The sequence below is a fragment of the Hyla sarda genome, chromosome 3, assembly GCF_029499605.1.
Source record: "Hyla sarda isolate aHylSar1 chromosome 3, aHylSar1.hap1, whole genome shotgun sequence".
Lineage (NCBI taxonomy): Eukaryota > Metazoa > Chordata > Amphibia > Anura > Hylidae > Hyla > Hyla sarda.
The window spans coordinates 364,380,337-364,668,694 of record NC_079191.1 but is presented as its reverse complement, the minus strand read 5'-3'; positions in this window follow the sequence as shown (position 1 = coordinate 364,668,694).

Here is a 288,358-nt window from a genome sequence, read left to right as displayed (position 1 = left end):
AATTTGTATCACTTCCGAAAAAAATCATGAATACATGCAGGAAAATGTATACGTTTAAAATGGTCATCTTTTGACCCCTATAACTTTTTTATTTTTCTGTGTTCAGGGCGCTTTGAGGACTCATTTTTTGCGCCGTCATCTGAAGTTTTTAGCGGTACCATTTTTGTTCTGATCAGACTTTTTGATCACTTTTTATTCACTTTTTCGTGGTACAAAAAGTGATCAAAAATGCGCTATTTTGGACTTTGGAATTTTTTTGCGCGTACGTCATTGTACGAGCGGTCTAACACGCAGTATATTTTTATAATTCGGACATTTCCGCACGCGGCGATACCACATATGTTTATTTTTATTATTATTTACATAATGTTTTTTTTATTTTTGGAAATGCCGGGTGATTCAAACTTTTTTTAGGGGAAGGGATAATTGAAAGGGTTAATGATTTTTTTACACTTTTCTTATGCAACATTATAGCTCCCATAAGGGGCTATAACATTGCATGTACTGATCTTTTACACTGATTGATCCATCTCCATAGGAATGGATCAATCAGTCTTTTCGGCAATTGAAGGCTCAAGCCTGGATCTCAGGCTTGAAGCATTCATTCGGCGATCGGACAGCACAGGAGAAGGTAAGAAGACCTCCTCCTGTGCTACAGCTGTTCGGGATGCCGCGATTATACCGCGGCGATCCCGAACAGCTCCCTGAGCTAGCCGGGCACTTTTACTTTCGTTTTTAGCCGCGCGGCTCAGCTTTGAGCGCGCGGCTAAAGGGTTAATAGCGTGCGGCACAGCGATCAGTGCCGCGCGCTATTAGAGGCGAGTCCCGGCTTCACTATGACGCCGGGCCCGCCGCGATATGATGCGGGGTCACCGTGTGACCCCGCGTTATATCGCAGGACCGGGACTCATGACGTATGCATACGTCATGGGTCCTTAAGAGGTTAAGGACCCAGCCAATTTTCACTGTAAGACACGGCCATTTTTTGCACATCTGACCACTGTCATTTTAAGCATTAATAACTCTGGGATGCTTTTACCTTTCATTCTGATTCCGAGACTGTTTTTTCGTGGCATATTCTACTTTATGTTAGTGGTAAAATTTTGTCGATACTTGCATTATTTCTTGGTGAAAAATTCCAAAATTTGCTGAAAAAATAAAAAATTTAGATTTTTTTTTTTTACTTTGAAGCTTTCTGCTTATAAGGAAAATTTATATTCCAAATAAATTATATATTGATTCACATATACAATATGTCTACTTTATGTTTCCATCATAAAGTTGACATGTTTTTACTTTTGGAAGACATCAGAGGGCTTCAAAGTATAGCAGCAATTTTCCAATTTTTCACAAAATTTTCTAAATCGAAATTTTTCAGGGACCAGTTCTGTTTTGAAGTGGATTTGAAGGGCCTTCTTATTATAAATACCCCACAAATGATCCCATTATAAAAACTGCACCCCTAAAAGTATTCAAAATGACATTCAAAAGGTTTGTTAACCCTTTAGGTGTTTCACAGGAATAGCAGCAAATTGAAGGAGAAAATTCAAAATCTTAATTTTTTACACTGGCATGTTCTTGTAGACCCAGTTATTGAATTTTTACAAGGGGTAATAGGAGAAAAATCTTCCTAAAATTTGTAACCCAATTTCTCTCGAGTAAGAAAATACCTCATGTGTATGTCAAGTGTTCGGCGGGCGCAGTAGAGGGCTCAAAAGGGATGGAGCGACAGTGGGATTTTGGAGAGTGAGTTTTTCTGAAATGGTTTTTGGGGGGCATGTCACATTTCGGAAGCCCCTATGGTGCCAGAACAGCAAAAACAAAACCACATGGCATACTATTTTGGAAATTGAACCCCTCAAGGCATGTAACAACGGGTCCAGTGAGCCTTAACATCCCACAGGTGTTTGATGACTTTTCGTTAAAGTTGGATGTGAAAATGAGAAAATGATTTTTTGTTTCACTAAAATGCTAGTTTTCCCTCAAATAATTTTTTTTTTTACAAGGGATAATAGGAGAAAATGACCCCCAAAATTTGTAACCCCATCTCTTCTGAGTATGGAAATACCCTATGCTAGGATGTAAAATACTTTGCGGGAAAACTACAATGCTCAGAAGAGAAGGAGTCACATTTGGCTTTTGAAAAGCAAAATTTGCTGATATGGTTTTTGGGGGGCATGTCCCATTTAGGAAGCCATTATGGTTCCAGGACAGCAAAAAAAAAAAAAAAAACACATGGCATACTATTTCGGAAACTACACCCCTGAAGGCACGTAACAAGGGGTCCAGTGAGCCTTAAAACCCCACAGGTGTTTGACGACTTTTCGCGAAATTTGGATGTGTAAATGATTATTATTTTTTAGTCTAGTTTTCCCTCAAATTAATTTTTTTACAAGGGGTAATAGGACAAAATGCCCCCCAAAATTTGAAACCCCATCTCTTTTGAGTATGGAAATACCCCATGTGTGGACGTCAAGTGCTCTGCTGGAGCACTACAATGCTCTGAAGAGAAGGAGCGCCATTGAGCTTTTGGGAAAAAAAATAGTTTGGAATGGTAGTCAGGGGCCATGTGCATTTACAAAGCCCCCGTGGTGCCAGAACAGTGGACCCCTCCCACATGTGACCCTATTTTGGAAACTACACCCCTCACAGAATTTAATAAGAGGTGCAGTGAGTATTTACACCCCACTGGCGTTTGACAGATCTTTGGAACAGTGGGCTGTGTAAATGAAAAATTAAATTTTTCATTTTCACGGACCACTGTTCCAAAAATCTGCCAGACACCTGTGGGGCGTAAATGCTCACTGTACTCCTTATTACATTACGTGAGCTGTGTAGTTGGGGTCACATGTGGGTATTTATTTTTTTGCGTTTATGTCAGAACCGCTGTAAAATCGTCCACCCCTGTGCAAAGCACCAATTTAGGCCTCAAATGTACATGATGCACTATCACTCCTGAGTCTTGTTGTGTGCCCGCAGAGCATTTTACGCCCACATATGGGGTATTTCCGTACTCAGGAGAAATTGCGTTACAAATTTTGGGGGTCTTTTTTTCCTTTTAACGCTTGTGAAAATAAAAAGTATGGGGTAACACCAGCATGTTAGTGTAATTTTTTTTTTTTACACTAACAAGCTGGTGTAGACCCCAACTTTTCCTTTTCATAAGGGGTAAAAGGAGAAAAAGCCCCCCAAAATTTGTAGTGCAATTTCTTCCGAGTATGGAGATACACCATATGTGGCCCTAAACTGTTTCCTTGAAATACGACAGGGCTCTGAAGTGAGAGAGCGCCATGCGCATTTGAGGACTAAATTAGGGATTGCATAGGGGTGGACATAGGGGTATTCTACGCCAGTGATTCCCAAACAGGGTGTCTCCAGCTGTTGCTAAATTCCCAGCATACCTGGACAGTCAGTGGCTGTCCAGAAATGCTGGGAGTTGTTGTTTTGCAACAGCTGGAGGCTCCGTTTTGGAAACACTGCCATACAATACGTTTTTCATTTTTATTTGGGGGACAGTATAAGGGGGTGTATATGTAGTGTTTTACTCTTTATTATGTGTTAGTGTAGTGTAGTGTAGTGTTTTTAGGGTACATTCGCACTGGCGTGTTACAGCGAGTTTCCCGCTAGGAGTTTGCGCTGCGGTGAAAAATTTGCCGCAGCCCAAACTTGAAGCACGAAACTTACTGTAGGCCTGCCCGTGTGAATGTACCCTGTACGTTCACATGGGGGGGCAAACCTCCAGCTGTTTCAAAACTACAACTCTCAGCATGTACTGACAGACCGTGCATGCTGGGAGTTGTACTTTTGCAACAGCTGGAGACACACTGGTTGGAAAACCTTCAGTTAGGTTCTGTTACCTAACTCAGTATTTTCCAACTAGTGTGCCTCCAGCTGTTGTAAAACTACAACTCCCAGCATGTACTGATCACCGAAGGGCATGCTGGGAGATGTAGTTATGCAATAGCTGGAGGTACGCAACTACAACTCCCAGCATGCCGAGACAGCTGTTTGCTGTTTGGACATGCTGTGATTTGCAGTTTTGCAACATCTGGAGGGCTTCAGTTTTAGAGAACACTGCAAAGTGATCTCCAAACTGTGGTCCTCCAGCTGTTGCAAAACTACAAATACCAGCATGCCCTGACAGCAAACAGTTGTTTGGGCATGCTAGGAGTTGTAGTTTTGCAAGATCTGGAGGGCTACAGTTTAGGGACCACTATATGGTGGTCTCAAACTGTAGCCCTCCAGCTGTTGTAAAACTACGTATTCCAGCATGCCCAAACAGCTGTCTGGGCATGCTGGGAGTTGTAGTTTTGCAACATCTGGAGGGCTACAGTTAGAGACCACTGTATAATGGTCTCAAACTGTACCCTCCAGATGTTGCTAGGCAACTCACCGGCTTCCGTCGGATCCAGCCGCACGTCATCGCCGCCCGCCGATCTCCGTCGCCCGCAGCCTCCGTTGCCCACCCGGATCGGTAAGTGGATCTTCGGCGCCGGTCCCGGTCGTTTCCCCGTCCTGCCCCGCCTATTAGACAACCGCGATCCCCCTTATATTCCGGGTCACTAAAGATCCGTAATGACCTGGAATCGCGCAAATCGTAAGTGTGAATTCACTTGCGATTTGCCGTGATCGCCGACATGGGGGGGGTCTGATGACCCCCCCTGGGCGTTTGCACGGGATACCTGCTGAACGATTTCAGCAGGCATCCCGGTCCGATCCCCGCCCGGCGCGCGGCAGGGGCCGGAAAGTACCAGGTTGTCATGACATACGCGTACGTCAAGGGTCCTTAAGGGGTTAAGCTTTCATTTTTGACCACAGACACTTCTGCCTGTGGACGTTTTGCCGGTCTTTTCACACTGATATGTGATGAAGGAAACAGTAAGGCTGCTCAAGTTATTTTGTCCAACCCCATAGAGTATGTATTGTGTACTTACTGGGTATGTAATATGTGTAATCTGTTTAATGTGCATGTATTTTGTATACAGTGTGATCATTTTACTTTTCCTCTCTGTCTCAGGTGGAGATAATGGGGGAAATAGAATTTCTTGTCATTACAGTCAAATCTAACATTTATTATCTTTCCTGTGGATAAATCAAGGATAAATGTTTCATAAAAAGAGGTAAAGTCATGTAAGCCGTTCTTTAGTATAAATTGAACCACATTTTTGATTATCATTCCCAGTATGCGTAAAAGTATTCATACACAAGTGAGGAAAGAAAAGCATAGGAGATAAATGCAGTAGGGTAAAAATATAAATATTTTTACTAGGAGGTGGGAGGGGGTTGTACGTATTCGAAAGATATTGGAGAGCTGCAAATAAATGTTAGAAATGGTGTTGGTTAATGGTTAGGTTATATTATTCCTATATAGTCATTTAGAGGGATTCCAGGAACCCTTTGTGATCAGCTGACCAGACAATGTTTAGTTTGGTTATATACGGTATGTGATATTTCATTGCCTCCATTCACATGATGCCTGGATAGGTCCAAGAGAGTAAAAGCTACACTTATTCAGCATCTATATGTGCTAAGGCATAAAGAGCAGAGGTACCTAACCTAGTCCTCAAGGCCCATCATCAGTCCAGGATGCACAAAAATGGAAAAACATGTATTCTTTCTTCCATAAACACACAAGCACCATATCTGTCCATAGTGTGAAGATCACACCTGGCCAGGCTGTGCATGTTACTCTCTGGTCAGGTAAGAGTTACAGGCCTGGGACAATCTGCAGCAGAAGTATTTCTATCCTCCTCACCCTTCTAGCTGGACTCATGATTTTCAGTAGCACATCAGTTTCAGTTTCACTCTGTGTCTGTTCACACTTGTAACTTTGTATAGCCATGGCTTTTTATTCCTGATCTGTTTGTTTAGCTTTTAGCCTTGTTCAGAGCGTCCATTTATTCTGTCTGTACTATGGTCAGTTTAGTTCTGTCTCGTTTAGAATCCATATAAGTAACTTGTTTCTTGACCTGTATTCATACCTTTTTTTTTTATTCCTCCATGGTCCGGCTCTGATCCATAGCATTGCTTTGTCCGTGGCCTGGAGTCTGTTTTTTATGTTTTCAGTCCTGTGTATCTGGTACCTATGATTCCTGGTCTGTGTACAATCCTCCATGGTCCGGCTCTGATCCATAGCATTGCTTTGTCCGTGGCCTGGAGTCTATTTTTTATGTCTTCAGTCCTGTGTATCTGGTACCTATGATTCCTGGTCTGTGTACAATCCTCCATGGTCCGGCTCTGATCCATAGCATTGCTTTGTCCGTGGCCTGGAGTCTGTTTTTTATGTTTTCAGTCCTGTGTATCTGGTACCTATGATTCCTGGTCTGTGTACAATCTTAATCAGTATTCAGACCTGTTTGTCTTTGTGCTTATGCTTGGTGCTTTTCTGTGTTTTAGTCTTGTGATCCAGTACCTGTTGTCAACCCTGATCTATATAGTGTGTGACTTCAGTTAACCTGTCCACTACCTTCATTTCTGAGTAATTGTGCTGTATTTTTGTTATCCTGTTATTTATATTCTCATTCCTGCTGTTTATTGCTTTGGTTCTGAGGCTGTTGTCTGTTCCCTATATACCTGCCACTATGTTTTCATGATATCTGTAGGTTGCTACTTTACATGCCTGCTATTATCTGGCATTCTGGTTCCCTGTCTATTCGCTTATTACCTCTTGTATTCTGACCTGTATACCCGACCTCGTACACTTCTGTTTATTTGTTTTGACTTGACACCCCTGAAATTTAGTCCAGCAGAGGAGTTGGTGCCCAATAGTGGAGTGGTATGCAAGTAGGCAAGGAAAGGGGGTTCTGGGTAAGCTTAAGGCTTACTTTTACCTGCCTTATGTGACATTACACATAGGTTGGGTGTGGTATTGCAGCCAGGGCCAGCTCTGCCTACAGGCAAAATAGGCATCCGCCTAGAGCGCCCTCTTGATGGGGGGCACTCTGCATGCCGCAAGAAAGTTAGACAACCAGCACCTGAACAACTCGCTCAGCCAGCAGCATGAGGAGGAGGTTTGTTACAGTGTGTCACTTCAGTAGTAAGCTAATTACATGAGGAGAGGGCTTATTACAGTGTGCCATCCCAGTAGTAAGGTGGGGCATGTTAAAGGGCGGGCCAATGGGTGGAGTCAAGGGGATTGCAAAATAAACTTTTGCCTAGGGTGGCAAAAATCCTTGCACCAGCCCTGATTGCAGCTCAGAGCAAAAACTCCAGACACATTCCACAGACAGGTGGCAAGCGCCTTTAAGGGTAGGGTCACACATGCCGTAATTGGGTGCATATTTTGGTGCGCAATTTCTGCAGCTGATTTTACTACCCATTTATTTCAATAAGTAGGAAAATACACATCCAAATATGGCATATGTGACCCTACCCTAAAATGACATTTGTGCAAAAAGTGTCTTCTAGAGAGAATCCATGAACATATATAAAAATGTATACATAGAATAATTTCATCAATGTTATCAAAATTTGTAATTATGCAGATTTTACTATGTCCAATAAGTTTCACCAGAGCATAAAATGAATCAATTTGCTTTTAGTGGCCCTTAGTTAAATATTTATTAAATAAAGATGACAGTTATTTTCAGAGCGCAATATAATGTAACATTTAGTCTACTGAGTTATTTTAATGTTTCTGTACTAATCATAGAAAAAAAGGTATTGTGACCTCAGAGATCATTTCATAGCCGTCTTTGTCAAAAAGACTTGAAGATGATGCCTTCTATATTAGGACAATTTAAGCTTCAAGCAATTATTGTGGCAAGGAAGTTCTGGGGACTGCAGAGGAATCAATTAATAAGTGAATTCACTGTGTGAAAATAAATGTGGAGGATTTGACACCACATTGACTTGATATTTATTCTAATATGGAGTATGAATAGTTATATACAGCAAGTGTCAGGAAAAAAGGTGTAACAAATGTATTATGTAGCAATTAACAGTAGGATGCTATTTTCAGAAGTCAAATTGTTTGTCTGCTATTGTTACGGGTAAAATTATATTTCAGAAAAAGGTAAACTAGTGTATAAGATGGTCATTTGTTTAATTTGGCGATTTGTAGAAATGGGTAGAGTACAATTTTATCCAAAATGGGAAAGATATAACTAATGCATATCTAAAGTTAGCAATATTTTTGGACTTTTTTAATATGCGCCCAAGGCTGTTTCTAGCACTATGGGAGAACTGGATAAAAATCTAAGTCAGGCTGCGCTCAATAGAATGTTCATTTCCTCTACCCCTATTCCCTTGCATGAATGTGGCTTTCATCAACTTATCTACACCTGGTGGATATTCAGAACACTATAACTGCAAGAAGAGGAATAAATGTAACTGCAGAACTATTAAGATATTGGTGCTATTATGTTATATGCATATTTTTAAAGCATAATTTACATGTCTTTTATTTCTCACTTCTATTGACTAAGTACTAGCAGTATGTTTTTGTATGTTCTTTCTACTTGACTTTTGTTCATAGAACTTTTCCCATTTAATAGTTAGTCTTAATGCATTACTGTCATTTGAAAAAAACTTAAAGGGGTACTCCACTGCTAGACATCTTATCCCCTATCCAAACGATAGGGGATATGATGTCTGATCACAAGGGTTCTACTCCTGTCCCCCCCCCTCCCCCCGCGCGATCTCTTGCAGTTGAGTTCTAAACAAATGGTGGGTTCCTGTGGCAGTGGTTGTGACGTCACACTCACGCCCCTCATGACATCACAGCATGCCACCTCCATTCATGTCTATGGGAGGGGGCGTGAATGGAGGGGGTGTGGCATGACATCATGAGAGGGCGTGGACGTGACATCAAGATCCCGGCCTCTGGCTCCGAGCGTTCTGAACAAAATGTTCAGAACGCTGGAGTACCGGACTACCCCTTTAAGAAATGTTGTGTACATGTTTTAAAAGTCTACCTGCTGCAATCATAAGTTATAAGCTGGAAAGAGCATGGCAGTGCGTGCTACACTCTCTGCCTGTCCATTAAATCTGACTCATTCACTTATGAAGTCTATTCAGTGAATAGATCTGCTGCCGAGGAGTAAAGAGCGTTGCCGCGCACTTCACCGGCTTATAACTTATGATTGCAGTGGCTCTCAGGACTGACGTTAGGTGCAATCTTAACTTTTGAGATGTTTAGATGACTTATCAAAGTTTTTTTCAAATGACAGTAAAGCATTTTATAGAACTTATATACGGTATCTGTTGTGTTCCGTGACAATGCACAAAGGGCTTCCTTAGCACAAACTTCTTTGTGGCTTTTTTTCTCTATAAAACAAAATATAACTAAAACAAAACAGAGGTTCCCTGCAGATCCTGCTGTGATATTATCCAGTTTCTCATTTGTCATTCTGCTTACTACTTCCGAGACAGACTTATCTCAGTAAGGTGGACCTCTCTGCATCAGTGTCCCGCTTCAATCAGAGTTTACATGAGTGGGTCATCACTGCTGACAAAAATCCAGTAGTGTCTAAGTGTCAGCACAACTGCTAGATGTGGTGGTGCAAGTGGTGGCATCAAATCCGGAAGTAAATAGAAAATATATTCCCAGCACTCACCAAGTCATATGCAAATTTGTGTCTTTATTCACAAGGCATCATATGGTACAAAGGGCACATTTCGGTGCTCTGGCTCTAGCTGAGGAAGACCAAAGCATCGAAACGCGGCCTTTGTACCATATGATGCCTTGTGAATTACTTGCATACGGCTTTGTGAGTGCTGAGAAAATATTTTATATCTGCTGACATGAGTCGGTGTTGGAGGTAGTGGAGGGGTGGAGCTTAAATGTGCCAAACTCCCCTCCCGCACACACACATTTGTGCATAAAAGTAAGCCTACTAATTATTGCTGCAAACGGAGACTAGACAATCTAAAATGCACCAGATTAAAAAATTAATTAACCCCTTAAGGACCCAGTCAATTTTCACTGTAGGACACAGCCATTTTTTGCACATCTGACCACTGTCACTTTAAACATTAATAACTCTGGGATGCTTTTACCTTTCATTCTGATTCCGAGAATGTTTTTTCGTGACATATTCTACTTTATGTTAGAGGTAAAATTTTGTCGATACTTGCATCATTTCTTGGTGAAAAATTCCAAAATTTGATGAAACAATTGAAAATTTTGCTTTTTTTTTTTTTTTTTACTTTGAAGCTCTCTGCTTATAAGGAAAATGAATATTTCAAATAAATTATATATTGATTCACAAATACAATATGTCTACTTTATGATTGCATCATAAAGTTGACATGTTTTTACTTTTGGAAGACTTCAAAGTATAGCAGCAATTTTCACATTTTTCACAAAATTTTCAAAATCGAAATTTTTCAGGGACCAGTTCTGTTTTGAAGTGGATTTGAAGGGCCTTCTTTTTAGAAATACCCCCCAAATGACCCCATTATAAAAACTGCACCCCTAAAAGTATTCAAAATGACATTCAAAAGGTTTGTTAACCCTTTAGGCGTTTCACAGGAATAGCAGCAAATTGAAGGAGAAAATTCAAAATCTTCATTTTTTACACTGTCATGTTCTTGTAGACCCAGTTATTGAATTTTTACAAGGGGTAAAAGGAGAAAAATCTTCCTAAAATGTGTAACCCAATTTCTCTCGAGTAAGCAAATACCTCATATGTGTGTCAAGTGTTCGGCGGGTGCAGTAGACGGCTCAAAAGGGAAGGAGCGACAGTGGGATTTTGGAGAGTGAGTTTTTCTGAAATGGTTTTTGGGGGGCATGTCACATTTCGGAATCCCCTATGGTGCCAGAACAGCAAAAAAAAAAAACACATGGCATACTATTTTGGAAACTACACCCCTCAAGGCACGTAACAAGGGGTCCAGTGAGCCTTAACACCCCACAGGTGTTTGACGACTTTTTGTTAAAGTTGGATGTGAAAATTATTATTTTTTTCACTAAAATGCTAGTTTTCCCTCAAATTTACATTTTTTACAAGGGATAATAGGACAAAATGACCCCCAAAATTTGTAACCCCATCTCTTCTGAGTATGGAAATACCCCATGTTAGGATGTAAAATGCTTTGTGGGCAAACTACAATGCTCAGAAGAGAAGGAGTCACATTTGGCTTTTGAAAAGCAAAATTTGCTGAAATAGTTTTTGGGGGGCATGTCCCATTTAGGAAGCCACTATGGTTCCAGGACAGCAAAAACACATGGCATACTATTTTGGAAACTACACCCCTCAAGGCACGTAACAAGGGGTCCAGTGAGCCTTAACACCCCACACTTTTTGTTAAAGTTGGATGTGAAAATGATTTTTTTTTTCACTAAAATGCTAGTTTTCCCTCAAATGTAAATTTTTTACAAGGGATAATAGGACAAAATGCCCCCCAAAATTTGAAACCCCATCTCTTCTGAGTATGGAAATACCCCATGTGTGGACGTCAAGTGCTCTGCGGGCGAACTACAATGCTCAGAAGTGAAGGAGCGCCATCGAGATTTTGGGAAAAAAATTGTTTGGAATGGAAGTCAGGGGCCATGTGCGTTTACAAAGTCCCCCCGTGGTGCCATAACAGTGGACCCCCCCTCACATGTGACCCTATTTTGGAAACTACATCCCTCACAGAATTTAATAAGTGGTGCAGTGAGTATTTACACCCCACTGGCATTTGACAGATCTTTGGAACAGTGGGCTGTGCAAATGAAAAATTCAATTTTTCATTTTCACAGACCACTGTTCCAAAAATCTGCCAGACACCTGTGGGGTGGAAATGCTCACTGTACCCCTTATTACATTCTGTGAGGGGTGTAGTTTCCAAAATGGGGTCACATGATGGTATTTATTTTTTTGCGTTTATGTCAGAACCACTGTAAAATCGGCCACCCCTGTGCAAATCACCAATTTAGACCTCAAACCACCCGCAGAGCACTTAACGCCCACATATGGGGTATTTCTGTACTCAGAAGAAATTGCATTACAAATTTTGGGGGTCTTTTTTTCCTTTTAACGCTTGTGAAAATAAAAAGTACGAGACAACACCAGCATGTTAGTGTAAATTTTTTAATTTTTTTACACTAACAAGCTGGTGTAGACCCCAACTTTTCCTTTTCATAAGGGGTAAAAGGAGAAAAAGCCCCCCAAAATTTATAGTGCAATTTCTCCCGAGTACGGAGATACCCCATATGTGGCCCTAAACTTGTTTCCTTGAAATACGACAGGGCTCCGAAGTGAGAGAGCGCCATGCGCATTTGAGGACTAAATTAGGGATTGCATAGGGGTGGACATAGGGGTATTCTACGCCAGTGATTCCCAAACAGGGTGCCTCCAGCTGTTGCTAAATTCCCAACATGCCTGGACAGTCAGTGGCTGTCCGGAAATGCTGGGAGTTGTTGTTTTGCAACAGCTGGAGGCTCCGTTTTGGAAAAACTGCCATGCAATACGTTTTCATTTTTAAGGGGGGGGACAGTGTAAGGGGTGTATATGTAGTGTTTTACACTTTATTATGTGTTAGTGTAGTGTAGTGTTTTTAGGGTACATTAGCACTGGAGTGTTACGGTGAGTTTCCCGCTAGGAGTTTGCGCTGCAGTGAAAAATTTGCCGCAGCCCAAACTTGAAGCAGGAAACTTACTGTAAGGCTGCCTGTGTGAATGTATCCTGTACGTTCACATGGGGGAGCAAACCTCCAGCTGTTTCAAAACTACAACTCCCAGCATGTACTGACAGACCGTACATGCTGGGAGTTGTACTTTTGCAACAGCTGGAGACACACTGGTTGGAAAACCTTCAATTAGGTTCTGTTACCTAACTCAGTATTTTCCAACCAGTGTGCCTCCAGCTGTTGCAAAACTACAACTTCCAGCATGTACTGATCGCTGAAGGGCATGCTGAGAGATGTAGTTATGCAATAGCTGGAGGTACGCAACTACAACTCCCAGCATGGCGAGAGAGCTGTTTGCTGTTTGGAGATGCTGGGATTTGCAGTTTCGCAACATCTGGAGGGCTACAGTTTTAGAGAACACTGCAAAGTGATCTCCAAACTGTGGACCTCCAGCTGTTGCAAAACTACAAATTCCAGCATGCCCTGACAGCAAACAGTTGTTTGGGCATGCTAGGAGTTGTAGTTTTGCAATATCTGGAGGGCTACAGTTTAGGGACCACTATATAGTGGTCTCAAACTGTAGCCCTCCAGCTGTTGCAAAACTACATATTCCAGCATGCCCAAACAGCTGTCTGGGCATGCTGGGAGTTGTAGTTTTGCAACATCTGGAGGGCTACAGTTAGAGACCATTGTATAATGGTCTCAAACTGTACCCTCCAGATGTTGCTAGGCAACTCACCGGCTTCCGTCGGATCCAGCCGGACGTCATCGCCGCCCGCCGATCTCCGTCGCCCGCCCGGATCGGTAAGTGGATCTTCGGCGCCATTCCCCGTCGTTTCCCCGTCCTGCCCCGCCTATTGTGGGTGGGCAGGACGGGGAAAACTAAAGTCGACCCCCCCGCCCCCGATCTGCTATTGGTGGTCGCGTCTAGACCACCAATAGCAGGGATAGGAGGGGTGGCACCTCTGCCACCTCACTCCTATCGCTACAGGGGGATCAAGGGTTTCTTAGACAACCGCGATTCCCCTTATATTCCCCTTACATTCCGGGTCACCGGGTCACTATAGACCCGTAATGACCCGGAATCGCGCAAATCGCAAGTGTGAATTCACTTGCGATTTGCCGCGATCGCCGACATGGGGGGGGGGGGGGGGGGGGTCTGATGACCCCCCTGGGCGTTTGCACGGGATGCCTGCTGAACGATTTCAGCAGGAATCCCGGTCCGATGCCCGCCCGGCGCCCCTTAAGGAAGGGGTCCTTAAGTACCAGGTTGTCATGTGTCCTTAAGGGGTTAATAATATACACACATATATATATATATATATATATATATATATATATATATGTACATATATATATAAATGTTGTGCATATTAAAGAATAATACAGTAAAAGTATATAAAAAGTATGATAATATATATTGAGTATATGATCTATATATAAAAAGTATAATTTTTATTATGAAATGTGCTTATTTTATTATTGGATACCTTTAAGGCATTGGCTTCAAAAATTGTGCATATGCTTCAATGTATGAACAATGTTATGTGATTCCCGCACACCAGAGTTTTATTGCTGCAAAATATTACATAAAGTATGCCTTTAATTATTTTATTATTATCCAACGAGCAACTATCGAGTTGTGAAAAAGTGCACAGATCTTCTACTGGATGTACAATAGTTTACGATGACTAAGATTAATAGGGTCTTTATATAAGATCAGGCGAAAGCAGCACCGAACATCTTGCCTCCACATATAAATTTAGACTAAGATTAAATTGGCCTAATTCTGCCGCAGATTCACCTGTCAGTTGTCTACACAAGATGAGCTGCTTGTTTGAAGTGAATCACAAAAATTATCTCAAGTGAGCAGAAATAGAGTTCTCAAATGCAGTTTACAATGAAGCAACTGACCTCTTATACAAAGGTTCATGTCTTTTCCTACAAAAACAGATGGATAATAGCATAATCCAGAAATCATGCTCTACACAATATGAAACCAGTGATTGCAGACCTGATTGCCTGCCATATGTTGGAGAAGGCTATAAGGCAGGTCTGAGACAACATGTAATTCCTTAAAAATATCAAATTGTTGTTTTGTTTAGCACAGTGCACTACAAATTCCCTTTTACTCCTTAAAATTGTCTTCCCTACAATATGTTTTTAATGTTAAGTCAATGTACAGAAAGATGTGTTCCATGGAATAAACCTTTGTAGAATCTAACAGATCATCCCAAACTATTCTCTCTGATTTCTATAGGGATTCTTAAGATGCTTTATGTTCGCTGGTAAAACTTGTCAAAAGAACAATCCCAGATTCAAATTCAATTCAGTCCCCCCATTCCCCCTTTTAGACTGTAAGCCTTCACTGGCAGGGCCTTCCCTCCTTTTATATAAGTCTGTAATTTACTTTTTCAGTTCCATTGTTCTTGCATTTGTTATATTTATTATAGATGTACTATAACCCCTTATCATATGTACAGCGCACCGGAACTAAATAAAATAAATAATAATGGCCACTTCATAAAAGAAATAATAATGATATTTTGTTCAAACAGCCAGAAAACAGACAAAAAGCATGTCTACAAAGTTCCATGTTGACACATTACTTTTTTTAAAATATATATTTCAGTGCGCTCTGCGGTGCTGGAGATTCCTTATATGTGTCCCACTCTACCCTAACGGCACAGGTTATACTAATGATCTAGTGTTGTGAGGTAAGTGTAAAACATTGGTGTCTTTTTAAAATGTATATAGAAAGATGGCATATCATGGATGTGTTCGGGGATTATAATAAATAAAGATGGCAAAAATAAATAAATAAATGTAAATAAAGATGGAAAAAAAAATTGCACTGAGTTAGTGTTTATTAGAGATGAGTGAATTTACAGTAAATTCGATTTGTCACGAACTTCTCGGCTCAGCAGTTGATGACTTATCCTGCATAAATTAGTTCAGCTTTCAGGTGCTCCCGTGGGCTGGAAAAGGTGGATACATTCCTAGGAAAGAGTCTCCTAGGACTGTATCCACCTTTTCCAGCCCACAGGAGCACCTAAAAGCTGAATTAATTTATGCAGGATAAGCGATCAACTGCCGAGCCGAGAAGTTCGTGACGAATCGAATTTACTGTAAATTCGCTCATCTCTAGTGTTTATATTGTATTGGGACTCTAAAATGCAGACATATAATGTGATATCTGTCCTACTAATATGGTTGCTAGAAATTGGGGACAATCCAGACATCACAATGCATTAGCGAGTGAAAAGAATATATATATATATATATATATATATATATATATATATATATATATATATATATATATATATATATATATATACATATACAGTCATGGTCGTAAATCTTGGCACCCCCGACATTTTTCTAGAAAAGGAAGTATTTCTCACAGAAAAGCATTGCAGTAACACATGTTTTGCTAGACACATGTTAATTCCCTTTGTGTGTATTGGAACTAAACCAAAAAAGGGAGGAAAAAAAGCAAATTGGACATAATGTCACCAAACTCCAAAAATGGGCTGGACAAAATTATTGGCACCCTTTGAAAATTGTGGATAAATAAGATTGATTCAAGCATGTGATGCTCATTTAAACTCACCTGGGGCAAGTAACAGGTTTTGGCAATATAAAAATTACACCTGAAAGCAGATAAAAAGGCGAGAAGTTCACTTAGTCTTTGCATTGTGTGTCTGTATGTGCCACAGTAAGCATGGACAACAGAAAGAGGAGAAGAGAACTGAGGACTTGAGAACCAAAACTGATGTTGGGTGTGAATTTGAGGTTATATGTATTATTGTTTTATTGTAATATTAAGAACAACTAAACAAAAATTCATATAACCTAAAATTCACACCCAACATCAGTACAGACACAATAGAATTCCTAGACCTCCAAATCACAATTCACAACAATCAAGCTATATGCAGCGCATACCATAAACCAACATCTAAAAATAGCTACATCAGATTCGACAGTAGCCAGGGCTTCCATCAGAAATTTCGGGGCCACATACACAGCTCAAGGCCTGGGCCCCTTTGTCTCCCCCCAGGCATTTTACAATAAGCAGATGATTTTTTTTTGTGGGGGCCCGACTGCTGACCCTCCCCGCACCTTTCCTCATCACTACTTTACCCCCCTCCCGCACCTCTCCTCATCACTACTATAACCCCTATCCCGCACCTCTCCTTATCACTACTATAACCCCCCTCCTACACCTCTCCTTATCACTACTATAACCCCCCCTCCTACACCTCTCCTTATCACTACTATAACCCCCCTCCCGCACCTCACCTCATCACTACTATAACCCACCTCCCGCACCTCTTCTCATCACTACTCTACCCCCCCCGCACCTCTACAAAACAAGAAGACAATACACACCAAGCTAAACTAATAATACCATTAAATACATCACATCTACAGATTAAAAAGAATGTCAACAAACACTGGCGCCTATTACAGTTAGATAAAACCATTGGCCCATCACTACCGTCAAAAGCCCCAGTCATATTTACAAAAGCACCAAATTTAGGATTGAAAATTGCACCCACCACGAAACAGATCAGATCACTACCACATAAAGCAAAACAACCTACCCTTTCTGGACTAACAGGATTTTACAGATGCAATCAGTGCAACAATTGCAAAGTTACGGAGTTCCCCAAAAAAAAAACAGACACGATAACATCCACCACGAACCACAAAGCACATTCAATTAAAGAACTTCTAACTTGCAACACTAAAAATATAATTTATATAATCAAATGCCCCTGCAATAAACAATATATAGGTCTCACATCACATACACTCAAAAAGAGGATAGCTGAACATATTTATAATATAAAAAGGGGATATGAGAAACACACACTCTCCGCCCATTACAAGGAAACACATAACTGTCACATTAGGGGTACACAGTTCGCAGCCCTACAGTCGGTTCAACCTGACTGGCAATTTTATCTAAAAAATTTCAACGATAGAGTCAAAGTACATATACGAGATGGAAACATTGGCCCCCAAAGGCCTAAACGCTGAACTAGTAATGTTTGGTTTCATCTAGGTAGAGATCACACCATGAAGATATGTAGAATCTGGCCTCCTAACATCTTCAATTTTACAACCCATCATTCCTTTACTTTTTTTTATATATCATTATTATATATCATCATCTCTTTATCCCACAGCTATAGTATCCTAAATTGGATCCTTAAACTTTCTTTCTGAACTATATCAACATCTCTCTACCACATAACTATAGTGTCACCATTTGGATATATCCTTGTCTACACACACACACACACACACATATATATATATATATATATATATATATATATATACATTTTGTATAATTTTCCAAAAAATTCCCACTAACAGGCAGCCATTGCTATTGAAAAAGAGGTAGATGAGTACCTCGAAATGTCCACCACCTGTTCCCCAGTATTGGCAAACTCGACATCATCCATCAGACTGCACAAGCTATATCAGAGCACGCTCTCGGGATTGCATGTATCCCATCTGCCAGCGGACGTCTCCCTGGAAAAAAACTATGACCGGTAACCTTGCTCCATGACATTGTTGGTAAGAATGTAAAAAAGAGACAAAGTTCCACTTCATCAGGCAACCGATTAATAGGTATTAATAGGCGCTACCTATTATTAGCCTAACTGGGATCACTAATACATTTTATGACTATTTTATTTTTATTTTCTATTTTATGTACATCTACCACCAGTCTTATTGTGGTAAGTCCCTTATCGATGTAAGGGCCCTACAAAGGACACCATAAGAAATATCACTATTGTTGTTTTAATAAATTGTTTTAATTTAATCTAACTCACTGGATCTACATTATTCTATATACATATATATATATATATATATATATATATATATATATATATCTTTTTATAATCATACATATTTTTTATACACCTATACATTGGTCTTAATCAAGCCCAGACTTGAGGAAAGTGTCCCCCCACTGCATACATATTTAAATAATAGTTTACAGTAAAAAAAAATAAAAAAGTTTTATTTAGCAATATAATTAATGTTACAAGTAAGGCAAAAGATTCAATATAAAAAAAATGTTGCTTTTGTATATAAATGTTATACAAATGACTTTTTCCTTGCTGTATCTAAGGCTTTGTGCTCCTTTTGACAAATGTTGCTGCTGCACAATATTTTAAATTGCTAGGTGATATGCATTGCAGATAGTGTTCTCTCTCTCTCTGTTTTCCAAAGAGCAGGTCTCTTTTTTCGCTAGTATTTCAATATATTCATGAATTTTTTCCCATTTGTTATTTTATGCAAACCATAAGAGACATTTCCACGGTGAAGATTGCCTCTTTATTTTATTTTGAAATATTTGTGTATTTATTTCATTAAATGAGATAATGCTTTTTCTTATTAACATAATTTCCAGTACATTAAACATATTTCTCCGCAGTCAGAAGAGAGGAATCAAATTAAATGACAGTTAAATCACTTCCAGCAATTTCAACTGTTAAAAGAAATAAGTGACTCTTTAGTGAGAACATGATGTGCTGTAAACGGAAATGAAATGGTAAGGAAAGGTGGAGAGGCAAAGAAAATGATGACTGACTTGTAGCCACAAACGCCCCAAGACATGGCAAATGGCCTACAGACTAGGGCATGGTAGAAAATGATCAAGAGCACATTACACGCACTCCTATTAAATTTCATGTTATTCTACGTGCTGCACCGCAATGTAGTCTCCATACAGACATTTGTGGGAATATGTATTTTTTTAAGCTCTGTCCATTTCAAAAAGAAGTGAAAGCAGCAAAACTGTCAGTGACAAAACCATGATGTGGGTTCCTGATGTGGGACTGGTGCAGCTCTCTGCCCCATATTTATACAGCATATACCTTTTCAGGAAAGAGTGGTAAAAATTGTATTTAAATGTTTAGCTATACACTATGTAATGAATGAAAAATGATAAGAAATGTGTAACAGAACTAACACAAAAAGAGAAACATATTTAAAGGGGTACTCTGGTGGAAAAAAAAAATTTCAATCAGCTGGTGCCAAAACAGATTTGTAAATTACTTCTATTTAAAAATCTTAATCTTTCCAGTACTTAACAGCTGCTGTATGGAAGATGTAAAGTTCTTTTCAGTCTGACCACAGTGCTCTCTTCTGACACCACTGACCGTGTCAGGAACTGTCCAGAGCAGGTGAGATTTGCTATGGGGATTTGCTCCTGCTCTGGACAGTTTTTGACATGGACAGAGGTGGCAGCAGAGAGCACTGTAATCAGACAGATACCATATATATATATATATATATATATATATATATATATATATATATATATGGCCCAGATTTATCAAACTGTGTGAAAGAAAAAGTGGAGTGATTTTCCCACAACAACCAATCACATCTCAGCTTGCGATCTGAGGTAAAGTGAAACCTGAACTGTGATTGGTTGCTGTGGGGAAATCACTCCACATTTTCTCTCACACAGTTTAATAAATGTGGGCCATATATATATATATATATATATATATATATATATATATATATGTATATATATGTGTACAGACAACTACATACCTGCCTCTGGAGCATACAGCAGCTAATAAGTGCTAGAAGGATTAAGATTTTTAAATAGAAGTCCTTTACAAATCTGTTTATTTTTCTGGCACCAGTTGATTTTAAAAAAAATTTGCTTTCCACTGGAGTACCCCTTTAACACATTTATGGCCAGGTGGTGGTGTATTATTATGCTTACAATAAAATTCTAAATATACTGTTAAAGCTGCCCCTACACATTAGATGAAGACCAACAGAATCACATGCTTCTCAATGATTCAATGGGACAGTCCATGATTTCAGGCACTGTCCCACTTTGTCTCTGACATTTAAGCTGAAAATACTGTCCAAAAAAAGTGCATGAACATAGGTTAAACTGATCTCTGCAAGTTCTAGCAGACATCCCAAATGTCTACCAATTTTTTTTTGTAAAAAGTAAGCTGTATATAGTGCTGACGTATTCCACAGTGCTGTACAGAGATTATCACATCAGTCCCTGTTATGGTTCCCAATCCAACCTCAAGTTTTTGGGAGTGTGAGAAGAAACAAGAGGAGAACATACATGCTCCATGAAGATGTTTGGCTGGCTGGATTTGAACCACAACCCCAGTGCTGCAAAGAAACAGCTCTAACTATTGTGCTACCATGTTTATTTAGCCACCCATACTGGAAGACTTGTTTTAAGTTCTTCAAATAAAGGAGTAATATTTTTTATGCTTCTTCTAAAGTTCGGTGCATCTTATGTGTATCAAAATCAAAGTTACTCCAAACAGCTTCACTACTTTTGAGGTCTAGACTTAAAAGACAGTGTAGTTTATTTTTCTTAGGTTTGTGCCTTTTTTAAAAATCCTGATCTTTGTGGCAAACAAGAAAATCACACATATTAAAGGAGTTATCCAAAATAAGGTTACTTAAAGAGGTATTCCTGCCTTAGACATCTTATCTCCTATCCAAAAGATAAGGGAAAAGATGTCTGATCGCATGGGTCCCGCCGCTGGGACCCCCACGATCTCTGTGCAGCCCCCAGGCATTCTGTGTCGGGCACTGTTCCCGAGAAATGATGTCATGGCCATGCCCCCTCGTGATGTCACACCACGCCATTTCCATTCATGTCTATGGGAGGGGGCGTGACAGACGTTTCCATGGCCTTCCTCGGACTGAAATCCCCAGGATCCTTTGTTTCAAGGTTGGAGGTGGCATATTTCCCTCCCACACATTGGTCGCCCCATATATTGCAGCATAGCCTCACTTCCTTTGATCACATGAGTTGCCTGACATCACCTGACCCACAAGCTGTGGATAAGTGTGATGAAAAGTTCATGCACATGTGCACCAGTAGCATCACCAGGGGTCTGGCTTCGCACGCAGCAGATGTAACAGCCAAGCCCCCTTTCAGCACCTGACTTGCAATGTATTGTCTAGGGCCATACAGCAATCTGGGAAAGGTCTGAGACAACACTCATTTTGCAGGCTGCAAAAAAATTTACTTCTGGGGGAAAATAAAAACTAAAACAGTGAAGTGTAACACAGACTGGCAATCACCAGCATACCATGTGTCCTGGTTCTTACTAGCATCGGGTGATATTCTCTGTGCCATGTTTCTCCTGTAGTTCCTGGTCTTCCTGCTCTGGTGTGTCTGTTGCTGAAGTTTCCACTTTGTACACTAGGGGCTGCATGAGAGCACTGGCTATACTTTATAGAGCCAGGCTGTACTTTATTAGGAGATCCCTAATGGATCCTCCTCCTATCCCTGCCCGGCACTCTCTATATAAACATCCCTTATCTGTTGCCTGATGCCTCAGCAAGGTTGTTCATCCTGCTCTGCTAGGCCTCTGTAGCTTGCCTGACCTTAAGCCTGTCGGTCTGCCTGTCTGTCTGCTGATCCTGCCTGTCTACTGGGCTTGTCTGATCCCTTGGACTCTGCACCTGCTCTGTTAATAAACTCCTTAATCAGCATTGCTGCATCTAGCACTATCTTTAGTGTCAGTCTGCCCCATTCTGCCTGCCCGGCCGACTGCCACTTGTGGAACAGTAGGTCGACACCCATGGGGCGTTACATGAAGTATATTAGTAACTAGACTTACTTTGAACCCCCTGTCTCACATTCAAAGAACCAAAAATCCTGAAATACCCCTTTAGGACATACCAGGTATTCCCAAACTTGCAGCATGCTCTATATGTCGTAGATATGTTTAGAAAGTTTTCCACGAAATAAGTGTCTGTAACGCAGATTTACCATGAGTGATTTCAAACTGTCGCCCTCCAGATGTTGCAAAACTTCAACTCCCAGCATGCCCGGACAGCCAAAGGCTGTCCGGGCATGCTGGGAGTTGAAGTTTTGCAACATCTAGAGGGCCGCAGTTTGAGACCACTGCTGAAGATGCATGCCCAAATTTGTGGTGCATGTCCCGATGAGGTCTACTAGTTTACTGCCCAATCCAAGTCCTAGTTCTATCACAGTAAATGGTTTATAATATAATATAAGGAAAATAGAAAAAAAAAAAAAAGACTGACAACACTTCTAATTAGCATGAAGCAAGAACATGTAATTAATCATTGTTTCCTGTAGAAATATAGTCAGAGAGGCAATGGTGCATTCCCTGCTTGGAGATTTGTTAATAAACATGAAAAAAGGGTAAAAAATCCGAGTTACTGTAGTGTAGCATAGAACGTGGATAACTAGGCGAAATCTGTTCTCCCTTTGATATGTGAACGCTGCTAAATACATATTCATCATTAATGCATAATAACTGTTGCTTTTGGCAGTTCACTTTTCATTTAATTTGATAATGTGTCCGGTAAATGAAGTGGTACAAGCTCGAGTGTTTTACCAACACAAATGCATATTTTCAATCATTGTTAAACAAAGGCCGCTCAAGGCAAGCTTTAACCCCCGCTAGTTTCTGTGTGTGATAAAAGGAGGAGGGATGATCAATCTTTATTGTCTGCCTTGCTTACTGTAATTGCATTCAATAGTCCACTGATTCTGTTGTCTGTGCTAATGTCAGGAACCGGGAAAAAGCCAGATGCTCAGACTCGATCACACGCGTACAGCGGCCACCGATAAGGGGGCCGAGGAATCTGCGGCTAATAATAAACGGTTAAGTCTACGGTGTGCATGCGGAATTGTACGACTTACTTTAATGTGGAACAATAATCCTAATTGAATGAGTTTTGTTTTCATCCAAACGTACTTGGCTTTGACCAAGATAATGAGCAGAATACATTTTCAACAATAGAGTGAAAATAACGTACGACACACAGATCCATTGAAGCTGAACCTGTAATTTAATGAATGAGTTTTAGCGCTGTGTAGTATATAGAGCCACAAACAACACATTGTGATATCACGATGAATTGTATCCCATAGCTTAGTCAGGCACAAGGAGAAACACATCACTTCTATGGACTCTGGACTCTATAATGTCCTGCTCTTACCTGTAGTCTTATGTATCTTGATATCTCGTATTACTTTACTGAGAGACTAGTGGATGCATGGAATAGCCTTCCTGCAGAAGTGGTCAGTGCAAATTCAGTGAAGGAGTTTAAGCATGCATGGGATAGCATAAGGCTATCCTTATGGGACTATTGATAATATTTAGAATATTGGACAGATTAGCTGGTTCTCCATGTCAGGAACTGTTTTATAGCAGTATAGGTTTGCTATGGGAATTTGCTCCAGCTCAGGACAGTTCCTGTCATGGACAGAGGTGTCAGCAGAGAGCACTGTGGTTAGACAGAAAAAAAAACTCAAGTGTCAAAGAGGCTGTACTGATCATCAGGATGCACACCTGCTCCCTCCACCACACCTCGATTGATGTGCACCCTATATATAAATTATGCAGAGCAGGGAGGGGTGGCTCAGCATGACCTCTATGACTCGAGCTCTGAGCATTATCTGGAGCTGACAGATTTCCTTAAAATATTTAAAGTATTATGTAAAGCTTACTTCTTACAATGATTACACATTCATTTTGTCAAAATGGAAAAAAAATTGTTACTAAAAGTTACTAAAATAATTGTTTATCCTTATTAAATATCTATTGTGGAGCTTGCCATTTTTTTTAGATCGCATCATTACTACAGAAAAGTGCAATATTGAGTATAGAAAGTAGCAGTGAAGCATAGTATTTGAACCATATTTACCATAGAAAACAATGAAATTAAAGAAAAAAATATTGATTTGCATATGTGCGTGTATTTTTTCTTGCTGAATGGTACATTAAATACAATTATTTGAATTTATGCATTTTTAAATTATTAAATATTTTGGTAAAGTGACAGCTTGTACTTGCTTTAGGACATGCCTGGCTGATAATTATTCATGAGCAGAATATATTGAAAACTAACTAGTTATACACCCACTGTAATTTTAATGCTGCAAAATCTCCCCATGGCCATATGACATTATTCTCAACGCATTTAAAAACGCAAATGTCCACAATGTCATTGTTAACTATAACATGTTATTTACATGCAGCTAAGTTATCATAACCTATTATTAAGTAATATAATATTAATGGGCAATATTAGCAGCCATATGCACATTTTTAGTGTACCTATCATATGGACTGGTTATAAAGTTGCTCTCCTTTACTTCATAAGAAATCAGACAGTTACTCTAGAGAATGAATACATAGAATATACAGAGGAGTCAGTAAGTTGACTTTAATATTCTGAATCTTTTTTTTAAGATATATTAGTCCTAAAGAATTTGTAGATTTTTTTTTATTTTCATTTTTCCTGTTCAAATGTTTTGTGAAAATGTAATTGCCTATTATTAGTATTAGTAGTAATTAATGTAATATCATGTTTTAACCATGGTCTTTAGCCCCTTCCTGACATTATACGTATATGTAAAAAGTTATAAAAATAAATAAATAAAAGAATTATGTCTCCTTTGCTGTGTCCACAAGGCCAAAACAGCCTGTGTCCTTCTAGAGGCCCATAAAATCCATCATTAGAATTAATACGGCACAACCGCAAATCTACCAAGACATGGCCGTCGACATATACTCACAAGCCAGGTAGGGAGAAAACTCATCAGAGAAGCAACTAAGAGACCCATGGTAACTCTGAAGGAGCTGCAAAGATCAACAGCTGAGGAGGGAGAATATGTCCACAAGACAACTATTAGCCATCTACTCCACAAATCTGGCCTTTATAGAAGAATGGTAAGAAGAAAGTCATTGTTGAAAGGGAGCCACAAAACATCCTGAAGATTTTGTCCCAAGCCATGTGGGAGACAGAGCAAACATGTGGAAGAATGTGCTCTGGTCAGATGAGACCAAAATTTTAAACGCTATTACCCTGAATGCACTAAGTGAAACATGGCGGTGACAGCATCATGCTGTGAGGATGCTTCTCTTCAGCAGGTACAGGGTAACTGGTCAGAATTGATGGGAAGATGGATGGAGACAAATACACTACAATCGGACAACAAAGGAGAAGAAAGCCAGCACATACGAGATTAAGCGTGAAGCACAGCACAGGGAAGCACATAAACTGACTCACGGAAGCCTGCGAATGGATGTGCTCAGCCCAGCACAAGCATACGATTCCAATGAAGCAAAGGAAGACAGACAGGCGGCACTCACCAAGTATGCATGTTTATTTCAGTCTCTCAGACAGAGTGCAGGTCACAGGCAGGGGAGTGGCAGTGGAGGACGGGGCTTGACGGTCAAGCCCCATCCTCCACTGCCACTCCCCCGCCTGTGACCTGCACCCTGTCTGAGAGACTGCAATAAACATACCTGCTTGGTGAGTGCCGCCTGTCTGTCTTCCTTTGCTTCGTTGGAATCGTACACGGCAATCGGATGTAGTCTGCAAAAGACTGGGACAGAGGTTCATGTTTAAGAAGGCAAATCACCCTAAACATACAGCCACAGCTACAATCGAATTGCTTAGATCAAAGCATGTCCTAAATTGGTCCAGTCAAAGCCCAGACTTGAATCCAATTGGGAATCTATGCCAAGAAATGAAAAATCCTTTTCACAGACAGTCTCCATGATATATGACTGAGCTTCAGGTTTTTTTTGGAAAGAAGAATGAACAAAGATTTTCATCTCTAGATGTGCAAAGCTGGTAGAGGCATACCATTGAAATGTGGTTCTAGCTGGTATTGACTCGAGGGGTGAATCTCTTTGCACCCAACATGTCAATTTTTTTTAGTTCTCATTATTGTTTGTGTCAAAAAAAAAATATTTGCACTTTTAAAGTACCATGCATGTTGTGTTGATCGTAAATAGTAAAATTCTGTTTAGGTAAATTTGAATTACAGTTTGTCACAGTAGCAAGATGAGCAAAATGTCAAAGGGGGGTAAATACTTATGCTAAAACACTGTAAATGTGCACCAATTTGGGCAATAAAAAAAATTATATAATATAAAAAAAATACTGATTATTGGGGATATTTATCAAGACCTGCATCTCACAAGCCAGTCTTAATCAATCTCCCACCAGCGGGGAGCGGTCAAAATAATTTCCTCTGGTGAGCCTAAGAAATGACTGTTTAACACTGATTCCATGCTATAATCCTGTTCATATGAGGGGAAAAAACAGTGTTTGAAGGTTTAAAAGAAAAAATATCAAACAATAGGGAAAAAAAGTTTAAAATGTATTATTTCTGTTCTGTTTTTCTATTCATCTGCTATCACAAACATCCCATTCAAGTGTTCTTGGACTTCTAACTAAAACAACAAGAAAAGACATACAGAAAGCATATTTAGTTAAATGAGTGTAATCTTAAAATAAGAAGAAATTATACCTCCGGTATAAAAACTCCGAAGTCTGTCAAGGGGAAATTGCTGTCTATAAGCACTTTATAATCACACTTTTTATGCTAAATAATGAATATTGGCCATTAATTCCAGTTTTGAAAATCATCTCTTTATAATGAAAAGGTGAATGAATTCCCTGACTGATAAAAAATGTTATTTCTCATGAAATGTAGCGCTTTTTAAATAACTACTAATGTAAACACTTCTCTTTCACTTCTCAGCTGTATTACATTCTTAAATAAATGTTAATAATATGCAGAAAATTCAAGTGTCCATTGTGCCGGAATTTTGATTCAGAAAGTAGTTTTATCCACAGCCATAATTTCTCTCCAAAAGGTATAAATAAGCTTTATTTGAATGCAAACTATTTATTTATATAGCAACATTTTAAAAAAAAAATGCTTATGTATGCATATACTGTAGCAAAAATATGATATTATTTAGAAAAGAAAATTGGGTATAAGACTTCTTTCTAATATTTTTTATATTTTTCTTTATCAACAAAGTTCTGAAGTTTAGTGACTCTTAATTTCAAAATACATCTTTGTAAGGGTTTGAGCTCTATTGTCTGTTTTCCATTCAAAAAGTGAAAGTGTTTCTGTCATTTAAATTCACTTTTAACATATAAGATATAGCTGGGTGAAGCTTGTGGCAGGGGGCTTCACTCCCTGGCTTGGAATGAAGTCTGACCAGTGTCCACAGTCGGTCGAGCACTCAGACCCAGACTGGATTTCAATTTTTGACTTGTCTGTGTGACATGACAGCAATGCTTCAAATGATAGCATTTTGGTTTCTATAGGGACTTCTGACAGAAATGACAGTTTCCACAGCCATTTTTATGTGTGAGGAATGGAGAGGAGACTGTTATGCATAGAAAAGACTATTGGAGGGGAACTCCATCGATTTTTTTTTGCCCAAATCAGCTGGTATGAGAAATGTATACAGATTAGTAAGTTACTTATATTAAAAAAATATCAAGCCTTCCAGTGCTTATCAGATGTTATGTGCCCTGGAGGAAGTTATGTATTCTTTCCCGCTTGACACACTGATGCCAACCCTCCTCTCCTGCTCTGGACAGTTCCTGACATGGACAGCCGTGGCAGCAGAGAGCACAATGTCCGACTCAAAAGGCTACATGACTTGACACCTACTGGAAAGCATGAGATATATTTTTTAAATAAATAATTTACAAATAATTATACAAATATAAGAATGTTTTATTTATTTTTTGCTTAAGAGTATCCCTTTAAGAAAGGGAAGGCAGAAAATGTGCATGTCATGATTCGCCCACTGAGCTCTTTACCTGTTGATCTACAAGCAGGCAATGTTAATATGGTGGTCCAGATTTATCAATTTGTCCAAGCCAAGAATATTACAGAAGTGCCTTGCCAGCAGCAACCAATCACAGCTCAGCTTTCATATCTTTACAAGCTATGGTAAAATTTGTTGTTGCTATGGGCAAAATCACCGTTGTAACTGGCTTATGGAGCTCCCTTTATGGAGCACAATGGCAGTGTGAACAAGCCCTTACAGTGCCTATACAACTCAGGCTATTTTCAAATCACAATGGTTCATTTTTGTGATCCATTCATCTGAGTTTGCATCAGTTCCCTTTGCAGTCATATTTTTTTGACAGATCAGAAATTGTGAAATGCACAATTTTTTATGTCTGGGCCAAAAATATGTCACTTGTTTACATGGCTGTAAAAAAATGCGTTCATATTTGTGTGCACAGACAATCACTTTCCCATAGACTAACAAAGGACACAAAAATTAAAAATGCAGAAATAATGGGGAGATATTTAAAAAAAAAAAACTACAGAAATTTCTGTTCCAGTGATAGTAATCACACCTTTTTTCTCCTCACATTTTCAAAGGTCTCTTGTGCCGCTTAGAAAATATGTGAGAGATCATTTTTGTGCCACCATATTTAATTTTTTTGTGGCAAAATTGGTGATTGTGCCACCAAATTGTGAATCCCGGAAAGTTCTGGCTGAAGCATCTCACGTAATATTCCATGATTACTAGTTCCCATACAAGCGATAACTGTACAAATAAAACATGTCCAGGGGTTAAGGGGTACTCCAATTAAATAAAAAAAAAAAAAATGATTAAAGTGGCCTGGGAGAACCGTGGCTCCGATGTGGTGGTCCAGCCTGCTGCATCACTCAGTAGCGCACTGCTCCTTCTTTCAGCCAGCCAAGGCTCCACCACCTCCTCCGAAGAGAGATGTGTTTTATATCCTCCTTCTGTTGCTCCAGATGCTCCTGCTCCTCATACTTTTAGTCAGTCATTCCGCCAGTAATCCATTTGCGAAGCCATGTCTGTTACGCCTAGCGCTCCGGGTCCCCGCTCCTCCCCGGAGCGCTCACGGCGTCTCTCTCCCCGCAGCGCCCCAGTCGGTCCCGCTGACCGGGAGCGCTGCACTGTCATGGCCGTCGGGGATGCGATTCGCGAATCGCATCCCAGGTCACTTACCCGTCCCGGTCCCCTGCTGTCATGTGCTGGCGCGCGCGGCTCCGCTCTCTAGGGCGCGCGCGCGCCAGCTCTCTGAGACTTAAAGGGCCAGTGCACCAATGATTGGTGCCTGGCCCAATTAGCTTAATTGGCTCCCACCTGCTCCCAGACTATATCTGATCACTGCCCCTGCACTCCCCTGCCGGATCTTGTTGCCTTGTGCCAGTGAAAGCGTTTAGTGTGTCCAAAGCCTGTGTTACCTGAACTTCTGCTATCCATCTTGACTACGAACCTTGCCACCTGCCCCGACCTTCTGCTACGTCTGACCTTGCCTCTGCCTAGTCCTTCTGTCCCACGCCTTCTCAGCAGTCAGCGAGGTTGAGCCGTTGCTAGTGGATACGACCTGGTTGCTACTGCCGCAGCAAGACCATCCCGCTTTGCGGCAGGCTCTGGTGAACACCAGTAGCCTCTTAGAACCGGTCCACTAGCACGGTCCACGCCAATCCCTCGCTGACACAGAGGATCTACTACCTGTGAGCCGAATCGTGACAGTAGATCCGGCCATGGATCCCGCTGAGGTGCCGCTGCCAAGTCTCGCTGACCTTACCACGGTGGTCGCTCAGCAATCGCAGCAAATTGCCCAACAAGGACAGCAGCTGTCGCAGTTGACCGCCACGTTACAGCAACTTCTGCCTCTGCTACAGCAGCAACCATCTCCTCCGCCAGCTCCTGCACCTCCTCCGCAGCGAGTGGCCGCTCCTAGCCTCCGCTTGTCCCTGCCGGACAAATTTGATGGGGACTCTAGACTCTGCCGTGGATTTTTGTCTCAGTGTTCCCTGCATATGGAGATGTTGTCGGACTTGTTTCCTACAGAACGGTCTAAGGTGGCGTTCGTAGTAAGCCTTCTTTCAGGAAAGGCCTTGTCTTGGGCTACACCGCTCTGGGACCGCAATGATCCTGCCACAGCCACAGTCCAGTCCTTCTTCGCCGAAGTCCGGAGTGTCTTCGAGGAGCCAGCCCGAGCTTCTTCTGCCGAGACTGCCCTGTTGAACCTGGTCCAGGGTAATTCTTCAGTGGGCGAGTACGCCATCCAATTTCGTACTCTTGCTTCCGAGTTATCATGGAATAACGAGGCTCTCTGCGCGACCTTTAAAAAAGGCCTATCCAGTCGCATCAAGGATGTGCTGGCCGCACGAGAGATTCCTGCCAACCTGCAAGAACTCATCCATTTGGCTACCCGCATTAACATGCGTTTTTCTGAGCGACACCAAGAGCTCCGTCAGGAAAAAGACTTAGATCTCTGGGCACCTCTCCCACAGTATCCGTTGCAATCTACGCCTGGGCCTCCCGCCGAGGAGGCCATGCAAGTGGATCGGTCTCGCCTGACCCAGGAAGAGAGGAATCGCCGTAGGGAAGAAAATCTCTGTCTTTACTGTGCCAGTACCGAGCATTTCTTGGTGGATTGCCCTATCCGTCCTCCACGTCTGGGAAACGCACGCACGCACCCAGCTCACGTGGGTGTGGCGTCTCTTGGTTCTAAGTCTGCTTCTCCACGTCTCACGGTGCCCGTGCGGATTTCTCCTTCAGCCAACTCCTCCCTCTCAGCCGTGGCCTGCTTGGACTCTGGTGCCTCTGGGAATTTTATTTTGGAGTCGTTTGTGAATAAATTCCGCATCCCGGTGACCCGTCTCGTCAAGCCGCTCTACATTTCCGCGGTCAACGGAGTCAGATTGGATTGCACCGTGCGTTACCGCACAGAACCCCTCCTGATGTCTATTGGACCCCACCACGAAAAGATTGAGTTATTCGTCCTTCCCAACTGTACCTCTGAGGTCCTCCTCGGTCTGCCATGGCTCCGGCTTCATTCTCCCACCCTTGATTGGACCACCGGGGAGATCAAGAACTGGGACTCTGCCTGCCATAGGAAGTGCCTCTCCCCCCCTCCCAGTCCCGTCAGGCAAGCCTCAGTGCCTCCTCATGGCCCCCGTCCTGGTGTCACACTGCCCCGTGCCAGGCTTCGCCCTCTGCCCTCCCTCCCCATTCCCACTCCTGCTGTGCTGCCTGCCGTTGAGGAAACCCTCCATTCTTTCCTGGTGTCCTCATCCCAGGGGAGGCAGTTACCGGACAAAGAAAAGGGGAGACCTAAGGGGGGGGGTACTGTTACGCCTAGCGCTCCGGGTCCCCGCTCCTCCCCGGAGCGCTCACGGCGTCTCTCTCCCCGCAGTGCCCCGGTCGGTCCCGCTGACCGGGAGCGCTGCACTGTCATGGCCGTCGGGGATGCGATTCGCACAGCGGGACGCGCCCGCTCGCGAATCGCATCCCAGGTCACTTACCCGTCCCGGTCCCCTGCTGTCATGTGCTGGCGCGCGCGGCTCCGCTCTCTAGGGCGCGCGCGCGCCAGCTCTCTGAGACTTAAAGGGCCAGTGCACCAATGATTGGTGCCTGGCCCAATTAGCTTAATTGGCTCCCACCTGCTCCCAGACTATATCTGATCACTGCCCCTGCACTCCCCTGCCGGATCTTGTTGCCTTGTGCCAGTGAAAGCGTTTAGTGTGTCCAAAGCCTGTGTTACCTGAACTTCTGCTATCCATCTTGACTACGAACCTTGCCGCCTGCCCCGACCTTCTGCTACGTCTGACCTTGCCTCTGCCTAGTCCTTCTGTCCCACGCCTTCTCAGCAGTCAGCGAGGTTGAGCCGTTGCTAGTGGATACGACCTGGTTGCTACTGCCGCAGCAAGACCATCCCGCTTTGCGGCGGGCTCTGGTGAACACCAGTAGCCTCTTAGAACCGGTCCACTAGCACGGTCCACGCCAATCCCTCGCTGACACAGAGGATCCACTACCTGTGAGCCGAATCGTGACAATGTCCAAGAGACAACATTATGCTCCCACTCATCCAATTGCGCAGAAGCTGAATGTGTTCCTGTCCAAGTTGCTGGAGCTGCAGTTTCAAGTGGTGGACCTTGTCGGTTTGTTGGTTTGTGCTTAGCCGAGGTGGAGAGTCCCAAGCTGTAATTTCTTTGTAAAGAAAGGAGGACCAGCCCTGCACAATTTTGTGGAAGAGAAGGTTGGCCAGTCGTTGAGCCTGTCGGTGTGTACCAAAGTGCATCTGGAGCTGGGACTATGGTCAGGGAAAATACATGTCCTTTATGGCCCACTGGGTGAATGTGGTTCCTGTACAGCCACAACAGCAACTTGGACAGGTCACCCCGTTTCCTCCCCCACGCTCTCAGGCCTTTGGTCATGTGACAGTGTGCGACTCCGCCTCCTCATCCTCCACTGTGTCCTCATCCTCCACTGCACGGACTAGTCTCAGTGTCCCTTTAGCATACTATGTGGGCAGGGCACAACAGTGTCACGCTGTTCTTCACATGGTTTGCCTTGGCGAACGGAGTCACACAAGGGAGGAACTGCTAAAAGCCATTTATAAAGAAATTGGAGCATGGCTTACTCCACGAAAACTGGAAATGGAAACCATGGTGACTGACAGCGAGAACAACATCTTGTCTGCTCTGCGACAAGGAAGGCTGAGCCATGTACCCTGCATGGCACACATGTTCAATCTAGTTGTCAAGCAGTTCCTGAAGTGTTCCCCCTTTTGCAAGACATCCTAACAATGGGAAGGAAACTTTGCATGCACTTCAGCCACTAGTACAATGCAAATCACACCCTCCTTGAGTTGCAGCATCAGAATGGTATCCCCAACATAGTCTGCATTTGCGATGTTGCCATGCATTGCAATTCCTCTCTCCATATGTTGGACCGACTGTACGAACAGAGAAAAGCCATAACCGATTTTTTGATGATCCAAGCAGATAGGGGTCTCCCCTGTGTAACTTCACTGTCAACCAGTGGCAGCTCATACGTGACACCTGCCGTTTTTGCTCAGGCCCTTTAAGGAAGCCACATATTAGTCAGTTGCCAGGATTACAGGATGAATTACATCATTCCACTGCTTCATTTCCTACAACAATTGTTGGAAACAATGGCTGCTCGGGGCACTGAGGATGTGGCGCCTACATCTCATGGCCACATGAGCCCTGTGGGGGCTGAACTCGAGGAGGGGGAGTGGCACAGTGGAGCACACTGAAATGGGCGGTTTTTCTAGTCATCTGACAGGAGAAGGGGAGCAGAAGCAGCTAGAGGGTTATGAGGAATGTGAGACAGAGGACCCAGACACACCGTGGCAATTTGCCGTAAAGATGGTGGTAGGGAGTCTCCCCGAGTCACTTGCACAAATGGCACGATGCATACTCATTTGCTTGCGTAGTGACCACCGAATTGTCACCATTCGGCAATGGGATGACTTCTGGCTCTCCACGCTATTGGACCCTCGCTTCCTGCACAAAATAGGGGCCTTTTTACACCCACTGAGAGGGAGGACAAACTGACCTACTACAGAGACATCCTACGTAGTCAATTGGTCGATGTCTATCGGAGCCATCGTCCATCCTCTTGCAGGTTTGATTCGGGCGGCCCACTGCGCTCACCTTCAACTGCCATGGCTGCTGGGAGGGATGGGGGTGGCCGGAGCAGTAACAGCTCCATCAGCAGCAGCCTAAGCCTACAGTCGCTGATGAGTACCTTTCTTCTCCCGCATAGTAAAGGAACTCATCAGCAGCAGGTGATGGTAGTGTGCCATCAGAGCGGGTGATTAGTGCGGCGGGGGCCATAGTAACCCCAAGGAGAATTCATTTGTCCACGAAAAATGTGGAAAGATTGACCTTTGTGAAGATGAATCAGGCATGGATCAGCGAGGTTTTCCACCCACCAGTACTTGATACATCAGAGTAGATTGACCATGGTGCCCCACCAACACTTCGCAAATGTGGATAGTGCCAAACAGATTTAAGGAGCTGCTCACCAGTTACAAACATTTCTCCACATCAGACCTTTTTTCACCCACCTTCGTCACCGAGTACTGGTATTGCCACCCAATGCACCATTCTGTCACCAGGTCACTTTCAGGATTCCTGATGCTGCCACCTCCAGGCTGTCTCATTCTACAACCATATATTCCCCTCATGCTGCCGCCACCTCCAGGCTGTGTCATTCAGCCACCATATGTTCTCCTTATGCTGCCACAAACTCCAGGCTGTGTCATTTAGCCACCATATGGTCTCCTCATGCTGCCGCCACCTCCAGGTTGTGTCATTCAACCACCATATATTCTCCTCATGCTGCCGCAAACTCCAGGCTGTGACATTAAGCCACCATATGGTATCCTCATGCTACCTCAAACTCCAGGCTGTGTCATTTATCCACCATATGGTATCCTCATACTACCTCAAACTCCAGGCTGTGTCATTTAGCCACCATATGGTCTCTTCATACTGCTGCAAACTCCAGGTTGTGTCATTCAGACACCATATGGCCTCATCATGCTGTCGCAAACTCCAAGCTGTGTCATTCATCCACCATATGGTCTCCTCATGTTGCCACAAACTCCAGGCTGTGTCATTCAGCCACCATATGTTCTCCTTATGCTGCCGCAAACTTCAGGCTGTGTCATTCAGCCACTATATGGTCTCCTCATGCTGCCGCAAACTCCAGACTGTGTCATTCAGCCACCATATAGTCTCCTCTTGCTGCCGCCACCTCCAGGCTGTGTCATTCAGGCACTATATGGTCTCCTCATGCTGCTTGTACATTACTTAAATTTTTTAAAGGTAGCACTAGCTACCATACATCTTCAATTTAAATTTGAAAATTCAACTTTTAATTTTAGGGATTGTGAAGCCCTATTGTCTCCCCATGCTGTCGCCACCTCCAGGCTGTGTCATTCAACCACTAAATGGTCTCCTCCTGCTGCCACCAATTCCAGGCTGTATCATTCTGCCAGATTATGGTCTCCTTATGCTGCTGCCACCTCTAGGCTCTGTCATTGTGCCGCCATGTGACATGTGACTCCGTGTTGGATTTGGTGTTTTGTAACCACACATTTTATTATTAAATCTTAAATTTTAATTTAAATGTCATACTGAATAACAATATTATTTCACACACTCCCTATGCATGTTAGGACAAGGCAATGTGTTCTACACCCCTATTGAGGTTATATGTTCTCCTCATGCTTCCAAAGCCTACGTGCTATGTCATTCAGCCACTATATGTTCTCCTCATGCTGCCGCCTCCTCCCCACTGTGTCAATAAGCAACTATATGGTCTCCTCATACTGATGCCACCTTCAGGCTCTGTCATTGTGCCTCTCTGCAACAGTGATTCTAATAGGGACGCCTCGAATCTGCATGTCATACTGAATAACAATATTATTTCACTAACCCAGCACACAACCTATGCGTGTTACAGCAAGGCAAAGTGTTCTACACCCCTATTGTGGCTCTCTGTAGGCCAGAAATTGCCCTTTTTTAATAGTGATTTGCCACAAATAAATTCGGACTGAACCAAATTTTTCAGAAAATTCGGTGAAATGGCCGAATCAAAAATTCGTTCATCTCTAGTGATCACGAAGAAGAAAAAAATTATCAACATTTGCCAATAATTAATTTCAATAACTGCTTTAATAACACTTTATAAATAAATAAATAAATAAACTATGCTAAAAAAAACAAACAACAACCATTTTTGTGATTTCTACACTAGCAAAGAGCTGGTGCGATTTTGCAGACACATTTTTACAAATAAAATATACTACTCACCCGTCCTCAGTAGGCTCTGGGCGCCACCCTCAGCTCAGCTGGTGATTTGCCGTCACTGAAACCTGTCTCCAAAGGTGAAGGCCGAAGTGCGCTAAGGATGGGTGAGTAGCTGATCTCCATACAAGAGATCGCAGGGGGCCCAGAGATCAGACCCACAGCGATCAGAAGTGTATCCCCTATCCTTTAACATGAGTGGAATGTTCTGTTTGCCTGGCACAGAAAAAAATTCTATCTCTATTTAGTAGTGACAGAAACATTTAATAGAAAACAGGTCAGAAAAATCATACCATGTAACATCGGCCAATTCTATAAATCACTTTAAACAAATGATTCAATACTATTTTGTCTAGTAAGAAAAAAAAAAGTTACTTGTTTTTCTAGTGACGTAAATGACATTAGCATTGCTTGTCGAACCCTAATGCATGCCGAATGTTAAACTGCACCTGCAGAGAAAAAAATATATATAATTGAAATAGTAATATGCATATAGTGGCATAAGACGAAAGCTAATTTCTCCGGGTTACCAGATATGCATTTTTAATTCCAGGCACACACTCGGTTTTCCCAGGCTTTCAATCACCCTATGCTAACCTTTACTTTCATGGAACACCACTAGATTTCATCAGTTTGTGCATTGTGTGCCAGGGCAAATAATGACAGAATATCTATCTAAGGATGGGGCACTTAATCAGCAATCAAGATTCAATTTGTTTTAATTTCAGCAGGTGTTGGTGAGGTACATTGATGGGGGAGATAATATGCGCGGCTTTCATTAGCTCTCTTGTTTTTGTGCTTGAACATTTAAGAGCCAGATGTTTGGAGGTGAGCTGATCAGAATATTAAATCTCCAGAGGTTGGTTTCCATAGTGTTTTACATTCCTTCCCTTATCTCTCTCTCGGTTCACCCTGAGCTATAAGGAGCAAATGCATGAAATGACAAACTGATGTACATCTCTGCACTCACTCCATGAGAGAGATTCAAATTGCAATTTTTTTGTTCTCAAAAGTGCCATGATTCCATCCTAAGATTTACATTTTTTTTTGTTGTTTCGTTAAAATCTTATATTATTGTACAAACATCTTTAGATGATGGTTTCCTTTTGTTCAATACTTGTAAGCTATGTTTGCATAACCTGCAGAGTGCAATCCAGAAATGATATGCATTATTTCATGTTACCAGGGAATCGCTAACAAAGCCTGTCCTTTCAGTGACCCTCTAAACTGGCCACAGATATAGGATCATTCTTGCCACTGAAGCCTCTATTGTCATGAACGTGTCATCTGTGCATATTGATGTAAATGGTGACAGGCTTTGAAAAGTAAAGCTTATGGGTAAAAAAATAAATAACTCTCAAACTGTGGCCCTCCGGATGTTGCCATTGGCTGTCCAGGCGTGATGGAAGATGGCGTTTTGCAACATCTGGAGGGCCAGTTTGACACCATTGTATTGGACAATGTCTCACAACTCTAGCAGTCTATAATCAATTTAAAGCGGTTATCCATGAATAGAAAAACAGAGCTAATTTCTTTCAAAAACAGCTCCCCGTCTGTCCCCAGGTTGGGTGTGATATTACAACTTGGCTCCATTCACTAAAAATGGAACTTAGCTGCCGAACCAAATCACACCTGAAGACAGAAGGGAGAGCGTTTTTTGAAATAAATTAGCTCTATTTTTCTATTCATGGATACTTTCAATGGCCTCTCTTTATTCTTACATCATGCTATTTTGATAAATCGAGCCAATGATAAATATATTATGATCCACTGCAATTCTAGTGATTTGTTTGATGGATCTGTTCATAGAATTTACCGAATAAGCCCCCCTTGGCTTATACTCGAGTGAACCCTCTGCTGTCAATCCCTTCAGTGGTCTTCAACCTGCGGACCTCCAGATGTTGCAAAACTACAACTCCCAGCATGCCCGGACAGCCATCGGCAGGTTGAAGACCACTGCGGCCTTCGTCATCATCCAAACCACCCTTTAGTTTTCTACTCTCCTCACCTCGGTGGGAAGGATGGGTCAGCTGGTCCGGGCCATCTATGCTGCAGGGAACGTCCGGTGGGGAGGGTTAGTCGTTCCGAGCTTTCTATTTTCACCAGGAGGCCCTCTTCTCTGCTCCGGGCCGGCCCCGGACTAGTGACGTTGCCTTGATGATGACGCACAGGGATGCACAGTCCATGCGCAGCTGATGTACCTGCACATGAACGTCCCTGTGGCTGTCTGGGCATGCTGGGAGTTGTAGTTTTGCAACATCTGGATGTCCGCAGGTTGAAGACCACTGACAAAGGATTGACAGGCGGTAATGATGAGGGGGGGAGTGATGACAGGGTGATGATGACGGGGGTGAAAATGACAGGATGATGATGATGAGGGGGGTGAAAATGACAGGATGATGATGATGACGGGGTGATAATGACAGGGTGATAATGACGAGGTGATGACAATGGGGGTGAAAATGACAGGGTGATGATGACGACGGGGGTGATGCTGACGGGGGTGTTAATGACAGGGGGGATGATGACATGGGGGGATGATGTATTTCCCACCCTAGGCTTATAGTCAACTTAATAATTTTTCCTGGGTCTTTGGGGTGAAATTAGGGGCCTCGGCTTATATTCGGGTCAGCTTATACTCGAGTATATACGGTATGATGAGTTCTAGCAATTGTTTCATCAATTGTATCATCAAAGGTCTGTTAGTTTTTTTGTTTGTACTGGATAGTATAGCATAGCCTGATGCAATGTTATGGCCATTAAACACAATGGGAACCCGACAGAAATTTTTCACTTAAATACATTTCTACAACAAATCTGTTGTGTGTGAATATGCGCTTTTCCTGTGAGGGCAATAAAGGAGCTTTTCTCTGTGTTAGCAGACTTTGTATACCTTTAATCAGTAGTACAACATTTACAAATCATTTTAGATTATAGTCAGAGATTAAAAAAAAAAAAATATATATATATATATATATATATATATATATATATATATATATATATATATATATTCTGGAGTCAAAGTGGTGCAGCAGGCTGTGTTATTTTTCTTTATAAATGTGTCTATACACTCTTGTAACCAATCATTCAATTGATATTCCAATGCATCTAAAATAAAAAATTCAGTCCTGATTAAAGATAGTTTTTGTAAAAGGGAACTCTGTCTCTCTCAACCACGGTTTCCTCCTTTGATACATTTACACACACACACACAAATTACAGATAGGGCACAATACAATGTTTATTTAAAGGGGTACTCCGCCCTTCGACATCTTATCCCCTATCAGAACATAGAAAAGTACAGGTTCTGTGGTGATTAGGGTCAGGGAAAGAGATGCCTAAACAAGGTAGATACATAGGTACATAGGGGGAGATTTATCAAAACCTGTCCAGAGGAAAAGTTGCCCATGGCAACCAATCAGCTCGCTTCTTTCATTTTTAACAAGACCTCTGCAAAATGAAAGAAGTGATCTGATTGGTTGCTATAGGCAACTGGGCAACTTTTCCTTTGCACAGTTTTTGATAAATCTCCCCCATAGTTCTTTCTGGGTGCTGTCAAGATATGCAGGTAGAACTAATATGCATAGAAAAAGAAAAAAATGGTGCCAAGCTGAAACATACCTCAGAAACTAAACCTATCATATCAGAGACAAATAATGCTTGCATAAGTTACTCACTAGGTGTTAGCTTTTGTATTTGGATCTTTTGTTCTGCTGCTCACTTATTCTGACATCCACTGCTCAGAAAGGAGCGTGTCCAAGACGGGCATGGAGCCTGCCCCCCCTCTCTGCTGTGCTGGGTTTTTTCATCCAGTCATTGCAGGCTGCTTTGTGACCCCCCTCTTCTATGTTTTCCAAAAGGAGTCTGATAGACAGGACAGGAGTGAGCACAGAGGAGTACTAGTCCCGTCCTCACTTCCTGGACTTTGTCCCAGCCTGTGCTTCAGCTGGGACAAAGATGATGCTACAGCCAGACAGGATCCCTAGTGGTGTTTTTTTTTTTTTTTTATAAGCCTTGACTTTTTACGAAGTATATTAGAAAGGTTAAAGGGGTACTCTGGTGGAAAAAAAAAAAGTTTTTTTCAAATCAACTGGTGCCAGAAAGTTAAACAGATTTGTACTTCTACAGAGGAAGTTGAGTTGTTCTCTTCTGTCTGACCACAGCGCTCTCTGCTGACACCCCTGTCCATGTCAGGAACTGTCCCGAGCAGGAGAGGTTTGCTATGGGGATTAGCTTCTGCTCTGGACAGTTCCTGACATGAACAGAGCAAAGGTGTCAGCAGAGAGCTTTGTGGTCAGACAGTAAAGAACAACTCAACTTCCTCTGTAGTATACAACAGCTGATAAGTACTGGAAGGATTAAGATTTTTTAATAGAAGTAATTTACAAATCTGTTTAACTTTCCGGAGCCAGTTCATATGAAATTTTTTTTTCCCACCCTTTAATGTTTTGCCAAGTTGTACACCATATAAAAAGTTTTTGATTCTGACAGTGCCCATTAAAACAAATTCACAGGTAGAAGGAACCTGATGTTTAGGAATCTTGTATTCTACATTTCAAGTAGCAATAAAATGTACTACCCTGTCAGCACATTTATCTCTGGCTAATACGGTACAATAAATCTTTATTGTTTCTGATAGGTATAGTAAACACAATGCCATGCACCTAATTAGTCATATTAATGAATGAGCTGGAGAAAACTGGCATATCACTGCTATATAAAAAAAAGAAAAGTCATTTCAACTTCCCATAAATATTCTTAATAACACCCTCCTTCCAATTGATTCGGTTCTGTTTATTTTAATTCTGGAGTACTTTCATGTTTAACAAGTTTAATTCATTAATAGTGTCACCGGGCATTATCAGTATGTCAAAGGGAGCATTTGCATCTGATTAGATAAAGACCTTTGTGTCACCAAATGTGCCAAGTCCGTACCCTTATACAATATAATTGTGGTCTTTTAATATGCATCCATTGACCCAGACTTGTTATTATCTATTATAGTTTATAATAATGTATCTCTTTATGATTAAATGATGATGCCCGGCAGAACACTATGATTAGCATTTCAGTTATTTATAGATTGTGTCAGAGCAGTAATAAACATAAAATGCTGTTAATGTGTGGCTAATGAAATCTGGACATGAACAACTTTATGAATTGATATAATTCATTTGAGTGTTCTAAGTGAGCTGCTGGTTCTCGTCATAATTCATAAGTCTTAGCAGGGTTCACCGATTAGGTGGTAGACTAATTTGCTACGTAAAAGAAAAAAAAATAGGCAATGAGTTTTTATTGTCTGGGGCTGTGATACACAGCATGGCTGATTTCATAAGGAGGAGACAAAGTGATTTTCATAAATATATTTATTAAGCCATACATGCGTTTGTAAGTGGACAAATTCATTTTCGGTTCTTCAACATGTGAAACAAAATCATGATGGTAATTAAATAGCGAAAGGTATGTTAGATTGCGGATGAAGAAGGCCATCAGTATAAATCGCCTTGTTGGATATTTCACTATAAAGACTTGGAAGGACACAGATGTAATGACAGCGAAATTACTTTTTCTTCGCTAGTCTTTTCTATGTACCGTATATACTCGGATATAAGCCGAGTTTTTCAGTACGAAAACGCCCCCCTCGGCTTATACTCGAGTGAACTCTCAGCCGATGGCTTTCCGGGCACGCTGGGAGTTGTAGTTTTGAAACATCTGGAGGTCCGCAGGTTGAAGAGCACTGCAGCCTTCGTCATCATCCAGACCCCCCTTTAGTTTTCTACTCACCTCCCCTCGGTGGAAGGAAGGGTGAGCTGGTCCGGGCTATCTATGCTGCAGGGATAGTCGTTGCGGGCTGTCCATTTTCACCGGGAGGCCCTCTTCTCCACTCCGGGCCGGCCCCGGCTTAGTGACATTCCCTTGACGACGACACACAGAGACGTCCATGCGCAGCAGACGTCCCTGCGCATGAACGTCCCTGTGCGTCATCGTCAAGGCAACGTCACTAGGCCGGGGCCGGCCCGGAGCGGAGAAGAGGGCCTCCCGGAGAAAATGGACAGCCTGGAACGACTAACCCTCCCCACCGGACGGTCCCTGCAGCATAGATGGCCCGGACCAGCTCACCCTTCCTTCCCACCGAGGGGAGGTGAGTGGAAAACTAAAGGGGGGTCTGGATGATGACGAAGGCCGCAGTGGTCTTCAACCTGCAGACCTTCAGATGTTTCAAAACTACAATTCTCAGCATGCCCGGACAGCCGATGGTCTCATGCTGGATGATGCTGGATGATTAGATCGCCGCGGCAGCGCTGCGGGTGATCTGATCATCCAATCAAAGTGCCGCACTGCCGCAGATGCCATGATCTGTATTGATCACAGCATCAGAGGGGTTAATGGCAGACATCCGCGCGATCGCGGATGTCGGCCATTACGGTCGGGTCCCGGGCTGCTGCTAGCAGCCGAAACCTGCCGTGTATGACGCTAGCACCCTTCCGATGCTCGCGGTCATACACAGGACGTAAATGTACGTCCTGGAGCGGGAAGTCCCGCCAAACCAGGACGTACATTTGCGTCCGTGGTCATTAAGGGGTTAAAGGAGTTATCCACCTTAAGGTGATTTTAGTACATACCTTGCAGAAATTTTGTAAAAGGGTTCCTCTTCATAAAGGCGCTGGTCCCCAAATATGATGTAAAGGTTTTATTAAAGCAACGAGTTTCGACCCCTGACGGGGATCTTCATCAGGCATCAGTTGCCTGATGAAGATCCCCCGTCCGGGGTCGAAACGTGTTGCTTTAATAAAACCTTTACATCCTATTTGGGGACCAGCGCCTTTATTGAGAGGAACCCTTTTCCAAAATTTCTGCATTGTACATCCACCAGATAGACTGACGTCTCCCCGGAAAATTCCTTGTGGCAGCGGTCCGGCCTCTCCTTTGATCCAAACGCTACTGTAGGTGTTGTAAGTGCAACGCTTAAGGGTAAGGACCCATCTTTCTCCTTATCCTGATTTATTTTAAAAACGGTCCTTACTAGATGCGCACCTCCTGTTGCCTTTTTGTCTTTCCATTTTAGTACATACCTGGCAGACAGTAATGGACATGTTTAGGAACGATCTGCACTTGTCTTGGGGCTAAATGGCAATGTTGTGAGATTACTATAACACTGTGGCTAGCTTTTTGTGAACTGGTATTTCCTGTTTGACTTTTCTTTTGCCTACAAATCCCTTAATTAAATTTTCCTCCCTCCCACACATCAGCCATCCCACCCAGTGAAACATAAATAAGCTGCATCCATTCAAAAGACCTGTGGTTTTCATTCAGGGTGCCTACAGCTGTTGCATTAGTTGCAGATTGATCTCTCTCCCACCAAGCGATCCCTCCACCCATTGAAGCAGACAGGCTCCCTGTCATCAGCTGACTAGTGAGTCAGGTCTTGGATGCATTGCAACCTGGGAAAAATCTGATACAACTATCATTTTGTGCTGGTAAAATAAATATTGGGGCGAAAATCACATAGGAATTGTGAGAAAACTGTAATACACAGGTACAGACACTATATTATGAACTACACTAACTTTACAGCCCCTGTAGCATAGTCAAATAAAAAAAAATCCTGGAATACACCTTTTATCTGAGCCAAAGTTTCCCCATAACAGCAACTGGCAAAAAGACCGTATAATGCTAGTACTTAAGGTGATCACTTACAAAATACCCTCATAAATGAGCCAGAAATCATACCTTCAAAGCACTACAGCAACAGTAACATATTTTTTTCTCTTCCCTAGCGGAAAGTTACAAGTCATACTTCAATTAGAGGTCATTCACAACAACTTCATTTAGACAGGAAGACTACTCACTCAATATGCTTTCTAATATCAGAAGTGTTCATTGAGTTAGCTAGACTGAGATGTGAAGTCTGAGAAATGTTCCCATACTTCACCCTTCATCCTTGTAAGAAGTAGAGATGAGCAAACTTTTCAAAAGTTCGGTACTGCTGCTTCACCGAACTCTTGCAAACATTTTTGTTTGTGACTGAATTAATTCTGTCTGCAGCTGGCATAGAGGAGTCAGAGATGATCAAGTGCTGTCCTGTGATTGGCCAGAGAAGTAAGGGAAAGGAAGTAATGTGTTTTCTACTGACAAATAGTTCAGCCCTTCTCCTGCTCTTGGAATGGAGGGAATGATAAATAGCTGTGCACCATGGAGGGAGCTCTCGGGGACTCAATAAGAGCAGTTACAGCACTAAATTCCCCTTCTTGTCTCTCTGAATCTAACATATCCATGCAAGGTTTTAAAAGTCTTTTAGAAACAACAGGTAGCCTTTTAAAAATTTTAGATTGTGCTTACCTAAAATAATAATCATGCAATACCTAAATTTTAGGTTACCTCTTTCTTCAGGTATCAGTATTCTAAAAATAAGGAAGGAAAGGAGTACCTTTATGTGAGTCCTCATTCACTAAAAAATATAAATATGGTATACCTGAGACCTACATTAAGTTAAAGATGGGAAAAGCTATTTTTTTTCAAGAAATGTATATCACCTTTGTGATACAACATCTGTTTTGGTGCAGCCTACTGTGGGATAAAAGTGTAGGATGAAGCCAGCTGACAACATAGTTATATACCCCATGATAATTGCACATATAAATATTGCTGCTTAACCTGCAACTAATCCCACTGATACAGAACAGCATCTGTTGAATGTGTGGTGTCCCTTTTAGAGATGTAAATTCAGTAGTGCCACCATATAATCTCTTTTGCACCAAGTGGAATAACAATGTTTAGAAAATGAATAATTATTTTTAAATAATTTTATTAATTGAAGTGCAACTGCAGTAGCTTAAATTACATTCCCAGTGGTAAGAAGCCGTTCGAAGCTAATTTGTAAGACAAGATGGTGGATTTAATGACTGGCAGCAAAGTTTCTTCAACAGATTTCATGGGGCATGATCCAAAGATAATAGGTTTTCAGCCCAATGACAACCCAATTACAATGCCAATCAAAGCCAACTTTCTACACACTAATTATCAGATTTAGCTGTCAGCTCAAATACAAACATAACACATTTATTTAAATAAAATTTAATTTAGAGAAAAGATTTCATATGTGATTTATCGAGATGACAAAAGCAATGTTATGTTCTGAGCACCATGATGGGCTCAGCCTACTGATTAATATATAGATAGTCTATGTTAACATTATTACATGAATGTTCCCTTACAAAAAAAAATAACATCTTACAGTGAGAAGTACCCTAATAATGATGGATGTTGGATGGAATATGTTGCATTTCTTAAACTTAAAGTAGTTTTACTTTACAGTAACTAAAAATAGGCTATGGCTAATTTGGTAACAAAAATTCTGTCTATATAAAATCCCACATTTTTTTTCTCATAGCTGCACATTGGTATGCAAAGAACAGAAATGAGATTCAGAAACAGGGCTCGGCTTCCAGCTGGCTGTCCATCTACCATAGAAAGGGATAAGAGAGGGAGCAAGGAGGTGTTCTAGTTCTCAGCACTTCAAGGGCTTGGGTACTCCCCTTTGACATATGGCACCAGAAAATAAAAACATTTTCTACACAATCTGCCACTAAATGACGATTTGGTTCTTAGCTTGTCATCATGCTTCACACATTTTGGCATTTATTGAGGACAAGGAAAGGAAAGGAAGGAAGGACACGTGTGCAAATGTACTGTTTAGCCACTACTGTATTAAACTCATTTGGTGTGCTGACAGTGATCAAATAAAATCGGGTTATATTGAGTATTCGTAATGAAGAAGGATATACATTGCATGCTAACATCAGATATTATTTACAAGAGCAAGAGAAGTGAAGCTGCTATACAAGAATCTGCATTGTTATATAAAATATTTTTGAAATATTAGTTTCATTGCTTATCTCTATTTCAAGGTCAAGTAAACCTAACTGTCTACCAATTTCATCAGATATTAACAAGTATTTTGATGCCCAAGGCAAGTTTCATCACTTCATAAATAACACATAAAAGATGCAACAGAATTTCTGCTTCTTCTTCTCCCTTCGGATACCCCCTCCCTGCATTCATTATCCAGTTTCCAACATTTCAAAATTTTTCTCAGAATGTTATCACTACTCTCCCCCCCAGCATCTTCATTTAATTCTATTTCTTTCATCAATCTATGTATCTTTGTATTATCACCACTATGATAAGCCCCTGAAGAAAATAATACTGCCTCAATCTCCTCCTATGTTATCTTCTACTCTGCTTTTTGCACTGTTCTTCCATGTGCTTAGTAAACCAAGTCCACTCTACTGGCAAAACAACATGAATTGGGTTTAGGGCATTAAAAGATGATTGTCACAAAAAAAAATGTTTGTGCTCTTTTATATATTGGTAGCCATATTTTATTTTTATAGGGGTATTCCTATGAACTTTTGAACATTGCCAGGTTTAGCAAGGGCGAATCTGGCAATGTTGGGACTGAGCTTTGCTCGCAGCTGACAGCCATGAGTACAGTACAGCCCAGCAATGTAGAAGTCAATTAGCACTGCTGAGCAGCGTTAGTTAACTCCTTAAGGGGGAAGGGGGTGTATATATTATAGAGCCATCTATATGGCACAGTTAAGAGAGTGACATTTGCTATCTCATTTCTGGCCGCGGGCCTCTTCTTGTGTAGCTCGGTCCCCCTTGTGACATTATTGCTAGAGACGGGGCTACACAAGATAAAGGCCAGGGCCAGTGACTAAATATAAGTATTAGTCTCTCAACTGTATTCATTATACAGCCATATAGATGGCTGTAATATGTATATAATTTATTGATATAATTTATACAACCCCCCCTCTCCAAGGAGTTAATTAACACTGCAGCTAATTAACTCCTTCCTTGTTAGGATGGTACAAAGCACTCAGCCCAGCAAGATGTTACAGTGAACTAGCAGATTCACTGGTTTACAGGGACCAAAGAGTTAAGTTAATTTGAACCTTTCACTGCTGGTTTGTGATGAACATGTTCGCCACAAAATGAACACTTTTCAAAAGTTCAATGAGCCAGGCAAGCTGAACTTTTTGAATACTAGATTATCTCTAAACAACATGTATCACTTATCCATAAAATGCTGAGAACCTTTCTGTTTAGAGACCAATGTGATTCTGTGTCCCTCATTTTAATGGAATAGTGGCGGAACACATGCATCACCACTCCATTCTACCAAATAGGACTGACACTATCTATTATCTCACTGGCTTCCCTCTGTGACAGCTCTAAGGCTTGACTGAGCAAGCCTTTTCTAGCACAGTGGTTCTCCACACATCTTGGTAGATGCATCCAGGGCAACTTTCCTTATATGCCTTGAGCAGACATCTCATACATTTCATGTGGTTGAATACTCCCTCTGTACCCAAAAACCTGCCCTTACATAGACACCTCTCTGCCCCCTCATACCAATATTGTGAACAGCACCACAATACAAACCAGAACTTTATTGTAAGATTCTACCTGGATCTGCGCCGATTCTGTCACTTCCTCCTCAAGCTAGTAGCCAGAAAAGTTTGGACTTTACTACTTGAATGCTCAAAGTAATAAAGGGGTGATCTCTGGACCTAGAGACAGAGTGGAATATCATTCCACAGGTGATCTCTATTAAATATTAATAAGTTAGCCGAGACAAGGAGTCTCACACCCACAGAGAGCTGGAAGAAAATATTTGACACATGGTGTCAAACCTAGGTGACATTTATGACATCTCCATTGGATATGCCATAAATGACAAAGATTGGAATAGCCATATAATCTGTCAATAAACTATATATGTCTATAAAAGCAAACTTTACCTTTTACTTTAGCTGATGGTGGTTGCCAAACTTATAAAGTCACCATTTTTTCTCAGTCAAGTGTCAAGGAGGTATAGCTGAACTGTTTAAGTTCCACAACCTGGCATGCTTTCTTGTTGGCCCTCACCTTCTAGCCCAGTGGTTCTCAATTTTTTTGTCGACTGTACCCCCAAAGGCTGAAAGTATGTCAGCGGGTACCCCTCGCTCGTAAATTTGCACGGAACTTACGCGCGATGGGTACCTGCAGACAAAAGGCGTGTGCCTACCTTTATACTAACGCGATACTTAATCCCCTTGTGCCATTTTCCCCCCTCCATCTTTATTCCCTTGTGCCAATATGCCCCCTCTCTCTGATCCCCTTTTACCATTATTCCCCCCTCCATCTTAATTCCCTTGTGCCATTATTATCCGATATGGCAAAAGGGAATCAGAGGGAGGGGGGAATAGCGGCACAAGAGGATTACGATGGAGGGGGAATAATAGCACAAGGGGATTAAGATGGAGGGGGGATAATCAACCCCCCACCCTATTAATCCCCTTGTGCCATTATTCCCCCCTCCCTCTGATCCCCTTGTGCCATTTTCCCCCTCCATCTTAATCCCCTTGTGCCATTATTATCCGCTATGGCAAAAGGGGATCAGAGGAAGGGGGAATGATAGCACAAGGGGATTAAGATGGAGGGGGAAAATGGCACAAGGGGATCAGAGGGAGGGGGAATAATGGCACAAGGGGATCAGAGGGAGGGAGGAATAATCCCCTCATCCTGATCCCCTTTTGTCATTATCTCTCTCCCCCTCCATCTTAATAGCTTGTGCTATTATTTCTAACCCCCTCCCTCCATTCCCCCTGGGCTCATATACATACATATATATATATATATATATATATATATATATATATATATATATATATATATATATTTACACATACAAAAACCCTCCCTCTTTCCCATACACTTATTTTTCACTTATTTTTTTTAAACTTTGCCCGGCCTGTCTGTCCCGTGTGGCCTGTTTGTGTATGCAGCGCGTCCCGTTCGGCGGGGCCGCACTGATGTGTGATGTCCTCCTGCGCTGTGCGGCACCTTCGCGCAACATCAGGGGAGGTCAAATGTCTCCCTGGCAACAACGCAGCTCCCTTACAGTAGCCACGGCCGCAGTTCCACTGTACAGAGAGCTGCTGCGGGCCTTCTCCGCTGTGCACTGACAAAAACTTGGCAAATGCATGGCCGGTATTTGTCAGCCAATTTGGCGTACCCCTGCTCAACCCTTGGCGTACCCCTAGGGGTACGCCTACCACGGATTGAGAGCCCCTGTTCTAGCCCTGATTATAAGCCAAGCTCTGTTTATCTGTTGGGGTGTCTGGCATGGCACTTGAGCAAAGTGTACAAAGTAGATATGTAAAACAGTATGCTGACATGAATCTGTGGAGGTGGAAAATATGCTATTTAATTTCTTCAACTTAAGTTAATGTAAGCTTATGACTTCAACTGTATAAACAAATTGGCTAGTTACTGTAAAAAGGGTTACACGTATGTACATAAAGTATATGCATATAGATAGCTTAAAGGTCTACTCAGACTACATCTTCCCTTATGCTTTGTTCCCAATGGGGGATATTTATGAAAACCTGTCCAGAGGAAAAGTTGCTGAGTGGCCCATAGCAACCAATCGGATTAATTCTTTCATTTTTCAGTGGTCATTTCGAAAATGAAAGAAGCAATCTGATTGGTTGCTAGGGCAACTTAGTAAGTTTTTCCCTGAACAGGTTTTGATAAATCTCCCCCAATATGATTTGTGCCTCGAAGGTACTGAAACATTGTAAACACTCAAAATCACATTCCGAGTTGTCCATACTTGGACAGTAGGAGACTCTATTTATTTAAATGTCTGGAGCCGTCAGACAGTGACTACATTCAGGTAATTTCTCAAGTCTATACAAATTTTAGCTTAGACTGAGAAGAATGTTTGCGGTACTTTTCAGTCTGAGACTAAGCTCAGATACATTTAGAAAAATAGCTGAATGTAGTCACTAGCTGAGTTAGCTCTGGCCATTGAAATTAATGGGGTCTGTTCCTGTTCCCATCATGGATACCTTAGCATCACATTTTGACAATTTCCTGAAATATCTGCACCTCGGAGGCACAAATAGGTTATTAACCTAGCGTTACTTTTATTGCTTATATTATGTCTTTCCAAAGTTGGAAAGACACAAGCTACTCCATGCATGCTTCAGGTGCCTTTTAATAATAAATATGTATTTACAATACAGCCCAAGTATTCACTTTTTAAAGGAGAACACTAAAAAGGGACTGGCAAGGTCCAAAAGGGGGATGAACATGACTATTCAGAATAGAGAGCCTATAGCAATGAGTAGTGTATACAATGGTCAAGACGTAGAAACATACATTTAAAAGAGGTTGTCAAGGATTACGGTAAGAACTTACTAAGACAGGAGTTTCACACGCTGGTCTTTAGTAAAATCACTCTTGGATTCGGAAAATCATTAGGATTTTTAATCTGCCACTGCAGCTGCTATCCGCAGAGCTATGGAGGCCCCGTCCCCCTTTTACACTAATACCCGTCCCGTTACATAAACTGCAAACTAAGTCATACATTTTTGCTCAAATGACCTTTGCACGAAGATTTGTGACTTTTTTTATATATTAAATCCCAGCGTAAAAAGTTCTTAAGTCAATTATTGAGAAAGATTTCTTAAAGGGGTTGTGCGCTGCCCTGCCTTTCGGAGCTCCGCCCGCAGTGTCCTGAAGTTCATTACTCCGAACGCTATGTGTGGGCTTCCGTGTTCACGGCCACCCCCTTGTGACATCATGCCCGGCCCCACGTGACGCCATGCCCGCCCCCTCAGCGAAAGTCTATGGGAAGGGGGCGTGACAGCTCTCACTCCCCCTTCCCATAGACTTTGGTTGAGGGGGCGGGCGTTACATCACGAGTAGTGTTGAGCGGCATAGGCCATATTCGAATTCGCGAATATTCGCGAATATATGGACGAATATTCGTCATATATTCGCGAATATTTGCATATTCGTTATATCCCCGTTTTATTTTCGCATATGCGAAACTTCGCATATGCGAAAATTAACATATGTGAAAATTAGCATATACAAAATTAGTGCACGCGAAAATTCACATATGCGAAAATTAGCATATGCTAATTTTCGCATACGCGAAGTTTCGCATATGCGAATTTCCGCACACCAGTCTCACACAGTAGTATTACAGTCTTCTTTACACCACACAAGCTGGAAGCAGAGAGGGATGATCACTGTGATGTGTACTGTGAAGAAAAAAAAAAAAAAAAACGAATATTCGGCATTACGAATATATAGCGCTATATTCGCGAAATTCGCGAATTCGCGAATATGCGATATTCGCGAATAATATTCGAATTACGAATATTCGCGAGCAACACTAATCACGAGGGGCCGGGAGTGACGTCATGAGGGGGCGGCCGCGAACACGGAAGCCCGCACACAGCGTTCGGAGCAATGAACTTCCGGACGCTGCGAGCGGAGCTCCGAAAGGCAGGGCAGAGCACAACCCCTTTAAACTATTCCTGTTGTTAGCAAAACCTTTTTATTTGATGTAGATAATATCATTATATGTATATTTGTAATATGCATTGATTAAAAAATTTATATATTTTGGGTGAAAAAATGTTGTACCTGCAGCTACTGTATGTGTGTCTCTGTGAGGAAGGAAGTGTTGGCGGGACAAGCAGGGCTTGTGCAGGCTCCTGGCTTGTTAATCGTCCTGCTGTGTGAGCCGGCTGCGTATCACAGAGCTTTAGTGCACAGAGCCCTGCTTGTCCTCAGCGTCCAGAGCCCTGCTTGTCCTTGGTATAAAGATTCCTACTTGTCTTCAGTGAACAAAGTCCTGCTTGTCCTTGGTATATAGAATCCTGATTGTCCGCCCACACTTACTGTATTTGGTCTCTTTACAGAGACACACAGGCAATAGCTGCAGGGACAAAAATATACACATTTTTTACCAATGTATATTATAAATATACATATAGGACGAGATTTATCAAACCTGGTCAGAAGAAAAGTTGCTGAGTTGCCCATAGCAACCTATCAGATCACTGCTTTCATTTTTGAAAAGGCCTCAGAAAAATTTAAGAAGTAATCTGATTGGTTGCTATGGGCATCTCAGCAACTTTTCCTCCAGACAGGTTTTGATAAATCTCCCCCATAGTGTTATTTTCTACATAATATAAAAAGTTTTTGCTAATGACAGATATACTTTAAATATTATCTCCTTTTACTACTGCTGGGTTGTGGTTGTGACACCATATATACATTTCAGCTGTGGCCATACATCAATGTATGTGTTGGGGAAGCATGTATGGGCCTTAATGTTTTCATCAATAGAAAAAAATCCTAGATTTTCATTTTAGTATTTTCTAACACCTATCAGATGCTAACATATATTAGTAATGAAAGGCCAGTTCTGTTTGTACTGTATATATGATTACTTAACAAATAAAATTATTATTATTACATATGATATTCACAATTACAATATATGCAGCATAGACATTTCTTAATAGAGCTATATAAAGTACATTATTTTACATTGAAGCTTTCACAATCTATTACTGAACATTAGAAAAAGAAAAAAAATCTATTATGACAACAAATATAACTTTGATCATCACACTAAAATGATGGAGGATCATTGTACAACACAACCAACAATTGCAAAACCAATAATTAACAAAGCATTTACAGCCTTGAGTAAAAATGAGGCCTTATTGATGTAACTTTAGGATAGTCACAAAGCAATTCAAAGACAATGGGAGAGCATCAATAAACATTTAGTTGATGCAATGATAATGGCAGAAAACAGATGGCACCAAATCAATATTTTTTAGAACCACAAATAAATACAACTGAAACCAAAAGGCACGTTAGCACAATAAAACTAAATAGGGAATACTGCAAAAATATCAAGATTACACAAAAGAAAAAAATAAATACATTTTGAGCTGTTATATAGCATCTTTGGGAACTATAATGAAGGTCATACTGTTTGTCACCAAGAAGGGTCTATAGCTAATAAATGACTAAATATAATCCTAAGAACATCATAGAACATAGCCTGTATGGACAGAAAAAACATTTATGGGAAAAGGTTATTTAAGGTATATACAAGTATTTTAGGAATTCTCTACTTTGGATAATCCCTATTTGTTAAAAGGGTCCCCTGACAATAAACTGATCACAATTGGTTCACCTGCTGGAATTCACAGTAATCAGCTTTAACCTGTAAGGAAAACGACAAAACTAATCCACATGCTTAGACATATATACATGTATAAAATCTTCTCCAACATCACCAAAGAGGAAATAGAAGGTGTTTTTTAAAATAGCAAGGTTATCCACTATCAGAGTTGAGAGAGCCAAGTCCAACGAACCTGGCAATGTAGTCAGTAAAGCAGGGAACTGTATAGCCCACTGTAACATCTTGGTGGGCTGAGTTCTATGCACTGGCCCAGCAAGGAAAGAGTTAACTAGAGCTCGTGCTCAGCCCAACAAAATTTTACTGTAAACCAGTCATCTATACAGATTAGTAGCTTTCTATGACAAAAGAGTTAAGTTAATCTGCTGTGCAGTGCAATTTAACTGTTTAAAATTGTTTTTTTTTTTTATTACTGTTAAAGTTTGCCGCAAAGTTTGCTTATCTCTATCCACTATCTACAGGACCTTCTGTTCCATTCCAAACCTGCAATTAGATAGTTATCCCCTATCCTGTGGTTAGGAGAAGACTAGTCCAGTTAGAAAAACCCATTTAAGCAATGCCAAGTGTCCATTCATATTAAATGGTGTCTGTGCAATACAGGACAGATCTACTTGTGTAAGAGATACTCTTCCTAACTCCTTATTATTATGATCACAGAATTCCATTATAGGGTATGTGATAATGGGTTTTCTGAATTAGATATTTTTTTTTACTGCTAGGACAGAACAGAATCATTACACTTTTCACAATAAAACTACATGGACTATCTGATATTTAGATAATCACAAAAGTGCTGGCCATAAGGCTGTCTAAGGTCGAAATCAAGATTGTCCATTTTGTTCAATTTGGCTTTGTGCCTACCAAGTCTACTGCAGTTTATCTCAAGCAATTGTTTTTAAATCTTTAGGCACATGCAGGTGACCAGGGCACATAACAGGGCTGCCAATTGTCGCCCTTGTTGTTTACTCTTGTAGTTGGGGCTTTAGTTTGTGCGATCAGACAGGACTGCCCGATACATGGTTTCTGGTATAACATGACATGAAATCACCAAACAAAGTGATACTATTTCTTAGTTGTTTGGGCACGTCCCTTTCAAGAGTCATGGACGTCATCAGATTTGGGGAATACTCCAGTTTTGCAGAGTCTGACCAAGTCTGACTTACTGCCTTTAGACCATACGAGCCGTCTACTACCGTTTACCACATGTACTTACCCCTTTGTCTTTAAAATAAAGTATTTGGGAATCAGGTTACCTAGAAAAGTTGATGATTTTATACAACTAAATGTTTTAAGAGAGAATAAAACATTAAGTTGATGCTAAGCTCAAGCTCCTAATATCTGCCCTCAGCAGCACTAATGCAATTAAAATGACACTTATGCCCCAAGAAAAGCTAAGACTACCAAAAAAAATACAAGCACTCTGCTGGATGGCATTTGGTGGATCGCTGGGAAAAAGTGGATGTTAAAGTATTGCAGCAGGGGAAGTGTGAAGAAGTAATTGCATCCCCTACAGTACTTACTTATGGTGGTTGGTAAAGGTCTGGACACCAACACATCAATCCATTCTCATGTGTTATATTTACCATTGATAATACTGTATATACAATAGCATGATAACCATAAAGATGGTTCAACTTATAGCCTCAGTATTCATAATGTTCACTGTTATTTCCATTGGTGACACGGCAGATGTCTACGTGGTAATCCAGTTCTGTCTAGGCACGTGCCTGTATATCCTGACATATGGACTGTTTCAGTGATGTGTTGTCTCAGATCATTCAGATCCTACGGCTGGGGGGGGGGGGGGGCCCACAGATGCAGTCCTTGATGGAGGCCTGTGCAACATTGGTGAATTGTTGTTTTCATTTGGATACTTGCCAATACTTCAATGAAATGAAACGTTGGATTGGCCGCACCAGAAACAACCATTCACCAATGTTGAGCTGATGCTAAACATGATTGACAGATCTAATATCCTGCAACTTCTCTCTGTGGGACTTTATCAAGTACTCGGTATATTTGCCACCCCAGGATCTGAATGACCTGAGATATCACTGTAACAGTCCATGGCAGAGGATATGCTAGCAGGGGTCTGGACAGATCTGGACTACCACCTAGGGATCTACCATGTCACCAATTGAACAAATAAAACTTGTATCTTTTCATGTTAATATATTTGTGTTATGTTCTCTTTTTTTTAATAAATACTAAGGCTTTAATTTTGCATACTTATTGAATGTTTCTGACTGTATAGTAAGGTTCTTAAAACAAGCAGTTAGTAAGAATTATCAAATTATATCATATCTATTGTTGGCACTTTGTTCTGGCTTTTTATGGATTTAAAGTTTAAGCTTTTGGATCAATAGAGCTATTTACAGAAGAATTTTATGACTTACATGGCACACTTCCATTCATCTATGTGTCTTGTTTTATTATGGTTCAAGTTCAAACATTAAAATACTTAGAGAAGTGTCATCCATAACACATGATAATCAGTAAAGAATTGTAACAATGGAAAGACCTACAACCCCAAGAAAGTGCTGTGTAAGTATTGATTTTTATTACCCATATGTAAGAGTATCTGTTAAAAGGGTTTTCTGGGACTGAGAATTACATTTTTTTTTATATATGTAGCTGGAAAGCAAACCAAATTGTATCTTTGAAATTCTGTTAGGGTCTCTAGCCTGTTCTCTTTATCATCTGTATGTCATGACTTAGTGTCATCATATTATGCTATATTGGTGTACGGGTGCTAAACAGAATGGACTGTAGAGTGAGAATATTACAATTGGGCTTGGTCTTTGCTTTTACCCACATAAAAATTTTTATTGAGTGACTATCCTTAAAATAGGCCATCAATAATAAATTGTGAGGGTCCGATCAGGGGTACTTCGGTGAAAATTTTTTTTTATTAAATCAACTGGTGCCAGAAAGTTAAACAGATTTGTAAATGACTTCTATTAAAAAATCTTTAGCCTTCCAGTACTTTTTAGCAGCTGAATGCTACAGAGGAAATTATTTTGTTTTTGAATTTCTTTTTTGTCTTGTCCACAGTGATGGCTGTCATGTCCCCTCTCATAGACATAAATGGAGGGGCGTGGCATGATATCACTAGGGGCGTGTCCGTGACTTCAAGTTGGAATACCCATTTATAGGGAATGTATTATCTAGATATATTTTCCTGATTAGAGGCAGATATTACTTTTTTACTTTTTTTTTACTTTTTAAAAAAATCTATTTTCTGTTGTAATTTCCTTTTTTGTACATTATTATGGAGTTGGACATCTTGCTTAAGCTGTTATTAATAACATTTAGTGATGTGCTTTACAGCAAGCCCCATGGACACAGACAACATTAAACTGAAGCTGTCCCATTCACATGAATTAAAGACTCTACAATGTATTCTTACTTTTTCGAGGCCATTCTACAAGAAGGAGAGGCTGATCTTTGCTGTGAATGGTGGTGGATCCAGGCTGATCTTTGCTGTGAATGGTAGTGGATCCAGGCTGAGCTTTGCTGTGAATGGTGGTGGATCCAGGCTGATCTGTGTGGTGAATGGTGGTGGATCCAGGCTGATCTTTGCTGTGAATGGTGGTGGATCCAGGCTGAACTTTGCTGTGAATGGTGGTGGATCCAGGCTGAGCTTTGCTGTAAATGATGGTGGGCTGCAGCCTCTTTAATGTTTACTGCCATTTGTCCTTGCATTGCAGTTCTGCAACCCCCTGAAACAGTTGATCATTGGTGGTGGCGGGTCAAACCCCTAACTATATAATATTTGAAAGGCCAAGGATAAGCCTTTAAATTCACAAGCCTGTGGTGAAGTAAAAAACCTATGGTTATTTTGAGCAGCAGCATCTACAATAATACTTTGGAAACAAATTCAGCGCAAACCTGAGCTCGCACCGAAGCACTATCCTAATTACTTGGACAATCCACCCTAAACGGCAGACTCCAACTGGGAAGTGGTCCCTACTCTTAGCTAAATTAATGGGACATAAAGGGAGGTCAGCTCGGCAACACATGGGCAGAATAGGTACCAAATGAGCAGACAAGGGGTTAATCAGAGACAAATCAGAAAGTCATAACCTAGAGTGCAGCACAGAAAAATGAACAAAATTAGAGTCAAGAAAACAAGGGTCAAACTAGGAGGGTAGCCTGGTGCAAAATCAGGGAGGGAAATATTATATGCAAACTATCAGACAGTACTCACTGCAATAATCACATCTGTTCTGGACTCTGGACCATGTGTAGAGGAACAGTGGGGCAGTTGCCTATAGCAACCAATTAGATTGCTTATTACATTTTAAAAATATCCTCCTAAAAATAAAAAAATAAATATCTGATTGGTTGCTATGGGCAACTGCACTGCTTTTCCTTTGCACAGGTTTTGAGAAATGTTTATCACTAATGATTTCCCTATATCTGGAATATGGTACTTTTTAAAGTCTGGCTTTCTTAGATTACCTTGACTATATTATCTTCTTCTTGGAATATGTCCTTAGAATAAGGTCTAAAATATATTGTAGAACACATTTTGCTGGGACATGGCTTCCAAAGCCCAAATGAGAAGAGTCTGCTGACAAATCCTTGTGCATGTTACAATGAATGAAATATAAATTTTGCCATTTTTAGACATGACTGTCAAGGTCATCCTCCCTGTCTCGAAGAAATGTTGTTCCTCTTCTGTTATTCAAACTTTTTATGATGGTTATCTAAGGAAGACATTATTATCTTTAAATGTATTATGTTCCTCCACTGAGATAGTGTAGCTGTTGGTCCGCTATAGTTATCTTACCTATTCTTTTGTACTGAAGACAGTGGTGACATTGTCAGTGTCATGCATTCATATTGTTGGCTAAATTGTGTTTGAAGATCATGGGATGTGAGAACATGAGTAGCCCCTTTGGAATCCTTTTGACTTGTATGTTTTCTGCTAGTGGAGCACAAAGTTCAAAGTTCCTTAGTCTACATGATTCCCTTTTGAGATCACATGCATAACACACTGTTGGTGGTGTCTGTATGGAGTTATTAGTCAAGGTAACCTGTGACATGATGTTGACAGTTTCTTCAGGGTAATATTGTAAAAAGTTGTACAGTTGTAGCAGTGCGTGACATTCTTAGACAGGTTCACATAAAATAGGAAGCTCACTATTCAAGGAAATCTAGGACACTCTAGCCAGTAGGGCAGGTAAATCGAACATATTAGAGTTTAGGTACACATTTAACCCCTTAACACCTTAAAGGGGTACTCCAGTGTAAAACATTTTTTTAAACAACTGGTTCCAGAAAGTTAAACAGCTTTGTAAATTACTTCTATTAAAAAATCTTAACCCTTCCAGTATTTATCAGCTACTGTATACTACAAAGGAAGTTAAGGTCTTTGTTGTTGTTCTTTCCAGTCTGGCCACAGTGCTCTCTGCTGACACCTCTGTCCATGTCAGCAACTGCTCAGAGGTGTCAGCAGAGAGCACTGTGTTCAGAAAGAAAAAAAACTATTCAACTTCCTCTGGAACAGACAGCAACTAATAAGTACTGGAAGGACTAATATTTTTTTATAGCAGTAACTTACAAATCTGTTTAATTTTCTGGCACCATTTTTTTTTTTTGGGAAAAAAAAAGTTTTCCACCGTGTACCTCTTTAAGGACCAAGGGCAGAACCTGTACACCCTGGTCCTGTAACCGGTGTTTGAAGTGTGCTCATGAGTTGAGCATGCTTCAGACCCAGTGGATCCAGACTGCTATCAGCAGTTACGGTTAATGCCAGGCATCACTAATCGGGCCGATGCCCAGCATTAACACTTTAGATGCCACAATCAAAGTTGATTGTGGCATCTAAAATGCGGGTTAATGATCCTGGCAGGTCAGCGAAGGTGATCAGGACCGCAAAATCGCAATGTCCCGATCAGCTGAATGAATGGCGGGAGGGCCCTGACCTGCCTCTTTGCCATCTGCTGCTCCAGGAAGCTTCAGCAGGCTGGAGCATAGCATAGCATTGAACAGTGTATGCCAGTGGTAGGCAACCTTTTGGTAGTGCTGTGCCCAATTTTTTTTCAAAGATGCTTGGTGTGCTGTCAATATCGGTGTGGCTTGTTGTGGGCGTGGCTTGCTGTGAGTGGGCTTTGTGGGTGTGTGGCTTGTCGCAGAGTGGGTTTTTCACAGTATTGTTCTCTCTGTAATGACCTTACAGTGAGAACAGCCATTTTTACTCCAACCTGTATAATACAGACCCCAGAATCAGTCCCCACCAAAATAAAGACCCCAGAATCACCACCCGCCATAATACAGACCTCAGAATCACCACCTACCATAATACAGACTCCATCATAATACAGACCCCAGAATCAGACCCCATGTGTGGTGTGCAATAATATACATACAGTTACATTAACTGACTAACTGATTCATGTCTTTTACGGTCAGCGTTGTCCTCTCCTTCTTTTCTCCTTCTGGTTCAGACCACCATGATTACTCTTCCAGCCAAAACCCATCAATGCAGCATCTGCAGGACAAACATCTTAGTTTCTGCATTTTTCCAGTGCAGTCCCCAGAAGTGCAGAATTCAGTGGCGTTTATTCCATTCTAAACAGTGTTACAGAGCAGGCTACATTTCAGTGACCTGTCTTCGCCTTTGTCAAGCATGAGAGGCGACAAAACGTAGCCTGCTCTGTAACACTGTTTGAAATTGAATATACTGCACTGAATTCTGCACTTTATACTTTGGTGAGCTATGATTTTCCTTGTATATAAGTAGGTAGGTAGGTAGCTATGCAGGTAGGTAAGCAGATATGGAGGTAAGTTCATAGGTAGGTAGCAAGGTAGGTAAATGGGTAGCTATGTATGTATGTAAGTAGTTACCTGGGTAGATAGGTAGGCAGTTAGGTAGCAAGTAGGTAGTTAGGTAATTAGGTTGCTATGTAGGTAAGTAGCTATGTAGGTAGGTAGCCAGGTGGCTAAGTAGGTGGGTATATAGCCAGGAAATTAATAAGGTAAGTAGCCAAGCAGGTAATTGTGTAGGTAGCCAGGAAGGGAAGTAGCCAATGCTCCTTCACATCCAAATCATCATCCCCCTCCCTGTCACCTGCATCCCCCTCCCCGTCACCCCCTCCCCGTCACCTGCACCCCCTTCTCTCCTGTCACTTGCAGCCCCCATCATTACTTGTACCCCCTTCCCCCTCATCATCACTTGCACTCCCCTTCCCCATCATCACTTGCACCCCCATCATCACTTGCACCCCCCCATAATCACTTGCACCTACCCCATCATCACTTGCATCACTTGTCCCTCCCCCATCATCACTTGCACACCCCCATCATCACTTGCACCCCCCATCATCACTTGCACCCCCCTTCCCCATCCCCCCTCCTGTCACCTTCCCTCTCCTGCGGATTCCAGGATGATTTAAAAAAAAAAAAAATTACTCACTCACTTTATTTTGTACACCATTGTGGAATATTTATTTCAGCTTTTTATTTATTTATTTTTTTAACTATTTTAGCTCCCTTACTAGACTTGCACAGTCGTCTGTCAGGGTATACCTGCAGTATTCCATAACACTTGTGCCTTAGGTGGCAGTGTTCAGAGGGGCAGTACTGTGGCTTGGAGAAAAAGCCAATTTCCCCTGGTTGAATTCACATGGCTCAGAATAGCTGTGGATTTTTACCTGCAGCCCCATGCTCACTCCCTTAGCCCACAGTGCTCGGACTGGCGTGGGCTACGCCTGTAGCTTGGAAACAGTGAAAGAAGAATTGTTCAGCGCAAATACGTGCAGAACAGAGCTGTTTATTGTAAAATCAACTTCGGCACATAAACAAGGTGGACATCAGTGACGTGTTTCAGCCGTACAACCGGGCCTTAGTCATACTGGTCTGACTAAGGCCGGGTTGTAGGGCCGAAACGCGTCACTGATATCCACCTTGTCAATGTACCGAAATTGATTTTGCAATAAACAGCTTCGTTCTGCACATATTTGCGCTGAACAATTCTTCTTTCAATCTTTATAGCATAGAATAATTGTTATCATGCTATGTCAGAAAACTGAGGACGCAAAGCTGACAATTGAGAGATCTGATCTTTGGTATAACTATGCCACCTCCTACAACATGTGTCCTATCCTGTATAACTGCACATACAGTCAGGCCGTAAATGATGGCACCCATGACATTTTTCAAGAAAATTAAGTATTTCTCACAGAAAAGGATTGCAGTAACCTTCTTGCTATACACATGTTTATTCCCTTTATGTGTTTTGAAACCATATCAAAAAAGGGAGGAAAAAAAGCAAATTGAACATAATGTCACACCAAACTCCAAAAAGGGGCTGGACAAAATTATTGGCACCCTTTCAAAATTTAGAAAAAATAAGATTGTTACAAGCATGTGATGCTCCTTTAAACTCACCTGGGGAAAGTAACACACGTGGGAAATATAAAAATCAAACCTGAAAGCAGATAAAAAGGAGAGAAGTTCACTTCTTGGCATTGTGTGTCTGTGTGTGCCACACTAAGCATGGGCAACAGATAGAGGAGAAGAGAACTGTCTGAGTACTTGAGAACCAAAACTGTGGAAACATATCAACAATCTCTAGGCTACAAGTCAATCTCCAGAGATCTAGATTTGCCTTTGTCCACAGTGTGCAACATTATCAAGAAGTTTGCAACCCATGGCACTGTAGCTAATCTCACTGGGCATGGACGGAAGAGTAAAAAGGAAGAGTGGTCCAACATTGCGGCTGAGAGGTGTTAGAAGTTTATTGATGGTTATAGGAAGTGACTGATTTCAGTTAGTTTTTTCCAAAGGGTGTGCAATCAAATATTAAGTCAAGGGTGCCAATAATTTAGTCCAGCCCATTTTTGGAGTTTGGTGTGACATTATGTCCAATTTTTTTTTCTTTCCTTTTTTGGTTTAGTTCCAATAGACACAAAGGGAATAAACATGTGTATAGCAAAACACGTGTTACTGCAATCCTTTTCTGTAAGAAATCCTTCATTTTCTTGATTGATTTCATGGGGTGCCAACATTTACGGCCATGACTGTAATCCACTCCACTCTGAAATTAACATATACCCAAAATACATACAGTGCAATTTATAATGCTTTTGTCCTTTCTACCTTAATTTAGTCCATGATGTCAGATCAGTTGCTTTCTTGACTTCCAAATTATTACTTATTTCTTTCAGCTCTTCTTTTCTCTTTTGTTATATTTAGACTATAACTATTCAGTGGGTTTTGCCTAGGTTGCTCAACTGCCCCAGTATTATGCTCACAACGTTTGATGTAGTTGCTTATATTTATTGCTATATATAATGCTTTACTCCATGCTTAAACTCTAAGATTTTTTTTTAAGTATGGCCTATTTCATAACAGTGTTTAAGTAGAGTTCTACAAATGAGAGTTACCGTATATACTTGAGTATAAGCCGACCCGAATATAAGCCAAGGCCCCTAATTTCACCCCAAAAACCCAGGAAAAGTTATTGACTCGAGTATAAGCCTAGGGTGGGAAATACATCATCCCCCCTGTCATCATCCAGACCCCTGTCATTAACACCCTCATCATCATCACCCTGTCATCATCCCCCTTCATCATTATTATCCTGTCATCATCCCCCCTTCATCATTAATCTGTTATCATCCCCCCTTCATCATTACCCTGTCATCATCCCCCCCTTCATCATTACCCTGTCATCATCCCCCCCTTCATCATTACCCTGTCATCATTACTATGTCATCATCCCACACCACCCCCTTCATCATCACCGCTTGTCAATGTCTGATTTAACAGTGGTCTTTAACCTGCGGACCGCCAGATGTTCCAAAACTACAACTCCCAGCATGCCCGGGCCTTTGTCATCATCCAGACCCCCTCCCCCCTCCCCTCTTTAGTTTTGTACTCACCTTCGCTTGGCGAGACGTTAGGGTGAGCTGGTCTGGGCCACCTGTGCTGCAGGGACCTTCCGGTGGGGAGGGATAGTCGTTCCGGGCTGTCCATCTTCACCGGGGGTGCCTCTTCTCCGCGCTTCGGGCTCGGCCCCGGAATAATGGCTTTGCCTTGACGACGACGCACAGGGACATTCATGAGCACGAGGAGGAGGGGGCCCGGGCAGTGGTCTTCAACCTGCGGACCTCCAGATGTTTCAGAACTACAACTCCCAGGATGCCCGGACAGCTGATGGCTGTCCGGGCTTGCTGGGAGTTGTAGTTTTGGAACATCTGGAGGTCCGCAGGTAGAAGACCACTGAGGGCGGAGAGTTCACTTGAGTATAAGCCGAGGGCGGTGTTTTCAGCACGAAAAATCATGCTGAAAAACTCGGCTTATACTCGAGTATATACGGTAATTCATTCTACAAAACAGACAAATGTGACAAAGTGAGTATTGAAAAAAAATATTATAAAAGAAATAGAGTCCCAGTCCTCATGTACCCCAACCAAATATGGATGTATAATGGATAATTCGTAAAAAATAATATAATTATTGAAACTATATTTAATTAACAATTAAATAATTAAATTAAAATATATTTAACTAGCTGAGTACCCGGCATTGCCCGTTTTTTCCTTCCTACTCCTTGTTGGGAAGGAAAATCAACAAAGGAGGAAGCTTTTGACTTCATATCCCATCCTCATATATTGTTGTCATATCCCAATCCCATATCTCGTCCCCATATCCCGTCCTCACATCTCAACCTCATATACCATCCTCATATCCCGACCTCATATCCTGTCCTAATATCCCGTCCTCATATCTCGACGTCATATCCCGACCTCCTATGCCGTCCTCATATCCCGTCCTCATATTCGCAGGTGGGACTGATTTGTGATGAATATATTGTAAGCTGAAAATAGAAGGGGATGTGGCTTCGTGGGACTGGGTGTGGCTTGCAAGCCAGATTGACACATTTATCAAGAGATGCAGAGCGGAGCTTGTGGAGTAAGGTACTGGAAGTTCCATATACTTGCATGGGACTTGAAACAAAAACCCATCTTTTTTTTATAAGGGTGTAGGTAAGGGTTAATTTGATTAATATCTTAATTCATATTGAATTTAATTCATATCTTTTTATATGACATATAAGTAATATGTGCACAGTCGTCCCTCAAGTTACAATATTAATCGGTTCCAGGACGACCATTGTATGTTGAAGCCATTGTATGTTGAGACCATAAGTCTATGGAAACTTGGTAATTGGTTCTGAAGTCCCCAAAATGTCCCCAAAAAGTGAGGATTAAAGAAAAATAAGTATATAACTAATACAGATAAAGCAAGTCCTAAAAATGTTAGAAAGATCTGCTGGGAGCTGTAAATCACTGTCTATGGAGAGTACAGGAGCTTCTTAAGGGTCCTGTACAGTGCATACAGTGTCCCAAAAAAGTAACATGGAGCCACCCCCACCTGGAGCAGCTATCCCTAGCACAGGTAGAGTAGTACATAACATGTAATACCTCCCAGTACTGTAGGGGGGGTGCTACCGGACAGCCAGTCAGTGCATGCACTTCAGGAATACATAGGTTATACCAGTGAAATGTCCATTCAGATTGGTCAGTACTTCCAGGTATTGACACGTTTTGCAGATCTGGACTGTCCGTAGCATTGTATGGTTTCAAGTTACAATGGTCCAGAATAGACCATTGTATATTGAAAATATTGTATGTTGAGGCCATTGTAAGTTGAGAGTAAGTTGATCACTGTACCGGGTATTATTGAAATATCTCCAGCTGTACGGAAGTTATGTGGGAACATACATTTCCCATTGATTTGCACGGGACTTTAAACCCTTAAGGACCAAGGGCGTACAGGTACGCCTTTTCTCCCTGGTACTTAAGGACCAAGGGTGTACCTGTACGCCCGTGGGAATTTCGGTCCCTGCCATGCGCCGGGCGGGGATCGGACGGGGGTGACTGCTGATATCTATCAGCAGGCACCCCGCGCAAATGCCCGGGTAGGTCATCAGACCCCTCCATGTCGGCGATTGCCGCAAATCGCAAGTGAATTCACACTTGTGATTTGCGGCCATACCCCATCATATGGGTCTATAGTGACCCGGTGAACCGGAATATAAGGGGGATCGCGGTTGTCCAAGACACCCACGATCCCCAAGAAGGGATAGGAGTGAGGTGGCAGGGGTGCCACCCCTCCTATCCCTGCTATTGGTTGTCTAGAAGCGACCACCAATAGCAGATCGGGGGGTGGGGGGCTTTACTTTGGGTTTCCCCATTCTGCCCACCCACAATAGGCGGGGCAGAACGGGGAACCGACAGAGGACCGACTCCGACGTCCACTTACCCCGCGGGCGAGGCTGCGAGCGACCATCGGTGGAGGAGATCGGAGTCTGGCGATGTCGTGCGGCAGGCTCCCCGATCCGACGGAAGCCGGTAAGTTGCCTAGCAACATATGGAGGGTACAGTTTGAGACCACTATACAGTGGTCTCTAAACTGTAACCCTTCAGATGTTGCAAAACTACAACTCCCAGCATGCCCAGACAGCTGTTTGGGCATGTAGGGATTTGTAGCTTTGCAACAGTTGGAGGGCCCCAGTTTGGAGATCACTGGCAGTGATCTCTAACTGTGGACCTCCAGATGTTGCAAAACTGCAACTCATATATAACCAATAAACAGAGAGACCCACGATACTAACAATATATCATAAAGGTATAACAATCTTTATTAGACAGAATAAGACATACAATTAAAATAATAAAAAATAAAGGGCAGAAGATAACCATGGGCAGGAGACAAACAGTGCTGGTGAATCCGGTATGGGTAATGCAGGTATTCAATGAGGAACATACACAATATAATACTGAAAAAAATGCAGATTCCTAGTGTAATACAATATAAGTGTAGCGTCTAGAATACATAAATACAAGATAGGAAACAGCAACACAGTAGCATAAGCAAAATAAAAACCAAAAAATGGAAGAGAGGAACGCCTAAGAAAACTACCTGTCATTTACCCACAAGCCAGGAACACCAAGCACCGACACCCCAACGCACGTTTTGCGTATGGGCTTCGTCGGGGGGTGTGTCACACGCCCCCTGACGAAGCCCATACGCAAAACGTGCGTTGGGGTGTCGGTGCTTGGTGTTTTTTTTATTGTGCTTATACTACTGTGTTGCTGTTTCCTATCTTGTATTTATGTATGCTAGACGCTACACTTATATTGTATTACACTTATATTGTGTATGTTCCTCATTGAATACCTGCATTACCCATACCGGATTCACCAGCACTGTTTGTCTCCTGCCCATGGTCATCTTCTGCCCTTTATTTTTAATTATTTTAATTGTATGTCTTATTCTGTCTAATAAAGATTGTTATACCTTTACGATATATTGTTAGTATCGTGGGTCTCTCTGTTTTTTGGTTATACATTGGTATCCCCGGGACCTACATATGGCGCTTAAATGTTTGCCGTGCGTTTGTTTGGCTAACCAAAACTGCAACTCCTAGCATGCCCAAACAGCAGTTTGCTGTCTGGGCATGTTGGGATTTGTAGTTTTGCAACAGCTGGAGGTCCACAGTTTGGAGATCTCTAAATTGTAGCCCTACAGATGTTGCAAAACTGCAAATCCCAGCATGCTCAAACAGAAAACAACTGTCTCGGCATGCAGGGAGTTGTAGTTGTGTACCTCCAGCTGTTGCATAACTACATCTCCCAGCATGCCCTTTGGCGATCAGTACATTCTGGGAGTTGTAGTTTTGCAACAGCTGGAGGCACACTGGTTGGTAAATTCTGAGTTAGGTAACAGAACCTAACTGAAGGTTTTCCAACCAGTGTGTCTCCAGCTGTTGCAAAAGTACAACTCCCAGCATGCACGGTCTGTCAGTACATGCTGGGAGTTGTAGTTTTGAAACATCTGAAGGTTTGCCCCTCCCCCCCATGTGAATGTACAGGGTACATTCACACAGGCAGGTTTACGGTAAGTTTCCTGCTTCAAGTATGAGCTGCGGCAAATTTTTCAGCTCACTGTAAACCGCCGGCAGTGTGAATGTACCCTAAAAACATTACACTACACTACAATAACACAAAGTAAAGGGTAAAACACTACATATACACCCCCTTACACTGTCCCCCTCAATAAAAATGAAAAACGTATTGTACGGCAGTGTTTCCAAAACGTACCCTCCAGCTGTTGAAAAACAACAACTCCCAGCATTTCTGGACAGCCACTGACTGTCCAGGCATGCTGGGAGTTTAGCAACAGCTGGAGTCACCCTGTTTGGAAATCCCTGTTGTAGAATACCCCTATGTCCACCCCTATGCAATCGTTAATTTAGTCCTCAAATGCGCATGGCGCTCTTTCACTTCAGAGCCCTGTCGTATTTCAAGGAAACAGTTTAGGGCCACATATGGGGTTTTTCCGTACTCAGGAGAAATTGCACTACAAATGTTGGGGGCTTTTTCTCCTTTTACCCCTTATGAAAAGGAAAAGTTGGGGGCTACACCAGCCTGTTAGTGTAAAAAAATTTTTTTTTTACACTAATATGCTGGTATTGTCCTTTACTCTTTATTTTTACAAGAAGTAAAAGGAAAAAAAGACCACCAAAATTTGTAACGCAATTTCTCCTGAGTACGGAAATACCCCATATGTGGGCGTAAAATGCTTGGCGGGGGCACAACAAGGCTCAGGAGTGAAATTGCACTATGTACATTTGAGGCCTAAATTGGTTATTTGCACAGGGGTGGCTGATTTTACAGCGGTTCTGACATAAATGTCAAAAAATAAATACCCACATGTGACCCCATTTTGGAAACTACACCCCTCATGTAATGTAATAAGGGGTACAGTGAGCATATATGCCCCACAGGGGTCTGACAGATTTTAGAACAGTGGTCCGTGAAAATGAAAATTGTAATTTTTCATTTGCACAGCCCACTGTACCAAAGATCTGTCAAACGCCAGTGGGGTGTAAATGCTCACTGCAGCCCTTATTAAATTCTGTGAGGGGTGTAGTTTCCAAAATGGGGTCACATGTGGGGGGGGGGTCCACTGTTCTGGCTCCACGGGGGGCTTTGTAAACACACATGGCCCCTGACTTCCATTCCAAACAAATTCCCTTTTCAAAAGCTTAATGGCGCTCCTTCTCTTCTGAGCATTGTAGTGCGCCAGCAGAGCACTTGATGTCCACACATGGGGTATTTCCATACTCAGAAGAAACAAAAACCCCGACCCTCACAAATGGGGGTAGTTAAGGGTTAAATTAACTATCACATATATTAAGTGGACATATAAGTAACATGTGACCAAGTATTATCGAAATATCTCTAGCCGTTTGGAAGTTATGCAGTAACATATATTTCCCATAGACTTGTATGGGACTTTAAAGGAAAACCCTGACCCTGGCAAATGGGGGTAAGTAAGGGTTAAATCACCTATCCTATGTTTGTTGTTGACATATAAATAACATGTGTGCCAAGTTTCATGTTAATATCTTTAGCCGTTTGGACGTGATTCTGGAACATACACATATATACACACACACAGACACACACACATTGTCCCTCATTTACTAACATGATCTGACTCTTTTTGTCAGGTTTTGCGCCTAAATTCTGTTGCAAGGAACGTGCGACAGAATGTGTGCCAGAAAAAACCTGACAGAATCGCTCAGAGTGAAAAAAAACAAAAAACTACAAAATGGCCGTTGATTTCGGGAAAAGGGGTGTGATCCCTACATTTCAGCCAAAATCACTCCTCTTTTCCTAAAACCACTCTGAAATTTAAGTGAATTATCTGGGAAGAAAACCCGACACTTTAAAGCATGTATAAAGTTTCAGAAAGCGGAGTAAATTCTCTGTCTGTTTGCTCCTTTGCCTCGACTTTTTCAAGCAATTCTTACTTCTTACTTGTAATTTTTTTTTTTTTGCACAATTAAAGGTTTTAGCTTTATTAACAAATTTTTTTGTCTTTTCAAATTTTTTTGTCTTTTTTGCCCTTTTGCAAGGTTACCACAAAAAAGAAAGATGCTGTAGTCCGTTAGTTCGGCATTTGATGGTTCAGAATATGAGCTTATCACAGTCTGCAAATGGAGATAAGGATGTATCTGAACTCGGGTCCATATGTTGGACAACAGTATAAAATATTTACCAGCTAGATGGATTGGCCAGATTCAACTTCCGTCTATTGCATACAATGGTGCTTTCTATGTCTTATATTTTAGTAACAATTTACTGCATTTATCTCCCCACAAGGGCCCTGTGAAAGGAGATTTTATTACACAATATTATGCTATATGTATTTTAATAAATATATTTATTACTTGCATCATAAATTGGAAGCACGGTTCCAACAATTCTGCATTATCAGTGTTCTGCTACTCCGCAACAACAGCACATCGTAATATCAGCGCTTTGCAATATCAGAACGATCAGGAACAATCATCTGACCAGTGACGTCAGACACTGGTCTTGCCGAGAATTGCTGCTCACGCTCTGTGCCGAGAGACTGACCGGTGAGGCCAGTTACTGCCCGCACTGGGGCTCGTGATCGGGGCCACTTGTACCCAGTGCTGGGAGTCATCGCAGCTGACCAGGTAACATCAGCAGAGCTGATGATTTGTATCTGCATTTGGTGAGCGGCATAACGTGCCAGTAACATACATCTGCACCTGAAGTTGTACCAATCTTGTGTATTTGATTTGGTGATGTGGCTTTCAGTGAGTTCGTTACAGGTCACATCCAAATAAGAACTGGCTATTCAACTGTTTTTGGATTACTTAGCATGTGAAATCTTTCTAGTGTTCATGACTATTATTTTTTATAGGATTTTTTTATGGTTATTATTACAGGACTTTGTGATCATTATTACAGGACTTTTGGGACATTATTTTGTTTAACTTCCTTTGCAGGATGTTTATATTCCCAGGTCCCCTTTTTTTTAAATTGATAAATATATGTGTGTATTTGGTATTTATATGTCACATGGGCCCTGTGATTAGTTGTACAGTTGTACATGATTCAGCTTTTTTACTTATAATAAAATATATGTTTTTTACCAATTATCCATTGTACAGTACATCCATATTTTGTTGGGGTATTTGAGGACTGGGACTCTATTTATCTTATATTTATTTTTCTCCAACACCTGTGGGCACAGGTGTACCCAGTTAACCTCATATGATTTTTGTAGTTGAGCTGTCCATACTTTTTGGGGATTTAGTATTAAAAAAAATGCTTCTACTGTGGTGTCACATGCTATACAGTGGGGCAAACAAGTACTTAGTCAGCCACCAATTGTGCAAGTTCTCTCACTTAAAAAGATGAGAGAGGCCTGTAATTTTCATCATAGGTATACTTTTTAAGAATTAATCTCAATACTTTGTTATATACCCTTTTTTTGGCAATTACAGAGATTAAACGTTTTCTGTAAGTCTTCACAAGGTTTTCACACACTGTTGCTGGTATCTTTTTCCCATTCCTCCATGCAGATCTCCTCTAGAGCAGTGATGTTTTGGGGCAGTCGCTGGGCAACACAGACTTTCAACTCCCTCCAAAGGTTTTCTATGAGGTTGAGATCTGAAGACTGGCTAGGCCACTATGTTTGGGATCATTGTCATGCAGTAAGACCCCTTTCATCTTCAATGCCATTGCTGATGGAAGGAGGTTTTGCCTCAAATTCTCACAATACATGGCCCCATTCATTCTTTCCTTTACACGGATCAGTCGTCCTGGTCCCTTAGCAGAAAAACAGCCCCAAAGAATGATATTTCCACCCCCATGCTTCACAGTAGGTATGGTGTTCTTTGGATGCAACTCAGCTTTCTTTCTCCTCCAAATACAACGAGTTGAGTTTTTACCAAAAAGTTCTACTTTGGTTTCATCTGACCATATGACATTCTCCCAATCCTCTTCTGAATCATCCAAATGCTCTCTAGCAAACTTTTAGATGGGCCCAGACATGTACTGGCTTAAGCAGGGGGACACATCTGGCACTGCATGATTTGAGTCCCTAGCGGCATAGTGTGTTACTGATGATAGCCTTTGTTACTTTAGTCTCAGCTCTCTGCAGGTCATTCACTAGGTCCCCTAGTGTGGTTCTGGTATTTTTGCTCACCGTTCTGGATCATTTTGACACCACGGGGTGAGATCTTGCATGGAGCCCCAGATCGAGGGAGATTATGAGTGGTCTTGTATGTCTTCCATTTTCTAATAATTGCTTCCACAGTTGATTTCTTCACACCAAGCTACTTGCCTACTGCAGATTCAGTATTCCCAGCCTGGTGAAGGTCTACAATTTTGTTTCTTGTGTCCTTTGGCAGCTCTTTGGTCTTGGCCATAGTGGAGTTTGGAGTGTGATTATTTGAGGTTGTGTACAGGTGTCTTTTATACTGATAACAAGTTCAAACAGGTGCCATTAATACAGGTAATGAGTGGAGGACAGAGGAGACTCTTAAAGAAGAAGTTACAGGTCTGTGAGGGACAGAATTCTTGCTTGTTTGTAGGTGGCCAAATACTTAGTTTCTACCATAATTTGCAAATAAATTCTTTAAAAATCAGACAATGTGATTTTATTTTTTATTTTATACTTTTTTTTCTCATTATGTCTCTCATAGTTGAGGTATACCTATGATGAAAATTACAGGCCTCTCTCATTTTTTTAAGTGGGAGAACTTGCACAATTGGTGGCTGACTAAATACTTTTTTGCCCCACTGTATCACGTGACTCATATTTCCCAGAAATTGTGGAGTTTATATCACACGATCCTTTTAAAAGCTGCTGACTGGTTGTGTAAGGGATCATATAAGGCACCATGGGTCTAAAAAAAGGAACTTTTTTTTTGCCACCCCCATCCCCTCCCCTTTTGTTAACATTTTAAGGTGCAAAATTCATGTGATTATTTTAAGGTAGTAAACTAAGTGAAACTAATACCCCCCCCCCCCCCCCCACACACACACACACATATATACAGTACAGACCAAAAGTTTGGACAGACCTTCTCATTCAAAGAGTTTTCTTTATTTTCATGACTATGAAAATTGTAGATTCACACTGAAGGCATCAAAACTATGAATTAACACATGTGAAATTATAGACATAACAAAAAAAAGTGTGAAACAACTGAAAATATGTCATATTCTAGGTTCTTCAAAGTAGCCACCTTTTGCTTTGATTACTGCTTTGCACACTCTTGGCATTCTCTTGATGAGCTTCAAGAGGTAGTCACCTGAAATGGTCTTCCCACAGTATTGAAGGAGTTCCCAGAGATGCTTAGCACTTGTTGGCCCTTTTGCCATTGGGTTCAGGTCCGGTGACTGTGGTGGCCAGGTCATCTGGCGCAGCACCCCATCACTCTCCTTCTTGTTCAAATAGCCCTTACACAGCCTGGAGGTGTGTTTGGGGTCATTGTCCTGTTGAAAAATAAATGATGGTCCAACTAAACGCAATCCGGATGGAATAGCATGCCGCTGCAAGATGCTCTGGTAGCCATGCTGGTTCAGTATGCCTTCAATTTTGATAATTCCCCAACAGTGTCACCAGCAAAGCACCATCCCACCTACTCCTCCATGCTTCACTGTGGGAACCAGGCATGTAGAGTCCATCCGTTCACCTTTTCTGCCTCGCACAAAGACACGGTAGTTGGAACCAAAGATCTCAAATTTGGACTCATCAGACCAAAGCACAGATTTCAACTGGTCTAATGTCCATTCCTTGTGTTCTTTAGCCCAAACAAGTCTCTTCTGCTTGTTGCCTGTCCTTAGCAGTAGTTTCCTAGCATATATTCTACCATGAAGGCCTGATTCCCAAAGTCTCCTCTTAACAGTTGTTCTAGAGGTGTTTCTGCTGCTAGAACTCTGTGTGGAATTGACCTGGTCTCTAAACTGTGCTGCTGTTAACCTGCGATTTCTGAGGCTGGTGACTCGGATGAACTTATCCTCCGCAGCAGAGGTGACTCTTGGTCTTCCTTTCCGGTCCACATGTGAACAAGTTTCTTTGTAGCTCTTGATGGTTTTTGTGACTGCACTTGGGGACACTTTCCACCTAGAATATGACATATTTTCAGTTGTTTCACACTTTTTTGTTATGTCTATAATTCCAAATTTGTTGATTCATAGTTTTGATGCCTTCATTGGGAATCTACAATTTTCATAGTCATGAAAATAAAGAAAACTCTTTGAATGAGAAGGTGTGTCCAAACTTTTGGTCTGTAGTGTATATATATATATATATATATATATATATATATATATATATAGGATCCAACAATAACGCAGCACTCCAAAGAACGGTGAAAAAAGTGTTGATTTATTCCTGTCACATCAGTACAAGCAACGTTTCTGCTCCTATGGAGCCATTTTCAAGCTTAGTGTCACACATCAGTAGGGGGTTTAAATACCCATGTGCATTAAACATCATACAAATTTCAATTAAGTGCTCATTACATAAAAACATTAAAATTTTATAAACAATGTGTACATACATCTTCCATTGTGTATATATCATAGATCTTCAGTGCATATTTTATATATTAAAGTGCAAATTAGTGCATATTAGTGCATATAAGTGTTTTAAAACATAGCAGCGCTCGAAATTGAATGCTCCACTAACATTATGTTGATACATAGCAGCTGTATGATATAATTATACATATATAATATAATGAAATGGGGAGTTTCACTCTTACCCGCTCTGTACTTGTTTAATGGCGTCCAGTGGCGTGGGTGAAAACACCACTGCGCCTGTGCAGGAAGCGGTCCCAGTCCAGAGCTGTCGCGCGAACAAGTCACGTGACTAACCCTGGGTCATGTGATCACTTCCGCATACTACTGCACTGAAAGCGTCGCCCGTTGTCCTGGTTACCACCTGTGCTGATCAGCCCTGGTGTAAAGCAGAAGACAGGCGCGGCGGATGTTATAAAGATATATGCCAGACCTGAATACAAGTTATTCCATAAAAGCTTGTGATGTATACTTATTATTAACCGAATCTATATAAATAGTGCATGAAGGTCAGTTCGTTAACCAACAAGGATATTGGATAAAGAAAATAAAGAATATATATATATAAAAAAAATTAATAAATAAAAACAAAAAAATAGAAATAAATAAATAGATAAAAAAATAAATAAAAATTTGAAAATAAAATTTTTATAATAAAAAAATACATAAAAAAAGATAAATAAATAAACAAATGAAAAAATTTTTTATAAATAAATATCACTCCTTATTTATAAGGATCCCTTCTTTTTTAGGACAATTTTATACCCAGACACACCTTACGTTTACATCTCAGAACCGCTCCTCTTATGTAGGACTTTCATCCCTCAGAGTCATCTCTGATCTCCAAAGGGATGTCTGTCACCGGGGGACAGTGACATTGGGATTGTAGGGTCCCAACATGTCTCCGTCTACCCACCTACATCTTGATTGGAGCTTCTCTGCTATCATAGCAGCATCAGTCACACTCAATGTGGTCTGGGTTGTCCATTGATGGTATATAAATAAAAATGAAATAATAAAAAAACAAAGTATAAAAAAAGAAGATAAGAAAAGAAAGAGATTTGAAAAAAATAAAGAAATAAAGAAAATAAATGTGTGTTGAGACAGAGTCACCCACCAACTGTATAGGGGGACTCTCTCTCAATTACACATCAAACTGTTGGAGAGGGGAACCGACATGCATGCACACTGAACCAATTCAAATTCTATAATACCATATTATATTCAAGAAAGGCACATATTCTAAGCATAACTCTTGAAGTTTATTGATCTCTAGAATAACGCCATACAGATGATCTACACAGAGCAGGTAATGTCTTCTCCTTGATGTTTCATCTTGAATTAAATCTATAAGAATAGACAAACAGAAAAAATTATAAAAATAATATCCAATTATACATAGTACCCTATCCAAAACTGTGTGTAACTGCCTTAGGATTCAGAGTCAAAACTCTATGTGGCACCTCTGGTTATGCACTCTCTGCCATATTCTAAATAATGTTAAAATCTACATTTAAGCCCTTTGGTCTTAGTGAATCCAACTTATGAATCCACCACATTTCTCTCCTTTTCAATAATGCCAATCTATCACCCCCTCTTGTTGGTGCTGGTACAAAGTCAATCGCCATAAATTTCAAGTCCTTCTCGGAATGTTTACACTCAATAAAATGTTTAGAAACTGGTAAATCAACTTTACCTTTCCTTATGCTATACCTGTGATTGTTAATTCTAACTTTTTAACTCCATGTGGTCTGTCCCACGTATAACTTCTTGCATGGGCACATAAGAATATATATGACCCATGTAGAGTCACACGTGAGGAAATACCTACATGTATGTACTTGTTGGGTTACTGGATGTATAAATGTAGATCCTTTCATCATCTGGTTACAATTTATACAGGACAGGCAAGGGTATGATCCCATCCTCCTAGGGGTCAAAAATGTCTGCCCTGTTTTTTTCTCTGGTATGACTTCTGTTTTAACCAATTTGTCCTTGATGTTCTGACCTCTCCTATAGGACATGAGTGGACCAACCGAAAATTCATCAATCTCCTTGAAGCTGTTTCTCAATATAAACCAATGTTTATTCAATATTTTTGCAATCTGTCCACTCATGTCATGATAGGTAGAGGTAAAGGGAATACGTTTGTTCTCAATTCTTGGTTTTTTCAACAATGCAGATTCTCTATCTAGAGTCTCCACCGTTTGTCTATGTTGATCCACCACCCTCCTCGGGTATCCTCTCACCAGGAAATTATTTGTCATGGTTTCAAGAGATTGTTTTAGAGCATCTTCATTATCCACCACCCTTCTTGCCCTCAGCATTTGGCTGTAGGGCAATGATTTTATCATACTCCTAGGGTGGTGGCTATTGAAGTGTAGTAGTGTATTTTTGTCTGTTGGCTTTGTATATAGTTGTGTTGTCAATTTGCCATTTTCTTTCCTCACCAATACATCCAAAAAGCTCACTTCAGAGGTAGAATGTGTCATCGTAAAGTTAATATTTGGGTCCATATTGTTCAAAAATTCGTGAAATAGCTGTAACTCTTCCACTGACCCTTCCCATAGGAGGAAGATGTCGTCAATGAACCGCCACCATCCCAGACAATGTCTGAAATGGTGGGATTCATAGACGACACCCTCCTCCAGGGTAGCCACAAATAGGTTCGCATACATTGGCGCCACATTCGTCCCCATGGCGGTTCCGGTTAACTGTAAATAATATTTATTATCAAAAACAAAATAATTGTTATTCAAAATAAGATTCAAAAGTTGTAAAAGAAAATCCTGAACCGCCATGGGGAAGTCTGAGGTCACCAATGTCTTTTTTACTGCCATCAAGCCCCTTTCATTGCAAATAGAGGTGTATAAACTTGATATATCCAAGGAAACCAAGATTGTGTGATCTGTAATTTGTATAGGTTTAATTTTCGACAAAAAGTCATTGGTATCCTGGATATATGAAGCTGTCCGGAAAACAAAGGGTCTCAAGACCCTGTACAAAAAAATGGATGCTTTACTCAATACAGCATCCCGACCCGATACTATCGGTCTTCCAGGGGGATCGCACAGGGACTTATGGATCTTTGGTAAGATATATAACCTCGGTGTAATAGGGTATCTAATTATCAAAAATTCTTTCAGGTCTTTATCAATGAGTCCATCTGCCAATGCCCCCTCTACTATATTGGTAAGTCTACCCATGATCTCTCTCATGGGATCCCCTTTCAGCTCTCTGTATGTCTGTACATCCGCCAGTTGTCTATAAATCTCTTTTTTGTAGTCAACAGTATTCATAACCACGACCCCACCACCCTTATCCGCTGGTTTGATGGTGAGGTCGTGGTTAGAAGCCAGTCCATCCAGTGCTTGCTTCTCTGCAAAAGATAAATTATACTTTCTGATACCACTATCTTCATCTTTTAATTTCTGAATGTCTTGTTTAACTAAGGACATAAATGTCTCTAAGGGATGAGAAGCAATCACTGGATTGAATGTGCTGGTATTGTACAATTCAAAATCTTTCAATTTCAACATCTGTCTCATAGGATCAATAGATGTGGTTAAGTTACCTCTATCTTGTGTGTTAAACCAAATTTTCAATTTCAATCTTCTAAAGAATGTTTGTAAATCACACTCTAAACTAAACCAATCCATTTTAGTAGTAGGACAATATGAGAGACCCTTTGATAATACAGACAATTCAGTATCTGACAGATCATATGATGATATATTTACCACAGTTCTATTTATGTCTTTTTCTTGGGACCCTGGTTCCTGTTGTTTCCTTGTCTCTGGGGGCGGTGGCTTTGTGATCTTGTTTTTCCGGTTTCTTCTTCTGCCACCTCTTCTGGTTGGCTTCCTGTGGGGGTACTCCGGTTCCCCCCTTGACCTAAAAAACCTTTATCAAAGAATGCAGAAGTGTTAGATCCATCTGTTGGCATTTTAGGTTTTACTCCTTTACGATTTATATCCTGTCGTGTATAATTAAATGCATTTTGATTCCAATTATATACTCGATCCTTTGAGTAGTCACTTAAATCTCTAAACCACTTCTTCTTTTTAGTTTCCATAATATCAGTCCTGAATTTGTCGAGGAAGGTTTTAGTTTTCTCCTTATATATCCCAAGATCATCTGAAGACAGCATAGAGGTTAAATCAGTCTCTAGAGATTCCAGTTTACCTTTCACTACCAACAGTTCTTGTTGTAAAAAGTCCAAGTTCAATAAGATGATATCAAGGGCATATCTATCTGATATCTCCTCAAATCTCTTCTTAAACATTGGATTCTCAGTATGTACAGAAGGTCTCAATCGTGATCTCATTCCACGTGGTATACGTTTACATTTGTAATATTCCCCCAATGTAATAAGGTGTAAATCCAAGACAATGTATCTCCTAGACTCGTTTTCATAGTTACGTTTAACATCATTGATAGTTGGTGTGGCCAAAAAAGCTGCATCCCCATTCAGTCCACCCAGAATTCTGTTCACCTCCTCCTCAGCATATGATGAGACAGGTGAAGCTTCGAGACATTCATCCATTATGTGTGTGCAAGCAATAGCATCAAAGTATACAAAAGCCAAAAAAGTATTGCAGCACTACTCAGCCTCAATGTGTGGGTGCCAGCGTCCAAAAAACTTCTTGACCAAAAGTCCTCAGTTTAAATAGGATCCAACAATAACGCAGCACTCCAAAGAACGGTGAAAAAAGTGTTGATTTATTCCTGTCACATCAGTACAAGCAACGTTTCTGCTCCTATGGAGCCATTTTCAAGCTTAGTGTCACACATCAGTAGGGGGTTTAAATATCCATGTGCATTAAACATCATACAAATTTCAATTAAGTGCTCATTACATAAAAACATTAAAATTTTATAAACAATGTGTACATACATCTTCCATTGTGTATATATCATAGATCTTCAGTGCATATTTTATATATTAAAGTGCAAATTAGTGCATATTAGTGCATATAAGTGTTTTAAAACATAGCAGCGCTCGAAATTGAATGCTCCACTAACATTATGTTGATACATAGCAGCTGTATGATATAATTATACATATATAATATAATGAAATGGGGAGTTTGACTCTTACCCGCTCTGTACTTGTTTAATGGCGTCCAGTGGCGTGGGTGAAAACACCACTGCGCCTGTGCAGGAAGCGGTCCCAGTCCAGAGCTGTCGCGCGAACAAGTCACGTGACTAACCCTGGGTCATGTGATCACTTCCGCATACTACTGCACTGAAAGCGTCGCCCGTTGTCCTGGTTACCACCTGTGCTGATCAGCCCTGGTGTAAAGCAGAAGACAGGCGCGGCGGATGTTATAAAGATATATGCCAGACCTGAATACAAGTTATTCCATAAAAGCTTGTGATGTATACTTTTTATTAACCGAATCTATATAAATAGTGCATGAAGGTCAGTTCGTTAACCAACAAGGATATTGGATAAAGAAAATAAAGAATATATATATATAAAAAAAATTAATAAATAAAAACAAAAAAATAGAAATAAATAAATAGATAAAAAAATAAATAAAAATTTGAAAATAAAATTTTTATAATAAAAAAATACATAAAAAAAGATAAATAAATAAACAAATGAAAAAATTTTTTATAAATAAATATCACTCCTTATTTATAAGGATCCCTTCTTTTTTAGGACAATTTTATACCCAGACACACCTTACGTTTACATCTCAGAACCGCTCCTCTTATGTAGGACTTTCATCCCTCAGAGTCATCTCTGATCTCCAAAGGGATGTCTGTCACCGGGGGACAGTGACATTGGGATTGTAGGGTCCCAACATGTCTCCGTCTACCCACCTACATCTTGATTGGAGCTTCTCTGCTATCATAGCAGCATCAGTCACACTCAATGTGGTCTGGGTTGTCCATTGATGGTATATAAATAAAAATGAAATAATAAAAAAACAAAGTATAAAAAAAGAAGATAAGAAAAGAAAGAGATTTGAAAAAAATAAAGAAGTAAAGAAAATAAATGTGTGTTGAGACAGAGTCACCCACCAACTGTATAGGGGGACTCTCTCTCAATTACACATCAAACTGTTGGAGAGGGGAACCGACATGCATGCACACTGAACCAATTCAAATTCTATAATACCATATTATATTCAAGAAAGGCACATATTCTAAGCATAACTCTTGAAGTTTATTGATCTCTAGAATAACGCCATACAGATGATCTACACAGAGCAGGTAATGTCTTCTCCTTGATGTTTCATCTTGAATTAAATCTATAAGAATAGACAAACAGGTATAGCATAAGGAAAGGTAAAGTTGATTTACCAGTTTCTAAACATTTTATTGAGTGTAAACATTCCGAGAAGGACTTGAAATTTATGGCGATTGACTTTGTACCAGCACCAACAAGAGGGGGTGATAGATTGGCATTATTGAAAAGGAGAGAAATGTGGTGGATTCATAAGTTGGATTCACTAAGACCAAAGGGCTTAAATGTAGATTTTAACATTATTTAGAATATGGCAGAGAGTGCATAACCAGAGGTGCCACATAGAGTTTTGACTCTGAATCCTAAGGCAGTTACACACAGTTTTGGATAGGGTACTATGTATAATTGGATATTATTTTTATAATTTTTTCTGTTTGTCTATTCTTATAGATTTAATTCAAGATGAAACATCAAGGAGAAGACATTACCTGCTCTGTGTAGATCATCTGTATGGCGTTATTCTAGAGATCAATAAACTTCAAGAGTTATGCTTAGAATATGTGCCTTTCTTGAATATAATATGGTATTATAGAATTTGAATTGGTTCAGTGTGCATGCATGTCGGTTCCCCTCTCCAACAGTTTGATGTGTAATTGAGAGAGAGTCCCCCTATACAGTTGGTGGGTGACTCTGTCTCAACACACATTTATTTTCTTTATTTCTTTATTTTTTTCAAATCTCTTTCTTTTCTTATCTTCTTTTTTTATACTTTGTTTTTTTATTATTTCATTTTTATTTATATACCATCAATGGACAACCCAGACCACATTGAGTGTGACTGATGCTGCTATGATAGCAGAGAAGCTCCAATCAAGATGTAGGTGGGTAGACGGAGACATGTTGGGACCCTACAATCCCAATGTCACTGTCCCCCGGTGACAGACATCCCTTTGGAGATCAGAGATGACTCTGAGGGATGAAAGTCCTACATAAGAGGAGCGGTTCTGAGATGTAAACGTAAGGTGTGTCTGGGTATAAAATTGTCCTAAAAAAGAAGGGATCCTTATAAATAAGGAGTGATATTTATTTATAAAAAATTTTTTCATTTGTTTATTTATTTATCTTTTTTTATGTATTTTTTTATTATAAAATTTTTATTTTCAAATTTTTATTTATTTTTTTATCTATTTATTTATTTCTATTTTTTTGTTTTTATTTATTAATTTTTTTTATATATATATATTCTTTATTTTCTTTATCCAATATCCTTGTTGGTTAACGAACTGACCTTCATGCACTATTTATATAGATTCGGTTAATAAAAAGTATACATCACAAGCTTTTATGGAATAACTTGTATTCAGGTCTGGCATATATCTTTATAACATCCGCCGCGCCTGTCTTCTGCTTTACACCAGGGCTGATCAGCACAGGTGGTAACCAGGACAACGGGCGACGCTTTCAGTGCAGTAGTATGCGGAAGTGATCACATGACCCAGGGTTAGTCACGTGACTTGTTCGCGCGACAGCTCTGGACTGGGACCGCTTCCTGCACAGGCGCAGTGGTGTTTTCACCCACGCCACTGGACGCCATTAAACAAGTACAGAGCGGGTAAGAGTCAAACTCCCCATTTCATTATATTATATATGTATAATTATATCATACAGCTGCTATGTATCAACATAATGTTAGTGGAGCATTCAATTTCGAGCGCTGCTATGTTTTAAAACACTTATATGCACTAATATGCACTAATTTGCACTTTAATATATAAAATATGCACTGAAGATCTATGATATATACACAATGGAAGATGTATGTACACATTGTTTATAAAATTTTAATGTTTTTATGTAATGAGCACTTAATTGAAATTTGTATGATGTTTAATGCACATGGGTATTTAAACCCCCTACTGATGTGTGACACTAAGCTTGAAAATGGCTCCATAGGAGCAGAAACGTTGCTTGTACTGATGTGACAGGAATAAATCAACACTTTTTTCACCGTTCTTTGGAGTGCTGCGTTATTGTTGGATCCTATTTAAACTGAGGACTTTTGGTCAAGAAGTTTTTTGGACGCTGGCACCCACACATTGAGGCTGAGTAGTGCTGCAATACTTTTTTGGCTTTTATATATATATATATGTATATACCTAGGGCAGGACCTGAGAAGCACCAATAAGAAATGTGTCTTTTTAATTATCAGAAAGGTAAGGATCTTATGCCGACAGTCATGAGCGGACACACAGTGCTATGGCAGCAGCAGGGAGCTCGCTCTTCTGTCGCTCTGTGACTGCCGGCAGCACATCCGCAGCATCAAATACGCAGCAGATGTGCTCCTGTGTGACCCTAACCTAAGTCTTTAATAACAAAAGGTTATCTTTAAGAATAAAGAACTGGAAGTAGAGATGGTAGCCACCATAATATATGAGGGATGTTCAAAAAGTTTCTATACATTTTTTTTACTTTTTATTTTAAAACAAATGACATTGAAAAACAACTGACATACTTTATCTACATAGTCACCTTCCTTTGCAAGTTTCATGGTATGCTAAAACACAAACAATTACTACTTCCATCTTAACTGTTTCCAACGAAAATATAAAAGTGTGGAACATTTTTGAAAATCCCTCGTAGAATGTTTAATGATATATTTCATCTTATGTTGTTTGGTAGAACAAATAGATTTGTTCAATATGTCTACTTCATTTTTAGACACTTAAGAAGCAATTTTTTTTTCATTATCCAACTGCAGCTCCTGCTAGTTAGATTTCTTTCTCTGAAGCATTAATTTCGTTTGAAATTATTTTATTATGCTTTTTATTATAGTCATTGTTACATGAATAAATCTTTAGAGTAATACGTTTTGCTAGGAATGGTCATAAAAATTTACTGACAGTAACTTTTACCATGTCCCTTAGAAATATTCCAATACAACTATAAAATAACCCTCATTAATGACCTCTAAATGGTTGTGTAATGACCCAGATTAGATTATAAATGCAAAACCATTAAATAATCCCTAGCTCTAACCTCCTTTAAATCTCCCTTATACACATACAGTACATAGGTTATAATGTAATGGATAAAAAAGCAGAAGGTATGTTACCTGTTCTAAAAAACATATATATATATATATTACATTTTTTTGTTTGACAATTTAACTGGAGAGTGTATTTTAAAATCTTACCACAGTTCTTTATTTGTGGTGTATTTCTAATATTCTTGTTAATTATTGTTCCATACATTATTGTTAATTAATGAGGAGATGAAGCTTTAAAATTGACAGTCACCAAGACCAAAATAATTTAAAGTGCACCTGTTGTTTGTAAAAAAAAAAAAAAAAAAAAAAAAAAAAAAATAATAATAATAATAATAATAATATATATATATATATATATATATATATATATATATAAATATAATGTAGATAATAACGTTATATGTATATTTGTAATATACATTGGTTAAAAAAATTGCATATTTTTGGGTGAAAAAATGCTGTCCCTGCAGCTATTGACTGTGCAGAGACAAAATACAGGAAGTGTGGATGGGTGGGACAAGCAGGACTCCTGGCTTGTCAACCACCCTGCTGTGGGAGCCCAGAGCGTGTCACAGAGCCTCAGTGCACATAGCCCTGCTTGTCTTCAGTGCACAGAGCCCTGCTTGTCATTAGTCTACAAAGCCCTGCTTGTCCATTTCCTGTATTTTGTCTCTGCACAGGCCGGGAAAAGACAGCATTTTTTAACCAATGTATACTACAAATATGCATATAATGGCATTATACATTACATTATATAAAAAGTTTTTTCAAACGACAAGTACACTTTAAATGAGCAAAAACTGAAACATTCCCTGACAAGAGGTATACTGAATTGAATAGAAAGCAAGATCCCAGGGGTGGATAAAGCAGGATTCAGGTTGGTACAAACGGGAAGGTAGCATCTCCAAAATATTCAATCTTTCTTGCCAAGCTGTAACAGCGGAGTATGACCCTAGCACTTCTGTGATCACAATGACTGCCATGTACTAGTTTATCTAACCTGCTGTAAAGTTTCTGAACAGTTGCTGCTGGGGTCCTACACAGATTACAGCTGATCTCTGGAGATCCCAACAGTGGGACATCCTGTGATCAGCTTATTTTTTGAGGACCCTTCTAACTAAATTGTATCGTCAAAAACTGGTAACATTTTATCTAATAACCCCTCATTCTATATTGTACTATGTGACTTCCCAACATTAAAAGCTAAAATTTGAACAGAACCCATTTTCCTCCCCATTAATTTCTACTCAACTTTGTATTTCATCCATCTTTTGTTTTATGGGAGAATATAAAGCTTTTGTACTTCAAAGTTCCCACTGTTCTCTTTTCACTGTATTTCTGGCATCTTAAATGCCTCTCACATTTGATAGCTTCACCTTTCTATAAAATGTATCACATTTTCAAAAGGTGAAAAATCACACAATTGATAAATTTTTCCTTCTTTTTTCTCGAAACATGCTATTGTAAGTCATGTTTTGTTCTCAATTGCCCCTTCCCCTCCACTGTCTGGTCTAATTCTGAAATACACTGCTCAAAAAATGAATGAATGAACTAATCATATGAAATACTTTCGTCTTTACATAGTCGAATGTGCTGACAACAAAAACACAAAAATTATCAATGGAAATCAAATTTATGAACCCATGGAGCTCTGGATATGGAGTCACACTCAAAATCAAAGTGGAAAACCACACTACAGGCTGATCCAACTTTGATGTAATGTCCTTAAAAAAAGTCAAAATGAGGCTCAGTAATGTGTGTGGCCTCCACGTGCCCGTTAGTGTTGCTCGCGAATATTCGCAATTCGAATTTTATTCGCGAATATCGCATATTCGCGAATTCGCGAATATTCGCGAATATAGCGCTATATATTCGTAATTACGAATATTCGTTTTTTAAATTTTTTAAATTTTTTTTTTTTTTCACAGTACACATCACAGTGATCATCCCTCTCTGCTTCCAGCTTGTGTGGTGTAAAGAAGGCTCTAATACTACTGTGTGAGACCGGCATGCGAATTTTCGCACATGTGAAAATTTGCATATGCTAATTTTCGCATATGCGAATTGTCGCATATGTAAATTTTCACACACGCGAATATTCACATATGCGAAAATACAGCGAGAATATTACGAATATGCGAATATTCGCGAATATGACGAATATTCGTCCATATATTCGCGAATATTCGCGAATTCGAATATGGCCTATGCCGCTCAACACTAGTGCCCGTATGACCTCCCTACAATGCCTGGGCATGCTCCTGATGAGGTAGTGCTAACTCCTGGACAGTCTGTGGTGCAATGTGGTGTTGGTGGATGGAGCGAAACATGATGTCCAAGATGTGTTCAATCGGATTCATGTCTGGGGAACGGGCGGGCCAGTCCATAGCATCAATACCTTCCTCTTGGAGGAACTGCTGACACACTCCAGCCACATGAGGTCTAGCATTGTCTTGCATTAGGAGGAACCCAGGGCCAACCGCACCAGCATATGGTCTCACAAGGGGTCTGAGGATCTCATCTTGGTACCTAATGACAGTCAGGCTACCTCTGGCACACGGGGGGCTGTGCGGCCCCCAAAAGAAATGCCACTGCACACCATTACTGACCCACTGCCAAACCAGTTATGCTGGAGAATGTTGCAGGCCGCAGAATGTTCTCCACGGCGTCTCCAGACTCTGTCACGTCTGTCACATATGCTCAGTGTAAACCTGCTTTAATCTGTGAAGAGCACGCGGCACTAGTGGCGAATTTGCCAATCTTGGTGTTCTCTGGCAAATGCCAAACGTCCCGCACGGTGTTGGGCTGTAAGCACAACCCCCATCTGTGGACATCGGACCCCCATACCACCATCATGGAGTTTTTTTCTGACTGTTTGAGTGGACACATGCACATTATGGCCTGCTGGAGGTCATTTTGCAGGGCTCTGGCAGTTCTCCTCCTGCTCCTCCTTGCACAAAGGCGGAGCTAGCAGTCCTGCTGCTTGGTTGTTGCCCTCCTAGGACCTCCTCCACGTCTCTTGATGTACTGACCTGTCTCCTGGTAGCACCTTCATGCTCTGGACACTACACTGACAGATACCACAAACCTTTCTGCCACAGCTCGCATTGATGTGCTGTCCTGGATGAGCTACACTGCCTGAGACACTTTTGTGGGTTGTAGACTCCGTCTCATGCTACCACTAGAGTAAAAGCACCTCCAGCATTAAAAAGTGACCAAAACATCAGCCAGGAAGCATAAGAACTGAGAAGTAGTCTGTGGTCACCCCCTGCAGAACCACTCCTTTAAGTGGGGTGTCTTGCTAATTACCTATAATTTCCACCTGTTGTCTGTTCCATTTGCACAACAACATGTGAAATTGATTGTCAATCAGTGTTACTTCCTGAGTGGACAGTGTGATTTCATGGAAGTGTGATTGATTTGGAGTTATATTGTGTTGTTTCAGTGTTCCCTTTATTTTTTTTGAGCAGTGTATTTTGAAACTAAAAGCTAAGGAATTTCAGATACTCTCAGAGAAAGCATACTTGAGTAATTTAACTTTTCAAAAAACATTTTCATCTAAAGTCCCCAACCTCCTATATCAAGATGTAAATTTTTTTCCCTGCAGTTCATATATATGTTTTTAGAAAATTATGTAACAACTAACATAGCCACCACCTATATGAACTCTAAATAAAGGTGTTACAATCTCGCCTATCTTAGCTCTTATTTTGCTTGGTGACATCCCGGGTAGCTGTGGAAAAGTTGCAGGGCTGTTTTATCATATGTTAGGTGGTGACACTTCCCAAACAGTCTATCAGCTGCGAAAGGGGGTGCCAGGCCAATTAGTATCGGCTCCATTGTTCACACCTCCCAGAGGCAGGAAGTTTAAATCCCCGCATTACTCCCAGCCAGTGCTTGTGCTTCAAGCTTCTACCCTCACCAGTGTTTCATTTCCTGTTTTATCTCTGTGGATCTGACAGCTGTGGTGCCAGACTTTTCTTTTTCCTGCAATCCTGTACCTTGTTGTCCTCCTGTGACCTGACCTTTAGCTGATCCTTAACCATTCTTAACCATTCTTCTGCTGATTTTGTACTACACCCATATCAAGGTTTGACTCATTGCCCTGGTTTGTGATTTTTATGGATGAGCGAATCGAATCTGACGAATTTGTTGCAAATTTCTGGAAAAATGAGATTTGCAATGAATGTGAATATTATCGCAATTCTATTGCGCGATTCGCTTCATGAAACTCAATTTAGTGTGGTCCTGGCTCCAGGGCATCTAAAATGGCAGATCCACATGTGAGGCTATGGGGCAAAGAATCCTGGGAAGGTGGGAACAAGGGTAGGCGGGATGACCCCGAATCACATCCAGGATGCAGCCTATCATCAACCAGTCACCCCTGTGATGTCACAGCCTTATATGATCAACAGCCATATTGCAGCCAGTCACTGCAGAGAGACAGATAGGCACAGACAGCCCTGTGTGTTACACAGAAAAACTTTTTCCAGCAGCGATTTACCTCGTAGGAAAGTCAGTGTTCTGTTGGACAGAGAGCAGTTTGTTTTTCACAGAAAAGCATTCTTACATAAACGATTCACCTCCCAGTCACCTTGTACAGCATTCTATTATAGAGAGAATCAGAAAGCAGTGTGTTGTACAGAAAAATTGCAGCGATTCAGCTCAAGCACAAATCCTGCCTATAAGCACTGATAGAAAAGGGAATGAGATTCAGAAAGTTCAATTTTGGCTGTAGTACACAGCAACTGTGTGCTGCAGCACTGGCGTATACTGCTAGTGTTGTATACAAAAACTTTTTTAAGTGTACTGTAGTACATTTTTCTGCTCTCATAAGTGCATACCACATACGTACATCTAAGTGTTGTACCATTTTATTCCTGATAAAGTCTTAAGGGCCTAGATACTGTGAAAGGACAGCCAAAAGTACTCACCGGCTGGTGTTGTACACAAAAACCTTTTTAAGCGTGCTGTAGTGCATTTTTCTGCCCTCATAAGTGCATACCACATAAGTACATCTAAGTGTTGTACCATTTTGTTCCTGAGAAAGTGTTAAGGGCCTACATACTGTTAAAGGACAGCCAAAAGTAACAATCGGCTAATGTTGTAAACATATTTTTTTAAGTGTATTGTAGTGCATTTTTCTGCCCTCATAAGTGCATACCACATACGTACATCTAAGTGTTGTACCATAATTTTTCCTGATGAAGTCTTATGGGACTAGATACTGTGAAAGGACAGCCAAAAGTACTCACCGGCTGGTGTTGTACACAAAAACCTTTTTAAGCGTACTGTAGTGCATTTTTCTGCCCTCATAAGTGCATACCACATACGTACATCTAAGTGTTGTACCATTTTGTTCCTGAGAAAGTGTTAAGGGCCTACATACTGTTAAAGGACAGCCAAAAGTAACAATCGGCTAATATTGTACACATACTTTTAAAGCGTACTGTAGTGCATTTTTCTGCCCTCATAAGTGCATACCATATGCACACAGCTAAAGTCTCAAGGGCCTAGACACTGTGAAAGGACAGCCAAAAGTACTCACTGGCTGGTGTTGTACTAAAAAACTTTTTTAAGTGTACAGGAGCGCATTTTTCTGCCCTCATAAGTGCATACCACAAACATACATCTAAGTGGTGTACTATTTTTTTCCTGTCAAAGTTTCAAGGGCCTAGATACTGTGAAAGACCAGGCAAAAGTACTCACCGGCTAGTGTTGTACACAAATAATTTTTAAGCATACTGTAGCACATTTTTCTACCCTCATAGGTGCATACTACATACATAAATGTAAATGTTTTACCATTTTGTACCTGATGAAGTCTTAAGGGTCTAGATACTGTAAAAAGACAGCCAAAAGTATTCACCAGCTTTTGAGCATACTGTAGCGCATTTTTCGACCCTCATAACTGCATACCACATACGTACATCTAAGTGGTGTACTATTTTGTTCCTGTAAAAGTTTCAAGGGCCTAGATACTCTGAAAGGACAGCCAAAAGTACTCACCTGTTGGTGTTGTACACATACTTTTTTAAGCGTACTGTAGCACATTTTTCTACCCTCATAAGTGTATACAACATACGCACATCTAAGTGGTGTACTATTTTGCTCCTGTAAAAGTTTCAAGGGCCTAGATACTGTGAAAGACAAGGCAAAAGTATTCACCAGCCGGTGTTGTACACAATAAGTTTTTTAAGCGAACTGGAGCACATTTTTCTGTCCTCATAAGTGCATACCACATACGTACATCTAAGTAGTGTACTATTCTCTTCCTGTTAAAGTTTCAGTGGCCTAGAGACTGTGAAAGGCCAGGCAAAAGTACTCGCTGGCTGGTGTTGTACACAAATCTTTTTTAAGTGTACTGTGGCACATTTTTCTGCTCTCATAAGTGCTTACCACATACGTACATCTAAGTGTTGCACCATTTTGTTCCTGATAAAATCTTAAGGGCCTAGATACTGTGAAAGGACAGCCAAAAGCACTCACCTGCTGGTGTTGTACACATACTTTTTTCAGCATACTGTAGCACATTTTGCTGCCCTCATAAGTTTATACCACATATGTACATCTAAGTGTTGTACAATTTTTTTCCTTATACAGTCTTAAAGGCCTAGTTACTGTAAAAGCCAGCCAAAAGTAATCACCTGCTGCTGTTCTAGACAAATACTGTTTTAAATGTAGTGAAGCATTTTGTACTGTCCTCATATAAGCACTAAGTTTTTCAAGCATTCAGTGAAGCATTCACTACCAAGTGGAACAAGATACTTGATAAATGTTCTCTTGATCTCATGCAACTGATCATAGAGTGTGAACAGCAACGTATGACCGAACTGGAGGACAATATTAATCAAACCACTATTCTCTTGGAAAAATATACTGGATCCCAGGAGCTTGTCACATTACAGGACAAAATGAATGAACATTTATCAAAACTGGAGGATGCTATTGCAGATGTCAAAAAAATCTAATTTACCAGAGACACAAATGACTATCAAAATGACACAGTCTATACATGGCAACGTAAAGAGTATAAACCTAGATCAATGCTAAAACATCATAATCAACCAGATACTTATGCCGCAAAAAATGTCAGTTTCACGTCATCGGATAACGATACTACAGATTATTGTACAGAGGGATCAGATGACGACCGGAGTGAAACTAGACATCAGCAAAAAGACAATAGTCGATATCAAAATCATGCTGGACAGAATCAACACATCTCATCTCATAATACGGCTTCAAAAAACGACGTAGGTCCGGATACCAGAAAGAGGAGAAAATACAAACCAAGAAGACACGATCAAGGAAACACAGAGCGGGGCGCAAACACAGACGGCATGCGGACCAGAAACAGGAGACAATAATGGGGCTTGTACCCGAAGATCTATCCCATGAATATACTGTTATTAATTTGTCTGCATGCATTATCACCAAGCAACAAACGGAGGTCCTGGAAAAAGGCCTAGGATTTGTCCCACTGTACTCCTTTGACTTATATCAGACCATCAGGGATGTCAACAAATTCATTCGAGCCCTTACTGTAAAGAAACATTTTTTTGATACAGATATGGTGGAATTACAATCAAATGGATCAAAACTTTCCATATTGAATCAAATAGGAAAAGCTAACTTGCCGCTCCATACGAGCTTTGCAGATCAGATCACATGTTTGAATCTCATGGACTTACAAGTTTCATCTAATAGTGCAAACCATAACATCATTTCCACTAAGGACATTTTTCCCACAACAAACCCCAGCTTCTACCCTATTAACTCCAGAGTTGAGGCAATGGATATATATCAACGTAGAGTGGAAATGGATCTACGTAATCTAGAAAGACAGACATCAACATCACCCACTAATTTCAATAAGAAGGAAAACAAAGCTTTACAAGATCTAAAGAATAACCCACACATATACATCAGACAGGCAGATAAGGGAGGATCTGTGGTTATTTTGGATAAAGCCCTGTATGAAAGAGAGATTATGAATATGTTAGGAGATGCAACAACATATAAAAGAATTCCATCTGATCCCACTAATGTGGTGAGAACGAAATTGGAACGTATATTGGAGGAAGGGGTTATGTCTGATATAATCACTCAAAAACAAAAAGAATTCCTTAATCCCAAATATCCAAAAATACCGGTTTTTCATGCTCTTCCCAAGACCCACAAAAATGTTCTCCCACCCCCTTTCCGCCCCATAGTTGCGGGTATTGATTCGCTCCTTGAGCGTTTGGGCAATTGGCTTGATCATATGCTACAACCCCTGGTCCAGAGAACGATGGGCTATATCAGGGATACAAAGTCTCTCCTAAATGCCATGTTTCAAATTGAGTGGAAAAGCGGCTTTGAGTGGGTCTCCTGTGATGTGGCATCACTATATAGCTGCATACCACATGACAAGGCTGAACTAGCGTTGATATATCATCTTAACAAATACACTGAGTACAGTCCTTGTCTAAGGCAGTATATAGTTGAAGTTTTGGTTTTTCTGTTACAACACAATTATTTTACCTTCAATGGTTTGTTTTTTCTTCAGGTTACTGGTTGTCCTATGGGGGCAAAATTCTCCCCCTCCCTCGCTAATCTTTACATGGCGTTCTGGGAGGAGCATCGTCTGTATGCTGCCTGTAATCCGTACCAGAGTAACATCTACTGGTACGGCAGGTATATAGACGATCTCCTCCTAATATGCCAAGGTTTGGGGGAACATGAGTTTGATGTTTTTTTGTCTTGCCTTAACGACAATGATTTGAATTTACGCTTCACTATGGTCAGAGAAAAAGAAGCGATTAGTTTTCTTGATTTCACCCTGATGGGTAACAAACATACTTTAAAAATTGATACAAGTATGTTCCGCAAAACCACAGCGGGCAATAGCATTCTGCATGCCCAAAGTGGACATCCTGTACATACCACAAAGAATCTCCCCATAGGAGAATACATAAGGGCAAAAAGGGCATCCTCGAATGACACATTCTATCAGTCAGCAAGTGCTGGCATCACTGGACGCCTGAAACGTAGGGGATACAGTGGTGCCATACTTGCTAGGGCAAAATCCATTGCTGATGCCAAATCTAGGGATGAGTATTTGCTTCCGTCATATGAAGAAAATAAGGAATGGTGTTTCACTCCTACTTTCACCACTCCTTACAGCCAAAATTTTTATCAAATCAAAAATATAATCACCAAACATATCCCGGTACTGCTACAAAACGACGACATGGCGAAATTGCTGTCTGAAGGGGTTAGATGTGTAGCTAAGAAAGCTAGATCTCTAGGGTCCAGTTTGTCACCCAGTGATCTACCGGTTGACAAACCCGCTAATACATGGCTCCATACTAATGGGAGCCACAAATGTGGAAGGTCCCGGTGTAACATGTGCACTCTAATGCCCTCCTCCCACCAGGTTGTGTCAATAGCAACAGGCACCAGCTACACCATAAAAAGCTTTATTAATTGTGACAGTGAATATGTTGTATACTGTGTAACATGTGTTACATGCAGAATGCAATACATAGGGTGCACAGGGCGAAAATTAAAGAGAAGGATTTATGAACATCTTGCCATTCGCCCTAATTTCTCCTCCCGATCCATGTCTGGTTTGACCAGGCATTTAGTGGAGCACCATGAAGGGAAAAGTAACACCATCTCCATCCAGGGAATTGAAAAAGTACCCCCCCCCCCAAACGGGGGGGTGATTGGTTACATGCTCTTCACACGAGAGAGGCTTTTTGGATCTTAAGGATGGAAACACGTGCTCCTATGGGTCTTAACTATAGAAATGACCTCATGTATTTTTACTAAACTAGTATTTTTTCATTCAGCCTTATGTGGTGTTTTCGGTATATCATTTAGCCGTGTTTATGGTAGGACCTACCCACCCTCTGAGTTTTGTGTTGCGATCCCTGTTCCCTATTGATGTTTTATGGAATATGTGCTTACCCACAGGTTCCCATATGTCTGAATACTAAAATATTTATGAACTTATCATGTCTCCGAGACAGTCTCAACATATCCTTATATATATATATTTTTTCTACTAGTGGTCTTGTGCGCATTGTATTTAAGCATCTAACCCGCCTAATCGATAAACATGTTTATTACAATTTTTTCATCATTTAATATCATATTTTGCTATGGGTTAAACTCCCATGTATTTTATTATACTTATATGCGAGTTTTGGACATATAGGTTGGAGTTCACAATATGCGTTTTTTTACTTATTACCATATTTTGTTCTTAGTGTGCTCAGGGTTTTTTCTAATGCTGACTATGTTATGACAGTCTAGCCACCCGGGTATGCCCCACGAGCGGCCGCTGTACAACAGTACTGCATTGTTTGCATACATTGGATGTTACCATACTTATACTGATATGACAAACAGGTCACTCATGGGTTAATCAGCCATCTTTTTCCACTTAGTTAGATCTTACCTGGCCGCACCTTCCTTTCTTTTTGACTACCTTCCTTATGCCACGTCACATCCTGTTTGACGGAGGCGGGGAGTTTTTTCCACGGTGGGACCCGACCATATGCCAGTGGGTATTTAAACCCCCGTGTGACTAGGTACCAATGCCATGACTAAGAGCAACTGCTCGAAACGCGTCGGCGTTTCACCCCTCTTTTGTTTTTAGTGACATGTCACTTGCCACCTTGTGGCGATTTTCCATGTTTTAATTAGTTGCCATTAAAGGTTAAGTTTTATTGGATACCTCAACCCAGGAGCTGGACCCCCTCCACTTCTTTTTCTCAGTTCCACGGGGAGTGGCGGCTCCCTGTCTCCGTGCTCCGGGACTATTACCTGATGCTTGACACATATGGACTTTGGTGAGCTGATCAACTCCTTTTGTTTCTCTACTAAGTTTTTCAGGCAGAGAAGTGCCAGGACGTGCACAGAGGGGTGTCAGAGGCCTAAATTCATCAGGCAGAGGTCGCAGAAGCCTAGGGGCTAGAGGCAGCAGGAGTCACAGCGAGAGGCTTGATCTTCTTGTATGAGCTAGCGGTCGTGTCTCTTGAACAGCAACCCATCTGCCGTCATCGATTGGTTTACAGTCATTCACTTAATCATAGGTGACATCTGATACCCCCAGTCAACAGTCTGTGGGTTTCTCAGACTACCCTCAGTTGGCATTGCTTCTGTCCTATGCTGTTCCCTCCCCTACAGAAGTATCCTATGCTGTGGGTTCAGCTCCACTATTGAGTGAGGACCATCTAATAGAGGTCAGTCAGCAGCTACTGCCCAGCCAAGAAGTGGAGGAGACATCCGCAGCTTTCTCCTCTAGGCGGGCAAGTAGTGATGAGGAGAGTGACGTGGGAGGTAGTGTTGACAGCGTTCAGGGTCCTGAAGCAGACACTGTCGAGGAACCTGAGGAGGACACCAGCAGGTGGTGGCATACCTTGGCATGCCCATGCCAACACACCTTGAAGATCCACTGGACTTCTGGGCAGCCAAACTTGATTTTTGGCTGCAACTAGCAGAGTTTGCCCTAGAAAAGCTGTCCTGCCCGGCCAGTAGTGTGCCTTCAGAGCGGGTGTTTAGTACGACAGGGGCCATAGTCACCCCAAGGAGAACTCGTCTGTCCACGAAAAATGGGGAGAGACTGACATTTGTGAAGATGATTCAGGCATGGATCAGCCAGGATTTCCACCCACAAATGCCCGATGCCTCAGGGTAGATTAACCATGGTACCACATCAACATTTCACAAATATGGATAGGGCCAAATAGATTTAAGGTGCTTCTCCCCAGTTACAAACATTCCTCCGCATCAGACCTTTTTTCACCCACCTTCGTCACCGAGTACTGGTATTACCATCCACTGCACCACTCTGTCACCCGGTCACTTTCAGGACTCCTCATGCTGCTGCTGCCACCACCGGGCTGTCTCATTCTGCCACCATATGTTGTCCTCATGCTGCCGCAACCTCCAGGCTGTGCCATACAGCCACTATATGGGCTCCTCATGCTGCAGCCACCTCCATGCTGTGTCATTCAGCCATTATATGTTCTCCTCATGCTGCTGCCAACTCCAGGCTCTGCCATTCAGACACTATATGGTCTCCTCATGTTGTCGCCACCTCCACGCTGTGTCATTAAGCCACTATATATTCTCCTCATGCTGCCGCGAACTCCAGGCTGTGCAATTCAGCCACTATATGGTCTTCTCATGGAGCCGCCACCACCGTGCTGTCATTCAGCCACTATATGGTCTCCTCATGCTTTTGCCACCTCCAGGCTGTGTCATTCAGCCAAAATTTTATGGTAGTACTAGCTACCATAAATCTTCAATTTAAATATGAAAATTAATCTTTTAATCTTAGGGATTGTTAAACCCTATGGTGTCCTCATGCTACCGCCAGCTCCAGACTGTGTCATTTAGCCACTATATGGTCTTCTTATGCTGTTGGGACATTACCTAAAACTTTTTATGTTAGCACTAGCTACCATAAATGTTTAATTTAAATTTGAAAATTCATCTTTTAATCTTAGAAGAGTGGGAGGGCAGCATAAGTGAACTATGGCCAAGAGAGAAATGAATGCTTAAATATGCTAATAAATACAGACGCAATACTCAAATAACCAATCAAAATATAACATGATGATTTTGTCTGGGGTATATTTCTTGTGTCCACACTCAGCAGTATAAAGCGGCAATCATGCACATTTTAAGGCCTGAACCACAGCCAACCTTGACATTTAATGTCAAGTCTAAGTCTCATGGACTGACACCCCCGGCCGACCAGGGCGACCCAGAACTGTGCAATCTCCACAGGAACACGGTAAGTCTGCTGATTTCTTCGTGAATCTGTAGCTTATCTGTGACTTTTGGGCAGTTTTGTGGGAACCTGGGAGATGGCTTTTGTCGGCCCTCTAGGACTAGCCCTTAGCGACAGGAAATCTCTCCCCTGTGTGGTCTCAATTTCACAGACGAGTTCTATTCACAGGTGACTGTCTACTGCTGTTTAAATCTAAGTCCACAGTTTAGCAAATCGGGAGAAGTTGTGAGAGAACCAGTAAAATGTCCTTTTTTGCCAACCTTAATATCGAAAATGCACTTCTTAATAAGATTTCTGTTTAATTTTTGAGCTTTAAGAAATCTAATAGACATTTTCGATTCGGAAAATTGTTTTGCTTGGATTTAGATTTTTGATTTTTTGATCTTTCCTCAAGGAAATGAAAAGTTCCGTAGATTTAGATTTTTTTTTAATCTCTGGTAAATAGTGATCTGTATCCTTGATAACTTTTGTTTTATGTACTTTTTGTGCTATATCAGAGTTAAAGCTAACGCTGATTTTTTTTTTCTTGTATCAATCAAGTAACTTTTGTGTAAATTGTACTGCTGGTAGATTTCCAGTCCAGTATTGTACTGCTGGTAACTTGGTGTATAAAAATTATCGGATATCAGTTGTGATGTACCAGTCCAGTATCTGTATCATAGGATAACTTTTGTGTGAAATCGTACTGCTGGTAACTTGTGGGGTATAAGAGTTATGTGATATTGTACCAGTCCAGTATCTGTATCAAGTGATATCTTTTGTGTATCATACTGCTGGTAGATTTCCAGTCCAGTATTTCAATACTGTATCCTTGATAACTTTTTAGTGTACTGCTGATGTATATTTTATTACATTTTTGTGTTTCAGCCAGTATCTTTTGGTACCAGAAGATTAATTAATATCAGGAGACAAATTTGGGTTGTAACTATACGCACCCTTTTGTTTGGTATTGAATACAAATCTTTGTACAGCCGATCCTCTGAGAGATCTTGTTAATAGAGTAATTACACGGTCCTCACTACTCCCCAAATTTTTTTTCAAACTTTGAAATTGTTAAACTTTGATAGATGTGAACTGTCTGCAATCATTATTCTATAAGGCTATATAAAAGCCAGACTTCGATGAAAAAATAGAACTGTATTTCAATGTGTCAGTTAATTGAGCCCTAATGTTTTATCTCCAAAGAAATGGGTGACTGAGTTGTGCCAAGGGAAGGATGTATGAGTGGAAAGATGGGAAGTGTATAGAAGTTTCAAAACTGTGTCTGTGTTGTAAAATAAGTTGTTGGGTAGGATTGATTGACTCATTATCTCCTAAAGAATGTTCCTTGGTGGTTTTGGATATGGTAGTTTGAGTGGACAGATGGCTGTGTGCATTGTGTTGAGGAAGTTATTGGGTTTGGTCCGGGAGTTGATGGTGTGTGCAAGTGGTGAGACAGGTGAGGTAGGAGCGGATTTTTGTAGGTAGCTTGATGGGATTAGAGAGAGAAACAAAATAGAGACTCGACATTTTGGTGGAAAAGCATGTGATGAGTGAAGGAAAAGCATGTGAAGAAGGAAGAACATGTGGATATTAAGGCAGTTTAAAATTTGGAATATACTGATGGTTAATGGACAGAAGTATTCATATACAGCAGTGTTAAAGGTGACTGCATGTTTAACCCCTTAACGACACAGGAAGTAAATGTACATCCTGGTGAGGTGGTACTTAACGCACCAGGATGTACATTTACATCCTATACATAACTGCGAGCATTGGAGCGATGCTTGGATCATGTGCGGCAGGTCCCAGCTGCTGATAACAGTCAGTCATTAACCCCTCAGATGCCATGATCAATACAGATCACTGGATCTGCAGCATTGTGGTCACTAAAATGGATGATCGAATTGCCCACAGCGCTGCAATCATCCAGAATGGCAGACAGAGGTCCCTCACCTGCCTCCACTGCCTCCCACAGGTCTTCTGCTCTGGTCTGCGATTGATCAGACCAGAGCAGAAGATGACCGATAACACTGATCAGTGCTATGCTCTATGCATAGCACTGAACAGTATTAGCAATCGAATTATTGCAATAAATAGTCCCCTATGGGGACTATTAAAATGTAAAAATAAATGTAAAAAAGTTTTTTTTAAAGTAAAAAAAAGTGAAAAAAACCCTCCCCAATAAAAACATAAATTGTCCCATTTTCCCCATTTTACCCCCAAAAAGTGTAAAAAAAATTTCATACACATATTTGGTATCACAAATATCGTAAATATCAGAACTATTAAAATATAATGTTATTGATACCGTACGGTGAATGTTGTGAACGTAAAGAAAAAAAAGTCCAAAATTGCAGTTTTTTTTACATTTTATTCCCAAAAAATTGATAAAAAATTTATTAAAAGTTTTATATAAGCAAATATAATATCAATAAAAAGTACAGACCACAGCACAAAAAATGAGCCCTCATTCCGCCGCTTATACAGAAAAATGAAAAAGTTATAGGTCTTCAAAATAGAGGGATTTTAAACGTACTAATTTGGTAAAAAAGTTTGCGATTTTTTTTCAACACAACAGTAATAGAAAAGTATGTTACCATGGGTATCATTTTAATCATATTGACCCAAAGAATAAAGAACACATGTCATTTTTACCATATATTGTACGGCGTGAAAACGAAACATTCTAAAATTTGCAAAATTGCAGTTTTCTTTTAAATTTCCCCACACAAATAGTATTTTTTGGGTTGTGCCATACATTTTATGGTAAAGTGAGTGATGGCATTACAACGGACAACTGGTGATGCAAAAAACAAGCCCTCATAATAGTCTGTGGATGAAAATATAAAAGAGTTATGATTTTTTTGAAGGCAAGGAAGAAAAAACTAAAGGGGTACTTCCTATCTTTGCTTCTATTTCCTGTTTCTTGCTGTGCTGAAAACTACAAATCCAAGCATGCCGCATGCCTTGCTGGTTTGGGGCGGCTCCTTTTTTTTTGTTTATTTGTTCCGCCCTTTACCCATCCTACTATTTTCCCGGGTCAGCCCCCTTATACACAGCACACTAATATAATCAGTCCTGGTTGGGATACACTGTCACACACACACACACACACACAAAAGGGACTACAACTCCCAGCATGTGTCATTCAGGAGTCTTCAGTCTGTGGTATAACACCAGCATGCTGCCTCTGTAGTCTCCTGGGGGTTGTAGTTCACCACACCTCTATAGGGCATACACCAGTGTTTCCCAACCAGGGTGCCTCCAGGTGTTGCAAAACTACAACTTGCAGCATGCCCTGACAGCCTTTGGGCATGCTAGGAGTTGTAGTTTTGCAACAGTTGGAGGCACACTGGTTGGGAAACACTGGTGTAACATGATGTGTATGCTGAACAGGCTAGAACAGTGTTTCCCAACTAGTGTGCCTCCAGCTGTTGCAAATGTACAACTACCAGCATGCCCAAAGTCTGTCAGGGCATGCTGGGAGTTGCAGTTTTGCAACAGCTGGAGGCACACTGGTTTGGAAACACTAGCATACACACACATAACAGGGACTACAACCTACAACTCCCAGCATGTGTCATTCAGGAGTCCCCCTCCCCTCCCCCTTCACATATAGAGATCCAGTATTAGATTTCTTCCCCTGCATTATGTACATCCCCGGCCCGTGCACCTTGTAATCCTTCCCTTCAGATAACACTTATCTTCTGTGTTCCGTTCTCCTGTGCAGACCTGCGTCCTCAGGAGCAGAGTAAGGGGGGGGGAGGGGAGATAAGGAGCTGTGTACTATGGCTTCTCATGCTGAACTCCGGGAGGGGGAAGATGAGGGGGCGTGGCTTATTCCTGTCATGCAAAAAAAAAAGCTCTGACGTCTTGTCCACAAGAGATTAAGGAGATTCAGAACATGGTGGACGACAGTAAAAGAAAATCCTCTGAACTACAGACCTTCCTGCCCAACAAACAGGTAAGCAAACACACATATTCTGCCAAAACATATAACACATGTATATTGCAAAAAAAACTAAACTTACATAGAAGATGCCATATAGTCAAAAAAAATTACCACCGGAGTACCCCTTTAAGGTTCAAATGGGCTGAGTCCTTAAGGGGTTAAGAGGATGGGAAACAGTATGTTGCAGAAGGTGCAGAGGAAGGTAGGTTTAGACGAGTTGAAAGTGTTTATGTAAGTGATACTATGGTTCAAGAATGTAGAAGAGTCCAAAAAGTTTGCTGGAACTGTAAAAAGTGTTAATACTTTGTTCAGAAATGTATTGAAGGTGTCTGGGGGGGGCGTGGGGCTGCAAGGGTCCCCTTGATCAATGAATGGAGATGAATGAATGGAGTGAGTTAGGTCTCTGGGAAAGCTGTGTGTATGTAGCTATGTGATGAGGTTCATAGGATGGTTCTTATGTTATAAAGTATGTTGTATATGAGTGATGTATATTAATGAATCAGGAATGAATGGAATATGACCAGTGAATGTTTTCTCTGTGAAGCTGTTTGTGTTGTAATGGATTCTTTTTTAGATTGGTGTAGAACAAAAGAAAATCCACGTGTTATTAATTGAACCTATTTGATGATATTTCATTAATTTCCTAATAAGTTTTGCTTTCACAGTTGCACAGCATGGATGCCAAAAAGTGTATCAGGAAATGTGATTAAATGTCTGATTATATTACAAGAGTAACAAGAGAAGAAGTTTGGCCAAGAAAAATAAAATAAGATATAAAATAAAAAAGCGATCACTATTTAAAGTATTCCTTTACGTAGTTAAAATCATCTAATCATTTCTAGAAATATAAAATATTCACATTGAAGGTGATTTTTCCCAATTTTTTTGGGTTTTTTGAAAGAGCTCTGTATATGTTTTATTCTTTTACATTTTTGAGAAAATGTGGGCCCTGTGTGTTGTAAGTTGAGTATTTGCAGAATTTCAAGTGTTGTTGAAGACTGACCAAAGTTGAGGGAAAGCAGAGGGCCAGGCTCAAAGGAGTAAAGACCGGTGACATAGAGGAGGGGGAGGAGTAAGGTGAAGCCTATAGGGAAAATGACAGCCTCATCTCCTAATGACAAAAAAATCACATTAGACTTGAAGGATATATATATATATATATATATATATATATATATATATATATATATATATATATATATATACACTGTTTAAAATTGAGTATGTTTATAATGCCTGCATACACAATGTGATATACCTATACATTCTACATTGCATTTATTTGAATAATATCAATTTTGTAATGATAATTATCATTTTATAATGATAATTTAGTGTAATCTAAAGATGCTGAAAAAAGACAGTTTTTTTCTCCCCTTTAGTAGCTTTGCTTCTCTCAGATTTTGATTACATTGTTTTGAACTTATGAGGTTGAGAATTCAAGAGCCATGATAAAATATCAGAGAATCCATGGTTGATGCTGAGTTATAAATGTAAGCTTGTTCCAAGTGATGCAAAGATGTAATATATAAGACAGGATATATGGGGACCACATGCAGAATGAAGTTCTACTGCAATAAACCACTCGATCTAAGCTGGTGGTTCAGAAAGTAGAGTTGAAGGTATTCACTGAGATGTGTAAGATATTTGAAGGTATGACACAATGAGTATGGGTACACTTTTATTTCTGTCCACAAGTTGGAGTAAAGGTTTTCTTGAATCCTTGGGCAAACTAATCTGTAGTTTGTAATTCAAGTGTTCAAAGTCCTAGAGCTGCCAGAGAAGGGGGCCATCATGAAGATCAGACCAACATGAAGTAAACAACGTCAGAAGCCAAGGGGACTGAATGGGGAAGGAGGTTGCCAAGGCTGCAGTGCTCCTGTCCCACACAGTTATGGTACAAAGTGTACAGGTGGATGGGGAATGTGGATTTTTCTGGTTAGGTCTCTTGCAGGAACCGGCAATGCATGCTGAGAGAGACCAATGGAAGAAGAAAGAGGCTGTAAAGGGCAAAGACGGCATCTGAACAGTTGGTAAGAAACTGTGTGTGCCAGCAGTCTTGTACCCCATTGTAACATACGTGGCCTCATACGCTAAGCAGAAGGGAGCTATGTGTGTAGTAATGTCTGTACATTGGGTGGCCTCGGGATTCAACAATGTAAGAAGAGAGTTTGTGCAGACTTAATTATCTGCATCTGTTATGACCTAGGTAAAACAATAAAGGCACCTGACCAACACACTCCATAATCATCTTACCTGTTTCAGCGACTATGTGTAGACTACATCTAACTTCCTAAGGTGGGCCAATATAAGTATGTCCTTATCTGACTGTACTGATTCCGTAACCATGGATACAATAAATATGAGAGTGTGAGGCAGGATAATAGAGGTACATTTTAAAATGTATATATTCTTTCTAAATAATTCATGATAAAGGAAAAAAATCTCCAATAGCGGCAGAGCTGTACACTTAAAGAGCCCTCTATAATCTAGGGAGCAAAGGAAGGGGGGCATAGCATGGGAGAACTTGCCTGTCACATCTTTGCAGCTTTAGATAAAACATTTTCTTTTTCAGCTTACTGTGAACGTCTTATCAACATCACAGAAGTAGAGTGTACCAAATCAAGGTCAAATGTACTTCTTAATAATAATAATAATAATAATAAAAATAAGAATTGTAACTGAAGTGAAAAGTAGAAGCTTAGTACATCTGAGTTGCCAAGTGCCAGACTAGCAGCCTTCACAGAGACTTTTCTTAAAAATGAATAATCAAGACATTTTTCCTACCGTGGTCATCTAAATAATTGTCTCTATCATTAGCACACATATTCACTAATGGTCTACAACTAATATCCACATTAATACACTGAAAGTGAAGTTGCATAATTATATTTGCGCATTGGGTATGTGTCCTAAAAGTACACACAATTTGTGATCCATTTATTTTAAATTAAAGGTATGATAATAGGGAGCACTTTACCTTTTCTTCATTTCGGTTGAGTCAATCTCCTGTTTACTCACTGAAATGAAGGGGGGGGGGGGGGTGTTTTAAATACGTTGTGTATTTATATTGGATCAGAATGAAGTGGAGAGACATGAGTCTCCATTTTGATCCTGACAGCCATGTTTAAGTAGATGCATTCAAATCTTAACCCTAAATACCAAAATGATAAATGTTATTTAATTGAATATGAAATGGTGCATTACACAAACATATAGTTTATATTCACACTCTGTATATAATCAGCTGTACGCTGTATCACCCATAACACATGTGATTCTAAAATTTAATAGAGTTTTAGAGTTGCACATGGTTTATTCTATCGTTCATAAATATTCCTCTTTTTCAAGCCTAACATGGCATATTCTTAAGTTGACATAACAGCAGCCATTTTAATAGACCTGCGATATCACACACATTAACCTCTATTCTAATAAACATTTCTTCACAACAACAAAATGTTCTCAAACACCATATCAGCTTTGTTTGCGTTATCTCTTAAGGTCCTAGCTACAATGTCCTTCATAGTCAGATGTTAGCTATAAAAGATATTGTGACTTGATGTGCATGGACTCTATGTCCATGTTGGTCGGGAGTCTTCATGCCCAGGGACACATATCACATTCATCTTCTCTTTCCCATTACTTAAATTTATCGGCCTCACATATATCTGGTAATGTACTAATTCTTAATGGATTGTGATCATTTTACAATGTGGATGAAAATTATATAAATTAGTATGTATGATGAAAGATCCCTTCCAAACACCTAATAGAAAAAATAAATCATTGTGCATACCACCCCCAGTCAGCAGGGTTTGCATAGTACACCCACATTGGTGAAGCTGGAAGCAAAATCAACATGGATACACGCCTCGCACTGCAAGAGGGTTCCTACACCATGTTCCTGATATATATATTTTTTTATTATATTAAATTATGGTTTAATAAGTGACAAAATAGATAATTTCATGGGATAAAAGGTAATCAATATTTGCAGTAATACATTTAGTAAATGTAAATTATTGCAGGATTAATGGAAATTCTGGAATATGTAAAACTGCTTATGTTGTTTTCAAGGAGATGGGGGGGGGGGGGATAGCAGCCCACGTATCCAGCTGCAGCACTGAACTCCTGTTTATATGGGAACAATCAAAAAAGAGGGCTGGAGAGGGTATTTTTTAAATCCAGAGGGCTGGTAGCCCTTGTTTTCTCTCTCTCACTCTCTCTCTCTCTCTCTCTCTCTCTCTCTCTCTCTCTCTCTCTCTCTCTCTCTCTCTCTCTCTCTCTCTCTCCATTTGTTTTTCTCTGTTAAGAGTGCCATTTCCTAGTTTTTTTCTTCTTCTTTATTTTTCTTCTGTTTGATTAGATTTTTCTCTCTCCTCAGTATAGCTTATGTCTTGGGCTCACAGATACTGTAAACTGACTTTTCTGTTTTGCATAATTTTGCTTTAACTACTTTTCAGGCCCTGTAGAACATACTGTACTGTTTTTTTTTTCTTTTTCAGTTTAGAAGTGCTGCTTTTAAACCATTGTTGTCCCATTGGGTTAAATGTAGATTGCATTCACTGACATGTAGTAGTGTCAGTAGCTCCAGTAGAGTAGGGCTAATATAGGATTCCCAGGTGAAGGATCAGTCTGGGTACAAAGGGGGGTGGTTCATAAGGAGCCACTCGTCTCAAACCAGTGAAGCATTCCATACCCGTTTTTTCTTTTTCCCACCTGAATCTGAGACTATTAGGCGGAATATATTATAGGGAAAGATTACGTCAAATCATTTTTTAAGGGGGAATTGATTGACCCTTGTGATTTTGATTACTGATCAATATACATATATATATATATATATATATATATATATATATATATATATTAAAAATAGATATATATGCTAATATGCTGCAGAAAAATATTAGTTTCCTTATGAGACATATTAGCTTGCTATTTACTTGTGACCAAGAAGATGAAGACCTTGTGACAAGGCCAAAAGACAAAATATTTGAAGAAATAAAGACTGCAGAATGACAGAGAAATCCAGAATTTTCCGGTAGGAGAGTGAGAGGGCAGCATAAGTGAACTCTGGCCAAGAGAGAAATGAATGCTTAAATATGCTAATACATTCCGACGCAATACTCAAATAACCAATCAAAATATAACATGATGATTTTGACATGATAATTAACCCCCCCCTTTTTGTCAAATGTAAAAATCTATGTACTTCTGTGTAATAAACTTTGGGACAGCTCCTGAGCTTCCTGCGAAAGAGTTTTATACTAACTTTTTGTCTGGTGTATATTTCTTGTGTCAACACTCAGCAGTATACAGAGGCAGTCATGCACATTTTAAGGCCTAAACCGCAGCCAACCTTGACAGCATTAGCAACCATAAATCTTCCATTTAAATTTGAAAATTCATCTTTTAATCTTAGGGATTGTGAGGCCCTATGGTCTCCTCATCCTGCCGCCAACTCCAGACTGTGTCATTTAGTCAGATTATGGTCTTCTCATGCTGCTGCTGCTGTGACTCCTTGTTTGATTGGGTTTTGTGGTCATACAATATTAGTTCAAAGTAAACGCCGGGACATTAACCTTGGAAATCTAATTTAAATATTAAATTTAAATAAATAAAAAAATCAATGTAATCTTTTCAAGACTGAGGCCCTATGGTCGTCGACATCATATTACCTGTGGAATTATCACAAGAACCACAACTGATTAAATTACACACTTACACTTTCATAGTCAGGGGGGCGCTGAGAGGCAGGGGCTGGAACAGGTGGCAGCTTTCCTGGCGGAGGACTGCCAGCTCGATGCTCACCAGAATGGGTAATCAAAAAATAGTCAGAGTGGGTCCCTAACCTAACACCGTTGTAGCGCCGGGTGGCGACCACTGCCTCCAAGAAACCATGGCCACCGGAGGAATGAACCGGTAGCCCGGTAGCCCCACTGCTGCCTGACCAAGTCCCTGTTGGGAGGACCCAATTGGGGGCCATCGTTTAAGATTGATGGTTCAAGTATGTGCCGTGGTGCCGGACATATTTAGCATTTCTACTTATCATTGTGGAAGGGGGACGCTACCCAACAGCCCATGCACAGTAGCAGAGGAAAGGATTGGAGCAGTCTTGGAACATATAAAGTAGGTAGGGACAGTGGTTGAGGTGAGATCAGGGTTGCACTGTTCCTTATCCAGGACACGACAGGTGGAAATCTAGCACTACAATGAGATGAGTTAAAAATTATTCAACTTTATTCCAAAAACATTAAAACAGATCCAAGCAGACAAAAACAAAACACCAACATGTTTTGAAGTTTCCTTTTTCAAGGTACTTTTTTTTTTTTTTTAAATGAAACAGAAAGATGGCTTCCGACCCCCTCCAGCCTGAGATGCCAGAGATGGTTGGAAGCTAAAACCAGACATGTCTAAAAAATAAACTCCTTAACCCCCAATTCTTTCCGTTTGGTTTCAAGAAGTTATTTTCCTTTATAGGATGGAAGAGATCATAACAATTTTCATTGTGCTGCACCCCAGACTTTTTTCCCCTTGTTTATTGGCTATAACTCAATAAATCATTGAATGATCATTTTTTTTTTAAAGGGGTACTCCGGTAGAAAACTGTTTTTTTAATCAACTGGTGCCAGAAAGATAAACATATTTGTAAATTACAATCCACAAAGAGGCACCTGGCACTGCCCAGCTCAAGCACTAATTCAATGCACGCTGACACCTTCCTACAGATCCTGTGATGAATATTCAGCATATAGGTGGTGCTCCAACAAACAGTTCACTTCTATAAACTTCCAAGACAAGAAAGAAATTAACAGGGCACTCACCAATGCTGCAAAATGTGACCTTTATTTCACGGGTCCATACATCAGTGCGGAGACGCTCATACAGAGCAAACAAGTGAGAGGAATGAACAGTGAAGAATTGTTTTTGCCTTTGAAAATTCACCCTTAAATGACACAATCAAAAAAGCTATTTATAACAATTGGAATATATTACAGAATGATGAAGATTTAGCTAAGTTAACAACAGAAAGACCATTAATAACTTATAAAAAGAACAAAAGAATTGGGGACATCCTAAAAAAATGCAAAGAACTAAATAGGAGGAATAAAAATAAAAGCTGGTTGTCTGAACAGAGACCAACGGGTAACTAACCATGTGGTTCTTGTTCTTTCTGCCAGTTAAATTCTAAAGCCAAAATATTAACCTTAAATGGTTATGATATCCAGATTAAACAACTTATCACATGCAGGTCATCTCATATTGTATATGCCCTCACTTGTAAATGTAAGCGGTTTTACATTGGTAAAACCAAGAGACCCTTGTTTCATCGTATACATGAGCACACTCGATCCTTAAAAAACGGAGTAGGAGCCCTGTGCTTCATTGAACATATAATGGAAGCCAGGGCTGCCATCAGAAATTTTGGGGCCCCTTCACAGCTCAGGCCTGGGCCCCCTGGACACCCCTCACAGTACCGCCAATTGCACATATCGCGTTGCATGTCCTATGACGTATAACATGATACCAGTATCAGCATTACAAATTGGGCTGCTACCCCCATGCATTCTCCCCCTTGATCAACCTCCTGTGCCATTTCAACCACTCCCCACTGTGCTATATCATTTGCCACCCCCTTGATCCTCCCCATGCCACTTTATTTCCACTCTCTGATCCCCCCTGCCACTTTATTCCCCCCCTCTGATCCCACCCCCTGCCACTTTATCCCCCCTCTGATCCCCCCTGCCACTTTATCCCTCCTCTGATCCCCCTGCTGCTTTATTCCCCCCGATCCTCCCTGCCACTTTATTCCCCCCGACTGATCCCCCCCCCTGCCACTTTATTCAGAGATAATGGGAAAAAATTATCAGATCCTGTGCAGAGGGAAAGTGGAGCAGTTGTAGATCGCTTCTTTAATTTTTCAGATGCCTTTAAAAAAAAAAAAAAAAAAAAAAAAAAAGAACAATCTGGTTGCTATGGGCAACTGCTCCACTTTCCCTCTGCACAGGATTTGATAAATCTCCCCCATTATCTCTGAATTTCATGTGTGTTGTGGCCTCTGTGCTTACTTATGGTTTTCTCCTGATGCCTCATATACATGTTTTTAATTTGGTTGGTATTAACAAAATAAACTTTTAGCGATATGTGGACACTTTTTTTGTTTTGTGTAGGTACTTTGTTTTGGAGTTTTACCCTTACAGTTACAGTCGCCGGCAGATCAGCCAGATATTGTGGCAGCAATGGTGGCCGGTCACAGGGGGCTCAGTCATGATTGTGACGGCTGCGACCATGAGATTTATACCACTTGTGTATTACAGCCAGAATACTTTTCATTTTGAACTTTCAGACCTATATGAGGCTTGTTCTTTTTGTGCCACCAATTTGTAATGGCATCAATCATGCTACCATGAAATACACAGTAAAAAAAAAAAAACGCCATTTTGCAACTTTTGGGGGCTTCCGTTTGCGCTTTGATCTGTAGTTTTTACTGATACCATTTTTGTTTTGATGCGACTTTTCGATCGTTTTTTTTTTTTTTTTTTTATGGTATATGAAATTACTAAAAATTAGCAATTGTGGACTTTGGTATTTTTTAACAATTATGCCATTGACCGTGTGGGATAATTAACGTTATAATGGAATAGTTTGGACATTTATTTATTAATTCTTAAATCAATAAATGTGGTGGGTACGTTAAATGCAGTGTGTGGGAATTATATAGTGCAGTGTTTTCCAAACAATGTATCTCCAGCTGTTGCAAAACTACAACTCCCAGCATGCCCAGACAGCTGTTGGCTTTCTGGGCATACTGGGAGTTGTAGTTTTGTAACAGCTGGAGGCACACTTTGGAAAACACAGACATAGTAATTTGTGTGTGAGTATGTAGTATAGGCTACCTTCACATGATACACATTCTCCTATACAGGAACTTCTTCCTGGGCCACCATTGCATAGTAGTCAGGCTCCTCCCACCCATGTGACTGATCACATTGTAATGACATCACCAAAGGTCCTCTGCTTCCCATACCCATTTTTAATAGAAGTAATTTACAAATCTGTTTAACTTGCTGGCACCAGTTGATTTACGCAAAAGTAGAGCAAAACAGCCTGTTCAGTTTTTGGCTTTCTGACAAGCCAGAAAGTCATCTTTTACTGAAATGAAAATAACCTATTGAAAGTACATTTTTTTAATACATTTCATTATTTATTGTATACATAATGTATAGGAGCCAAGAGCTCTATCTTTACAATTTTGTTTATTGCTACTGGAAACGATTAGCAAGCATATTGGCAGATAGATCACTACAACTTGCATGGTGTATTAGGACAAATTTAATAGGGATTGTTCCATGAAAAAAAGTATCACTATACTTAAGATACAATTGATAAAAATGTTTAATCACTGAGTGTATGGCTGTTGGGACACAAAGCAGTGACAAGAATGTGGTTTATAAATGCCCTTTTGGAATGTACATTATGCACAGCTATTCGGCTAATCTTTGGACTTTTCCAAATAATCAAGAGGTGATTCTAGCCAATAAGGAAGCTCAACAGTCATCAGACCAATCAGCAGTGTCAATGTGTGCACTGATGGGTGCACTTCTATAGACGTTAATGGAGTTCATTATTACATAAAAAATATGGCTGTTTTTTATTCCTATTTCATGGACATTTTTTTAATGCTTTTTTATGTATCAGCCTAGCCTTAAATGGGCACTGACAGAATCAAAAACGTTTTACATGTTATACATCTTGGCAAAACATCAACCTTTCTGATATACTTAATAACAATAGGCTTATTTAAAAAAAAAGGCTACTAGGAGTCACTATACCATCCAGCACATAATCCTATCTGGCTGCAGCATCATCTTTATCCCAGCTGAAGCACGGGCAAGAACAAAATCTGGGACATGAGGGTGGGCCTAGCACTCCTCTGTGTTCATTCCTGTCCTGTCTACACCTTTATCAGACTACTGTCTGAAAGGATTCTGTCTGAGAGATAACGGTTACAGAACAGCCTGCAGTATTTGGATGAAGAGACCCAACACAGCACAGCAGGGAGGAAGTGAATGTATGATGAATGAGGACGTTCACTTAATGAAAGTACAATTGAGTTCTTAAATGAATCTCACTTTGAAAATTGTGCCCCTACTCTCCGAGGTCCACAAAACTCCACTCTGCACAATGGGTAATACACAAACGTAGGGAAATTGTATATACAGTGGTCCCTCAACATACGATGGTAATCCGTTCCAAACTAACCATCGTTTGTTGAAACCATCGTATATAAAATAAAGGACAGTGGTCTCCAACCTGCAGATCTCCAGATGTTGCAAAAATACAACTTCCAGCATGCCCGGACAGCCAACGGCTGTCCGGGCATGCTGGGAGTTGTAGTTTTGCAACATCTGGAGGTCCGCAGGTTGAAGACCACTGGTATTGGAGGTTATATTGACGTGTCCCCGCAGCTCTGGACCGTCACCGCTCGTCACCGCTGCCCTGGATGTCGCCCTCCATCACTGTCGCCACGTCCCTGGGGTGACCCCGACGCTCCGGGAAGGTCTCTGCTGCCTGGGAACGTCACTCTCCGTCGCTGCCATCACATCGCTACGCACGCCGCTCCTATTGGATGACGGGACGGCGTCCTCGACGACGTGATGACGATGAAGGAGAGCGCCGGCGATGCAGGGGATCCCGAAGAGTACGCTAAGGAGCCCCGAGGACAGGTAAGTGATCGTCAGAGGACCACACGGGGCACCGTAAACAGCTATACGGCGGCAGCTGAAGCAGGCTGCGCTGCCGGATAGCCGTTTATGCGACGGCCCCGACATAAAAAAGCATCGTATGTTGACTTCAACATGTGATGGCCTCTTAGAGGCCATCGTATGTTGAAATGATCGAATGTTGGGGCCATCGTAGGCCGGGGGGGTCACTGTACTGTAGGCTGCACGCCAGCTTAGTTTCACTGCAACTAATGAGTACACATTCAAGACATAACTCATGGTAAGTACTCTTCACGTTTTTTATTTACTTATTTTCATTTGTCACATGGAATCGTCTCTCCGGACAAGGTGTAGCAGCAATTTAGCAGCAAGAAGCAATAACATTCGCTGTAGCTTCCCCAGTCATGGCACATTTCAGGGGCTGACCCCCTTATATGGGCGCATGAATTAGGGGGTCCGCCCCTGAAATGTTGTTCCATGACTGGGGAAGCTACAGCAAATGTTATAACTTCTTGCTGCTAAATTGCTGCTACACATTGACCAGAGAGTATTTCTACTATACCACTAGTTGTGGTGAAGGTTAGCTGGCATGCAGCATATATACAATTGCCCTACGTTTGTGTATTACCCATGATGAATGAGGGCAGACACAGTGCTTGCCTTGGAAGCACCCCTTCCAGAGCAGTGGATGTCAGTATGAGTAAGCAGCAATACAGAGGGATTTGTGAGACAAATACAGAAGCTAGACACATAAAAAAGACATGTAAAGAATCTTCATGACCTGGTAATTAACACATATAAGCATCATTTATTTTTCCTTTGACTTGACAGGTACACCTTAAGCTACAACTTCTACAGCTGATAAGAAAAATGATATGAAAATGCGCGTAGAAAATAAAATACATTGGTAAATGTTACACTTTTGAACATACTCTAAGTTCTCAAGAGGAAACAAAAATTATACATTTCAGTAAAAAAAAGATAACAGTGAAACAGTACTAATACTACTGTACAAATAATTACTGAAATCATTCTTGAAAAAAAAAAAAAAAAAGATAAGTCATTCAATATCTAAGAATTTCTTTATCCAAAACATTCCAGGATGTAATTTCTTATATTGATACCGTTGTCAATTATCTATATGTCTTCGTGCCCCAGCATGTTACATTTACGTTACTAATATCTCTGTACAGAATGTATCAGTATATTATTTATAACTGCTGCTTTGTTGTAATGGAGCAGAACTTAGCTTGAACTCAAGAATGTTAGAAAAAAAAGATGTGCATATGCATATTGTCGCGGTACAACCAATGAATATAGAAGTGCTATGAATAGAAATTATATAGCTTACTCATGCTAGCAGGATTTCGGCGTTCTCTACCAGCGGTAATGTAAGTTATTACTCTCATTAAATTAGACCACAAACAAGTCAACAATGATTCAGCAAAATGGTTTTGTTTGTATAGTACAAGAAATGCTGATAGATCACCAGTCAAACATTTATGGCTAAATGGATGAAGATTTTAACATTACTGCCTAATAAAACCCCCATACTGTGTGATTAAATAAGAGGGAAAGCAGTAAAAAGAGAAAGCATAATGATGGTAACATGTAGGTCAGTTACAATTTAATTGTCATTGCATTTCATTGCTAACATATCAATTCTCTGCTGCTTAGCTTAGCAAAAAGACCCTAGCCTAACATGTACAGTGTCTCTTTATCAAACCCTCCCTTCCATCACTCACTCCTGACTATTCCTTAAACAACCATATGAAGTTGTCCCACTTTAATAGGATAATGTTGCTGAAAGCACCTGCTGATTGGGTTCTTCCTAACATTCATTGCACCGGTGATCAGTAAATTTACTCCAGGCTACACTCAAGATGAAATTAGATTGTTTCATTACAGCTTTAGTGACATACAGCACTCTCTTCTACTAATAACTGCTAGCAAAGTACATTAGCCACTAAGCTAAAACAGTCCGCTGCTTGGATATTCTCCTATGTAGGTTTGACAATGGTCTATATGCCCTCTCTTAAAAAGAGATTTCAATATAATTTACTGCCCTCTCTTTGTAAAGAACACTGTCGTTCCTTTACAGGCACAAAGGATAGTCTACTTTACCATTTAAATTTCTTAAGTAAAAATAACTTTAATGTTTTTGATCAGCTGCCTTAGAACTATAAACTTGAGCTCTGTTTTCTTGCTAGATATTGTGATTGACTCTAATTTGCATTGTTTATTGTGTAGTAACATACAATATATAAACCAGGTCCATCCACGTCCATCCAGAGAAATACAATAAGGAGTTGCTGCATGGCAATAAACATGATAAAAAAAAAATAATAATAATAATAATGAATATATATATATATATATATATATATATATATATATATATATATATCAAAAATAGAGAAAAAGAAACACAGCCGCACATCCACAATTTGATCTATTTTGACAGGTTGTTAGTATACAATTTGATCAAAAAGTACAAGCCCACTCGCCACATCAAGGCCACCTATTTAGAGTAGGTCCCTAACCCAGCATTGGCGTAGCACTGGGCGGTGACCATCACCACTGCAACACCATGCCCACAAGGGGAACGATACAGTATCCAGGCAGCCCCACTGACTGCTACTTGACCAAGCCCCTGGCTCCCGGCCACACCACCCCACAGACAAAGCATCACAGTAACAATGACCGCCGCAGTGCAACCACACCAATGTGAATACCTACCAAATGCTCCCTGCCAATGGGCTGGGAGAATGCTAGGACGAAACCCTTATGCAGTCTCCTGCTAATTAAAAACGCTTGGGCCGAATGGGTGGAGCAAAGTGCTGGCTATGAAAGAGGGGACAGACTACAATTGTGAAACAAAAATAGAGGAAAAGAAACACAGCCGCACATCCATAATTTTTATTTTGATCTACTTGCTTCTCAGCATAAATTCAAAAACTAACAGGCTGTTAGTATACATTTTGATCAAAAAGTACCAGCCCACTCGCCACGTCAAGCCACCCCCCGCTACACCAGTGTTCGGTTAAGGACCCACTCTGACTAGGTGGCCTTGACGTGGGGAGTGGGCTTGTACTTTTTGATCGAAATGTATACTAACAACCTGTTAGTTTTTTAAATTATGCTGAGAAGCAAGTAGATCAAAATACAAATGGTGGATGTGCGGCTATGTTTCTCTATTTGTGTTGTACATTTGTAGTCTCTCTCTTTTTCCATTGCCAAACTCCACTCCACCCATTCGGCCCAGGTGTTTTTAATTAGTAGGAGACTGCATAAGGGTTTCCTTCTAACATTCTCCCAGCCCTCTGGCAGGGAGCACATTGTAGGTTTCACACTGGTGTGGTTCTCTGTGTCGACCATTGTTTCTGGGATACTTTTTCTGTGGGGTGGTACAGCCCCGATCCAGGAGCTTGGTCAGGCAGCAGTGGGGCTGCCTGGCCATTGGGTCATTCCCCCTGTTGGCACCGTGTCTCGGAGGCAGTGGTTGCCACCCGGCGCTACGCCAGGGTTCGGTAAGGGACCCACTCTGACTAGGTGGCCTTGACGTTGCAAGTGGGCTTGTACTTTTTGATCAAAATGTATACTAACAACCTGTTAGCTTTTTAATTTATGCTGAGAAAAAAGTTGAACAAAATACAAATGGTGGATGTGTGGCTATGTTTCCCCATTTGTGTTATATAATTTTGTTGCAATCGTACTGACCTGAAGAATAAAGATAACATGTTAGTTTGACAAAATATGAAGTTTAAGGAAAACATGAAAATGCAAAAAGTTAAACAAAATATGTAATTAAAGGAGTACTGTAGTGGAAAATAACTTATCCCCTATATGTCGGCCCATTCCCCCCACCCCCCCACCCCCGCGATCTCCTGTACGGGGCCCCGTCAGTCTGCAGGAAGGAAGCATTCCTATAGGATACACGGGGGAGCGTGTCAGCCACCGTGTCATGCCGGGACAGACACACCCCATTTCTGTGGACTCCTGTCGCCCCGTACAGTAGATCACTCTCCGAAGGATAAGGGATAAGTTATTTTCCACTACAGTATTCCTTTAAATATGTAATAAAAAGTGTCAAATTAAATATGCTATAGCTGTATGTTTCCACAGTATATAGAATTCAGGCAAGGTGGGAATACTGAGCATTAGTTTTCCATGTCCCACCCACCCATATTGACTGTTGGCATGGATATATAATGGTACTGCCCTGTTGTGCAATAATTGCACTTTATTAGTAAGGATGTCCTCATTAATTGTGCCACCCTATGTGTCTGCTCTATCTTGTGGCAAATATGGCCCTGCATATCATTACTTCTTTTTTGACATATAGCCATAATAGGAGTACTATAGAGATGATAAGCTCTCTGCTCTACCCCTATATGCCTCTGTTGTCATACAGAACATACAATAGACAATGAAAAACTGCGGACACATATTTTCTCTAATTTAGGATCAAATGTGTTTAAGTATCAGTTTTACTTCTTCTTCAGGTACCTGAGGGAGGAATCAGACCAACTCTAAAACACTTTGTACATTTACAGAAAAGTTTGTATGATTTTATCCTATATTGGTGTGAATATGTGTCCGGAGGAGGCAAAACACTAATAAATCAAGAAGACCTCATGATCAAGAAGACCTCATGATTTTAAACACATTTTATTTCCAGGTGCTAGAAAAACTGACAGAAAACAAATCTGTTCTTACAGTAAAACATTGTAGTAAAGTAGAAAAAAGAGAGACCACAAAACGGAACCTCATGTAATACCCTCAGCAAAGTATAGAGGTTACAGAGGTTAGAGCCCCCTTTACAACAAACATATGCTAGAAATACAGTGCAAAATTACTCTAATTCCTATTAAACAGTACAATTAATGTTCCCAATAGCTATTAACTTAAAAATCAGTGAATTCATAAAAATAAGTAAATTACAGTGTCTACAGTTTGCCAGCCGATGTAAACATTGCCTCCAGCAAGCGATCGCATCCTGTGTTTCCTGTATCTAGAAATGCATCGCTAAAGGGCAGAAACCACGTGACTTGGCCAGTCATGTGTCATGGGAGGAGCCAGCCATTATCGCTGATTAGCTTCGTAGTAGAGGACGCATTGCTGTTTAATAAGGATTAGTGTAATTTTGCACTATATTTGCCTTCTCCCTCTGTATTTGGTTCCAATTTGCACATTATTTAACCAATTACTGGATGTTATGTCTGTATATTGATCTGGGGAAGAGGGGGTTTCCCTCCAAATGTGTCATAAACCACATTTTTTTATGCGCTTTCTTTCCTAAAAAACGGTCCTGCTCAAGACATTAAAGATTACTCCATTGTCATTCCATTTGATGTTTAAGAGTTCAACAGCGGCTGGGACACAAAGATCTTTTTTCCAGTTCCTTTCTGCATTCAGTAAAATATGCCCATGGTATCTGTATGTTTCACTGGACTCCATATGACATTCTTCTCCAAGTGGATAATGGCCCTGATTTAGTATTGTAAACCTGACCTGTTGTGTGGATTGTGCGCCAGATTCTACGCCAGAATTGAAAAAAAAAAAACAGACCAACTCTCCATTTTACTGAGAAAACCTGAAAAGGGGTGTGACCATCAGGGAAAGGGGTGTGGTCACCAAAAGTGGGCGTGTCCCCAAATCCCAACATATTTACTAAGGTTTTCACAGAAAATGTGGATTTGAGTTGAGGAAAACCTTACAGATCAGAGCATGTGTAAAAAAAAGCAAAATGTAGGGAAAAGTGCAAAAATGTAGGGAAACCTTAGTAAATACCGTTGAAAAATACTTGCAGTGAATTAAAACCCATAAAGAAAACTACACTCCACTCTTAGTAAATCATGGCCAATGTCTCTGTACACTTGGAGGCTGTACAGTTGGATGGATTCCAACACAGCTGATTTTGTTATAGAAGTTTTTTCAACTGTCCCATTCAACTAAATAGAGCCTTTGAAGCCAAATTATTCAGATCAATTTAACAGATTTTTGTAACCAATTTGTAGTGTGTAAGCCCAACATTGATTTTTTTTATATAAAAGACCAAAACACCACTGTGCTTTTGATGCCGTTCTTTGAGATATAGACAGTAGTAAACCCAGCAACAAGTAAAAGTTTTTCCCTTATATTTCTCTTCTTTTTTAATGCACATTGGTCTTTGGCTCAGAAACTGAAAAAAAATAAAAAAGAACTTCCCCAAGAGTAATGCTGTGTATGACACAGGCCTTATAGGGTAGCCATAAACATTTTACTTAAAAATATTTTCCTGGAACAACAAGAGCCAAATTTCACAATAGTTTATTTTTCCTTTTAGTGTTCTGTAAATTAATGTGTTATACTCTCGATGTTATTATTTTACACACACTTCTAAATAATAGATAAGGATTGATTTCATCTGGTAACATACAGTAACTAAATTCTTCTATTTTATTGCCCATTGTGCAATAGAGAAAACAAAATCAACCTATCTTTATAAAATCCTTAAATGAAAAGAAATGCATTTTTAAAATGGTAAAAGTTCTGACCTCCTAAACCTAACATGTTTTGAACTTGTATTGATTTCCAGGAAAGCATAAGGGAGACAATTACAACAAAATACACTATCATCAGGCTGCTTTAAGCTTAATATACAAGGAACTTAACCTTTGAATTGTTCAACCTACTGTATAATGTTGCTTATATTTTCTGATTATTATATGTGACAAAGTACTTATCTTCACTGAAACTATTACGTCTATATTCACGATTGAAATAGAATACTCCATGTACTGTGATTCTATATCTAAATAAGAAAACAAAATAATTGCATGGAATATTACAACTCTAACAATGTAATAGTATACAGTTTAATATAGGGGTTGTCTGGTTTTGAAAACTCATTTTTAAAATTCAATTAAGGAATTCTAAGATTATGACCCTCATCTATTAGCTGCCCGGCAGCAGAGAGCAGTTGCGAACAGCATCTGTTACTATAGAGGACCTGGCATGTCTTCGCATTACACAGATAGATCATTGGCTTGTGGAGTAGGCATTGTACAATGCTTCATTTTCCTTGGGATGTTGGTTGTACCTTCCCACTGGAATGTCACAGACACTAGAACAAACAGAAGTGGCTTATTTTCTCATTGACACATCAATCTTAGTGGTTACTGTCACTTTGAGAAGTGATTAAGGGTAGTCCCATATTTTACTTCTTATTCCCCTAGGATAAAACATAAGTGTATGATCACGGAGAGTACGACTGTGGCCAACCCCCTCTATCTCCTGCATGGTGCTCCGGCTATCTTACTGCACGCAGCAGGGGTCGAGATGCTCCCTCCATGCATCTCTATGGAAAAGCCGAAGATGCAAGAGTACAGCACTCAAGGTGTACAAGGAAAGCCAGAGCATTACGCAGGAGATTGCAGGGGTGGGTTGAAGCAGTGCTGATATCAGTGTAAGGGAATATACCCTATCTTACAATATACTTCACCTTGCATTATTTCTGGGACTCCATCATCCACCTGCATAGTTGACAACTTTTGTGTATTTGTATGGACTTTCCTGATTTGTAAGCTCCAGCAAATTATTATGGGCCTTATAGTTAGGACAATATACAGGGGATTTACAGAAAGGGATGTGTATCTGCAAACACCACCCCACTTGGCCACCACAATGTCCTGCCTCAACCGCCGATTGGAGTTGATGTGTGATGCCACCTGACTAAATTCTGCTTCCTGGATAGTGGGGACCAGAGTTTCATGATTCCAATAGCGGTTGAGAGAGGAAAGTGAATGAAGCAGTAATTACACAGGCACACTGCTACTTCATTCCCACAGGGGACTCAGGGACTACTCTTTTCAAAATTATGTCCAGTCACTAGGGACCCTCCAGATCTTTGCCGCGGCACCCCAGTCTTCCAGTGCACGGAGCAAATCCGTGCAGTGCCAGATGACTAGGGAACACAGCCACCACGCCCCCTCCATTCATGTTTATGGGAGGAGGAGTGACGGCTGTGTACTAGCCGTCAAGCCGTCATAGACATGAATGTACGGGGCGTGGCGGCTGTGTTCCCTAGTCATCTGATACTGCACGGATTTGCTCCGTGCACTTGAAGACTGGGGTGCGGAGGCAAAGATCGCGAGGGTCCCCAGTGAGGTAAAATATAACAAAAAAAAGCTGTTTTGCTAATTTCTTTTTTACATCATTCACCATGTAACATCTAATCTTGACACTTTAGGTTGGCACGATTAAAACAATACCCAATTTGTATAGTTTGCACAATGTTTTACTAATTTTAAAAAAATTCTAAACTTTTAGAAACAAAAAAATGGAATTGCCATTTTCTGACCCTTTTTTGCAGCATGATTTTGCACCATGATCGGCCCTTTTTATTGGCACTTTTATTGGCACTATTGGTACTATTATTGTTATTGATCAGACTTTTTGATCACTTTTTACATTTTGGCTGGTGTTTGATAAAATAAACAAAAAAAATCACAATTCTGGGGTTTGGTATTTTTTTTTATGTTTACGAGGTTCACTGTACAAAATAAATAATCTTACATTTTAATAGTTCGGACAATTACGCACGTCACACGTCGTTTTTTCCTCCTTACCTTTTAAAAATCATAACCCTTTCAATTTTGCAGCTAAAAATCCATATGATGGCTTATTTTTCATGCCACCAATTCTACTTTGCAATGACATCAGTCATTTTACCCAAAAATCTACGGCAAAACGGAAAAAAAATCATTGTGCCACAAAATTTTGACATTTCCGCATACAGCGATACCACATATGTTTATTTTTATTTACACAGTTTTTTTTTTATTGGGAAAAGGGGGGTGATTCAAACTTTTATTAGGGAAAGGGTTAAATGATCTTTATTCACTTAATTTTTTTCACTCCCATAGGGGGCTATAACACTGCAAACACTGATCTTTTACATTGTTCAATGGTTTCTCATAGGAAACCATTGATCAATGATTCTGCCGCTTGACTGCTCATGGATCTCAGGTACTGAGCAGTCATTCTGTGATCGGACAGCGAGGAGGCAGGTAGGGACTCTCCAGCTGTCCTGTAAGCTGTTTGTGATGCCGCGATTTCACTGCGGCGATGCCGAACAACTCCCTGAGCTAACCGGCAGTGCTTTACTTTCACTTTAGATGCGGCGTTCAGTGCCGTGCCCTATTAGCCACGGGTCCTAGCCATTGTTAGAGGCCGGGCCCGACCCGCTATGACGCGTTATAGAAAGGTAGTGGGCTGAGGGCGTATAGGTATGCCCTCCGTCCCCAAGGTGTTAATATGTTTACATATTTTTTATATGGAATTTTGGAAAGAGGGGGATGATTGAAACTTTTGATATGGAAGGGGTTAATGTATGTGGGTTAAAACTTTATAAAACAATTGTTTTGTCCTGCTAAGGGGACTTTTAGGAGGAATCATTAGATTCTTCATACAGATCAATGTAGTCCCATAGAACTGCATTGATCTGTGTGCACTGTGCTTGATTGATAGAGCCTGCTGAAGAAAGACTCTATGAATCTAAGAGCCACAGATGGGCAGGAAGGAGAGGTAAGCACTCCGGCTACCTCAGCAATCTAAAGGGTTAATAGCCTCCCGCAATGATTGCCCGATGCTGGCTATTAGCTGCGGCCCTCAGCTACAGCAATCAGCTGAGGGCCACCTGACATGGCACAGGCTCTGAGCGGGGAACTGGCAGGAATGCTGTGAGAGGGAAGTAGGCACGGTGAACGGAATATGAAGACCTGAGGAAAAGCAGTGCATTCTAGGTATTGTAGTACTAAGCAACTACTCAAGTAGTACAATCATAACAATCAGGAAGTACAGGACTAAGACCCCCAAATCAAGTAGATTTTTGGTGGTTTTAGAGCTGGAACTGACAGATAAGTAATGCTATATGTTTCTATATGTAGAATTTTTATTTATTTCTTTATCCCTAAGGTTGGAGTACCCTGTTAAGAATTTGGGTTTTTATATATTTGATAGGATCTACAGCAAAAATAATCTTGTTTTCGTTTCTCACTTTATTCCTTGACTATTGATTTGTTAGGCAAGAATGGAAGTTGCTGTCAATACTTGCAGTTTCCTTCCCTTGTAAAATGATTTCATCTTTTGCCATCTTTCCATAATCATTTTCTATTCATCCACTGACAGACAACATGCGATAGTCTGCCATTCTTTGCTAATCTTTTTTATATTAACTTTGGCAAAATGTATTTTTATTCCTCTTTACATAGAAATGCATCTTTTATTTAAAAAGGACTATGTGCCCTGATGTGATTAAAATGATTCCAAACACAATGCCGCATCTTTATAATAATAAAGTAGTAAAGTCTTATCTGCCACTTACTGTAAACACATATTGTACAGTTAATATATGTTGTGACATGCCGCACATTACTGTCAGTTTTAAATAGTTTGTCTTTTAAAACCAGAAAACACTATAGAGTTGTGGCAAATAAAAGATTATTTAAAAGTGCTGATAATAATGCATTTATATTGTTGCTAAAATAATGTGTAGACTGTGCTGGCTCGACTTTAAACACTTAAGAGCACAATGAATAGAGGAGCACACAAGCAACAATTACAATAATGATTATGATGATGATAAGAACGATAATGACTACTTTTGCCTTTATTATAATCGTCCTCATTGACAACCTTTACATAATACCAACACATTTTATTTGGTTCTGATTATTTATACACAATGCCGCAGAGATACCTTAAGTCAAACTGCAAGTTTTCTTTTGAATAACTGGAGACAGGACCTGGACTAGGAGTAAGTGGAGTAGGCATCGTAAAAAGGTTTATAGAAGTCCATTATCTCCACAAGATCAAGAAGATTTTGTTACATCACCTGCTACCTGGTAACCAAAAGTATGAGAAAAGGACATAATAAAAATGTTTTGAGAATTTCTTTTTTTTTTATACATTTCTGTTATAAAGTTATAATACTTTGTAATAATATTTATCTATCTATCTATTTTTTTTATTTTAATAGTCACTTTTTAAGAAATATAAGTAAGAAACTTTGTAACAAAAAGGACAGCTGTAAGTAAGAGATCTTACATCAAGGCTTTACAGGAGATCTGTCATCTGTATCAACTGCTCTTATGAGTTGTTTCAGTGTTATAGTGTGGTGACACTGATGAAAATTATACTTACTGGCCCTTGCACGTGCCTCCATTTCATTGCAATCCCCATTCTTTGTTATATGCAAATTACCTGCTTGGTGCATGGGGGAGCACATTTCAAAGCCCATGGTACTCAGTGATGTCTGGCCAGCATCTTCATAGTAATGCTTCCTCCCTTGTGCTAAGCCTCTGCAGAGTGGAGCTCCATTTTGCAGCAGAGGTTCAGCAGAGGGGAGGAGGCATTACTACAAAGATGCAGTCTGGATGTCAATGTGCACCAGAGGCTTGGAAATGACTCCAGTGCACCAAGCAGGTCATTTGCATATACCAAAAAAGGGAATGCGGCAGAATGGAGGCAAGAAGCAGGACCAGTAACTAGTGTCATCAGTGTCACCCACAAAACCAAGAGTGGAACCAACATAGAGAAAAACCATAATAGATGGATTTGTACTGTACCTTTTTCTGTGTCCCTGTCCGTTTATTGGTTTCTGCATTTTTCTGTTTAGGTGTATATTCACACACTAGTTTGTTCAGAGCAGTTTGCTATTTTACCTGCATAGGAGATAGTTAATGCTCTGAACAAATGAAAACTTGGGTGTGGTTATTTAACCACAGTTCTCCTGCATTCTTGTAACAGAGCTGGATGTGGATCCCTAACCTGTGTGGCAGATGGCTCGGACCGTATCGGGGAGCAGAGTCTAAGGTGCCGCTGGTCTTCATCAGAGCCCGCCGCAAGGCAGGATGGGCTTGCTGCAGCAGGCGACACCCAGGTCGCTACCCCCGACACGGCTCGACCACACAGGTAGCTGGGCAAGGCAAGGTACCGTAGGATAAGGCAGTAGCGTAGTTACACATAGCAGAAGGTCAAGACAGGTGGCAAAGGTGCGGAGTCTAATAACAGCAGAAGATCTGAATACATGGGTAAGGCTAAAAGACTATAAGGGGTGCTTAATCTCAGGCTAGGGACATTGAAGATCCAGCAGGGAAGTGTGGGAGGTGAAGGACATTATAATGTAGTGTCAGGTGCAAACAGTAATTCTGAGCGTACTGGCCCTTTAAATTTCAGCGCTTCAGCGCACGCGAGCCCTAGGAGACGGGGACGCGCGCGCCGGAGCTGAGACTCAGGGTAGGAGGCACTAGCGGAGCATGGTGAGTGACGGGCTAGGATTCGCATGCGGGCGCATCCCACGATACGAATCACGGCCCGCTTGCAGACGGGAACACAGGGACTGTGCGCTCAATGCCGGTGCTTGCGACCGGAGGACTTTTTTGAGGACAAGAATAGTGTTGCTCACGAATATTCGCAATTCGAATATTATTCGCGAATATCGCATATTCGCGAATTCGCGAATTTCGCGAATATAGCGCTATATATTCGTAATTACGAATATTCGTTTTTCTTTAGTTTTTTTTTCACAGTACACATCACAGTGATCATCCCTCTCTGCTTCCAGCTTGTGTGGTGTAAAGAAGGCTGTAATACTACTGTGTGAGACTGGCGTGCGAAAATTCGCACATGCGAAAATTAGCATGTGTTAATTTTCGCATATGCGAATATTTACATATGTTAATTTTCGCATACGCGAATATCCGCATATGCGAAAATAAAGCAAGAATATAACGAATATGCGAATATTCGCGAATATATGACGAATATTCGTCCATATATTCGCGAATATTCGCGAATTCGAATATGGCCTATGCCGCTCAACACTAGACAAGAACTTGTGGAAAAGATCATGGTCTAGAATGTTGTCCTGCGGCTCCCAAGATCTTTCCTCCGGGCCAAATCCTTCCCAATCTACAAGAAAAATATGTTTCCTGACCAACTTGGAATCTAAAATTTCTTTGACGACATAAACATCGGAGGTACCAGAGATGGGAGTAGGAGTGATGACTTTTTTAGAGAAGCGGTTATGGATAACAGGTTTTAAGAGGGATACATCAAAATAATTTGAGATCCGGAGAGAGGAAGGTAGACGGAGAGAATAAGCTACAGGGTTTAAATGTTTTTTGATTTTGTAAGGACCCAAATAGCGAGGACCCAGTTTATAGTACCTTAAAACAGATGAACTTGGAAGATAGCCACACTTTGCCCCCTGGAGAGAATTCGGGAGGAGGACGTTGTTACGCCGAGCGCTCCGGGTTCCCGCTCCTCCCCGGAGCGCTCGCTTCACCTCCTCCGCTGCAGCGCTCCGGTCACGTCCTCTGACCCGGGGCGCTGCGATCCTGCTGCTAGCCGGGATGCGATTCGCGATGCGGGTAGCGCCCGCTCGCGATGCGCACCCCGGCTCTCCTACCTGACTCGCTCCCCGTCTGTTCTGTCCCGGCGCGCGCGGCCCCGCTCGCGCCGGGTCTCTGCGATTTAAAGGGCCACTGCGCCGCTGATTGGCGCAGTGGTTCCAATTAGAGTTATCACCTGTGCACTCCCTATATTACCTCACTTCCCTTGCACTCCCTTGCCGGATCTTGTTGCCTTAGTGCCAGTGAAAGCGTTCCTTGTGTGTCCCTTGCCAGTGTTTCCAGACCTTCTGCCGTTGCCCTTGACTACGATCCTTGCTGCCTGCCCCGACCTTCTGCTACGTCCGACCTTGCTTCTGCCTACTCCCTTGTACCGCGCCTATCTTCAGCAGCCAGAGAGGTGAGCCGTTGCTAGTGGATACGACCTGGTCACTACCGCCGCAGCAAGACCATCCCGCTTTGCGGCGGGCTCTGGTGAAAACCAGTAGTGGCTTAGAACCGGTCCACTAGCACGGTCCACGCCAATCCCTCTCTGGCACAGAGGGTCCACTACCTGCCAGCCGGCATCGTGACAGTAGATCCGGCCATGGATCCCGCTGAAGTTCCTCTGCCAGTTGTCGCTGACCTCACCACGGTGGTCGCCCAGCAGTCACAACAGATTGCGCATCAAGGCCAACAGCTGTCTCAACTGACCGTTTTGCTACAACAGTTGCTACCACAGCTTCAGCAGTCATCTCCTCCGCCAGCTCCTGCACCTCCTCCGCAGCGAGTGGCCGCTCCTGGGATACGCTTATCCTTGCCGGATAAGTTTGATGGGGACTCTAAGTTTTGCCGTGGCTTCCTTTCCCAATGTTCCCTGCATCTGGAGATGATGTCGGACCTGTTTCCCACTGAAAGGTCTAAGGTGGCTTTCGTAGTCAGTCTTCTGTCCGGAAAAGCCCTGTCATGGGCCACACCGCTCTGGGACCGCAATGACCCCGTCACTGCCTCTGTACACTCCTTCTTCTCGGAAATCCGAAGTGTCTTTGAGGAACCTGCCCGAGCCTCTTCTGCTGAGACTGCCCTGTTGAACCTGGTCCAGGGTAATTCTTCCGTTGGCGAGTATGCCGTACAATTCCGTACACTTGCTTCAGAATTGTCCTGGAATAATGAGGCCCTCTGCGCGACCTTCAAAAAAGGCCTATCCAGCAACATTAAAGATGTTCTGGCCGCACGAGAAATTCCTGCTAATCTACATGAACTTATTCACCTAGCCACTCGCATTGACATGCGTTTTTCTGAAAGGCGTCAGGAACTCCGCCAAGATATGGACTCTGTTCGCACGAGGCGTTTCGTCTCCTCGGCTCCTCTCTCCTCTGGTCCCCTGCAATCTGTTCCTGTGCCTCCCGCCGTGGAGGCTATGCAGGTCGACCGGTCTCGCCTGACACCTCAAGAGAGGACACGACGCCGTATGGAGAACCTCTGCCTGTACTGTGCTAGTACCGAACACTTCCTGAGGGATTGTCCTATCCGTCCTCCCCGCCTGGAAAGACGTACGCTGACTCCGCACAAAGGTGAGACAGTCCTTGATGTCTACTCTGCTTCTCCACGTCTTACTGTGCCTGTGCGGATGTCTGCTTCTGCCTTCTCCTTCTCTACAGTGGCCTTCTTGGACTCTGGTTCTGCAGGAAATTTTATTTTGGCCTCTCTCGTCAACAAGTTCAACATCCCAGTGACCAGTCTCGCCAGACCCCTCTACATCAATTGTGTAAATAATGAAAGATTGGACTGTACCATACGTTTCCGCACGGAGCCCCTTCTTATGAGCATCGGATCTCATCATGAGAGGATTGAACTTTTGGTCCTCCCCAATTGCACCTCGGAGATTCTCCTTGGACTTCCCTGGCTTCAACTTCATTCCCCAACCCTGGATTGGTCCACTGGGGAGATCAAGAGTTGGGGGTCCTCTTGTTCCAAGAACTGTCTAAAACCGGTTCCCAGTAACCCTTGCCGTAACTCTGTGGTTCCTCCAGTAACCGGTCTCCCTAAGGCCTATATGGACTTCGCGGATGTTTTCTGCAAAAAACAAGCTGAGACTCTACCTCCTCACAGGCCTTATGATTGCCCTATCGACCTCCTCCCGGGTACTACTCCACCCCGGGGCAGAATTTATCCTCTCTCTGCCCCAGAGACTCTTGCCATGTCCGAATACGTCCAGGAGAATCTAAAAAGGGGCTTTATCCGTAAATCCTCCTCTCCTGCCGGAGCCGGATTTTTCTTTGTCTCCAAAAAAGATGGCTCCCTACGTCCTTGCATTGACTACCGCGGTCTTAATAAAATCACGGTTAAGAACCGCTACCCCTTACCCCTCATCTCTGAACTCTTTGATCGCCTCCAAGGTGCCCACATCTTCACTAAATTGGACTTAAGAGGCGCCTATAACCTCATCCGCATCAGAGAGGGGGACGAGTGGAAAACGGCATTTAACACCAGAGATGGACACTTTGAGTATCTGGTCATGCCCTTTGGACTGTGCAATGCCCCTGCCGTCTTCCAAGACTTTGTCAATGAAATTTTTCGTGATTTATTATACTCCTGTGTTGTGGTATATCTGGACGATATCCTAATTTTTTCTGCCAATCTAGAGGAACACCGCCGGCATGTCCGTATGGTTCTTCAGAGACTTCGTGACAACCAACTCTATGCCAAAATTGAGAAATGTCTGTTTGAATGCCAATCTCTTCCTTTTCTAGGATATTTGGTCTCTGGCCAGGGACTACAGATGGATCCAGACAAACTCTCTGCCGTCTTAAATTGGCCACGCCCCTCCGGACTCCGTGCTATCCAACGCTTTTTGGGGTTCGCCAATTATTACAGGCAATTTATTCCACATTTTTCTACCATTGTGGCTCCTATCGTGGCTTTAACCAAGAAAAATGCTGATCCCAAGTCCTGGCCTCCTCAAGCAGAAGACTCCTTTAAACAACTCAAGTCTGCCTTTTCTTCGGCTCCCGTGCTCTCCAGACCTGACCCTTCCAAACCCTTCCTATTGGAGGTTGATGCCTCCTCAGTAGGAGCTGGAGCTGTTCTTCTACAAAAAAATCCTTCCGGGCATGCTGTCACTTGTGGTTTTTTCTCTAGGACCTTCTCTCCAGCGGAGAGGAACTACTCCATCGGGGATCGAGAGCTTCTAGCCATTAAATTAGCACTTGAGGAATGGAGGCATCTGCTGGAGGGATCAAGATTTCCTGTTATTATCTACACCGACCACAAGAACCTCTCCTACCTCCAGTCTGCCCAACGGCTGAATCCTCGCCAGGCCCGGTGGTCTCTGTTCTTTGCCCGATTTAATTTTGAGATTCACTTTCGTCCTGCCGATAAGAACATTAGAGCCGATGCTCTCTCTCGTTCCTCGGATGCCTCAGAAGTTGATCTCCCTCCGCAACACATCATTCCACCTGACTGCCTGATCTCCACTTCTCCTGCCTCCATCAGACAGACCCCTCCAGGAAAGACCTTTGTTTCTCCACGCCAACGCCTCGGAATCCTCAAATGGGGTCACTCCTCCCATCTCGCAGGTCATGCGGGCATCAAGAAATCTGTGCAACTCATCTCCCGCTTCTATTGGTGGCCGACTCTGGAGACGGATGTTGGGGACTTTGTGCGAGCCTGCACTATCTGTGCCCGGGATAAGACTCCTCGCCAGAAGCCCGCTGGTTTTCTTCATCCTCTGCCTGTCCCCGAACAGCCTTGGTCTCTGATTGGTATGGATTTTATTACTGATTTACCCCCTTCCCGTGGCAACACCGTTATTTGGGTGGTCGTTGATCGATTCTCCAAAATGGCACATTTCATTCCTCTTCCTGGTCTTCCTTCTGCGCCTCAGTTGGCTAAACAATTTTTTGTACACATTTTTCGTCTTCACGGGTTGCCTACGCAGATTGTCTCGGATAGAGGGGTCCAATTCGTGTCTAAATTCTGGAGAGCTCTCTGTAAACAACTCAAGATTAAATTAAATTTTTCCTCTGCATATCATCCCCAGTCCAATGGACAAGTAGAAAGAATTAACCAGATCCTGGGTGATTATTTGCGACATTTTGTTTCCTCCCGCCAGGATGACTGGGCAGATCTCCTTCCATGGGCCGAATTCTCGTATAACTTCAGGGTCTCTGAATCTTCCTCCAAATCCCCATTTTTCGTGGTGTACGGCCGTCACCCTCTTCCCCCCCTCCCTACCCCCTTGCCCTCTGGTCTGCCCGCTGTGGATGAAATTTCTCGTGACCTTTCCATTATATGGAGAGAGACCCAAAATTCTCTCTTACAGGCTTCTTCACGCATGAAGAGGTTCGCGGATAAGAAAAGAAGAGCTCCCCCCGTTTTTTCCCCTGGAGACAAGGTATGGCTCTCCGCTAAATATGTCCGCTTCCGTGTCCCTAGCTACAAGTTGGGACCACGCTATCTTGGTCCTTTCAAAATTCTGTGTCAAATTAATCCTGTCTCTTATAAACTTCTTCTTCCTCCTTCTCTTCGTATCCCTAATGCCTTTCACGTCTCTCTTCTCAAACCACTCATCCTCAACCGTTTTTCTCCCAAATCTGTTCCTCCCACTCCTGTTTCCGGCTCCTCGGACGTCTTCTCGGTCAAGGAGATTTTGGCTGCCAAAAAGGTCAGAGGAAAAAATTTTTTTTTAGTAGACTGGGAGGGTTGTGGTCCTGAAGAGAGATCCTGGGAACCTGAGGACAACATCCTTGACAAAAGTCTGCTCCTCAGGTTCTCAGGCTCCAAGAAGAGGGGGAGACCCAAGGGGGGGGGTACTGTTACGCCGAGCGCTCCGGGTTCCCGCTCCTCCCCGGAGCGCTCGCTTCACCTCCTCCGCTGCAGCGCTCCGGTCACGTCCTCTGACCCGGGGCGCTGCGATCCTGCTGCTAGCCGGGATGCGATTCGCGATGCGGGTAGCGCCCGCTCGCGATGCGCACCCCGGCTCTCCTACCTGACTCGCTCCCCGTCTGTTCTGTCCCGGCGCGCGCGGCCCCGCTCCCTAGGGCGCGCGCGCGCCGGGTCTCTGCGATTTAAAGGGCCACTGCGCCGCTGATTGGCGCAGTGGTTCCAATTAGAGTTATCACCTGTGCACTCCCTATATTACCTCACTTCCCTTGCACTCCCTTGCCGGATCTTGTTGCCTTAGTGCCAGTGAAAGCGTTCCTTGTGTGTCCCTTGCCAGTGTTTCCAGACCTTCTGCCGTTGCCCTTGACTACGATCCTTGCTGCCTGCCCCGACCTTCTGCTACGTCCGACCTTGCTTCTGCCTACTCCCTTGTACCGCGCCTATCTTCAGCAGCCAGAGAGGTGAGCCGTTGCTAGTGGATACGACCTGGTCACTACCGCCGCAGCAAGACCATCCCGCTTTGCGGCGGGCTCTGGTGAAAACCAGTAGTGGCTTAGAACCGGTCCACTAGCACGGTCCACGCCAATCCCTCTCTGGCACAGAGGGTCCACTACCTGCCAGCCGGCATCGTGACAGACGTCTTTTCTTGTCTGCTTGCGATTTCATGCAAGTGGCGGCATGCTGAAGAGAGTCACAAGTCTTTTGCCAGATGGAGACGAAGTTCTGCACTTGATCAATGGCCATGGGAACTCCGGAGGAAGTGGACAAGTGTAAAGGAGGGTGAGGATGAAGTCCATAGACCAGAAAGAAAGGAGAAGACCAGGAGGATTCGGAATCCTTATGGTTTTAGGAAAACTCGGCGCAGGGTAGCAGATCGGCCCAGTTGTCTTGGGGAGCGGAACAAAATGGCAGAAATAGTCTTCCAAGACCTGGTTTACCCTTTCGACCTGTCCATTGGATTGAGGGTAGTAACCCAAAGAAAAATCTAATTTAACTTGTAGGAGTGAACAGAGGGCCCTCCAAAACTTAGAGACAAATTTGACTCCTTGGTTGGAGGCAATATGGGAGGGCAATCCATGCAGGCAGAAGATATGGCAGAGGAACATCATCATTCCATGCTAACTCCGATGCCAGGGTACGAAACCGAATGGCATACTCGCTCACAGGGGCCTTTGGGGAACACCTTTCAGGGACTTTTGGGGTTTTCTAGTCATCTGGGCAAGGGTGGGGACCTCCTAGGTTTAAGCGCCCCCTTGCTCAGCTTTGTGGTGGCCTCGTACCTCTCCACGAGGTCTACCATTTCCAACATGTTACTTGGTGATGCCTGGCCAATCCAGCTCTGGAGGGTGTAAGGCAGAGCCCTCAAGAACATATCGGCCAGGAGTCGGTTCAGTATGGCAGTGGGACTCAGGACCTCTAGCTGCAACCGCTGGAACATAATATTGCGGCTGGGAAGGCTCAGCCGGCTTATACTCCCACTGCCTTACTTGCTGGGCCCAGACCCACAAATTTTCCCCCAGTCTTGCCAATATCTCACCCTTGACCGTGTCATAGTTGGCTGCCTGGTCATCAGGTAAGTCAAAATAGGCCTGCTGGGACCCGGACGTAAGGAATGGAGCGATGACCTCAGCCCACTGGTCCCGGGGTAGCCTCTTCCTCATGGCCACTCTTTCAAAGACTGCCAGGTAGGTCTCGACATCATCCACGGTGGTCATCTTTGGCATTGCCATCCGTACAGCCTTCCTGGTATCAGGGTTGGTCCGAGTCGTCTCTGCGGCTTGAAGCACCATCACCTGTTGTAGCAGTAGCTAGTTGGTCTTCTGCTGGTGCTTGTTGGCCTCCTGCTGGTGCCTGTGAGTCTCCCGCTGTTGCAAGTTGGCCTTTCACCATGGCCTCCATTTTGGCAACGCTGCAAACACTGGATCACTGCAGACACTGGACAGTCACTTGTCGGCGATTCGTTGCCCCTAGCAACAACTCCAGCGGGTTCTTGGCAACCGAGTACTGCAATTCAACCGCTGACTCGCTCTTGCAAGCAGGAGTGGTTGCAGTATAGAGGCAAGGAGACAGTGTTTTTCAAATTAAAGTTCAGTGTCTTATTCACACACTGCACACGGCAAACAATCTTTAAACGTAGAACAAAGGAAAATGTAACAAAAGTCCACCTGTAATCCGTAGGTGTTTGTTCACACCTGAGTTCATGCCATGCGGCATCAGGCAAGTCTTTTCCAGGCCTCCAGCTAGGCTGTCCAGCAGCTTCCACTGTTGGAGCTACCACAGAGAAGAACTTCACACTCAGCTTTCTCTGGCACTATGTGCTGCAACTAGCAAATCCCCCTCAGCTGGTGAGGCAGCCTAGCTTTTAGGCCAAGAATAGCCGGCCTGAATTATGGGGAGTGACCCCCACCGTGCACTTGGTCATTCCCAGTAAGAGCCGTCCCGGATTGTCCTTCTAGTCATACTACGGCCACAGTATCAGTCTGCATTGCAGCACAGACACTGGAAAATTACCGGCTCTTACCTCATCAAGGCTAGGAACCTTAGTGACACATATTCCCCATCAACCACCATACCTTTCACTTTCTCACAACCGAAATCATGCTTAGTCTTTTTATTCATGCCTAGTCACTTTATCATGTCTGCCGTTTATCTGATATCCGGTTTATGAACTGTTTGTTAAAGGAGTAGTCCGGCGCGCACTTTTTCCATTTTATCCCGTCCGGGCTGCAAAATAAAATAAAACACACTTTCTCTTACCCGCCAACGAGCCCCGGAACTCCGGTACACTCCGGTACAGGTGTTCGGTCCCCGGGCTGTATTCTTCTTACTTCCTGTTAGCCCGGCACGTCACACGGAGCTTCAGCCTATCACCGGCCGCAGCGATGTCCCGCCTCGGCCAGTGATAGGCTGAAGCTTCATGTGACGTGCCGGGCTAACAGGAAGTAAGAAGAATACATCCCGGGGACTGAACACCTGTACCGGAGCTCCGGGGGCTCGTTGCCAGGTAAGAGAAAGTGTGTTTTCTTTTATTTTTCAGCCCGGACGGGATTAAATTAAAAAAGTGCGCGCCGGACTACTCCTTTAATTCACTATATTCTGCTCTGTTTGTTTGTTTGTTCTGCTGAGTTTATGTTCTGCCCTGTTAGTATTTGTATTCTGTCTGGTGTATCTGGTTGTCTAGTAGTTTTCTGTTCTGGTCTGTTACCGACTATGTATATTATGTGTTTTTACGCCACTGCACTTTAGCGCAGGAAGGGACCGATGCCCAGTTGTCGATCCATCATTTAGGATGGATGGGCAAGTAGGCAGGGAGAGATGTTTTAGGGTCAGTTTAGGGCACACTCTCCCTGCTCCCTGGTCGGTCCTTGACAGTCCCACTCCTGGCTTTAGTGCAAAATACTGAGCAAAATACTATAGGGGGGATTTACTAAGTCTGAAGTTTAACATGTAGGTGTAAGAACCTGAAGGGTTAAAAATCCCAGAGCTTTTGTTTAGTTTGGGTGCTGTGGCTATGCCTAGCTAGCTGGGCTGGTCAGCTGACCTTGTATAGCCTGCACCTTTGTAGCTGGTTACTCTGTGTGTCTTTTGTATTTGCCAGGGAAATAAGTTTCTTCCAGTAACCAGCAATATTAGTATCTGTATTTTGGCTATTGATTCCAGCTCTGCTTTGTGACCCCTCTCTTGCTTAGTGATTTTGTACTTCGTATTTTCTTGTAACCGACCTGGCCTGTCTGACCTTGCTCTTCTGTGTGTTTGTTTAGTTTTCTTTTTGCTAGTTGTGTGCCTCCAGCTGTTTCCAGACCTTTATAGTTTATTATTTTGACTTTTGTCTGTCCCTCACTTATTTAGGAAGGGACCGTCTAAGTGATTGTGGACTGCTGTCTAGGGCAGGTACGCAATAGGCAGGGGCAGAGGGAGTAGGCAAGATAAGGGCTGCACTCTATCCTTGCCCAATGTGACATTTTCACTGGCCACTAATACCTGCATTTGCCTTTTTCCTGCATCATGGAACCTATGTCTGTATGGTGGAGCAAATGCATGGTCTCATGGTCTCAGCTGGTCCAGGATTTAGCTGAGAAACGTCAGCAACATGAGTCTTCTCAGTCTCAGTTAAGTTTAGTCCAGACCTTGACTCGTGTCAAGACCAGGAGCAGCTAATTACGGGTTTGCTTGCCAGAATCCAGGAGCTGGATTCTGTCCACACTCAGGTGCCATTTGTTCCTGTTTCAGCTCATGTGGAACTACATGTTAGCCTCCCAGATAATTTTTCTCGTAACAGGAAAATGTTTAAAACCTTCTGTGAAAGTTGTAAGTTGTACTTTCGTTGGAGACCTTACTCTTCTGGCACTGAGGCCCAGAGAGTGAGAATTTTTATGTCCTTTCTGCAATGGGGTCCCCAAGAGTGGGTGTTCTCCCTTGATCCTGATGCCCCTGAGTTATCCTTAGTGGATTCTTTCCTTGCGGGTTTGGGACTTTTGTATGCTGAACCTGACAGAGCTGCCTATGTTGAGTCTCAACTGCGCACATTAAAACAGGGACAGAGACCTGTCAAATATTATTTGGCAGAATTTCGAAAGTGGTGTGTGGCCTCCAAATGGAACACCCTTGGCTTTGATTTGCCAGTTTAGACTGGGGTTCTCTGACACCTTAAAGTACATGTTAGTAACTTATCCTTATCCTGACACCCTTGACCAAGCAATGACGTTAGCCGTGCGTTTGGATAAATGTCTGTGAGAGTGCAAACTGGAGTGTTCTTCTTCCTCTACCTCTCCTTTCCTGCTTGATTCCTCTCCTGTCCCTAATAATCAACCTGTGCTTGAGGATGAACCCATGCAGATAGGGTTCATCTGTACCCCGTGAGGAGCGCAGGAGATTTCTTCAACTGTACGGTTTGTGTTTCTATTGAGGAGAAGATACACACTTCATCAGATCCTGTTTCAAGCATTCGCATCCAAGTAGTAATCATGGTGGCCACTTGGGCAAACAGGTATGTTGTGCCCCACAGAGAACTACACCTGGCAATGTTCATTTGGGAGGTATTGTTACATCTACTGTTTAAGCTGATTTAACATCTAAGAGTGTTGTTAAACCAGTTTTGCAGCAGCCTCTGGCTGAATCAGTGTGTTGCGACGGCATGGGCAATATGTGTTTTAAAAGGACTCATACGGACTTGGAGCCCGAAAAAAGTTGTGAGGATTTGGAAGATCATTGTGAGGACACCAATGAGTGGTGTGACATTGAGAACGAGGATGTAGATGAGGATATTGATGGTCCATCTGTATCCAAGCCAGTACCTCTGTACTCCCAGGTTTTTAAGGGTCCAGTAGCCCCTCTTTAAAGGGGGGGGGGGGTACTGTAAGAACCTGAAGGGTTAAACATCCCTAAGCTTTTGTTTAGTTTGGTTCCTGTGGCTATGCCAAGCTAGCTGGGCTGATCAGCTGACCTTGTTTAGCCTGCACCTGTGTAGCTGTTTATATAAACCGTGTGTCTTTTGTCTTTGTCAGTGAGAGAAGTTTCTTCCAGTAACCAGCAGCATTAGTCTCTGTATTTTTGGCTATTGATTCCGGCTCTGCTTTGTGACCCGTTGTCCAGGGCGGGTAGGGACAGAGGGAGTGGGCAAGATCAGGGCTGCAATCTATCCCTGTCTGACGTGACAGTAGGTTTTAGTAAAGTCCCGGCTTTAGCATTCAGCCGACTCATTAAGAGACTACGGTCTCTTAATGAACACATGCATTACTGTGCCTGTCACAATCACCACACTTAAATCTACACCACTTAAATGCCATCTATTGTAACAAATTAGATGTGGTTAGGCCATGACCACTTTTTCACCAAGCCACAACTTTTTTTTTTTTTTAAACGGTTCCAGCTGGTGTAAAAGGGCAAACATTTGCAACTTTTCTACTGCTAAAAAGTAGGCATACAGGCTTCATAAATCCCTCCCAATGTGTGAAAATCTTAGGGTGCGTTCACATCAGTGTACAGTATTGTGTTTAAAACCTGCAGCATGTTTCCCGCTACGAGTTTGAAAGGGGTGGGCTCTCTGCAGCACATTTTCATAAAATGTTTGGCAGCAGAAAATACGCTGCAGACCCCATTGACTTCAATGGAGTCTGCAACAGATTTTGCACAATGGAGCTTCAGCTGCCAAATGTTTTCTGTGGACAGCCCCTCCTTTTCAAATGTGCAGCGGGAAACATGCTGCAAGTTTGAAACAAAATACATTCATGTGAATAACCTCTGAAAGGGGTACTCCAGTGGAAAATGTTTTTTTAATCAACTGGTGCCAGAAAGTTAAACAGATTTGTAAATGACTGTAACATCTGCGCTCCGGCCAGACATGCTGGCTGTGAGCGCTCTGTTGTTTTGTCCCCGCTGCCGGTGGGGCTGGGATTCGCATCGCAGGACGCACCGCATGCGAATCTCAGCCCATCACTCACCTCCCTGGTCTTCCTGTCCTTGCAGCCCTGGCGCCCGTGCCCCCACCTTCTAGGGTGCACATGCCCCGGAGTTCTTACATTTAAAGGGCCTCATTTAATTAACTGTTCACACCTGCCCCCGGTCTTTAAGTATCAGCTCCTCCCTTTGTTTCCTGCTGTATCTTTGTTGCCTTTGTGGAGTAGATAAAGCTACTGTGTTTCTGTGTTCCTGATATCTGTGTACCAGATCCTTGTTCCCTTACCTGACCCTGCACTTGCCCTGACCTATTGCTACCTTGACCTCGTCTTGCCTGTTTCCTTTTGTGCCACGCCACATCCCAGCAATCTGTGTAGACAAGTCCTGCCAGGGTTAGAGGTGTCATGTCAGCAGAGAGCACTGTGGTCAGACAGAAAAGAACTATACAACTTCCTGTTGAGCATACAGCAGCTGAGAAGTACTGGAAGGGTGAAGATGTTTTAAATATAAATAATTTACAAATCTGTTTAACTTTGTGGTACCAGTTAATTAAAAAAAAAAATGTTTTCCAGAGGAGTACCCCTTTAAGGAGTTGGGAATCATTGCTCAATCACCCTCACGCATGAGTGAAGTAGAGTCATAAAAGCATCTCTCACATTGTAGGAAAAAGACATCTGTGCATTGCTTCATTGTAAGGTTCCATTCACCTGTAGCAGCACCACCATAACACTTTAGCTCTTCACTCTAGTGTGGTTTTATCACAGTAAATACGGTAGAAGATGTATTAGAATGAATTATTTCTGGAAATAAAATTTTGCAGTTATTAAGTATCCAAACAATGAGGAGTTTCTACCACTGTACAGGTATGGCTTACTATTGAGTGACAGATATATGATCAAGGATACATTTAGAAGATTTACATAGAATTCATAGTGTGAAAGCAGATTGTTATCAATATGAGGTAAAACACAAGCTGACACAGTTCACTACTCAGTAATCAACTTTCTCTGTCTCCGACACAACATGCAAATGCAATCCTCTGTGACATTTTGACAAATACTGCAAGATTTCAAATTTCTCCCCTTTTAATCTTTTATATTTTCATGGCTCATTTGCAGGGATATTGCTTATTTTCTGTAAATATTTCACCTTGCTGTGGAGTAACAGTGAGGTACTGGTTTAATTAGCAATAGATACGTCAATATTCATAAAAATTTAACATTTTGCAAACATGTAAAATGTATCTTGTACCTTGAGGCATTTCATAGTGGAATAAATTGTAAGTATGTGAGGGTTCTGCTGGGTGCGTGTAACTAATTAATAATTCAATTTTCATCCACTATTTATATCAGGAAATAAGTTTGTTGCCTATACAATGCACACTATAAAATAGATTGCTTCATATAAATCTTATTGAGAAGCTTTTCTTTGCAGAAACTTACAAGACAGCTCTATGGCTGTAGTATTTCTACTGCAACATACGTTAAGCAATGTTTTACAAGAAAGAAGAAACATTGAAATACAAATGCACTGTTAAAAAAAAAGTATCAAATGATAAAAATAACATTATTTAAATTGATCTTAGTACCAGTATTCACTCTAAGTCATGAATTTTGTACCTCTGGGCATCCTTAGTTATCACAGCTCTGTATTTAATACAGCCATGTGCATGAGACACATTGAATGTGAACAGGCACATCAACCTTGGATAATATACTATTAAAGGGATATTCCAGGAAAAAACTATTTTTTAATATCAACTGGCTCCAGAAAGTTAAACAGATTTGTAAATTACTTCAATTAAAAAAACTTAATCCTTCCAATAATTATCAGCTGCTGAAGTTGAGTTGTTCTTTTCTGTCTGGCAACAGTGCTTTCTGCTGACATCTCTGCTTGTCTCGGGAACTGCACATAGTAGAAGAGGTTTGCTATGGGGATTTGCTTCTACTCTGCACAGTTCCCGAGACAGGTGTCATCAGAGAGCACTTAGACAGAAAAGAATAACTCAACTTCAGCAGCCCATAAGTACTGAAAGGATTAAGATTTTTAATAGAAGTAGTTTAAAAATCTGTTTAACTTTATGGAGCCAGTTGATATATATAAAAAAAAAGTTTTTTCCCGGATAACCCCTTTAACCCCTAAAGGACATCACTAATTTTAGTGTTTGGGACTGTATTTTGTGCCTTTTTTGTAGTTGTTTTTGTGTCAGGTCTTGGTTTTTGTATAATTATTTATGTATTTATTTATTTTCTTTTAACAAATGTCAAAACAAATACATTCCAAATGATTTCCATTAAATGTTAAATGTCATAAATAACTGCAGTGATAACTACCGTATTTATCGGGGTATACCACGCACCGGCCTATAACACGCACCCTCATTTTACCAAGGATATTTGGGTAAAAAAAGTTTTTTACCCAAATATCCATGGTAAAATGAGGGTGCGTGTGTGCGCGTGTATACCCCGATATACCCCCAGGAAAGGCAGGGGGAGAGAGGCCGTCGCTGCCCGCTTCTCTCCCCCTGCCTTTCCTGGGGTCTAGAGCGCTGCTGCCGGCCCTTCTCACCCCCTGGCTATCGCCGCCGCTGCCCATTCTGTCCCCCTGACTATCGGTACCGGCGCCGATAGCCAGGGGGAGAGAAGGGGCAGCGGCACCCATTGCCGGCGCCGCTGCCCCGTTGCCTCCCCCCATCCCCGGTGGCATAATTACCTGGGTCGGGTCCGCGCTGCTACAGGCCTCCGGCGCGCGTCCCCGGCGTCGTTGCTATGCGCTGCGCGGCGCATGACGTCAGTGCGCCACGCCGTGCAGCAGCGCGGACCCGACCCAGGTAATTATGCCACCGGGGATGGGGGGAGGCAACGGGGCAGCGGTGCCGGCAATGGGTGCCGCTGCCCCTTCTCTCCCCCTGGCTGTCGACGCCGCTTCTCTCCCCCTGGCTATCGGCGCCGGCAATGGAGCGCCGGGTACCGATAGTCAGGGGGACAGAATGGGCAGCGGTGCCGATAGCCAGGGGGTGAGAAGGGCCAGCAGCAGCGCTCTAGACCCCAGGAAAGGCAGGGGGAGAGAAGCGGGCAGCGTCGGCCTCTCTCCCCTGCCTTTCCTGGGGGTGTATCGGCGTATAACACGCACATAGACTTTAGGCTAAAAATTTTAGCCTAAAAAGTGCGTGTTATACGCCGATAAATACGGTAATATGTCTACTTTTTCTGTTTTATTAGTTTTATTGAACACTGTGCAGATATGGTGGATGCGTGCTCAAGATATATGTTCAAGTGCTGAGCCTGCTTTCTACATGGCAGATGCTGGCTAGTATCAGAAACCAACACTCACTTTCTAGTTCAATAGTTTTTATTAAGAGTTTTAAATGACAAGTTAATACAAATAAACATAAAACAAACAAACAAAGAAAATGACACATAAGATATATCACATATGTATTTGACAAAATCGCGAAGCAATGTATAGTATATTGAGTCCAAGGTAAGGTAAGTTATTCATAAAAATTAATAAAATACACAACATCTAGAACAAATATAATAATATTAGAGTAAGTCCAGATAATACAGGTAAGTATAATATATGTTCAAAAATAATTAAGTGGTACAATAAGGGGAATTAGCTTATTGAGACCATCTAGATTTAAAGCATATCTGTCAGATCCCACAAAAACAAAACTGTTATGTTACTCAGTACCTCATCCTCATCATGTAAATGTAATTTTTATGTCTCTATTTTACAAAAAAATTTGAATATTGCAGCTGCTCAATGTCTTTTTCACTTGTCAAAGGGAGGAGGTGTGTCCATATCTTGCCTGCACTGCGATGACTCCTCCCCCTCCTCCACGTTTGCAATTTGTGGATTAGTGGGAGATTAATAGGCAACATCTCATGCAACAGCTGTGGACACCTTGGTTCAAACACAATGAGATAGTGCCTATTTACCTCCATCTCATTGTTTCTCAACCAGAGTGCCCTCAGCTGTTGCAAAACTACAACTCCCAGCATGTCTTTGGCTGTGTGGGCATGCTGGGAGTTGTAGTTTTGCAACAGCTGGAGGCATCCTATTTGGAAAACACTTTAGTATCTATATATAAATTTTTTTTTATCTATCATCTGTCTTTCTCATATCTATTTATCTATCTCTCTCTACCCCCATAGGGCCCCTACTCACTAGATGCCAGGACTGGTTGCGGGCCATATCTATCTATCTATCTATCTATCTATCTATCTATCTATCTATCTATCTATCCAAGGTAGTATTCCGCAGCACTCCAAGAGTAGGTGCAAAAATAAAGTGCTTTATTCCATATTAATAGAGAGCAATGTTTCAGCTGCCATGCAGCCTTTCTCAAGCATGCTTGAGAAAGGCTGCATGGCAGCTGAAATGTTGCTCTCTATTAGTATGGAATAAAGCACTTTATTTTTGCACCTACTCTTGGAGTGATGCGGATTACTACCTTGGATGTGTGACTGCCTTGACCGGGCTATATCGCCGCTGGCACCGCTTTATTTATCTACCCTTGGATGTGCTGCTCTGTTGGTACTTTGGAAATATCTATCTATCTATCTATCTATCTATCTATCTCATATCTATCTATCTATCTATCTATCTATCTATCTATCTATCCCATGTCTCTATCTATGTATCTCATATCTCTCTCTCTCTATCTATCTATCTCATATCTATCTATCTATCTATCTCATATCTCTATCTTCTATCTATCTATCTCATATCTATCTATTTGAGTAGAGTTTTCCTGTGGAAGCAGGAGAGAAGATCCTCGTAGCGGTGCTCACTAGGTGGTTGCTGGCAGTAGCCGGGAGAGGTATGTATAGCCTCAGTCGGCAAGAAGCGGAGTGGACAAGTAAAAAATAATAAACCAAAGATTTTATTAGAGGGACTACGCGTTACAAGGGGCAAGACCCCCTCTTCATCAGGTCGAGTGATTGGACCTGATGAAGAGGGAGTCTTGCCCCTTGTATCGCAAGCAATCGCATGCACTGGCAGGCAACATTTTAGATGCTGCTGACATATAGTGATAAGAAATTTAAAAAGGTTTAAAGAATTTCCCCATATTAAAATTTGAATCACCTCCCCTTTTCCATTTTTTTAAATAAAAAATAAATGAATCCACATGAAGAGGAAGCTATACTGAAATATAGCAGCACACCAAACATATAAGATGAATATATAAAGTATTCTTTATTACACAATTTCTAGCATACAAATTGATAACAGACACAAGGGTTTTAATAAAAACACTTAAAACTGGTCCTTAAAGCCAAGGCACAACTAAGAGGAAAGGCCATGAACCCCCTCCCCTAAGAAAAAGCACCTGTCCCAAAAATATATCAAGGTGTATATCCGGTAGACTCCAGTCTGAACAATGACCAACCCATAAAATAATAAACAATAATATCAATAATATCATAAGAGCAGGTCCTAGTACACCACAATACATGAATACAGTACCAGGCTTCAGTAAAAGAAACCAGGCAAGTAGTAATGGCTATATAAATATAAATGTATATGGCTATGGGTACAATGTAAGTTGCGATACTAAAAAACTAAATATCACAGTGGTCATAGTATGATAATAGTGGATACGCCCCTGAATGAGGCAAGCGTCCCAGACTGGAGAATATCCGAGGTGTCAGCAATGGTACAACAGGGACAGGGCCACAGAGGACCCCACGCGTTCCGTCACCACCCGGCAACTTCATCAGGGGTGATGTGCTAGTGCCTGGTATGAGTACCCTTATATATGTACCGTAATCATTATAGACATACCTTGCAGATGAAGTGTATCCCTGGCATTCTAACCATGATGAGACGCCAGAGTCACTTCCGGTCTCTGTAAGCACGTCACTTCCCCTACATTTTACATAGTGGAAAGACGTATAAAACATAGTGAGAAAGTATGTCACACTTAAGCGCATACTAGCGTGTAAAGCATAGTATAGCGCATATTGGAACACATGCATTCATGTGAGCCAGCGAGCACATGCGCATGATGAAACGTATATTGGAACTCACGCATCAATGCGCATGCACATCGCCCGACTAGTGGAACAGACGCATGATACCATAAGGCGTGTCACCCGTTCTGTGACATGCCCCCTCACTGTTCTGCATATTCAAGCCATTGTGAAAACAACAGCAGACACACTGATTTGTGATAAATATAGATCCGCTGTGGACACACTGATATAGGATAAAATAGGTATGGGTATGTCCCCGTTAACTCTCTGCAGGCTGGCCACCATCAGCGGGGTACAACCCATACACCTGTATGGGTCCCGGACATTCCTTTTTTTTATTTTTTATTGGCTGGTCAGTGAGTGACTGCGACTGTCACTTACTGACCGCTGGGTGCCCCCAGGACTATGACCGGACCTCATAGTCCGGGGGGCCCGCACATTTCTATTAAAATTACCTTTTTGTAGGGCACGGGCCCCTTAAGAAACAGGTCAGGGGCTGATTGGAGTAGAGACGTCACATACCCGCGCAGGCACGCATGTGACATCTACTTCAGTCACCTGACCTGTCCCTGCCTACGTCCCCACGCGATCTCCAGCATCCAGTGACAGGACTAGAAGCAGCAGCCTCACGCCGTTGCATTCGATCCCCGGCAGGGTAAGTAAACTGGTGCGGAGGGCCCGGGGGCGTGGTGGGGGGCATATGGTGGTTAGGGAACTACAAGGGTGATGAGAGGTGCAGGGGAGGGGTGTTATGGGGGTCAAAAGAGGTGCAAGGTTGTAAAGAGGAGCGGAGGGGGGGTGTTATGGGGGTCATAAGAGGTGCAAGGGTGATAAGAGGTGCGGGGGGTGTTATGGGGGTGATGAGCGGTGCGTTTTTTTTATGGGGGTCATAAGAGGTGCAGGGGGGTGTTATGGGGGTCATAAGGGGTGCAGGGGGTGTTATGGGGGTGATTAGAGGTGCATGGGGTGTTATGAGGGTGATAAGAGGTGCAGGGGGGTGTTATGGGGTGATAAGAGGTGCAGGAGGGGTGTTATGGGGGTCACAAGAGGTGCAGGGGGTTATGGGGGTGATAAGAGATGCAGGGGGGTGTTATGGGGTCATAAGAGGTGCAGGGAGTTATGGGGGTGATAAGAGGTGCAGGGGGGTTATGGGGGTGATAAGAGGTGCAGGGGGGTTATGGGGGTGATAAGAGGTGCAGTGGGTGTTATGGGGGTCATAAGAGGTGCACGGGGGTAAAGGGGGTGATAAGAGGTGCAGGGGAGTTATGGGGATCATGAGAGGTCCTGGGGGGTGATGAGATGTGCCGTGGGGGGGGGGGGGGGTTGGGAGGGGGTGATGAGAGGTGCAGGGGGGTTATGGGGGTGATAAGAGGTGCAGGGGGGTAATGGGGGTCATAAGAGGTGCAGGGGGGTTATGGGGGTGATAAGAGGTGCAGGGGGTGTTATGGGGGTCATAAGAGGTGCACGGGGGTAATGGGGGTGATAAGAGGTTTAGGGGAGTTATGGGGATCATGAGAGGTGCTGGGGGGTGATGAGATGTGCCGTGGGGGGGGGGGGGAGGGTTGGGAGGGGGTGATGAGAGGTGCAGGGGGGTTATGGGGGTGATAAGAGGTGCAGGGGGTTATGGGAGCCCCAAAGTAATTTTTTGCATCTGTGCCCTGTGGTTTCTAGCTACACCTATGGGGGCAACTGTTAACAGAGGGGCCTACCCAAACTATATGGAGCCCCCTATATAGTTTGGGTAGGCCCCTCTGTTAATAGTTGCTTCCATATAGTTTGGGTAGGCCCCTCTGTTAAAGGAGTAGTCTGGTGAAAAATAACTTATCTCCTATCCAAGGATAAGGGATAAGTTATCGATTGCAGGGGGGTGCAAGTGCTGGGACCCCCTTTCCGGGGCCCAGGCAGTTTACTGGAAGCTGACGTCTGTACCCGCAGGAAGCCGCGGCCGGACACCCCCTCCATGTATATCTATGGGGTACATGGAGGGGCGTGTCGGCCGGCGGTCCATGCGGGGTACAGCATTGGGACCCCTTCCAGCCGTGCAGGAGATAGCGGGGGCCCAATGCTCAGACCCCCTGTTATCTATAACTTATCCCCTATCCTTGGATAGGGGAAAGTTATTTTTTTACCAGACAACTCCTTTAATAGCACAGTGTTATATAACACAGCACCCTGCTCTAATCTAATTAGAAATATATAATTAGTAAATAAAATAATATTGGGGGAGGGCCACGGGGGGATGGGGGGCACAGGCATTGAGCTGTGTGAGGGGCCCTGAAATTTCTGATGGCAGCCCCGCGTTAAGTTTAAAACGCAGGGGCCGCCGGGAGATAGTGCACGCTGGGACGTCACTGATGTCCCGTGCGTGCGCCCATAGCAACGGAGGCGCAGAAGACCGGAGCATCAAGGAAGAGGAAGACGTGCGTTGGCCAGCTTGTAAGTGACCAGCGGCACGTCATTTTCGGTCCCACAAACTAATTCTATGGCCAAACTGGAGGAGCAGTGGTCGGAGCACTGAAATGGGGCAGTACACAGGCATACAGCCTCCAGCCATAAACTGTATATGGATGGAGGCTGTATGTCTGTGGGGGAACACTGCCTACCTAATGTGGGGGGAACACTGCCTACCTAATGTGGGGGGAACACTATCTACCTAATGTGGGGGAACACTGCCAGCCTAATGTGGGGGGAACACTGCCTACCTAATGTGGGGGAACACTGCCAGCCTAATGTGGGGGGAACCCTGCCAGCCTAATGTGGCGGGAACACTGCCAGCCTAATGTGGGGGGAACACTACCAGCCTAATGTGGTAGGAGCACTGCTGCGCCTAATGTGGGGGGAACTCTGTCAGCCTAATGTGGGGGGGAACACTGCCATCCTAATGTGGGGGGAACACTGCCAGCCTAATGTGGGGGAACACTGACTACCTAATGTGGGTGGAACTATGCTGCACCTAATGTGGGGGGAACACTGCACACCTAATGTGGGGAGAACTATGCTGCACCTAATGTGGGGGAACACTGCCAACCTAATGTGGGGAGAACTATGCTGCACCTAATGTGGGGGGAACACTGCACACCTAATGTGGGGAGAACTATGCTGCACCTAATGTGGGGGAACACTGCCTACCTAATGTGGAGGAACACTGCCAGCCTAATGTGGGGGGAACACTGCCTGCCTAATGTGGGGGGAACAATGCCAGCCTAATGTGGGGGGAACACTGCCAGCCTAATGTGGGGAGAACTATGCTGCACCTAATGTGGGGGGAACACTGCCAACCTATTGTGGGGGGAACACTGCCTACCTAATGTGGGGGGAACACTGCCAGCCTAATGTGGGGGAACACTTCCAGCCTAATGTGGGGGGGGGACACACTGCCAACCTAATGTGGGGAGAACTATGCTGCACCTAATGTGGGGGGAACACTGCCAACCGAATGTAAGGAGAACTATGCTGCACCTAATGTGGGGGAACACTGACAGCCTAATGTGAAGAGAACTATGCTGCACCTAATGTTGGGGGAACACTGCCAGTCTAATGTGGGGAGAACACTGCCAGCCTAATGTGGGGAGAACTATGCTGCACCTAATGTGGGGGGAACTCTGCCAGCCTAATGTGGGGAGAACTCTGCTGCAACTAATGTGGGGGGAACTCTGCTGCACCTAATGTGGGGGGAACTCTGCCAGCCTAATGTGGGGAGAACTCTGCTGCACCTAATGTCGGGGGAACGCTGCTGCACCTAATGTGGGGGGAACTCTGCTGCACCCAATGTGGGGGCCTCGTATCGATGTTCGCTCACATCGCGATCCCAGAATTCAAGGGCCAGCGTTACTACGTCCTGACGCCGGCCCTAGAGCGTGACATGCGTGAACATAAAGGGGGGGGGGGGGGCTCCATGTCCATTTTGCTTGGGGCCCCCAAATTCCTTCAAATGGCCCTGTATGGGGATATAGGAATGTAAGATATAGAATTATAAAATAGGGATACGTGAATATAAATACATAGTATACAAAAAAAGAAGGTTGCAGCAGCACTCTTGGTCAAAAAATTTAGGCTCTTAGTGTACTTTTTGACCAAAATGTTTCCACCCATCCACCACGCGGAGGTAGCCTCATTTCGTATTGGATTCTAACACACATTCTGAGCCTAACACTCACCTCTGCTGGGCATATGGCCTCTGACTGGGTGACATGCTGGATCCATTATCAATTTAAAATACCTCCTGTGAAAAAGGGGAGGGGTGCACGGCTACAGAGGGTGCCACTCCCCCTAAGTTGCACAAAAAACAGAACAAAAGGAAAAATAGCCAGCACAACTACCTAATACACGGGTGCACGCTGTTGTGGCAAATACAGAGTATACAAAAAAGAAGGTTGCAGCAGCATTCTTGGTCAAAAAATGGAGGCTCTTAGCACACTTTTTGATCAAAACGTGTCCCCCATCCACCACACGTTTTGATGAAAAAATGCGCTAAGAGCCTCAATTTTTGCACCCTTCTTTTTTTTGTATACTCTGTATTTGCCACAACAGCGTGCACCCGTGTATTAGATAGTTGTGCTGGCTATTTTTCCTTTTTTTTTTTTTTTTGTGAATATAAATATATAGTATTGGGAGAAATGAAAAAGGGAATAAATGTACTTAAATAAACCATGAATATAGAATGTGTATGTGAATAAATGACTAAATAGCCCAAAAAATTTTGAAGAAGAAAATAAAAAAATATACAATTATAAGTAGAAATTAATCTAAACAAATATACAAGGGGAAAAAAGTAAGAATAAAAAATAATAAATAAAAAAATTAAAATAAATATAAAATTAAAATAAATATAGAAAAAAAATAAAGAAATAAAAAAATTTGTATAAACACTAATATTGTAGGTGTAATTATGGTATAGTGAACATAAATAATAATTACAAGTAATGATTTAGAATGAAAAAGGGCAAAGTGCAGAAATAGGAAAATATAAGTGATGGTGAATGACAGTGCTGAAAAACATAAAATAATAAACGAGAAATTAATTAAAAAAACTGGAAAAAAAAAATATATATATATAGGGCACTACGAACCCTGGCTGACCGACACAGAGCCGCACTGGCACTTACCAAGCAAACCTCTACAAGGACGGGGGATAGAAACCGCTCACATTACCAACAACTCTCCGGTGGGGACGTATGCACTAGCACGGTAGACTACTAGAGAACTACCGCCAACGTAACACACGCCCCCAGCTGTGGGAGATGGGTGGTTATATACCCCACGCCACTCCCACAAATAAAGCCAATTAGGCTTAATACTTAAACGGTCTTCCTCCTCCCGGTCTCCGGTTGGCCAGCCTGAGTCTGATGAGGGACGTCGCGCATGTGACGTCTCTCCGCAGACCCACGCAGGACGTCAGTGACATCACTTGTCAGGCTGCCGGTGGAGAGGAGTAGCGCAGCGCATGACAGGTAAGTGTGTCTATATGTGTGTGTGTCTGTCTGTGTGTGTGTCTTTGTGTATGTGTGCCTGGGTGTGTCTGTCTGTGTGTGTGTCTTTGTGTGTACGTTTGTGTGTCTGTGTGTGTGTATATATGTGGGGGGACGACGACAATGCTACCTAATGTGGGGAGCCTGCTACTACCTAATGTGGGGAACCTGCTACTACCTAATGTGGGGAATCTGCTTCTACCTAATGTGGGGAACCTGCCACTACCTAATGTGGGGAACCTGCCTCTACCTAATGTGGGGAGCCTGCTACTACCTAATGTGGGGAACCTGCTACTACCGAATATGGGGAATCTGCTTCTACCTAATGTGGGGAGCCTGCTACTACCTAATGTGGGGAACCCGCTACTACCTAATTTGGGGAACCTGCTTCTACCTAATGTGGGGAGCCTGCTACTACCTAATGGGGGGAACCTGCTACTAGCTAAGATGAGGAACCTGCTACTACCTAATGTGGGGGACCAGCCACTACCAAATGTGGGGGACCTGCCTCTACCTAATGTGGGGAACCTGCCACTACCTAATGTGGGGTACCTGCCACTACCTAATGTCGGGAACCTGCTACTACCTAATGTGGGGGACCTTCCTCTACCTAATGTGGGGAACCTGCCACTACCTAATGTGGGGAGCCTGCTACTACCTAATATGGCGAACCTGCTGCTACCTAATGTGGGGGACCTGCCATTACCTAATGTGGGTGGACCTGCCTCTACCTAATGTGGGGAACCTGCCACTACCTAATGTGGGGAACCTGCCACTACCAAATGTGGGGAACCTGCTACTACCTAATGTGGGGAACCTGCTACTACATAATGTTGGGAACCTGCTTCTACCTAAATAGGGGAACCTGCTACTACCTAATGTGGGGAACCTACAACTACCTAATGTGGGGAGCCTGCTACTACCTAATGTGGGGAACCTGCTACTATCTAATGTGGGGAAACTGCTACCTACCTAATGTGGGGAAACTGCTACCTACCTGATGTGGGGAACATGCTACCTACCTAATGTGGGGAACATGCTACCTACCTAATGTGGGGAAACCGCTACCTTCCTAATGTGGTGAAACTGCTACCTTCCTAATTTGGGGAAACCGCTACCTTCCTAATGTGGGGAGACTGCTGCCTGCCTAATGCTCCCCCCCCCCAGAACTAGCACCCCCATCATCCATAAGCTCATGCTATGACCACACAGGGGTAGAGGGAATGGGGGGGTTGCTGGTAGATGATAATGGGGCTACTGCTGGTGGATGATGAGGGGCCCATGATGGGGGCAGTATATGTAAGGGGCACATGATGGGGGCATTATATGTAAGGGGCGCATGCGACCAAGCCTCACTCAGCTGCTACCTCCAGTGGCCCCCAGATAATTTTGAGTTTGAGACCCCTGCTCTATCACCTCCGTGCTGCCAGTGGAAGATCCTTGGGGGGGCAATGGGGCAATTGCCCCCTGAGATTGTTGCCTCTCCTGTACTATAGCATGGTGGAGCGGGAGCTTTCAGCTGTCCTGCACCACCATTCCCTCACATTTCTCACATGCTACTGCATTCTTGCAGAGTGAGCCGCATGGACGCCATCCACGGCAGGCCAGCGCGATGATGTCACATCATTGCGCTGGCGCCCGGAGATCACCTCCCCGCAGCTCTCACACTGCAAGAACGGAGCAGCGTTTGACAAATGTGACAGCTGGAGAGAGGTGTTTGGGCGCCGTATGGTGCAGGGGAATTATTAAAACTTGGTGGGAGGGGGGGGCAATGTGCATGCACAGAAAAGGGCAAATTATAAGTGAGGGGCACATAACAGGGGGGCATTATATGTGAGGGGCACATGACAGGGGCCCCCCTGTCATGTGCCCATATAATGCACCTATAATGCCCCCCTGACATTTGCCCATTACTTATAATGCCCCCCTGTCCTGTGCCCACCACATATAATGCCGCCTGAGGGGGCAGGACATGGGGCATTATATGTGAGGGGAACATATATATACTTTGATAAAAAGGCCCATCACAATCTTCAGCACCAGGCCCATGATGCTCTTAATCCGACCCTGCCCCAATCATCCAGGCCTCTGCATTAAAGGGGTATTCCAGGAAAAAAAAATGTTTATATCAACTGGCTCCAGAAAGTTAAACAGATTTGTAAATTAATTCTATTAAAAAATCTTAATCCTTAAGCTAATAATTGTCAGCTGAAGCTGAGTTGTTCTTTTCTGCCTGGCCACAGTACTCTCTGCTGACATCTCTGCTTGTCTCGGGAACTACACAGAGTTGAATAGGTTTGCTATGGGGATTTTCTTCTACTCTGGACAGCTTCCGAGACAGGTGTCATCAGAGAGTAATTTACAAATCTGTTTAACTTTCTGGAGCCAGTTGATATATAAAAAAAAGTTTTTTCCTGGATAACCCCTCTAAGGATTGCTTCAGGGAGTATCACACTTACATGGAGCACTACATTTTTAACCCTTTTCCCTAATTGAATTCCCCTAGAATTCTACTTCAATTTGCAAGTCCAGAGTACATTGTCTTCCACGTTTTAAAACCACCCCCCCCCCCCGACAAAAATGCGTTAAAGTTAAAGTTAAATGTTAGGTCCGTAACAAACATTGGGCTCAAATGCGAAGAGTTCTTGCTCATGAGCTCTGTTGTATTTCCAGGCGACAATTAGGAGTCACATGTTAGTTGTTCCCAGAAAAATGAAGGTTGAAAATTGCAATTTACAAAAGCTATTCGTCATCATTTCCTGGAAAATAAATTTAGGAAACACTTGTGTGTTCAAAATGTCCTCTTTACCCCTATACCCATTCCTCAGGGGGGGTACTTTCTGTAATGGTTTCACAAGTGGGTGTTATATTTTTGTATTCTCCTCTGAATGTATGTAACCGTCAGCTACTGATATGCCATAGGCCTCAAATACAAACAGACCGCTATGACTTCTGAGCCTTGTTGTGCGCCCGCTTAGCACGTAACCCCATATGTGGATGTATTTCCATAGTCAGGAGAAAAAGCCCTCCAAAATTTGTAACCCAATTTCTCCCATTACCCCTTGTGAAAATGTAAATAATTGGGTAACCCCAGCATTTTAGTGTGAAAAAAATCTAATTTTTCAATTTATGGCCCACTGTTCTAATAACCTGTGAGGTGTAAGTACTCACTGTACTCCTTGAGGGGTGTAGTTTCAAAATTTTGGTCACCTGCTGGGGTTTTTTATTTAGATTTTATGTCAGATCCTCGGCCTTTGCAGTGCAAATCACCATCTCATCGGTGCTGTCTCAATCCTAAGCCTGGTTTTGCACCCGCATAGTGCTTTACCGCCATATATGAGGTATATCCTTATTCTGGAGAAATTGAGCTACAAATTTAGTGGAGCTTTTTTTCTCTTACTACTTGTGAAACAAAAAATTTTTTGGGTAGTACCAGCAATTCAGTGTTAAAAATCAAATTTTTCCCTTTTACGGCCAGCTGTTCAAAAAACCTGTGAGGTGTAACTATTCACTATAACCCTTGTTACGTTCCTTGAGTGGTTTAGTTTCCAAAATGGTGTCTCATGTGTGGGGGTACTGCTGTTCTTGCAAAATGAGGGCTTTATAAATGCACATGACCCCCAACTTCAATTTCAACAACATTTTCACTCCAAAAGCCCAATGGCGCTCCTTCTATTCTGAGCAATGCAATGCGCCCGCAGAGCCCTTTATATCCACATATGGGGTATTTTCTTTCTCAGGCGAAATTGCACTACAAATTTTGTGGGCCTTTTTTTTCCTATTACCCCATGTGAAAATGAAACATTTGGAGTAACACTATCAATATAGTGTGAAAAATCAAATTTTTGCACTTTTACGGCCCATTTTCTCCTATTACACCATGTGAAAATGAAAAATTTGGAGTAACACCATAATTTTAGTGTTAAAAATCTAATTTCTCACATTTACGGCCCACTGTTCAAAAAACCTGTGAGGTGTAATTACTCACTGTAACCCTTGTTACATTCCTGAAGAGGTGTAGTTTTCAAAATGGTGTCACATGTGGGAGGTTTCTGCTTTTCTGGCACCATGGGAGGTTTGTAAATGCACATGGCCCCTGACTTCAAAATTCCAATGGGGCCCTTTCTGTTCTGAGACCTGTAGTATGCCAGAAGAGCACTTGACGTCCACATATGGGGCCTTTTCTTAATTAGGAGAAGTTGGACTTCAAATTTTGGATTCATTTTCTCCTATTACACAATGTGAAAATGAAAAATTTAGAGTAAAAATTTAATTTTAGATTTTCTCATCCAAATTTTTTTTATAACATATTATTCTCGTATAATTTAATCGCAAACCCGTCAAACACCTGTGAGGTGTTAAGGCTCACTGTACCCCTTGTTACATTCCTTGTGGAGTGTAGTTTCCCAAATATTGTGCCATGTGTTGGTTTTTCTTGCTGTTCTGGCACCCTGGGGACTTGCTAAATACAACATACCCCCCAAAAAAACTATTTCAGTAAAATTCTCTTTCAAAAAGACACATTTTGCTCCTTCTCATCTGAGCATTGTAGTGAGCTAGCAGAGCACTTTACGTCCACATAAGGGGTATTTCCATACTCTTAAATTTTGGGGGGCATTTTCTCCTATTACCCCTTGTGAAGAAGAAAACATTTGGGTAACACCATCATTTTAGTGTTAAAAATCTAATTTTCCATTGTCATGCCCAACTTTAACGCAAAGTCGTCAAACACCTGTGAGGTGTTAAGGCTTACTATACCCCTTCTTACGTTCCTTGAGGAGTTTAGTTTCCCAAATAGTGTACCATGTTTACATTTTTTTTTTTTTTTTTGCTGTTCTGGCAGCATAGGGGCTTCCTAAATGCAACAAAAACCATGGCCCCCCAAAACCATGACAGCAAAATTTGCTCTCCAAAATCCCACAGTTGTTCTTTCCCGCTTTAGCCATGTTCTCAGCCCGCAGAGCACTTTATGTCAACATATGAGGTATTTCTAGAGAAAATGGGCTACAAATTTTGGGGGGCTTTTTTTCCTTATACCACTTTTAAAATTGAAAAACTTGGTCTTGGTCTAAAAGAACATGTTAATGTAAAAAATGCAGATTTAGATTTTTAGATTTTTCTCCTCCACTGTTATTCCTGTGAAACACCTAAAGGGTTAACAAACTTTCTGAATGTCATTGTGAATACTTTGAGGGATGCAGTTTCTATAATGGGGTCATTTATGGGGTATTTCTCACAGAAAGGCCCCTTAAATCTGCTTCAAACTTAAAGGGGTATTCCAGGCAAAACCTTTTTTTATATATATCAACTAGCTCCGGAAAGTTAAACAGATTTGTAAATTACTTCTATTAAAAAATCTTAATCCTTCCAATAGTTATTAGCTTCTGAAGTTTTCTGTCTAACTGCTCAATGATGATATCACGTCCCGGGAGCTGTGCATGATGGGAGAATATCCCCATAGGAACTGCACAGCTCCCGGGACGTGAGTCATCAGAGAGCAGTTAGACAGAAAACAACAACTCAACTTCAGAAGCTAATAACTATTGGAAGGATTAAGATTTTTTGATAGAAGTAATTTACAAATCTGTTTAACTTTCTGGAGCCAGTTGATATATATAAAAAAGTTTTGGTCTGGAATACCCCTTTAACTGGTCCCTGAAAAATTCTGATTTAGAATTTTTGGTGAAAATGTTTTAATTGCTGCTATACTTTGAAGCCCTTTTATGTCCTCAAAAAGTAAAAACATGTCAACTTTATGATGCCAACATAAAGTAGACATATTGTGTATGTGAATTGATATATAATTTATTTGGAGTGTCCATTTTCCTTACAAGCAGAGTTTCAAAGTTAGAAAAATGTAACATTTTCTAATCTTTCATGAAATTTGGGAATTTTATCTACCTGTCTGAAGGTTAATTAATATTTTTTCAGTTACCCGACACTGACTAACATGTCCCCAATTAGTAGGATTGTACTACCTCTATGTTTTACTTACCACTGATGTCCCAGATCCAGCCCCCAAAATACTCTTTCTGTTATTGTTTAGATAGTTGCGGACGACGCCTGCACCTAGCACTATGGTGTCGCCAGGCAACGGCAGACGCTCCGCTCTGTATTGGTGACGCGCCCCCGGAAGTGATGCAGACTCACCAGCGTGACGTCGGCATCCGGCAGTGGCGCGCGATCCGAGCGTAGCAGCGTCTGATTAGGTAAGTGCTATAAGAGGGCTCCTCTTTCGCTGATCAAACCAGCGGAAAACAGACGCCATAGCTGTGCATTCTGCCACTACAGATGCCAGCATCTCGCAGACCGCCACTGTGGGTCACGTGAGTCAATACCCAGGAGCAGGGCTCTGCTCTGGGTCATTAGCACATCGCTACTCCCTGCACTATTACTTGTCTTTGAGGGGTGCCTAAACGGATGGGTTGTGGTTGCGGTGTGTTTTATTTTGTTTACTTTATATGGTGCACTTTATTGTAATTGCTGCACCTTTTTGGCCTCGGCTTTCATTTTACACTCTGTGTCACTAGGTTGTAGCGGATATTTGTGACACTGGCTGTTTATGCTCTGTAGCCCCTGACGAACCCAGTGATTTGGGGGAAACGCGTTGGGCGGGCGGGCTGACTATTTCTTAATACAGGGATTGACAAAGGGGTAGACCGGGGCAGGGGTCGTCCTTTCTAGGACGAGTGCCCCGACAGTTCCCTGAGCGAGCAGGGGTAGTGGCACGACATCTCCCTGATAGGGTATACTAGGGCCACAGCCCTACCCACCCTGGTCTCATATTGCTTATCCCCTATCACTCCCTGACCATCACCTTGGCCTTGTGACTGACTCAGATTGCTGTCCACAATCTATGGCCTCTGGGTCCGGTGTGACTACTTTTTCTGTTGTATTGTTGTCAGTGGGGTCCTGTCTTTTAATTAGCACAATAAATGTTAAGTTTTAAGTTGTTATACCCCTTCTGTGAAGCATATTTTGAAACTGGGTATTTACTACAGATTCCTGTGATTTACTCTCCTCCTACTGAGTATGGCTGGTTTCTTGGCGACAGGTCTGAATACTGAGAGTTGGGTGACAGAAGTGTCAGAGGTCTTTTCCGACAAAGTATACATCCAGAAACAATATACCCCCTCATTTAAATCCGCCTTCAGAGAGCTAACCCAGTTATATAAGGAACACATTACGTCATGGTGGGAGATCCAGAGCCTGGAAAACTATCTTAAAAATCAAATTGTACCTAGGGGCTTACGCATCAGTCTAGTCCCAGCCACCAGGATCAGGAGTACTGGTTTAATGAACAAATGGGAGAAAGAGGCTACTCAGAGCTCTCTTAGACTGATGCGTTTACTACTAGAGGAAGAAAAAGCTAACTACTCTACCACTGAAGAAAAACTGAAATCTCAGATTGAAATTACCCAGAGGTTCTCTACTGAGGCTGAGTTTCAAACTAAGGAAGCTCAGCTAAAGAACACAGTTGAACGCTTTCAGTACCACCTCAAGGAAAGGAAACATAAACAGTTTGTCCGGGACCTCCAGGACTTCAAAGATAATAAGATATACGGGGTCCTTCCGAGAGGTGGCACTGTAGCGTCTGAGGTAGAGTACTCCTCCACAGAGACGGACGTCTCTGACTCAGATAAAGAGTCTCAGGGGAGGGGACGTGGTAAAGGTAGAGGTAGGGGCAGGAATAAACGTGGAGGTAGGGGCAATAATAGAGGCAATCGAGGAGGTTTACCTGCAACAAGTGACAGCTCTTTTTTAGAGCGCCAGAACCAATACACGGCGTACCCCCTACGCAATCGGAACGCCTAGCCCCGACTAACTCACAGATTATTAATCTATCCTCCCACTCCTTGACATCTGACGAAATGTGCATCCTCAGTAAGGGTCTTGGCTTTGTCCCTACAAACACCTTCAACAAATTCAACTGGGTTAAGGACCTGAACTTATTCACACGTAAACTACAATGGCATAAGCATTATCTGAACGTTGAGAGGAGGAGGGCTCTTGAACTGGGAGTGCCCAGGGATGTATTACAGGGCGCTGACATGCTGGTGGGCTTGCTATCAGAGAATGAGGCTACCAGTGGTCAGGGTCCTTTCACGACTCTCAGGAATAAGAGCACAAAGATGCCCCCGGCCGGGGATATCTCATGCATTGACGTTTTTTTGGGACTTGTGACTGGTGAACTTGAACAGATTCATTCTGACAGACATACCAATTTTAGACATGGGGAGATGATGGCCCTCCAGTCATTGGAACATGACCAGTCCCTGACCATAAAACCCTCCGACAAGGGGGGTAACATTGTGGTCATGGACTGGTCACAGTACCGCGAAATGTGTCTCACTTTACTAGCGGACACCACCAGTTATGAGACTCTGGAGGGAAATCCCACAGAGGTCTATCTCTCTGAACTCAAACAAATAGTGGAAGGGGCCAAAGGCCTCAACTTACTAAGTGATGAAGAGATAGACTTTTTGGTACCCCGTTTTCCTCGAATTTCGACGTTCTATGCTTTACCCAAGGTCCACAAGGGCACATCCCCCCTCAAGGGTCGTCCAATCGTCTCTGGTGTAGGAAACATCACTCAGAATGTGGGTATCTATATTGATAACATACTAAAACCCTTTGTAATGGCATTACCTTCCTACACCAGAGATACTACAGACCTATTGCAAAAATTGGATGGTTTATCCCTTGAGGGTGACTGCCTACTGGCGAGCATAGACGTCGAATCTCTGTACACCTCCATCCCACATGATCTTGGGATGGCAGCGGTGGACTTCTTTCTTCAAACAAGGGGTGTTCAATTTCACGCCCACAGCCGACTAGTTTCCGAACTTTTGCGCTTTACTCTCACCAGAAATTATTTCCTCTTTGATAGGCGTATTTACCATCAAACGCGGGGGACCGCAATGGGGAGCCCCTGCGCCCCCACCTATGCAAATCTCTACCTTGGGTGGTGGGAGGAATCAATTGTTTTTGGTGAGAGTCTTCTACGCTATACGGAGCTGGTCGGTCTGTGGGCGCGCTATATTGATGATATATTCATTCTTTGGAGTGGATCATCAATCCAGTTTAGAGAGTTTGTGGATGCTCTTAATCACAATGATCTGGGATTACGTTTTACTTTTGAGATTCACAAGGACCAGATCCCATTTCTCGATGTTCTGATCTCGAGAAATGACTCTGGTGGATTGGACACCACGATATACCGCAAGCCCACATCCACAAATTCACTACTTAACTGGGATAGTCATCACCCCAGATCTATCTGCCGAGGGATTCCGAAAGGACAGTACCTGCGCATCAAGCGCAACTGCTCTACAGATTCGGAGTTCAAAAAGCAGGCTGCTGACTTACGGAAGAGGTTCAGAGAACGGGGGTACCCCGATTGGGTGTTAAGGAAAGCATATCAGGAGGCTATGAACAAAGAACGCAATTCACTCCTTGCACCCCGACAAAAAACATCAGGTAAAGACATCACACGGATAGTGGCTACTTTTGACAGTGGCACCCCGCAGGTCAGAGCCATTATTGAAAAGTACTGGCATGTCCTACTGATGGATAAAGATCTCCAGGAGGTCTTGGACACTCGCCCACAGATCTCTTTCCGGCGGGGTCGGAATCTGCGGGACAGACTTGTTCGCAGCCATTTCTCCAGACCCAATCAAGGACATACTTGGCTAGACCGCAGTATCAAGGGCTGCTTTAGATGCAGTGGGTGTATTGCATGTAACCACATTGCAGTGACCAAGACCTTCAGGAGTTCCATCACAGGGGGCACATTCAATATCCGTGATTTCATAAACTGTCGGAGCAAGGGGGTGGTATACAAGGCCAATTGTATATGTGGTCTTGAGTATATCGGCAAAACCAAGCGTGAACTGAGAAGGAGGATAGGGGAGCATTTGAGGGACATTGCAAATCAAGCAGATAAACCCTTGGCAAGACATGTTTGTGACAGCCACGGGGGGGACCCAAAAGTGGTGACCTTTGTGGGGATTGAGCTGGTAAGACCCCCCCTTAGGGGAGGGGACTGGGACAAATTGATCTTGCAAAAAGAGGCCCAGTGGATTTTTTGTCTCCAGACTCAGTCCCCGAAAGGCTTAAATGAGAAATTAAGTTACGCATGTTTCTTATAGCAGAGATATGTATATGGTCAATTTGAGCCTATACCCACATGCCCTGTCACTCCATCACTTGGCCTATCTCCATGGCTCCTCCGCCATTCACACCCTTGTTATTACTATGTTTTATTTCCACTATAATGATTTACTCACTTGGTACTCGGAATCTACCTGTCTGAAGGTTAATTAATATTTTTTCAGTTACCCGACACTGACTAACATGTCCCCAATTAGTAGGATTGTACTACCTCTATGTTTTACTTACCACTGATGTCCCAGATCCAGCCCCCAAAATACTCTTTCTGTTATTGTTTACATAGTTGCGGACGACGCCTGCACCTAGCACTATGGTGTCGCCAGGCAACGGCAGACGCTCCGCTCTGTATTGGTGACGCGCCCCCGGAAGTGATGCAGACTCACCAGCGTGACGTCGGCATCCGGCAGTGGCGCGCGATCCGAGCGTAGCAGCGTCTGATTAGGTAAGTGCTATAAGAGGGCTCCTCTTTCGCTGATCAAACCAGCGGAAAACAGACGCCATAGCTGTGCATTCTGCCACTACAGATGCCAGCATCTCGCAGACCGCCACTGTGGGTCACGTGAGTCAATACCCAGGAGCAGGGCTCTGCTCTGGGTCATTAGCACATCGCTACTCCCTGCACTATTACTTGTCTTTGAGGGGTGCCTAAACGGATGGGTTGTGGTTGCGGTGTGTTTTATTTTGTTTACTTTATATGGTGCACTTTATTGTAATTGCTGCACCTTTTTGGCCTCGGCTTTCATTTTACACTCTGTGTCACTAGGTTGTAGCGGATATTTGTGACACTGGCTGTTTATGCTCTGTAGCCCCTGACGAACCCAGTGATTTGGGGGAAACGCGTTGGGCGGGCGGGCTGACTATTTCTTAATACAGGGATTGACAAAGGGGTAGACCGGGGCAGGGGTCGTCCTTTCTAGGACGAGTGCCCCGACAGTTCCCTGAGCGAGCAGGGGTAGTGGCACGACATCTCCCTGATAGGGTATACTAGGGCCACAGCCCTACCCACCCTGGTCTCATATTGCTTATCCCCTATCACTCCCTGACCATCACCTTGGCCTTGTGACTGACTCAGATTGCTGTCCACAATCTATGGCCTCTGGGTCCGGTGTGACTACTTTTTCTGTTGTATTGTTGTCAGTGGGGTCCTGTCTTTTAATTAGCACAATAAATGTTAAGTTTTAAGTTGTTATACCCCTTCTGTGAAGCATAATTTACAAATCTGTTTAACTTTCTGGAGCCAGTTGATATATATAAAAAAGTTTTGGTCTGGAATACCCCTTTAACTGGTCCCTGAAAAATTCTGATTTAGAATTTTTGGTGAAAATGTTTTAATTGCTGCTATACTTTGAAGCCCTTTTATGTCCTCAAAAAGTAAAAACATGTCAACTTTATGATGCCAACATAAAGTAGACATATTGTGTATGTGAATTGATATATAATTTATTTGGAGTGTCCATTTTCCTTACAAGCAGAGTTTCAAAGTTAGAAAAATGTAACATTTTCTAATCTTTCATGAAATTTGGGAATTTTTCACCAAGAAATGATGCAAGTTTACGAAAATGTATCACTATGTTGAAGTAGAATATGTCATGAAAAAACTATTTTGGAATCAGATTGAAAGTAAAAGCATCCCAGCGTTATTAATGCATAAAGTGACAGTGGTCAGATTTGCAAAATAGGGCTGAGTCCTTAAGGTGAAAATGAGTCCTTAAGGGGTTAAAGTAAAATGTTATTTATCATGAACTGTGAGTAGCGTAAACATAAAAAAATACAAAATGCCTAAATTGCTGATTTCTACTCACCTCATATGCCACAAAACATGGAATAAAAATCGATCATAAAGTCTCATCTAACCCAAAATGGTACCAATAGGAACTACAGATCATCATGCAAAAAACAAGCCTGCACAAAGGTATAAATATGGCAATGCAAAGCTTATTTCTGTTACACATTGTGCTCTGGCCACATGTGCTGGCCGTGAACGCATTGTCCCGCTCTCCCCTGCTGCCAGCGGGGCTAGGATTCGCATTGCGTGATGAGCCTGCATGCAATTCCCAGCCTGTCACTTACCATGGTCCTCTGCTTCCTCTGCCTCTCAGCTCCGGCGACTTCTTGGGCACGCGTGCCGGAGCTCTGAAATTTAAAGGGCCTGCGACACTATGTCATAAGTTCCTGCACCTCCCACTCTTCCCTGCCGGATCTTCAGTGCCATTTGCCTGAGATTAAGCGTACCCTTTGTCTGTTTGCCTAGCCCGTGTTCTGACCCTTCCACTACGTTATTGACAACGCAACTTTGCCGCCTGCCTTGACCTTCTGCTAAGTCCAACTTCATCTCTGCCTCATCCTACTGTACTTTGCCTCCCCAGCTACACCTGGGTGTCGCTTGCTGCAGCAAGCCCATCCTGCCTTGTGGTATGCTCTGGTTAAGACTTAGACTCCGCTTCCCGATACGGCCCGTGCCATCAGCCACACAGGTCAGTGGATCCACATCCAGCAGCATTACAATTTGATTTTTAAAAAGTAGTCAAATATAACAAAAACTATACAAATTGAGTATTGCTGTTAAAGTATTTACCTACAGAACCAGAATTAAATGTCAGTTTTACAGCACAGCAAGCCATTTTAATCACTATCCCTATCCCTTCGGTGGCAAATTTAAAGGGGTACACCAATGGAAAACATTTTTTTTTTATCAACTGGTGCCAGAAAGTTATACAGATTTGTAGATTACTTTTTACTATTACTATTTAAAAATCTTAATCCTTCCAATACTTATCATCTGATGTATGATGCACAGGAAGTTCTTTTCCTTTTGAGTATCTTTTTCTGTCTGACAACAGCAGGAGAGGTTTGCTATGGGGATTTGCTCCAGCTCTGGACAGTTCCTGGCATGGGTGCCATAAAATAGAGCAAAAAGCTAACAAAGCCTAGCAAGCCTAGTGTGATGGTATGGAGATGTTTTGCTTTTCAATAGCTGGTTGACCTGGTTGACTAAGACAACCATAAATTATGATATCTACTAGAAAATCCTTAAAGGGCTACTCTGCCCCTAGGCATATTACCCCCTATCCAAAGGGTACGACCATTGGGACCCCCCGCGATCTCTGGGCTGACGCTGCAGCATTCATGAACATGGAAACCTGGTGCTTCTGTGTTCGTAACGTCATGCCACGCCCCCTCCATTCATGTCTATGGGAGGGGGCGTGACGGCTATGTACTAGCCGTCACGTCCCCTCCGATTGACATGAATGTAGGTGGCGTGATATGACGTTACAATGATGTGATAGGGGATTAATGGTATAAAGCTTATAAATGGTTTATAAAATAACACAAGGATCGAAAGTACAAGAAAAAAAAAATAATTATCTCGGAAATGATGAAATTACTTGAACCCCAGCACCCCTTTCAGTCTTCATTTGCTTCATTTGCAAATCCTGTTGAAGGTCCTGGTGTCTTAGGGCAGTTTGTCACTATATGATGCAACTAGCATGGGCAATGAGGAATCGTGGACACTGGGCCAATCAGCTGCAGCTTCAGCGTTCATGTCTCTCAGCAGCTGAAAGTTAAACTGGTAAGCTGCTCAGTCCTATGCCAGTGATTGTGGATTGTACTCTTTAACAGCATTCCTGACCCCCTTTTTTACGTACCTGACCTGAATTCTGCTTGAAACCTGACTTTGCCTTTTGCCTGCTAATTTTGTATCTTGCTACTCTCTGGGTTTGACCCTTGCTTGTCCTGAAGTTGCTCTTAACTAAATTAAAATATGGGCAATAACTTTTGCTTGGATGATGTGAGTCTTGTTTTTTTTTTTTTTTATTTTTTTTTTTTTACTATACTTTTGTATATGTTTCTGAAAATGAAGTAAATGTAGTTCCATTTTCTTCCATAATGCCATCTGAGCAAATTTTTAAGACAAATAGTCCCCAAAAACATAGCAACAGCCCCTGGGATTCCCAATTAAATTAATAAAATTGCCATTAAAACTATCATTGTAAAGAACAGACAGAACAGTCCTCTATGAAAGACATGGCAATATGCATTGTTTGTTATTATAAAAAACTGAATGCGCTCTTCCAGAATCCTCGCTTTCTATTGTATACTATGACACCCACTGTGACAAAAACAACTACGTTTAATGACCTTTTTAAATCTTATTCTTGGAGTCCATAAAAGTCTTCTAATTCAGTTGTAAAATACACTTTAATAATCAAAATGCAGCTGTTAAGAATAGCAAAGCTCATAATTTTAACTTCAGGCATTATGTTTTTCTATTTTTTTTTTTTTTCATTTTTAATGCCGAGTAGCAGACCACAGTTTTAAATTCCTACGAGGTCACGATTGGCCATTACAATGTTTTTTGCAACTTAATAATAGATGTTTTAAAGTTTAAGTGCAGCCTCAGGCACTCATAAGCATTTATTACAAATCGCTGGTTGGCTCCCTTATGCAGAGAGGAATAACATTTACATACAGTAGCGTGGATTAATAAGATAAAAAATTTGAAAAATTTGTCAGTCAGGAATTGGAGCTATTGCTAATAAAGCTTACTATATTCTTCGGGAATATCAAGCCGTCTGTTGCAATATTTTCCCTTTCCCCATGAGGTACACACATCTACATCAGATAAGACTCAAACAATGCCAGAGACATGCTGCTGTGTTCTCCGGTGACACAGCTGAATCTTTTATTTATCTGCATAGAAATTGTGTGAGTATGCTAAACATAAAGAGACACCAATACTCTTTTTAAGTTATTATTCTTGTTCCACTTAAATAAATTCATTGAAAAGAAATCAACGATAAAGTTAAAAGATAAATTCAAGAAAAATTTCCATTGTCTTCAATGTTTCATGTTCTTTCTATGCCTCACTTTGGAAATTTTTCCAAAATTATTTTTTTTATCACTAATAAAATAAAACAATTCAAAAGTTTTCTTTGATAACAATAAAGTGGAATCACAATATTCATAAAAGTAAACGAACAGGCAAAGCAGGCTGATGATTTCTATTAGTTCTTTTATAGCACAGTTCTTAAAGACGACTGCAATTGTTATTGTTCAATATTAGAAAAACACTGCTTTTTTTGTTTGTTTGTATAAGTTACTCATTAGATCATGCACAATCTTTACATGTCTTTTTTATGTCTAGTTTTATTAGTCGAGTTTCTGTGTTTGGATCACAAATCCCTTTGTTCTACTACTTACTCATTCTGACATCCACTGTTCAGGAAGAGGCATGTCTGAGGCAAGCACTGAGCCTGCCCTCAACCACCATTAATTCACTTCCTACTTGAGTCAGCAAAAACAGCACCACTCCTGTCTACAGGTTGTGTCTGGTATTGCAGCTGTGCTCCAGTGAAGCGAATGGGACTGAGATACAGTACCACACACAAATTGTGGATAGCTGGGGTGCTTTTTTTTCCCCAAAAATTTTTTTTATTTTGTAATACTGGACAACTCTTTAACCCCTTAAGGACCAAGGACGTACCGGTACGTCCTTGGTCCTGCTCTTCTGATATAACACGTCATATCACGGCGGGCCCGGCGTCATAGTGAAGCCGGGACCCGCCTCTAATAGCGCGCAGCGTCGATCGCGGCGCCGCGCGCTATTAACCCTTTAGCCGCGCGCTCAGAGCTGAGCCGCGCAGCTAAAAGTGAAAGTGAAAGTTCCCGGCTAGCTCAGTCGGGCTGTTCGGGATAGCCGCGGCTAATCGCGGCATCCCGAACAGCTGACAGGACAGCGGGAGGGCCCCTTCCTGCCTCCTCGATGTCCGATCGCCGAATGACTGCTCAGTGCCTGAGATCCAGGCATGAGCAGTCATGCGGCAGAATCGTTGATCACTGGTTTCTTATGAGAAACCAGTGATCAGCATAGTAGATCAGTGTGTGCAGTGTTATAGGTCCCTATGGGACCTATAACACTGCAAAAAAAAGTGGAAAAAAAAAGTGAATAAAGATCATTTAACTCCTCCCCTATTAAAAGTTTGAATCACCCCCCTTTTCCAATAAAAAAAAACACAGTGTAAATAAAAATAAAAATAAACATATATGGTATCACCGCGTGCGGAAATGTCCGAATTATAAAAATATATCATTAATTAAACCACTCGGTCAATGGCGTGCTCGCAAAAAAATTCCAAAGTCCAAAATAGTGCATTTTTGGTCAATAAGTCCTATCAATGCAACAATGGTACCGTTAAAAACTTCAGATCACGGCACAAAAAATGAGCCCTCATACCGCCCCATACACGGAAAAATAAAAAAGTTATAGGGGTCAGAAGATGACAATTTTAAACGTATTAATTTTCCTGCATGTAGTTATGATTTTTTCCAGAAGTCCGACAAAATCAAACCTATATAAGTAGGGTATCATTTTAATCGTATGGACCTACAGAATAAATATCAGGTGTCATTTTTACCGAAAAATTTACTACGTAGAAACGGAAGCCCCCAAAAGTTACAAAGCAGCGGTTTTTTTTTCAATTTTGTCGCACAATGATTTTTTTTCCCGTTTCACTGTAGATTTTTGGGCAAAATTACTGACGTCATTACAAAGTAGAATTGGTGGCGCCAAAAATAAGCCATCATATGGATTTTTAGGTGCAAAATTGAACGAGTTATGATTTTTTAAAGGCAAGGAGCAAAAAACGAAAATGCAAAAACGGAAAAACCCCCGGTCCTTAAGGGGTTAAAGATCACTAAGTATAGGTTAACATCCTAGCAAGTGTTCTATCAACTCCTGCATTTGTGTGAGCCTAAAACTTAACATGTTCTAATCAAGATTAAAAGATGTAATTTTATTTACACACACACACACACACACACACACACACACACATATATATATATATATATATAGGGGAATATGCAAATCAGCTCATTACATCAACTTTTCAGGCAATGTTCCATGGTGTAAGCTTAGCTCCACTTACAGAAAATAAAAAGCTAATCGGGATTAATGCCAAGCCAGAACTCTCTCTCTGGAAGGAAAGAGCACCCATCTGCAGACAGCTGTTTTTTTTTTTTTGGGGGGGGGGGGGGGGTGATTGAAAGAGCTTTATTGTCCGTTCAGTCATTACAAGTCATACATGTTTTGGGGGTACTTGCCCCTCATCAGTACAGGGTAGGGAAATCTGGCTTGGCTGAGATGAGGGGCCTTAGACCAACTAAATGGGATGATTATTTAACTCAGGGAGAGTTCACCCTGCTCTGTACTGACAAGGGGCAAAGAAGATCTCCCAGCATTGTGGTAGAGATTTTGCGTAGTACGATTGCAGTACTTTTCGTTCTTATTAGAACCGCAATTCTCAAGAGCATACCACCTGAAGATCGTCTCCTACCTGCCTCGGAACATCTGAAGAAGGAGAAGATCTTGAAAACTGCAGCTCCGTAAGAAGCCGACAAAGAACCTGGAAGAAGGGAATTGGCGGTGAATTCCGGAACATCGGCGAAGACGAAGGCGGCGCAGAATCTTTTCGAAGAAACTCGCTGCCTCTGGAGAAGGATTTGCATAGCTCCTCCCACTGGTACTGGATCTGCATAGCTCCTCCCACCCGGGAAAGAAGACTTTGCGAAGCCTCTCCACAAGCAAGGAAGCGGAAAAGAGCCTGCTGGAAGAAGCCATGGCCTCAACCAGCAAGTCCACCCAGGAGGCTGCAGGGCAAGGCCTGGAGGTCCAGCCTCCACCACAGCAAGGTAGAAGGGCGGCAGAATCCCCAACCTTGAAGCTCCAACCTTGGAGCCCTGGATGAGGCAGACTGAAGCTCAAGCCTGTGGACGGAAGGGTGCCGGACATGTCCCACGACGTGTTCTGCAAGAAGATGCTGGCGGATCAAGGCTTCTCCACGGCTGATACCCTGGGAATAGCAACGTTCATGTCCGGAATCTTCTACATCACCTTTGCCACCATTGGGACCTGTAGAACATACTGGGATACTGGTGAAAGTGGCGAGTCCCAAATCTCCTTTCTCTCGCTTTGTGGGCAACTGCCCTATTCAAAGAGAGGAGAGGCGGGTGACGGTCTCAATGCGAAACCCACACACCCCAGGCACGGACATCTCAACCTTCCTGAAGCGCTTCTGCACCGTGGTGAGGGAGCCCACCCGCATCCTGAACTCCCTAGGATACTGGACCTGCAAGTGGTCTGTGGTCGTCAGACTGAACAGGAACCTTGCTTCTCCAGATGGACTACAGCATCTGCCACTGACATTCTCCTTGGGCAACTCCACAGGACTTATCTTCTACCCGGACATGCCGCAGACCTGCAGGAGATGTGGCAAGATGGGCCACGAGGGCAAGGACTGTAAGGAGGATGCCTGCAGGTTTTGCCGTGTGACAGGTCACACGACCAAGGACTGCCCCAAGAGCAAGACCTGCAACCTCTGCGGATTGGCGGCCCACAGCTACAAGGACTGCCCCCAGAGGGAGAGAACATGGGCATCTGTGGCAGCGAGAGCACCGAAGCCAGCCCCAGCTCCAGAGCCAGCAGCACGGATGGCCAAGCCGACCAAGGAGGGTAAGAAGGCGAAAGCCACCACCCCTGCCCAGGCCCGTCCCTTCCCCTGCTCCTCCCACCCCATCCCCTGCCCCTCCTGCCCCATCCCGTCCCACCCTGCCCCCCGTACCCCACGCCGGCCCACCCCTGCCCTGTCCTCCCCTGTCACGTCCTCCCCGGCCCGGCCCACCCCTGCCCCGCCCTCCCCTGCCCGGGCACTCTCTCCTGCCCCCCGCCCCACCCAGCCTCCTTTCTCTCCTGGCCCAGCAGCACTTAACCCCCCTCCAGCTGCTGGTGCCTGCCCTTCGGAGGATTTTCCTGTGCTTCCTCCCCCAGGTACCATACAGAGGAAGAGGAAAGGAAGGGAACGACGCATCAGATGAGTCCCACAAAAGAAAGATTATCGAGACCTGTGAGACCCCTCAAGCTTCAGATGAAGAGGAGGAGATGGAGCAGGTCTGCGAGAGCCTTCAAGCTTCAGAAGGAGAGGAGGAGATGGAGCAGGCCCGAGTGGAGCAGGTCCAAGCAGAGCAAGTCCAAGCTCAATCTATGGAGGAGCTGCTGCAGGACGCAGAGGTCAAGAAAATCCTGGACACTCCGACCAACACGGTCTACGACGAGTTCTTGGAAGGGCGCTATGAGAAGCCACAGGAGCCGACAGGCGCCAGAGAAGAGGACCCGCCCGACCAGAGTGGTAACTAGTATCTGAACTATAGAGGGGTACACATTAATAAAATATAGCTTTTAATGGATACTTTAAAACAATAAACCCCACAACACACTTGGTGTAAGGACACCCTAAAAAGAGGGCACTAAGGACTAGTGCCCTGTCACAATTGACAATTTTGTCAATCCCTGTGACAGGGCACTAGTCCTTAGTGCCCTCTTTTTAGGGTGTCCTTACACCAAGTGTGTTGTGGGGTTTATTGTTTTAAAGTATCCATTAAAAGCTATATTTTATTAATGTGTACCCCTCTGTGATACAATTCAGTTTTTTTTGGTACTCTTGGTGTCCCACAAGTGGACAATCTGTGAAACTAGTATCTGAACTAACCTCTCTTTTTATTCCCATGGCTGATCTCAACATCTTCTGCATTAATGTGAGGAGTATTAGAACTAGGTTTAGATTTCAGACTGTCCTTACGTTCTTAGATTCTCAGAGGTGTGATGTTTACATGCTGCAGGAATGTGCTTTGTCTGCTTCTAGGTCTTACAACCATCTGGCCAGGCGGTGGTCTCACGGCCCGTCCTACTGGTCTGGTGGGGGTGACAGTAGGTCTGCGGGGGTGGCCATCCTGATCAGGGGAGGTAACTTTGCACTTGATTCCGTCCGGAAGCTCGTCTGTGGCAGACTTCTGGTCACAGACGGTTCCTGGGCGGGTGAGCCCGTGTGGCTCATCAACGTGTATGCCTCCCCTGAGAAGAATGTCCGACTGGAGGTTCTCCAGGCCCTGCGGGCTCAGCTCGCCACCACTAGGGCAGTGGTCTTGGGTGGTGACTTCAACTGCCCCATTGAGGTGGACGGGCGCAGTTCTGGCACATCCGCCAACCTGGACGTGACGTCTAAACTGCTGATTGAGATGGTGACAGAGGCATCCTTGCAGGACGTTGTTGGGTCCATCGGGAACGGCTCCGTAAACTATACGTGGAGCCGCCCCGATGGCTCGCTCCGTTCTCGGATAGACTTCACTTCAATAGCAGTCAGAAAGGTGTGGTACTCTATGGTCCCCTGCTTCTTCTCTGACCACAGGGCCATTCGATTCCGGGGGACTCTGGGCCATGGATTCCCACCTGGCCCAGGCTCTTGGAAGTTGAATTGTGCCCTGTTGGAGCAGAGGGAGGACATGGAGGAACTTAGGGATGCGTACCTTGTATGGCGTAATGACAAATGTCTGTTTAACTGCATCAGCGATTGGTGGGAATATGTTAAAGTCGAGTTCCGTTGTTTCTTTCAGGCAAAAGGCAGACAACAGGCGTGTGCGAAGAAGTGGGACTTCAGGAAACTGCAGAGCGAGCTGCGGTCCCTGCAGGACCTGCTCCAGTGTGGCTGGGACGTCAGGGAGGAGCTGGAGGAGACCAAAAAGAGCTTTAAAAGGCACTTTGAGGAGGAATCCAAGCGAATTGTTTTTCGTTCCAAGGTGGAGAACCTGGAGAAGGGTGAGAAGTGTAACTCTTTCTTTTTCAGGAAGCTCAATGCTGGCCACACGCCCCTGACTGAGCTACGAGATGAGACCGGACACATGAGGAGTGGCAAGGAGGAGATAGTGGGGGTCATCTCCGACTTCTACGGAAACCTCTACGCCCCCAAGTCATCCGACCCCGAAGCCGCCGAGAGGTTCCTGTCAGGTGTCACTAACGTGGTTGATCCCGCAGGTGCGGCGGCTATGGACGATCCCTTGACAGTGGGGGAGCTGCTCTCTGCCGCTAAATCCTTTAAGCCGGCAGGACCCCGGGAAGTGACAGTCTCCCGGGCGAGCTCTATGTAGCGCTGGGTGACCTGCTCTGTCCGGACCTGTTGGAGGTGTACGAGGAGATGGTGGTGGGGGGCAGAATGCCTACGTCGTTGAGGGAAGGGATGATCACGATCTTGTATAAGCGGAAGGGGGAGAGATGTGACCTGAAAAACTGGCGTCCCATCTCTCTCCTGAACGTGGACTACAAGATCCTCGCCAAGGTGCTGGCCAACAGGCTGAAACCTGTCATGGGGCAGATCGTCCATCCGGACCAGACCTGCGGCATTCCTGGTCGCAGGATTGCTGACAGCCTTGCCCTTGTGAGAGACACGGTCCATTGCATCCAGGACCGTGGGGGCCGCGCCGCCCTGGTCAGCTTAGATCAGGAGAAGGCGTTTGACCGTGTCTCCCACGCATTCATGGACAGGGCTTTGCGCAGGCTAGGTCTGGGGAAGATGTTTTGCTCTTTTGTTAACGTCATTTATTTTTATATTTACAGCACGGTGTTGGTGAATGGCTGGAAGACTAACCCCTTTCCCATCCTTTCTGGGGTTAGACAATGCTGCCCTCTTTCACCTCTTCTTTTTGTCTGTGTTATAGAGCTCTTTGCTGAGACTATCCGGCAGAATGGAGAGATCAGAGGGATCACTGCACCAGGACCAGATCGCTACGAGGTCAAGTGCTCGCTCTACATGGACGACGTGACCGTCTTCTGCGCTGACCAGCGTTCAGTGACTGCACTCGTCCAGACCTGTGAGGACTTCGGCAGAGCTTCGGGGGCAAAAGTCAACTGCGGGAAGTCGGAGGCCATGCTCTTCGGGGAATGGCACCTGGCTTTTTCCGCCCCCTTCCCCTTTACTGTTAAGCCGGACTTCATTCAAATTCTTGGAGTCTGGTTCGGGAAGGAGTGGCCCTTAAGTCTTGGCAAGACCGACTAGGAAAAATGAACTCGAAGATCGGACTGTGGAGCTCCAGAAAGCTCTCGATTGAAGGCAAGGCACTTGTCCTGCGGAGTGAAGTTTTGCCTGTGCTGCAGTACACCGCACAGGCCTGGCCTCCCCATACCACCGTTTGCAAGGCCATCACCCGGACAGTGTTTTGCTTCATCTGGGGCAAAATGGACAGAGTCAAGAGGACTGTGATGTACAAGGAGCCCCGCAAGGGTGGGGAGGGAATACCCGATATCCCCACTTTGCTGAGGGCCTCCTTTGCATGTGTCACCGTGCATCGGACTCTTGTTGAAAAGACTGGCTCAGCGGGCAGGTCCATGTCTCGCTTGTTTCTCATGCCCCTCTGGAGACAGCTGGGCTGGGACAAGTGGGACAGCTCCATCCCTTACAACTGGAACACTCCCTGGTTCTACGGGGATGTTGTCCGGTTTGTGAGGGAGCAACAGCTGGAAGGACTGAAACCCGACCTATGGAAGCCGAAGACAATCTACAAGCTCATCCGTGCCCCTTTGCACAGGGTCTGTTGGATGCCCTGGAACATGAACTCAGAGACTCAGTACCCAGGAGCTGCCTATCGTACCATTCGGTGCTTTACGGTCTGTTCCCTGGGACCCACGACGTGGAGGCCATCCAGGAGGCCTGGCGCCTTATAAACTGTCTTAAGGACACAGTGTGGCTTGCCAGGAACCGCCTCGTGATCAACAGGGAAAACATGTCCGTCCGGGACTGCCGCAGGTTCATCAAGATCCTGCTTAGAGACTATTCCATCTTGGACAGCCCGGTCGTTGATGAGGAAGAAGAGGAGTGAAGACCCCTCTCCTTCTCCCATGTCTCCCTGAAGATACAGCCCAGCAGTTTGGCCCTGTGATCCGCCCCCTCCCCACCCCCACATAATCGCCCACACCCCTACCCCAATCACAGATTGTATTGTTTTGTTGTTCGATCTCTTGTGCTTTTTATTACAGGATTGAGCGGAGTGTTAGAGTAGCATGGTGTGCGATGTATAGCTTAGGGAACCTTTGCTGTGTATTGTACTGTCATACTTTGTGTGACTGTAATTTATTGTATGACTTGTAATGACTGAACGGACAATAAAGCTCTTTCAATCACCCCCAAAATAGCTGTCTGCAGATGGGTGCTCTTTCCCTCTGGAGAGAGAGTCCTGGCTTGGCATTAATCCTGATTAGCTTTTTATATTCTGTAACTGGTGCTAAGCTGATACCAGGGAACATTGCCTGAAAAGGTGATGTAATGAGCTGATTTGCATATTCCCCTACCCAGAATGCCTGCGGAGTGCTTAGTGCCCCTTGAAAGCTCCGTCACACCAGGAGTGGTGAACTCTCCCTGAGTTAAATACTCATCCCGTATATATATATATATATATACACACAGGATGGGCCATTTATATGGATATACCTTAATAAAATGGGAATGGTTGGTGATATTAACTTCCTGTTTGTGGCACATTAGTATATGCGAGGGGGGAAACTTTTCAAGATGGGTATTGACCATGGCAGCCATTTTGAAGTCGGCAATTTTGAATCCATTTTTTGTTTTTTCAATAGGGAGAGGGTCATGTGACACATCAAACTTATTGGGGATTTCACAAGAAAATCAATGATGTGCTTGGTTTTAACATAACTTTATTCTTTCATGAGTTATTTACAAGTTTCTGACCACTTAAAATGTGTTGAATGTGCTGCCCATTGTGTTGGATTGTCAATGCAACCCTCTTCTCCCACTCTTCACACACTGATAGCAACACTGCAGGAGAAATGCTAGCACAGGCTTCCAGTATCCATAGTTTCAGGTCCTGCACATCTTGTATCTTCACAGCATAGACAATTGCCTTCAGATGACCCCAAAGATAAAAGTCTAAGGGGGTCAGATTGGGAGACCTTGGGGGCCATTCAACTGGCCCAGGACGACCAATCCACTTTCCAGGAAAGTGTTCATCTAGGAATGCTCGAACCTGACACCCATAATGAAGTGGTGCACCATCTTGCTGGAAAACCTTAGGGAACGTGCCAGCTTCAGTGCATGAATAGGGAAACACATCAAGTGGATTGGTCGTTGTGGGCCAGTTGAATGGCCCCCAAGGTCTCCCGATCTGACCCCCTTAAACTTTTATCTTTGGGGTCATCTGAAGGCAATGGTCTATGTTGTGAAGATACAAGATGTGCAGCACCTGAAACTATGGATACTGGAAGCCTGTTCTAGCATTTCTCCTGTGGTGTTGCTATCAGTGTGTGAAGAGTGGGAGAAGAGGGTTGCATTGACAATCCAACACAATGGGCAGCACATTGAAGACATTTTATAAGTGGTCAGACACTTGTAATTAACTCATGAAAGAATAAAGTTATGTTAAAACCAAGCACATCATTGTTTTTCTTGTGAAATTCCCAATAAGTTTGATGTGTCACATGACCCTCTTCCTATTGAAAAAACTAACGTTGGATTCAAAATGGCTGACTTCAAAATGGCCGCCATGGTCACCACCCATCTTGAAAAGTTTCCCCCCTCACATATACTAATGTGCCACAAACAGGAACTTAATATCACCAACCATTCCCATTGTATTAAGGTGTATCCATGTAAATGGCCCACCCTGTATATATGAACCACAATGTGTTATAAGGAATGAATGCTTTGGCAAATGCACCACTAGGAGCCTATGCACATTACGAGCACAGAAATCACTCACTGAGTCCACACTTGTGAGTATTATGGTGGTGCTCAGTCCACAGATAATAAAAAGTAAGCAATAAACATGTAAAGATGACAGCACTCAACATACAGCAGCAAAGTCTTTATTGTGGTAGACTGTGCATACAGGACATCCGCAGGCAAAGACAGTGAGGCCAGAGGTTTGCAAATGGGACATGCTTCCTCTAGCCAAGACACCCTAGAGGAAGTGTGCATGTCGCGTTAAACAGTCTGTCCTGTCTGCACACCCCTGTCCTCACTGTCTTTGCCTGCAGATGTCCTGTATGCACCGACTACCACAATAAAGACTTTGCTGCTGTATGGTGAGCGCTAGAGATGAGTGAACTTACAGTAAATTCGATTTGTCACGAACTTCTCGGCTCGGCAGTTGATGACTTTTCAAGCATAAATTAGTTCAGCTTTCAGGTGCTCCGGTGGGCTGGAAAAGGTGGATACAGTCCTAGGAGACTCTTTCCTAGGAATGTGTCCACCTTTTCCAGCCCACTGGAGCACCTGAAGGCTGAACTAATTGAGCGCCATCATCTTTACATTTTTGCATGAAACTATATATGTCAACCATATGCTCTTCCTACTAGGGATAAGCGAAACGAATCTGACAAATACGAATTTGTTACGAATTTCAGGATACATCGCTTATTTAAACTCCATTTACTCCAGGGCATCTAAAATTGCAGATCAACATGTGAAGACATGGGGCAAGGAATCCTAGGAAGGCGGGAAGGGAAATAGGTGGAATGACCCTGAATCACATGCAGGATGCAGCCTATCAGCAGCCAGTCACCCCTGTGATGTCACAGCCCTATATAATGGGCAGCCATATTGCGGCCAGTCACTTCAGCCTTTCACTGCAGAGATAGATAGGGACAGACAGCGCTGTGTGTTGCACAGAAAAGCTTTTTCCAGCAGCCATTCGTCTCCTAGTAAAGTCAGCGTTCTGTTGCACAGAGAGGGACAGAGAGCAGTGTGTGTTTCACAGAAAAGCATTCTTACTGCCGCGATTTACCTCCCAGTCACTGTCTACAGTGTTCTACAGAGAGCAGTGTTGAACAGAAGAACAGCAGCGATTCAGCTTAAGCACAAATCCTGCCTAGAAGCACTGATAGGGAAGGGAGTAAGAGAGTGCAATTTCGGGTGTAGTAAACAGCGACTGTGTGCATCAGCACTGTTGTGCACTGCTGGTGTTGTGCACAAATACTTTTTTAAGCACACTGTAGTGCATTTTGTCTGCCCTTTTAAGTGCATAACAGAGACGTACATCTAAGTGGTGTACTATTTTGTTCTTGTTGAAGTCTCAAGGGCCTAGATACTATGAAAGGCCAGGAAAAAGTACTCACCGGCTGGTGTTGTACACAAATACTTTTTTAGGCGTACTGTAGTGGATTTTTCTGCCCTCATAAGTGCATACCACATACGTACATCTAAGTGGTAAACTATTTTGTTCCTGTTAAAGTCTTAAGGGCATAAATACTGTGAAAGGCCAGGCAAAAGTACTCACCAGCTGGTGTTGTACACAATCATTTTTTTAAGTTGTACTGTAATGCATTTTTCTGCCCTCATAAGTGAATATCACATACGTACATCTAAGTGGTGTACTATTTTGTTCCTGTTAAAGTCTCAAGGGCCTAGATACTGTGAAAGGCCAGGCAAAAGTACTCACCGGCTGGTGTTATACAGAAATACTTTTTTAAGCGTACTGTAGCGCATTTTTCTGCCCTCATGAGTGCATAGCACATATGTACATCTAAGTGGTGTACTATTTTGTTCCTCTTAAAGTCTCAAGGGCCTAGGTACTGTGAAAGGCCAGGCAAAAGTACTCACCAGCTGGTGTTATACACACATCCTTTTTTTTGCATACTGTAGCACATTGTTTTTACTCATGCGTGCATACGACATATGTACAACTAAGTGATGTTCTATTTTCCTCCTGTTAAAGTCTTAAGGGCCTAGATACTGTGAAAGTTCAGGCAAAAGTACTCGCCGGCTGGCATTGTACACAAATAATTTTTTAAGTGTACTTCAGCACATTTTTCTGCCCTCATAAGTGCATACCACATACCTACATCTAAGTAGTGTACTATTTTGTACCTGTTAAACTGTCAAGGGCCTAGATACTGTGAAAGGACAGCCAAAAATACACACACGCTGCTGTTCTAGACAAATACTGTTTTAAGCATAGTGAAGTGTATTGTACACCCCTCACATACGCACTGTCAGACAGTGAAGTGACAGGACATGCACAGAGAAGTGGCAGAGGCCTAAATTCATCAGGTGCAGGCAGAGGTCCCAGCAGACTAGGGGCGAGTGGCAGAGGGAGTTGCAGTGAGAGGCCTGATCTCCCGGTATCAGTTAGCGTTGTGTCTCGACGAGCAACCCATCTGCCGTCATCGATTGGTTAACACGGTCATCCACTTCATCACAAGTGACATCGGATATACCAGTCAACAGTCCCCGTCCTGCCATTGCCTCTGTCCTATGCTGTTCCCTCCCCTACAGAAGTATCTTATGCTGTGGGTTCAGCTCCACTATTCAGTAAGGACGATCTAATTGAGAACAGTCAGCAGCTACTGCCCAACCAAGAAGTGGAGGAGACATCTGCCACTTCCTCCGCTATGCAGGCAAGTATTGGTGAGGAGAATGACGTGGGAGGTGGTGTTGCCAGAGTTCAGGGTCCTGAAGCAGACACTGTTGAGGAACCTGAGGAGGACACCAGTGACGTGCAGACACTTGTTGATGATGATGAAGTTGATCGCAATTGGGAGCTGTGCAGAAGGGGCTTCATCATCATCAGGATAAGAGGGTTTGAGGTTGCCCGTGAGGCAGCAAGGTGGTAGCATGGTTGGGAGTCAGCATGGTGGCAGAAGTGGAAATTCTGGAGCCAAACGCGCCCGGGGGAGACCACCTGCTTTGCAGTAGCCCACCTTCCCGTGATGTAGTGGAACAGGAGTTCCTGGAGACGGCAGCAGTAGCAATTAACTAGTGTGGCCTGATGGTGGGAAAATCAGCTACTCGGCGATGTGGCAATTTTTTTATCAAGCATCTGGAGGAGGTTAACCTAGCCCCATGCAAGATGTGTCAGCAGAAGGTGAAGCGTTGCCAGGATTCAAATGTTTGCACCACGGCCCTGCGTCAACCATAAAGCAGCCTGGGAGAACTTTGGCTCCGGTCTAGGGTCAAGCCTGCTGCATCACCCAGTGGCACGCCGCTCCCTCTTTCATCCAGCCAAGACTCCACCACCTCAGCCAAAGGGAGCTGGGTGTCATACCCTCCTTCTGTTGCTCAAGATGATCCTGCTCCTCCTATTTTGAGTCAGTCATTCCGCCAGCAATCCATCGACGAAGCCATGTCCAAGAGTTGAATGTGCTTTTTTTTCAAGTTGCTGGTGCTGCAGTCCTTTCCTTTTCAAGTGGTGGACTCTGCACCTTTCAGAGAACTGATGGCTTGTGCCCAGATAAGGTGGAGAGTCCCAAGCTGTAATTCCTTTGCGAAGAAGGCAGTACCAGCCCTGCACAATTTTGTGGAAGAGAAGGTGGGCCAGTCCTTGAGCCTGTCGGTGTGTACCAAAGTGCATGGCAGCGCCGACGTCTGGAGCTGTAACTATGGTCAGGGACAATACATGTCCTTTACGGCCCACTGGGTTAATGTGGTTCCTGCACAACCACAACAACTTGGACAGGTCACACCGCTTCCTCCTCCTAGGTCCTGTGAGAGTGTGTGACTCCGCCTCCTCATCCTCCACTGTGTCCTCAACCTCCACTGCACAGACAAGTCTCAGTGCCTCTTCAGCATACCATGTGGGCCGGGCACAGCGATGTCACGCTGTTCTTCACATGGTTTTCCTTGGCAAACGGAATCACACAGGGGAGGAACTGCTAAAAGTAATTCATAAAGAAATCGTAGCATGGCTTACTCCACAAAAACTGAAAATGGGAACCATGGTGACTGACAATGGGAAGAACATCTTGTCTGTGCTGCAACAAGGAAGTCTGAGCCATGCGCCCTGCATGGCACACGTGTTCAATCTGAAGTGTTCCCCCATTTACAAGACATCATAAAAATGGGAAGGAAACTTTACATGAACTTCAGCCACTCGTACACTGCAAAGCACACCCTCCTTGAGCTGCAGTGTCTGAACGGTATCCCCCAACTTAGTCTTATTTGCGACATTGCCACACATTGGAATTCCACCCTCCATATGTTGGACCGACTATATGAACAGAGAAAAGCCATCCCCGATTTCTTGATGATCCAAGCAGATAGGGGGACTCCCCTGTGTAACTTCAATGTCAACCAGTGGCAGCTCATATGTGACACCTGCTGTCTGTGAGGCCCTTTGAGGAAGGCACATTATTGGTCAGTCACCAGGATTACGGGATGAACAACGTCATTCCACTGCTTCATTTCCTACAACACATGCTGGAAATGATTACTGGTCAGGGCACTGGAGACGTGGCCCCTATGCCTCAGCCCTGTGGGGGCTGAACTGGAGGAGGGGGAGGGGCACAGTGGAACATAGTTTAGGTTTCACCAAATGGGTGGTTTTTCTAGTCATCTTACAGGTACGTTATGAGGACGGTGAGACAGAGGACCCAGACACACTGTGGCAGTATACAGTGGAGATGGAGGCAGGGAGTCCCTCCGAGTCACTTGCACAAATTGCACAATGCATGCTCACTTGCTTGCGTAGTGACCGCTGAATTGTCACCATTCGGCAGCGGGATGACTTCTGGCTCTCCACCTTATTGTACCCTCGCTTACGGCACCAATTAGGGGCCTTTTTTACACCCACTGAGAGGTGACAAACTGACCTACTACAGTGACATCCTACGTAGTCAGTTGGTCGATGCCTATCGGCACCATCGTCCATCCTCTCGCAGGTCTGACTCAGGGGGCCCTCTGCGGTCGGGTGGCAGGAGCAGTACCAGCTCCATCAGCAGCAGCCTGAGTCTAGAGTCGCTGATGAGTAGCTTTCTTCACCCGTATAGTGAATCAACTCATCAGCAGCAGGTAGACCTGGAGAAGGACCTAAACCATCAGGTGGTGGCATACCTTGACATGCCCATGCCAACATACCTTGAAGATCCGCTGGACTTCTGGGCAGCAAAACATGATTTGTGACCGCAACTAGCAGAGTTTGCCCTGGAAAAGCTGTCCTGCCCGGCCAGTAGTGTGCCATCAGTGGGTGTTTAGTGCAGCGGGGCCATAGTCACCCCAAGGAGAACTCGTCTGTCCACGAAAAATGTGGAGAAACTGAACTTTGTGAAGATGAATCAGGCATGGATCAGCCAGGATTTCCACCCACTAATGCCTGATGCATCAAAGTAGATTGACCATGGTGCCACACCAACACTTCACAAATATGGATAGTGCAAAACAGATTTAAGGCGCTGCTCCCCAGTTACAAACATTTCTCTGCATCAAAACTTTTATCACCTACCTTCGTTACCGGGTACTGGTATCGCCACCCACCACACAACTCTTTCACCAGGCCACTTTCAGGACTACTGATGCTGCTGCTGCCACCTCCAGGCTGTCTCATTATGCCACCATATGTTCTCCTCATGCTGCCGCCAACTTCAGGCTGTGTCATTCAGCCACTGAATGGTCTCCTCATGCTTCCGCCAACTCCATGCTGTGTCATTGAGCCACTATATGTTCTCCTCTTGCTGCCGCCAACTCCAGGCTGTGTCATTCAGCCACTATATGGTCTCCTTTTGCTGCCTCCAACTCCAGGCTGTGCCATTCAGCCACTGTACGGTCTACTCATTCTTCCACCACCTCTAGGCTGTGTCATTCAACCATTATGTGGTCTCCACTTGCTGCCACCAACTCCAGGCTGTGGCATTCAGACACTATATGGTCTACTCATGCTTCTGCCATTTCCAGGCTGTGTCATTCAGCCACTATGGGGTCTCCTCATGCTGACGCCAACTCCAGGCTGTGTCATTCAGCCACATTGAGTCGATTGGGTCCAAATTTATTCACGGCAAATCTCTATTAAAATCAGCTATTTCTGATCTACAGAGAGGCTCAATAGGGGTGTGGAACACTTTGCTTTGTCTTAACACGCATAGGGAGTGTACTGTGTTAGTGAAATAATACTGTTATCCAGTATGGCATGCAGATTACAGGCATCTATTAGAATCACTACTGTATAGCGTCAGGATGTAGCAGATTTTTTATGTAATTTTTATTTTATTTTATTTGAATTTATTTAAGTTTTTTGATTACCCATTCCGGTGAACATCGAGCTGGCAGTGGGCCTCGAGGCGAGCTACCACGTGTTCCAGCCCCTGCCTCTCAGCACACCCCCATACTCTGAGTGTCCACTTGAAAAGGGAGGGACTGCAGTAACAACAACTTGGACAGGGGCACATTCAGCGTCTGTGCCATTGGATAAGTGGGTGCATAAAGCTAGAAGTGGCTGAAGTGAAAAAGCTCGTACTTGTATCTTAAAATCGAGCTGGTGGTCCTCTCCAAGGCAAGATACCACCTGTTCCAGCTCCTGCCTCTCAGTGCCCCCTAATTGTGAAAGTGCGGATGTTTCATTTAATCCGTTATGGCTCATTGTTATCGCTACAAGCTGTTTAATTGGATTATTGTAATAATTTCACAGGTAATATGACGCTGACAACCATAGGGCTTCAGTCTTGAAAAGATAAGATCAATTTTTCTAAATTTAAATTTATGATTTATATTAGATTCCCAAGTTTAATGTCCCATATTTTACTTTGAACTAATAATGTATGACCACAAAAACCAAACTAACAAGAAATCACATTGTGGCACAATGACAGAGCCTAGAGGTGGCAGCAGCATGAGGAAACCATAATCTGGCAGAATGACACAGCCTGGAATTGGCGGCAGCAAGAGGAGAAATAGGGGCTGAATGACAGCCTGCAGTTCGCGGCAGCACTAGGAGACCATAGGGCCTCACAATCCCAAAGATGAAAAGATGAATTTTAAAATTTAAATGGAAGATTTATGGTAGCTAGTGCTACCATAAAAAATTGTAGGTAATGTCCCAGGCCCAGCAGCATTAGTAAACCATGGCTGAATGACACAGCCTGCAGCTCGTGGCAGCATGAGGAGAACATAGGGCCTCACAATCCCTAAGATTAAACAATGAATTAAAAATTTTTGGTAGTTAGTGCTAACATAAAAATTTGTGGGTAAAGTCCCAAGCCAAGCAGCATCAGTAAACGATATAGTGGCTGAATGACACTGCCTGCTGTTCGCGGCAGCATGAGGAGACTAAAGGGCCTCACAATCCCTAAGATTAAAAGATGAATTTTAAAATTTAAATTGAAGATTTATAGTAGCAAGTGCTACCATAAAAATTGTAGGTAATGTCCCAGGCCCAGCAACATCAGTAAACTATATAGTGGCTGAATGACACAGCCTGCAGCTCGCAGCAGCATGAGGAGACTATAGGGCCTCACAATGCCTAAGATTAAAAGATGCATTTTAACTCCTTAACCCCTTAAGGACGCAGGACGTAAATGTACGTCCTGATGAGGTGGTACTTAACGCACCAGGACGTACATTTACGTCCTAAGCATAACCGCGGGCATCGGAGCGATGCCCGTGTCATGCGCGGCTGATCCCGGCTGCTGATCGCAGCCAGGGACCCGCCGGCAATGGCCGACGCCCGCGATCTCGCGGGCGTCCGCCATTAACCCCTCAGGTGCCGGGATCAATACAGATCCCGGCATCTGCGGCAGTTCGCGATTAAAATGAACGATCGGATCGCCCGCAGCGCTGCTGCGGGGATCCGATCATTCATAACGCCGCACGGAGGTCCCCTCACCTGCCTCCTTGCGGCTCCCGGCGTCTCCTGCTCTGGTCTGTGATCGAGCAGACCAGAGCAGGAGATGACCGATAATACTGATCTGTTCTATGTCCTATACATAGAACAGATCAGTATTAGCAATCATGGTATTGCTATGAATAGTCCCCTATGGGGACTATTCAAGTGTAAAAAAAAATGTAAAAAAATGTAAAAGTAAAAGTAAAAAAAAAGTGAAAAATCCCCTCCCCCAATAAAAAAGTAAAACGTCCGTTTTTTCCTATTTTACCCCCAAAAAGCGTAAAAAACATTTTTTATAGACATATTTGGTATCGCCGCGTGCGTAAATGTCCGAACTATTAAAATAAAATGTTAATGATCCCGTACGGTGAACGGCGTGAACGAAAAAAAATTAAAAAAGTCCAAAATTCCAACTTTTTTAATACATTTTATTAAAAAAAAAATTATAAAAAATTTATTAAAAGTTTTTTATATGCAAATGTGGTATCAAAAAAAAGTACAGATCATGGCGCAAAAAATGAGCCCCCATACCGCCGCTTATACGGAAAAATAAAAAAGTTATAGGTCATCAAAATAAAGGGATTATAAACGTACTAATTTGGTTAAAAAGTTTGTGATTTTTTTTAAGCGCAACAATAATATGAAAGTATATAATAATGGGTATCATTTTAATCGTATTGACGCTCAGAATAAAGAACACACGTCATTTTTACCATAAATTGTACGGCGTGAAAACGAAACCTTCCAAAATTAGCAAAATTGCGTTTTTCGTTTTAATTTCCCCACAAAAATAGTGTTTTTTGGTTGCGCCATACATTTTATGATATAATGAGTGATGTCATTACAAAGGACAACTGGTCGCGCAAAAAACAAGCCCTCATACTAGTCTGTGGATGAAAATATAAAAGAGTTATGATTTTTAGAAGGCGAGGAGGAAAAAATGAAAACGTAAAAATTAAATTGTCTGAGTCCTTAAGGCCAAAATGGGCTGAGTCCTTAAGGGGTTAAGGAGGCAGGGCTCCCTGAGTCCACTCAGTTTCTATATCTAGCGTATCTATATCTCGCAACATAGTGGGTCCGGCTCGGTATGTAACAATGGCCGGGACCCGTGGCTAATAGCGCGCGGCACTGATCACGGTGCCGCGTGCTATTAACCCTTTAGACACAGCGTTCAAGTTAATCGCTGCATCTAAATTAAACTAAACTGCTGCTGGTTAGCTCAGGGGGCTGTTCGGGATCGCCGCGGCAAAATGGCGGCATCTCAATTAGCTGTAGGACACGTGGAGGGTCCCCTTACCTTCCTCCTGGTGTCTGATCGCCGAATGACTGCTCGGTGCCTGAGATCCAGGCATGAGCAGTCACACGGCAGAATCATTGATCTATGTTATCCTATAGGATAACAAAGATCAATGTAAAAGATCAGTGAGTGCAGTGTTTTAGCCTCCTATGGGGGCTATAACATTGCAAAAAAAAAGTTAATAAAGATCATTTAACCCCTTCCCTAAGAAAAGTTTGAATCACCCCCCCTTTTCCCATTTAAAAAAAAAGGACAGTGTAAATAATGGCTGTAGCATGAGTAGAACATATAGTGGCTGAATGGTACAGCCTGGAGTTGGCGGTAGCATGAGTAGAACATATAGTGGCTGAATGGCACAGCCTGGACTTGGCGGCAGCATGAGTAGACCATATAGTGACTGACTGGACAAGCCTGGAGTTGGCGGCAACATGTGTAGAACATATAGAGGCTGAATGGCACAGCCTGGAGTTGGTGGCAGCGCGAGTAGAACATATAGTGGCTCAATGGCACAGCCTGGAGTTAGCGGCAGATGAGGAGACCATATAATGGCTGAATGGCACAGCCTGGAGTTGGCGGCAGCATGAGTAGAACATACAGTGGCTGAATGGCACAGCCTGGAGTTGGTGGCAGCATGAGTAGAACATATAGTGGCTGAATGGCACAGCCTGGAATTGGCGGCAGATGAGGAGACCAGATAATGGCTGAATGGCACAGCCTGGAGTTGGCGGCAGCATGAGTAGAACATATAGTGGCTGAATGGCACAGCCTGGAGTTGGCAGCAGCACGAGTACACCATATAGTGGCTGAATGGCAGAGCCTGGAGTTGGCAGCAGATGAGGAGACCATATAGTGGCTGAATGGCACAGCCTGGAGTTGGCAGCAGCATGAGTAGACCATATAGTGGCTGAATGGCAGAGCCTGAAGTTGGCAGCAGATGAGGAGACCATATAGTGGCTGAATGGCACAGCCTGGAGTTGGCGAAAGCATGTGGAGACCATATGGTGGCAAAATGAGACGACCTGGAAGTGGCAGCAGCAGCATCAGGAGTCCTAAAAGTGACCAACTGACAGAGTGGTGCGGTGGGTGGAAATACCAGTACCCAGTGATGAAAATGGGTGAAAAAAGGAATGTTTGTAACTGGGGAGCAGTGCCTGAAATCAGTTTGGCACTAAACATATTTGTGAAGTGTTGGTGTGGCACCATGGTCAATCTACTCTAATGCATCAGGCATTGGTGGGTGGAAATCCTGGCTGATCCTTGCCTGATTCATCTTCACAAAGGTCAGTCTCTCTACATTTTTCATGGACAGACGAGTTCTCCTTGGGGTGAATTTGGCCCCCGCCACACTAAACACTCACTCTGATGGCACACTACTGGCCGAGCCGGACAGCTTTTCCAGGGCAAACTCTGCTAGCTGCAGCCACAAATCAAGTTTGGCTGCCCAGAAGTCCAGTGGATCTTCAAAGTGTGTAGGCATGAGCATGTCAAGGTATACCACCACCTGCTGGTTCAGGTCCTGCTCCAGGTCTACCTGTTGCTGATGAGTTGCTTCACTATGCGGGTGAAGAAAGGTACTCATCAGCAACTGTAGACTCAGGCTGCTGCTGATGGAGCTTGTACTGCTCCTGACACCCCCACCCCCCTCCCCAGCAGCCATGGCAGTGTAAGGTGAGTGCAGAGGGCCCCCCGAGCCAGACCTGCGAGAGGATGGACGATGGCGCCGATAAGCATCGGCCAACTGACTACATAGGATGTCTCTGTAATAGGTCAGTTTGTCCTCCCTCTCAGTGGGTGTAAAAAAGGCCCCCATTTTGTGGCGGTATGGAGGGTCCAATAAGATGGAGAGCCAGAAGTCATCCCACTGCCGAATGGTGACAATTCGGCGGTCACTACACAAGCAAGTGATATGCACTGTGCCATTTGTGAAGTGACTTGGAGGGACTCCCTGACTCCATCTCCTCTGCATACTGTCACGGTGTGTCTGGGTCTTCTGTCTCATCTTCCTCATAACCCTCTAGCTCCTCTGGCTGCTCCTGCTCCTCCTCTCCTGTCAGATAACTAGAAAAATTGCCCATTTCGTGAAACCTAAACTATGCTCCACTGGGCACCTCCCCCTCCTCCTCCTCCTCCAGTTCAGCCCCCACAGGGCTCGTGAGATGTAGGTGCCACTTCTCCATTGCCCTGAACAGCCATCGTTTCCAACATCTGTTGTAGTAGATGAAGCAGTGGAATGATGTCGTTCATCCCGTGATCCTGGGGACTGACTAATATTGTGCCTTTCTCAAAGGGTCTGAGCAAACGGCAGGTGGCACGTATGAGCTGCCACTGGTTGACATTGAAGTCACACAGGGGAGTCCCCCTATCTGCTTGGATCATCAAGAAATCAGTGATGGCTTTTCTCTGTTCGTATAGTCGGTCCAACATGGAGGGTGGAATTCCAACGTGTGGCAACGTCACAAATAAGACTATGTTGGGGGGTACTGTTCTGACGCTACAGCTCAAGGAGGGTGTGCTTTGCGGTGTATAAGTGGCTGAAGTGCATGCAAAGTTTCCCTCCCATTGTTAGGATGTCTTGCAAATGGGGGGAACACTTAAGCAACCGCTTGACAACCAGATTGAACATGTGTGCCATACAGGGCGCATGGCTCAGACTTCCTTATCGAAGCACACACAAGATGTTCTTCCCGTTGTCAGTCACCATGGTTCCCATTTTCAATTATAGTGGAGTAAGCCAAGCTCTGATTTCTTCATGAATTACTTTTAGCAGTTCCTCCCCTGTGTGACTCCGTTTGCCAAGGCAAACCATGTGAAGAACAGCGTGACACCGCCGTGCCCTGCACACATGGTATGCTAAAGGGGCACTGAGACTTGTCTGTGCGGTGGAGGCTGAGGACACGGTGGAGGATGAGGAGGCGGAGTTGCACACTGTCACAGGACCCACTGCCAGAGAGCATGGAAGAGGAAGCGGCGTGACATGTCCAGGTTGCTGTTGTGCCTGTGCAGGAACCACATTCACCCAGCGGGCCATAAAGGACATATATTGTCCGTGACCAAAGTTGCAGCTACAGACGTCGGCGCTGCCTTGCACTTTGGTACACACCAACAGGCTCAATGACTGGACCACATTCTCTTCCACAAAATTGTGCAGGGCTGGTACTGCCTTCTTTGTAAAGAAAGGACGGTTTGGTACTCTCTACCTCGGCTCGGCACAAGCCATCAGTTCTCTGAAAGTTGCAGAGTCCACCACTTGAAAAGGGAGGGACTGCAGCACCAGCAACTTGGAAAGGAGCAAATTCAGCTTCTGCGCCGTTAGATGAGTGGGCGCATACTGTGGCGGAATGACTGACTAAAAGTAGGAGGAGTAGGAGCATCTGGAGCGACAGAAGGAGGGTATGACACACAACTCCCTTCGGCTGAGGTGGTGTAGCTTTGGCTGGCTGAAAGAGGGAGTGGCGTGCTACTGGGTGATGTAGCAGGCTTGACCACTACATCGGAGTCACGATTCTCCAGGTTGCTTTATGGTGGCGCAGCATATGTTGACGCAGGGCCATGGTGCCAACATTAGGACCCTGGCCACGCTTCACCTTCTGCTGACACATCTTGCATGTGGCTATGTTACCCTCCTTCGGATGCTTGATGAAAAACTGCCACACCTCCGAGTTGATGATTTTCCCACCAACAATCCACACTAATTAACTCCTACTGCCACCGTCTCCAGGAACCCTTTTCCACTATTTCCCGAGAAGGTAGGCTGCCGCAAAGCAGGTGGTTTACCCTGGGCACGTTTGGCTCGAGAATTTCCACTTCCGCCACCATGCTGACTGCTAACCATGCTACCACCTTTCTGGCTCAGCTGCTGCCTCACGGCAACCTGCAACCCTCTTCTCCTGATGATGATGAAGCCCCTTCTGCACCCGGCTCCCAATTGCGATAGGCTTCATCATCATCAACAAATGTCAGCACATCACTGATGTCCTCTTCAGGTTCCTCAACAGCGTCTGCCTTAGGACCCTGAACGTTGGCAACACTGCCTCCCATATCATTCTCCTAATAACTACTTGCCTGCCTAGCGGAGGAAGCGGCGGATGTCTCATCCACTTCTTGGCTGGGCAGTAGCTGTTGACTGTCCTCAATTAGATAATCCTCACTGAATAGTGGAGCTAAACCCACAGCATAAGATACTTCTGTAGGGTAGGGAACAGCATAGGACTGAGGCAATGGGAGCATAGGGACTGCTCCCGTGCCATGCCAACTGAGGGTTGTGTCTGAGCAACCCACCAACTGTTAACTGGGGGTATCAGATGTCAATTGTGATGAAATGGATGACCGTGCTAACCGATCGATGATGGCAGATGGGTTGCTGGTCAAGACACGACCGCTAACTGATACCGGGAGCACAGACCTCTCGCTGCGACTCCTGCTGCCACTCGCCCCTAGTCTGCTGCAACCTCTGCCTGATGAATTTAGGCCTCTGCCACTCCTCTGTGCACATTCTGGCACTTCTCTGCCTGACATACTTAGTGCATATATGAGGGGTGTACAATACACTTCACTAGGCTTAAAACAATATTTATCTAGAACAGCAGCAGGTGTGTACTTTTCGCTGTCCTTTCACAGTATCTAGGCTAGGTGCAAATGTAGAAAAATGAAAAGATTGTCCAGCACTTGGAGGTACAGTTAAAAGAAGCTTTGCTTTATTTAGGAATCTTCAGACAATGTTCACAACAGAGCAAGTCGTCTGATGCGTTTCGCACTTGCGCGCTATATTGTAGACTAACAATACAATATTACACACAGGTTAAAATACACACACTAAGGGTCACATGACCCATTACATCATCATTATCTTACAAAGCAAAGTGGAAAATCATTAATCCAGTTCGGAGTGGATGCGGTCTTTGTGTCCATACTGGTGATTTTTTCATGGTATTGAAAAGATGGTGATATTCTCTTATAATTTATAAAGATTTTTTACCTTATCTATATAAAATGTTGAACGATATCAATATTATCCGATCAAATACTGACTTCAAACTGATCCGCAGGACATTGAATAGAATATACCCCGAGGGATCCAATTATATGTCGCTTCTTGAATCGACAAAATCGGATCTTATATCGAACCTTTTCCCATCTTCATCATATCTCCTCTTATATCATGTTGCCAAGGGAGACCACCCGTAGAGTCCAGAGATCACATCACTCCTCCTTAGTGTCAATTTCACACAAAGATCGTTTAACTAAAGAGAGGGCAGGGAGAGAGGAGGAAACATATCGTAAATAAAAATATCTTTGTAGGTTCGAATATTGTTATAAACAGACTTTATCTGGAAATATCCTGTTTGAAAACCTATTAATTAAAAAACCTTTTTATTGTTTGTAACCAAGTTTTATTTAAACCGACTATGTGCAGGTAACAATCAGATCCAATCTTTTATTCAAGCCCTTAGGCTGCCTCGTTTCTAACACAAACATCCAGTATGTTTCTCTATTATATAGTTTCCTTCTTAGGTCTCCGCCTCTAGGACCGAGTTTAACTCTTTCAATCCCCGAGACTTTTAAGGATTGAAGGTCCACCGCATGGACGTCTCTAAAGTGTCTAGACAACATTGAAATACCTACTGCATTATCTATATTTTTCACATCTGATACATGTTTCCTAAATCTAGTCTTAAGAGTATTGGTCGTACAGCCTACATATTGCACATTACATGCCACACAGGTGGCCACATACACTATGTGTTTAGAATTACAATTGATGTATTCACGTATTTTGTGGCATGAAGTAACAGTCCTAGAGATATCCATGTAATTGCATGTGAGACACCTTAAGTGTCCACATTTCCAGTTGTCCACTTCATTCAACCATGTACGATTGACTTTACTCTTTTTATCACTTTGAAAGAAGTTAGGGGACACTGTAGATCCTAAGGTTGGGCCCCTTTTCGACACTGTAGAAATGCCCTCTGACACTATTTCTTTTAGTATATGATCAGTTTCTAACACCAGAGTGTATTTCTTAATTACCTGTGCAATTTGCTTGAATTGTGCGCTATATGGTGTGACGAAAAACGGTTTTCTATTTTTTTTTCTTTATATTTTTGTCCTTATGAATAGTAGGTGGAATGTTACCCTTAGGTACTACAGATTGACCCAAAAACGATTGTGGGTGGTTATCGTGTATACTAGAGTATGTCATCAATTCATTTCTGTCAATGCTTTCTACTCTAGCCCTTGCTCTCTCCAGGGTCGCCTCAGTGTACCCCCTATGCTTAAACCGACCCATGAGTTCCTCGGTGGCACACTGTAAGGTACCTGGATTAGTGCAGTTTCTTTTAATACGACACATGTCTCCAAACGGGATGTTATTTAGGACATGTTTGGGATGACATGAAGAGGCCATTAGGACTGAATTGGTCGCCATTTCTTTTCTGTACGGTGCAATCTCAATCCGGGATTCACTGACATAAATATGAATGTCTAAAAAATTTACTGTATCACCCCCAAAGTGATAAGTGAACCCCAGATTGAGGTTGTTGTTACTAATGTATTTTACAAAATCCTGGAACCGAGTCTCAGTGTTTTTCCATATGATCAAAAGGTCATCTATAAGTCGACCGACCCAATAAATTTCATCATAGAAGGGATTGTCTGAATTGAAAATAAATTGTTGTTCCCAATTGAACATAAAAAAGTTAGTGAACAATCGGGAATATTTGGCCCCCATGGATGCTCCCCTGGTCTGAAGGAAAAATTCATTATCAAACATAAAATAATTATGACTCAAAAGAAAATCTGTGGCTGTTACTAAAAATTCCTTCAGACAAGGGGAGTAATCACTAAATGTATCCAGATGTGTAGATACCAAACCTTTGTCCCATGGAATGGATGGGTAAAGCCCTATGACATCACAGGTAAACCATGAGAACTTTTTATTCCAATTTATTTTGTCAAGGATGTTAATTACATGCTTTGTATCCTGCAAAAATGTCGGAGTAATTGTGGTCAACGGTTGTAAATGGTGGTCCACCCACTCTCCAAGTCTCTCCACCAGGGACCCTATGACTGCGACTATTGGCCTTAGGTGAGGTGGAAAAAAAACCTTGTGGAGTTTGGGGAGTGAGTGGAACACAGGAATTATAGGGTTAGCGACAAACAAGAATTTATGGTCCAATCCACCCAGCTCCACTCCCTCCCTCAGAACCCTTTTTAGTACCTCTTGAAATGCCTTAGTGGGGTCCCCTGTCAATTTACAGTAAGTACTTGTATCTGCAAGAATTTCGTTATTTAATTTCTTGTACAGGCCCGAGTCTAAGACTACGAAATTACCTCCTTTGTCAGAGTTGCGTATGGTGATATGTGGGTTCTCATTTAATTCTTTTAAAGGAGTACTCCGGTGCTTACACATATTATCCCCTATCCAAAGGATAGGGGATAAGATGCCTGATCGCGGGACTCACGCAGCTGGGGACGCCCGCAATCATGCACGCGGCACCCCGTTTGTAATCAGTCCCCTGCCCCCAGCTGCAGGATTACAACTCCCAGCATGCCCTTACAGTAAGGTGGGGCGGAGGCTGGGCACAGTGTTTCCCAACCTGGGAGTTGTAGTTTTGCAACATCTGGAGACACCCTGGTTGGGAAACACTGTTGTAGGCCAGTGTTTCCCAACCAAGGTGCCTCCAGATGTTGCAAAACTACAACTCCCAGCATGCCTGGACAGCCAAAGGCTGTCCAGGCATGCTGGGAGTTGTAGTCTTGCAACATCTGGAGGCACTCTGGTTGGGAAACACTGTTTTAGGGCTTGGGCAACTTACCGGCTTCCGTAGGATCCAGCGCCACACGACATTGCCGCAAGATGGTCGCTGGAGCCTCGGATGGTCATGCTCTGCCCCTCAATGCAAGCCTACGGGCCTCCCGTAGGCTTGCATTGAGGGGCGGTGCCTGACGTCACACGGGGGCATGGGCGTGATGTCACACGCCGCCGGCTCTGTGGTCGACCGTAAACAGACCCGGAGCGAATACGCTGGGAGTTGTAGTTTTGCAACATCTGGAGGCACCCTGGAGGCACCCTGGTTGGGAAACACTGGCCTAAAACAGTGTTTCCCAACTAGGGTGCCTCCAGATGTTGCAATACTACAACTCCCAGGTTGGGAAACACTGTGCCCAGCCTCCACCCCACCTTACTGTAAGGGCATGCTGGGAGTTGTAATCCTGCAGCTGGGGGCAGGGGACAAGCTTGTCACTTGCCCACACATCTCCTGCACCACACAACTACAACTCCCAGCATGTCCTTACTGTAAGGGCATGCTGGCAGTTGTAGTCATGCGGGGCGGGAGATGTGTGAGCAGGTGATAATAAATGTACTAACCCTTTTTTTTTCTTCTCATTTCAGATCCATGTATCCTGTGTACTCCCTCGGATTCGGTGGACTATTTCGATGACCAGCGTTTTTCTTTGTTTGATTTTAATAAAATGGTTAACGAAGGCTTGTGGGGGAGTGTTTTTTGTAATAAAATTTTTTTAAAACCTGTTGTGTTTTTTCCTTACTTTACTTGACAGGCTTAGTAGTGGAAGATGTCTTATAGACAGAGTCCATTACTAAGCTTGGCTTAGCGATAGCCACAAAAACAGATAGCGCTAACCCCCAATTATTACCCCGGTACCCAACGCCACAGGGGTGCCGGGAAGAGCCGGTACCAACAGGCCCGGAGCGTCAAAAATGGCGCTCCTGGGCCTAGGCGGTAACAGGCTGGCGTTATTTAGGCTGGGGAGGGCCAGTAACAATGGTCCTCTCCCACCCTGGTAATGTCAGGCTGTTACTGTTTGGTTGGTATTTGGCTGAGAATAAAAATAGGGGGGACCCTATGCATTTTTTTAAAATAAATAATTAAATATTGAAAAAAAAAAACACATAGGGTCCCCCCTATTTTTATTCTCAGCCAAATACCAACCAAACAGTAACAGCCTGACGTTACCATGGTGGGCGAGGACCATTTTTACTGGCCCTCCCCAGCCTAAATAACACCAGCCTGTTACCGCCTAGGCCCAGGAGCGCCATTTTTGACGCTCCGGGCCTGTTGGTATCGGCTCTTCCCGGCACCCCTTTAGTTAGCGCTAGCTGTTTTTGTGGCTAATGCTAAGCCCGACTTAGTAATGGACTCCGTCTGTAAGACAGCTTCCACTACTAAGCCTGTCCAGTAAAGTAAAAAAAAAACACAACTGGTTTAAAAAAAATTTATTACAAAAAACACTCCCCCACAAGCCCTCGTTAACCATTTTATTAACATCAAGCAAAGAAAAACGCTGGTTGTCGAAGTAGTTCACCGAATCCGAAGGAGTCCACAGGATACACGGATCTGTAGAAGGAGTAACAAAAAAAAAAAAAAAAAAAAAAGAGTAAGTACATTTAGGGAGAAAAAAACTGTGTTAAAAAAATTTAATAAACACACACACACACATACACACACACACTAAACGCCGTTTACCACTATTCTGATCCATGACTACAATTTAGTTATTGAATTATTTAGATGTGGTGAAAAAGCTAAACAAAAAAATCAAAAACAAAAGATCCAGAAGGAAACCTAGCAGCCAAACCTATTCAGACAGCAGGAAAAAGGAACAGACCATTTTTTCTACTACATGAAGTAAATTTCCCACTTTTGCCTATGTGTGCCAAATTTATTAACGCCGTGCAACAATTTAGTAAATTTGTCACACATAGTCAACAATTAAGTAGAAAAAAACAGGGTAAAAACCAGACTACATAGTAAAAGATTAGTAAATGCCCCTCTTGATCCATGTTATGATCTTGGGTGTCTCTTTTGAATTTAGCCCTTTTAATGTCCATAATCTCGCTTTCAATGCTGTCCAATTTAGTCAGAACTGTTAAGCACGCAAGTGCGAAATGTGTCAGACGACTTGCTCTGTTGTGAACATTGTCTGAAGATTCCTAAATAAAGCAAAGCTTCTTTTAACTGGAACTCCAAATGCTGGACGATCTTTTTCTTTTACTAATTAGATGTAGTGTATGTGGTATGCACTTATGAGGGCAGTACACTTTAAAAAGTATTTGAGTGCAACACCAGCCGGTGAGAACTTTTGCCTGTGCTTTCCCAGTGTCTAGGCCCTTTACAGATTAACAGATACAAAATACAGGGTGGGCCATTTATATGGATACACCTTAATAAAATGGTAATGGTTGGTGATATTAACTTCCTGTTTGTGGCACATTAGTATACGTGAGGGGGGGAACTTTTCAAGATGGGCAGTGACAGTTGTGGCCATTTTGAAGTCGGCCATTTTGAATCCAACTTTTGTTTTTTCAATAGGAAGAGGGTCATGTGACACATCAAACTTTTCACAAGAAAAACACTAGTGTGCTTGGTTTTAACGTAACTTTATAATTTCATGAGTTATTTACAAGTTTCTCTTTGTTTACAGCCATTGACATGTCGTCGAGGTTAACAAGTGAGGAGCGGATAGAAATTGTTTTGATGTCTGGTAAACTCAGTAACCAGGTCATTGCAGCAGATTTCAATGCAAGACACCCTACAAGACCACCCATCTCCCATGCTACAGTTAGCAAACTGCTTGCTAAGTTTCGTGAAACTGGTTCAGTGTGGGATTTGCCAAAATCTGGAGGCATGAAATCTGTCACTAATGCAGAAACATCAGTTGCTGTCCTAGCTTCATTCAGCAAGAGCCCACAGCGTAGCACTCGCCGCATGTCACTGGAGAGTGGCATTAGTCGAACATCCCTTCGGCGGATATTAGCTACTCACAAATGGCACCCTTACAAACTCCAGGTACTGCAGCATCTCAACGAGGATGACCCAGATCGGTGCACTGAATTTGCAGAATGGGCAAAACAAAAATTGGAACAGGACCCTCAGTTTACGCAGAAGATTTTGTTCAGTTATGAGGCAAACTTTTATGTGAATGGTGAAGTTAACAAACAAAACCACCGCTATTGGTCTGACATTAACCCACATTGGATAGATCCCTCCAAGACTGTTGGAACACAAAAATTGATGGTATGGTGTGGTATATGGGCTACAAAGATAGTGGGGCCATTCTTCATCAATGTAAACCTCAAGGCCACTGGATATACAAAATTGCTACATGATGATGTGTTTCCCTCTTTATGCACTGAAGCTGGCACTTTCCTGAGTTTTTCCAGCAAGATGGTGCACCACCACATTATGGGTGTCAGGTCCGAGGATTCCTAGATGAACAGCTTCCTGGAAAGTGGATTGGTCGTCGTGGTCCAGTTGAATGGCCCCCAAGGTCTCCCGATCTGACCCCCTTAGACTTTTATCTTTGGGGTCATTTGAAGGCAATTGTCTATGCTGTGAAGATACAAGATGTGCAGCACCTGAAACTACGGATACTGGAAGCCTGTGCTAGCATTTCTCCTGTGGTGTTGCTATCAGTGTGTGAAAAGTGGGAGAAGAGGGTTACATTGACAATCCAACACAATGGGCAGCACATTGAACACATTTTATAAGTGGTCAGAAATAACTTATTTACCATTTTATAAGTGGTAAATAACTCATGAAAGAATAAAGTTACGTTAAAACCAAGCAAATCATTGTTTTTCTTGTGAAATTCCCAATAAGTTTGATGTGTTACATGACCCTCTTCCTATAGAAAAAACAAAAGTTGGATTAAAAATGGCTGACTTCAAAATGGCCGCCATGGTCACCACCCATCTTGAAAAGTTTTCCCCCTCACATATACTAATGTGCCACAAACAGGAAGGTAATATCACAAACCATTCCCATTTTATTAAGGTGTATCCATATAAATGGCCCACCCTGTAGTACACTACTTAGATGTAGGTATGTGGTATGCACTTATGTGGGCACAAAAATGCGCTACAGTACGCTTAAAGAAGTAGTGGAGTAAAACACCAGCCGGTGATTACTTTTGCTGGGAGTTTCACAAAAATACTACCCTATTTAAATGTAGTTTTTTGGTTTGCACTTATGAGGGCAGAAAAATGCGCTACAGTATGCTTAAAAAACACATTTTGTCACACCACTAGTAGTACACCCAAAATTGCACTCTCACAGACTATAAGGAATGGACTTCTGGGTGTTTATTATACCGGTTACAGACTAGTATAACCAGCAGACCATTTGTTGTGTAACAAAGAGGACAAAAAAATGTGCTACAGTACGCTTAAAATAGTATTGGAGTAAAACAGCAGCTGGTGATTACTTTTGCCTGGCCTTTCACAGTATCTAGGCCCTTGACAGATTATAAGGTACAAAATAGTACACTACTTAGATGTACGTTTGTGGTGTGCACTTATGTGGGCAGAAAAATGCGCTACAGTACGTTTGAAAAACGAATTGGAGTAAAATACCAGCAGGTGATTACCTTTGCCTTGCCTTTAACAGTATCTAGGCACTTGACAGATTAGCAGGTACAAAATGGTATACTACTTAGATGAGGGCAGAAAAATGCGCTACAGTAAGCTTAAAAAATGTATTTTTGCACAACACCAGCAGTACACCAGTGGCGGATCCAGGGGGGGGGGGCAAGGGGGCAATTGCCCCCCCCCCCCAGAGATTGCTGCCCCCCACCCCCTAGCATGGTGGAGCTGAAGCTGTAAGTTCCTGCCCCACCATTCACTAACCTTGGCTGTCACACGCTGTGAGTACACAGCGTGTGAGCTGCGGGGACGCGATCCACTGCAGGCTGACGCAATGACGTCACATCATCGCGACAGCACCCGGAGATCCCGTCCCCGCGGCCTGCATACTGTAAGCACTAAATAGTATTCTCAGGGCCCAGGGGATTAGGGGGACAGAATATGTGCCACTGTTAAGGGCACTATATCGTACAGGAGGAGGGGGGTTTAAAAACTTAGGTGGCAGAGAAAGAGCAATTTTTTATGTGAGGGGCTGCAGGGCAAAGCACTGGGGGCATTATGTGTGAAGAGCACATGACAGGGGGCCCCCTGTGCTGTGCCCTTCACATATAATGCCCCCTGTGCTGTGGCCACACATAGAAATTATATGTGTGGGGGCACAGCGCAAGGGGTATTATATGTGTGGGGCACAGCGCAAGGGGTATTATATGTGTGGGGCACAGCACAGGGGGCATTATATGATATAATGCCCCCTGTGCTGTGCCCCACACATATAATGCCCACTGTTCTGTGCCCCACACATATAATGCCCCATGTGCTGTGCCCCACACATATAATGCCCCCTGTGCTGTGCCCCACACATATAATGCCCCTTGTGCTGTGCCCCACACATATAATGCCCCCTGTGTTGTGCCCCACACATAAAATGCCCCCTGTGCTGTGCCCCACACAAATAATGCCCCCTGTGCTTTGCCCCTCACATATAATGCCCATGCTGTGCCCCACACATATAATGCCCCTTGTGCTGTGCTCATCACATATAATGGCCCCTGTGCTGTGCCCCACACATATAATGCCCACTGTGCTGTGCCCCCATCATGCGCCCCTCATATATAATGCCCCCAGCATGCACACCTCATATATACTGCACCATCATGCGCCCCAAACATATAATGCCCCCTGTGCTGTGCCCCTCACATATAATGCCCCCTGAGGGGACAGGACAGGGGGCATTATATGTGAAGGGCACAGCACGGGGCATTTTATGTGAGGGGTGCATGAAGGGGGCATTATATATGAGGGGTGCATGATGGGGGCATTATATGTGAGGGGCAAAGAACGGGGGCATTATATGTGAACGGCACAGCACAGGGGGCATTATATGTGTGGGGCATATGACAGGAGCATTATATGTGAGGGGTGCATGATGGGGCATTATATGTGAGGGGCAAAGAACGGGGGAATTATATGTGAAGGGCACAGCACAGTGGGCAATATATGTTAGGGGCACAGGGCAGAAGGCATTATTATTATGTGGGGGGAACAGGACGGGTCATAATTATTATATATAGGGGCACAAGATGTGGCATTATTACTATATGTGAAGGCACAGAGTGTTCTGCATTTCAGAAATATAGTGTATATTATGAGGAATTTCTGGGGTGGTAAATTTTTTTATGGGCCACAATATATTTGGGTATTTTATTCAGAGGGTGTACTGCACAGCAAGTTATATTCAGAGAGTGCAGTGTGTGGTAGTATTATATTCAGAGAGTGCAGTGTTTGGTAGTATTACATTTAGAGGGTACAATGTGTGGTAGTATTATATTCAGAGGGCACAGTGTGTGGTAGTATTATATTCAGAGGGTGCAGTGTGTGATAGTATTATATTCAGAGGGTGCAGTGTGTGGTACTATTATATTCAGAGGGCACAGTGTGTGGTAGTATTATATTCAGAGGGCACAGTGTGTGGTAGTATTATATTCAGAGGGTGCAGTGTGTGATAGTTTTATATTCAGAGAGTGCAGTGTTTGGTAGTATTAAATTTAGAGGGCACAGTGTGTGGTAGTATTATATTCAGAGAGCGCAGTGTGTTATAGCATTATATTTAGAGGGAACAGTGTGTGGTAGTATTATATTCAGAGGGTGCAGTGTGTGATAGTATTATATTCAGAGGGTGCAGTGTGTGGTACTATTATATTCAGAGGGCACAGTAAGTGGTAGTATTATATTCAGAGGGCACAATATGTGGTAGTATTATATTCAGAGGGTGCAGTGTGTGATAGTATTATATTCAGAGGGTGCAGTGTGTGGTACTATTATATTCAGAGGGCACAGTGTGTGGTAGTATTATATTCAGATGGTGCAGTGTGTGATAGTTTTATATTCAGAGAGTGCAGTGTTTTGTAGTATTAAATTTAGAGGGCACAGTGTGTGGTAGTATTATATTCAGAGAGCGCAGTGTGTTATAGCATTATATTTAGAAGGCACAGTGTGTGGTAGTATTATATTCAGAGGGTATGGTGTGTGGAGGTATTATATTCAGAGGGTACAGTGTGTTGTTTATTCAGGGGGTACAGTGTGTCAGAATTATATTCAGAGGGTGTGTGGTGGTATTATATTCGAAGAATACAGTGTCTGGCAGGTTTATAATAATTATTGTTTTCATATAGAGGATCTGAATCCGCTGACATAGTAAGGAGCCATCTGGGCATCAAGTTCTGCAGAGAGAAGATTTAGCTGGAACAAGTCCCAGTGGTATGTACCATCTGAATTAGATAAGGAAGGACTATAGAGAAGACGTCACCTATAGTCACTGATATCATCGTGTATCCTCCTCACTATTTCCCATCAGAGCTGTAGTCACTGAAGAAGTTCTGCAGTTATGATGGGTGAAACAACAACTCCCAGCATCCCCTCACCACTGCTCAGGTCATACTGGGAGCTGTAGTTTTAAATGGTAAAAACATCTTTAGCACTTTCCCATTCTGTGGCAATTGGTATATTTGATTATTATTCTGACATGTGAGCACAGCCTAAGAGTCTTAAACAAGGTTAGGACTGTATGATACATTTAATAATATTGTAATTTCCGTAAGCAACAACTTATTTTCTGTCCGCCAACACAAAATTCTCTAATAGGCCCCCTCCCGAGACTAGACTCTGGATCCACCCCTGCAGTACACAACAGTGCTGCAGCACACAGTCGCTGTGTACTAAATCCAAAATTTCACTCTCTCAAAGACTATTAGGAATGGACTGCTGGGTACTATACCGTCTACGGACTAGTAAACCAGCAGACCATTTGTTGTGGAACAAAGACACAGAGTTGCGCTAAAAATTATTAAAAATGTTACCTAAACATTTTTATGGTAGCACTAGCTACCATAAATCTTTAAATTAAAAGTGAAAATTCATCTTTTTGTCTTAAGGATTGTGAGGCCCTATGGTCTCCTCATGCTGCTGGGCCATTATCTAAAATATTTTTGGTAGCACTAGCTACCATAAATCTTCAATTTCAATTTGAAAATTCATCTTTTTATTTTAGTGATTGTGAGGTCCTATGGTCTCATGCTGCTGGGACATTACCTAAGCATTTTTTTTTGGTAGCACTAGCTACCATAAATCTTCAATTTAAATTTGAAAATGTATATTTTAATCTTAGGGATTGTGAGGCCCTATGGTCTCCTCATGTTGCCGCCAATTCCAAGCAGTGTCATTCAGCCACTTTATTGTCTCCTCATCCTGCTGGGACATTACCTAAACATTTTTATGGTAGCACTAGCTACCATGAATCTTCAATTTAAATTTCAAAATCCATCTTTTAATCTTAGGGATTGTGAGGCCCTTTGGTCTCTTCATGCTGCTGCCAACTCCAGGCTATGTCATTCAGCCACTATATGGTCTCCTCATGCTGCTGGGACATTACCAAAACATTTTTATGGTAACATTAGCTGCCATAAATCTTCAATTTAAATTAGAAAATTCATCTTTTTATTTTAGGGATTATGAGACCCTATGGTCTTCTCATGCTGCCGTCAACTCCAGACTGTGTCATTCAGCCACTTTATGGTCTCCTCATGCTGCTGGGACATTACCTAAACATTTTTATGGTAGCACTAGCTACCATGAATCTTCAATTTAAATTAGAAAATTCATATTTTAATCTTAGGGATTATGAGGCGCTATGGTCTTCTCATGCTGCTGGGACATTAACTAAATATTTTTATGGTAGCACTAGCTACTGTAACGTTATGTGCTCCGGCTGCACATGCTGGCCGTGAGCGCATGGTTCCGTTACCTGCTGCTGCCGAGTATGCAAGCCCCAGTCCGTCGCTCACCTGCTTCTTCTGCCCCAGCCTCTGCCTCTCTGCTCTGGCGCGCGTGTCCCCATCCCCTAGGGTGCGCATGCACCGGAGCTTTAAGATTTAAAGGGCCAGTGTGCTCATTAGTGTAATTCCCCTGTGGCTCATTGATAAATTCCCCCACCCTCCTCACTTCCCTGCTGGATCTTTGTTGCCTTGTGCCCGAGAGAAAACATTCCTGAGTATTGCCTTGTTATGTATCTGATCCTTTGCTCTGTGACTTGACCTTGCTCCTCTGCCACCTGCCTACTGACTTCTTGCCACTTCCTTACTACGAGCTGCCTTATCCCTCCTGTGCCTCGTATCTCCTCCCGTGCCAGGGTTAGTGACCTGGGTACTGCCTGCCAAAGCTTTTGGCCTTGCAACAGCAGCAGCACCTGCAACCTGTCCCACTCCCCCCCCCCAGCTACATCTACCAATGTCCTCTAAATGTGACGGTAATTCCAAGTTATGCAGAGGTTTCGTTACACAGTGCTCCATGCATTTGGAGCTCATGTCTGAACTGTTTCCGATGGAACGTGCTAAGGTGGCCTTTGTTATTAGCCTACTGTCTGGAAAAGCCCTGGCCTGGGCTGCACCCCTTTGGGACCGCAGTGATCCTGTAGCTTCCAACTTGATGGCTTTTCTGGCAGAATTTTGCTGTGTCTTTGAGGAACCCGCATGTGCCACTTCTCCTGAGATGGTATTGCTGAACCTATGTCAAGGGAATTCGTCCATTGGTGACTACACGGTTCAATTCTGCACTCTTGCCTCAGAACTAGCATGGAATGATGAGGCCTTGTGTGCCACATTCTAGCAGGATTAAAGATGCCCTGTCTGCACGTGATCCTCCTTCTTCTCTGACTGAACTTATCCACCTGGCCACACGTATTGATGTGCGTTTTGCTGAGAGGCAGAAAGAACTGCGCCTAGAGAGGGAATCAGCTTGAACACGGAGATATCCTCGCCCGTGTTTCAATGTCCACCTCTACAGTTTTCTGCACCTCTAGCCAAGGAGGCTATGCAAGGAGATCATTCCCGTCTTGCGCAACAAGAGAGATCACGACGACGCAGTGAGAATTTGTGTTTGTATTGTGCTAGCCCGGAGAACTTCCTCAAAGATTGTTCTGTTCGTCCACAGTATCCGGGAAAAGGCTCGCACCTAGGGTACGTGGGAGAGGCGTCCCTAGGTGTGAATACCACCTCTGCTCACTTCACCATTTCTGTACAAGTCTTCGCTTCTGCCAAGTCTTCCTTTAGCTCTACAGCATTTATGGATTCTGGATCTGCAGGTGACTTTATTGATGTTTCTTTCGTCCACAAATATCATTTTCCTGTTACTTGGCTTGCCAAGCCTTTGTTCATGTCCTCTGTTAATGGACAACATTATTACTATAAGGTGCTATTCCGTACTGAGCATCTCGTCATGCAAGTGGGTGTCTTGCATAAAGAAAAGATTGAATTCTATGTACTGCCTCACTGTATTTCAGAGATTCTTCTTGGCCTTCCTTGGCTCCGACATCACTCTCCGTAAGTAGATTGAAGAACTGGAGAAATTATTCGCTGTGGACAGTTCTGTCAAAATCTTTGTCTAAGTCCTGAGTCTGACTCCACCATACCAAGATTTCTCTGACATATTCTGCAAGAAACAGGCTGAGTCTCTGCCACCACATCATCCTTACGACTGCTCTACAGATCTTCTACCTAGTACCACTCTTCCTCGTGGAAGGATATACCATCTGTCGGTTCCTGAGACCAAAGCCATGGCTGAGTATATCCAGGAGAATCTCCAAAAGGGATTTATCCCTAAGTCCTCTTCTACTGCTGGAGCTGGTTTCTTCTTTGTAGGGAAGAAAGATGGCTAACTCCGTCTATGCATTGACTACAGGGGACTTAACAAAATCACGGTCAAGAACCGTTAGCCACTATCTATTATCTCAGAACTTTTTGACCGTCTACGTGGTGCCAAGGTCTTCTTCAAGTTGGACTTATGTGGAGCGTATAACCTCATCCGTATCCGCAAGGGAGATGAATGGAAAACGGCCTTCAATACTCGTAACGGACATTTTGAGTATCTCAAAATGCCTTTTGGTTTCTGCAATGCTGCAGCCGTTTTTCAAGAGTTTGTCAATGATATCTTCCATGATCTTCTCTACACCTGTGTTGTCGTATACCTAGATGACATACTGATCTTCTCTTCCAACTTAGTGGAGCATCCTACTCATGTTCGTCTGGTTCTTCAGCGACTACGGAAGAATCATCTCTATGCCAAACTGGAGAAATGTCTGTTCGAGAAGTCTAGTCTTCTGTTTCTTGGCTACGTTGTCTTTCATCAGGGCCTGTAGATGGATCCAGATAAACTGTCTGCAGTGTTAGATTGGCCTCGTCCTTAGAGCCTTCGTGCTATCCAACGCTTTCTGGGATTCGCTAACAATTATCGTCAATTTATCCCACATTTTTTGTCCTTGGTTGCTCCAATTGTGGCTCTCACAAAGAAGGCTTCTAATCCTAAATCTTGGCCTCAAGAGGCTGAAGAGGCCTTCTCCCATTTAAAGTCTGCATTTGCCTCTGCTCCTGTGCTTACAAGACCTGATCCGGAGAAGCCCTTTGCTTTGGAGGTTGATGCTACCATAAATCTTCAATTTAAATTTGAAAATTGATCTTTTAATCTTTGGCATTGTGAGGCCCTATGGTCTCCTCATCGCCGCGTGCGTAAATGTCCGAACTATTAAAATAAAATGTTAATGATCCCGTACGGTGAACGGCGTGAACGGAAAAAAAAATCCAAAATTCCTACTTTTTTAATACATTTTCTTAAAAAAAAATTATAAAAAATGTATTAAAAGTTTTTTATAAGAAAATGTGGCATCAAGAAAAAGTACAGATCATGGCGCAAAAAAATTAGCCCCCATACCGCCGCTTATACGGAAAAATAAAAAAGTTAGAGGTCATCAAAATAAAGGGATTATAAACGTACTAATTTGGTTAAAAAGTTTGTGATTTTTTTTAAGCGCAACAATAATAGAAAAGTATGTAACAATGGGTATCATTTTAATTGTATTGACCCTCAGAATAAAGAACACACGTCATTTTTACCATAAATTGTACGGCGTGAAAACAAAACCTTCCAAAATTAGCAAAATTGCGTTTTTCGTTTTAATTTCCCCACAAAAATAGTGTTTTTAGGTTGCGCCATACATTTTATGATATAATGAGTGATGTCATTACAAAGGACAACTGGTCGCGCAAAAAACAAGCCCTCATACTAGTCTGTGGATGAAAATATAAAAGAGTTATGATTTTTAGAAGGCGAGGAGGAAAAAATGAAAACGTAAAAATGTAATTGTCTGAGTCCTTAAGGCCAAAATGGGCTGAGTCCTTAAGGGGTTAAATTTGAAAATTCATCTTTTAATCTTAGGGATTGTGAGGTCCTATGGTCTACTCATGCTGCCGCCAACTTCATGCTGTGACATTCAGCCACTATATGGTCTTTTAATCTTAGGGATTGTGAGGTCCTATGGTCTCCTCTTGCTGCCACCAATTCCAGGCTGTGTCATTCTGCTAGATGATGGTCTCCCCATGCTGCTGCCACCTCTAGGCTCTGTCATTGTTCCGCCATGTGACATGTGACTTCTTGTTGGATTTGGTCTTTTGTAACCACACATTATATTATTAAATCCATTTTAAGCCATTCTTGATAAATCCCACCCTTACTACTAATACTAATGGCCAACATGTCAGTACAATGGAGCAGTGAGTCGTGCATGTCATTCCATTCATAGGCCCAGATATATCAATCTCTTAGAGACAAAAACTCATGTGATTTTCCAATAGCAACCAGTCACAACTCAGATTTCATATCTTAAGGACTCAGGGTTTTCCCATTTTTGCACTTTCGTTTTTTCCTCCTTACCTAATCATAACCCTTTAAATTTTGCACCTAAAAATCCATTGGATGGCTTATTTTTTGCGCCACCAATTCTACTTTGAGTAGCTAAGAAAGGATTGTCCAGCGCAGTGAAAGCTCGAATGCAAATTTTCTTTATTCTGACACGGCAGCACAGGTAAAATGAACAGCAGTGACGCGTTTCGACCGCCTAGGCGATCTTAGTCATACTGGCACAGGATTCATATTGTTGGATATCCTATATAGGGGAGGTGCTCAAGACCACAGGTGTTAATCATCTCATCCTGATAGAGAGCACCTCCCTCTGCACAGGAAATTCCGTTACAACTACAAGTAAAACATCAGAGTAAAAATATTCCATTTACAAATATCTAATTAGACATAAAAAAAGAGAGACACAGAATACATACACCCTATGTGAACTACATAAAAACTTGTAGTATAGGAAAAAGGAAAAAACAGGGAAGGATTAGCCTGACGCACTGTGCAACTACTGTATAGGTTAATTTTTGATGATCAATTACATCACAGTATCATATCCATCTATATCCTGATACTATATATCTTGCACAGTTGCAGAGTGCGAAAGGCACCCAGCCACAATCATAACTCTTATGAGGGCAAGCAATAATAACAAGTATGAAAGAAAAAACATTAATTCACTATGGGGGAAACAGGAGTATTACAAATTATTGGTCCATTCTGCATGTATTCAATAGTGCAGTATCGCGTCTTGTCTTTTATTTAACCCCTACTATCCAAGCACATGATCCAATAGACTTCTCTGTCTAGAAGCTTTTGCCTATGGTTCCCACCTCTCGTAGGTGTGGCCACTCTCTCTATGCCTTGAAGAATAAGTGTATTAAAATTACCATTATGTTTTTCAGCGCAATGTTGGCTTATCATGGACACATGCTGGGAGTTAAAGTGCTTGATATCAGAAAGATGTTTCCTAATCCTTGTCTTAAGGGGGCAGGTAGTGCACCCCACATACTGTACACTGCACTCCCGACATGTGACCAGATAGACAACATAGCTCGTGTTGCAATTTGTGTACTGTCTGATGGTATGGACCTCATTCCTACTGGTAGAACGAAATTCTTTTGATGGACACATAATATTGCAGCACAAGCACCTCTCATGACCACATTTGTAGGAGCAAACATTAGTTAACCATGTAGGTGGTCTCGTGGTTTCAGTTTTAAAGAGACTAGGGGAGACCAATTGTCCTATCGTTGGTGCTCTCCTCGGTACACATCTGTATCCCATTTGCAGTGCGGACCTATAGGTCGGATCACCCATAATAATTGGCATATGTTTATTTATGGTTTTTTCTATAGACCCATAGTCCGCACTATATTGGGTAACAAATGTGACCGTTGTTGGATGGCATCTTGTTTTTTCTGTTGTAGTTTTTTTTCCAAATATTAAGTCTGACCTGTTTTTGGTTCTTGCTATGTTGGCCGCTTGATTTATTAACCATTTTTGGTATCCTCTATTTGATAGACGCTCCCTAATTTTTGTCACCTCCTCTTCAAAATCACTATCCTGCGAACAGTTGCAACGTGCGCGTATCATCTCCCCCACAGGCACATTTTTTGCAACATGGGGGGGGGGGGGTGGCAGGAAGCAGCGTTGAAGATGGTATTAGCTGAACTTGCGGAAAGAGCGTGTAATGATTTTGTTCGTGACCGGACACCCACAAAGGGTTAAGTCCAAAAATGTAACCTCATCCGCAGCCAAGGTTACAGTAAAATTGAGATTGGCCGCATTGTAATTCAAATACGGGGAGAACGTGTTTACAGTTGTTAAATCGGACCCCCAAATAAGGTCATCAATGTAGCGGGCATACCATTGGATTTGGGATGCAAAGGGGTTGTGGGGAGAAAAGAGTGTCCCCTCTCCCACCAACACATATAAATGTTGGCGAGAGAGGGGGAGAACTTAGCCCCGATCAATGCTCCGGTGGTCTGCAAGAAGAAATCATCATCAAACATAAAAAAATTATGAGTGAGCAAAAAATCCACCACCTCAGTGATAAATTTGCGCAGACCACCAGAGTACCCCGAATATGTCTCTAAAAACCAAGACAATGCGACCAAGGCCTGATCGTGGGGTATCACCAAATAAAGGGATGTAACATCGGCGGTGACCCACGTCCACCCCTGTTGCCAGTTCATCTGGTCGAAGATAGAAAGAAGGTGACCGGTGTCCTTAATATGGCCTGGCATCTCCGCTATCAATGGTTGAAGCATGGCATCAACCCACACACAAAGATGTTCATTAAGAGAGGAGATGCCGGCGACAATCTGACGCATAGGTGGAGGAAAGATATTCTTGTGGACTTTTGGGAGTGAGTGAAATATAGGTGTCACCGGGTGTTGAACAAAAATAAATTCAGCCTCCTTCATAGAAAAGAAAGCCACCCTCAACTCCCAAGTCCACGAGTGCCTTGAGATGTTTTTTGAGCAAGGGGGTGGGATCACCCGACATAAAACTATGTCTAAATTGAGTTTGCGATATAGCCCCTTGTCCAGGACAATTATAGCTCCTCCCTTGTCAGCCTGTCGGATGACTAAGTCATCCGATTTGCTAAGATCACGTAGGGAAATGCGTTCAAGTCTTGATAAGTTGTTGCGTGTGTTAGTCTGACAAGCCCTAGTTCTGGATAACTCAAGGAGCTCATACTCCACTAGCTCCTGGAATTGATCCAGAACTGGTGTTCTTGAGTTAATTGGGTAAAACTCAGGATTGCTAGTGCTGAATGGGGGAGGACAACACTCAGTAAAATTATCTGTTGCTAAATGCTGTAGATCAGACAACGTAATGAGATCATGAAACATAGACGAGCCAGTAACCCCATATCTTTCTCGAGCAATGCCCGTAGTGTCATCATCATACGGATTTTGCTCGACAACATCATCAGACTCAAATACAAGATTAGCATTAACAAAATGTTTGCGAACAGTAATGTTGCGTATGAATTTATTTACATCCAAAATGGTACGAAAGAAATCAAAGCGACACGTAGGGGAAAAAGAAAGTCCTTTTGATAATGTAGTCATCAATGTTACAGGTAAGATTTTGGCTGATAAGTTAAATATTGTAATTGATCTTACCTCCTGCGGCTGTGTCTCATGTTGTGGCATGGTTGGGCGATGCTTTCGCCCGGCTCTGCGTTTTTTGATGATGATGACTTTGTGCGCGTCGGTTTGGATGACGTAGACACTGGTGACATTGCAGCCGCAGGAGTTGGCACTTGCGCAGACGGGGATCGATCAGCTGGAACCGGAGTCAGTTCAGAAAGTCCGTAGCATTAAAGCCCACTCTTGTATCCTTGGACTTATATCGTCTCCACCCTTTATTCTTTAAGATGGATCTTGGAGTGGAAGCCCTCGGACCCGTCTGTGGCCATTGAAACACTGAATTACTCCGGTAATCCTGTAAATGTCTGACAAATTTATTTTGTTTGATTTCAGTTATGGCATTTTCGAGTTTGGTCAGATTTTCTTTTATCTTTATTTCAAGTTCCATGAAGGACACATGCTCTTTGAATTTTTCTGTGGACTGTTGTAGAGAGGCAATTTTGTCGCCAATTTCTTTAAGAGCTTTCTCCTCATGTTTAATAATGAGTGACATGAAGCGTGTGGAGGAATCAGCTAATAGAAGTTCCCATTCCTGTTTGAATTCTTCAGAGAAGATAGTGGTTGGGAACTTCTTAATGCGGAGACCTCTCGGGATCATCTGATTTTCTACGTATTTCTTTAACGTGGTTACGTCCCACCATATACGAGTTTCTGAGGTTAGGAATCTGACCGGGCTGGGTCCGTAGCGCGTGAGTGGCAACTCACTAGGGGTGAGCTGGATATAATCTTGGACTGTGTTACCAATTCTACTTTGTAATGATGTTAGTCATTTTTCCCAAAAATCTACGGCGAAACGGAAAAAATAATCATTGTGCAACAAAATTGTAGAAAAAACTCCATTTTGTAATTTTTGGGGGCTTCCGTTTCTGCACAGTACATTTTTACTTCCCTTTATTCTGTAGGTCCATACGATTAAAATGATACCCTATTTATGTAGGTTTGATTTTGTCGTACTTCTAAAAAAAATCATAACTACATGCAGGAAAATTTATACGTTTAAATTTGTCATCTTTTGACCCCTATAACTTTTCTATTTTTCCGTGTATGGGGTGGTATGAGGGCTCATTTTTTGCACCATGATCTGAAGTTTTTAGCGGTACCATTTTTGTATTGGTCAAACTTATTGATAGCTTTTTATAATTTTTTCATGATATAAAAAGTGACCAAAAATACGCTATTTTGCACGTACGCCATTGACCGTATGGTTTAATTAATTATACATTTTTATAATTCGGACATATCCGCACCCGGCAATACCACATATGTTTATTTTTATTATTATTTACACAGGTTTTTTTTTTTTAAATGGGAAAAGGGAGTGATTCAAACTTTTATTAGGGAAGGGGTTAAATGATCTTCATTAACTTTTTTTTTCACTTATTTTTTGCAATTTTATAGCTCCCATAGGGGGCTATAACACTGCACACACTGATATTTTACATTGATCAATAGTTTCTCATAGGAAACCATTGATCAATGATTCTGCCGCTTGACTGCTCATGCCTGGATCTCAGGCACTGAGCAGTCATTCGAAGATCGGACAACAGGAGGCAAGGTAAGGGGACCCTCCTGCTGTTCTAGAGCTGTTTGGGATGCCGCAATTTTGCCGCAGTGATCCCGGACAGCCCCCTGAGCTAACCGGCAATGTTTTACTTTCACTTTAGATGCGGCGTTCAACTTTGAACGCCGCATCTAAAGGGTTAATAGCGTGCGGCACCGCGATTAGCCATGGGTCCCGGCCGTTGTTAGAGGCCATTGTGGCCCCGTGTTATAGAACGGGAGCGGACTCAGGATGTACAGGTACGCCATGAGTCCTTAAAGGGGTTGTGCGCTGCCCTGCAGTTTGGAGCTCCACGCACAGTGTCCGGAAGTTCATTACTCCGAACACTGTGTGCGGGCTTCCGTGTTCGCGGCCGCTGGGCGTGACGTCATGCCCGGCCCCTTTGTGGCGTCTCGCCCGCCCCCTCGTTATGTGACGCCCGCCCCTCTACCAAAGTCTATGGGAAGGGGGCGCGACCGCTGTCAGGCCCCCTTCCCATAGACTTTCGTTGAGGGGGCGGGCATGACATCACAAGGGGGCGGGCGAGACATCACGAAGGGGCCGCGAACACGGAAGCCCGCACATGAACTTCCGGATGCTGTGCGCGGAGCTCCGAACTGCAGGGCAGCGCACAACCCCTTTAAGGAGTTAAAGGGATACTCCAGTGAAAAACATTTTTTTTAAATCAACTGGTGACAAAAAGTTAAACAGATTTGTAAATTACTTCTATTAAAAAATCTTAAATTCTTTTCTTTTTAAATTTATTTTCTGACTGTCCACAGTGCTCTCTGCTGACACCTCTGTCCATGTCAGGAACTGTCCAGAGCAGGATATGTTTGTTATAGGAATTTTCTTCTGCTCTGGACAGTTCCTGACATCGACAGAGGTGTCAACAGAGAGCACTGTGGTCAGACAGAAAAGAAATTAAAAAAGAAAAGAATTTCCTCTGTAGTATACAACAGCTAATAATTACTGGAAGGATTAAGATTTTTTAATAGAAGTAATTTAGAAATATGTTTAACTTTCTGGCACCAGTTGATTTGAAAACCCTTTTTTTTTTTTACCCCTTTAAGGAGTTCTGATAATGTGGTAGCTGAGCTGTGATTGGTTGCAATTGTTGCAGTTTTTGTCTCGAACAGATTGATAAAATGGTAGGACCGCTATGAAATGTGACGTGTCATAGATAGCAATGCATTTCTTTGCAGAGTCCGTTGAAAAAATAGACATGCCTATTCTTTCTGTGGACACCGGAATTTCAGTTTTCGCACCAGATGTTTCCAACAAGATAATTCTACTATGTGAACAGTGTAGCAGAATCCCATTAAAATCAATGGGACACTGCTGCTGCAAAATCTCTGTGCAGAATTCCAACGCAGAATTGCGGACGGAAATTCCATCATGTGAACATAGCCTAAGACAATAGGTGGCTAGAAGGTCACAGGGAAGATCATCTCAAGCCTGTCAAGAAACACAAGGTGAGACATACTGTAACAGGGCATGAAAAAAAAAAAAATATTTAAACAATTCAAAGGGGTCTTACTATGTCTTAATAAATGAGTAAAATCTTATTTGGACTGTTTTATCAAATGACAGAACATACAGTAGAGTAGATATTTTGTTCTGTTACATTTACGTGAATAGAACAGTTAAGAAAAAGATCATGGATCTATCCATTATACATATTTGCATTTGTTAGTAAACATGTAAATGGTGGTTTCTTCCACCAGGCTGTCGTAGACTGTGAATAATACCCATTTTAAGATTAGGAGATTAGGTTATTCATCACTTGAGAAGCTCCCTGCTGTGCCAATGCTATCAGAAACAGCCATATCAAAACATCTCTGGAAGGTATTTTAGAATAGTTGAATGCATCACAATTTCCCTATTAATATATATTTCATATAGTAGATTATGCATGAAATGTTCACATTATTTTCTCCTATTTATTTCTATCATGTTTTTTTCTGGCCTCTTTGTTACTGCATGAGTGTAAGCAAAAGCAGATGAGGGGGATTCCTCACAATATGATAGATAAGACTATATATATATATATATATATATATATATATATATATATATATATATATATTATTCACAAATAATATATATATATATATATATATATATATATATATATATATATGTACTGATCAAACTGATCAGCTTTATATATATTAAATAGAATCTGTCATATTGAACATTCAGTGCAATCTGCAGGCAGCATGTTACAGGACATATTAATATATAGTTTTATTGCAAAAGATTCATTATAACTTGTCAAGTAGGATGTCCTGCTACTGTGAGACCTCTCTATACAAACAATTGTGCACAGTTTTAAAGGGGTACCCCGCCCAGAGACACCTTATCCCCTATTCAAAGGATAGAGGAGAAGATGCCAGATAACGGGGGTCCGGCCGCTGGGACCCCCGCGATCTCCGTGCAGGTCCTGTGCCGCAAAAGCCATTCTAAACAATATGTTTAGAACACTGGGTTTCCAGGGCCAGAGAGGAGACATCACGTCACGCAATGCAACCTTGTGACGTCACGCCAGTCCAGTCCCCCTCCAGTCATGTCAATGGGAGGGGGTGTGAGGGCCATCATGTCCCCTCCCATAGACATGAATGGAGGGGGTCTGGCACTTCCTCTATAAAACTATATAATTATCTATCTACTCAGCTCCTTCTTCTCTGTAACATGCTTTGGAATAGACTGCATTTTTTACTTGACAGTTTCCCTTTAACACAATTGCAGTATATGTGAAGTATAGTAACATTGACTATCTTGCTATAATGTCAAAGTTAATGGGTAGGAAATATTAGGCAGCAAATAAACAGTCAGTTATTCAAGCTTATTTGTTGGAAGAAGTTAAAAAAAGGCCAGGTATAAAAAATCCAGTAAGTGAGGGCAGGACGTGCACTCCTCTGTGCTCACTCCTGTCCTATCAGACTGCAGCATTCAAAACAGAGAGGAGGGGTTACAGAGCAGCCTGCAGTGATTGGATGAAGAGACCCAGCACAGCAGACTCAGACAGAAAATGAATGTGTGGTGGGTGAGGGCTGGCTCAATGCTTACCTTGGACACGCCCTTTCCTGAGCAGCAGATGTCAGAATGAGTAAGCAGCAGAACAGAGGGATTTGTGAGCCAAATACAAAAGCTAGAAACATAAAAAAACACATGTCAACATTTTGCATGATCTAGAGCGTAACATATATAAGCAGATTTTTTCTTTTTTTCTTTTTTTTTTAAATGACGTTTTGAACAGTTAGCCTAGGGTCACAGTAGTGATCTTACACAAGATCAAAGACAATATAGATATTGATATTTATGTTGATATTTTTGTGATGTCATTAAGGGGAACAGGTTAGTGTGCAATACGAATACAGTATATAAAGAGAGGTAGGGGCTTAGGATAGACACATAGCTTTATCCTGCACATATTTCCCACAAAAATGGGTGCTGGTGAAAACCTTGCTACTGCCCAGGTGCTAGCCTGGTTACTCTATGTGGATTAATAGCTCAGCAAAAGGGTCTATCATCTCAACATCCACAGTAGTATCCATATCTGCTGTGGATCTGTTATCGGTGTCCAGGTACGGCCTCCATGTGCTACCTTTACATACACTACTGAATATTTTAGCTTTTAGTTTTAAGTTATGTTTCAGGCTCCTCCCTTGTACTTTCTTTTGTTCTATGTCTGCTGGGAAACTTATCAATCAGTTTGGTAAATACCATCACTAATATTCCATTCCTTATTGTAATTTCTTGATTTGCCTTTTAATTCAGACTATGACATTTACCCTATTGGCCCCTGTAACTGTGCCATGGATACCAACTTCTGCCGATATGTGACCATCAAGCATCCTTTGCCTGTTTCCCGACAACTGATTGTCTACTAATGTGATATACATGTAAGCAGGTACTGACCCGGCTAGTTAGACTTTACTTCCTTCCAAGTTCAGTGACCCCTTACACTTTAAGGGCTCATTCACACTATGCAACCTCTGCCCTGAGATATTCTGGGTGGAGACTACATCTTAAGCGTGTGTTGGCAAAGCAAGCTAATGCTAGGACTGCTCAGAAATGCATCTCAATAGACACCAAGGCATCTCCAAGCGAATTCTGCAAAAAGAATGAACTTGTTTCTTGTTCTGGGGTCCAGAATTTCCACATTGAAATGTTCGCTGCTGAAATTCCATAGTGTAACTGGTGCAAAAGAATCCTATTAAGATCAATGGGAGCAGAAAATTCATAGTGTGAATGGGCCCTTTGGGAGAGACCAATCTCCATTGTAAGGGTCGCCTTTATCAGGGCGAGTGTTCCAAGTAGGCAGGGACATGGTACAGGGACAGATTAAAAGGGTATTCTGGGGAACTAAACCCATAGCCCTTCCTTTCCCTCTCACTAAGCATTTTTTTTTGCCTAAATATCATTCATTAACTATGTAGAGCAGTTTCCCTCTTTCAGCTGTCACTTACATGCAGAGAGTGAGAGAAAATTTTTCATTATCAGATCTTGCTTGTCTCTGTGCAAAGCACTCACTGAGACTAGCCACCACACTCCTGGAAGACAAACACCACGTGATTTCTGTCTTCTCTTGCTTCACAGCCACACCTCCACTCCCCCTCCTCTTCCTGTGTGAGGATTTTGCCGGCAGATAAACATCCCAGTCTCCTCAGCACATAACGCTGCTCTTTTCCTGCGATAGATCTAATCACTGACTGCTGTCATTCAGAGCATAGCATGATTTATTGCTGGGGGGAGGGATAGTTTGAAAGAAAAGACCTGTACAGTGTGTGCTGCTGACTGTTTACACAGCATGCACACAGATAGTAAAAGCAATCAGCTGGCAGCCATTACAAAGAGCCGCACTGACTTCTGGGAGTTTAAGTCTGGGCTGTATGGAAGGAAAAAGAATATTAAGGAGACAACAGGGGCCACAGGATCACAAAATCACATGGATAACTACATGGAACAAAGAACAGGTATTGTGGTGGCTTTGGGGCATTGTTATTTTTCTTAACTTCTCCAGATCACACCTATAAGCCTTCATTTTCCTCCCTGATCATGACATCATCATTGCTTACAGTTTGAGTGCAGGGACACCTGTCAAAATCTAACAGGAGTCTCTTATTTTGCTCACTGCTATTTTACTGGAATGGGCGCTCTGTTTCTGACCCAGTGCCACCACTTACTTATGGTTGTTTTTCCTTTTGTATCCCTAATTACTCTCAATAATCTATAAAAAAAATGAGCAAAAGAAAAGAGTAAAATAGGTTTACGACACTGCAGAAGATTCTTATTATTTAACTACTTAATTACTGAAGGTAATTAGTAAAATATAAATGTTTGCTATAAATAGTGAAAATTACAGTCAAATGAATGCCTAATAACTCAAATTCTTTACAAATTCCTAATTCTTGATTTTCCGCAAAGCTTCTTTTCCACCAAGCTTAGTTTGCATACAAATTGGAAGGCGAAGCGACAAACACTAATAAAGAATAGTTGAATTAATAAAGTAGCTTATGTTTTGCTATAAAGAAATCAGAATTTCTATATATATATATATATATATATATATATATATATATTAGACCACACTTATCATTTAATCATTTAGACCAGTGTTTCCAAACCAGGGAGCCTCCAGCTGTTTCAAAACTACAACTCGCAGCATGCCTGGGTAGCCTTTGGCTGTCCGGGCATGCTAGGAGTTGTAGTTTTGCCACAGCTGGAGGCACCCTAGTTGGGAAACAAAGATTTAGGTGATACAGATTTTTTTGCCTCATCTTATGTTTCTATGTTTCTAAAGCTATTCCTTTATAATTGCTAGACAGCAGGTGGCGCTATGTTAACACAGTGTTCTATAGCACCACCTGATATTGCACAGTTTGAAAGCGTCACCTGACAAGTTTGCACATACTACATCAGTATTATCATGTTCTTCCAGTATACAACATATAGCAAAGAAACAGATGTTAGTATATACATACATACATGTAGACCCCCTGACATATTAATTTTATAGGTGCCATTTTGCTTTAAAGAAATGCTTCACAGCAATCAGGCTCCCAGATATAAAAACGTTAGGCACAACGTTATATTAACAATGTATCTTGGCTTACTGACCAGAGAACAAAATAAATAAATAAACAAATGAATACAATAATAAATAAATAAACAAATAAATAAGTGAGTAAATAAAAGCAGCAAAAAGGAGTTGTTGGAATCGAATGAAACTTTTGTATGTATCAATGTAACGATGGATGCTTAATTCATTAACCCCTTAGTGACCCAGCCAATTTGGGCCTTACTGCTTAAACCATTTTTTTTTCATGTTTTCATTGTCACATAGTGTAGATAGAGAGGTGGGAATTATAAATGTACCTGGGGGTGGAGCGGAGGGAGGGGTTAGAATAGTTAATAGGAATAGGCTTCATAGGAAAATAAAACTTACACCCTTGAATCCCATTAACCCCAATAACATAAAGGATGGAAATGTAAAGTGTATGTTCACAAATGCCAGAAGCCTAGCAAATAAAATGGGGGAGCTTGAGGCCTTGAAACTGGAGGAACATATTGACATAGTTGGGGTCACTGAGACATGGCTGGACTCCTCGCATGACTGGGGCGTTAATCTGCAGGGATTTACATTGTTTCACAAGGATAGAATGAACAGAAAAGGTGGTGGAGTCTGTCTGTATGTAAGAAGTGGTATGAAAGTCAGTGTGAACGATGCCATAGTGTGTGATGATTCTGAGGAGGTGGAATCACTGTGGGTAGAATTACAAAAGGAGGGAAATACTGAAAAAATAATATTTGGGGTAATCTACAGACCCCCTAATATCACTGAAGAGATAGAAGTTCGGCTTCATAAACAAATAGAGAGGGCCGCCCGGGCAGGTACAGTGGTAATAATGGGAGATTTTAACTATCCAGATATAGATTGAGGTCGGGGGCTGGCTAAAACTACAAAGGGGCGTCAATTCCTAAATTTATTGCAGGATAATTTTATGGGCCAGTTTGTGGAGGACCCAACAAGAAGTGATGCCTTGTTGGATCTGATCATTTCCAACAACGCAGAGCTGGTTGGTAATGTAGCTGTGCGGGAAAACCTTGCTAATAGCGACCACAATATAGTTACTTTTGACTTAAAATGTAGAAAACAAAGACAGGCGGGGAAGGCAAAAACATATAACTTTAAAAAGGCAAACTTCCCTGGGCTGAGAGCTGCACTACAGGACATAGACTGGGGGGGAGGTGTTGTCAAATACTGATACAGAAGGTAAATGGGACATCTATAAATCAACTCTAAATAACTATACAGCTAAATATATACCAAAGGGGAACAAATATAAACGATTAAAACTAAATCCTACATGGCTGACAAATGATGTTAAAAGAGCAATAAACAACAAAAAAATAGCCTTCAAAAAATACAAATCTGATGGGTCAGCGATAACATTTAAACAGTACAAAGAGCTTAATAAAATCGGTAAAAATGTAATAAAAACAGCAAAAATTCAAAACGAGAGACAGGTGGCCAAAGAAAGCAAAACTAATCCTAAATATTTTTTTAGATATATAAATGCAAAAAAAAAACAAGGACAGAGCATGTAGGACCCCTTAATAATGATAATGGGGAGGTTGTCACCGGCGATCAAGAGAAAGCGGAGCTACTGAATGGGTTCTTTAGTTCTGTATACACTATGGAAAAAGGAGCTGACATTGGACAGGTCAGTGCTGGTAACACATCATGTAATGTACTGAACTGGCTTAATGTAGAGATGGTACAAGGTAAGTTAAGTAATATAAATGTAAGCAAATCTCCAGGACCAGATGGATTGCACCCAAGAGTTCTTAGAGAGGTAAGTTCAGTAATATCTGTACCCCTGTTCATGATATTTAGAGATTCTCTGGTGTCTGGTATTGTGCCAAGGGACTGGCGCAAGGCGAATGTGGTGCCAATCTTCAAAAAGGGCTCTAGGTCTTCCCCAGGAAACTATAGACCGGTAAGTTTAACGTGCATTGTGGGTAAATTGTTTGAAGGATTTATAAGGGATTACATACAGGAATACATAGGGGATAATAGTATTATAAGTGATAGCCAGCATGGGTTTACTAAGGATAGAAGTTGTCAAACCAATCTAATTTGCTTTTATGAAGAGGTGAGTAGAAGCCTTGACAGAGGAATGGCTGTGGATATAGTGTTTCTGGATTTTGCTAAAGCATTTGATACTGTCCCTCACAGACGTCTGCCAGGTAAGTTAAGGTCTTTGGGTTTGGAAATTTTAGTTTGTAACTGGATTGAACACTGGCTCATGGATCGTACCCAGAGAGTGGTGGTCAATGATTCGTACTCTGATTGGTCCCCGGTTATTAGTGGTGTACCCCAAGGTTCAGTACTGGTCCCGCTGTTGTTTAATTTATTTATCAATGATATAGAGGATGGTATTAACAGCTCTATTTCTATCTTTGCAGATGACACCAAGCATTGTAGCACGGTACAGTCTATAGAGGATGTGCATAAGTTACAGGATGACTTGGATAGACTAAGTGTCTGGGCATCCACTTGGCAAATGAGGTTCAATGTGGATAAATGTAAAGTTATGCATCCGGGTACTAATAACATGCATGCATCGTATGTCTTAGGGGGGATTAAACTGGCAGAGTCACTGGTAGAGAAGGATCTGGGTGTACTTGTAGATCACAGACTACAGAATAGCATGCAATGTCAGGCTGCTGCTTCCAAAGCCGGCAGGATATTGTCATGTATCAAAAGAGGCATGGACTCAAGGGACAGGGACATAATACTCCCCCTTTATAAAGCATTGGTACGGCCTCACCTGGAATATGCTGTTCAGTTTTGGGCACCTGTCCATAAAAGGGACACTGCGGAGTTGGAAAGGGTGCAGAGACGCGTGACTAAACTAATATGGGGCATGGATCATCTTAGCTATAAGGAGCGATTAAAGGAGTTACAATTGTTTAGTCTTGAGAAGAGACGTTTAAGGGGGGATATGATAAACGTATATAAGTATATTAATGGCCCATACAAAAAATATGGAGAAAAACTGTTCCAGGTTAAACCCCCCCAAAGGACGAGGGGGCACTCCCTCCGTCTGGAGAAGAAAAAGTTTAGTCTCAAGGGGCGACACGCCTTCTTTACCGTGAGGACTGTGAATTTATGGAATGGTCTACCTCAGGAACTGGTCACAGCAGGAACAATTAACAGCTTTAAAACAGGATTAGATACATTCCTGGAACAAAATAACATTAATGCTTATGAAGAAATATAAAATCCCATCCCTTCCCCAATATCGCGCCACACCCCTACCCCTTAATTCCCTGGTTGAACTTGATGGACATATGTCTTCTTTCGACCGTACTAACTATGTAACTATGTAACATACTAATAGCTATCACTTTTTTTGTGGGAAAGTTATACTTTTTAATGGAACCATTTTGGGGTTCACATTACTCATTGGTTAAATTTAATTAATAATTTTTGAAGAGGATAATAGAAATAATTAGATTTTGTCTTTCCTTTTTTGAGTGCTGAAATTTGTGCCATTCACCCTGCAGTAAAAATAACATTAGAATTTATACTGTGGGTCAGCATAATGACAGCGATATCAAATTAAAATTTGTTTTTTTCAGTTTTCAGCAGTTTGGCACAGTAAAAACCCTTTTTTATTAAAAAAAAAAGAAAAATGTGTTGCCATATTTTCAGATCTATTCCTTTTTAACCTATATTTTTTTTTGACAAAGCTGTTTGGGGGATTGTTTTTTGTGGAAAAACTTACAGTTACATATGACTTGATCACCTTTTTAATCATTTTATGACAGACAGATTAGCAAAATACTGCCATTTTCCCATAGTTTTATTTACCGTATTTTTCGTTCCATAAGACGCACCTGACCATAAGACACACCTAGGTTTTAGAGGAGAACAAGAAAAAAAATATTATAGGCATTATAGGTCAGGAGCACATGTCAGGGGGGCATTATAGGTCAGGAGCACATGTCAGAGGGACATTATAGGTCAGGAGCACATGTCAGGGGGGCATTATAGGTCAGGAGCACATGTTCCCCCACATTAGGTTGGCAGTATAGCTTCCCCACATTAGGTTGGCAGTATAGTTCCCCCACATTAGGTTGGCAGTATGTTCCCCCACATTAGGTTGGCAGTATGTTCCCCCCCCCCCCATTTGGTAGGCAGTATGTTGCCCCACTTTAGGTAGGCAGTATAGTTTCCCCACATTAATTGCAGTATGTTCCCCCACATTAGGTTGCAGTTCCCCCCCATTAGGTTGGCAGTATAGTCCCCCATATTAGATTGTAGTTCCCCCACATTAGGTCGGCAGTATAGTCCCCCACATTAGGTTGTAGTTCCCCCACATTAGGTTGGCAGTATAGTTACCCTGCTCATAAGCTTCTTACACCTCTCAGCAGGAATGTTGGACCACTCTTCCTTTGCAAACTGCTCCAGGTCTCTCTTATTGGAAGGGCGCCTTTTCCCAAAAGCAGTTTTAAGACCTTTCCATAGGTGTTCAATGGGATTTAGATCTTGACTCATTGCTGGACACTTCAGAACTCTCCAGAGCTTTGTTGCCATCCATTTCTGGGTGCTTTTTGACATATGTGTGGGGTCATTGTCCTGCTGGGAGACCCAAGATCTCGGACACAAACCCAGCTTTCTGACACTGGGCTGTACAGTGCAACACCTCAGATTTCTTGATGCCTTGTACACATTCAAGGCACCCAGTGCCAGAGGCAGCAAAACAACCCCAAAACATCATTGAACCATATTTCACTGTAGGTACTGTGTTCTTTTCTTTGTAGGCCTCATTCCTTTTTTGGTAAGCAGTAGAATGATGTGCTTTACCAAAAAAGCTCTATCTTGGTCTCACCTGCCCACAAGACGTTTTCTTAGGCTCCTTTCACACTATGAGCATTCATCGGTTAGTAAACGTCCATTTTCTGTGTAAAAACGGATGTATAATAACAAATGAAATAACGGGTGCTAACGGATGAATAAATATTCATCCGTTAAGACACGTTATAACATCCCTCATGTATGGCCGTAACACCTCTACCTACAGACTCCCACAGCCGGGAATACTACTACTCCCATAATGGAACAGACTTCTTTCCATGATATGAGTAGTAATTGCCTGGCTGCGGGAGTCTGCAGACAGCTGGGGAGGCTGCATTAGTGTTTGTACTGCTACCCCCATCATGAAACAGAGTCTGTTCCATGATGGGGGTTGTACTACAGGGGCTGAGGGATTGATTGCATCGGGTTTAGCTTCTGAGACCCGATGCGATCAGAAGTTATTCAGCAGGGGAGTGGGCGGCATGTTCTGCAACCCTGCGATGTATGGTGTGTTTTAACTTTCATTTTTGAATCCCCCGCGGAGATACCTGAATGTCCGGTACTGAGGAGCCATTCAGGGTTCTCAGCAGGAGATTTAAAAATGAACATTGTGAGTACCAAGGGGGCCATATCTATATTAAAAGCACTGTGGGGTTCAAGATATATAGTGCTGCAGGGGGGCAGACATATAGCCCATATATCTAGCCCCACAGCGCATTTGTAATTTTTAATGCCCCCTGCAGTGCATTAATAAAGATATACCCCCCACCGGCGCATTTTTAAATATATAACCCTGCCGGCGCATTAATAAATATATACCCCCCTCCGGCGCATTAACAAATATATACCCCCCCCCCGCAGCTCATGTATAATGTGCCCCCCGCAGTGCATGCGTAATATACCCTCGCAGCGCAGCACATCTATATACATATGCCACTACAGTGCTATATGTCAAAAGCATTCTAGGACGTCTGCTGGCACTATGCGCTGCTAATGGAAATACTTTTCATTCATAGTGCTGCAGGGGTATATGTATATAGAAGCGCTGGGGGGGTAGACACATAGCGTTATCTGCCCCCCCCAGCACATCTATATACATATGCCCCTGCAGCACTATGTATGAAAAGTATTTCTGTCAGCAGCATCAGGCCGGCCAATGCTGCTGCTAGAATGCATTTCACATAAAGCGCTGCAGGGGCATATGTATATAGATGCCCTGCACTGCAGGGGTACATTATACATGCGTTGCAGGGGGTACATTATACATGCGCTGCAGGGGGTAATATTTATTAATGCACCGGCGGGGGTATATATTTATTAATGCGCCGGCAACTTACAATGTTCATTTTTAAATCTCCCGCTGAGAGCCCGGAATGGCTCCTCAGTACCAGCAATTCAGGTATCCCCGAGGGGGATTCAAAAATGAAAGTTAAAACACACCATACATCGCAGGGTTGCGGAGCATGCAGCCCGCACCCCTGCTTAATAACTTCTGATAGCATTGGGTCTCATAAGTGAAACCTGGTGCGATCCATCCCTCAGCCCCTGTACTACAATCCCTATCATGGAACAGACTCTGTTCCATGATGGGGGTAGTACTACAAACACTAATGTAGCCTCCCCAGCTGTCTGCAGACTCCCCCAGCCAGGAAATTACTACTCCCATCATGGAAACAAGTCTATTCCATGATGGGAGTAGTAGTTCTCAGCACTGCAGGAGTCTGCTGAATAACGGATATTATAAATCAAGGTGCAAACGGATGACATAAAGGCTCATCCGTTTGCCATAGACTTCAATGTTAAAAATAACAGCTGTTAATTTATCCGTTTCTTGTGACGAAAGAAAAATTTGTGCATATTCCGTTAATTCTTCCGTCACAACTAACGTCCGTTAGTCATGATGGACTATAACGGGTTATAACGGTTAATCAAAAAAACCAATAGACTTTAATGGGATTTTGTAACGGACATTTAACATCCTTTTTTAAAGCTTTTCTAACGGACGTTTATAACGGATCTTTTGTCTGATGAATTTTATAGTGTGAAAGCAGCCTTAGAAGGATTTTGGCTTACTCAAGTTTATTTTGGCTAAATGTAGTCTTGCTTTTTTTTTTATGTCTCTGTGTCTGCAGTGGGGTCCTCCTGGGTCTCCTGCCATAGCGTTTCATTTCATTTAAATGTCGACGGATAGTTTGCGCTGACACTGATGCTCCCCGAACCTGCAGGACAGCTTGAATATCTTTGGAACTTGTTTGGGGCTGCTTATCCATCATCCGGACTATCCTGCATTAAAACATTTCATAAATGTTTCTCTTCTGTCCATGCCCAGGGAGATTAGCTACAGTGTCATGGGTTGCAAACTTCTTGATAATGTTACGCACTGTGGACAAAGGCAAATCTAGATCTCTGGAGATGGACTTGTAACCTTGAGATTGTTGATATTTTTCCACAATTTTTGTTCTCAAGTCCTCAGACAGTTCCCTTCTCCTCTTTTTGTTGTCCATGCATTGCGTGGCACACACAGACACACAATGCAAAGACTAAGACTAAGTCTTTCCTTTTTCAGGTGCTTTCAGGTGTTATTTTTATATTGTCCACACCTGTTATTTGCTCCAGGTGATAAAGGCACCGTTTAAAGACAGCAGCCTGGCTTAAAGCCCCTAAGTGACCACCATTTACAGTTGTAAGGTGGTTACTAAGAGTAATTTCTTTGGGAGGAAATTTTGTAGTGTAAAAGGGGCTAAAGGTTTTTTTTTTTTATCTTTTGGTAGACTCAACCTATTTTTTAACCTTATCAAGTACTGGCCCTTTAAATTTAGTAATGCCATCACACGCGTGCCCTAAGGAAAGTGGATGCGCATGCCGGGGAAGCACAGAAGGGGAACAGCCGGGGACAGTGAGAGGTGAAGAGATGCCCTGGACTCATACACCGGCGTGTCCCGCATAGCAAGCCCCAGAGCCGCTGCAAGACCGAGACAGGGTGCGCTCACGGCCTGACAAAAAGGCCGGAGTGTTGCCCTTAGCAAAACCCAGGACACGCGTGCGGGTGCGTCCTGCACCGTGAGTGCCGGGACCGCTAAAATCAGGCGAGAGGGAGTGCTCACGGCCAGAATGAATGGCCAGAGCACTGCCCATAACACTAGGATGGTGGTAAAACAACTAGTTTACATTAAAAGAGTGGTTAAAGAGATAACCGCTTAATCACATTAAGAGATAACCAATAGTTCAAATAAAAGAACATGTGGTTAAAGAGCTCATGAGATGAGTCACAAGTTTATAGTGTGGAAAGTCATAACTATAATACTGTTTATAGCAGTTAATTTAAATGTTGTGGTGAGAGAGCTTTAATAACTGTATCCCATTGAAAACCATATGTGTGTGTGACAAACCACACACACACACATATGGAAGGAAACAACACACAATTCTACTAACTAAAATATTCTCAAAACCACAAATGTAACAAATGTTATATGTATATTTCTGTTATTAATCATTAAACATATGGTTTCGCATAATACTGCAGCAGAAAAGCCAACAGTAAATTACTATTTAAAAATGTGGCCTAAGGAACTCGACTTGTTTCAGAAAAGGCAATGTGAATAGATGTCTTTAAAGACATAATGTTAGAAATCTTTTAAATGGCTATTGAAAAGTTCTATATTTGAATACATTTTCGTACATGATAGTTTTGCATTGTCAAGTGCTCTTTGTATTAATGTAAAAAATATATATTTACTGTAAATTAGTGTTATACACTATTCTTTTATGTTTATGTATATTTCATTATAGGGATTTTGTGGGCTAAGAAAATTATTTTGCATAGGCCTCCCTGTGCGCAAAAAAAAAAAAAAAAAAAATCATATTTACCTCCTTTGCTCCCTGCAACTGCTTCTGTGTGATTTTGTGGTCCCTACTGTGGTTCTATTCTTTTTCCTTTCGCCGATCAATCCCGAAGCTTTGTGACTGGTTGAACAGAAATATGAAAGTGGCAGCCGGAGGAGGTAAAGGTAGGTATGCTGTCTTTTCTTTTTTTGTGCACATGGAGGCATATACTAAAATACTTAATTTGCCTGGAAATCTTTTTTAACCACTTAACACAGAACAACATACATGTACAGAAGCTGCTCTCTAACAGACTATGAAACAAACTCAGGAACTGCGCTCACTTCATAGACGGCGGATTATAACTGCTATCAGCAGCCGACACTCACCTTCAAAGACAGACATCGGCCAACACAATGATGTCAGTTATTCAACCTCTTTAATGCTCTGATCAATAGCTAAATGACAGGTGCTACTCCTGTTATATGCCCATTCTCCTCCCCTGCAACATAATTGTGGGGTGCTGACTGGTCACTAAGGCAGCTAGAGGCTTTTACTAGACACAATGGCTTTTTCCAACTCCTTTTTTTGAGAGTTGCAACAGGCTTGGGGTCCCAAAATAGTATAGAAGAAATAGCTTTTTGGGAGTTGCAACAGGTTTTGTGGCATGCATAATCTTTTTTGGGATCATCGGTTGTGTATGTGTAGGCCTGGCTGGTAGTAGCAGTAAGGGTGGTGGACTGGTGATGGTTGTAGAAGCCAGTTGACAGGAGGGATGGTGGACTATTGCTAGTTGTAGCCAGTGGACAGCAGGCAATAGTGGACTAGTGATACTTTTAATCAGGACTTGTGATGCCGTGCCATATAATTTCTTAATTTGGTCCCTGGCCATGCCTTCTGTTCTGTTCCCAGAGACGACACTGTGCCTGGTATGTTCCATCAGGTAAGGTAAAAAGAAATTTTCACAAAGCAGGATGCTGTAAAGTGATAGGTACACATTGACACCCAAATGTGTCTCTCCCCTTAAGGGCCTACAAGTGCAGAAGTGTTGCGGTCACCTGCTCCTGAGCTAATCATACAAGCAGACTTATATCTTAATGTATGCTTAATAGACATTCTGGCCCTATATCAGGCCAAAGAAAGAGATTATAGAACAGACCATCTAGAAAGGCCACATCCACTGACATCTGGCTCAATGTTATAATGTCAAACTCTTCTTACGTCTCTTGAGATGACAAAGAACAAGCCAACCAGTACAAAAGGGCCCTGTTATCTTCCAAAACAGCACAACCCCTAGAAGAAATGGATAACTTTTGTTAGCTGATGCTGCTGGTACTACCACTAGGCACCTGGCTGCTCGATCATCTCTATTGATATTACACACACATTGTCCTCAGGTGGAACCCTATGAGAAAGATAACACCACGATCACCTGACTCATCTTGTTCATCGCATTTGGAGGATAATAATTCTATTTATTAAAAACAAATAGACTCCAAACAGCTAAATATTGAAGCTCCAGCTACTAACTGTTCTTTGAGACATAAACTTAATAAATTGCTATTGAACTAGGACAATGAGTGTTAAAGGGATCATTCAGGATAAGGCTGCTTTCACACTATAGAATTCCCCATTTTAAAGATCTGTTATAATGACCTGTTCACAAAACCATTACAAACGGCCTTTAAACAGCCATTACAAAATCCCTTTATAGTCTATGAGATTTTTACATTACGTTTTAACTCATCATAGCTGTTATTAATAACGAACCTTATTTTGTGATGGGAGAAAGTAGCTGGAGAAATAAACACCTACTTTATGAATATAGCTTCCATGCTAATCGATAGGAGCTCCATCTAGGACAAATTGCTAAGCAGTTAGGTCCTTGGTCCAAAAGTTGAGTCGTACACACCAGTACAACCTACCCAGGTTAGCGTACGCCTACATTATCCCAATTACCCCTTCCATGCAAGGGCAACAGCCCCTGCAGTGCCTTTTTCTGTGCTTTCTTTATTCTCAAATACAGTAAACTAAAATATCCATCCAAGCATTTTTGAATAATTAAAAAAAATTATAAAATTATCAAAACATCGGAGAAACATAAAGAAAATAGTTCTTCTGTAAATATTTATTAATCGTACTTTTGAAAAAAATATTTTGCTACTGGTCAGTACAATAGTCCTTTTTCTATTCCAAGGCAAAAATATGTACAGTGAAAATGTTAATTTTCATTGTCCAAGACTCATTTTATCCTACATGCTCTTTTACACATTGTTACATCTAGTGAATAAAGCACAGTTGGACTCAGAAAAGAACCTTAAGCGTTATCATAATGCTCAGAAGCAATTACTTCACACTGTATAATCTATCAAAGGTGTCAGATTTACAAAATGCAGATTTTCTGTCACATTTGGGCACTGTATCTTTTCACCAAGATACATACTCCTGTTTTAATGAGGCCCTTTGGTGGCTGTAAAGCAGTAAAGGAGAGGATTATAGGGGTTAGTCTAGGTATTGTCTATTTGTCTTACAAATTTCACACTAACTACCAATTACATCTCCATAAACCTTTGGCTACTTTAAGCTTTGTGCCATATAATATGTAAAAAATATGCCGTGTTAACCTCTCTCCCATTATAACAGTAACTACAGCCACTGATGTAAATAACATATCTAATGAAGCCAATAATGAGCCTCTTTAGATGTACTCTTGTTATAGAAATAAAATTACAGTAGTTCCGTTTAGTTAAAGGCGAAAGTCCTTTATTATACGTGCGCCAGGTTCTTTGGTCCAGACTCAAAGTCTGAACAGATGCTGACAAACTAATTTAAGCTCAAGAAAGCTATTAATCTTATAACTTTCGCCTTGCCTTAACTAATAGGACATCTTGCCTGGGCGGAATACACTTCATATATTCTAGTAAACATATTTTAATAAAGACAAATGGGAAATAGCCTCAGCAAGATGGGGTAGGTAAGTAGAAACCTCTTAAAAAGGAAAAAAAAAATTTAACAAAGTGCATTGCTCTTAACTGATGCAAATCAATTGACTAACAGAATTGATAAGCTGTATGTTCAAGAAAAGTTTACAATAATTGGGTCTGGGACTTGGAGAATATTCAGAATCCTCTAATTTCCTGTGTGGAATAAGGACTGTGTAGAATATATGTCTACATGTGATGTATGTTATTTATATTTATTCCTGGTTTAATGTGCTATTTTCTGGTGAACTAGCTTAAAAAGTACATCAGTCACGATGGGAAAAAAAAAGTGTTGACCGGTGTTGTTCTAGCATACAATATGAAGCATTTTTGCTCCTTATATGTAAATTACCTGGCATTGTAAAGTAGAATTAAATCACATTGTTGCTGCAAGATGGCAGTAGGTTAGGGCAGGTAACACAGGTGCAGGGTAGGTAAGGTATCAAGGAACAGGTACACGGTAACAAGGACACAGACTTTCACTATGGCACAAGGTAACCAAAGATAAGGCAGGGAAACAAGGGAGGAGATAATATTTAAGAACAGGGTGCAGGTGTAGACACTTGATTAAATGAGCATTGGCCCTTTAAAAGTAAGAGCTCCGGCGCGTGCGAGCCCTAAGAGGCTGAGGCATGTGCACCGGAGCTGCGAGGATACGGAGGGGCGGAAGATGAGGGAGGTTAGTGACGGGCTGGGATTCGCATGCGGACGCGTCCCGCGATGCGAATCCCAGCCCCGCCGGCAGCGGGGACATAAGCAGAGAGCGCTCACGGCCGGCATGTCCCCAATTCAAGACTTTATATCTGAGTTTAGCAGGCACAGAAGATATCACAGAGGGAACAAGACAGTGATCTTGGCAATATTGTCCCCAACAAGTGATTTTACCAGATTTCCAGTCAAGTTGTGAAGAATGACGTTGAAGCCAAGGAAGAACAAGAAGAAGCTCTGAAGTACAATGTGGTAGCACATAGAACTAAATTTTTTTCCTTATGCAAATTTCCTTACTGCATGACCAGGGGTTCCATGGGAAATTGCACCTTACAGTTCAGATTTTTGTCCATTAACAGAAGAGATGTAGAAGAGCTTGGCAAGACGAGACACTGGAAGAAGGTGTTTATAGACCTGCACCAATATAGTTACCAGCAGAACCGGAGTCCAAAAAAGAAGAAGGGATGAAAGACGTCTTGGCAGAGGAAAATACTTGAACCGGGGTGGTCAAGTGAGGAGAGGTAATATTAACAGGAGGGAAGCCACTCCTACTTGTCCAAGTTGAGAGCGTTCTCCTGGATGCGGAGGACGTATAGAACAGTCTTTGAGAAAGTGCTACGGACTGGCATAACATAGGCACAAATTCTCATTGCGTCGATGGGATCTTTTCTGCTGCGTTAAGTGAAAACGGCCCACTTCCATAGCCTCTACAGCAAGAGGCAAAGTATAGAATAGGGGTGGATGTTGGAACACGGGGGCCATACGAGGTAAACGCCGTTTTCGGGCAGGTACTTTTTCCAAAGAAAATTCCTGATGCCTCTCAGCAAAATGCACATCAATTTGAGTGGCTTAATGGATAAGTTCGCTTAGATTAGCCAGAGAATCTCGTGCAGCGAGAGAATCCTTGATTCGAGAGGAAAGTCCTTTTTTAAAGGTAGCACACAAGGCCTTGTCGTGAAAGTTCATTGGCAAGAGTGTGGTACTGAACCGCATAGTCGCCAACGGAGGAGTTCCCTTGGCTCGGAGGAGGTTAAATAGAGCCGTCTTGGCAGAGGAGGCTCGCGTGGCTTCTTCAAATGTATTGCAGAATTCTGCAAGGAAGACTGACAGGTTCAAGGAGACCATATAGTGTCTGAATGGCACAGCGTGGAATTGGCAGAAGCATAAGGAGACAAAATAGTGGCTGAATGAAACAGCCTGGAGGTGGGAGCAGCAGCATCAGGAGTCCTGAAAGTGACCGGGTGACAGAGTGGTGCGGTGGGTGGCAATACCAGTACCCGGTGATGAAGGTGGCTGGAATGTTTGTAAATGGGGAGCAGTGCCTTAAATCTGTTTGGCACTATCCACATTTGTGAAGTGTTGGTGTAGCACCATTGTCAATCTACTCTGATGCAGCTGGCATTGGTGGCTGATCCATGCCTGATTCATCTTCACAAAGGTCAGTCTCTCCACATTTTTCGTGGGCAGACAAGTTCTTCTTGGGGTGACTATGGCCCCCGCCACACTAAACACCCGCTCTGATGGCACACTACTGGCCAGACAGGACAGCTTTTCCAGGGCAAACTCTGCTAGTTGCGGCCATAAATCAAGTTTGGTTGCCCAGAAGTCCAGAGGATCTTCAAGGTTTGTTGGCATGGGCATGTCAAGGTATGCCACCACCTGCTGGTTCAGGTCCTGCTCCATGTCTACCTGCTGCTGATGAGTTGCTTCACTATTCGGGTGAAGAAAGGTACTCATCAGCGACTGCAGACTAAGGCTGCTGCTGATGGAGCTGATACTGCTCCTGCCACCCCACCCCTCCCCAGCAGCCATGGCAGTGGAAGGTGAGCGCAGACGGCCCCCCGAGTAAGACCTGCTAGAGAATGGACGATGGCGCGATAGGCATCGGCCAACTGACTACGTAGGATCTCTCTGTAGTAGGTCAGTTTGACCTTCTCAGTGGGTGTAAAAAAGGCCCACATTTTGTACCAGTAGCGAGGGTCCAATAAGGTGGAGTGCAAGAAGTCATCCCACTGCCGAATGTTGACAATTCGGTGGTCACTACGCAAGTAACTGAGCATGCATCGTGCCATTTGTGAAAGTGACTCGGAGGGACTCCCTGCCGCCATCTCCACTGCATACTGCCACAGTGTGTCTGTGTCCTCTGTCTCGCCTTCCTCATAACCCTCTAGCTCCTCTAGTTGATCATGCTCCTCCTCTCCTGTCAGATGACTAGAAACACCACCCATCTCATCACTTGCTCCACTGTGCTCCTCATCCTCCTCCTCCTCAAGTTCAGCCCCCCCCCAGGGCTCATGTGGCCATGAGATGTCGGCACAACGTCTCCATTGCCCTGACCAACCATCGTTTTCAACACTTGTTGTAGGAAATGAAGCAGTGGAATAACGTTGTTCATCCTGTAATCCTGGCGACTTACGTACAATGTGGCTTCCTCAAAGGGCCTGAGCACACGGCAGGTGTCACATATGAGCTGCCATTGGTTCACATTGAAGTTACACAGGAGAGTACCCTTATCCGTTTGGATCATCAAGAAATCGGTGATGGCTTTTCTCTGTTAGTACAGAATATGGAGGGTGGAATTCCAACATGTGACAACGTCACAAATCAGACTATATTGGGTGATACCATTCTGACGCTGCAGCTCAAGGAGGGTTTGCTTTGCAGTGTACGAGTGCCTGAAGTGCATGCAAAGTTTCCTTTCCTATTCTTAGTGTGGTGTCCCGGCACCGTATTTCATACTGTGCCTTGGTGGGGGAGTCCTTAGGACTGTGGGGGTCCGCCTCCCTAGTTAGCCCCTAGTAACCCCTTAGTAAGTTAATATTTATAAAAATTATGATTTGAAATATATATATTGCATTACACACTTGTTTGGCGTCGCAGGACCTTAGGTCATGTGACCCGTTACTCAGAACTCTATGGTATGTTGAAGGACCTTTAGTGGTTCTTGTGTCACGTGTTCACCCACAATGCCGTGTAACGGTGAGTAACAGTTGTTATGGACCAATCCAAAACAGCCAGCCCCTGCCCATATAAGGGAGCTGCGGCCATTATTCGCTCTCTTGGGTTGCTGGCACTGAACGAGGTAGGACCTCCGCAACTTTCAAAAATGCTACTAGGCCAAAGCCTTGCGGCCTCAGCCTATACCAAAGCTGTTGAACATCTACAATTCCCCGCTACTCTCCGCAAGATCACTGGACCTAAATGCACCCCTAAATCCAGCGGATCTGTGCTACAGAATCTTCTAAAAGCTAAATTGAGCTTATCTGATCGCAACCAACTGTCAATCGCTGCTCAACTATAAATAGACTCTGGTATCTGGACTGTTATTGATATTGCCTGCTACAGAAAATCTTCAGTAAAAGTTCTTGCAAGCTTTCAGTTAAACAGTGGTTGTGGACAATCCATTTATTTCGCATTCACCTATCGCTCTTGGGAAGGGTGGCGATAGGCCCAGCACCATTACAGTATTTAACCCTCACCCTGGCGTCACGAGTGACAATGGTTAACAGCGCCCTTTATAATTCAGAACCGCAAAACCCCAACTACCCTACAACCCCAGAGGAGTACCACATCAGGATTTCTTGCAAAGGGGGGGAACACTTCAGGAACTGCTTGACAACCAGATTTAACACATTTGCCATGCAGGGCGCATGTTTCACCCTTCCTTGTCGCAGCGTGGCCAAGATGTTCTTCCCGTTGTCGGTCACCATGGTTCCCATTTCCAGTTTTCATGGAGTAAACCATGCTCCGATTTCTTTACAAATGACTTCACAGTTCCTCTCCTGTGTGACTCTTTTCGCCAAGGCAAACCATGTGAAAAACAGCGTGACACCGTCATTCCCTGCACACAAGGTATGTTGAAGGGCCACTGAGACTTGTCGCACACTGAGTCGCACACTGTCACAGGACCAACGGGCTGACAGCGTGGAGGAGGAAGCGGCGTGACCTGTCCAAGTTGGGATTGTGGCTGTGCAGGAGACACATTCACCCTGTGATCCGTAAAGGACATGTATTGTCCCTGACCGTAATTACAGCTTCAGACGTCGGCGCTGCCGTGCACTTTGGTACACACTGACAGGCTCATGGATTGGACCTCCTTCTCCTCTACAAAATTGTGCAGGGCTGGTACTGCCTTCTTCGCAAATAAATGACAGCTTGGCATTCTCCACCTGGGCTCGGCACAAGCCATAAGTTCTCTGAAAGGTGCAGAATCCACCACTTGAAAAGGGAGGGACTGCAGCACCAGCAACTTAGACAGGAGCACATTCAGCTTCTGTGCTGTTGGATGAGTGGGCCCATACTATTGTCTCTTGGACATGGCTTGGCGGATGGATTGTTGGCAGAATGGCTGACTAAAAGTGGGGGGAGCAGGAGCATCTGGAGCGACAGAAGGAGGGTATGACACACAGCTCCCTTCGGCTGAGGTGGGGGAGCCTTGGCTGGCTGAAAGAGGGAGCGGCGTGCCACTGGGTGATGCAGAAGGCTGGACCACTACATCGGAGCCACGGTTTTCCCAGGCCGCTTTATGGTGGTGAAGCATATGTTGACACAGGGCCATGGTGCCAACATTGGGACCCTGACCACGCTTCACCTTCTGCCGACATATCTTGCATGTAGCTATGTGAACCTCCTCCGGATGCTATATGAAAAACTGCCACACTGCCGAGTAGCTGATTGTCCCACCAACAGTCCACACTTAATGACTGCTACTGCTGCCTTCTCCAGGAACCCCTGTTCCCCTACCTCCCAGGAAGGTAGGCTGCCGCGAAGCAGGTGGTCTCCCCCTGGCACGTTTGGCTCCAGAATTTCCACTTCTGCCACCACGCTGATTGCCAACCATGCTACCGCCTTGTTGGCTCAGCTGCCGCCTCACAGGCAACCTGCAACTCTCTTATCCTGATGATGATGATGATGATGAAGCCCCTACTGCACTTGGCTCCCAATTGCGATCGTCTTCATCATAATCAACAAATGTCTGCACGTCACTGATGTCCTCCTCAGGTTCCTCAACAGTGTCTGCTTCAGGACCCTGAACCTTGGCAACACTACCTCCCACATCACTCTCCTCATCACTACTTGCCTAGATGCAGATGTCTCCTCCACTTCTTGGCTGGGCAGTAGCCGCTGACTGTCCCCTATTAGATCGTCCTCAGTGAATAGTGGAGCTGAACCCACAGCATAAGATACTTCTGTAGGAGAGGGAACAGCATAGGACAGAGGCAATGGGAGGACAGGGACTGCTCCCGGGCCATGCCACCTGAGGGTTGTGTCTGAGGAACCCACCGACTGTTGACTGAGGGTGTCAGATGTCACTTGTGATGAAGTGGATGAATGTGTTAACCAATTGACGACGGCAGATGAGTTGCTGGTCAAGACACGACCGCTAGCTGATAACGGGAGCTAAGGCCTCTCGCTGCAACTCCTGCTGCCACTCGCCACTAGTCTGCTGTGACCTCTGCCTGAAGGATTTAGGCCTCTGCCACTCCTCTGTGCTTGTCCTGGCACTTCTCTGCCTGAAATACTTAGTGTGTTTATGAGGGGAGTACAATACGCTTCACTAAACAGTATTTGTGACCACCCGCCTATGACGAAGGGTCAGCCCGCGTCCTTAAGAGGTTAAAGGGGTACTCTAGTTAAAAACATTTTTTTTTTCAAATCAACTGGTGCCAGAAAGTTAAACAGATTTGTTCTATTTAAAAAATTTCTATTGAAAAATTACTTCTATTTAAAAATCTTATTCCTTCCAGTACTTATCAGTTGTATGCTCCAAAGAAAGTTATTTTCCATTTGAATTTCTTTTCTGTATGACCACAGGGCTCTCTGCTGACACCTCTGTCCATGTCAGGAACTGTCCAGAGCAGAGGCAGATCCCCATTAAAGCATCTATACATCTATCTAGCAAATCATATTATGTACAAATCCGACTCCAGACCATCTGTATCTCCAATCCTCGGCTCTGAACATCTGCCGGCTTCCTTCTTGAGAGAGCTGTGCTGCGCTCAGGGAAGAAGGCGGGTCGCAAGGGATGCCGTCTTTCGTCACTTCCGGCCCTTTGGCTCTTTTGCTCTATTAATTATATTTATGTGTGTATATATATATATATATATATATATATATATATATATATATATATTTAATTTTAAAGTTTAAGGATTATGGTTTTAACCCTTGCCTTGCTATGATATACTTCATGATATTTTATATGAGTTTCTTGTGATTAGAAATTTATTATTATTATTCATAAAGGGCGGAGCTTGGTGGTTCCAGTTTCCTGTGCCCTATTTAAGGCTCCTTAGTTGAGCCTGGGGGCCTCCTAGAGCGGTAGTGCTTAGTGGGTTTTTTCAGCCTACTTAACTGGATTGCTATTTGAGCTTGCTGTCTCTATAGCTTTGCTATTTTGTGATTTTTGCCCTTTCTTGCTTTCCTTTGGTAAAGCCTTTTTTCAAGGATTAACATATATTTTCCTTTCTTCCCCTTCCCACTTTTTTAACTGCTCTTATCTTTCAGAGCATGTCATTTGCCGACAGTTCCCGTGAGTCGCCAACTAAGAAGTCCTCCAAGAGGAAGCACTTACAGTGCCTTTTTGGAGGACAACTATCAATTTTCCCGCTGTCCTTCGTGTCGTGCCAGATACCAGGTCCAGCATGAACCCATGTTCCAGGACATGGTGGTCTGGATTAAGGATTTCATGTCCTCCAATATGAACACGATGGGGGCATCCATTGATGAGCTGAAGCAGATGGTGTCCACGAACAAGCGATCTAGACCAGCTTTGCCACCAAGATCCATGGAGGTGTCAGGGAAAGCAGCACATGAAGACTCCTAGTCTTCATCTTCTGAGGAAGATGATAAATTTAAGTATTTTTTCTTCCCGGAGAAAACTCAGCGGCTGCTAAGGTCTGTCAGGTCGGGGGACCATGATGCCGATGGGGGTGAAGCCTCTACGTCTGCCTCTAAGGGGCCTAGGGGCTTTAAAGCAGATGATTCCCTTATGTCCTTACTGAACCAAGCGCTTCAAGAGTATGTTCCCGATGCAGGAAGACCAGGTATCTTCCTGAGGACCTGTGCCCAAGGGGGATTTGGCCATCTCCAAATAATCCAAATGGACCTTGGTACCCTCGGATGATGGTTCTAGCCTTCAGGATGCCATGGACCGTAAGGCCGATTGCACTTTTCAGCACCCTTATTACCCCGCCTCGGCGTCCGCCTCTGTGGCGATAGTCTCTTCTGAGGTGTCTAAGTTCCTGAGAAACAGTTTTTCTCAAATTCAGTTTGACCTAGACCAAGAGGTCTCTAGGGATGACATTTTGGCCTCCTGTAAGACGGCTAGTTTAGCCGTCGACTTCTTCTGTGATGCCGCCCCTCAACAGCTTAAGTTGGCCTCTAAATCCATGGCCCTTTCTTCAGCGGGTGGTCGCCCCTTATGGCTGAAGCCTTGGAGGTCTGATACCTCCTCTAAGCACACCTTGTGTGCCATGACCTGTGGGCCTGGCATTCTTTTTGAGACTGAGCTCGACCGCATTATGGAGGGACTGTCTGATTGGAAAGATAAATCTCTTCCTTAGTAGTCCTTTCGCGGTCGAGGATAAAGGTATGGAGCCAGATCTGGCTCCCAAGCTAAACCCCAAAAGGATTGGGGGTCCCAAAAGTAAAGGGGCGGTAGATGCCCAGGGGCTCCAAGGGTGGAAGATCCTCGGTGCCCTGACTACGGGCCTCCTCGAGGCTCTTGTATACCGGCCAGTGCCCCCACTCTGTCCCCACTCCCTTACCCATCTCTTCCTGTAGGTGGACATCTCCACCATTTCCTAGATGCTTGAAGGACCCATATCCAAGATCCCTGGGTCCTTCAAATTATTTTGGAGGGGTACAGAGTGGATTTGGAGGATACTCCTCTGGAGAAATTTGTAAGAACCAGACTTCTACCTTCCAACAAACAAAAGATTTTGGAAGCCTATATTTTGGAATATCTCCAGATGGGTGCCTTGTAGGAAGTTCCCTCTCAAGAGCAGGGGGGCGAGCATCTATTCTCCAGTATTTCTGGTTCCCAAAGTCACAGGAGATCTGAGGATGATCATAGACTTAAGGTTCTTTAATCAGTCTATCAGATGGAAGCAATTCAGTCAGTTATCAATCTTCTTATGCCAGGGGATTTTTTGGCAACTTTGGTTCTCAAGGATGCTTATCTTCATATCCCCATCCACCCTGGATCCAGAAGATTCAAATTCAGGGAGTTCAAAAACACTATAAGTTTGTCACCCTCCAATTCGGGGTCTCTCCGGCCCCTCATACCTTTACCAAGGTAGTAATTTCTATGGTGGCCGCACTAAGACTTCAAGGACTATGTATAGTCCCTTACCTAGACAACTGGCTTCCCAAAGCTTCCTCCCAAGCGATCCTTTCCCAACACATTCAGATGGCTGTTTCCTTTTTCCATCAACTAGGCTGGATATTCAATTGGAACAAATCCAATCTTCAACCAGCCACATCCGTGAAATTCCTAGGTTTCATATTAGATTCCATAGCGATGACTGTTCATCTAACACCCGAAAGAAAGCTACGGGTACAGGACACAGCCCAATCTCTCTTAGTTCCCAAGCGGGTAACTCTTCACTATCTAATGAAAATGTTGGGACTAATGTCTGCAACCGCAGAAGTGGTGGCCTGCGCTTTGTGGCACCTATGTCTGCTTCAGTTGGAAGTACTAGCCAAGTGCAAGTGGGATCACAGTCTGAAGGGACTAAATTCCGTGCACTCCCTGTCTCCTCAAGTCCGGTCCTCTCTAAGTTGGTGGGCTCACCTTCAGGACGGAAAATCTCTGATCCAACCTGTTTGGATCATACTTACCACAGACGCGTCCCTTGTAGGTTGGGGAGCGCATGTTCTGGACAAAACAGTCCAAGGGACTTGGTCTCCCCAGGAGAAGTTATAATCCTTGAATCTCCTAGAGATTCGTGCCATCAGATTGGCTCTATTTCACTTTGCCCCTCTTATTCAGGGCAAGGCTGTGAGAGTCCAGTCAGACAGCATGACTGCTGTCCAATATATCAACGAACAGGGAGGCACGAAGTCACAAAGTCACAAAGTCTCCTGAGAGAGATAGATTTGATTCTGGATTGGGCAGAATTGAACCTCACCCAGTTATTGGCCGTTCATATCCGGGGTACTCACAATGTAATAGCAGATCGCCTGAGCAGAGGCCTTCCAACCGGAGTGTGGTCTCTCCATCCAGACATCTTTCATTAGATCACGCTCAGGTGGGGCATGCCAGAGATCGATCTCATGGCAACGAGGTTCAACACCAAGGTGGATAGATTCTGTTCCCTCTACAGAGAGGACAATCCCTTGTTGGTAGATGCTCTGTCAATCCCTTGGAGGTTCAGGCTGGCCTACGTCTTCCCTCCTATTTCCTTGATCCTGAGGGTATTGATGAAAATCAGGCAGGACCAAGCCTCTGTGATATCCATCATTCCATATTGGCCCAAAAGAGTTTGGTTCACCTAACTCATTTAAATTCAGAGTCAGGGTCAATTTTGGAGGCTTCCCCCAGAGCAAGCAATAGTGTCAGGGGACCTCACAGCTACTCCAACAAAGAAATGTTCAGCCTGACATCCTGGAGGTTTATCGGTCCCTTCCAGTAGTAGAAAGGCTCTCAGGATCGGTCTTGAGAACATTGTCACACTCCAAATCTGAAGCTACAACTAGATCTTATGGAAGAATATGGAACACATTCTCATCCTGGTGTCGGCTACGCTAACTGTCTCCAAAGGATCCTACCATTCCTGCTGTTCTGCAATTCCTGCAAGATGGATTGGTCAAAGGACTGTCTCCTTCCACACTAAGAGTGCAAGTATCAGCTATCTTTCCTCAATAAGTCTCGTTCTCAAGACCCCCAATTAGAAGGTTCCTGAAAGGAGCCTCTAGAATTAAACCTACAATCATTCGACCTATCTCTGCTTGGGATTTATCGGTCGCGCTAAAGGGGTTATCATCTCCCCCCTTTGAGCCTTTAGAGGAGGTGGATTTACAATTCCTTACACTTAAGGTTACCTTTCTGTTGGCCATAACTTCTGCTAAACGAGTCGGAGAACTCCAGGCTTTTTCAGCCTTTGAGCCTCATATTCAGTTCCTCACGGATAGAGTTCTTATGTTCTTGCCACTTTTATTCCTAATTTACTAATATCAACCAGGTTATTTCTCTTCCTGTGTTAGCTCCGCTCCACTCCTCGGAAGATACGAGAGGCCTTCGCACCCTCGACCTGTCGAGATGTCTCAGTACCTATATCCTGTCCCCTGTATTTGTTAAAGCTCACTCTACCAGAGCAGTAGCTACTTCTTTTGAAGAAAGAAACTCGATTACTTTGGAACTCATTTGTAAGTCAGCTTCTTTGAGTTCTCACTCCACTTTCATCTCTCACTACAGAGTAGATTGTAGAATAGCTAGTTATTCCTCATTTGGGCAGTCGGTGTTATCCTCCGCCAGGCATGAGTTCCCTCCCATGGGGGTATCTACTTGCTAAAACCCCATCTGTGCCACTGGTTAAGACGAATCGCCGCGATTCGAACACGCGAATCGCTTCATTAAACTTCATTTTACAGCATTCCAGGCTATTGGAGAACTAAAATGGCGGATCTACGTGTGAGTAAAGGGGATTATGGGAGGGCGGGAAACAGCGGCGGAAATGAAGGTAGGCGGGATGACCCTGAATCACATGTGAGATGCAGCCTATCAGCATTCATTGACCCCTCTGATGTCAAAGCCCTATATAATCGGCAGCCATCTTTCCTCTCTTCATTTCGTCTATGCACTCAGAGATAGAGAGAACGGGACTGCGTGTGTCTGACTAGCTTATACCATAGCGTTACACTGCAACTGTTAGTCACATCAGCATTAGGGAAAGACAGGACTGCAGAGTGCTTTGCTGTTCACACTGAGAAGGATCATTGATAGCTAAACCTCCTATTCATGTTATTGAGCATTGCAGTAGAGAGGGGCAGATAGCTGTTAGCTGCCTCATACAGATCAACAAGCTGCCTGAACTTTATCAACCATCTTACCACCTCATTTTTCAGCGCAATTCAGTATTTTTTTTTGCTCCACAAATCATCTGCTGCTCAAAATTGTGTGACAGAGCGCAATTTAGGGTTTAATCCCTGTATTTTTTTATTGTGGTGCGGCACTGTTGGGTCCTGCAGCTGTTCACAAATATGTTCTTTTTCAGCGGACTGTAGTGCATTTGTCTGCCCTCATACGTGCATAACACATGCCTACATCAAAGCAGTCTACTATTCTGTATCTGTAACAAGTCTAGATACAGGGAAAGTCCTGACTCCTGGCAAAAGTAATCACCTGCTGGTGTTTTTAAAAAATACTTGTTTTTTCTGCGTATAGTTGCGCATATTACTGCCCTCATCAGTGCATACCGTATACGTATATCCAAATAGTGTACCATCTTGTACCTGTTAATCCGTCAAGGTGCTCTATACCGTCAAAGTCCAAACAATAGTATCCACCGGCTGGTGTTTTACAAAAATACAGATTTTTTTCTGCTAATAGTTAGGCATATTTCTGCCCTCATCAGTGCATAATGCATAGGTACATCCAAGTATTGTACCATTTAGTACCTGTTAATCTGTCAAGGTGCTCCATACTGTCAAAGTCCAAACAATAGTATTCACCGGCTGGTGTTTTTAAAAAATACAGAATTTTTTCTGCGTATAGTTGCACATATTACTGCCCTCATCAGTGCATACCGCATAGGTACATCCAAGTATTGTACCATCTTGTACCTGTTAATCTGTCAAGGTGCTCCATACTGTCAAAGTCCGAACAATAGTATTCACCGGCTGGTGTTTAAAAAAAAAAAAAAAAAAGATTTTTTTTCTGTGTATAGTTGCGCATATTACTGCCCTCATCAGTGCATATCGCATAGGTATATCCAAGTATTGTACCATTTAGTACCTGTTAAGCTGTCAAGGTACTCCATACCGTCAAAGTCCAAACAATAGTATCCACCGGCTGGTGTTTTACAAAAATACAGATTTTTTTCTGCTAATAGTTAGGCATATTTCTGCCCTCATCAGTGCATAATGCATAGGTACATCCAAGTATTGTACCATTTAGTACCTGTTAATCTGTCAAGGTGCTCCATACTGTCAAAGTCCAAACAATAGTATTCACCGGCTGGTGTTTTAAAAAAATACAGATTTTTTTCTGCGTATAGTTGCGCATATTACTGCCCTCATCAGTGCATACCGCATAGGTACATCCAAGTATTGTACCATCTTGTACCTGTTAATCTGTCAAGGTGCTCCATACTGTCAAAGTCCAAACAATAGTATTCACAGGCTGGTGTTTAAAAAAAAAAAACAGAGTTTTTTCTGCATATAGTTGCGCATATTACTACCCTCATCAGTGCATACTGCATACGTACATCCAAGTAGTGTACCATCTTGTACCTGTTAATCTGTCAAGGTGCTCCATACTGTCAAAGTCCAAACAATAGTATTCACAGGCTGGTGTTTAAAAAAAAAAAAAAAACCTGAGTTTTAACTGATTTTTATAGTTGCGCATATTACTGCCCTCATCAGTGCATACCACATAGGTACATCCAAGTAGTGTACTATCTTGTACCTGTTAATCTGTCAAGGTGCTTCATAATGTCAAAGTCCATACAATAGTATTCACCAGCTGGTGTTTAAAAAAAATACAGAGTTTTTTCTGCGTATAGTTGCACATATTACTGTCCTCATCAGTGCATACCGCATAGGTACATCCAAGTATTGTACCATCTTGTACCTATTAATCTGTCAAGGTGCTCCATACTGTCAAAGTCCAAACAAAAGTATTCACCGGCTGTTGTTTTCCAAAAATACAGAGTTTTTTTCTGCGTATAGTTGCGCATATTACTGCCCTCATCAGTGCATACCGCATACGTACATCCAAGTAGTGTACCATCTTGTACCTGTTAATCTGTAAAGGGCCTACATACTGTGAAAGGACAGCCATAAGTAATCACCTGCTGCTGTTCTAGACAAATACTGTTTAAAGGGGTTATCCAGGAAAAAACTTTATATATATATATATATATATATATATATATATATATATATATATATATATATCTCAACTGGCTCCAGAAAGTTAAACAGATTTGTAATTTATGAATTTGAGTAGAAAACAGACATGGAGCACATCTACAATCTTGTATGATGATCTGATTGTTTCTCAGCATAATATAAAAAACTAACAGGTTGTTAGTATACATTTTTGACTTACTTCTATTAAAAAATCTTAATCCTTTCAGCACTTATGAGCTTCTGAAGTTAAGGTTGTTCTTTTCTGTCTAAGTGCTCTCTGATGACACGTGTCTAGGGAAACGCACAGCTTAGAAGCAAATCCCCATAGCAAACCTCTTCTACACTGGGCGTTTCCCAAGACACGTGTCATCAGAGAGCACTTAGACACAACCCTCAGTTGGCATCGCCTGGGAGCAGTCCCTGTCCTCCCATTGCCTTTGTCCTTTGCTGTTCCCTTTCCTGAAGAAGTATCTTATGCTGTGGGTTCAGCTCCACTATTTACTGAGGACGATCTAATAGAGGACAGTCAGCAGCTACTGGCCAGCCAAGAAGGGAAGGAGACATGCGCCGCTTGCTCCGCTAGGCGGCCAAGTAGTGATGCGCAGAGTGATGTGGGAGGCGGTGTTGCAAGGTTTCAGGGTCCTGAAGCAGACACTGTTGGGGAACCTGAGGAGGACATCAGTGACGTGCACACACCTGTTGATGATGATGAAGCCGATCGCAATTCGGAGCCGGGTGCAGAAGGGGCTTCATCATCATCAGGAGAAGAGAGTTGCAGGTTGCCCTTGAGACAGCAAGGCGGTAGCACGGTTGGCAGTCAGCCTGGTAGCAGGAGTGGAAATTCAGGAGCCAAACGTGCCCGGGGGAGACCACCTGCTTCGCGGCAGCCTACCTTTCCGGAAGATAGTGGAACAGGGGTTCCTTGAGACGGCGCCAGTAGCATTCAATTAGTGCGGACTGCAGGTGGGAAAATCAGCTACTCGGCGGTGTGGAAGTTTTTCATTAGGCATCTGAAGGAGGTTCAAGTAGCCACATGCAAGATCTGTCGGCAGAAGGTGAAGCGTGGCCAGGGTCCTAATGTCGGCACCACGGCCCTGCGTCAACACATGCTTCGCCACAATAAAGCGGCCCGGGAGAACCGTGGCTCCGATGTAGTGGTCCAGCCTGCTGCATCACCCAGTGGCCATCCGCTCCCTCCTTCATCCAGCCAAGGCTCCACCACTTCAGCTCAAGGGAGCTGTGTGTCAAACCCTCCTTCTGTCGCTCCTGCTTCTCCCGCCACTCCGCCAACAATCCATCGGCGAAGCCGTGTCCAAGAGACAACAGTATGCGCCCTCTCATCCAACGGCACAGAAGTTGAATGTGCTCCTGTCCAAGTTGCTGGTGTTGCAGTCCCTTCCTTTTCAAGTGGTGGACTCTGCACCTTTCAGAGAATTGATGGCTTGTGCCGAGCCGAGGTGGGGAGTCCCATGCCGTAATTTCTTTGCGAAGAAGGCAGAACCAGCCCTGCATAGGTTTGTTCAAGAGAATGTGGGCCAGTACTTGAGCCTGTTGGTGTGTTCAAAAGTGCACGGCAGTGACGACGTGTGGAGCTGTAACTACGGGCAGGGACAATACTTGTCTTTTACGGCCCAATGGGTAAATGTGGTTCCTGCACAGCCACAACAGCAACTTGTACAGGTCACACCGCTTCCACCTCCACGCTCTCACTCTCAGGCAGTTGGTCCTTTTACAGTGTGCAACGCCGCCTCCTCATCCTCCACTGCACGTCCAAATCTCGGTGGCCCTTCATCGTGCCATGTTTGTAGGGCACGGCTGTGTCAAGCTGTTCTTCACATGGTTTGCCTTGGCGAACAGAGTCACACAGGGGAGGAACTGCTAAAGTTCAGTCGTAAAGAAATCCGAGTATGGCTTACTCCACGAAATCTGGAAATGGGAACCATGGTGACCGACAACGGGAAGAACATCGTGTCCGCGCTGCGACAAGGAAGTGTGAAACATGCGCACTGCATGGCACATGTGTTGAATCTGGTTGTCAAGCACTTCCTCAAGTCTTCACCCCATTTGTAAAATATCCTGAAAATTACAAGGAAACCGTGTATGCACTTCAGCCACTCGTACACTGCCAAGCACACCTTCCTTGAGCTGCAGCGTCAGAACGGTATCCCACAACATAGTCTTATTGTGATGTTGCCACACGTTGGAATTCCACCCTCCATATGTTGGACAGACTATACGAACACAGAAAAGCCATCACCGATTTCTTGATGATCCAAGCAGATAGGAGTACTCCCCTGTGTAACTTCAATGTGAACCAGTGGCAGCTCATACGTGACACCTGCTGTTTGCTGAGGCCTTTTGAGGAAGCCACATTATTTGTAAGTCGCCTGGATTATGCCATGAACGACGTAATTCCACTCCTACATTTCCTACAACAAATGATTGAAACCATGGCTGGTCATGGCAATGGAGAGGTTGCGCCTACATCTCAAGGCTGCATGAGCCCTGTGGGGGCTGAACTGGAGGATCAGGATGATGAGGGGCAGAGCGGAGCACAGTTTAGGTTGGATGAGATGGCCGGTGTTTCTAGTCATCGGACAGGAGAGGAGGAGCAGGAGCAGCCAGAGGAGCTGGAGGGTTATGAGGAAGGCCAGACAGAGGACCCAGACACACCGTGGCAGTATGCAGTGGAGATGGAGGCAGGTAGTCCCTCTGAGTCACTGGCGCAAATGGCACACTGCATGCTGAGTTGCTTGCGTAGTGACCCCAGAATTGTCAAAATTCGTTAGCAGGATGACTTCTGGATCTCCACCTTATGAGACCCTCGCTACCGTCCCAGAATGGGGGCCTTTCTTACACCCACTGAAAGGGAGGACAAACTGACCTACTACAGAGAGATTCTACGTAGTCAGTTGGCCGATGCCAACCAGATCTGCCACATGGTCCATCCACTCACAGGTCTGACTCGGGGGGCCCTCACCTTCCACTGCCATGGCTGCTGGGGAGGGGAGGGGTGGCAGGAGCAGTACCAGCTCAATCAGCAGCAGCCTGAGTCTACAGTCGCTGATGAGTAGCTTTTTTCACCCGCAGCAACTCATCAGCTTTTTTCACCTGAAGCAACTCATCAGCAGCAGGTAGACATGGAGCAGGACCTGAACCAACAGGTGGTGGCATACCTTGACATGACCATGCCAACAACCATTGAAGATCCGCTGGACTTCTGGGCAGCCAAACTTGATTTATGGCCGCAACTAGCAGAGTTTGCCCTGGAAAAGCTGTCCTGCCCGGACAGTAGTTTGCCATCAGAGCGGGTGTTTAGTGCGGTCGGGGAGAACTCGTCTGTCCACTAAAAATGTGGAGAGACTAACGTTTGTCAAGATGAATCAGGGATGGATCAGCGAGGATTTCCAGCCACCAATGCCAGATGCCTCAGAGTAGATTGACCATGCTGCTACACCAATACTTCCCAATTACGGTTGGTTATGAAACCCTCTTGGGTTATCAATTAGGGTTATGAAACCCTCTTTGGTACTGCGATTGCCTGCTCCTGGCTCATCCTGTGTCTTTCAGGAACTACTTGCCTCACTGATGCTTCTGGCCTTGGGCCTTTAATTTTTGGAAGTTTAGCAGTAGCTTAAAACATGCTTAATGCAAATTTCAACATTGATCTTTAAATGTAAGGAGTTATGAAACCCTCTTGGGTACTGCGAATGCCTGCTCCTGACTCATCCTGTGTCTTTCAGGAACTACTTGCCTCACTGATGCTTCTGGCCTTGGGCCTTTAATTTTTGGATGTTTAGCAATAGCTAAATATATGCTTAATGCAAATGTCAACATTGATCTTTAAATGTAAGGGGTTATGAAACCCTCTTGGGTACTGCGAATGCCTGCTTTGGACTCATCCTGTGTCTTTGAGGAACTACTTGCCTCACTGACGCTTCTGGCTTGGGCCTTTAATTTTTGGATGTTTAGCAGTAGCTAAATATATGCTTAATGCAAATGTCAACATTGATCTTTAAATGTAAGGAGTTACGAAACCCTTTTGGGTACTGCGAATGACTGCTCCTGACTCATTCTGTGTCTTTCAGGAACTATTTGCCTCCCTAATGCCTCAGGCCTTGGGCCTTTAATTTTTGGATGTTAAGCAGTAGCTAAATACATGCTTAATGCAAATTTCAACATTGATGTTTAAATATAAGGGGTTACGAAACCCTCTTGGGTACTGCGAATGACTGCTCCTGACTCATTCTGTGTCTTTCAGGAACTACTTGCCTCCCTGATGCCTCGGGCCTTGGGCCTTTCATTTTTGGATGTTTTGCAGTTGCTAAATATATGCTTAATGCAAATTTCAACATTGATCTTTAAATGTAAGGGATTATGAAACCCTCTTGGGTACAGCGAATGCCTGCTACTTACTCATCCTGTGTCTTTCAGGACCTTCTTGCCTCACTGATGTTTCTGGCCTTGGGCATTTAATCTTTGGAAGTTTAGCAGTAGCTTATACATGCTTAATGCAAATTTCAACAATGATCTTTTAGTTCTCGCGCTCTGCCAGGGCCTTCTCCTACCCCGCCGGGGCCGATCCGAGGACCTCACTAAACCATCCAATCGGTAGTAGAGACATGCAGTGTGTACAAAGGGCAGGGACTTAATGATCCCGAGCTTATGACCCACACTTAGTTGTGATTCTTCTTTCCTGGCAAATAATTGCAATCCCTGATCCCTATCACAAACGGGTTCAGCGAGTTACCATCACCTGTCGGAGAAGGATAGACACACGCTGGTCCATTCAGTGTAGCGTGCGTGCAGCCCTGGACATCTGAGGGCATAATACACCTGTTATTGCTCGATCTTGCGATTGATCGTGCAATGTAAGGGGTTATGAAAGCCTCTTGGGTACTGCTGATGCCTACTCCTGACTGCTCCTGTGTCTTTCAGGAATTACTTGACTTCATAATGCTTCTGGGCTTGGGCCTTTAATTTTAGTATTTTTGAAATACATACATACATGCTTAATTAAAATTTCAACATTTATGGTGCAATGTATGGGGTTATTAAATACTCTTGGGTAGTGTTTTTTTTTCAAATTTTCTGATAATTATCACAGTTATAAACTTGAATTTTCCAGAATAGTAACCATTACACATTAAATGCTTGTTGCGTGGGATTTTTTTATTAAAATTTTCAAAAAAAATATGGAGAGGGATGAACTCTGCTTCTTTATTTCATAAAAAAATCTTTTTAGGTCCTTTGTACCCACACGGCGGGGTCCGGGACACAAATTTTTATTTAAATTTAAAATAAAAAAATCAGGCATTTCAATGGTCTCCTCATGCTGCAGCCAACTCCAGGCTGCGTCATTCAGGTAATATATAAAGAGCACCCGCTGTCCTAAATTTTCGTCCAAATTTTTCATCAAAAATGTTTGTCTTTTTTATTAGGGATTGTGAAGCTTTGGTACTCATGCATCAGCCAACTCCAGCCTGTGTCATTCAGGCAATATATGGTTTACTGATGGTGCTGCTGGGCCTGGGAATTTCAAATTTTCTCATAGGTAGCACCCGCTATCCAAAAGTCTTCTTCATAAATTTCTACAATTGTTGTGATTTTTTGGTGGGATTGTGAAGCCCTGGTGTGTACTCATGCATCAGCCAACTCCAGCCTGTGTCATTCAGGCAATATATGGTTTACTGATGCCGCTGATGGGCCTGGGTCTGGGAATTACACATTTTCTCATAGGTAGCACCCGCTATCCAAAAGTCTTCTTCATAAATTTCTACAATTGTAGTGTTTTTTTTGGTGGGATTGTGAAGCCCTGGTGTGTACTCATGTATCAGCCAACTCCAGGCTGTGTCATTCAGGCAATATATGGTTTACTGATGCCGTTGCTGGGCCTGGGTCTGGGAATTACACATTTTCTCATAGGTAGCACCCGCTATCAAAAATCTTCTTCATAAATTTCTACAATTGTGTTTTTTTGGGGGGATTGGGAAGCCTTGCTGTGTACTCATGCATCAGCCAACTCCAGGCTGTGTCATTCAGGCAATATATAGGTAGCACCCGTTTTTTCTTTGGGATTCTGAAGCCCTGGTGTGTGCATAATGCTGCTTCCTGCTACACTCTGTCAGCCCGTTGGTCCTGTGACAGTGTGCTACTCCGCCTCCACATCCTCCACTGTGTCTTAAGCCTCCACTGCCCGAACAAGTCTCAGTGGCCCTTCAGCATACCATGTGTGCAGGGCACGGCGGTGTCACGCTGTTCTTCACATGGTTTGCCTTGGCGAAAAGTCTTGGAAACAATGGCCGGTCAGGGCAATGGAGACGTTGCGCCTACATCTCACGGCCACATGAGCCCTGTGGGGGCTTGTTGGATTTGGTCCTTCGTACCCACATGCTGTGGTCCGGGACACTCAAAGTTTGTTTTAAATTTCAAATAAAAAAATGATGGCGCTGCTGGGCCTGGGTCTGGGAATTTCAAATTTTCTCATAGGTAGCACCCGCTGTACAAAATCTTCTTCAAACGTTTCTAAAATTGTGTTTTTTTGGGAGGATTGTGAAGCCCTGGTGTGTACTCATGCATCAGCCAACTCCAGGCTGTGTCATTCAGGCAATATATGGTTTACTGATGCCGGTGCTGGGCCTGGGTCTGGGAAATTAAAATTTTCTAATAGGTAGCACCTGCTATCCAAAATCTTCGGTTTCAATTTCTTAATTCATCTTTTAATCTTAGGGATTGTGAAGGCCTAGTGCCTACTCAAGCTGCTGGCAACACCGGGCTGTGCCATTCATCCACTATACGGTCTCCTCATGCTGCCAACACCTCCTCACTGTGTCATTCAGTCACTATATGGTGTCCTCATGCTTCAGCCTCATCCAAGCTGTGTCATTCAGCTACTATATGGTGTCCTCATGCTGCCAACACCTCCTCGCTGTGTCATTCAGTCACTATATGGTGTCCTCATGCTTCAGCCTCATCCAAGCTGTGTAATTCAGCTACTATATGGTGTCCTCATGCTGCCAACACCTCCACGCTGTGGCATTCAGCCACTATATGGTCTCTTCATGCTGCCAACACCTCCACGCTGTGTCATTCAGTCACTGTATGGTCTCCTGACACTGATGCCACCACCAGGCTCTGTCATTGTGCTGCTGTGCGGCAGTGATTCTAAAAGCGATGCCGGTAATCTGCATGTTATTCTGAATGACAGTATTATTTCACTACCCCAGTACACTCCATATGCATTTTAGAACACAGCAAAGTGATCTATATACCTATAGAGGCTTTATGTAGGCTAGAAATAGCATTTTTAAATATAGATTCTCCGCAGAAAAATTCGGATCGAAAGAAACTTTTTCGGAAAATTCGGTGAATCAGGCGAATCAAATTTTTGAAAAGTTTGCTCAACTCTAGTTCGGACAAAGGGAGAACAAATTATCATTAGAAATTAACGATTAGCTACGGCACCATACATATCATCTTAATGCACGGCCCCTGTCCATGACGTCAGACGCCGACGGACCGCGCGGATAATGATACCACATTAGATTATACTTACAGGCAGCCATGTTTAACCCCTTAAGGACTCAGCCCATTTTGGCCTTAGGGACTCAGACAATTTAATTTTTACGTTTTCATTTTTTCCTCCTCGCCTTCTAAAAATCATAACTCTTTTATATTTTCATCCACAGACTAGTATGAGGGCTTGTTTTTTGCGCGACCAGTTGTCCTTTGTAATGACATAACTCATTATATCATAAAATGTATGGCGCAACCAAAAAACACTATTTTTGTGGGGAAATTAAAACGAAAAACGCAATTTTGCTAATTTTGCAAGGTTTCGTTTTCACGCCGTACAATTTATGGTAAAAATTACGTGTGTTCTTTATTCTGAGGATCAATATGATTAAAATGATACCCATTATTACATACTTTTCTATTATTGTTGCGCTTGAAAAAAATCATCAACTTTTTAACCAAATTAGTACGTTTATAATCCCTTTATTTTGATGACCTCTAACTTTTTTATTTTTCCGTATAAGCGGCGGTATGGGGGCTCATTTTTTGCGCCATGATCTTTACTTTTTTTTGATACCACATTTGCATATAAAAAACTTTTAATACATTTTTTATAATTTTTTTTAAATAAAATGTATTAAAAAAGTAGCAATTTTGTACTTTTTTTTTTCGTTCACGCCATTCACTGTACGGGATCATTAACATTTTATTTTAATAGTTCAGACATTTACGCACGCGGCGATATCAAATATGTCTATAAAATTTATTTTTTACGCTTTTTGGGGGTAAAATAGGAAAAAACTGACGTTTTACTTTTTTATTGGGGGAAGGGATTTTTCACTTTTTTTTTACTTTTACATTTTTTTTTTACACTTGAATAGTCCCCATAGGGGACTATTCATAGCAATACCATGATTGCTAATACTGATCTGTTCTATGTATAGGACATAGAACAGATCAGTGTTTTCGGTGATCTTCTGCTCTGGTCTGCTCGATCTCAGACCAGAGCAGGAGACGCCGGGAGCCAGACGGAGGCAGGAGAGGGGACCTCCGTGCGGCGCTCTGAATGATCGGATCCCCGCAGCAGCGCTGTGGGCGATCCGATCATTCATTCAAATCGCGCACTGCCGCAGATGCCGGGATCTGTATTAATCCCGGCACCTGAGGGGTTAATGGCGGACGCCCGCGAGATCGCGGGCCTCGGCCATTGCCGGCGGGTCCCTGGCTGCGATCAGCAGCCGGGATCAGCCGCGCATGACACGAGCATCGCTCCGATGCCCGCGGTTATGCACAGGACGTAAATGTACATCCTGGTGCGTTAAGTACCATCGCACCAGGACGTACATTTACGTCCTGCATCCTTAAGGGGTTAAGATACCTCCTTCTAGAGGCCGGGCCTTGTTATTGACAGGCAATAATTATTTCTCCACCAACGACATCTGGGCAGGTACCAGCAATCCCTTTTAATTGGGTAGTCTACATACCATTTAACTGATGGCTCATTCTTATTGGTCCGAGCAACATATATATACCCACCTTGCTTGGGGTTTTAGACACGCCCCCCCTGATGAAGCACAAGTGAAACGTATGTTGGGGTTGGAGGTGGTAGATAGGCAGTGAATGCAGGATGGTCTTATTTGGTATTGTACCATTTATATGCTCTCATTGTATGTATCTTATTGCATTTACCTTTTGCCTTGGTCCACTGTTTGCTTATGTAAGCTTTGTAGACATCCTCAGTTTGTAAATTCTTTTGCATTTTTGATCCATATCATAGCATTCTGTGTACCGTTTCCATGTACTTCATGCTGCTGTTTCCACAATACCTCCTCCACTTCCTCTGCAGTAGTTCACTTGGTGCCTTGTTTTTAAATATTTCTTCTATTCCTAATGTGTTTGTCTTTATCTGCATATATGTTCAATAAAACACATTTTTTTTACATCACTTTTTGGTTGGTGTGTATATTTGGTATAAGCCAGTGGTGGCTATTTGCATATGGCCGATTTTTTTCTGCTAGTGATATAATGCATTGCAACAATTGTTTCAACAACAACTGTGAAAAAGCTACATAGTAGCGAAACAATTGTTGCTCTGCATTGTTACCTATGACCAATAAAACATACAGACTGGAATAGAGTGCCTCCACACTGTTTCTTCCACTTCTATGGTTTTTGACCGATTAAATGTGTTGTTGACACTTGAAATGTTATTATATGGATTGTCAACATAAATGTGCTAAACCGTCGTGTTAGACAATAATGTTAGTTAAATGTTAGCTAAATTGGTAAAAATTACCCATTGTCCTTGTTTTTATTGATACTATTGAAATTGTAAATAATGAAATCGGAAAAATAAAAGAATTTGACAGTAATGTTTTCACTCATGGTTCTTTTCATACAGAAAAAAATATCACTCAAATGCCTTTCTTTCCTTGACAAAAATATTCATTAAAAACATTTCTCTGTGCTGCCATTTAATATAGTGCAGCCATTCAACCTGCGCAGGAAGCTTCCTGAAACCACACAAATACTGTGTAATTATCTGGTGGCTCCCTGCTGGTTACTGCATATTCCAAGCACATAAGTGAGCAGTGTATTTCTAGGGCCTAGCTTCTGTCTTCATTGTCCCTGCTCAGAATATGAAACTCCACTTCATTATAGCAGGCCTGATCAAACTTGATAGATTTACCCATTATTCTTGACTGTGTCAACTTTCAATTTTTTTCCTTGAGCTCCTTTGTTTTGCCACCCAGGAGAACATCTTTCTTCAGGATGCCTATCATTTTTTTTAGCTAGACAAAACTAAGATTTGACAAAAATATATTTAATCATGTGATTTAAAAAAAATAGGACAGATTTTTCCTTTTTGTGTGTTATTAAATTTTTTGTGTGCATTTGTTAAAGGCACAGCAGTCCATGATGAGAAAAAACAAACAAAATAGAAGTAAACTGTTTTTATGCATAAAATAGAGTCATTAATTTTACTGGTTATTTGTTTTGGTATCCTTATTTTGGTGTAAAATATTAGAAGAAATTATACAAAAGTATTTATGTGCAAATTTGTATTACATATTATTATATATATATATATATATATATATATATATATATATATATATATATATATATATATATACTAATTAATTTACTTTTTAATAATGTAAATGTTTAAATAAATACAGTTTATTTGTTTCCAATGTATTAAGTCATTAATTTACACTGTCACATTCTTGAGAGAGATACATTATATTTGTGCCAAAAACAAAACTGGATCCTAACAGTGGAATAGCCTAAGGTTAGACAGGAGACTTTGCTAATGGATTTTTACACATAGATCTTGTCCCCAAAGAGGTGTCACCATAATTTATTATTAGATGATTGAAGACTCAGCAGATCTCTATGCACGGAAGCTGTTTGGTTTCTTAGCACGGAACCAATCAGTGTCAGTGTATTATTGTATAGCCCTTTTTAGGTGCTTTATGTATAGACATATACTTCTGTAAGTAAAGACCCTTTTTTACTGTAAATATTGACTTTTTTGGGACATGCTGCAAAATATTTATGTGACATTCATATTGACAGAATGTCCCTGTATGCCTCTATTTTAAATCCAGTGGTCCCATGTACCTCTATGGCAGCCGTATTATGAGATACAATATGGATCGGTAATATGGCTGTGTGCATGATTTCTTAGAGGATAGAGCTTAACTATTGTAAACCCAACCTGTTTTGTTGGGTTGTGCAACAGATTCTGGCACAATGCACCACAAATTCTGTCTGTGCCAGCATTTACGCCAGAGTTGAAGACTACCCTTCTAAATGAGGGCCAATATTTCCACTACTATTTCACCATAATCTTCCTTTTCCAATCTCTTTTTACCCACACTATGAATATACTGATAATAGTATGGTAATGGGATTTGTCTCCTCAGAGAGTAGCATTTTATTTTGGGTTTGTGTTATTGAATATGTAGTTCTGCTTTAGCTTCAGTTAACAGACCAATAAATGGACATTTTCCTCTAGTAACCAGAGCTCAAAGCATCTGTACATCATCTATTGCACACCTATGAAAAAGCATCAGACACAAAGTCCATATGATGTACCAAATTTTATTGTAATCAGAAAAGAAATACACTGTCCCTATGGCAGGGGTGTGTATCCTGATGACTATGAAAATGGATAGAGAGTCTGAGGCATATCTTATTTGGAATCTTGTTCTCCATGAACTTTTCCTATTATAGTAGCTGTGAGAATATGAATTGCTTTAGGAACAGGAAGGTTTACTTGCATTGCAACAATTTTGGTGTTGCCATGGGTATAAAAATATGTTAGAAACCTTGCCACTGCTTTTCTGGCTAATGGAGCATTTAATTCTTCAGTGTCATTCCCTTATTACCTTGGTGGTAACAGTACATGTGCCTGGGATTAACAATAAAAGTATTAATTATTATTCTCACCAGGCTTAATAGTGGGCCCTGGTCTATGAGTAACTCGTAAGGTGCTTGTGTCCTCAATGGCATAAGATGAGGCAGTGTGCTAAGATTGGCAGGTTTAGGTACAGAGTTTGGGTGATGTCTACATAAAAGGGGACAAGGTGGTGGTATTGTTGGTAGAAAAAAGTAGGTAGGCGATCCAGCAATTCCATATAAAATAGTAGACTTTATTCCAAAAGATAAAATATGAACAAAACTTCATCTAGTCGGCAACACACTCACAATGGACGCGTTTTGGAACGCATGCACGTTCTTGATCACCACCTGTGTACTTCACTTCCTCTAAGTAAAAGACCCAGAGGGAGAAGTTAGGAAAACATGTGAATATAAGAACATATGTTATACTTAAAACATCACTTGACAAGCTTCATGTAAGTACATGAACATGAAGAAATAGTGAACGCCATGCATGTAGAATAAAACTGGATGAATTTCCATGCATGGTGTTCACTGCTTATGACCGCTGCTAGTAGCAACATATAACAATACTAATACAGATAGATACAAACGTTAAGTACTGTTTGAGACAGAACAGGAATGAGAAGACAAAAAAACTTTTCATGTCTTATGTTTTTTGTTCAAGATCAGTGCATTGCAAAGATATAGTTGTGTGCGTAACCCATGGCAACACAAAACAAAGTGTTCAATAATGGAACATCATTTTTTATTTTTATTTAGTCCCATTGGTGCCATTGTTTTTAATGTAAACTGCCAATATGCTTCTCGGCTGAGGTGTTTTCGTTGTATGTCTCCCCCCCTGGTTGCTTTCTCTACTTTTTCAATTCCATTCGCTCTGAAACTTTCAGTGTTGCTACCATGTATTTCTGATAAATTTAGGGATGCACCCGATTAATTTCTAGTGCTGCTTGCATCAAAAAGATGTTCTCTAATTCTTACTTTTAATCCCTTAAGGACCCAGCCAAATTTCACTGTAGGACCCGGCCATTTTTTGCACATTTGACCACTGTCACTTTAAGCATTAATAGCTCTGGGATGCTTTTACCTTTTATTCTAATTCTGAGTTTATTCGTGACATATTCTACTTTATGTTAGTGGTAACATTTTGTCGATACTTGCATCATTTCTTGGTGAAAAATTCCAAAATTTGATGAAAAAATTTAAAATGTTGCATTTTTTTGAACTTTGAAGCTCTCTGCTAATAAGGAAAATGAATATTCCAAATACATGATATATTGATTCACATATACAATATGTCTACTTTATGTTGGCATCATAAAGTTGTTTTTACTTTTGGAAGACATCAGAGGGCTTCAAAGTATAGCAGCAATTTTCCAATTTTTCACAAAATTTTCAAAATCGAAATTTTTCAGGGACCAGTTCAGTTTTGAAGTGGATTTGAAGGGCTTTCATATTAGAAATACCCCATAAATTACCCCATTATAAAAACTGCACCCCTCAAAGTATTCAAAATGACATTTAAAAATGTTGTTAACCCTTTAGGTGTTTCACAGGAACAGCAGCAAATTGAAGAAGAAAATTCAAAATCTTCATTTTTTACACTTGCATGTTCTTGAAGACCCAGTTATTGAATTTTTACAAGGGGTAAAAGGAGAGAAATCTTCCTAAAATGTGTAACCCAATTTCTCTTGAGTAAGAAAATACCTCATATGTGGATGTCAAGTGTTCTGTAGAGGGCTCAGAAGGGAACGAGCGACAGAGGGATTTTGGAGAGTGAGTTTTTCTGAAATGGTTTTTGGGAGGCATGTAACATTTAGGAAGCCCCTATGGTGCCAGAACAGCAAAGAAAAAAAAACAAACACATGGCATACCATTTTGGAAACTACACCACTCAAGGCATGTAACAAGGGGTCCAGTAAGCCCTAGCAACCCCATCTCTCTGAGTATGGAAATACCTCATGTGTGATCGTTGTTGCTCTCTTTTGAGCTATTATGTTTAATCTGTGTTAATGTATGTGGATTGTTAGCCGCTTCATATCACTTGTACACACTTCACTTACAACTATGCGACTGATGTATTTGCATGTTCATTTATTCTTGAAAATGTTTAATAAAAACCAAATTGAAAAGAAATACCCCATGTGTGGATGTCAAGTGCTCTGCTGGCGCACTACAGTGCTCAGAAAAGAGGGAGTCACATTTGGCTTTTGAAAAGCAAATTTTGCTGAAATGTTTTTTGGGGGCAATGTCACATTTAAGAAGCCCCTATGAAGCAAAAAAAAAAAAAAAACACATGGCATACTATTTTGGAAACTACACCCCTCAATGCACGTAACAAGGGGTCCAATGAGCCTTAACACCCCACAGATGTTTGACGACTTTTCGTTAAAGTTGGATGTGTAATTGATTTTTTTTTACTAAAATGCTAGTTTTCCCTCAAATATTTTTTTTTTACAAGGGACAATAGGACAAAAAAAAAACAAATTTGTAACACTATCTCTTCTGAAAATGGAAATACCCCATGTGTGGACGTCAAGTGCACCGCTGGCGCACTACAATGTTTGGAAGAGAAGGAGCGCCATTGAGCTTTTGGAAAAAAAAAATGCTTGGAATGTAAGTCAGGGGCCATATGCATTTCCAAAGTCCCCCGAGCTGCCAGAACAGTGGACCCCCCCACATGTGACCCTATTTTGGAAACTAAACCCCTCACAGAATTTAATAAGGTGTGCAGTGAGCATTTACACTCCACTGCCGTTTAACAGATCAATGGGCTGTGCAAATGAAAAATTACATTTTTCATTTTCACGGACCACTGTTCCAAAAATCTGTCAGACACCTGTGGGGTGTAAATGCTCACTGTACCCCTTTTTACATTACGTGAGGAGTGTAGTTTCCAAAATGGGGTCACGTGTGGGGGGGGTCCATTGTTCTGGCACTATGGGGGCTTTGTAAACACATGGGGCCTTCAATTCCGGACAAATTTTCTCTTCAAAAGCCCAATGGCGCTCCTTCTCTTCTGAGCATTGTAGTTCGCCCGCAGAGCACTTTACATCCACATATGGGGTATGTTCTTACTCAGAAGAAATGGGGTTACACATTTTGGGGGCTTTTTTCCTATTTTCCCTTGAGAAAATGAAAAATTTTGGGTAACACCAGCATTTTAGTGAAACATTTATTTTTTATTTGATTTTTTCATTTTTCCGCTCAACTTTGAAGAATTTTCATTAAACACCTGTGGAGTGTTAAGGCTCACTATACCCCTTGTTATGTTCCATCAGGGGTGTAGTTTCCAAAATGGGTCACATGTGGGTATTTCTTTTTTTGCGTTTATGTCAGAACCGCTGTAAAATCAGCCACCCCTGTGCAAATCACCAATTTAGGCCTCAAATGTACATAGTGCACTCTCACTCCTGAGCCTTGTTGTGCGCCCGCAGAGTATTTTACACCCACATATGGGGTATTTCCGTACTCAGGAGAAATTATGTTGAAAATGTTGTGGGTCTTTTTTTCCTTTTAGCACTTGTGAAAATAAAAAGTATGGGGCAACACCAGCATGTTAGAGTAAATTTTTTTACACTAACAAGCTGGTGTAGCCACCAACTTTTCCTTTTCATAAGGGGTAAAAGGAGAGAAAGCCCCCCAAAATTTGTAGTGCAATTTCTCCCGAGTACACAAATACCCCATATGAGGCCCTAAACTGTTTCCTTGAAATACGACAGGCCTCCGAAGTGAGAGAGTGCCATGCGCATTTGAGGATTAAATTAGGGATTTCATAGTGGTGGACATAGGGTTATTCTACGCCAGTGATTCCCAAACAGGGTGCCTCCAGCTGTTGCTAAACTCCCAGAATGCCTGCACAGTCAGTGGCTGTCCGGAAATGCTGGGAGTTGTTGTTTTGCAACAGCTGGAGGCTCCGTTTTGGAAACACTGCCATACAATACATTTTTCATTTTTATTGGGGGGGACAGTGTAAGGGGGTGTATATGTAGTGTTTTACCCTTTATTATATGTTAGTGTAGTGTAGTTTAGTGTTTTTAGGGTACATTCGCACTGGCGGGTTACGGTGAGTTTCCTGCTAGGAGTTTGAGCTGTGGCGAAAAAGTGCCGCAGCTCAAACTTCAAGCAGGAACCTTACTGTAAACCTGCCCGTGTGAATGTACCCTGTACATTCACATGGGGGGGGGGGGCAAACTTATAGCTGTTTCAAAATTACAATTCCCAGCATGTACTGACAGATCGTGCATGCTTGGAGTTGTACTTTTGCAACAGCTGGAGGCACACTGGTTGGAAAACCTTCAGTTAGGGTCTGTTACCTAACACAGTATTTTCCAACCAGTGTGCCTCCAGCTGTTGCAAAACTACAACTCCCAGCATGTACTGATTGCCAAGGAGCATGCTTGGAGATGTAGTTATGCAACAGCTGGAGGTACGCAACTGCAACTCCCAGCATGCCAAGATAGCTGTTTGCTATTTAGGCATGCTGGGATTTGCAGTTTTGCAACATCTGGAGGGCTACAGTTTAGAGACCAGTGCACAGTGATCTCCAAATCGTGGCCCTCCAGATGTTGCAAAACTACAAATCCCAGCATGCATAGACAGCATAGACACTGCTGTTTGGGCATGCTAGGAGTTGTAGTTTTGCAACATCTGGAGGGCTACAGTTAGAGACCACTGTATAGTGGTCTCAAACTTTAGCCCTCCAGATGGTGCTAGGTAACTCACCGGCTTCCGTAGGATCCAGTGAGCAAGCCGCAGGACATCGCTGCCCGCCGATCACCATCGCCCGCAGCCTCCGCAGATCAGCAAGTGACCTTCAGCGCTGGTTCCTGTTGGTTTCCCTGTCCTGCCCCGCCTATTGTGGGTGGGCAGAATGGGGAAAACGAAAGTAAACCCCTCCACCCCCGATCTGTTATTGGTCGTCGCTTCTATACGACCAATAGCAGGGATAGGAGGGGTGGCACTCCTGCCACCTCACTCCCCCTTCAGGGGGATCGTGGATCTCTTGGACAACCGTGATCCCCCTTATATTTCGGGTCAACGGGTCACCATAGACCCGTAATGACCCGGAATTGCTCAAATCGCAAGTGTGAATTCCCTTGCAATTTGCCACGATCGCCGACATGGGGGGGTCTGATGACCCCCCCTGGGCATTTGGGCGGGGTGCCTGCTGATCGATATCAGCAGTCACCGTGGTCCGGTCCCCACCCCTGGCGCGGCGGGAACCGAAATTCCCACAGGCGTACAGGTATATCCTGGGTCCTTAAGTACCAGGGTGTTAGGACGTACTCGTACGCCCTGAGTCCTGAGTAGGTTAAATGTCTGGAGGTGCATCCCACATACTTCAGATTACAAGCTGTACACTCTATTATATATACTATGTTAGTAGAGTCACAATTAAGGTAGCGTTTTATTTTGTATGTGTGGCTATTCTCTGTGTCCGTGACGTTTTTCCTAATTTTTGCCACCCTACAGGATTTACACCTGGTTGCTCCACATTTGTAAAAACTGGCATTTCGCAGCCACATATTCACACTTGGCATTTCAGATAATACCAAACTGGGCAATAAAGTGGTATTGTTGGGCATGTTACTGTATTAGGCTGGTTGCTCTTGAAGGTTTGTGGCAGCTTAAAGGGGAACGCCAGTGGAAACAAGTGGAAAACAAATGTTTTCAAATCAACTGGTGTCAGAAAGTTTAACAGATTTGTAAATGTCTTCTTTCTGCCACCAGTTGATTTGAAAACATTATTTTCCACTGGAGTACCTTTAAGCCCTTGGTTGTTAAGTGACAGGTCTCAGATGTTTTCAATAAAGAGGGGCTTTCCTGTGTCTTTTCATTTGCTTTAAGGCCTGTAGGTAGTGTTTACTAAAGTTTTAGTGTCCTTTTTTATAGTTGCCTTGTTTAGTTTAGTTTTGTGCTTTGTTGGTGCTTTAGGTGTGGGTATTTAGGTTTGGACAACACTTGTTTAACTCCCTATTTGGATCGCTTGGGGGGAGTGGCAGGTACAACAGGATAAGTAACTTTTCTATTACAACACAGCTTTTAGGATTTAAGATTTTTAGCCCTTATAACTCAAATAATAACATTAACCCCAATAACTCAGAAAATCCCATTAGTGAAACTATATGTGTAAAACTTAATGGAAATGTAAAGTGTATGTTCACAAATGCCAGAAGCCTAGCAAATAAAATGGGGGAGCTTGAGGCCTTGATACTGGAGGAACATATTGATATAGTTGGGGTCACTGAGACATGGCTGGACTTCTCGCATGACTGGGCTGTTAATCTGCAGGGGTTTACATTGTTTCGCAAGGATAGAATGAACAGTAAAGGTGGTGGAGTATGTCTGTATGTTAGAAGTGGTATGAAAGTCAGTGTGAACGATGCCATAGTGTGTGATGATTTTGAGGATGTGAAATCATTGTGGGTAGAATTACAAAAGGAGGGAAATACTGAAAAAATAGTATTTGGTGTAATCTACAGACCCCCTAATATCACTGAAGAGATAGAAGGTCGGCTGCATAAACAAATAGAGAGGGCTGCCCGGGCAGGTACAGTGGTAATAATGGGAGATTTTAAATATCCAGATATGGATTGGGGTCGGGGGATGGCTAAAAATACAAAGGGAAGAAAATTCCTAAATTTATTGCAGGATAATTTTATGGGCCAGTTTTTGGAGGACCCAACAAGAAGTGATGCCTTGTTGGATCTGATCATTTCCAACAATGTAACTTTTGGTCGCCTGTCCATAAAAGGGACACTGCGGAGCTGGAAAGGGTGCAGAGACATGCGACTAAACTAATATGGGGCATGGAACATTCTAGCTACGAGGAACGATTAAAGGAGTTACAATTGTTTAGTCTTGAGAAGAGACGCTTAAGGGGGGATATGATAAACGTATATAAGTATATAAATGGCCCATACAAAAAATATGGAGAAAAACTGTTCCAGGTTAACCCCCCCCCCCAAAGGACGAGGGGGCACTCCCTCCATCTGGAGAAGAAAAGGTTTAGTCTAAAGGGGCGACACGCCTTCTTTACCATAAGAACTGTGAGTTTATGGAACAGTCTACCTCAGGAACTGGTCACAGCAGGAACAATTAATAGCTTTAAAACAGGGTTAGATACATTCCTGGAACAAAATAACATTAATGCTTATGCAGAATTATAAAACAACATCCCTTCCCCTTATCCCCTTACACCCTTCCCTTCAATTCCCTGGTTGAACTTGATGGACGTATGTCTTTTTTCAACCATACTAACTATGTAACTATGTAATGTCCTGGTGTTTACATTGAACTAATACTGTATGACCAAAAAACCCAATCTAACAAGAAGTCACATGGAGGCACAATGACAGAGCCTAGAGGTGGAAGCAGACCGACGAGACCATATGACCTCACAATAAAGATTAAACCCTTAAGGTTGCAGGGCGGATCCATACGCCCCCATTTCCAAGTCCTTAACCCCTTAAAGCGTACCTGTCATAGTGCAACAAAAAGAAAAAGTGATATGTTACTCAGGACCCAATCCTGATCATGTACATATAGTGTTTATGTGTCTCGGACCTATATATCCAGAGATATAAGCATTTATCTGCTGGTGAGTTACTTTTTCATTGTGCAGGCTGGAGGGGGTGTGTCAGTCTGTCTCCCTCACAGGAGCAAGCCTGTGCAGTCTGTGGTACGCCTTGGGGGGTGTATAGTAGTGGGGATGTTGTTTCGGTATGTGAGGGGTTAATATTAACCCGATAGTTCGTGATGCCAGGCTGAGGGCTAGTATGCTGAGGTAATTTTCCAGCCTATCGCCGCCCTTCCCAAGTGCATGAAATGACTGGTGCATGAAATGACTGAAGGTCCACAAGGAACTTGAACTTGAATAACTTTACTTAAGTGCTTGCGGTAAATCCAATGCACAATGACAGTCTTATATAAACAGTCTCTATATTGCTCAGAGACTGACAGTTGTTGCGGACCTTGAGTATTATTACAAGTCTCTGAATTTAGGATAATTATTGCAGATCCGTCCGGATTTAGGGGATAGATAAGGTCCGGTGATCTTGCAGAGTGCTTGGGATTGATACACTCACGATTCTGAATAGATTCAGCTGTTAACGCAAGGCTCAGGCCTAACTCACTGCGATAATAGCTGTGCAGATCCTTCTCGTTTGCCAGCCCAGGAACAAGAGAGAGAGATGCTTACCGCTTGGCTGCGCAGGAACAAGAGAGAGAGATGCTTACTGCTTCGCTGCGCAGGAACAAGAGAGAGAACAATGGCCGCCGCTCCCTTATATGGGCAGGGGGCGGGGTGAATCTGATTGGTCCGAATACCTGTCATTCACTGTTACATGGTATGATGGGATTGCATAAGGACCTCCAAAGGTCCCAAAGCAGAAATACCATAGAGTTCACCTAGTCATGTGACCCGCAGGTCCTGGCACGTTACGCGCAGGTAATTAACCATTTATTTACATGTATATCACTATATTTACATAAACCATGAGTAAACTACTGATTTACTATATGGAATAGAGGTGACAAGGGCAGGCTATACAACGTGGACCCCTACGTCCTAGGGACTCTGGCTATGGGGACCCACAGACATATAGGTACTGTATAGGATGCGGTACCGGGACTCCACAAACCACCTTACTTAAGATAAGTCAACCTCAATGTTTGTCCCCTAAGACAGAGGGACTAGGACTAGAACAGGATGCTATACACATTTGCTGTACATCCTAAGTAAACACTGAACACATCTACATTCTCTGATACTCTTGCTAGTTTCTGGACTAGACAATAAAAATCTATCTAGACATTAGTGCTATCTAGACATAAATGCTATCTAGACATTCACAAAGCTATCTATCCTTTAGTTTCCAGCTTCTAAGGCGTTTTATTAAACCTATTATACACTTTAAAGCTTACTAGACAATTAGGCAGCCATCCGACATATAGTTTCTAGCTCCTAAGACATTTTTATTAGCTCTCTACACATTCTTGGAGGCTAAACTGAACATTAATATAACTCTAAAACAAAGAGGCAAACAGTGGCACCGATACCTATGACCCTCAACCACAAGATGGATATACTTACGCCAGGCAAAAGACCAGACAAACCTTACTCGGCGGTGCTAGGACAATGCAAACGATAGTCAGCAAAATAGACAATACAAAAGAAAACAGGCGTCCTGCACTCACCGTGTAAGAACTGGTCAAACGACTCCCATCTCGGGTGATTCCTCCGGAGGGATCCTAAAGACTGTACGGGGCGCTCAGAAGCGACTGCCGGTGGTTTCACACAATGAATGTGCTTCGTTATATTAATATAACTCTCTATACATGAGACTATCTATACATTAGTTCAGCTCTATTTACCTTTAATTTCAAGCTGACTTAGACACTTTTATTATCTCACACATTTTATTTCTGTGCCAACAATAAGTTACCTGTAAGTACACATATGGTTATACTGGCTAGCCGGAAGCTAGGTCACAATAAGGGTGGCTGCTAAGGTCTATCGGCTACACGCTACTTATCCCTAGAGCACTTTCAAAACAACCTAACTAGGTTATTCTTAGAATTACGTGTTTAATTCTGTATTAGCAAGAGCACCTACTGGCCAGGCAGAGCATCTCACAAACACAATGAAAGAGAAGAAGTGTACCTAACAGTGGCAGGAATTGGGTATCAATGTGCTACAATTCCTAAGTGTTTTCTTAAGTGAGATATACTTTGTTTTTGTGTATGTACTAGAAAAACTTGAGGTAGTACATTTAAGTTAGTAATCTAGGGTACTAAAAAGTGATTGGCAGAGCATTGAGGTGGGTTATCAAAGGTACTATGTGTGCAGGTACGAAATGTGAGTCCTGGTACCTTATGGGTAGTTTGCCCTGTGTAGTCCTTTGAGACCGCCGCAACACCACCTCCGAGTCATCAGGAGTTCCTTCACTTGAGGATTCTTCAAGAGCTTCAGTCCCCGAGGAACCAGCTGGAGGGCAACATCTTCGGTCGAACTGAGGGATTCTCTTAAGACAGGTGGAGTAATGGCATCAATATCTGTAGCAGTCACTGGAGCAGGACTGATGTTGGGTGTAGCAACCAATGGTGGTTGACAGAGAGCGACAGCTACTGGCAACTGACTGGGTGGTGCAACCAGTGGCGGCTGGCTGGATGGAGTTGGGAACGGTATGCCCCAATACATGGTAGGCTGCTGAGATGGGAACAAAGGAACGTCCATAGTGGGATGAATTCCTTCTCCCGGCTCATATTCTCTCATTGGCCTTGGTGGAGGTGGAGTAGAAGTAGCAGGAGGATCAGAAAGAGAAGGAGGAGATGGGCCAAGCATATCTTCTTTCAGGCACACTTTTATCCTATTCCGGTGAACCACCTGGGGCTCGAACCCGTCTTTTTGTATCTCGTACACGTCCGTTTCGGGATAAGGAACCGCAGTAATGGTGTATGGCTCCGTTTCCCACAGGGAGTCCAGTTTATGGTTTCTAGGAAATTTTCTGAGCCACACTTTAACTCCAAACTGCAAGGGCTGAGCCGAAGCATGTCGATTATAATCTTTCTGCTGGCGTTCATGAACTTCACCCATTTTCTTCTCAACGATGTCCTTGGCTTCCTCAATTCTTCGTTGATGCTCTGACACCCAACCTTGGTAAACCTGAGGAGAATTGTTGAAAGGTGCCTGTAGCCCGAAGGTTCAATCCTTTGGCAATTGGCCGTGTCGGCCCATCATCAGGAAAAATGGTGTATACCCCGTAGAGCAGTGAACAGTGTTGTTGTACATTTCCAGGAGTTCAGGCAACAGCTGAGGCCACTCTTCATGCTTTGAGACAGAGGCTGCTCTGAGCATCTGGATGAACACCTGATTGATCCTCTCGCAGAGCCCATTCCCTTGGGGATGGTAGGCTGTTGTCCGGAGCTTCTTGCAATCATGCAACCGGCAAAGTTCCTGGAATAACTGGGCTTCAAAGGCGGTTCCCCGATCCATGAGGACCGATTCGGGACACCCCAGGGGTTGGATCCAATGTCGATAGAAGAGTTGAGCAGCAGTCTTGGCGGTAAGATCCTTGACGGGGACCACGACCACCCACTTGGAATAATGATCCACCATAGTCAGAGCATGACAATAGCTAGATCGAGTGGGGGCCAGCTTCACATGGTCCAAGGCAACAATTTGATTCGGCCTTTCGGTACAGATGGGATGCAAAGGGGCTCTTGCGTCCCTCCGGGGGATCTTTATCACGTTGCACACGGAGCACTCGGCACACCATTTCTCGATGTCTCCCCGCATCCCAATCCAGTAAAATCTCCTTCTGAAGGTGATCTCTGTCTTATGGACCCCGAAGTGTCCGGATTGATCATGATAGGCATTCAGAACCATGGCTGCATCCCTTCTGGGAACCACAATCTGGTGTATGCGGTCTCCTGAGACTGGGTCCAGGGAATTTCGGTAGACCAACCCCTTGTGCAAGAACAGGCGATTCCTCTGCCGCCACAGCCGCTTCAATTCAAAGTCTCCGCGGACCTGGCGCACCCGAGTAGGCACTTTCTTGTGGAGGCAATAGTCGAGGAGGTCCCCGATAACTCCGCTTTCATCCTGAAGTGTCTTCCAGGTGGACAGATCTTCAGAGACTTTGGGAGATTCAGGTCCGTCACCCGCCTGGGCAGTCAGAGCATTCTGGCTCACGAACCTTCGGTAGAAGGGAGGCATTTCTACATCTTCCCACACATCTTCAGTAGGAGGTGCTTCTCCCGGGGCCATGCGAGAAAGTACATCCGCATTAACATTGGTTTTTCCACTGCGGTACTTAATGTTGAAATCATAGTTGGCCAACCGAGAGGCCCAACGCTGTTCAAGAGCTCCCAACTTAGCAGTGTTCAAATGGGTCAAGGGGTTGTTATCAGTGTAGACCGTGAAGGGAGTAGCAGCCAGATAGTCCTTAAACTTCTCAGTAATAGCCCAAACCATGGCCAGGAGCTCCAGCTTGAAGGAGCTATAGTTAGCATCATTCTTCTCAGCACCTCGAAGATGCCGGCTGGCATAGGCAATCACCCTCTTCTTGCAATCTTGCACTTGAGATAAGACTGCTCCCAGACCTTCAAAGCTAGCGTCTGTGTATAAAAGGAATGGCAGGCTGTAGTCAGGATACGCCAATATGGGGGGTTCTGTGAGGAGGTACTTCAGGGCTAGAAAGGCATCTTCTTGTTCTTCGACCCACTGTATAGGAAGCCTCCCATTATAATTATCCCGGGCAGTTCCTCTCAGTAATTCGGTCAAGGGTCCAGCAATTTGAGAAAAATGGGGTTTGAAGCGCCGGTAATATCAAGCAAACCCCAGAAAACTTTGGACGTCTCGCACCGTCCTGGGTGTGGGCCATTCTTTCACAGCACTCACTTTGTCTGGATCAGGCTGGATTCCTTGAGTACTGACGACATGTCCTGGGACGTGCACTTGTGGCTTTAGCAGGTGACATTTGGAAGGTTTAACCTTGAGTCCATGTCGGATAAGGACTTTGTAATCTTATTTCAGGTGACCCAGGTGTTCCTGATATGTTCGAGAATAGACGATGACGTAATCTAAATACAGCAGAACACTCTGGAAGTTAAGATGCCCTAAGCATTGTTCCATTAGGCGTTGGAAAGTAGCTGGTGCATTGCACAGTCCAAAGGGCATACTTTTGAACTCGAAGAGACCCATAGGGGTCACAAATGCGGTCTTCTCTCTATCCTCTTCTGCCATCGGTACCTGAGAGTAGCCGCTCATCAGATCCAGCGTGGAAAAGTAGGCGGCAGACCCCAAAGCAGTCAAGGATTCTTCGATGCAAGGGAGAGGATAGGCATCCTTATGAGTTATGTTGTTCAATTTCTGGTAGTCCACCCAAAAGCGGATAGTTCCATCTTTTTTCTTCACCAGGACCAAAGGTGCAGACCATGGACTCTGGCTTTCCTGGATGACATCGGCCTCTTTCATCTCCACGAGCATTTTCTTCATGATCTGATAAATCTCAGGGGCCACAGGACGATATCTCTCTTAAATGAGTAGATTGTCTCCGGTGAGAATCCTATGTTTGATCATGGTGGTCCTGCCAAAGTCTATGGGGAACTTGCTGAAAGCTTCTTGATGTTTCCTAGCCACCTGGATGACTCCTTCCACCTGTTCCTTGGGGGTATCTTCGCCTCCTATCTGTAGTTGGCTTCACCAAGGTTCCGCAGGGTTCTGGTCAGGTCCTCGTTGGACCATCTGTGACTTCAGGACTACACCTTGGACGTCTAGATGGTGTAGAGTAGCCACTGGGGTATACTTGGGTAGTTGGACCGCAACTTGAGAGAGATTAATAAGTCTCACTGGAACCTTCCCATTACATACAGTTACCAGGCTTCTAGCAGCTCGCACAAAGGGATGATCTTCCAGTAGAAGGTGTTCCAAGAGCGCTTGGTAATCTTGATTTTTCACCCCGGGTCGGGCACGGCACCAAATAACTGTCTCCGTCTGTGGCTGTAGACTAACGGCTCGGATATCTTGAATCCTTACTCAACAAATTTCTCCTTGATGATTCACAAACTTCTGTCCTGCTTGGAGAATTTTGAGGTGGTGTTGGGCAGCTCGCCGGCCTGGGGGTGACAGGTGAGGGAGAGATGCATGCAGTGCAAAGACAATATCATCAAAACAGTGCCTCATAATATTCATGCCTAAAATGAAATCAGCTGCTCCCTCATCCCAAACATTTGTGACAATCACACCCTGTCTTCCTAACACATGTTTTCCCACCTGCACCGTGGGCTCCCAGTAACCATGCCTGGGTACTGGTTTCCCGTTCCCTGCCATTACTCTTAACTCTGCTTCCTGAGGGTCACACAACCTTTCTGGGCCCCAGCACTTATAGAAAACCCCCTGCGGAATAGTGGATACCTGAGACCCCGTACCAATCAGAGCATGTAACCGGATACAGAGCTTGTAACCGTATCCCGCTTGTGACGCCAAAAAGGCTTTGTGGTACGCCTTGGGGGGTGTATAGTAGTGGGGATGTTGTTTCGGTATATTAAGGGTTAATATTAACCCGATAGTTTGTGACGCCAGGCTGAGGGCTAGTATGCTGAGGTAATTCTCCGGCCTATCGCCGCCCTTCCCAGTAACGATAGGTGCATGAAATGACTGAAGGTCCACAAGGAAGTTGAACTTCAACTTGAATAACTTTACTTAAGTGCTTGCGGTAAATCCAATGCACAGTGACATTCTTATATACACAGTCTCTATATTGCTCAGTGACTGACAGTTTTTGCGGACCTTGAGTACTATTACAAGTCTCTGAATTTAGGATAATTATTGCAGATCCGTCCGGATTTAGGGGATAGATAAGGTCCGGTGATCTTGCAGAGTGCTTGGGATTGATACACTCACGATTCTGAATAGATTCAGCCGTTGATGCAAGGCTCAGGCCTAACTCACTGCAATAATAGCTGCACAGATCCTTCTCGTTTGCCAGCCCAGGAACAAGAGAGAGAGATGCTTACTGCTTGGCTGCGCAGGAACAAGAGAGAGAGATGCTTACTGCTTGGCTGCGCAGGAACAAGAGAGAGAACAATGGCCACGGCTCCCTTATATGGGCAGGGGGCAGGGTGAATCTGATTGGTCCGAATACCTGTCATTCACTGTTACACGGTATGACGGGATTGCGTACATCATAAGTATGCTGTGTCATGTGTCAGAGGAAGATACTTGGAGCTTGCCTGCAGTAAGACATCTGAAGACATTATGGTGAATTCATAACAGGATAAAGTGTATAAATTTAAGAATAGATCTTTATAAAATTAGTGCAAGGATTTTTTTAGATAAAAGTACAGCATTTTTATGAATACATGTTCTATCTGTTTTATCTTCTCCTAGTAAAGCTGGATGCTAATCAGCATAGCTGTCACTATGTGTGTCATTCATCTTTCACAGACTCTTGAATGTCTTATCAACTTCTTTGTCATTCAGGAGTCCGAGAAAGCTTTGACTATTTCAGCATGCTGGGAGTTGTAGTTTAGTAACAACTGAAGCTGCAATGTTTGTAAATACCTGTGTTAGAGCAGTGTTGCCTCCAGCTATTGTAAAACTACAGCTCCCAGCATGTCCACACATCCCTTATCTGTAGTTTTGCATACACAATAGACATCTCCTATACTGGATACCAGTATGCTTTACGGCCGGTATCCAGTATGCTGTAAATTCTAGACTAGTCTGTCTGGCCAAAAAACAGGAGACCCCTGGTGGTGGCTATTTTGAGCTTGAATTTCAGGTGAAAATTAAAAAAAATCCTGCAATATATGAAAAGTTTTTAAAAATGACAGTGCCTCTTTAAGGACCAGGGGTTTTTACGTTTTTGCACTTTCGTTTTTTCCTCCTTACCTTTAAAAAATCATAACTCTTTCAATTTTGCACCTAAAAATCCATATGATGGCTTATTTTTTGTGCCACCAATTCTACTTTGTAATGAGATCAGTAATTTTTTCCAACAATCTACGGGGAAAAAAATCATTACGAGACAAAATTGAAAAAAATAAATAAATTCATTTTGTAACTTTTGGGGGCTTCTGTTTCTACACCGTTATTTCTCAGTAAACACCTTCTCTTTATTCTGTAGGTCCATACAATAAAAATTATACTTTTATAGGTTTGATTTTGTCGTACTTCTGAATAAAATCCTAACTACATGCAGAAAAAGTTATACATTTAAAATTGTCATCTTCTGACCCCTATAACTTTATTTTTCTGCGTATGGGCTGGTATGAGGGCTAATTTTTTGTACCGTGATCTGAAGTTCACAGTACTATTTTTGTATTGATCTGACTTTTTGATCGCTTTTTATAAATTTTTTCATGATGTAAAAAGTGACCAAAAATACTCTATCTTGCACTTTGGAATTTTTTTGCGCGTATGCCATTGACTGTGCAGTTTAATTAACAATATATTTTTATAATTCTGACATTTTTGCATGCGGCAAGACCACATATGTTTATTTTTATTTACACAGTTTTTTTATGGGAAAAGGGGGGTGATTCAAACTTTTATTAGAGAAGGGATTAAATGATCTTCATTCACTTTTTTTTCACTTTTTTTTTTGCAATGTTATAGCTCCCATAGGAGGCAATAACACTGCACACACTGATCCTTTACATTGTTAAATGATTTCTCATAGGAAACCGTTGATCAATGATTCTGCCGCTTGACTGCTCATGCCTGGATCTCGGGGACTGAGCAGTCATTCGGCTATCGGACACCAGGAGGCAAGGTAAGGGACATTTTAGTTTCACTTTAGATGCGGCGTTCAACTTTAATAGGGTTAATTTAACTCTAATAGCGCTATTAGCCACGGGTCCCGGCCGTTGTTAGAGGCCGGGCCCGACCAGCTATGACGTGCCATGGCCCCGCGTTATAGAATGTGAGCGGACTCAGGACGTGTACTCTGCATTCTTCCCGCCCAGACCAGGATGCCTGCTGATATAGTTCAGCAGCCATCCCGGCATATGGCCCAGGGGGGTCCTGTGGTCCCCCCATATCAATTCAGATAAGCAATTAGCGGTGATTCAGGGCTGATCAGGTCTCTAATGACCCGATAGCCAGGTAGATTGGGAAGATCGGAGATGTCAGAGACATCCCCGATCATCCTGAAGGATATGAGTGAGGTGGCAGTGATGCCACCTCCTCCTATCCCCTGCCATTGATCGGATAGGACTAACCGATCAATGGCAGTTGGGGGTGGGGGGTGGGGGGTTACAGTTGAAATCCCCGGTCTGCCTGCCCCTGGATGTCAGGCAGAGCAGGGGGGAAGATGGCGGCAGTTACCGGAGTCCACAAGCAGAACGGGCGATCGTGGTGGGATTGGTGTAGGCAGCGGTGGGATCTGCGACAGTGAGGAGGCGGTGGCAGAGCAGCGGTGAAGGCAGCAGTAAAGATCCGTGGTAAGTGACCTTCACTGCTGCCTTCTAGGAGTTGCCAAACATCTGTAGTTTTCCATCATCTGGAGGGCCACAGTTTGGAGACCACTATACAGTGGTGCCCAAGCTGTAGCCCTACAGATGTTGCAAAACTACAACTCCAATCATCCTCAGACTGTCCAGGCATCTGGCCCTTCAGATGTTGCAGATCTACAACTCCCAGCATGCCTGGACAGTCTCAGCATGCTGGGAGATGTAGTTTTTCAACATCTGGAAGAGCACAGTTTGGACACCACTATACAGTGGTGTCCAAACAGTAGCACTCCAGATGTTGCAAAACTACAACTCCAAGCATGCCCAGACTGCTAAGGCATGCTGGGAGATGTATTTCAGCAACATGTGGCTCTTCAGATGTTGCCGAACTACAACTCCCTGGTTTTTGTGGCAGCATAAGGAGACCATATAGTGGCTGAATGACACAGCATGGAGGTGTCGGCAGCATCAGGAGAACATATATTGGCTGAATGACACAGCCTGGAGGTGGCCACAGCACGAGGAGAACATATAGTGGCTGAATGACAAAGCCTGATGGTGGAGGAAGCATGATGAGACTATATAGTGGCTGAATGACACAGCGTGGAGGTGGCGGCAGCATGAGGACACCATGTAGTGGCTGAATGACACCACGTGGAGGTGGCGGCAGTACGAAGAGACCACATAGTGGCTGATTGACACAGACTGGATTTGGCCGCAGCATATAGTGGCTGAATGACACATCCTGGAGTTTGCGGCAGCATAAGGAGACCATATAGTGGCTGAATGACATAGCATGGAGGTGTCGGCAGCATGAGGATAACATATAGTTGCTGAATGACACAGTCTGGAGGTGGCAGCATCATGAGGAGAACATATAGTGGCTGAATGACACAGCCTGGAGGTGGCGGAAGAATGAGGAGATCATATAGTGGTTGAAGGAAACAGCGTGGAAGTGGCGGAAGCATAAGGAGAACATTTAGTGGCTGAACAACACAGCCTGGAGTTGGCGGCAGCAAATAGTGGCTGAATGACACAGCCTGGAGTTTGCAGCAGCATGAGGAGACCATATAGTGGCTGAATGGCACATCATGGAGGTGGCAGCAGCATTAGGAGAACATATAGTGGTTGAATGACATAGCCTGGAGTTGGCGGCAGCATATAGTGGCTGAATGGCACAGCGTGGAGGTGGCGGCAGCATGAGGAGACCATGTAGTGGCTGAATGACACAGCCTGGAGGTGGCCACAGCACGAGGAGAACATATAGTGGCTGAATGACAAAGCCTGATGGTGGAGGAAGCATGATGAGACTATATAGTGGCTGAATGACACAGCGTGGAGGTGGCGGCAGCATGAGGACACCATGTAGTGGCTGAATGACACCACGTGGAGGTGGCGGCAGTACGAAGAGACCACATAGTGGCTGATTGACACAGACTGGATTTGGCCGCAGCATATAGTGGCTGAATGACACATCCTGGAGTTTGCGGCAGCATAAGGAGACCATATAGTGGCTGAATGACATAGCATGGAGGTGTCGGCAGCATGAGGATAACATATAGTTGCTGAATGACACAGTCTGGAGGTGGCAGCATCATGAGGAGAACATATAGTGGCTGAATGACACAGCCTGGAGGTGGCGGAAGAATGAGGAGATCATATAGTGGTTGAAGGAAACAGCGTGGAAGTGGCGGAAGCATAAGGAGAACATTTAGTGGCTGAACAACACAGCCTGGAGTTGGCGGCAGCAAATAGTGGCTGAATGACACAGCCTGGAGTTTGCAGCAGCATGAGGAGACCATATAGTGGCTGAATGGCACATCATGGAGGTGGCAGCAGCATTAGGAGAACATATAGTGGTTGAATGACATAGCCTGGAGTTGGCGGCAGCATATAGTGGCTGAATGGCACAGCGTGGAGGTGGCGGCAGCATGAGGAGACCATGTATTGGCCGAATGACACCATGTGGAGGTGGCGGCAACACGAAGAGACCACATAGTGGCTGAATGACACAGAGTGGAGTTGGACGCCACATATAGTGGCTGAATGACACATCCTGGAGTTTGCGGCAGCATAAGGAGACCATGTAGTGGCTGAATGACATAGCATGGAGGTGTCGGCAGCATGATGATAACATATAGTTGCTGAATGACACAGTCTGGAGGTGGCAGCATCATGAGGAGAACATATAGTGGCTGAATGACACAGCCTGGAGGTGGCGGAAGAATGAGGAGATCATATAGTGGTTGAAGGAAACAGCGTGGAAGTGGCGGCAGCATAAGGAGAACATTTAGTGGCTGAACGACACAGCCTGGAGTTGGCGGCAGCAAATAGTGGCTGAATGACACAGCCTGGAGTTTGCAGCAGCATGAGGAGACCATATAGTGGCTGAATGGCACATCATGGAGGTGGCAGCAGCATTAGGAGAACATATAGTGGTTGAATGACATAGCCTGGAGTTGGCGGCAGCATATAGTGGCTGAATGGCACAGCGTGGAGGTGGCGGCAGCATGAGGAGACCATGTAGTGGCCGAATGACACCATGTGGAGGTGGCGGCAACACGAAGAGACCACATAGTGGCTGAATGACACAGACTGGAGTTGGACGCCACATATAGTGGCTGAATGACACATCCTGGAGTTTGCGGCAGCATAAGGAGACCATATAGTGGCTCAATGACACAGCATGGAGGTGTCGGCAGCATGAGGAGAACATATAGTGGCTGAATGACACAGTCTGGAGGTGGCAGCATCATGAGGAGAACATATAGTGGCTTAATGACACAGCCTGGCGGTGGCGGAAGAATGAGGAGACCATATAGTGGCTGAATGACACAGTGTGGAAGTGGCGGCAGCATAAGGAGAAGATATAGTGGCTGATCGACACAGCCTGGAGTAGGCGGCAGCAAATAGTGGCTGAATGACACAGCCTGGAGTTTGCGGCAGCATGAGGAGACCATATAGTGGCTGAATGGCACATCGTGGAGGTGGCGGCAGCATTAGGAGAACATATAGTGGTTAAATGACATAGCTTGGAGTTGGCGGCAGCATAAAGTGGCTGAATGACACAGCCTGGAGTTTTCGGCAGCATGAGGACACCGCATAATGGCTGAATTACACAGCGTAGAGGTGGTGGCAGAATGAGGAGAACATATGTTGGCAGTATGAGACAGCTTGGAGCTGGCATCAGCAGGAGGAGAACATATGGTGGCAGAATGAGACAGCATGGAGGTGGCAGCAGCATCAGGAGTCCTGAAAGTGACCCGGTTGACAGAGTGGTGCGGTGGGTGGCAATACTAGTATCTGTTGAGGAAGGTGGGTGAAAAAAGGAGAACCCGGCATCCGGTGTTTGGCATCTGACGGGTGGCAGGATCAGAATAGTAGCTGAGGCAGGTAGGCATAAGAAAAGTCTCTTTTGTAAAAGTGTTAGTGTGCACAAGTAAGTTCTGAGGATATGCAGTACATAAAACTTAACTTTTAATAATATGCTTACGATAAAATATATGGCTCAAAAATATATATTTTTTTTTTATCAAACCAAAGGAAAGGTGTACAAAAAACACAATGTACAACATATATCCCTAAGTACAAGTGCAAATACCTCTAAAAGGTATAAGGGAACAACGTATAAACACTTCCCCTGTAAGGCCCTACTCTCGCATTATTAATTGTCTTCTTGACAAGTGTTACTTGCTCTAAAAAGGGCAGCCCCACACAGGGAACTCTCTCTATTTCCACCCAAAAACCCTGGGAAATGGCAGTGTTTGTAAGGGGAAATAGGAAGAGGTTACTGTGTGGGGCCGCCCTTTTTAGGGCGAGTAACACTTGCAAAAAAGGGAATTAATAATGCAAGAGTAGGGCCTTACAGGGGAAGTTTTTACCCCCACCGGTTACAATGGACAATAGTTTTTTCCCTTCCACCTTTTAGAGGTCTTTTCTCACATCAATACTTGGTGGTGTAGGTAGCATATGGTGTTTTTTTGCACACCTTTCCTCTGGATTGATTATAAAAATATTGGAGTACACACACACACACACACACACACACACACATATATATATATATATTTATTTATTTATTTATTTATTTTTTCAAAGTAGAAGTGTTATTGTTTTCAAAAGGTTATACAAGTAAACAAATGGAAATCGATAAACATCTTAAAAGTAACTCTCTCCATACACAGATAGAATAGCCCTTCCGTGACATAACTGGAGTTGACAAACCTAGTAAGGTAGTCGTTGCGTTATGACAATGGAAAAGACGAAAAGCAACCATCAAATTAAACATAATTGGTACCGATAACCTAAAGCCATCCAGGCAGAAGGAGGATGAGGAAGGGCTACCAAGCAGGGCTATATAAATGGTCCAAAAGTTCAGGGAGGGAGAGAGGGGCATAGATGGGAAAAAAGAAAGATAAAAAGATATAGATATAGAAATAGAGAGGGGAGAAAAAAGATAGGTAGGAAAAAACAGGCAGATGGAGAAAGTACATACCTCACAAACTGGGCCGGTACCAGCCACCCCCAGATCTGAAACCATAGCAGTAGTGTGGGAGAGATCGTGAGAGAGGGCCTACAACCAAGTATTATGTCTCCAGATAGCCTGGAATTTGTCAGCCTGCCATCTTGAATCAGCAAGCAACTCCTCCATCCTACAGATATGTGAAAGCTCCAAAAGCAAGGACGAGAGAGTAGGAAGGTGGGTAGACCGCCAGAGCCTTGATATCACCAATCTGGCAGCTATCAGCATGAAGTGTAGTAAACGGGCTGAGGATTTAGGTAAGGAAGGGAGGAGGATGGAAAAGAGAGTCAGTTCAGGGGTCTTGGTAAGTGTGCAGGAGACTAGGCAAGACATTAAATCAAGAGACCCAATCCAGAATGAGTCCAGTATTGGGCATGTGAGCCATATATGGGACATAGTGCCTCTTCCCTCTCCACATCTCCAACACACATCCGAGATCTTAGGGTAAATATGGGCCAACAAGGCCAGGGCGCTATACCACCTAGTTAATACTTTATAGTTGGTCTCCTGCGCTTTGCATGAGATAGTCGTCTTATGACACCGAGAGAGTGTCCTCCGCCAATCGTTATCATTGAGATCGTATCCTAAGTCATCCTCCCAGGAGGAACGGAAATGCAAGGGTGAGGAAGCAAAGTCAACCAGAAATAGAGCATGAGTACGTATATTTTATTCTAAGAAAAGTTAAGTTTTAGCTAATGCATATCCTCAACCCGACAAAACATGTCGGAGTTTGCAATAATAAATGAGGCCATTGAGTTTTATATAGATAGGCTAGCTGAATACCCGGCGTTGCCTGGTTTTTCCTTCCTAATCCTTGTTGGGGAGGAAAATAAACAAAGGAGGAAGCTTTTGACTTCATGTCCCATCCTCATATATTGTTGTCATATCCCAAACTCATATCCCGTCCTCATATCCGGACAGCCTATCCGGACCTCCTATTCCATCATCATATCTCGACCTCCTATCCCATCCTCACATCCCGTCCTCCTATCCTGTCCTCCTAACCCTTCCTCCTATCTCGACCTCTTATCTCGACCTCCTATCTCGACCTCCTATCCGGACCTCCTATCCTGTCCTCCTATTCCATCCTCCTATCCCGTCCTCCTATCGCGTCCTCATTTCCCATCCTCCTATCCCTTCCTCCTATCAAAACCTCCTATCCCGACCTCCTATCTCGTCCTCCTATCCCGTCCTCCAATCCTGTCCTCCTATCCCGTCCTCCTATCCCGTCCTCCTATCCCGACCTCCTATGCCGACCTCCTATCCCGTCCTCCTATCCCGTCCTCCTATCCCGACGTCCTATCCCGACCTCCTATCCCGTCCTCCTATCCCGTCCTCCTATCCCGTCCTCCTATCCTGACCTCCTATTCCGACCTGTAATATGTGTACCAGGTATTGAAATATCTCCAGCCGTACTGAAGTTATGTGGGAACATACATTTCCCATTGATTTGCATGGGACTTTAAACAAAAACCCAGACCCACACAAATGGGGGTAGTTAAGGGTTAACTTTACTATCCTATATTTTAAGTGGACATATAAGTAACATGTGACCAAGTATTATCGAAATATCTCCAGCCGTTTGGAAGTTATGCAGTAACATATATTTCCCATTGACTTGCATGGGACTACAAACATAAACCCCTCCCCTGGCAAATGGGGGTGAGTAAGGGTTAAATCTTTTATCCTATGTTTGTTGTTGACATATAAGTAACATGTGTGCCAAGTTTCATGTTAATATCTTTAGCGGTTTGGAGGTGATGCTGGAACATACACACATACAGACATACATACACACACATTGGCCCTAATTTATTAACAGGATCCCGACACTTTTTGTCGGGTTTTGCGCCAGAATTCTGTCTGCGCCAGAATTTGAGCCAGAATCTGGTTCACAACCCGACAACATCAAAATCACTCAGAGTGAAAAAAAAACTACAAAAGGGGTTGTTTTTCCCGACAAAAGGGGCGTGTTCCCAACAAAAAGAGAAAAAACCCTCCGAGTGGGAAGAAAACTCACAGGAAAACCTGTGAGTTTTGCTTCACAGAAACCCAACAGCTTAGGTCTGTTCCATGTTGGGGTAGTAGTACAGGGGCTGAGGGATTGATCGCACCGGGTCTCACTTCTGATACCCGATCCGATCAAGAATTATTAAGCAGGGGAGCAGGCGGCATGTTCCGATCCCCTGCAATATACTGTAAACTTTCATTTTTAAATTCCCCACCAGAAGCCCTGAATGGCCGGGACCGAGGAGCCAATCAGGGCTCCTGGCAGAGTTTTAATATGGAAGCGCTGTGGTGGGCAAAGATGTATAGAATTGCTGGGGGGGGTATATATCTGGCCCCTCCAGCGTTTCTATATATCTTTCCCCCTTCTGCGCTATATCAAACTTAGTGCCCGCTGCGCTTGAATAAATGTACTACCCCCCTGCGCTATTATATATCTATACTGACCCCCGCTGCACATATACTGACCCCCGCTGCGCATATTTATATATACTGCCTCCCCCAAGCTGCGCATATTAATCTTCATCTTCTCCCTCCTCTGGCTGCCAATGAATGAAAACTCTATTAGCGGGGGAGTGGAGGGCTGCTGCCTGCTCTCGCTGCTAAGAGTTTGTCATTCAAAGTGGGCAGCAGCTGCATATCATGCTGTGGGGGTCAGACATATGGATACATATACAAATGCCGGCTCACCGCTATGAATGACAAGTAAGCTATTGGCAGCAGCAGCGAGCCTCCGCTCCCTGCACTGCTTTACTTGTCATTCATAGCGGTGAGCCGGCACCTGTATATATAGATGCTGTGAGGGTCAGACATATATCCATATGTCTGACCCCGGGGGGGTTAAATATGTTAGTTTTACATCAATGCCAGGACTGTATACTTGTCTTCATAGTGGAATACATGGTAATACTATGCGCTTAACACTACTAGGGGAGTTCCGTGATTATATCTATTTAAAGGGGTACTCCCGTGGAAAACTTTTTTTTTTTTTTTAATCAACTGGTGCCAGAAAGTTAAACAGATTTGTAAATTACTTCTATTAAAAAATCTTAATCTTTCCAGTACTTTTTAGGGTCTGCATACTATAGAGGAAATGGTTTTCTTTTTGGAACACAGAGCTGTCTTCTGACATCATGACCAAAGTGCTCTCTGCTGACATCTCTGTCCATTTTAGGAACTGTCCAGAGCGTCATATGCTTGCTATGGGGATTTTCTCTTACTCTGGACAGTTCGTAAAATGGGCAGAGATGTCAGCAGAGAGCACTTTGGTCATGATGTCAGCAGAGAGCTCTGTGTTTCAAAAAGAAAACCATTTCCGCAGTAGTATTCAGCAGCTAATAAGTACTGGAAGGATTAAGATTTTTTAAAAGAAGTAATTTACAAATCTTGTTTAATTTTCTGGCACCAGTTGATTTAAAAATAAAAGTTTTCCACGGGAGTACCGATTTAAGAAGAATTATATGGCTGCTACTGCTGGAAGCTCTGTAAGTAACTAAGTTGTGTAACATTGGCACATGACTGAAAGAGGGCTTACTTTGCATATTATTTCAACAATAAAGCAACTTAAACTATATTCCAATGCAGCATTATAGCATCTAGATCTGAAGGAGAACTTTCATATCTAAAAATTAATAAAACTAACAGCGCATTGTAGTATTTTAAGGCTAGGTTTCCACTAAGTTTTTTTTTGCAAAAACACCAATAAAAACACCCATTCTGCCACATAGATCGTGTCGGGTGTCAGAAGTGACACCCGGGACAATCTGTCTATTAGTACAGGTACTACTACTCCAATCATGGAACAGTCTGTCCCATGCTGGGAGTAATAGTACTACCTAAAAAATGAAAAAAATAGAGAAAAAAAAAGTAAAACACACACACACACACACACACACACACTTTAATAAACACATTATTACAATAAAAAGAAAAATAGCCAGCACAACTACCTAAAACACGGGTGCACGCTGCTGTAGCAAATACAGAGTATACAAAAAAAGAAGATTGCAGCAGCACATTTGGTCAAAAAATGGAGGCTCTTAGCGCACTTTTTGATCAAAACGTGTCCCCCCATTCACCATGCGGAGGTGGATGGGGGACACGTTTTGATCAAAAAGTCCGCTAAGAGCCTAAATTTTTTGACCAAGTGTGCTGCTGCAATCTTCTTTTTATGTAAACTCTGCATTTGCTACAGCAGCGTGCACCCGTGTTTTAGGTAGTTGTGCTGGCTATTTTTCATTTAGTTTTTTTTGCAACTTAGGGGGAATGGCTCCCTCTGCACCCCTCCCCTTTTTCACAGGAGGTATTTTTATTTAAATTGATAATGGATCCAGCATGTCACCCAGTCAGAGGCCATATGCCCAGCAAGAGGTGAGTGTTATGAGTGTTAGGCTCAGAATGTGTGTTAGGGTCCCATCCGAAATGAGGTCACCTCTGCGTGGTGGATGGGGGGGACATGTTTTGATCAAAAAGAGCATCCATTTTTTGACCAAGTGTACTGCTGCAATCTTCTTCTTTCTATGTACACATTATTAAAATACATTACTAATAAAAAATGTAAAAAAATTATTATAAAAAGATAGATTATTTTTATATTTAAATGGCCTCTCTACATTTTTATTATTGTCAGTGTTCACATGGTCCCTGTTTAAAAATTAATTAAAATTTCATTATAAAAAATACAAATTTTGTTAAATACATCTTTTTCCATCCCTACTGCATCCTTTTTTTTTTTTTGGTACCCAACACATTTTGAAAAAGAAAAACCAAAGGGGCCATAAATGCAATCTCCACTCAAAGCCAAAAGCACCAGAAAAAAACACAAAAACATAGGGAAAATCTGTGGCAGTTTTTCCACAAAAAACTTTTGTGGAAATCTAGCTTAAAACAGTTATGGTAAATAGGCCGATAACATTAATTGCCAGTGGGCCCAGAACACTCACAGTCCATCCCAGATGAATGTCATAGATCTTACTTCATTATTGTGATACTAAGTATCTCACATAAGTAAGTACACCCTTGAAATTTTTGTACATATTTTTTTTATATCTTTTCATGTCACATTACTAAAGAAATGACACTCTACTAAAATCTAGTTAGTGTTCAGTCTGTATAACAGTGTTTAATGTTGTGTCCCCTCAAAATAACTAAACAGCCATTAATGTCTAACCCCTTAAGGACTCAGTGCGTACCTGTACGTCCTGAGTCCACTCCCATTCTATAACGCGGGGCCACAGCATCTAAAGTGAAAGTAAAATGTTGCTGGTTAGCTCAGGGGGCTGTTCTGGATTGCCACGGCAAAATCGTGGCTTCTCGAACAGCTGTAGGATAACAGGAGGGTCCCTTTACCTGCCTCCTGGTGTCTGATTGCCAAATGACTGCTCAGTGCTTGAGATCCAGGCATGAGAATCTGCAGAATCAATGATCAATGGTTTCCTATGTGAAACCATTCATCAATGTAAAAGATCAGTGTGCGCAGTGTTAAAGCCCCCTATGGGAGCTATAGCATTGCAAAAAAAGTGAAAAAAAAAAGTGAATAAAGATAATTTAACCTTTTCCCTAATAAGAGTTTGAATCACCCCCCTTTTTCCCATAAAAAAAACAGTGTAAATAAAACTAAAAATAAACATATGTGTTATCACCGCGTGCGGAAATGTCCAAATTATAAAAATATATTGTTAATTAAACCGTACGGTAAAAGCGTGCATGCAAAAAAATCCAAAGTCCAAAATAGCGTATTTTTGGTGACTTTTTATATCATGAAAAAATTAATAAAGAGCGATCAACAAGTCCGATCAATACAATAGTGTTACCGTTCAAAACTTCAGATCACAGCACAAAAAATGAGCCCTCATACCGGCCCGTACACGGAAAAATAAAAAAGTTATAGGGATCAGAAGATGACAATTTTAAACGTATAAAGTTTCCTACATGTAGTTATGATTTTTTCCAGAAGTACGATAAAATCAAACCTGTATAAGTAGGATATCATTTTATTTGTATTGACTTATAGAACAAAGATAAGGTATCATTTCTACTGAAAAATGTACTGCGTAGAAATGGAAGCCCCCAAAATTACAAAATGGCATTTTTTCTGACTGATGTCATTACTTAATAGAATTGGTGGCACAGAAAACAAGCCATCATATGGATTTTTAGGTGCAAAATTTAAAGGGTTATGATTTTTTAAAGGTGAGGAGGAAAAAACGAAAGTGCAAAAATGGAAAAAGTCCTTAAGGGGCTAAACTTTGGCAACAAAAGTGAGTTCACCCCTATGCAGAAATATCAAAATTAGGCCAAAAGTATGAATATTGTGTGGGGCCATCTACCGTATTTATCGGCGTATAACACGCACTTTTTAGGCAAAAATTTTTAGCCTAAAGTCTGTGTGCGTGTTATACGCCGATACACCCCAAGGAAAGGCAGGGGGAGAGAGGCCGTCGCTGCCCGCTTCTCTCCCCCTGCCTTTCCTGGGGTCTAGAGCGCTGCTGTCGGCCCTTCTCACCCCCTGGCTATCGGCGCCGTTGCCCGTTCTGTCCCCCTGACTATCGGTGCCGGCGCCGACAGCCAGGGGGAGAGAAGGGGCAGCGGCACCCATTGCTGGCGCCGCTGCCCCGTTGCCTCCCCCCATCCCCGGTGGCATAATTACCTGAGTCGGGTCCGCGCTGCTGCAGGCCTCCGGCGTGCGTCCCCGACGTCGTTGCTATGCGCTGAACGGCGCGGCACATGACGTCAGTGCGCCGTGCATAGCAACGACGCAGGGGACGCACGCCGGAGGCCTGCAGCAGCGCGGACCCGACTCAGGTAATTATGCCACCGGGGATGGGGGGAGGCAACGGGGCAGCGGCGCCGGCAATGGGTGCCGCTGCCCCTTCTCTCCCCCTGGCTGTCGGCGTCGCTTCTCTCCCCCTGGATATCGGCGCCGGCACCGATAGCCAGGGGGTGAGAAGGGCCGACAGCAGCGCTCTAGACCCCAGGAAAGGCAGGGGGAGAGAAGCGGGCAGCGACGGCCTCTCTCCCCCTGCCTTTCCTGGGGGTATATCGGGGTATACACGCGCACACACACACCCTCATTTTACCATGGATATTTGGGTAAAAAACTTTTTTTACCCAAATATCCTTGGTAAAATGAGGGTGCGTGTTATAGGCCGGTGCGTGGTATACCCCGATAAATACGTTTCCAGCACTGCTTTAAGTCTATTGGGCATGAAGCTCATCAGAGCTTCACAGGTTGTCACTGGAGTTCTCTTCTGCTCCTGCATGATGACATCATGGAGCTGGTGGATGCTAAACAACTTGCGCCCCTCCCCCCCACCTTCTGTTTGAGGATGCCCCACAGTTGCTCAATAGGGTTTAGGTCTGGAGACATGAATGGCTAGTCCATTGCCTTTACCCTCAGCTTCTTTAGCAAGTCGTCTTGGAGGTGTGTTTGGGGTGATTAACATGTTACAATGCTGCCCAGTCTATAAAGGGAGAGGAACATGCTCTGCTTCAGTATGTCACAGTACATACTGGCATTCATGGTTCCCCCCCCCCCCCCAATAAACTATAGCTGCCCAGAGCCTGCAGCACTCATGCAGCCCCAAACCATGACACTCCAACCACCATGCTTGACTGTACGCAAGACACACTTGTCTTTGTACTTCTCACACACATGTTTGACACCAATTTAACCAAATAAGTTTATATTGGTCTCATTGGACCACAGGACATTGTTCTAGTAAACCATGTCCTTAGTCTGTTTGTCTTCAGGAAACTGTTTACAAGCTTTCATGTGCATTTTCTTTAGAAAGGATTCCGTTTGGGATGACCAGTTTGATGCAGTGCATGGAGTATAGTCTGAACACATACAGGCTGACCCCTCACCCCTTTAACCTCTGCAGAAATGCCGAAACACTCATATGTCTATTTCCCAAAGACATCCTCTCAATATGACGCTGAGCATGTGCACTCAACCTCTACTTCTTCAGTGGACCATGGTGACGCCTGTTTTGATTGTAACCCGTTCTGTAAAATCACTGTATTGTCTTGCCCACCATGATGTAGCTCAGTTTCAGGGTTTTATCAATCTTCTTATAGCTTAGGCCATCTATATGTAGAGCAAAAACATTTTTTTAGATCTTCTGAGAATTGTTTTCATGAGGTGCCATTTTGAACTTTCAGTGACCAGTATTAGAGAGTCTAAGTTGTAACACTAACGAGTCACATGGCACCGGGGAGGGAAAACTGCTAACGGCCCAATTTGGACATTTCCACAGGTGTACTCACTTTTGTTGTCTAGGTTTAGACATTAATGACTGTGTTGAGCAAATACTATACTACTAATACTTTACAATATTCACAAAAATGGGGTGTACTCACATATATATATATATATATATATATATATATATATATATATATATATATATATATATATATATATTCTCATTCATTCATGTAGATTTCATTTCTGGACTAGCATTCCTGTTCACACCCAAAGCCTCCCTGCATCTTAAAATGTAAATTGCAGAGGAGAAACACAAAGGATAAAAAGATTTTGAAAGCAACCACTTAATTTTATTTCTGCATAGTTATTTGGCGTAAGGTAATTAGAGTGCCACGTAGCTGTAAAGACAGAAAACTCAGGATACCATTCTGACTCAGATGATAATATATGATTAGAAGTCAGTGACAGATCACAACTGCAGAATGACCCACCAAGGTCTTATCAAGGGCATATCACATAATTAGCATGCACTTCACTGGCAGAGGACTACAGTGCCATTGTTCTGGCACAATCAAATTAACCCAGTCAATTAGGTCAGTGTTCTGTGACCTTAAAGATATTTTATGCTTTATTCTGTCTTCACAATAAAAAAAAATTAAATAAAATAAAAAAGGAGAAGTTTTTTTTTCTGTGGACTTAAAAAAATAACTGATATGCAGATTTCTCCTTCTGGAGAATACACTTCATTGCATTCTTTGTTAATCATATTTAGAACAAAAGCGGAAGCTAATCTGAGTGACCCTGAGGGACACGTATGTCAGTCACCTTGACGGAGCACTAACAAACAGCACCTGAATTGTGTGGCTTAATGTAAATTCAGAAATCATTCTAATATACACTACAACACCATGGACAGAACACATATAATCCTCCAAAATATTAAGCGCCACAGTAATTAAAATTCATTCTGATTTATTCCTCTACAATCCTTGGAGCCTTGGAGATGTCGGTGCTTATGAAAAAAGAGCTAACATTATAACGGAATTTGGAAAAAGTATTCAAGAGCCTTATGAAACTGTTAAAAACATAGTTTACTTCCTTTTTTGTCTTTTAAAGGGGTGGTGGAGTGTTAATCAGTACAAATGAAACAGTGACTATATATTTAAAAGTCCTGCAACTTTCAAATATACTTTTTGTTTTATTTACCGTATTTTTCATCATATAAGATGCTCCTGCATATAAGACTCACCTAATTTTAAGGCATAAAAATCTAGAAAATAAAGATTCTGAACCAAATACAATGTAAAGTATAGGACAGTGATCTTCAAACAACGGACCTTCAGATGTTGCAAAACTACAACTCCCAGCATGCCCGGACAGCCGTTGGCTGTCCGGGCATGCTGGGAGTTGTAGTTTTGCAACATCTGGAGGTCCGCAGGTTGAAGACCACTGGTATAGGAGGTAGTACTCACGTGTCCCCGCCACTCCGGACTCGTTACCGCTGCCCTGGATGTCGCCCTCCATCGCTGTTGCTGCATCCCTGGGGTGTCCCCGTCACTCCGGAACGTCTCTTCTGCCCGGTATCCTCGCTCTCCATTGCCGCCATCACGTCGCTATTCACGCCGCTCCTATTGGATGACAGGACGGCGTGCGCGACGACGTCATGCCGACGAAGGAGAGCGCCGGCCATGCAGGGGATCCTGGCACAGAGCAGACACCGAGGAGGCAGGTAAGGTCCCTCCCGTGTCCTGTTAGCTGTTCGGGACGCCGCAATTTCACTGCGGCGGTCTCGAATAGCCAGACTGAGAAGCCGGGTTAGTGTCACTTTCGCTTCAGACGTGGCGGTCAGCTTTGATCGCCGCATCTGAAGGGTTTTTACAGGGCATCACCGCGATCAGTGATGTTCTGTATTAACCGCGGGTCCTGGCCGTTGATGGCTGCAGGGACCGCCGGTTTTAATGTGTATTAGCCGTACAAGACGCACCAACTTTCCCCCCCAGTTTTATACGTCTTATACGGCGAAAAATATGGTACTCACAATTTTTAAAGGGGTATTCCAGCCAGAGACATCTTATCTCCTATCTAAAGGAAAGGGTATAATATGTCTGATCGCAGGGTGCCCGCCACCAGGACCCCCGCAATATCCATGCAGCACCCGCATTCTATGTCAGGCTGCTGCTCCAGTCTCCAACACCTCTTTGTTTCTGGGACTGGAGAAGTGATGTCACGCCATGCCCCCTCCATTAATATCTATGGGAGGGGGCGTGATGGCTGTGGTGTGATGGCACAAGGGGGCATGGTGTCATGTCAGGAGGGGGAATGGCGTGGCGTAACATCTCCAGTCTCGAAAAAAAAAGGACTGGAGCAGCAGCCCCGCATAGAATGTGGGTGTTGTACGGAGAACGCAGGGATAGGGGATAAGATGTTCTTGGCCAAAATACACTTTTAAGATCTTTGCTTAGTGTTAATAAATTTAAAAAAATTACAGAATTCCCAACAAATGTTGCAAGATATGAGTACTGGTAACAAATATGAGCCCGTGGGGCATTGCTGGGAGGACTCATGGTGGGTTGTAGACTCTGGATACCGGATAACCAGTCTTTAAAAAAGTATTTTTTTTCACATTTGTCTCACTGAAATCTTTCAGATCATCACATTTTTATATTACACAAAAATAACCCAACTAGTAGTAGAATATGGCACTCTTGATCAAATAGTTGGTGCTCAAGTAGGATCCCACTCCTTTGAATCATAGAACAAAAAAACTTGGAAATCAAATACTGTAAATGTGAGGTTTATTTCATGCACATGAAATAAATCTCACATTCGCAGTATTTGAGTGCCAAGTCTTTTTGTTCTACAAAAATAACCCAAGTAAACACAAAATGCAGTTTTCATGTGATCATTTTATTATGAGAAAAAGCTATCCCAACCATAACGGCTCTGTGTGGAAAAGTAAATTCCTCCTAAACCTTATAACTCCTTTGGGACGGAGGGCGTACCTATACGCCCTCAGCCCACTCCCTTTCTATAATGTGGGGCCGGTCGGGCCCGGCCTCTAACAACGGAGGAGACCCGTGGCTAATAGCGCACGGCACTGATTGCGGTGCCGCGCACTATTAACCCTTTAATGCTGAACGCCGCATCTAAAGTGAAAGTAAAGCACTGCCGGTTAGCTCAGGGGGCTGTTCTGGATCGCCACAATGAAATCGCGTCATCCTGAACAGCTGTAAAGACAGCAGAAGGGTCCCTACCTTCCTCCTGTGTGTTCGATCGCCGAATGACTGCTCAGTGCCTGAGATCAAGGCATGAGCAGTCAAGCAGCAGAATCATTGATCAATGGTTTCCTATGAGAAACCATTGATCAACATAAAAGATCAGTGTGTGCATGTTATAGCCCCCTATGGGAGCTATAACATTGCAAAATAAAGTGAAAAAAAAGTGAATAAAGCTCATTTAACCCCTTCCCTAATAAAAGTTTGAATCACTCCCTTTTCCCAATTAAAAAAAACAACTGTTTAAATAAAAATAAACATATGTGGTATTGCCACGTGCAGAAATGTCCGAACTATAAAAATATATTATTAATTAAACCTCACGGTCAATGGCGTATGCACAAAAAAATTCCAAAGTCTAAAATAGCGTATTTTTGGTCACTTTTTACATCATGAAAAAATGAATAAAAAGTGATCAAAAAGTCCGATCAATACATAAATGGTACCGCTAAAAACCTCTGATCACGGCACAAAGAAAAAGCCCTCATACCACCCCATACGTAGAAAAATGAAAAAGTTATAGGGGTCAGAAGATGACAATTTTAAACGTATAAATTTTCCTGCAGGTAGTTATGATTTTTTTCAGAAGTACGACAAAATCAAACCTATATAAGTAGGATATCATTTTAATGGTATGGACCTACAGAATAAAGATAAGGTGTCATTTTTACAGAAAAATGTACTGCGTAGAAGCGGAAGCCCCCAAAATTACAAAATGCCGTTTTTTATTCATTTTTGTTGCACAATGATTTTTTTCCCATTTCGCCTTAGATTTTTGGGTAAAATGACTGATGTCATTACAAAAAAAAATTGGTGGCGCAAAAAATAAGCCATCATATGGATTTTTAGCTGCAAAATTGAAAGGGTTATGATTTTTTAAAAGGTAAGGAGGAAAAAACGAAAGTGCAAAAACTGGAAAACCCTCTGTCCCCAAGGGGTTAACTGCTTGTGTCACCCTCAGCAGCAACAATACAAGCAAGTGTTTGCAATAACAGGCAATGAGTTTATTACATTGCTGTGGAGAAATTTCACCCCACTCATCCCTGCAGAATTTTTTAATTCAGTCACAATGGAGCGGTTTCAAACATGAACTGCCCTTTTATGGCCATGCCATAGCATCTTAATCGGGTTCAAATCTGGACTTTGACCAGGCCAGTTGATAATCTTAGTTTTCTTTTATTTTAACCTTTTTAGAGGTGGATTTGCTGGTGTGTTTTAATTCTTTGGCCTACTGAAGAACCAAAGTGAGCTTTACCTTGATCTCACAGATGGCTGGATATTCTCATTAGGAATTCATGTTTCCTTCAGTCACAGATCAAGTCATCCAGGTCCTAAAGCAGCAAAGCAGCCCGAGACCATCATACCACCACCATATTTGACTGTTGGTATGATGTTTTTTTCTGTAATGCTGTGTTACTATTTGCCAGATGAAACAAGATGCACACCTTACAAAATGTTTAACTTCAAGTTTTGTCAATCTACAGAATATTTTCCAAAAAGTCTCTGGGATTATCAAAATGTTTTTTTGTTTTTTTTAGTTTGACAAGCCCCCAAATTTTTTGGGTCAGCAGTGGTTTTCACCTTTGAACTCCATTAGAAAGCCATATACCGTATATACTCGAGTATAAGCCAACCCGAATATAAGCCGAGGCCCCTAATTTCACCCCAAAATCCAAGGAAAAGTTATTGACTCGAGTATAAGCCTAGGGTGGGAAATACATCATCCCCCCTGTCATCATCCAGACCCCCATCATTAACACCCTCATCATCATCACCGTGTCATCATCCCCCCTTCATCATCACCGCCTGTCATCATCCCCCCTTCATTATCACCGCCTGTCATCATCCCATTGTCATCATCCCACACCCCCCTTCATCATCACCTTGTCATCATCTTACTCCCCCCTTCATCATCCCCTTGTCATCATCCCACACACCCCTTCATCATCCCACACCCCCCTGTCATCATCCCACACCCCCCTTCATCATCCCCTTGTCATCATCCCACACACCCCGATCATCATCCCCCTGTCATCATCACCCCCCCTTCATCATCCCCTTGTCATCATCACCACATGTCATCAGCCCCCCCTTCATCATCACCGCTTGTCAAAGTCTGATACAGTGGTCTTCAACCTGCGGACCTCCAGATGTTTCAAAACTACAACTCCCAGCAACACCGGGCAGCCATCGTCTGTCTGGGCTTGCTGGGAGTTGTAGTTTTGAAACATCTGGAGGTCCGCAGGTTGAAGACCACTGCGGCCTTCGACATCATCCAGCCCCCCTCTCACCCCCTTTAGTTCTGTACTCACCTCTGCTCGGCAGGACGTTAGGGTGCGCTGGTCCGGTGCTGCAGGACTGTCCGGTGGGGAGGTCATCCGGTGGGATAGTTGTTCCGGGCTGTCCATCTTCACCGGGGGGCCTCTTCTCCGCGCTTCGGGCCCGGAATAGAGGCGTTGCCTTGATGACGACGCAGAGGGACATTGCTAATGAACGTCCCTATGCGTCGTCGTCAAGGCAATGTGACCATTCCGGGGCCGGGCCCGAAGCGCGGAGAAGAGGCCCCCCCCCGGTGAAGATGGACAGCCCGGAACAACTATCCCACCAGAGGACCTCCCCACCGGACAGTCCTGCAGCACCGGACCAGCGCACCCTAACGTCCCGCCGAGCGGAGGGGAGGACAAAACTAAAGGGGGTGGGGGGTCTGGATGATGTCGAAGGCCGCAGTGGTCTTCAACCTGCGGACCTCCAGAGGTTTCAAAACTACAACTCCCAGCAAGCCCGGACAGCCGATGGCTGCCCCGGCTTGAAGGGAGATGTAGTTTTGAAATATCTGGAGGTCCGCAGGTTGAAGACCACTGAGGGCGGAGAGTTCACTCGAGTATAAGCCGAGGGGGGTGTTTTCAGCATGAAAAATCATGCTGAAAAACTCGGCTTATACTCGAGTATATATGGTATGCCATTTTTGCCCAGTTACTTTCATTTAATTGCATCAGGAACCTTTAAGCAGCTTTTTCCTGGGTTTTGGCAGTTTTTCTGGCATTTTTTCTGGTGTGTAGAAACAGACAATTTTGTCCTCTGTGGCAGTTTTCTCACTGTCTTCAGGTACCACTCTGTGGGTCGGATGTTGAGTGCCCGGTCCACAGAGTGTAAGAAGATGAAGAGTGATGTACAGCATCACTACTCCCCTCTCCTGGCCATATAGTATACAGCAAGGCATAGTGTACCCGTGTATACTATACAGGAGCCGGGAATCCTGTCACTCTACTGACAGGACTCCCTGCTCCTATAGCCCCTTTGGGCAGCATGCAGGATATACAGCTATCTATAGATAGCTGTATATAGTGTATACAGAACACGAGGTCCACTTACCTCCCTCGCTCCTGTCTTGGTCAGGTCCGTGTTGCTCCGCCCCTAGCAATTACGTAATTAGGGGCGGGGCTAAAGACGGAAGGCAGAGTGGTAAGTAGGAAGCTCTGTTCACATTGTACGCTTTATATAATGTGAACAGACCCTTATGACAGTGTCTTCCCAGACAAGGAGACTCCAGCTGTTGCTAAACTACAACTCCCAGCATGCCCTGACAGCCAAAGGCTGTCAGGGCATGCTGGGAGTTGTAGTTTTGCAACAATTGGAGGCTCTTGGTTTGGGAAGACAGCGGAGAGTGCCAAAAATGTCCTAACCAATTTTTTTGTTTCTTTTTTCTTCTTGTTTCAGATCCATGTATGCAGAGGATTATGGTGGATTCAGTGGACTACTGCGGACGAACTAGATTTTTCCTCTTTTAATAAAACGGCTAAAGAGGACTGTGGGGGAGAGTTTTTTTTAAATAAAATAATTTTTCCAATGTGTCGTGTTTTTTTTTTTTTATTGAATTTTCAGGCTTAGTAAAGGAAGCTGTCTTATTGAGGGAATCCATTACTAAGCTGGGGCTTAACGTTAGCCCCAAAACAGCTAGAGCTAATCCCCAATTATAACCCAGTACCCACTGCCACGGTCCCCAATTATAACCCGGTACCTACCGCTGGTACCGGGAGGAGCTGGTACCAACAGGCCCGGAGCGTAAAAATGGCATTCCTGGGCCTAGGCAGTAACAGGTTGACATTATTTAGGCTGGGGAGGGCCAGTAACAATGGTCCTCGCCCACCCTAGTAATGTCAGACTGTTACTGCTTGCTTGGCACCTAGCTGAGAAAAAAGATACGGGGAACCCTATGCACTTTTTCTAATTTATTTATTTATGAAAAAAATGCATAGGTTTCCCCGTATGCATCCATGAGAGCACCCATAGAGCAATGTCTTCCCAAACAGAGAGCCTCCAATTGTTGCAAAACTACAACATGCTGGGAGTCATAGTTTAGCAACAGCTGGAGTCTCCCTCTCTGGGAAGACACTGCCAGAAGGGTCTGTTCACATTACACAAAACAATGTGAGCAGAGCCTAAATCTTAGCAGCCTGGCTCCCGTCTGTAGCTCCGCCCCCAATTATGTCATTACTAGGGGCGGAGCTACACAGACCCGGCATTGACAGGAGTGAGGGAGCTAAGTGGACGTCCTCTTCTGTATACACTATCTACAGCTATCTATAGATAGCTGTATGTAGTGTACACCACCCAAAGGGTTAACCTACACTGTCCAGCAGTGAACGTAAACTCTTTCCTTGCTGGGCTGGTGCATAGTGCTCAGCTCCGCAGGGGTTAAATGAACCAGCAATATGTGTACTGTATACACATTGCAGGCTCTTTGTAATTTCTTGCTGGGCAGTAGATATATGACATATATCTACTGCTAAGCATCAGCTGTTCTCCCAGCTCTGTAGCCGCAAGAACAGCTAACTCCTGACCTGTGCTGGGACATTTTCCACAATGCTGTGCTGGAAAATGCTGTATGGCTGTGGAGGGAAGTAGGGATGTTATGCCTCACTCCTTCTCTCTGAGGATGCTGAAACAATGGCGTTTTTGCTGGAAAAACATCATAGTCTCAGCATTGCTGCGATTTGGAAAAACTGCCAGATTGCCGCAAAACCCCAGGGTCTAGGGGAAAAATGGCAAATCCAAAACAATTAATTACAGGGGGCTTGGCTTCTTCTTGTCTACCGTGACAATCCAGCCCCTTGATGACGTGTGCAGTTTGTGATCAGCTATTGTCTAGAGATGAATAGGATTCTGGGAATGGCTCAAGACAACAGTCATCAGACAGTGGAGGAATGCTGAACCTGGGGGGACCATGAAATCACAAAAAAAGGGGTTGATCCACTAAACACATGTAACGCAAGTAAAGCACTTAAAGGAGATCCCTGGCGAAAAATAAGTAGCTGTTCGTGGGGGGTCCACAGGGACGGGACACAATGCTCAGTGAGGAGCTGCAGTACTTGTGTACCTGTGAACATATCTCGGGCATCATCGGCGCTCCCATAGGAATGAATGGAGCATGCGACAGGACCCTGGTGATCTCAGTGAGGAGCGTGTGTCGTCTACCGGTGGGGTAGATGACACACGCTCCTCACTGAGATTGCCTGGGTCCCGTCCCTGTGATTGCGGGGAGTCCGACCACAGCTACTTATCAGGATAGGGGATAAGTTAATTTTCCCTGGAGTACTCCTTTAAAACATAACTTGGCATCACGGGCACAATAGTGAAAAGTTTATAAAATTTTTATATATATATATATATATATATGTATATATATATATATATAGATAGATAGATAGATAGAAATATATCTTTACAGTATATATATATATATATATATATATGACTTGCTTTGTAGTAGATTGTTGCATATGCCTGGCTGCTATTTTGATATAGCATTGCATACCATTTATTGGTATGTTAATAGTTTCTTACTGTATTTTTTCTGTTGGTGTATCTTAATAACTTTGGCACTTTGGCACATATTTCATTATTTCATGTCATTATGTCATTATATTAAAATCCCAGCACTCCCACAAATCATTACTGACCCCATAAATCTCACTGGGGGGGCTCTTCTGGGTTATAAAAACATGGGCAGAGGAACAATGGGATCAGTGCAAAATTAAGCAATTGTAATGCAACTTTTTTTAGAGGACTTTTTAAAGATAAAATAAGCAATCATATTGGTTTCTGTTGGCAACCGCTTGTTTGATTCCCCGCCATGCATGTGTAAGTTCTCTTTATTTGAGACTCTTTAATAAACATCTACATCTACAATAGTTTACCCCCATCCCAAAAAATAAAGACAACCTTGAAAAGTGCAGCTAAATTGCATTAAGTGCATTATGCATTGAAATCGTCTTCTCTCTCCCTCTTCTAAATACTGCTGCTTTTATCATAATTGTTCTATTTTAAAAGATAATGGAATTGGGCAAATGGTGCACTCATATATATTAAAACAATACAATACCTAAAGCTGCAATTTATGAAATCTGGATATTCCTGAGCTTTTCATGTGCT